Here is a 219,085-nt window from a genome sequence, read left to right as displayed (position 1 = left end):
GGGCCCACTGACTGCCTAAGAGGGGGCCCGCTCCAGTCATGCTTCAGTGATTTCCTATATAATCAACCAAATTTTTCCCACAAAAGGAGGGGGAGGGGGCCCCTGGGCCGCCCCCCTAAATCCGCCTCTGATCTGTATTTAGCCTTAATCATACAATTATAAACTAAACATTTCTTCAATCTCTGCAAGGAAAGCTCATAAAATAATTAACAATGCTTTTTCGATTAAGTGTTCTAATTTGTTCTTGTAGCTGGTTACCTACACCTTTGTGGTGTATTTCAAAATGAGTGTTGTATACCTTTTTCTTCTGTGATATATTCTTGTGATGAAAATAACAGAGGACATGACTTTGATCGACTTCTCCTCATAGGTTTGTTACTGAAATTTAAAATATTATGTTTGTGCCGTTTAATTACATAATTAAACAGATTCCTTTTTAATATTTCAAACTATGTTGTTTTGAAGGGCGAGTTTAAAGGGCAGACTACTTGCACATATAAGGTAAATCTGAATAATCCATTGTGCTGTTAGCAAAAGCTGAATTTAAAATAGATCATGGAATTGCAAACAACATTTTTGAAAGTTTCACCACTCTTTTTTCTTATTTTGAGTAGTTTATATGATCAGAACATATTACTTGATGTATTCATTAGATGCTGAAGCAGTATTTTGAAATTGAAGACAAAACACATTAACCATATATGCAGAATCGAATATAACCAAATGACGCTCAACATCAAATGGCAGAGGTGCTTTTGATACCACAGTCTGCATTCCTGATGGAACAGTGCTCTTATTCTGACCGACCTTCTCCTTTATTTGTATACATTAGTTCTTACAGGAGTTTACCAAGAATATCTGCTGTCAAACAGCAGAGCCTGACACAGGGATATGTCTCGCCTTTATGTGATTTTTATAGTATTATACAAATGTTGAAATTCAAATGGCAATACTTTAACATATAAACTCTGCAAAACATTCAAAGTAAATAAACCAAGACTGAAGGTGCAGGGCAAATTCGGAAATGAAAAATGTCAATGCTTATACAACCTAAAACCAAATACCATTGACTAATTAGAAGGTGTTCCCTTCAAACTCACCTTAACACAAGTTTTAACAAATAAACTATTCAAAAGTTTAAAAGTCAATGAACCATGTTGATGGAGCTGGCATTTCATATCGTGATTTCCTTGATAGAGGGTTGCTGCTCACAAGAAAGCTATACAAGTGGTGAAGTTGACATCATCCATTCAAACATTTTACAGACGCAATCACGAGTTGGTTGACCTTTTCTGGAATATCTTCTAGTTGTGGAAGCCATACTCTCGTCGATTTTCGTTGTTTGCCCTGGCGTTGTCAGTTAGTTTTTGACTTATGAATTTTATTGTCTCTTTGGTATCTTCCACCTTTCTTTTACCTTAGCTGATTTGCAAAACCTTTTAGGTCTTTAGTGCTCTTCAACTTCGTTCCTTATTTAGGCTTACCATTTTTTATTCGAGCGTCATTGATTACTCTTTTTTTTCGAAACGCTCGTATGGCGTACAAAATCATAAGCCTGGAATCATTGATTTGTTTTTTTACATCTGGGTTTACTCCTTTTGTTGGTTGGGTTTGTTTTGCTCAAACGTTATCTATGTTATGTGTGGTGTTTTTAATTTGTCTATTCATCCTTTATCTTTCTTTTTTTTGGCCTCAGAAAAGAGGCTTGCTTCAAGGAACATTGAAACAGTTTATGTAGCTTTAAATCGTTTCATGGTAAAACTGGTATGGTAATTTAAAAGGCTACCGTTTTAGGTAACACATTTGTACGGTATCAAACAATATCTTTGCATATACTTCAAACCATTGAGAGGTGTGTTCGAAACCGGCAGCCATTTCGAAATGCAACAAAATAAGCATATGAAGACGAAGAATTTTAACGAGTACATATAAAAAGCTGTGTAAACTGTCATCTGATCTAGAAGAAAAGGAAAATTATTTCCCTTGTGCGCCATAATATCCCGTTAATATATCCGGTCCCTTTAAATATAAACTTAAAGTAATGTTTATTTATTGTAGACGATATAATTTTAGGATATGGGTTTATGTAATGAATTACCTGTAATAATCTACGATAGTTTCTAACCCTCTTCCTCCAATTTTTTTCAATGCCTCCACTTAATTGTTTGATCGTAACTGAATCACCTAACATTTTCCAGTAGTCTAATATTTTCTGTGTTTTTTCAAATATGTTATATCTTTTACCAATAACCATATTTGCGATAACTGAACCTCCAATACCCAGATAAGAACCTAAACTAGCACCATCGATTCCAACAGCGAATGATATTTTCCGTAGCAAATCTGCTGGTGGCTTCTTCATTAGTACAGTTGGCGAGATACATGTTTCAGCCACTGAAAACATATCACAGAAATGGAATTCATTGGATTTCATCAACTATTTAAACTGCTGTTCAAACCGTTAAGACAGTTGAATATATTTAGTAACATGTCCCTAACATTTATTCAATAATACATTTCATCATAAACAAACAAACATATTTACACTTTCACGCTTTGAAATTGCAACTTTTATCAACTCAATCATGACATCAAATATTCATTGAAGTAAATCGGGCATTGGTTGATCGCATTCAATAAAGTATATTCAAAAAGACAGTATTGAATTGAACCAACGTATATTGTATGATGGTTTACTGTTATTTGGTGTATCTTTTATCTGAAGCTAACATGCAAAGTATGCATACTCAAGCAGAGCAGTTTCAACCGTGTCTTAAATTATCATCAAACAAAACTTAGCTGCTTAACTGCTCATCACAAGAAATTTAGGAGTAAGAGCCAAGGCTGGTTGTCTCAGAGTCTTGGTAGGGTACATGTTACATGTCTTCCAGTAGACTGTTACCGTGTGAACTAACACATTACGAATCTTAGACAGCGTTTGGTGTGGTACAAAGGTACACTTTCATAGTGGAATAACATGTTTTCGTCCTGAATTTTGAATTATATTTGCTACTGAAAGTTAATGTCATATGATACTTCAAATTTAACTAAAAAGTTGAATATGTTTTGCACACTTTAGTGGCTAAGTTTCACTATAAATAGAAAAATTCAAGTCTTCAGAAATATACTCACTTGTAAATTTATTTTGGTCATTTTGATCTTAAAATCGTCTGAAAATTCTGAACAATCCATTATTAGTCATGCCCAGTCTTTCAGTAAATTTTCCGACTTGGTTAAACGCAGTTAAGCTATGACAAAATGTTTAACAATGATCTCTGCTACGTGTAAGAAGAAGGTGTTATAAGGAAAAAGATAAGTTGAAGTAGATCATCACATTTTTGTTTTGCGGTTCCTAATGCATTGTGTAGGTCAAATGACTTGATGAGCTTTTACTTACTCTTGAAACTTTTCTGTGCGTTTTTCTGGGTCTAAAAATCATAAAAAAAATGTTATATTTTACTATTTTCAGAAAGGTTCATTCAACACTTATCATTGATTAAATTCTTTATATATACGTATATGCGCGAAGGTGTAACTTTGACCCGTTAAGTGTAAGTATATTAAAATATGTGTGTAACACTATTATCCCTAGACGTAAAATGAGCGCTCCAAATACTCATGACGTTTAGAAGGAGAATAATTTAAATGTGAATACTTACTAAATGTACCTTTGTTGTATTATCTAAGCAATATACAACATCTATAGCAACTGCTGTTTTAAATTCGTTCTGGGACAAGTTTTAAAGAAAATCTATGCAAAAAAGTACACCTTGAGGCATTTATACCTCATGTGTTTCATTTAGAGGGCACTTTATTGGACGTAATTGCATACACTTGTGGATTTAAAAAATAACGCTCATTCATAAACAGCATTATCCGATATTTTTTGGGGGTAATTATAATGTTTGTTAAGCGACCACGATTTCGAGCTGTTATTTTGTATTTGAAAAAGGAATTCGTATTACATACAATCGACTTTGATTTATTTTTTGTGCCCATATTTAACAATAGAATTAAGATTTATGTTATGTACTAGACAAACATAACTTGCCTGCTTTGAATCCCAGTACAATAGGAAATCAAACTCATGAAACTGACTATGTTGACATTTCCACATACCAGCTTTTGACAGCTTGAGTTCTTCACTCCTTTTCACGAAGCAAGGTCTTTTACAGGCTGCACCATATTCAAGCTCAAATTGTTTTTCAAATATTGCCCTGTTTAAAGCATCAAGTTTTCTTGAATTAAGTTGATAAAATTCGGAAATCGATATCATTGCAATTGTTAAGCATTCCTGGACACTTGCCACATTTGGAGATTGAATATTTCGTACGGAATTTAAATTTGTAAAATAAATAATAATTTTCCTTCCTTGCATAATGATTGAAAACTCATTCTTTTCGTCAAATACAAAAGTGGCAATGTCTTGGAAAATCATTTTTCTTCCTTGATACACTTTAAGTGGCCATATTCCGAGAGCAGAGGCAATAAGTCGAAATAAAACACATGGTGGAACCAATTGTATTTTGAAATCATATGCCATACATATACTTTTGTTTCTATTCAAATATTTCTCGGCGTAGTCATTGTTTAGTCTAGTCTGAATCATACATGGGATGATATAGTATTCTGGGGGGACATTGACATCCTGATTAACTAGCTTTGGTTCAACAAGAACATCCAAGTGAAGAAGTATCTTCACAAGGAAATCTTTAAATTCCTGGTTCTGAAAAATTGCTTGGAACTCGTCTTGGTTCCATAACTTCATCAAATCAGTCTTCTTCAGCATTCCGTCTTCTTGCAATTTTTTAAGAATTCTGTGATACTCCGTATTATTTGTAGGAAAAAACATCTCATCAGTAACGAAAGATCGTAAGGCATTTACCAGAACGCTAGGCTCTATGATAACACATTTTGACAACTCATCTTGATCAAAGAAGATTAATTTTCCAATGGCATGCTGTGTCCTTAGGAAAAAATTCAGCTTTTCGTCATCCATCATTAAATCTTCATTTAATCTGTTCAGTTTCTGAATCTCCTCTATTCTAAGAATACTGGTGCCTCGAAGTTTCAAATCCATTATTTGCTTTTCCAAGGGAACCCATATCAATGGCATCTTCATTCCCCAAGAACTCTGGGAAAAGGCTATTTGAACAAGCTTGTCTTTTAGTTTATCTATTTCGTTGTCATCATTTTTTCTAGCATCAATGAAAAACAAATTGTCTAAAAAAAGATACGATATGTTTTCGTGTTCTTTGAAAGTTGCTGTAAGTTGCGCTACAAGCTCTGTCCGTCTAATCTCATAATTATTCTGTAAGAAATTATCGTTACTGAATAAATTTATCAATAAACAAATATTTTCTTTTTAATTTTAAAATTGTTCACTAATAGGAAGACGTAAGCGTGAATTTAATGGTAAAAAGAATATTTAATAAGCAGAAACATATTCTCTTCGAAGTACTGCTTGATTTAACATCACAAGAATAAGTGTTATTAGCTTGCATTGATAACTGCACGTGTTCTGTGACACATCATTATTTAGAGTACAGTGCTTTGTCTTTATCTTATTCTCATTGCATGTTCTTTCGTGTAGTTTTTTATCGACTTATCGATACTAACATGAATGGAGATCTCAAACAACTAGATATCATTGAGATGGGAGCCATCTCTGTGGGCCCCGCTGTGAATAATGTGTGGTAAAAAATGTGTATCTTTATAATTGGTCATGGGGTTGTCAAATGAAACCAAAGTTTTTGACCTTGACCTTTGACCTTGGAAGTTGTACATAAATTATGACACACCCTCTGGTGTTGGTTAATATACATATCAAGTATAAACTTTGTAATCATAACGGTTCTCAAGATATAGAGCGGACACGATCTTTACCATAGGATATGGGGTTGTCAACTAAAACCAAAGTTTTTGACCTTGACCTTTGACCTAGGAAGTTGTACATACATTATGACACACCCTCTTGTGTTGGTTAATATACATGTCAAGTATAAACTTTGAAATCAAAACGGTTCTCTAGACATAGAGCGGACACGATTTGTTACGGACGGACGGACAGACAGACGGACGGACAGATGGACGGACGGACGAACAAACGGACGGACAGACGAACGGACGGACGGACAGACTGATCACTATAGGGCGTCCGCCATTCGGCGGGGCCCTAATTACTGGACATCCACAAGAGACCACTGTAACTAGAAAACCACCAACCTTATGTTTGTACTTAATAATATATGAAAAACAAATATGATTCACAGCAACAACCGATATCTACTGAATTATAGGCTCCCCACTTATCTTAATAGTATAATGAATTTTATGACTGTTCCTTTTCAACTTTCATCAGAATATAAATTAAATCAATTAAGACAAATATACATGTTAAACAGAGGGGAAGACAGCGGATATTCAAATCTCAATAGAATCTACCAACGCCATAGCAAACAACAGTAGACGATGAATAGACGAAAATGTTCACAAATCCCTATATAAAAGCTAAAATTAACCCACTATATCAAGGTTTATCTCAGCTGCTCTGGGGTGTAAGCAAAACATTTTCCATTAATGGCATCCGTTATATTGCTCGTAATAAGTTCATTTTCGGTAAAGAGTCTCTTTCAGTGGTGTCTCAATCGAGGAAAAGAGGACGGAATAATGGTGATTGGGACAAATCCGGGGTCATCTGTGACACATATTAACAACGGCAACCTACTAATGATAGCATTAGTAATTCTTTTGAAGTGGTGATTTCAACTTTATCCAATGGTTCAAAAGCGTCCAAGGAAACACCAATCCGCTACCAAAGAAATCATTCCAGGAAACGCAAGCTATGGAATATCTTATGAACTGGTAGATATGTACACCATATACAGGCGCTGCTTGTATGTTGCTAATTAAAAATGGAAGATTAATATCATTTATTTGTCGTAATTGTTTTTTTTTCAACTAACCCTCCTTGTCATTTTCTAGATGTAAGTCAAGACATCAGGAAGACTTAACAGTATCTGTGGTATCCTTTTTCTTAAATTTGATAGGTACGATACTTGCATTATAGTCACCAAACATATTAAGTAAGAGGATATCATCCATACAGCGGAAAGTGCAGTGTAAGGATAATGCAAGCTTCGTTTTATAATTCTTGAGAATTGGAAGCTCCTGTGTACATGTACAGTTGATCTTATATATTTGAATTAATAAGTCGGCAAAAAGAAGAGCACATTTTGTTCTCATACGAATGCTTATTTTTTTAAATAAAACACGTCCTTCAAACTTTTTTTTTATTTATATGTTAATTGTACTTACATTTACAGTATATGAAATGTGTTATTATTCAAAACACCTTAGGTTTTTTCTTCCAATAGGTATATATTGACTTAGCCGTATTTTGCACAACTTTATGGAATTTCCGGTATCTAAAGCTCTTCGTATTTGAATTACTTAAACAACTAAATTTACTCGAGCGTCTCTAATCAGTGGCGGATCCAGAGGGGGGCGTAGAGGGCGTACGCCCCCCTTTGCTTGCACTTTTTTTTTTTTTTGTAAAATGATTAATCAGACTAGACTTCGTGAACTTTGCCATTTCCCGTGTATTTAATTTTTATGCGACAATTCTTTACTTATAAAGATATTTTTCGCTCGTATTTACTGTAATATATTATTGATTATGTCAAAGTCATGTGATTCTCTACGGTGGAGTTGATCAGTTCGTCGAAAAAAACGTCACTCAGTCATTTTGAAATTCAAATTACAGTAACACATTGCTTAGAGGATGACAAGCATGACGCCTTCAAAGCGACAAAGTATTGAGCAAGAACGTATTGACTTCTATTTCACAATTCCACCTGATAGAAAGTAATACTCTATTACACTCTCATGAAAAAAAAAGTTCCACAGCAATATTATTTACCTTCGAAAACATGTTTAACCCCACACGCCCCAGCCCATTAATAACATTGCTGAATAGTGATCCCCAGTCAGTAAGCTCTAGATATAGATTTAAAGTCTAAGGTACGGACCATTTGATTTGAGGGGGCAGTCTGAGATATTTTAGAGAAAAAATTCTGACCCTGATTTTTGCCTTAAACAAAAATTCTGGCCGTATCTGGATTGAAAACAATAATCTTGTCCACTTTTTTGCTATTAGAAAAAAAATATTAGCATTACATGAACATGATGAATAATGGATGAAAATTGCTTGTTTGTCTTTCTTCGTGTCGGTCGTATTGTAAATTTCATTGAATAGCCGTATATCTTGTTTACAACAAGAAATCTGTGAGGTTATGCTAACTAACCATACAACAAACGAGAATTTTTCCATGTCCATTCTTTACTGACAAATCCCACATCAAAAATATTAATTACATGTAGTACATAGCTTTGGATCCATCCAATCATTTCATAATAGACAATTGATGGAGAGAATACGGCACCAAAAATGTCCAACCCCTACACTTTAACTATAAAATGCATTTTACACTTATTTTATGTTTTTAGCCAAAAAAAGGTCCAAAAAAATTTTTCGCCTCGCTCCGCTCCGCAAACTTTAATACTACGCCCCCCCTTTCCAAAATCCTGGATCCGCCCCTGCTAATGAAGACGAAATGCGCGTCGTGCGTACACAAATAACCCTGTTAATTTGACAAGGTTTTTCCTCCCAATATAGACATGTTGCGAGTTGGCAATTTCGCATATGTTTTTGACATTCTTGTATTTTTATTTGCCTGATTGTTTCATTTTGAGGAACCCGATAAATAACTAGTTCTTGATTATGTCATTCTTAATATGAAATTTTTGTTAAAAACCATATGTAAATAATGTGAAAATCAAAGTATAGCGATATGTGAGATATGTTTATCTAGTACATATAAAAAAGAAGTTTTGGTATGATTGCCAATAAGACAAGTCTGCACAAGAGACCAAATGACACAGGAAATTAACAAATATAGGTCGCCGTTCGGCCTTCACCAATAAACAAAGTCCATATCGCATAGTCAGCTATCAAAGGCCCCGAAATGACAAATGTAAAACAATTCAAACGAGAAAACTATCCAATCATTTTGGTAGAAAAATTAATAAGCTTCGATATTTTGTGAGTGCATCCTCATTTTTGTGGTCGAATTTTAAATATTTGGGAAAATAGAATCGAACTAAACTAAATGTCAGTTGTGACAATCTTTTTAAGATGCTTATCCCAAAATTATCAAATATCTAAAGGTGCAGAAGATCTAATATTGCGAAAGAAAGTCGCTAGTGAATTAAGACACCCACATATCGTATCGGTCAACCAATCCATGATGGTGACCTCAAAACTAATAAAGTATGTTTTTCAATATTCATTACAACACTGCTGGAGCAGTTTATGCATAAAGAGTGCATTCATGTTAATGACGTCCGTTTAGTGTGAACATGCACCAGAATGACGTATAAACTAAGGTAGGTAAACGCCACACAAGATGGAGAAGATGGTATGTTACTGCTGAGAAATTGGACGTTGACAATGAAAAGTAATCAAAGCACCAAGAGGGCTATAGGCAGTTAACTAAAAAACCCAAGGCAACTGTGGCAGAAGTTATTAAGATGAATATTGTGGAAGAATTGGTTTATTTATCTCAGCTATTTCTCATGTAACAAATAATGGTTGTACCGTTTTGTTTCCGCTATCCAATCCTACCAATTTCAAAAGTTATTTCCAATGAATTTTAAATTACTTTAAAATATGTATCCTTTTTAAAGATTCAATGTCTGAGATTATGCACACATACTGTCCCAATGTTAAGGAAGGGTTTTTTGCCAGCTAACATGTTTAACCCACCACATTCTGCATGTACGTGTCCATAGTAAGAACCCAGTAATTTGGTGGTTGTTGATTGTTGCTGTATATCATAATTATTTTCCATAATTGTTTTGTACATAAATCAGGCTGCTAGTTTTATTGTTTTACATTTGTCATTTCGGGGCTGTTTATAGCTTACTATGCAGTATAGGTTTTGCTCATTGTTGCAGGCTGTATTTTCATCATACCAGATCTATAGTAATTAACTTCTGTAAACTTCTCCATACAGTCATACACTTAGGATTGAATTTAACTTATGGAGGAACATTATTGTCAGAATATCGGTGTCCAACAGTGGTGTATGGTTGGTTTAGTTCCACTACAATGTATACACAAGATTTTTAATATTAGCGGTTTTAGTTGGATCAGCTGGTGTCAATATGCAAAATTATTAATCGTACCTGAATTTATCTGAAGTGGTGTAATTTTCTTGTAAATTATATTACACTAAATGCTGATGTTGTTATAATGGCCTAGCAATGATGCAACATATACTGTTGAAGGCTATACGGTTGCCTATAATCATGATAATTGCTTACATCCACTTCATTTGAATTTTGGTGGAAAGTTGTCTCATTGGCAATCATACACTGTACCACATCTCCTTATTTTTTTTGTCTAATCTATAATAAACTGTTTACACAGTGACATGTCTTGCCTATTTTTTATTTTGATAATTCGAATGTTGAAAATAAAATAGAAATACTTTTAACATGTAAGTGATATTCAAAGACCATGACTGATGGTACAGGGCTGAACAATCTCCATGGAAATGAGATGTACATGTACCAATGCTACAACTGCATACCAAATACCATTGACTTTTCAAAAGTCGTTCCCTCTAAACAAACCTTAACACAAATTCACTTGTAAACTATGTAAAAGTTTCAAAGGCAATGAACCATGATGAGGGGGTGGGGTTATATAATCTCCATGGAAATGAAACTTTTGAATGCCAAGACGTTTGCATACCAAATATATTTTTACTTAAGATTACTAGTGGTTCATCTTAAACTGACATAATCACAAACTAAAACATGTAAATTAAGTAAAAGTTTCAAAGTCAATAGACCATGACTCAGGTGTGAGGACCAAATATTCTCTGTGGTAATGAGATGTGCTAATTCTTCTATAACTGCAGGCCAATTATCATTGACCTACCACTATTGGCTTTCCTAATACTAACCTAATCAAAAACTTATAAATGAAATTTCAAAGTAACATTAGTTTCCAAGTCAAAAGAGCATGATTGAGGTGGCGGGGCCAAATAATCTCAATGGAAATTAGAAATGACTAAGTTTATACAACTGCATACCAAATATCATTGACCTATTGCTAGTGGTTCCCCCTAAACCGACCTAATCACAAACTAATAAATGTAAACTATGCAAAGTTTCAAAGTCAATAGACCATGACTAAGAGGGTGGGGCCAAATAATTTCTATGGTAATGAGATGTGCCTATGCTAACACAACTGCTTACCAAATATCATTGACCTACCATAAACTAGACCTAATCATAAACTAATACATTGTCGATGCCGCCAAAACAGCATGCCTGTGTCTCTCTTTTTGACTCCGTCAAGGTGAGACAAACATTGCAACAAATTTAATACAAATATTTTGTCCATCATTTTTTAATATTTTTATATTCTTCATTTCTTAGATATGTTAGATATATTTAAAGAAGTAACAAATATGCATTCAGTAAATATTAAAATTGAAAAGAATCCATAATCGAAATACTGCTGCGTAATTATGGTTATAAGTAATTCTCCTTGGCCTTGGTAAAATTTAACCTTGCTCTTGTATTGTCAAGAATACCAAATATCATACTAAAATATTGTTTCTGCACAATGCATCAATATCATGAATTCCAACTATCTTTATATAACTTCATGCAAAAAGTGTCTGATAACTAGGTTTACTTCTAAGTGTGCAATAATATATTTCCTTTTGTAGTAACAGTTACACAGATTCTGACATATCATAGTTCTGAAAGTATCGTTAAACAATCTCTAAAAATTGCTGGACCTTTAGGCAAACTTAATAACAAATAATATTCATGTGTTGCAACTGCTGGCAAGTTTATAATAATTCCTGTCAGAAACCTGAGCCAAAATTTGTCTGTCTAGTCGACATGATGAGACCTGGTATAAATAATCTTCAAAATTGATCATATTATCTGTAGATACACATGTAAATATCTTCATAACATCATAGTAGTCTAAGAGTTTCATTGCTGTTATGGAATTACTGTGGTGAATAGTCCATCCAGCTGCTAAAGAGAATCATGTATTGTACATGTATGCCTTGTCTCTTCTAGTACAAATGTAGTATAAGCCAAACATTTGAATCAAGCTGAAATAAAAATAAATACAAATAGGTATATTGCTTATTTTGACAAACACAATGTAGCAAAAAAACTTCATGTCTAATATGTTCATTGATGCTGTGATAATTAATGCTTACATTAATAACTAGAGCTGTCTTACTGGATAGTGTGACCGCTTTTGAATTCAGTATTGAGACAACAACCTTGTAAGATATTTGGCTTTCAGTTATTTATTTTAAAAAATCATTGCATTTGCCTCAGTCATGTTTGTGTTAGGTTCACACAAGGTTTCTGATAGGTCTACATAAATATATTCTCTAAAACTAATGCATCCATTTATGATTAGATATTGCAAACCTTTGATGACAGTCTCAAATATGAGTTTTAATAAATGTTATTTTATCTAAAATTAAAAAATAACGGAAATTTAGAATTTAAAGATTTTTTACTTGCTTGCATGTATGTATGTCCTGTTGCCTTTTACTAATCATGTTAATGAATGAAAAGATCACATAAACTTTTTAATTTCCAGTATTTCCATCAAATTCCCATCCCTTTCAAAAAATGCATTGGCAAGAGTAGAGAACATCCTTAAAAGTTGGTTAACCATTAGCCAAGTTCTCAAGAGAACAGTTATCGGTTATGCCCCAAACACATAAACTGTCATAGCCCATCACGGGTAGAAAGCTCGTCATATCGAGGAGCGTTTAGTACAGTGATTTTGTCATAGTTTGGTTAAGATGAACGTGGTTGTGTTAAGTTACTTCCCCGAACGATTGCATCAGTTCTATTCAAACGAGCAAATAAGATGTTTAAATTTGCATTGTTAGTCAAACGATCTACATTGGAATTGTTGTTTTCAAGAAACTAACGCAGAATAGCCAAACTATCGAAATTGCTATGGTTTGGTTAAGTTATGACATGGTTCGGTTAAGTGTCTAAAAATTCGTCATGGTTTTGATCAAGTTTATCATGGTTTAGATCCAAATTAATATGTATGTGTTTCAGCTCAATATTGATAGTTTGTTTTAAAACGCTTGTAATTAAACGAAGTTATACAATTTACCAACTGACTAAGAAGAACAAAAGCCTTTAAAACCAAAATTAGATGCTGTTATTGGCAAAGCGTACATTAAACAATTTAACTGTTCGTGACTTGTCTTTTTATGCAAATCGTACTACTACGAGTGACTTGTAAAATAATTAGGAATAAATGAGCACTCATGTAATCCCACATACAAAAACATCATTTGACAAGGATGAGATTTTGGTGATTCATAAATCCTTAGCAGACAGTTAGCAAATCACTTTTCTTTATTCATTAGAAACGAATCACAACTTTTAAATTTTGACATACGCAAGCATTATTCTTCCCAATAAATTTACCTTAGTAACCTAATCATACTTATGATGCTGGTTAAGTTTCAACTGGAATTGTATACATTGAAGGACATTTGACAAGTCAAATAAAATTTTACGCAACTGGTATACCAATTTTTGATTGGAAATTATAGCACCACAGGCAAAAAATATGGCACCATATCAAGCCCGATAGGATCATCTGCCTACTAACGCCCCACTGTGCTGAAAGGGTCTGGGGATAACACAGAGTCAATTTTAGTTATACAGTACAAAAGTTATGTGCAAGACACAAATCAGACAAATGTTTACTAGCTATTATAATAAAAAAACATATAATTTAAAGGGATCAAAGTCAAAGACTGATTGACCTGCATTTGCAAAATGAAAATGACACCTGGGGGTCCCCAGCCCATGATGTTACTTCATACATGTTCATCATGTACAATACATTGACACTATTTTCTTCCCATTGCCCCTATTCTATTATAAATGATAGAACGTCTAATGCCTATGCTACCACATACCAAGTTTTGAAAATAAGAACCGGTAGTTCCGAGTAAAAATGTCATAAACAGTGCGTCGATCAGTCTTGGACCACAAGGGTTTGTACTATTTGACATCAGGCACTTGTTTCTGTCAATTGGGGGTTTACTATTCACACTCGTATGAAATATCAGATATTTCGTACGAGTGTTGAATTCTAGTTTCATTATTTTTCCCTGACTTTCACTTTGTCACATGAACAAATCTGTTTCCGCTCGCTTGATTTATCTCTTCAGTGATATGTATGTAATCCCTTAAGTAATCTCTATAAACATTGTATTCCTTAAAACGAACTTGAAATTTCTGAAGAATGACGCCCTATGTTTGAAAGTGAAAGTACTAAAGCGACACCTAGCGGAAAATATATTTTCGGCATACTCGAGAGTTTACCATAAATAGAAGTTCATACACAGTGTGTACCTAATGAATTCCCGCCAGGGATTCTATTTTGGTCTTATTTCTGGTACAAAAATAAAGAAAGTCCGTGTTTTGCGCATGCCCGAGAATTATCAAATGTTTGGGGTTTAATATTGCACGATAACAAGTACTGCAGAGTCACGATGAAAAATATATATAACATCAGCTGCATTTGATGATTAAATAAAATATAACTTTATATAATGTAGAAAACAAATAATCAAGTATTCTTTCAAGCGTTTAATTAAATTCAATATTCACAACAGAGAATAAGTAAGTCAATGTTTAATATTTACCTTTATTAGGACGGAATCCACCATATTCATCGGCGGGTCATCCAGTTTAAAATAGCCGCAAAATAATATCCATGCGCCATTTGGCAAATGTAACGACTTCTTTACAGACATTTTCGGCGATGAAACTTTTCTTACAATTGTTCACTTACATCTTCATCAAAAGCACAGAAGATAAAAAGCAATGTAAAACTTTTAAATTGGCACTATTTCCAATGGGCAACATCATTTATTTTGGGTTATTTGACGATCATTCAAGGTAATCCTCGTCATATTTATTATTTTTCATAACAAAAAGTATGAAAAAAATGTCTAATAAGTTATAAAGAATCTACCAGACCTGCTAGATCAGAGCAATGGCACTTTTTCAAAAATTCCTAGGGTGGAACCCAAATCCAGGGTGCTCGCATAAGGCAGCTTAACTGCCTAAAAATCACCACATTCATAAGAATACTACTTTGAATTGGTCCATTTGTTTTAATATCGAGGAAAAGATTAAGATATAAAGCAGACCTTTTACTTTTGGTAGTAATTCTAAGATATATGCATTGTAAGCACCCTTTGAAATGTAGGTTATTGAATTATTGTTCATCATATATATATGTATAAAAGTGAAATTATAGAGCTATGCCAAATGCTTCTCTTTTTTTTTTTTGAGGAGATTTTGTATTAATACTGCATCATACTAGAACGAAAACAAGTCATCACAATTAGTACCAACTGCAATATCGACTGACTACTGAAATATTTATCAATCTCACTCATTGATCTAAAAATTGAGTATTTTGATGATATCCTCTTCGGTGGATTTGCTTTTAGATTCAGAGTGATTATTCACATAGTAAGATATTTCATAACCTAGAACATGAAATTGATATATTTCGTTTCCAATTTTTAAGAAAAATAGTTGAATACTGTCTATAAATCAGGAACTTCGAAAGTGCATTATTATTATTCTAAATTCAAAGGTTCATTGTCACTACATAAAACACGGAAACAGTTTATTTAATGTTATTAATGCCATTTCTGCCGTGCTATTCAATTAGCTGTGATAATGAATTCCAATGAATATCGTATTTTAGCATATTGACCTTGTTTTGAATGACTTCAACGATTGTATAGTGTGTGCATAATTGTACTTCATTTAACAGTGGTTTATTCTACGTTTTGCAGTAGCTGGTTAAGACTATTATACCTTATATCTATCTCTATGAGTAGCTACGAACTGAATTCTCTGCATTCCACTATCTTCTGTACAGTATGTGGAGACTGAATTAACCCAGTGCAGTAGAATGTCTAAAAATAAACTTCTTAAATTTACATATGCGCTAGGGCTTAGCAAACATAACCAACCATAGCTAGAGCTGTTATGAACATAGCCAATAGTTCTTAAAGATCATCCTACATTTGCACTACTAAACTTTTTCATGTCAATTTGTTGCAGTCTGTTTTAACATGGTTTGTTTAAACGCTGAGGCATTCCTCTGAATAGATTAGCATATCAATATAATTTCGATTATGATTGCCTTAGGTCCGGCTTTCCTTACAAGTAAATACACAAAATATAGCGATTTAGCCAGTTTTTCGTACTCATTCTCTCCCAACATTTTGCTTTTTAAGACCATAACTCGGAAAAGTAAAAACCAAACGGAATGTTAAACAAGGCAGTGGGTGACTACACATTTACACCTTGAAATAAAAATAAAAGGTACTTATTTTTTGGAAATTCCCGGTCTGATTGTGCTCGCTACTAACGGAAGCTAGCTTGGAATTAGATGATTTGTTTTTTTCAAAGAACAGCATTTTAATTGACCAGCACTGATATTTCTACGCAATCTTAGAAATCTCTACAAACAGACATTTTTTCCATTGTTTTGATACAATTTTAAAGAGTATTTTACAAACATATTCTTGATTTAGAATTTTTTTAAACATGTTAAATGTTAACAATGGTGACGACCGTCGAAACCAGTCGTAATTTGCAAAAACTCGCCTTTCCCAAGTTTGCATGGTGCGTTTGAATGTATTCAATCAGCAAAACATATGGCAATTTTAGTTGCGTTCAAAATAATCTTGAAAATAATCAATGATCAGTACAAAATCTTTCAAAATAAACTTTAATAATACTTATTAGAGATTTCCAATAAAATGACATACGTACGTAACTCGACGTACGGACCTAATGGGACTGGTTATTGCCAACCATTGAATTTGATTACTAGTAAATACGTTGCTCAAGTTTAAACATAGTATTCTAAGACTTTCAAAATTACACACTGGAATTTTCGTCCATATAAAATAATTTTTATTATGACAAAACTTGAAAGAAATCTAGCATTTTTATTTATCAAGTGGTTTTCGAGATTCCCGACTTTATTTTCACTGACATAAGATCACGTATAAACACACGTATCCCATAACTATAATACGTACGATTTGAGTTATCTTCCATGGTTTTGATTTGACAATTATTTCTCAATATACTTTGCAGGTGAATGCCCCATTATACTTTTTTTTGTCTTATTTTATAGTTAATCTGCTTTTTGATTATTTGTTGCGGGGAAAATATTAAGAAGGGTATATTGTCTGACAATTTCAGAAATATCAAAACAAAACTTTGTCAGAATCTATCTCTCTATAAAAGCTGAAAATTGCGATAAAACAATCGCTTCCGTTAATAATCTAAACAAAAGTATTTTTCATTTATTATAAAATGTATTGATAAAAAAATCCCCATATATATATATTCTTTTATGTTTTTTTTTAATTAAGGTGTATTCGATTAGGGATTTTTCAGTACTTCTTTGTTTAACGGGAATGCTATCGGAGTCCAAATACAAAAGACATTTCCAGGCAATTTGTTATGTATCCCTTGAAGTAAATTAACTTATAGTATTTTATCCATTTTATTGACAAACAATTAAAGTTGATAGTTGGTTGCTTAATGCCAAGTTGTAAATATTTCATGCATAACAATTGAAGGTCTTTCCACATCAATTTTCAAAGGTATTGAAAAGAAGCTAGTTCCGGTTTACTCAAAGTTGAAATTGGTATCCAATCATAAGTTTCTTCAAACTGATGCGACAAAAGAATGGTTTCTATATACTTTGAGTGAAATAAGGGAAATAATGTGCTTCTTCCGGTGAAGTAAACGTCACTTCCGGTCTCATTTGATAGCTTCTTTTACACTGATTCCAAAAATACATTTTTGCATGTAAAACAGGAGATAATTGGCCACTTCCGGTTTATCGAAAGTCACTTCTGGTCTTTAGTGATAAGTTTATGTATTTATATTACAAAATATATGGATTCTGAGTACTTTTGCATGAAAAAAGTTGAAAAAAGGCTGCTTCCGGTTTTCTCAAGGTCACTTCCGGTTGTCATTCTTCAAAGTCAAATGTCACCAAACCTTTCGTAAAAGGTCATATGGCTTTATGATGAACCAAGTTGAAGTAATAATCAATTAACCTTATAATTAGACATTTCAGGGGCACTAACTCCTATAAAATGCCATTAGATTGTTTCAAACCAAATGTAACATATCTTCATTACAATAAAGCAAACATTTTGCACTTGTTCTTTCATATATATCCTTAAAAGTGTTGGAGAAAATGCAAAAACAAGGAAAAGTCAAAATTAAGAACTTGACCTTGACTTCATATTCTAAGTAAGGACCTACGGACCTCAAATAAAAATATTCCAGGGTTATACGGTTAAAGGTTTATGATTTAAAAAAACATACTGACAAATTTTTTTGGTAAAGGTAGATAACTCCTATAAAATTTTATCGAATCGCTTCGATCCAAATTAGCCAAAAATTCCTGAGGATGTAAAGAACAATTTAGAAAAAGAATTTTGTCGATATCTTTTTTCTGTTACAAAGGAGATGCACACACTTGATAAACAGTGAATAGAGAGAAAATTGTTCGTCTTAGCAGTGTAAAATTTTAAAGCGCATAAACCATATGATACAATATGAGAAATATCTAAGTAACATATTGCGAAACAAATATTTTACGGAAGAACAAAATAAGCCGGAAAAAAAAATAATTAAAAACCAATTGTTCAGAGAACAATTGAAGGTCTTTCCACATCAATTTTCAAAGTTCTTGAAAAGAAGCTAGTTCCGGTTTACTCAAAGTTAAAATTGGTATCCAATCATAAGTTTCTTCAAACTGATGCGATAAATGAATGGTTTCTATATATTTTTGAGTGAAATAAGGGAGATAATGTGCTACTTCCGGTGAAGTAAAGTCACTTCCGGTCTCATTTGATAGCTTCTTTTACACTGATTCCAAAAATATATTGTTTCTATATACTTTTGCATGTAAAACAGGAGATAATTGGCCACTTCCGGTTTATCGAAAGTCTCTTCTGGTCTGTAGTGATAAGGTTATGTATTTATATTACATTTTATATGGATTCTGAGTACTTTTCCATAAAAAAGTGGAAAAAACGCTACTATCGGTTTTCTCAAGGTCACTTCGAGTTGACATTTCTCAAGGTCATATGTCACCAAACCTTTTGTAAAAGGTCATATGGCTTTATAATGAACCAAGATGAAGTAATAATCAATTAACCTTATAATTAGACATTTCAGAGGCACTAACTCCTATAAGATGCAATTAGATTGTTACAAACCAAATGTAACATATCTTCATTACAGTTAAGCAAACATTTTGCACTTGTTCTTTCATATATATCTTTAAAAGTGTTGGAGAAAATGCAAAAACAAGGAAAAGTCAAAATTGAGAACTTGATATTGACCTTTGACCTTGACTTCATTTTCTGAGATAGGACCTTCGGGCCTCAAATAAAACGATTCAAGGGTTATTCGGTTAAAGGTTTATGAGTTTAAAAAACATACCGATAATTTTTTTTATTAAAGGTAGATAACTCCTATAAAATTTCATCGAATCGCTTCGATCCAAATTAGCCAAAAATTTCTGTGGATGTAACGAACAATTTAGAGAAAGAATTTTGTCGATATCTTTTTTTTGTTACGAAGGAGATGCACACACTTGATAAACAGTGAATAGAGAGATAACTCTTACAAAGATAATTGTTCAGCTTAGCAGGGTGAAATTAAAAAGCGCATACACTGTACCACACAATGTAAGAAATATCTAAGGGACACACTGTGAAACAAATATTTGTCGCAAGAACAAAATTTGGCAGAAGAAAATAAAAAATTAAAAACCAATTGTTCAGAGAACAATTGAAGGTCTTTCCACCCATAAAGATCTATTTTGATATGAAAATATTAAAATTTGGTTTAAAATGTCATTTCCAGCATCAATTGATAGCTTATTGTACGCTGATTCCAAAAAAATATGGTTTCTATACATTTTTTTTTAAATAAGGGAGATAATTTGTCACTTCCGATTTGAAAAATGTTACTTCCGGTATAATTCGAATGTTTACTTGACACAGATTCCAAAAATATATGGTTCTATATACTTTTATATTAAATAAGTACAAAAAATAGCTACTTCCGGTTTACACAAGGTCACTTCCGGTTGGATTTTTCAAGGTCAAATGGCTTGCAACCTTATGCAAAAAGTCCCATGGCTTTATCATATATACATATGAGGTAAAAGCAAAGGTCAAAATCTAGAACGTCAAATTTACCAAGACCTTGAGCTCAATTCCAAGCTCATTAACCTAGGATATCAAATCAAAAGACCCTAGGTCTTAATAATATATGGTTAATGAGTTATATCACCATACATGTATTTTTAAATACAAGAGGGTAGAAAACTCTAATTTAATGTTAGCGCACCATCTAAACCAAAATGTATGTGTTACGACATGTCGAAACTAACAATTTAGTAATAATATGTTGTCGATATCTTATACGTTTTTTAAAAATAGATGAAAATAAGCCAAAATCAAAATTTAGAATATGACCTTGACCTTTGACCTTGACCAAATTTTCTTTTTTTTTCCCAAGGTCTCTATCACTTATGCTTTACCAGTTAGAAATGCATATCACTTATATCAAATGCATAAGGGGAAATAACTATCATATGGAGTCTCCAGAACGCTTCGGTCAAAACCAAACTCAAAATCCTGAAGATATAGCGAGCAATTTGGTAAAATAAATTTTTCGTAATCTTTTATGGTTGCGAAGGAGTAGTGGCAACAAGAAAAACAGTGTTTGGGAAGATAACTCTTACAACGTAAAGTATTCGGTTAAGCAGTTGTCATTTTCAAAAGCGTATAAACTATTCGATATCATATACCAAATATCTAAGTGACATCTTGTAAAACAACAATACTACGCAAGAAAAAAATTAGGCGGAAGAAAAAAAAAATTAAAAACCAATTGTTCAGAGAACAATTGAAGGTCTTTCCACTTCTTACGATGTATTTTGATACGGAAATATTAAAAATCGGTTTTAAATGTCATTTCCAGTGTCAAAAGTTAGCTCATTGTTTGCTGATTCCAAAAATATATGGTTTATATACTATTTTGTTTGAAATAAGGGAGGTCTTTTGTTACTTCCGGTCTGAAAAATGTCACTTCCAGTACTATTTGATTATATATTTGACACTGCTTTCAAAAATATATTGCTATGAATACTTTTACATGCAATAAGTACAAAAAATAGCCACTTCCGGTTTACACAAGATCACTTCCGGTTTGCTTTTTCAAGGTCACATGACTTGTTAACTAATGCAAAAAGTCCCATGGCTTTATCATGTATACATATGAGGTAAAAGCAAAGGTCAAAATCTAGAACGTCAAATTTACCAAGACCTTGAGCTCAATTCCAAGCTCATTAACCAAGGACCTCAAATCAAAAGACCCTAGGTCTTAATAATGTATGGTTAATGAGTTATATCACCATACATGTATTTTTAAATACAAGAGGGTAGAAAACTCTAATTTAATGTTAGCGCACCCTCTAAACCAAAATGTATGTGTTACGACATGTCGAAACTAACAATTTAGTAATAATATGTTGTCGATATCTTATACGTTTTTTAAAAATAGATGAAAATAAGCCAAAATCAAAATTTAGAATATGACCTTGACCTTTGACCTTGACCAAATTTTCTTTTTTTTCCCCAAGGTCTCTATCACTTATGGTTTACCAGTTAGAAATGCATATCACTTATATCAAATGCATAAGGGGAAATAACTATCATATGGAGTCTCCAGAACGCTTCGGTCAAAACCAAACTCAAAATCCAGAAGATATAGCGAGCAATTTGGTAAAATAAATTTGTCGTAATCTTTTATGGTTGCGAAGGAGTAGTGGCCACAAGAAAAACAGTGTTTGGGAAGATAACTCTTACAACGTAAAGTATTCGGTTAAGCAGTTGTCATTTTCAAAAGCGTATAAACTATTCGATATCATATACCAAATATCTAAGTGACATCTTGTAAAACAACAATACTACACAAGAAAAAAATTAGGCGGAAGAAAAAAAAAATTAAAAACCAATTGTTCAGAGAACAATTGAAGGTCTTTCCACTTCTTACGATGTATTTTGATACGGAAATATTAAAAATCGGTTTTAAATGTCATTTCCAGTGTCAAAAGTTAGCTCATTGTTTGCTGATTCCAAAAATATATGGTTTATATACTATTTTGTTTGAAATAAGGGAGGTCTTTTGTTACTTCCGGTCTGAAAAATGTCACTTCCAGTACTATTTGATTATATATTTGACACTGCTTTCAAAAATATATTGCTATGAATACTTTTACATGCAATAAGGTCAAAAAATAGCCACTTCCGGTTTACACAAGATCACTTCCGGTTTGCTTTTTCAAGGTCACATGACTTGTTAACTAATGCACAAAGTCCTTTGACTTTATTATGTATAAATATAAATTTAAAGCAAAGGTCAAAATCTAGACTGTCAAACTTATCTATAACCTTGACCTCAATTTCAAGGTTATAAACCAAGGACCTCAAATCAAAAGACCCTAGGTCTTTAAAAGGCATAGTTAATGAGTTATATCACTTTATGCATAATTCTAAATATAAGAGGGGTGAAAACTCCCATTTAATGTCTACGCACCCTTTGAACCAAAATTTAGAAGTTACCACATGTTGCAAATGACAAATTAATAGAAATATATTGTCAATACCTTGTACGGTTTATGAAAAGAAGTGAGAATAAGCCAAAATTAAAATTTAGAATTTGACCTTGACCTTTGAACTTGACCAATTTTTCTTTTTTTTTTTACCAAGGACCTCAAATCCAAAGACCCTAGGTCTCTAACACTTTTGGTTTTTCATTTACCAATGCAAATTACTTATATCAAATGCATAAGGGGAAATAACTCTCATATGGAGTATCCGGATAGCTTCGGTTCAAATAATACCCTTAATCCTGAAGATATAACGAGCAATTTGGTAAAATAAATTTGTCGTAATCTTTTACGGTTGCGAAGAAGTAGCAAACACAAGAAAAACAGTGTTCGGGGAGATAACTCTTACAAACAAAAGTATTCAGTTAAGCAGGGTCAGTTTTGAAAACGCATAAACTGTTCGATATCATATACAAAATATCAAATCGACATCTTGCGAAACAACCAAACAGTGAAAGAAAAAAAAATTAGGCGGAAGAGAAAAAAAAAATTAAAAACCAATTGTTCAGAGAACAATTGAAGGTTTTTCCACCAGTAAAGATTATTTTGAAATAAAAATTTTAAAGTTCGGTTTAAAATGTCATTTCAAGCGTCAAATGATGGCTTATTGTACGCTAATTCCAAAAATATATTGTTTCTATACAAAAAAAAATTAAATAAGGAAGATAATTTGAGACTTCCGGTTTGAAAAATGATACTTCCGGTATAATTTGATAGTTCAATTGACACTGATTCCAAAAATATATCGTTCGATATACTTTTACATTAAATATGTACAAAAAATAGCTACTTCCGGTTTACACAAGGTCATTTCCGGTTGGCTTTCCAACGTCAAATGATAAAGCAAAAAGTCCCATGACTTTATCAGGTATATTTAGGAGGTAAAAGCAAAGGTCAAAATCTAGAACGTGAAATTTTCCAATGACCTCGAGCTCAATTTCAAGGTCATAAACCAATGACCACAAATCAAAAGACCCTACGTCTTAATTATATATGGTTAATGAGTTATATCACCATATGCGTTATTTTAAATATAAGGGGGGAGAAAACTCCTATTTAATGTTAGCGTACCCTTTCAACCAAAATGTATGTGTTACGACATGTCGCAACTAACAATTTAGTAAAAATAATTTGTCGATTTCTAATACAATTTTTTTGAAAAAAGGTGAAAATAAGCCAAAATGAAATTTTAGTAAATGACCTTGACCTTTGACCTTGACCTAATTTTCTTTTTTGTGGACCAAGGACTTCAAATCAAAAGACCCTAGGTCTCTATTACTGATGGTTTACCAGTTAGAAATGCATATCACTTATATGAAATGCATAAGGGGAAATAACTCTCATATGGAGTCTCCGGACTGCTTCGGTGAAAACCAAACTCAACATCCTGAAGATATAGCGAGCAATTTGGTAAAATAAATTTGTCGTAATCTTTTACGGTTGTGAAGAAGTAGCAAACGCAAGAAAAATAGTGTTCGGGGAGATAACTCTTACAAAGAAAAGTATTCGGTTAAGCAGGGTCAGATTTGAAAGTGCATAAACTGTTCGATATCATATACCAAATATCAAATCGACATCTTGCGAAATAACCAAACAGAGAAAGAAAACAAGAGTGGACATGCTGAAATGTCTCGCCTTCTTTACTAACCATTGATATTATGTTGATAGTCCTAAATGAAAGCTTTACTACAACTATTACATAAACTTAACATGATCCAAGAAAATGAAGTCAAGGTCATATAAACCAAACAAGAAATACATGTACACCTTACAATCATTCAATACACTAAATATAGTTGACCTATTACTTATAGTTTCTAAGAAACAGACTTAACCAAGAAAACTAAACATTGACCAATGAATCGTGAAAATGAGGTCAAAGTCAGATGAACCATGCCAGGCAGACATGAACAGCTTACAATCCTTCCATACAACAAATATAGCTGACCTATTGCTTATAGTTTAAGAAAAACAGACTGAAACACATAAACTTAACACTGAGCAATGAACTGTGAAAATGAGGTCAAGGTCAAATAAAACCTGCGAGACTGACATGTACATCATGGAATATTTCCATACACCAAATATAGTTGACTTATTGCATAATAGTATAAGAAAAAAGACCAAAACTCAAAAACTTAACTTTGACCACTGAACCATGAAAATGAGGTCAAAGTCAGATGACACCTGCCAGTTGGACATGTACACCTTACAATCATTCCATACACCAAATATAGTAGACCTATTGGATAAAGTATAAGAAAAACAGACCAAAACACAAAAACTTAACTATAACCACTGAACCATGAAAATGAGGTCAAGGTCAGATGACACCTGCCAGTTGGACATGTACACCTTACAATCATTCCATACACCAAATATAGTAGACCTATTGGATAAAGTATAAGAAAAACGGACCAAAACACAAAAACTTAACTATAACCACTGAACCATGAAAATGAGGTCAAGGTCAGATGACACCTGCCAGTTGGACATGTACACCTTACAATCATTCCATACACCAAATATAATAGACCTATTGCATACAGTATAAGAAAAACAGACCAAAACACAAAAACTTAACTATAACCACTGAACCATGAAAATGAGGTCAAGGTCAGATGACACCTGCCAGTTGGACATGTACACCTTACAATCATTCCATACACCAAATATAATAGACCTATTGCATACAGTATAAGAAAAACAGACCAAAACACAAAAACTTAACTATAACCACTGAACCATGAAAATGAGGTCAAGGTCAGATGACACCTGCCAGTTGGGCATGTACACCTTACAGTCCTTCCATACACCAAATATACTAGACCTATTGCTTATAGTATCTGAGATATGGACTTGACCACCAAAACTTAACCTTGTTCACTGATCCATGAAATGAGGTCGAGGTCAAGTGAAAACTGTCTGACAGGCATGAGGACCTTGCAAGGTACGCACATACTAAATATAGTTATCCTATTACTTATAATAAGAGAGAATTTAACATTACAAATAATCTGAACTTTTTTTTCAAGTAGTCACTGAACCATGAAAATGAGGTCAAGGATATTGGACATGTGACTGACGGAAACTTCGTAACATGAGGCATCCATATACAAAGTATGAAGCATCCAGGTCTTCCACCTTCTAAAATATAAAGCTTTTAAGAAGTTAGCTAACGCCGCCGCCGCCGCCGTAGCCGCCGCCGCCGCCGCCGCCGGATCGCTATCCCTATGTCGAGCTTTCTGCGACAAAAGTCGCAGGCTCGACAAAAAATTAGGCGGAAAAAAAAAAAAAAATAATCAGAACAAAATCAATAGGTCTTTCCAGGGAAAAGTGGAAAGACCTAATTAAAAACCAATTGTTCACAGAACAATTGAAGGTCTTACCACCAGTAAAGATCTATTTTGAAATTAAAATATTAAAAATCAGTCTAAAATGTCAGTTCCTATGGCGTTATGATGTATAAATATGAATTTAGAGCAAAGGTCAAAATCTATAACGTCCTATTTACCTATGACCTTGACTTCAATTTCAAGGTCACAAACCAAGGACCTCAAATCAAAAGACCCTAGGTCTTTATTATGTTTGGTTAATGAGTTATACCACTTAACACATAATTCTAAATATAAGATGGGCGAAAACTCCCATTTACTGTCTACGCACCCTTACAACCAAAATTTATAAGTTACGACATGTCGCAACTAACAATTTAGTAAAAATAATTTGTCGAAATGTTATACGGTTTTTGAAAATAAGTCAAAAATAAGCCAAAATCAAAATTTATAATATGATCTTGATCTTTGACCTTGACCTAATTTTCATTTTTTTTTTACCAAGGACCTTAAATCAAAAGACCCTATGTCTATACCAGTTAGAAATGCATATTACTTATATAAAATGCATAAGGGGAAATAACTCTCACATGGAGTCTCCAGATAGCTTCGGTCCAAATAAATATCCTAATCCTGAAGATGTAACGAGCAATTTGGTAAAATAAATTTGTCGTAATCTTTTACGGTTGGGAAGGAGTAGTGGTCACAAGGAAGAGATAACTCTTACAACGTAAAGTGTTCGGTTTAGCAGTTGTCAATTTTTAAAGCGTATAAACTATACGATATCATATTCCAAATATCAAAGCGACATCTTATGAAAAACAATACTACGCAAGAAGAAAAATTAAGCGGAAGTAAAAAAAAAAAATAATAATTAAAAACCAATTGTTTAGAGAACAATTGAAGGTCTAACCACTTCTTACGATCAATTTTGATACGAAAATATTAAAAATCGGTTTAAAATGTCATTTCCAGTGTCAAATGATAGCTCATTGTTTGCTGATTCCAAAAATATATGGTTTCTATATAATTTTTTTGAAATAAGGGAGGTAAAAGTGGAAAGACCTAATAATAATAATAATCAGAACAAATACAATAGGTCTTTCCACCCGAAAAGTGGAAAGACCTAATAAAAATAATCAGAACAAATACAATAGGTCTTTCCACAGAACAGTGGAAAGACCTAATAATAATCAGAACATATACAATAGGTCTTTCCACAGAAAAGTGGAAACACCTTATAATCAGAACAAATACAATAGGTCTTTCCACAGAAAAGTGGAAAGACCTAATAATAATAATCAGAACAAATACAAAAGGTCTTTCCACCGAAAAGTGGAAAGACCTAATTAACGTACAGGGATCGTGATATTCTCTCTACATGCATCTGATTAAACGTCCCCACTCTGACTGGACGGGACTGCGTACTTGTACATCCCGCACAATCAAACAGACTCCCCACTTTTGCAATGGATAACTGCCAATCGGAACAAGGAAAGGATGCACAGACCAGAACATATACTATCCCCTTGTTATCATCAGTTTATCACAAAACTAAAATTATCATTCTACTTAAATTTAACAAAACTTCAAGCAAATATTCCGTACATGTCCGTTTTTCATAAGTATTTGTAAAAGTTAAACGCCAAACATTGTAGAAAAACAATTTAAGAGCAATGGAGTTAGATTACGCATACGTTTGTACGGGCTCTTCTTCCATGCACCATTATAATTAAAAACAATATATAAAAGAAAACTATTTCAGTATAAATTGTGATCATATTTTTTCTTGAAAATGTGTCCTCATAAATTCCATTTGATAATATTCTACAAAATGGTGAGAAAGTACTATCAGAAAGACGCATCAGTGATCTGAATTTACCTTTGGCAAAAGTTTCTTGAAATAAAATATAGAAGTATGCTAAAAAAAAAAAAAGAAGAAGAAGCAAGTCGTGTACACCTTTTACTTTCCGGCGTGTTTGAAACTCTTGTTCAATCTTATAACTTTTAAATCAAAAATGAGAATATGAAGTCGCTTCAGATTCCATTATTTTAATTTTTTCAAACTTAATTTTGGTTTAGTAGCTTTAAGAATTCATCGTTTGGGAGATAAATATATGGGTCAAGTGAAATGACGAAGTAATGATCGGTGCATTTGATTACCGGTAACTGAACTAAATATTCCCTTTAAAGGTTGTTATAGCAAAATATGTAAAGAATTTAAATAGCAGTTTGTGGTAAACTTTAAATAGCAACTATTGCAAAAGTATGTGTATTCAACGAGCCAAAAATTCATGCAGTCTATGCTCCCCTCCATCGTCCTTCACTGCAATAGGCCGAGATACGGTCAGATACTGTGGGTTCATTATTATTCGTTGGATACCAATTTTCGTAGATTTCGTGGGTACAGGCGAACCACGAAATTAAATGTTCAACGTATAACAAAATTTCCATTGGCTTGTAAGCAGAATTCGGCAAAACCACGAAATTAAATATCCACGAACATGTAAGCTTGCCTTAATCCAAAATTGGTACCCACGAAAGTAAATGAATCCACAGTAGGTTGGTTATGTCGAGTAATGTCATTTTTTTGGAAATCTCTAATCTTACATAATGTGGTTAAGTCTTACCCCGGCACATTTTATACGTGCATGACCGAAGTCTAAAGCATCCAGTTCAGTTGATGTCGTGCGGCACGTTTTGTAATATTAATTCGTTTTTTGCTTGTTTTATCTTTTAAATTACTTTACTTTTATTATTTACTGGCTTTTTATAGTATTCTATAAGGTATGGGATTTCATGTTAATATTAACTGCCGTACAATATCGCGAAGATCTTTACGTTCACTTTATTTGATATCTTGTGGATAGTTGTTTCATTGTCTATTATACCTCAATTCTTTATTTATACTAATATTTGAATTGGTTATACAAATTATACACATTACCTGCTGATGAAATTTTTTTTCCAGGGTATTCCGGCAATGGTTCATCCAGATCTTTACTTCCATCAAATAGCAGCAGAACGGTACCTTCTTGCAAAATGAATAGCTGATGTGTCATGTCAAAAGCTTTCTGGCCGCCAAAATCTACCAAGTCCGATGGTGCTATCTCTAGATTATATTCTCCACTCCGTATTTCATCCAGTATACTTTTTCGTAAGTCATCTTCTTGAAGCACATTTGACGTATTTGATAAAGCAGATGCTTCATAGGTAAGTACTTTCAAATACTCAGGATATGAGTTTTCTGTTTCCTTTTCTTTTGCTGCAGGACTTCCCAATTCTTCAATTTCATTTATATTTAATGTTGGTGTTTTTATCAGTTGAAGTGTACTATCAAACATATCTCTCCTGTCAAAGTTTGATTTCATATGTCTACTTCCATATCTCATTTGTTGTGTTTTGTCTTTATCTAAGTCATTTCCTAAAATTTCGTCTTTTTTGATATTGTCTTTTAACGTTTGTTTCAAATGGAACCATTCGTCATTCAGAATATCGTCTTCAAATTCAGGTATTGCAAAGGATTGTGCAACTTCAAAATCAACAAGAATAGGAAGGGAAATAAAAAAAAGGATTTAATAATGCATGATTACAATATTTTCACTAGCCCAATATCCAACGTTTTAACAAAAATTGTCTCAAATTAAATGCAATCATAATTTGTAACGATGTGAAATAAATTTTTGTTAAATTGAAAGAATGACTGAAATAAATGTCATGTATGTTATGCTTACAGAACAGTCTGACATCGTTCATTTAGGCTGTTTTGTATTGTTTTACCGTATTCTAAAATTGAAATAACAATACTTAACCTATTATGTTTTATAAAATAATGTCATATTTGCTAAATCATGCAGCTGATATGAACTGATAATAATGCAAAAACCATTGATCTATCACAAGTTAATCCTGCCAAACTAACTTAAGCAGAAATCTTAACTTTGAAAATTGCTTATTAACTCAAAGTCACTTGATGGGACAGGGTCTCAAAATAGTTTTCAAACTGACATATACTGATATTACTGCATTTGTTTACTAAATTTCAATCATCTATCACAAGAAAATCCTATCAAACTAACTTAAGGTAGCACAATACATAGATTTTTTCACCCCCAATCAGACAACTTTAAACTGATGTAATTTCTTTCATCCAGCTTTAAATTTTATAAATGAGGTACCAACAGAAAGAAGAAAGATTAATCTTTCAAATGGTGAAAACGTCAATTTGACATAATTATTACGTAATTAATTATTATGTAATTAGTTGCTATATTGAGATGTCCACACTTGAATGAAAATAGCTTCTTTGTTATTCATAGCATCCCAAAATATTTTATAGATTCTTGTATAACACAGTTTGACCTCCAAAAGTGTGTCTCAGATTTTTCCTATTGTATTTCATTCTCTCATAAACCTTCAATGAAGTTTGCAATCTAAATTCATAAGAGATCACTAAATTTAATTGGGTATAAAATTTGTTCTATTGATGTTTTTGGAAATCTGAGACACCCTTTTGAAGATAACTGGTCAAGGAACAACATGTGTGAAAATCAGACATATAGGGGCACCCATCTAGGAGCTAAATTCATTTAAAACTACATTTTCATGTCAAAAATGAATGTGTCACAATTGAATAAATAAGGATTTTCCTACTTGTACCCCATTAACTTCAATATAATTCACACATGTACCATTGGGATATTTCAGGATTGGCCTTCAATCGTAAATCAATTAGGTTTTGACCAATAAGAAAGCATTCAATTTCAGCAATTCTAAATATATAGAGAAAATGCACACCCTATGCATCAAAAACCAGATCTGGCGGGAGATGTTATATCATTATTGACCTTGTTGTAAGTCAGTTGCTACTGATATGGTCAAAACTCCGCCCACCACGATAAACCTTTACTACTAATGATCTCAGAAGTTTAATTACACCTTGCATTTACTTTTTTCAATATGGATTTTATTCATTAAGTACATAACATAATATATTTTGTTTTTTGATTGTTACAAAAAGTAAGTTATGCATGTGTACACAAAATGATCAGTTGGTCAGTTTAGGGGATCCTTATGGGGGATTTTTAGAATTGTAATTGTATACAAGGTCAATATGGTGTTTTACACAAAGTAGATTTTGTTCAATTTTGCAGTTTGAAAATGAAATATTTAATTTGTATTTTCTTTTAAAAAGAATTCACATCTAAACATTCTCCCCCAAGAAATTCCAGTACATTAATTGTTATACAATTACATTTGTTTAATTTCTGTACATTTATATTTTGATTCCCTCTATATCTCCAAATTGTTACTTTGTTTTGTTTTTCTCCTGGCAGCTCCATTAATGAAATGTATTTTTATTTGGAATTCATTGTCTTCATTTTTCCATTAATCCCTAATCCACCTCTTTTTCGTAACTGTTATTTGTATTGCTGGTCAGTGGTCATACAGCTATCAAATGATTCTATTGATTAACCACAAAGTTCTGCCCACATGTTCTTATCTTGTATCAGTCAGACACGTGCATTTGTTTATAAAACTAATTATTATCAAAACTCATTTACAGTTCAAGATATGTAAATGAATTTTTCTTCTGTGGTTTTGGAATATTAAGAAGTAACAAAAACAGCTGAAAATGAAATTTTGATCAAATGTAGTTGCTTTTGTATTGTGCTACCTTAAGCATAAACCTTAACAATTGTTGACGCCGTCGCCGTCAAATCAATCCCTATGTATCGCTTTACGCGACTATGGTAGACAAAAATACTGAAGGTTTTAGTATGTAGTTTCCCGTACTAGAAGGAACATCGGATAAGTTTACATGCATTCAATGATAAGGAGGTCAAGTGAATTTCATACTGAGGATGATATATTGATAATGAAGTTCTGAAATTTCATCAAATCTCAATATGGATAAAAGCCTAATTTCTTATTTCTAAATTGAAAACAATATTGAACACACATTCCTTCAAGTGCTTTTTTTATTTTTAACTTGCTGTTTTAAAACTTCAAAATAATTTTATTAAGGAGTTATCTCTCTCATGCATATTTCTGCTTCCATTCTGGTGTTTGGCTTTCGTACTTGGTCCTTTTTCAGCTCTTCAAAGATTGCATTAAATTTAGGATGTTTATTTGGAAACGAGCATCACTGAAGACACATTAATTGTAAAAATTCGTAAGGGTTCCGCGGAACCCAGTGTCTCGCCTAATTTTGCTGTTAATCGCAGGCTCAACAAAAATGAGGAATAAAAAAAAATAAAAATATTCTTCTCGATACTATCTTTTGATTGTAAGAAGCATCTGTCCAAGTTGCGTAAAAATCCAGGATAGTTTATGAATCTAATAAATGTTTTAAAAACTTTAACTGCAGACTGTATGTAATGTTAACTGGAAGAAAAACTAAGTCCATTCATAAGTAAAATACAGAAAAACAGGAACAAAATTTCCTTCTAGATACTAGCTTTTGATCATGAACAAGCTTCTGTCCAAGTTTGGTACAAATCCAGGATAGTTTAAGAAAGTTATTAAAATTTTAAAAACTTTAACCACAGAGTGAATGTAATGTTTCCTGGCAGAAAAACTAAGTCCATCTATAAGTAAAATACGGAAAAAACGGAACTTTTTTTTTACAAAATTTACTTTTGGATACTATCTTATGATCATAACCAAGCTTCTGTCCTAGTTTGGTAGAAATCCAGGATAGTTTAAGAAAGTTATTAAAATTTCAAAAACTTTAACCACAGAGTGAATGTAATGTTTCCTGGCAGAAAAACTAAGTCCATTTATAAGTAAAAAACGGAAAAAATGGAACTTTTTTTTTACAAAATTTACTTCTGGATACTATCTTATGATCATAAACAAGCTTCTGTCCTAGTTTGGTAGAAATCCAAGATAGTTTAAGAAAGTTATTAAAATTTCAAAAACTTTATCCACAGAGTGAATATTTGTGGACGCCGCCGCCGCCGCCGCCGCCGACGACGACGACGACGACGACGACGACGACGACGGAATGTAGGATCGCTATGTCTCGCTTTTTCGACAAAAGTCGAAGGCTCGACGACAACATATCAAAGATACAAGGCTGATGATTTGGTACGCCAGACGCGCGTTATTCTACAAAAGAATCTTCAGTGATTAGAAAAGATAAAAAACCAAATCCAATTAAAATCTGAAAAGCATTAATAACCGAAATTTCCAAAAAACGTTGTGCCAAATCAGGCAATCATTACTTAGGGGTAGAAAAACCTTAGTGTTTTGTGTATTTCAACAATCTTTAAACAATATATGTATATATATAAGTTAAATTGAAAACAACGTTTAAACCTATGAATGCGTTGGATGAAAACCGCAAATTTTATACGTGTGCATGCAAAACAAATTTCTTGGTAGATGGGTCTAAATACAGCACAAACAACATTTTCCAAAAGACCAAAAAAATGAAAAGTATATTTTAACAAAATGCATTTGACTGGCAGGTCGAACAACGGATGTTCTTAAACCCTGCTGACTGCCATGGCAATTGCTAAATATACTGATCACCAGATGTAACGAAATGGATCTTAATTATTAATTTAATACCAAAACGAAAACAATAAACTTACGAAAAAGATGGTATACCGCACACATGAGGTGCAAAAATTTGTACACCATATCCGGATTCGACAATAAATGTCTCTTCAGTGATGTTAGTAATCGAAACGCAATTTGGAAGGCGATATAATTTACCTCAATTTAGGATAGACCCTTCGATTTTTGAAGAGTCGAAATAGGATGAACGAATTATATAAACCCGAAGGCAAATATAATACAAGCCCAAACGAAAAAATATAAACAAGTTTAAATTGAAAACAACGTTTAAACCTATGATTGCGTGGATAAAAACCTCAAATTTTATACGTGTGCATGCAAAACAAATTTCTTGGAAGAGAGGTCTAAATTCAGCACTAACAACATTTTCCAAAATACCAAAAAAGTGGAAAAGTATATTTTAACAAAACGCATTTGACTAGCAGGTCCAACAACGGAAGTTCTTAAACCCTACTGACTGCCACGGCGATTGCCAAATAAACGGATCACCAGATGTTACAAAATGGATCTTAATTATTAATTTAATACCAAACAGAAAACAATAAACTTGCGGAAAAGAAGGTATACCTCAAACATGAGGTGCAAATATTTGTACACCATACCCTGATTTCGACAATAAATGTCTCTTTAGTGATGTTAGGAATCGAAACGGTATTTGGAAGGCCATATAATTTACCTCAATTTAGGATAGACTCTTGAATTTTGAAGAGTCGAAATAGGACGAACGGATTATAGAAACCCGAAGGCAAATATAATACAAAGCCCAAACGAAAAAATATAAACAAGTTGAAATTGAAAACAACGTTCAAACCTATGATTGCGTGGATAAAAACCGCACATTTTATACGTGTGCATGCAAAACAAATTTCTTGTTAGAGGGGTCTAAATACAGCACAAACAACATTTTCCAAAAGACCAAAAAAGTGAAAAGAATATTTTAACAAAACGCATTTGATATATGTATATATATTTGAATATGTCTTACATATAACCCTAAGTGCTTGCAAGTTCATACATTTAGTTCAAAACAGTAAATACTACCGAAACAGCCTCTTTTTAAGATTTTGTCATTTACATTTAGATATGAGCTACAGCTTTACCAAAATAGATATTTTGCTACAAAATGCATGTTTCAAATCTGTTAAGGTGTGGTGTGGAATATCATTTTAGGGAAATCTGTTGCTCATATATATGATGACAAAAACTATGAGAGAATTGGCTATTTAACGTGTAAATCGTTAATTTCGACATCTTCCCCGAATATGACCTACCAAATTAGACATATCACTGGATTTGTGCTTACATGAGCAATACGACGGGTGCCAAATATGGACGATTTCGGAGCACCTGACATCACTCCAAGTTTTTGGTGGGATTCGTGTTACTAAGTCTTTGGTTTTCTATGCTGTTTTGTGTACTGTTGTTTGTATGTTTGTCTTTTTATTTTTTCATTGACGTTGTCAGTTTATGTTCGACTTATTTGAGTTTGAATTCCCTTTGGTATCCTTCGCCTCTATCTCTCTTACATCATAGTAGCATCACACGTGACCTTTCTGAACTCAAGTGTCAATACTTTACTTACAGGTTCATTTAGCAATACAATACGTATATTCTTGAACGGCCTGGAGAGATTTACTGTATTTGCAATTTAAGGGACCAAACAATGGCTCTCTTCATACCTTTTATTTAACTGTTCATGAATCATTTAAATCATTCGAAATAAAAAGATTGTTCTCCTTTATGAATAGCTGACATGTTTTAAAGATCTATTTTGAATTTTGGGCTTTACGGGAATTCAACTTTTAAATGGATTTAGCTTTCCAACTGGTATGAATTGTCTACTGGTCAATCTTATGAAGATCAAGCGTTTCGTGTATATTATTTTTAACGTGGTCTGTTCAATGAGTTTTAGCTTAGAAAGCCTAAAATTCATAGCTCATGTACTTGTAAAATGTCATACAGTTTTTTCATCTTAATATGAACTATCCATTACTGAACAGTTATTAATGAAAAATTATTCCAGCTGCTTTGTAATGGTGATTGGTATGAGATCTACATTTGATGTATTAAATATTTATTTGAAACGTTATTATTGTTTAATTATAATTAAATATTGATTCATATTAGTAATTTAAAGTTCAATATTTTGTTGACAAATTATGAGACAAGTCGTCATAAAAAAAATACTAACTTCACAGGAACAGATGATACAGTGTCTATCAAGTCGGACTTCGTTAACCCATTGATGGTATTTGGCTTGTTTCTGATTTGGTTAATGAACATACATACAATAATTGCTATTATAGAAGGTTATTTTTTTAGAAACGGTGGTCCTTTATTCATTGTTCTATTGACACAAAAAAGGACGAGCGATTCACATAACCAAGGATCAAGTAGATTTTGTACTCATACAGTTTGAGTTCTGCAACAATACGCATGTCTTTGGTTGAGATGTCAAGCGATGTCATCATATTATGATTAGGTTTATGAAAGGTAATTTATGAAAGGTAATATCCAAAATACCACATCCCATCAAAAATCAAAACTTTTTACTAGACGTCAAAGATTTATCCGTGTACTCGAGTACTCATGAGTATCATGACCGAGTACTCGAGTATTAGATTTCAGATCTTTTGACATTCCTAAAAATTATACAAGAAAGTTAGAAAACATTTATTCCCAAGTTCAATCATTGTTTCCTTACCCATTTCTTTCTTTTCGACTTTATTGACCTCTGTTTTGGATGCTACGTCTTCTTTTTGTATGTTTTTTATTGCAGCTATGACTTTACCATGAACTGTGTGGCACAGCATGCCTTTACAAAACAAACAAAAAGCAAATATATTAATATATAAATAAAATGCACGCGATTTCGGACTGTTTGCAGAATAACTAGATAACCTGTTTAGTAGTACTTGAGAAAAATGAGACGACAAATTTCATTCAAAATTTTAAAGTGTTAAAAAAAATCAAAGTAAACCGAACCTAGGTGTCTGTCATATCCGACAAGTGCTAACATATTACAATTCATCATTGATACGAATGCTGACTAATAATGATGTCATTCTGTTCAGCAGTACTTAATTGGGCAAAGTGTAACAAATTTGGTTTTGTTCATTCAATATTGAATAAATTCATAGTATCAGAAAACAGGCAGTTGATGTATGAAAGACATGAAAATTTATCACAAACTACTACACATTACTGTTAAACTTCAGACATTTTGGCTCGAGAAAATGTGTGAAGGAAATGTTTGCCTGACGAACGTGCTGACGAACGAACGGATAAGGCGAATGTGGTTGATGTAATTGCATAGTTGGATTGGTAGTGATAACAAACTCAATTCAAATAATTAACAACAAGAACCTGTTTACTTCCTTAAGTTGGTGTAGTGAAGGTCCATTGGACCAATCTTTTTTCCAGATGCATGACTAGCTTTTAGATCAAACTCAATAATTATGCAAGAATGTATACTCACGTCGATCGATGGCCTATACTTTTTCAAACACATTAACTGAACTACGAAAAGTAATTATAACTAGTATTCGAATTGAATTCATATAATTTGCGTGATACACTCTTTTTCTGAAGATTTTGATATAGTCAAATAATAAAAGTATCACACATTTAGAATTATTGTATTTAAATAGGTAAGAATTCTTCTTTTGAGTTGATGAAGCACGGAAAGGATATTTGTTTTAAAGAACTATTTAAAATTCATCGCAAATTCTTAATGTTATCAACCAAAACTCCATTGATAGATTGATCAATAATCTAAAGTCAGTTCCAGCTCTTTTTTACGTACAAAAAATGTATAAACATCCAATGTTGATTAAAAAGGAGAAATACATAAAACTAAACGCTCAACTTCATTAAACAAGAGTGAACATGCTGAAATGTCTCGCCTACTTTACTAATCATTGATATTATGTTGATAGTCCTAAATATAAAGCTTTATTACAACTGTCACATAAACTTAACATTGACCAATGAACCATGAAAATGAGATCAAAGTCATATGAACCATGCTAGGCAGGCATGTAGAGCTAACAATTCTTCCATACAACAAATTAGTTGACCTATTGCTTATAGTTTAAGAAAAACAGACCAAAACACAAAAACTTAACACTGAGCAATGAACCTTGAAAATGAGGTTAAGGTCAAATAAAACCTGTGTGACTGCCATATAGATCATAAAACATTTCCATACACCAAATATAGTTGAACTATTGCATATAGTATTAGATAAAAAAGACCAAAAAATTAACTTTGACCACTGAACCATGAAAATGAGGTCAAGGTCAGATGACACCTGCCAGCTAGACATGTACACCTTACAATCATTCCATACACCAAATATAGTAGACCTATTGCATACAGTATAAGAAAAACAGACCAAAACACAAAAACTTAACTATAACTACTGAACCATGAAAATGAGGTCAAGGTCAGATGACACCTGCCAGTTGAACATGTACACCTTACAGTCCTTCCATACACCGAATATACTAGACCTATTGCTTATAGTACCTGAGATATGGACTTGACCACCAAAACTTAACCTTGTTCACTGATCCATGAAATGAGGTCGAGGTCAAGTGAAAACTGTTTTACGGGCATGAGGACCTTGCAAGGTACGCACATACCAAATATAGTTATCCTATTACTTATAATAAGAGATAATTTAACATTACAAAACATCTTAACTTTTTTTTCAAGTAGTCACTGAACCATGAAAATGAGGTCAAGGACATTGGACATGTGACTGACGGAAACTTCGTAACATGAGGCATCCATATACAAGTATGAAGCATCCAGATCTTCCACCTTCTAAAATATAAAGCTTTTAAGAAGTTAGCTAACGCCGCCGCCGCCGGATCACTATCCCTAAGTCGAGCTTTCTGCGACACAAGTCGCAGGCTCGACAAACAACTGTCATATGCAAAACAACCAATATTGTTTAAATAAAGTTGTCAAACAACATTATTGAGGCGTTTGCATGAAAACTAGAAATTAACAGTACTTCGAATTTGTTTAAATATGCACTTTTATATTATTGATGAATCCTTTGTTCATTTTTTGTTTTGTTGGTTGCTGTGTCATTGGCAAATATTCCACCTCTTTTTACAAGAACAGTTAGGCCTCTTACTGCTGTCAATTGTAGTAAAATTGTAAACAATGATAAATAAATGATATCAATATTTTAGGCAATTATCGGGAATATCTATTGAACTTGTATATGTTACAGTGAAATTGTAAACATCAGGGATTTTGTATAATTACTGAACTGATTGGTGATTTTATAAAATCCCTGTTTTTGACTATGGATTTTACAAAATCACTGAAATAATTAAAGTATTTTTTACAGATTTCTTGATTTAATTAGTTAATTTGTAAAAAAAATAGTTACTCTTGATTAAAAAAATCTTAAAAAAACAAGTCTACACAGTTACACTCAGAAAGTTTGGTGTTAATTTAGCCTTAGTACCAAATACTTAAACGGGCACTAGCTGTCAAATATAATTCACCGATTTGACTCAAATTATCATATGCGACTGATAACATACTAAAACGAATATCCAATTAAAAAAGTCTAAAATAAACAATTTACGATGCATAAACTCAAAATTATGTATCAGCATTTTATATCGGGTTATATAACCATCGACAGTCTTCGGAAGGTCACCTCGTTGGTTAATTAGACTAATTAACCAACGAGGTGACCTTCCGAAGACTGTCGATGGTTATATAACCCGATATAAACATAAACATAGATATAAATAGATAGCGAACTCCTGCAATTGCATTTTTCTAGGTCTGATTGATTTCATATTATAGTTTAAAACAATATGTTAATAACCGTTTTTACCTGTATAAGAATGAGTTTTTTTAGATCGAGTCGGTCAACTACGTGGTTTACCCTTGTTTCACTTTCAATGTTGACAGGGCCGTAAATTATGTGGCGGCATATAGGCAGTTGCCTCCTATTGCACGTCACCAAAAAAATAATAATCGAAAAAAATATGATACATTATTTCAGAGTTCTTATCTTGACACCGTATGCCTGTCATGACACCGTAGAACATCTAACGTGCCCCGTGACCTCTTAAACATGCATGTCAAACCCCATTCTCAAATCTAATGCATCATGCTTCCCAAAAACTGTCTTTGCATTCGTCTAGACAATCCACAAAAAAAAATTGTCTAATAGCATTTCGAATTCAGTATAACAAAACCTAAAGCAGATTGAAAGCTGGACTTGTCAAGATGAACATTTTCAATACTTTTCATTTTGTGTACCCTTTCGGTTGTACTGCCCAAATCTTGTCCTTGTCAACAGTTGTCAAGTCAGTCGTAGATTTCAGAATAATGGTGGCAATTCTAGATACAATCACCATTACCAGGTCATCAATGCGTCGAATAAGCGTAAAAATATATGGAAACCTGTTATGAAAGATAAATATCAAGTTGCCGTTAAATTTAAGTTGATGCATGATCAAGAAGAATGCTTTTTCAACCAGGACAAACAGTTCCTATGAACTCTTGCAGAAACTCGATAGAAATCACAAACGAATACATAAGATTAGCTGTTGAAACAGTTTGAACAGGTTCGTGATATAAATGATATGAAATTCAAAATCGGGAGAGGATCTAAAGTTCAAAACCAAACATGCATTAAAATTTTGTTGAACTACAGTTGAATATTGAACAAATGGTACAGGTTATAGATATTTCATACCTTTTGGCTGGATTTGCGGTGTTTCGTAAATTTCACCATAGTTTTCGGGGAATAATTTTCCCGACAATAACCGCACGAGACAACATATAGATTCTAGAGATAAAATCTATTCAAAACTTTATAAGTAGAACTAGAGGTTTTTATTATATGTCTCTAATAGAGAATCTAAATATTCAAAGATAAAGAAAGACAAAAAAAAAATCGTTTTTGCAATCTTTTAAAATCATTTAAAAGCTTGAGTGATGTATGAAAAAATTTGATAAATTACGATATTGTAGAATGACGTTACGCTTGTTTTGTTTTTCGATACTTTTGTCCTTTTACATACCGAGACTGTAATTGATTTTTGACTGAACTTGAAAACTAATCCGTGTAATTCTGTGGCTGGAATTTCGAGAAATTCAAGGCGCATACAATGTATTTTATCATTTTTTTTACATTCATACTGTACATTTATAGATCCTTTTCAAAATGTTTTATTCGATAGTTTCTCTAAAAATATACATATTTCACTTTATAGATATTCAATGTTCAATGAGTTCTAAATACATTCAAAATTTTATATAAAAAAAAGTTTTTACTTGGGTAAGACCGCTGGCCATAGAACTTGAATCTGAAAACTGTGACCTTGTGAAGATTCAAATCCAAGTTCGAACACAAGATAAATCATTTCTCCGGATACGAGAAAATTAGAGCAAATTAATAAGCATGAAATTATGACTTTGGCACATGATGGTAATAAACTAACAATGTTCAAAATATCTAAACGTTAAAAGCCAAATATTAGAATGTGAATTTGGTATAATAAATGAAATTATCAGTGATGTAAAGTACAGTTTCAATTATGACGTTTGACAGTTTGTTTTCTGAAACTAAGTCAAAATATCTCCAGGGTGAGACAAACAAGCAATATAAAACATAAAAACTTCTCATCATCTGAGGATCTGTAAGTTCCCAAGACCCCCGCATATTCTAATGCCTCCTATTATGCAAGTTCTAATTTACGGCCCTGGTTGACATTCTTTTTATAACATGTCTAGTTCATGATTGAACAAAAACAAAAAAAAATCATATTTTATTTGTTTCTCTATCTCGTAGCTAGTGCCATTTTAATACTTAGTGAGGAATTTCCATTAAACAACTGATATACTGTAGAAAAATGCATAAGACCTAAATTTCTTACACATAAAACATGCAAAAGTTACTTCAAATAATTGAGGGAAAATTAAAATTTAACATATGGAATCAAGGAAAATAGGAAGAAATTGTGAAACTTATTGCTAAAAATCCACGATAAAAGACAAAAAGCTCTTTATTATTACTTTGTTCGAAAGTAAGTTAATATGTATTATATACTGATTCTGCAATTACTGAAACGTATAAACCAATTATATTTTATTTTATAATCAAATAAAAAGACAGTACATTGTAGTCCAAATATCAGTTCGTAATCACTGTACAATAGCTTTAACTAGTATTATTCATTTAAGAAATATATTTGAAAATCATTGGTTTATTTATCTTTATATGAAAAACACATTTCTAATATCATGTTTAAACTTGTAATCAGGGAATATTTTCAGTGTTCCATAAAATCCCTGGCAAATTATAGGGATTTACAAAATCATTGAAACTGTTAGTGATTTTACAAAATCACTTATTATTCCAGGGATTATACAAAATCCCTGATTTTACAAATTCACTGTAACATATATATAGAGCAAGTTTTACTTTATTCACCAACATAAGGTACATACATGCCCAATAAACGGATATGTGGGAGGTACATAAGACTGCTACAATTTTCAAATCATTAATTCTTATCTTCAATAATTTGTTTCCACCTTTTCGTATTTGAATCATTTTCTTGTCTTTTAGATGAATTCCATTTTGTCCAAAGTATATCTGTAACCCATTTGTTGATATCCATTTATCTGGTACTTCGTCTCCAGTTAAAACACATGCCAGACTTGTCTTCCCCGCATTACAAGGACCTCCAAGATATATTCGATTTTCGTAGGAATCGTAGTAGCCATGTTCCAACAGTTCATAAAATTCTCTTGAGTCCAATAATGAAGGAGCTGAAAGAGTCGTGTAATTATTTCGTAACCATATGACACACCATTGTTTGCGTCTATATTGCGTCATATATTTGACAAACTATTGCCAAGTTTACTTGCTCAATTCAGCAAATAATAGTGATGCCTATACGAGACTGCATTACTATTAAGTGAATGCACCACTGACTCGTTTAATAATAATTACTACAAAACGACATATTGTAGCAAAAAATATTACTTTCAAAAACTTTACAAACTCATATATGGGCAACTTAAAGCAACAAAAAGTAAAATGCTCCGCAGGGGCGCAGCTTGATACGACCTCAGAGGTCGAACCCTGAACAGTTGGGGCAAGTATGGAAACAACATTCAAGCTTGATACAGCACTGAATTTGGATTGTAATTAAATATTTGACACAGCATAGGTTTCTGACACAGAATGAAAGTGGTCTAAGAACTTAAACAATTTTAATTTACCTATTCAAACCATATCATTATTATTTGTTTTTATATATAAATCAGAAATAACCAATCTAAAATGGAAAATTTTAAAGAAAAAAAAGGAAAAGAAATCCCCCCCCAAATTTTTTGAAGCCCCTAACGATTCATCACCCCCAAACTCAATCCCAGCCTTCCCTTTGTGGTATGGTACCTTGCAGTACAATTTCAGAGAGATCCAAACACTTGAACACAAGTTATTGTCTGGAAACTAGAAAAATGCTTGTTTTTTGGCCCCTTTTTGGCCCCAAATTCCTGAACGTTTAGGGCAATTACCCCCAAACTCAAACCCAGCTTTCCCTTTGTGATATGGAACCTTGCAGTACAATTTCATAAAGATCCATAAACTTACACACAAGTTATTGTCCTGAAACTAGAAAAATGCTTGTTTTTTACCCTTTTATGGCCCCTAATTACTAAAATTTTGAGGGAATTACCCCCAAAATCAATCCCAGCCTTCCCTTTTTGGTATGGTACCTTGCAGTATAATTTCAGAGAGATCCATACACTTGAACACAAGTTATTGTCTGGAAACTAGAAAAATGCTTATTTTTTGGCCCCTTGTTGGCCCCTTATTCCTAAGATTTTGGGCAATTACCCCCAAACTCAATTCCAGCTTTCCCATTGTGATATGGAACCTTGTGGTAAAATGTCAGAGAGATCCATACACTTACACACAAGTAATGTCTGGAAGTTACAAAAATGCTTATTTTTGGCCCCTAATTCCTTAACTGTTGGTACCATAACCCCCAAAATCAATCCCCACCTTCCTTTTGTGGTATCGAACCTTATGGTAAAATTTCATTGAGATCTATTCACTTAAACTAAAGTTAGAGTGCGAAAACTAATGTGTCTTCGGACGACGACGACGACGCTAACGTCGTCATACCAATATACGACCACAAAAATTTTTTTGCGGTCGTATAAAAACTTAAACTAATAAAACTTTTAAAGTTTTGTATAATTTGCAGATACGAAATATAAGTAATAAGAGTTTGAAAAAGTGCTTACATGAGAATTTCGTTATTTTGCAAAACAATGCAAACGTCTCAATGAGATATTGCAAATTGTCGTAACGACATATCTTGCTGTTTTTTTTATTATTATTATCTAGATGAAGCTGGTAGCAACCAAGGGGACTGATTATTAACTTCAAAATAAATTTCAATTTATAAATGACTTTTTCAACTTACTTTTTCCAAATCTGCCTTTCTCCATCCAGACTGGTTTCTGACTTTTCTTTTTCAAAAGACTGGCAAAAAAATGTTTGAGCTGTTCACCCTCAGTTAACATGTTTTCTAGTTGTTCAACTAATGCGACACATTTCTGTTTTGGGCTTAACAGAATTCTATCAAGCAGTCTTGCTACATCTTTAAAAACACTGAAATAGTACATCGTTTCTGTATCAGTCAGTTCCTTGTTTCTTCTACATAGGAGTTCCTGTTTAGTTTTCTTAATTGCTTCCAAAACTTTTGCATCCACTTCTTTTTTCTGCAGCTTGAGCAAAACAGATGATAGAAGCATTGTGTCAAAATCTGTGTATCCATTCTCCTGACCTTCGAGAAACTTGAGATATTCTGTTGCATTAAAATATCTGACTAAATGGTCCGTCAAAACAATCCAGTTGAAAATTACTACAGGTGGAACAATTTGATGAAGTAATTCTCGAAGAATCGTTGATAAGGTATCTTCGAAAGCGTAGCCAATCAGTGTGTATCTTGACTCAGGATATTGCAGATGTTCTAGGTCATGCCCAGGTGGAAGATACCAATATCGTGGGGTAGACTCTATTAAAAGTAAGTTTTTTTTAATAAAGTGAAATAATGCACATGATTTACTCAATGGTAGACGGGAGTATTAATAGCGTAACCGAAAGCTATCATATGGAGCTATCTTATTACTGAAATGAACAAGTCTTTCTTAAGAATTAAGCTTTAACACATACAACAGTTTTTTGTCAAAATTCAATGTTCTTATTCCATTTCCTGAACTTAGCAAAACGTTTGAGTTTTTCGTTATAAGAAACCGTGAAATTATAATGCTGCGCAAGACTGTCGGGACCAGCAGGTTTTATTTTGTTGAATACTTATTACAGGAATAGGTTAATAGTTATTTTATGATAACATAGAACTCTGAAATGTTTCAACTTAAATTAATATTTCCCAAAATTTGTGATCCAGCTTTCTTATTGGGGAACACTGAGCGCAAACATGTTAAAACAAGAGGCTCTCAAGAGCCTGAATCGCTCACCTGTATTTCAGAGGAGAAGATTTTTAAATGTTAGCAAACTTGATGAACAAATTGAGTAAAATTGTCTTTAAAGGGCAATAACTCCTTAAGGGGTCAATTGACAATTTTGGTCATATTAAGTTTTTTGAAGATCTTACTTTGCTGAACATAATTGCTGCTTAAAGTTTATATATATATCTATAATAATATTCAAAATAATAACAAAAAACTGCAAAATTTTGTTAAAACTACCAATTCGGTGGCAGCAACCCAACAATGGGTTGTTCGATTCGTCTGATAATTTCAGGGCCGATAGATCTTGACCAATTAAACAATTTTACCCCATGTCACATTTGCTCTAAAAGATTTAGTTTTTGAGATATAAGCCAAAAACTGCATTTGACCCTTATGTTCTATTTTTAGCCATGGCGGCCATGTTTGTCGATGAATACAAACTTCGGATACAATTTATAAACAAGATACCCTAAGGAACATTTAGTTAAAAGTTTGAAGGTAATTGGCCCAGTAATTTCATCAGAGAAGATTTTTAAATGTTAGCAAACTTGATGAACAAATTGTGTAAAATTGTCTTTAAAGGGCAATAACTCCTTAAGGGGTCAATTGAAAATTATGGTCATATTAACTTTTTTGTAGATCTTACTTTGCTGAACATTATTGTTGCTTACAGTTTATATATATCTATAATAATATTCAAAATAATAACAAAAAACTGCAAATTTTGTTAAAACTACCAATTTGGTGGCTGCAACCCAACAATGGGATTGTTCGATTCGTCTGAAAATTTCAGAGCTGATAGATCTTGACCAATTGAACAATTGTAACCCATGTCAGATTTGCTCATAAAGCTTTAGTTTTTGAGATATAAGCCAAAAACTGCATTTGACCCCTATGTTCTATTTTTAGCCAGGGCGGCCATGTTTGTCGATGGATCAAAACTTCGGATACAATTTATAAACAAGATACTCTAAGGAACATTTAGTTAAAGTTTGAAGGTATTTGGCCCAGTAGTTTCAGAGAAGATTTTTGAAAATATTTACGACGACAGACGACGACAGACGACAGACGACGACGGACGCCAAGTGATGGTATAAGCTCACATGGGGCCCTTTGGGCCCCGGTGAGCTAAAAATATATTTTTGCATGATTTGTATTTACCATATATCATGATGACTTATTTTGTTGGCACTTGCAATCGCTAATAAAACACGTCATGTTGGGCCAGTTTTGATGACCGGAAGTATTTTTTTCTACAGCAGTTCAGTTAACTAGTGAATCAGAATGAACTGTTTAATTTGAACATTTATCAGTATTATCTAATGTTTAAATTTGTACTATATTAAATTGTTAATTGTTTAAAGTATTAGTCACAGTTTTATAAGTACAGACTCCTTCTAAGTCAGCACTAGTCTATCCGTGACAATTAGTGTCAGAAGTCTGAAGAAACCCGAAGAACTTCTTCGCCCAAAAACAAAAAGATGAAAATTGACCAAAGTGAACAAAGAATCGTCTCTTTTATCCGTTAATTTTGTATAGAGCCACAAGTGTGAAACCGAAATATCTAAATCCTCAGATCTAATACTTAATGTTTTGGATTACTACATTTTGTAGCTGTTCTATTGGCGCATTTGCATTTAAAACAATATTATATTGTCTTAAATGTACATGCCTTATAGGATTTGCATGTTCATAGTTTATCAACAAAAATAGGAACTGCGAACTTTTTCACTGAATCGAATTTAACACAAGTGACTGAACACCACATACATTTGACCGTTTAACTATAGTAACTGCACAATACTCCTTCACATAAATTCATTTTAACAGAAAACTTGAACAACACTTACCATTACTTTTATAATAATTTTACTTTAAAAGTTAAAAAAATTCTTTAGTTCTATTGAAGAAATTTTACCTTTCAATATAGCTTATATCAGTATCAATAATTGTCCGTTTATGGATTTAGATATTTCGGTTTCACATTGTGGCTCTATGCAAAATTAACGGATAAAAGAGACGATTCTTTGTTCACTATGGTCAATTTTCATCTTTTTGTTTTTGGGCGAAGAAGTTCTTCGGGTTTCTTCAGACTTCTGACACTAATTGTCACGGATAGACGAGTGCTGACTTAGAAGGAGTCTGTACTTATAAAACTGTGACTAATACTTTAAACAATTAACAATTTAATATAGTACAAATTTACAAATTAGATAATACTTATAAATGTTCAAATTAAACAGTTCATTCTGATTCACTAGTTAACTGAACTGCTGTATAAAAAAATACTTCCGGTCATCAAAACTGGCCCAACATGACGTGTTTTATTAGCGATTGCAAGTGCCAACAAAATAAGTCATCATGATATATGGTAATAAAATACAAATCATGCAAACATATATTTTTTTAACATGTTTGCGCTCAGTGTTCCCCAATTAGAAAGCTGGATCACAAATTTTGGGAAATATTAATTATGTTTGTTAAACGAATTTGCTTTTTAGAAATTCCGTATACCTAACAATAATTTGCATACAGAAACTATTTCAGATGTAATCTACGTTCGACAACCTAAAGTCGCATTGTTCACACTGGCTTTTGTTAACAAACAACAAAAACTTAGTAAAACGGTTCCCATTGATAACATATTCATACCTGGGTTATTTCTAAATGTTCCAAATTGTTGTTCCTTTCCTGCTATATATGTAAGGCCTTCTTTAAACCATTCGAATGTTCGTTCATCCATACAACAGGTTTTATAGTATTCCAACTTGGCCACGATACTGTCATGAGGTGCTTCCATCTCAAGTTCCAAATCCTTTGCTATTTGTGTAAGAACTGAGAAACTTTTTCTCATTTCTATATCTGTCAAACCTGCATTTCCTCTATATATAATTTTATGTCGTTCTGTCAGAATCCAATTTATATCAAAAGTTTCAAAACTAAAAAATGTATTTATTATGAGCAATCTTATCAAATATAAACTGAAATGCTTGTATCCTTGATGATGACATTGTCCTACGATATATTTAATATTTAATGGTAATTCATCAAACAATTTCGATTTGATCATTTCCCTAAAAAAAAATTCAGGCGGCAGTCGTGAAGCGATATATTTACGGACTTCACCAGCAAGTTCTACTTGAATCGCATATATAACTCTCATGTAGTTCGTAATTTCGGGCGATAACTGGAACTCTTCTCTTCCATACATAAGTGGATAATATCTTGGTCCTACAAATTGGGAAATATAATAAAATAATGACTGATGTAGGTGTTTGAAAAATAAAGGTAAATTTACTATGCAGTGGTTTATTTGATTGAATGGTTCATCCTTTCGTATTTTTCCTATTAGACATTAAATACTGGTATCAATATAATCTTGTTTGGTATCTTGCAAAGTTTAATGTAGAGAATTACATGATTCGAACTATATAAAGGCTAACTTTAACAAAATTTTACTATGGGAAAAAAACAGTTATATAGATACAGATCAAACATTTTACGAGTGCTTTAATAATGACAGGAAACTAATATACTAAATCAAAAAGATATTGGAGTCTCACATTTTTAAAGGGCACTAGCTACGAGATATATAAAAAATATAAAATATGATTGTTTTTGTTCAATCATTAATGAAAGTGAAATAGTAAAATAATATATCGCTTTTAGCAGCCAGTATGGTTCAATTTTGTCAAAATAAGCGAAGAAACATTGATGATGAATTATTCACTTGCAAGTGAACAATTCGACCTCATTGAATCCGCGTATTCATGTGAACTTCAATTTAACCCCTTAGCTAGAGATGGACACCGCATGCATTGTGCGTGTTCGATGATTAAAGGAAAAGAATGTCAACATTGAAAGTGAAACAAAGGTAAATAATTTGATTGACTGTTTCGATCCACAAAAAATCATTCTAATACAGGTAAAAACGATGATTAACATATATTTTTAATCTATAATATGAAATTGAACAGACCTAGAAAAATCCAAATGCACGAGTCTGATATCTGTTTATATCTATATTTATGTTTATATCGCAGCGCTTATATGGCAATCGGAGGTCAACTCGTGAGTTAATTAGATGGCGTCTAGACTAAAATACACATGAAACGAAGCTACATATTATCGAGCTCGTGCCCGGTATATTGTTTATTTTAGACGTTTTATAATTGGGATAAATGTTTGACATTGTTATATATCAAATATGAGAATTTGAGTCAAATCGGTGAACAGCTAGTGCCCCTTTAGCATCTGCACTCTTTCTTTCCATTTACAAGCCAATTCATTAAACAAGTTTGTCTATCAACCTTACGATTCCTCGCTGTCTTTTTAAGATTTTTAAGATTTTTTAATTCTTGTAAAAACTCAACGAATTCTTTGTTTTTCTCCTTTTTTCATGTTTGGTTGCATGGAAAATACGTTTACGGACAACATTGAACCCATGTGGTGGGCAGACAGGCCCAGATCCCAGAAAAATATCTAAATGGCCGTAGGGATATTCATCATATTTTTTTATAATGCTTCCAGTTACTAACCTTTCGTTTCTTTTAAATTCATTTCCAGGACATGCAAATGATTTCTGTACCTCGAGCGCATCTCGTAATCAACACAACATGTTTCAACATATCTCGTGACACTTTTATTTCCTGTATTGGACATGCAGAAATGATCAAATGTTATGGCAATATCATTAAATATTGAAAATAGTTCCCTTACTTCTTCATTGGTAAACGTAGTTTTCCCCGAATGCAAAATTAAATTATACTTTTGGTATATCAGTTCAACGCCATCTTCGATTGTTAAAACTTTCGGATATGAGTTGGCAGACCACCTTCTAAATGTCGGCTCAACTAATTGTAATTTTTTAATCAGCAAGTATAGTAAACACAGGTCTAATTTGTCAAAACAGTTGAGTTCAAAACATTCACGTATAAGTTCAGCTTCTTCAAATTTAAAAACACTGTTTATACGTTTAAGTTGGAGCGTATGACCTAAACTTAACTGATTTTTTAACAGCTCTTCCAGAAGATTTCGGTTTTCATACTGAGCAACAAAACACAGTCTGACATAGTTTGTCATATAGGTATTACGGTCTTTTCTTTCCATTATACTGAAATTACACTACGCATTATGAAGTCTCTTCCATGTTTCATCGATAAAGGAAATTATGCGAGCTTGTTGAACTTCAACACACAATTTTCTAAAAAAAATAAAAATTATAGTACATAAAAGGAACAAACTTGTCAGATTAGAAATTTTGTGTAAATTGCTAATCTTCTGTAGTATCTGTCTCACCACTTCTGTTTGGCGTTGGACGGTTGAGAATTTGCTGTATTTCAAAGACGACTTGTTGAAGACTATCTTTTTAGTTCTGTTCTTTTTTGTTCGTGTTGTGGTGCTGTTGCATTTAGGAACATTCCACACTGGTCCGTATACAGTTGCAAGTCAATAGATATGAACAATTCACCAAAGTTTAATGAAAACTGCTCAAATAGATATAAGAAGATGTGGTATGAGTGCCAATGAGACAACTCTCCATCCAAGTTAAAATTTATAAAAGTAAACCATTAGAGGTCACAGTACGGTCTTCAACACGGAGCCTTGGCTCACACCGAACAGTAAGCTATAAAGGGCCCCAAAAAATTACTAGTGTAAAACCATTCAAACGGGAAAACCAACAGTCTAATCTATATAAAAAACGAGAAACGAGAAACACTTATGAACCACATCAACAAACGACAACTACTGAACATCAGATTCCTGACTTAGGACAGGTACAAACAAATACAACGGGTTTAAACGTTTTAATGGCAGCATTTTTGAGTTATTTTTTTCAAAAACTGGAAAATTCCCTTTTTTAATAAATTTAACCTCGTAACTCGGTAAAGAAAACTCTAAAATTTATAAAAATCTAATTGGAGCTTACGGTAATAGATATAAACAATTCATCAAAGTTTCATGCAATTTTGTTTAGAGCGCTTTTGAGTTATTGTTATTTGACGGCAGAGGAGCATATGTGCGAACGGACGGACATACGGAAAGACGGACGGACGCCCGGTATTAACGAGGAAAGAATACAGAATCCTACGGAAGCCGGTTAGTGTCAGGGTGGAGTTTTATTTTAAGTCGTTATAACGCATCAGCTTACTCATTATAACGACTTAGCTTATTAAACTCGTTATAACAACTTAGTTAATTCGTTATAATGATTTAGATAAGTCGTTTGAAACGAGTTAGTTAATTATATAAGTCGTTCTAAAAAGTAAGCTAAGTTGTTATAACGAGTTAGATAAGCTAAGTCGTAAAAATGAGTTAGTTAAGTCGACATAACGAGTAAGCTAGGTCGTTATAACTTCTAAAAAACTAAAACTCGACACTGACACTAAGCGGCTTCCGTAGAATCAATCGATTCTGATTGAATAATTATTATACGCCAAATAATTTTTTATAACTACTGCTATGGCAAAAGTTTAATTAACAAATAGGAACGCTTAGAATCCAATTTATAAATTAGAGAATAAAGAGTCTACATCGCCTCCAACACTCTCCAACATTGTAGACTAGAATACAAGTTAAAGTATGACAAAATCTCTATTTCCTTGATCTTTAATTGCTTATGATTTTTTCTGTTTTCAGTTTCTGTTGATCTTTTTTTAGTTTTTGCTAAAAACACAAAAAGTTTGTTTTTTTTCTAAATCTTGATTTCTTGAATGGCAATCACTCGGATTTTTAGATGAAAATAAATGATCTTGCAGGTAACAGAATGGAAAATTATTTTTTGCAACACTAAATGCAGTCATTTTCTCGCTGTGTTGAAGACCCATTGGTGGCCTTCTGCTATTGTCTGCTCTTTGGTCGGGTTGGTGTCTCTTTGACACATTCCCTATGTCCATTCTCAATTTTATTTACATAATACAATTGTGCTAAAAAATAATGTAAAGTAAATGTTAGTGAAAAATATATTAGTGAGCCTTGCAAAAGGTGAATATTTTCTTTTTTGTTTTGTCTATCTACATAAATTATAAATAAAAATGTGTACAATATACATAATTCTCACTATTGACACTACAACTGTCTTTTGAAATCCTGTTAAAGCTATCATAAAAGTCTAATTCTATGGCAGCTTACAACATAGACCTGTCGCCAGTTTTTGTAAATTGGTAATGTCCTCTTTCCGAAATAAAGATACAAAACTAGAGGTTAAAGAGCTTGTGTCGCTAACCTAGGTCTATGATCTTCAACAATTGACACTCTCCAATATTGTAGGCATTGTAGTTCCGCTCAAATCGGTACTACGATCCGTCATAAACTTGCAGTGAGTTGAGAGTGTTTTGATCCGTGTTTGGGCCTCACTTTGACTTTGAGATTAAGAACATCAATAAAAGCGCTGTTTCTTTGCTTTTAGTATGTGTTTTGCTGTGGAAGTACTGATTTTGAGTCATGGATGGATACTATATATCTTTTTTATGCTCACCTGGCCCAATGGACCTAGTGAGTTTTTCTCATGACTTGGTGTCCGTTTACTTTTACAAAAATCTTTTCCTCTGAAACTACATGACCCGGCCCGCCAACCAAGATGGCCGCTGTGGCTAAAAATAGAACATAGGGGTAAGATGTAGATTTGGGCTTATATCTCTGAAACCAAAAAAAAATTGAAAATATTTTAAATAAAGGAATGTATCTCCCTCATGCAAAGCTCTGATTCCTTGCCCGGCTTTGGCTATACATTTTTGTCTTTTTTGGTTTAAAGCTCTTCATCCTTTTATTAAGCTTTGGATTTTCATGTTTTGGTCTCAAGCATCACTGAAAAGATTTTGATTGTCGAAATGTGCATCTGGTTCATAATAATTGGTACCGTTTATGTTATTACTACCACTGGGTAGATGCTTATGCTGGTGGACTGATAGTCCCCGATGGTATCACTATACCAGTAGCCAGTACCATGAAAATACGGATTTTGTGTCATTAAAATTTAAAAATTTTTGATAATCTAAATTAAGGAATGTATCTCCCTCATGCAAAGCTCTGATTCCTTGCCCAACTTTGGCTATACTTTGTTGTCCTTTTTGGTTTATAGCTCTTCATCCTTTTAATAAGCTTTGGATTTCAAAGATTTTGACATCGAGCATCACTGAAGAGACATTAATTGTCGAAATGTGCATCTGGTGCAGAAAAATTGATGTGATTGAAAAAAATGTGTCTGATGACCGCGCCTGCCAATAAACATGGCGGACATGGCTAAAAGCAAAAGTATAACGGTTGCATTATTTCATGCATCAATTGTGAGCAAAAAAAAATCAGGTGAGCGATACAGGCTCCATGGAGCCTATAGTTTCTATTAGAATAATTATCAAAGGTACCAGGCCTATAATTTGAATTCACGACAAAAATCTCTTTTTTGTTGAACTTGAATTGAGGATATTTTGGTGTGTTACATTTTCTCTCTGTCTTCTTTAGTTTTTGTACAAAACACAAAAAAGGGTACAAAAATGTCATTTAATGGCAATCACTTCAATGAAGAGTAAACTAACAACTTCTTTGTCGATCTTGTCTTGTTGGTCAGTTTTGCAGTTTAAAGTGGCTATCAATCAATAATAGTTCAAGATAAGAGGCAGGACACTAATCTTTAACTAGAGACTCTCAAGAGCCTGTGTCGCTCACCTGTATCTTCTGTGGTTTTGGAAATCATGTAAAATAAGGTTTAAATCATAATAAATAGTATTAGATACCCTAATAATGATTGAGGTCAAGTTTGGTTTAATTTGGCCCAGTAGTAAAATTAAAAGCAGGTCATCCCACTAGTAACTAGACTTACAATAGTTACTGAAGACCCCTTATCATTTTTATACGCCCGTCAAATTTTTGACGGGACGTATTATGGTATACAAATGTCCGGCGTCCGTCCGTCTGTCTGTCCGTCTGTCTGTCTGACCGGCGTAAACATGTCGCACAGTAACTTGAGAATGACCTATCCAAATTTCATGAAACTTAATATAGTTGTTTCTTATGATGGTCAAACGATCTGTATACTTTTTGGTGAAAATAAGATTAAAACTTTTTGAGTTACGGGACTTAGTAACTAAAACAGGTGTGTGTTTTTTTCACATGTCGCGCCGTATCTCAAAAACAATTTATGATTATTGCTTAAAACTTTACACACTTCTTAGTTATATTAATCTTAAGATCTGTATACTTTTTGGTGATGATTCAAAATTTTATTTTAGAGATATTGAGTATTTTGTTAAAAAAGGGGGAGGGGTTTTTCACACGTCACGCCGTATCTCAAAAACAGTTTATGATTATTGCTTAAAACTTTACACACTTCTTAGTTATATTAACCTTAAGATCTGTATACTCTTTGGTGATGATTCAAAATTTTATTTTTGAGTTATTGAGTATTGTGTAAAACAAGAGGCTCTCAAGAGCCTGAATCGCTCACCTGTTATTTTTTTTGCTTAAATCTTTCATCAATGATTATTTTTGCTTTTTACCCATATGTTCCATTTTAGCCATAGTGTCTATGTTTCTTGACGTACAAGGAAATGGAATACAAAATTTATACTAGATTCATTTGAGAAGATTTTTAAAGTTAAAAAACATAAAACAACTTGTGTAAAATTGTCCTTAAAGGGCAATAACTCCTTAAGGGGTCAATTGACAATTTTGGTCATATAATCTTTTTTGTAGATCTTACTTTGCTGAACATTTTTGCTGTTTACAGTGTATCTTTATCTTCAATAATATTCAAGATAATAACCAAAAACTGCAAAATTTCCTTAAAACAACCAATTTAGTGGCAGCAACCCAAAAATGGGTTGTTCGGTGTGTCTGAAAATTTCAGGGCTGATAGATCTTGACCTTTTGAACATTTTTACCCCATGTCAGATTTGCTCTAAATGCTTTAGTTTCTGAGATATAAGCCAAAAACTGCATTTCACCCCTATGTTCTATTTTTAGCCATGGCGACCATGTTTGTTGATGGATCAAAATTTCGGATACAATTCATAAACTAGATTCCTAAAGAAACATTCATTCAAAGTTAAGAAGTATTAGGCACAGTAGTTTCAGAAGAGAAGATTTTTAAATGTTAGCAAACTTGATGAACACATTGCGTTAAATTGTCTTTAAAGGGCCATTTCTCCTTAAGGGGTCAATTGACAAATTTTGGTCATATAATCTTTTTTGTAGATCTTACTTTGCTGAACATTTTTGCTGTTTACAGTGTATCTTTATCTTCAATAATATTCAAGATAATAACCAAAAACTGCAAAATTTCCTTAAAACAACCAATTTAGTGGCAGCAACCCAAAAATGGGTTGTTCGGTGTGTCTGAAAATTTCAGGGCTGATAGATCTTGACCTTTTGAACATTTTTACCCCATGTCAGATTTGCTCTAAATGCTTTAGTTTCTGAGATATAAGCCAAAAACTGCATTTCACCCCTATGTTCTATTTTTAGCCATGGCGACCATGTTTGTTGATGGATCAAAATTTCGGATACAATTCATAAACTAGATTCCTAAAGAAACATTCATTCAAAGTTAAGAAGTATTAGGCACAGTAGTTTCAGAAGAGAAGATTTTTAAATGTTAGCAAACTTGATGAACACATTGCGTTAAATTGTCTTTAAAGGGCCATTTCTCCTTAAGGGGTCAATTGACAAATTTTTTCATTTAATTTTTCTGTAGATCTTACTTTGCTGAACATTATTGCTGTTTACAGTTTATATCTATATATAATAATATTCAAGATAATAACAAAAAACTGCAAAATTTCCTCAAAACTACCAATTTAGTGGCAGCAACCCAACAATGGGTTGTTCGATTTGTCTGAAAATTTCAGGGCTGATAGATCTTGACCAATTGAACAATTTTATATAGTCAAATTTGCTATAAAAGCTTTAGTTTTGGAGATATAAGCCAAAAACTGCATTTGACCCATATGTTCTATTTTTAGCCATGGCGGCCATGTTTTTTGATGGATTAAAACTTTGGATACAATTTATAAACTAGATATCCTAAGGAACATTTAGATGAAGTTTGAAGGTATTTGGCCCAGTAGTTTTAGAGGAGAAGATTTTTAAATGTTAGCAAACTTGATGAACAAATTGTGTAAAATTGTCCTTAAAGGGCAATAACTCCTTAAGGGGTCAATTGACAATTTTGGTCATATTAAGTTTTTTGTAGATCTTACTTTACTGAACATTATTGCTGTTTACAGTTTATATCTATCTATAATAATATTCAAGATAATAACATAAAACTGCAAAATTTCCTTAAAACTACCAATTTAGTGGCAGCAACCCAACAATGAGTTGTTCGATTCGTCTTAAAATTTCAGGGCTGATAGATCTTGACCAATTGAACAATTTTATCCCATGTCAGATTTGCTCTAAAAGCTTTAGTTTTTGAGATATAAGCAAAAAACTGTATTTGACCCCTATGTTCTATTTTTAGCCATGGCGGCCATGTTTGTCGATGGATCAAATCTTCAGATATAATTTATAAACTAAATACCCTAAGGAACATTTAGTTAAAGTTTGAAGGTATTTGGCCCAGTAGTTTCAGAGGAGAAGATTTTTTAAATAGTTTACGACGACATACGACAACAGACGACGGACGACGACGGACGCCAAATGATGGCATAAGCTCACATGGGGCCCTTCGGGCCCCGTTGAGCTAAAAAGGGGGAGGGGTTTTTCACATGTCGCGCCGTATCTCAAAAACGATTTATGATTATTGCTTACAATTTTACACACTTCTTAGTTATATTAATCTAAAGATCTGTATACTTTTTGGTTTTGATTCAAAATTTTATTTTTGAGATATTGACTTTTTTTTTAAAAGGGGGGGGGGGGGGGGGGGGTTTCACATGTCGCGCCGTATCTCAAAAACGATTTATGATTATTGCTTAAAATTTTACACACTTCTTAGTTATATTAATTTTAAGATCTGTATACTTTTTGGTTTTGATTCAAAATTTTATTTTAGAGATATTGAGTTTTTTGTAAAAAAAAAAGGGGGTTTTCGCATGTCACGCCGTATGTCAGAAACTATTTATGCTTATTGCATAAAAATTCACACACACGCGTATCATGCGCTCATGGCGCAGCTGTTTATTTAAAGTAGTGTTCAAGTTGTGACCATTTGAAATTTGTTTTTTTTACAATTTCCCCTTAGACTTCTATAGTAAATCCCTATGTTCTATTTTTAGCCATGGTGGCCATGTTGGTTGGATGACAGGGTCATCGGATATATTATTCAATGAAGTTACCCAATTGAAAATTGTGGCTAAGTTTAATTCTATTTGTCCCAGTAAATTCAATGAAGAAGATTTTTGTAAAAGATAAAAAAAATTTACGAAAAAAATGTAAAAAATTTGACTATAAAGGGCAATAACTCCTTAAGGGGTCAATTGAAAATTTTGGTCATATTGACTTATTTGTAGATCTTCTTTGCTGAACATTATTGCTGTTTAGAGTTTATCTTTATCTATAATAAAGATAATAACCAAAAACTGCAAAATTTCCTTAAAATTACCAATATTCAGAGGCAGCAACCCAACGGGTTGTCTGATTCGTCTAAAAATTTCAGGGAAGATAGATCTTAATCTGCTGAACATTTTTACCCCATGTCAGATTTGCTCTACATGCTTTAGTTTCAGAGATATAAGCCAAAGACTGCATTTTAGTTTTTACCCCTATGTTCAAATTTTAGCCATGTCGGCCATCTTGGTTGGCAAGCGGGGTCATTGGACATTGTTTTTTTACAAGATACCCTAATGATGATTGTGGCCAAGTTTGGTTAAATTTGGCCCTATAGTTTCAAAGGAGAAGATTTTTGTAAAAGATTACAAAAATTTAAGAAAAACTGTTAAAAATTGACTATAAAGGGCAATAACTCCTTAAGGGGTCAATTGACAATTTTGGTCATGTTGACGTATTTGTAGATCTTACTTTGCTGGACATTATTTTGCTGTTTACAGTTTATCTTTATCTATAATAATATTCAAGATAACCAAAAACTGCAAAATTTTCTTAAAATTACCAATTCAGGGGCAGCAACCCAACAACGGGTTGTCTGATTCGTCTTAAATTTCAGGACAGTTAGATCTTAACCTGATTAACATTTTTACCCCACATCAGATTCTCTCTAAATGCTTTAGTTTCAGAGATATATGCCAAAAACTGCATTTTACACCTATGTTCTATTTTTAGCCATGTCGGCTATCTTGGTTGGCAGGCGGGGTCATCGGACACATCTTTTAAACTATATACCCTAATGATGATTGTGGCCAAGTTTGGTTAAATTTTGCCCAGTATTTCCAGAGGAGATTTTTGTAAAAATTAACGACAACGGACGACGACGGACGCCAAGTGATGAGAATAGCTCAATAGGCCCTTCGGGCCAGGTGAGCTAAAAATGGATCAAAATCGTCATTAAAAGGCAAAAACTCCAATTTTCGAACTGTACTCTTATTTGTATATTGTCTTGTTGATAATTTTTGCTTATTTAAGATTCTATCTATTATAGTTTTTTTTCAGATATAAGGCAAATATGAAAAAAATGGTAAAAATCATCATTAAGGAGAAAAAAGTTAAATAAGGAGTTGTTTGACCATTACAACCATGTAACGTGTTAAACCTATTTGTAGATCTTGTCTTGCTGCTCCTTTTTGCTGGTATAAATTTCTATATACATGTAATAGTTTTCAGATATAAGGCAAAAACAAAAAAAAAAGAATGGTAAAAATTGTCATTACAGGGTTAAACTCCAATAAGACAGGTTGTCAGACAATTCCAACCATGTTGACTTATGTGTAGATTTTATCAACTGTACTTGATGTTTAAAGTTTATCTCTGTATATTATAATTTTCAAGATAATAGGCAAACTTGGGTAAAAATGGTAAAATTTGTTGTTTAAGGGCAATAACTCCTTTAAGAAGTCGTCAGACAGTTTTTATGTCAATGTCAAGGACCTCACCATTTTTATAATTTTTTCATCAGTCAGATTTCTCTATCTATAACACTTTTCAAGATAACAGACAAAACTTGCACTTTACCCATATGTTCTTTAATTACTCATGTCGGCCATGTTTGTCGGCAGGTGGGGTCATTTGACACATTTGTTTTGTGACAATATAAGTTCCCCCATAATATTTGTTCCAAAGAACTTTTAGCATATAACAAAAGTTCCATTTGGAACTTTCCTTATATAATATCTTATCCAATGCTAGTATAAGAAAATTTCCTTTACAAAGGATAACATATTACATAAGTAAAGTTCCCAATGGAACTTTTGTTATATGCTTAAAGTTCTTTGGAATAAATATTATGGACAACGTTTTATTTAATAAAAGTTCCAGGAATATTTGTAATATTATAAGAGTTCCAGGGAAATTTGTTATATTATAAAAAGTTCAAGGAATATTTGTTATATTATAAAAGTTCTAGGAATATTTGTTATATTATAAACGTTCCAGGCATATTGGAATATTGTCTGTATTATAAATGTTCCAGGAATAGTTATCATGGTTATAAGATAATTAAAGTTCTAGAAATATTTATTATATGATCAAAGTTCTAGGAATATATAATTCATATGATGAAGACATAATCTTTCAATCAGTTTAATTGAAGTCTGGAGCTGGCATGTCAGTTAACTGCTAGTAGTCTGTTGTTATTTATGTATTATTGTCATTTTGTTTATTTTCTTTGTTTACATCTTCTGACATCAGACTCGGACTTCTCTTGAACTGAATTTTAATGTGCGTATTGTTATGCGTTTACTTTTCTACATTGGCTAGAGGTATAGGGGGAGGGTTGAGATCTCATAAACTTGTTTAACCCCGCCGCATTTTTGCGCCTGTCCCAAGTCAGGAGCCTCTAGCCATTGTTAGTCTTGTATTATTTTTAATTTTAGTTTCTTGTGTACAATTTGGAGTTTAGTATGGCGTTCATTATCACTGAACTAGTATATATATTTGTTTAGGGGCCAGCTGAAGGACGCCTCCGGGTGCGGGAATTTCTCGCTGCATTGAAGACCTGTTGGTGACCTTCTGCTGTTGTCTGTTCTATGGTCGGGTTGTTGCCTCTTTGACACATTCCCCATTTCCATTCTCAATTTTATTCAATATCCAAAATTATTTCTATCTACAAATGTATGGGAGTAAATTTCCAATAATAAAGTACAGGCATTTTCATCTGATTTGTGGCTAACTTCATGCTTGACTCTAGTTTAAGCTAAACTTTCTTCATTGGTACAGACTAACGGACCATTTAGTTAAGTAAGTCACAGTGGAGCATGCAGTAATAAAATATTAAAAATATATATTCTTACCTTGTTTAGAATAACAGCCATCGTTTAACAGGTTGGGAACAAACCCTCTACATGGTGTTTTTACCTGTATAGAGTGATAATCCTTCTATAGGGGGATACAAATATCCCTCTATAGAGGGGTATTTTTCTTTAGACTGGATTTAGAGCAAAATAGGGCAGATTGGCATTTTCTAGTTATATTGGCTATAATCTATAGCATTGTCAGTTTAGCAGTAAACTGGTCATATACAAATTAAATTAAGTACATCAATTGATGCATACAATGCTATAGATTATAGCCAATATAACTAGAAAATGCCAAGCTGCCCTATTTTGCTCACTCTATACAGGTAAAAACACCATGTAGAGGGTTTGTTTCCAACCTGTAAATATGAAAAAATTTTGTTGTATTCCTCAGACTCCATTCTTTGGATGTACAACATGTACAGGTAAATGTCATGTGACGTGAACATTAATTATGATGTAATCAGGTGTAAAAAAATCAATTGACACTCTTTCTTTAAGATGGTACATAACATTACAGGGAGATAACTCTGTAAAAATCAGCTGAACGTTTTAATCACGTTCTATTGTTTATGAAATATTAAGCTTCTAAATGATCAAAATTAGTGTTTGTCAAACTGCTATAATCCAATGAAATTTTTCCGATAAAGTGTGTGGTTCAAGTTTTTAAAATTTTTTATATTTTTGTGAAAGGATCAAAGTAAATATTTTGTCAAAATTTTATGAAAATTAAACGAGCCAAATTAATTTTAGTCGAGATGTTTGGTACCACCTTAAAGGAACAAATATTAAGAAACCATATGACGTTTTAGTTCCAGAAAAATATCTTATGAAGGTGGAAATAATATTATGTAATGTGTGTTCCCAAGAACTTTTATACCCATGGTTTTGTTGCAGGGTGAACAAGTATTATGCGTAACAAATATATGTTCACATACGCATGTCCAAGATTGAGGACTAATAATGTTTAAATTATCATACACAAAACTATTTTTGTTTGAAACTTTGATTATATAAGTCGATTTAGTAAACTAAAGTGACACGTGTTATGCTATAAATAAATGTCCTGAATAACTATACTGTAAACTAAACGGGGAAAATAGATATCCGATAACGTAATGTCGATGCAATTGCATAATAACTCTTAAGTTAACAAAGTAGAACATATATGCAGTGCACTGCCGTTTGTCAGAAAATGTAAAATGTATTCATACAAGCCTTATAAACGTTCTTTTATTGTAACAATGCACATTTATAGTGTACTAGTCATTAACTTTTAGAGACTTTTAAAGACATATGAAGAGCTCGATGAAGAGTAGTGCATTCCTTTATGTTTATTTATTTATGTGAATTGTGGGGTCGTCATGGTCATGTGATCGTTGCTAAACATATATCGGTTGCTTTCAAACCACAATCAGCAAAATGATGATATTAATTCTAAACTTACCTTTCTCATTTTGTGGGAATATAAATTATGTCTGTATGCATTAGGCAATTGTGCAGAAAATCTCATTTCCAGTTCCGTTATCATTATAGTAAAGGGAGGTTATAAATATCTCCCATGCAAATACGTTAGGTTTCACAAGAGCGCAATTATTCGTAATGCATTTTTCCATAAGGGAATGTTCAATATTTAATTTCTCGAAGACTACACAAACTGCACAAGAATAATAGTTACCCTGAAAAGTGTCCAGGGGTAAGCCTACCAGAACAGAAACTAGAAAACAATGGGTAACATTTTCCGACGTCCATTCGTGTTACTAGAATTGTCAGCGTTGCTTAACAGCTAAAACAATATATATATATGGTCATGCAGCAAAAATTGACATTATATGCAGTTAAAAACAACATCATTTTTTTGTATGAATGGAAAAGGCAAATTTTCAATGGTATCGACGTGCAAAACTGGAGCATATTTTCTATACTTTGTAAAATATGAATTTGCTTTTCTGGATTTTAGTGTAAACAATATTTTATTTTGAAAATAATAACGTAAACATTACAATATGACAGGATTGGAAAACAAGTGAATTTTCACTTTTACAAATTCCTCTCCCATATGATATAATAAAAGATGGATGGAGTCAGAAATATGTTTTTAACTGAGATAAGAAGTATTTGTTGACCAAATTCACAACTGAACTACAGTGCTATCAAACTACACAGGTATAAATATAAATTAACGACAATTTAATTTATACATAATTATATATCTCAATGCATGTATATGAAATTCACACGAATCTCTTTGTTTTAAGAATAAAATCTTGAATAATGAGAAAGTTATCAGAATTCTCAATGTCGGACACCAAAGGATTACCATACAGTAAGTTATGTATAATAGGCTGACATGACAAGTTACTCAGCATAAATTCTCTAAGTAATTGGTATTGCGGACAACGCAATAAAAGTGTTCAGATGTTTCAATATGTCTACATTTACAAAAAGGATCAGTAACTAAATTTTTTCTATACAAATGTTCATTCAGACCACTGCTCTCAGTTCTAATTCTAGTGTGCAAAATTTGTCCTAGTCTACTACCACTATAAAAATATTTTGGGACAACCCAAGTTTTCTTCAAATACTTCTTAAATATATATAAAGAAGAATTTCTGATATTAATTGGAATCTCGTTCCAAAGACGGACAGTAGAAGGAAGAAACTGTTATGATAATAATTCGTTCGTGCAGGCATGTGAGGCACATTTCCTGCGTTGCGTGTCCCATACGAATGTGATTGGCCAAAGTTGGTAGGGACTAGATTTGAAAGATAGGCTGGAGAGTTATCTATCTGATGAAACAAAATAAGCTTGTGATTTTTTCGCCTTTCCCTGAGAGTTTCCCACCCGGTCTCTTTTAGAAGAATTTGTAGACTTGTTAACTTAGTAGCCCCAGTAACTATACGTGCTGCCTCATAATTAATTTGTTCCAGTGGATCTTTCAAATATTCTGGACAATTATCCCAGATTACATCGGCGTACTCTAAAATAGGTCGAACATATGAAAAATACATGACTTCAAGCGTTTTCCAGTCTGCCTTGAACTTAAGCCTTCTTCACATATTCAGACGGACAGATTCTTGTGCTATGATGCCATCAATTTGTATTTTCCAGCTGCCGTCACTCAAAAAATGTAAACCAAGGTGTTTGTGTGACTCGACAGTGTTTATTACATTACTATCCATGATTAATGACGGATGATGATCAGGGTCTTTTTTTCTAGATATAATCATTGATTCAGTTTTCTTCGGGTTAAACTTCACTAACCATTCATCTGCCCATTTTTGAATTCGATGCATATCATAATTTAGAGTAACAGAAGTAACCAGAGGATTTTCGACAACTGCATATATGCTTGTGTCGTCAGCAAATAGCTTAATATGACAATTAACCTCATTTACAATATCATAAATAAAAACTAAAAATAACAATGGACCCAAAATAGATCCTTGAGGAACACCAGAGTTAATGTCTGTCAAGGAGGACACTTGCCCATTAATAACCACCCTTTGTTTACGGTCAGCCAAATAATTTTTGAGCCAAAGAAGAAGATTCCCAGTTATACCCATCTTTTTTAGTTTAAATAGTAAACCTCTATGCCATACGCGGTCAAAGGCTTTACTTATATCAAAGAAGACAATTCTGATATCTTTTCCCTCATCTAAGGCCTTACTAAAAACATGAGTCAAGTATAATAGCTGGTTACGAGTTGGATCTTTTAACATAAACCCCGACTGGTGTTCCGACAAGAGATCCCTTATAAAGTTCATAATATGATTATATATACATCTTTCAAAAGTTTTACTTATAACACTCAACAATGAGATGGGTCGATAATTACCAATATAATTTCTTTCGTCCTTCTTAAAAACAGGAATAACATTAGCTAATTTCCAAGCTATTGGATAATACATTTTAGTCAAACTTAGATTGAATATATAGCACAAAGGTTTCGCTAAAATATCTGAGGCAATTTTCAAAAGTCTTGGGCTAATTCCATCAGGACCAGATGCTTTATTAACATTGGTTATTTGTAGAATGTCGTTCACTTCATGCTCCTGAAGAATTATATTGTCAAGACACGTGACGGGAGGAGTATCGTCAGTAGGAACAGACATGTTTTCATCAGAAATGTTTTGACTGCGACGCAAAAAAAGCATTAAAAGCTTCAGCTTTATCAATATCGTTATATAAAAAATCATTGTTGTCGAGAAGTGGTGGGATGTCAGATTCTCTGGACTTAAATCCAGCTAGATGTGATGCTGTTATCCACCAACTTCTTATACTCAATGAGTCAGACCGTAATTTCGCAACGAGATCGTCGATATAGTCTTGTTTTTGTTTTCGGACTAGATTTACGGTCTTGTTTCGAAACTTTCGAAGTTTTGACCAGTGCTCTGGAAGATTAGACTTCTTCGCTCTTTTGTTCATCCTATTTCGCTTTCTGATTGCGCGACGAATAGTATTGTTTATCCACGGCGGATCTGTCTTCCTAACTATTATGATTTTATTAGGAATCGATTCCGCTGCGGTTTTCAATAGAATTGGTGTAAAAGTCTCTACAAGAAGATCGACATCGTTATTTCCATCTATTATGAAATTTTCCCAATCGACTGCGGACATTTTTTCTCGGAATAAATTAAGATCCCCTCTGTCATACAGCCAAATTCGACGCTTAAAGCACGTTTGAGAAGGTTTCTCAATTTTTATTATTCCGAATGTCGGACAATGATATCTAATGTTTGCGTGTAGGAACGGATGACCAACATGAACAAGATCGATTACAATCCTTTTATTAGCAATCACTAGATCTAAACAGGAAGTCGAATTTTCCGTAAAATGTGTAGGTTCGTCGATAAACTGAAACATATCATATTTTCGGATGATATTTTTCATTCGGACATTACTTGGTTTCAGATAGTCTTCATTGAAGTCCCCCAAAACGACAATGTTTTCAACTCCTGTATCAACTGCTTGATCCAGAGAGTGTTCGATAAGCGTAGAAGAATTATCACCAGAATCTGGTGGTCTATAAAATACACCCATTAACACTCTTTTGTGACTTTTAGCTTGAATCTCAACCCAAAGACTTTCTATACCACTGACATCTAAATCATGTCTTTGTACAACATGTAGATTATTTTTAACATAAATGGCTACACCCCCACCGTTTCTCCCAACACGGTCATTTCTAAGTGGTCGATGAAAACTGCCCAAAAATATGTCTTGATCATTAATATTCGAATTAAGCCTTGTTTCACTAAAGCAGAGAACATCAATACTTTTTAGTTCCGCATTGATTATATCTAACTCTGGATTTTGCAAACCTTATTGGATAAGTTTTCGATTAAAAGTAATTCGAATATCATGTATCATCCTCCAGCATGCAATCAGAAGCTGTACAAAAATTCTATTCTGAGTATCATCTTGTGCTGGGGGTTGGGAGGGGGGACTTTCCGGTAAAATGTAAACAATTTTTTACAGATTTCAGCTGACGGATATTCTGCCAAGACCACGTTAGGAGTGGGAGTTCGTACACTCAACGCTTTTACAATCTCCACCCCCCCCCCCCCTAAAAAAAAATATAAATAGAAGCATTCAATGGTTATGATTACATGTTTATGCTGCAACCATGAACATGTAAGTTATACATATCAAGCTTAGTCAGTAGGAAATTTAGTGAAAAAGAACAAAAGAAAATTACCTTTTTTATGATAGAGTCGAGAAAATCAATAATAAAACAATGCCGGTTACGACACTTATCAAAAGTTATTTCTAAATAACACTTGTACATTTTAAAGAAATCACTTGTTGAATTGTTTCATAAGAAATAAACTATGATAGATGCAAGTAAACGATGTTTTATGTTCAGTATATCTATTGAGATAATTGCATAGAAGCTTGTGAAACTGAAATCTGAAAAATGCCCATCTTTGCTGCATATTGATAAAAAAGAAAATGGAAAATACCATGTACATACCAAATATAAAGGATTTTTTTTTAAAGACAAGTGCCTGTGATTAAAGGAGAGAAATGATAATATTAAATGGAAGTTTTGTTTTTATTTTAACTTATTTCTATCTTTTTTTTTACTTTACCAGAACGTTTTCCAGTGAATTTATAATTGATAGCGTCTTTGCTAAAGTGGGACAAACATTGAAAAGTAATGTAAATGTTGAAATCAAAAGGACATTTTTTATCATGCAAGGTCAATGAACCGTGCATGGTCTAAGGTGACTTTGTCATATAGTTCAACAGGTAAACCATGCAAACGTTTCAAGGTCAGTGGACTATGGGTGGCATATCTGAAGGGGAAGTGACCAAAATATATCTAAGGAAATGAGAGTTGCCAACAACGGCATACCAAATATCGGTAGTTTTTCCATAAACTGATCTACTCACAAACTTATACGTGTAAAGTAATCAAACATTTCAAAGTCATTGACGTGGCGGGACTAAATAATCTCCATGGAAATAAGACGTGCAAATGCTTATACAACTTCAAATCAGTTATCATTGACCTACTACTAGTGGATCCCCTAAAACTGAATAATCACAAACTAATAAAAATACATATATATTAAGCAAAGTATAGAGTCAATAGACCATGACTTAGGGGGCAGGGCTAAATAATGTCCATGGAAATTAAATGTGCAAATGCTTCCACCATGTATTCCAAAGTATTAAATTAAATTGCCACTATATTACTTCCATGAACTGACTTAATCATAATCACAAACTCATAATCACAAACTTCTACACTCAGTGTTGACGCCACCGCCGACGCGACCTCCGGAAACAGCACGCATAGGACTTGCTTTTTCCATTTGTCGAGTCATGACACAAAGTTTCACCGAAATCTGTTAATACAAGTTAAATAATTTTGGTCAATGATGTCATACGGTTCACAGTTCAACAAAAAAAATATAAAATTTCCAATATTGTATAACATTTTCATTTTATGGATATATGTTAAAGTTTATTAATAATTTCTTATCTAATTAGTAAATTCAGATGATTCAAAGAACTCTTGATTTTGAACGTGTGAGTGAAACAAATGACGGAAATATATTAGTCAAAACCTCAAGTTGTGATACATTTTCTGCACTGGATTGTTACCATTTGAATTATCCCTCTTCGTGCATGTTAAATTTAAACAGTTATTGTGAATATATAACAAATACAACATCCTGAACATATAATATAATTATCACTGAACTTGTCATGTACGAGAACTAGTATATTTTATTTTAAGATAGAGCTACTTTTCTATATTCAGAGTTAGTTTCATCCGTGTGTGCGTGCGCAAATATTCGATACCAGCAGGATAATGTGGAGAAAAAAACTTCCGAAGCAAGGTTGTCGTCTCTCCGAAATTTCCCGCAGTGCCGATTTAGCTTCGGTCCACATCCCTTTTATTATTTTCTGTTTTATTGATTTTCTCAATTTAAATCCTTTTATTTTTTTACTATTATTAACACAATCTAACTATGGAAGCAATTTAGATATGCCTGGGAACAGTATATCTAACCAAAATATGTTCCTGGCCGATGATATGCCAACACACTTCTCTTATTTTAAAGGTTTTAAAAATCTATGGCATGGTATTGGTTGCAAAAATTTGATATTTATCATTTAAATGCAATATTTTTTATTCAATTGGTATATTTCTTCATTTGAATGCAATATTTTTTTATTTGAATGGTATATTTTTTCATTTAAATGCAATATTTTTTATTCAAATGGTAAAATATGTCATTCAAATGCAATGTTTTTTATTCAATTGGTATATTTCTTCATTTAAATGCAATATTTTTTATTTAAATGGTATAATTTGTCATTCAAATGCAATATTTTTTATTCAAATGGTATAGTAGTTTTTTTATTTATTTGCAATAATTGCATTATGGGAAATTCTTTGACGTCTTAAGGTCAAATTTGCAACAGCGTTTCTGATTGGTCGGTAATTGTTTGGATTTCCCCCTTTCTTTCTAAACATGAGTGACCAAGAATTAAAAAAAGCGTCAGAATATCGCCCCTCTAACTAAATCTGGCGTTCGTGCGAGTCCTGCACTGGCTGTTAAAATCTTCTGGTCCTAACTATTATTTCTATTGCAAAATTTCGATGGTCAAAACGTTCGGACCACCACTTTTCAAAAACTTTCATTGTATATGGATCTATATGCAAGTATATCGGTTTTTTAACTAGATTAGACACCGTTGATTTTCCCGTTTGAATGGTTTTTACTAGTAATTTTTTGGGAGCCCTTTATAGCTTGCTGTTCGGTGTGAGCCAAGGCTCCGTGTTGAAGACCGTACTTTGACCTATTATGGTTTACATTTACAAATTATGACTTGGAAGGAGAGTTGTCTCATTGGCACTCATACCACATCTTCTTATATCTATATTCAACATAAACCAGACGTTTCTCATACTGTTTTCTTTTTTAATAAATCCTTTGCTGCGCGCTGTGTACTGATGGATACTTCAGTCTGGGAGAACAAGATTTATTCCAGTACTAGTTGTAGTTAGCTTTGAGCAAACTTCCAGTAATTGTAAATACTCTTATGTCGGTGCGTTGTGTCTATTGTCTTAATGTTATTTTTTTTTTGTGTGTCTCATACCGATCTTTTGAGTTAATCTAATTGCAACTGATTAGTGCAGGGTTTTCTTTTATTGTACTGTTACACCACTGTCCCAGCTTCGGGATGGGTTGAATGCCGCTCACAAATATGTTGTTGTACTGTTACACCACTGTCCCAGGTTAGGGGAGGATTGAGATCCCGCTAACATGTTTGACCCCGCCACATTCTGTATGTATGCATGTGCTTGTCCCAAGTCAGGAGCCTGTAATTCGGTGGTTGCCTTTTGTTGCTGTGTTATACATATTTGTGTTTCGTTCATTTTTTTATACATTAATTTGGCCGTTAGTTTTCTCGTTTGAATTGTTTTACATTTGTGATTTCGGGGCCTTTTATATAGCTGACTATGTGGTAGGCTTTGCTTATTGTCGAAGGCCGTACGAAGACTTATAGCTGTTGATTTCTGTTTAATTTGGTCTCTTGTGGAGAGTTGTCTCATTTGCAATCATACGGTACCACATCTTCGTTTTTATATCAACCCTGCACTATTCTTTATTTGCCTGTCCCAGGTCAGGAGCCTGTAGATTAGTGGTTGTCGTTGGTTCATATCTCGACCCGTAATTGATATTTTGCAAATTGTTTTGTTATGTATAATTAGGTCGTTAGTTTTTTTCGTTTGAATTGTTCACACTTTTTATGTCGGACCTTTTATAGACGACTTTACAGTATCAGGTTTTTGTCATTGTTGAAGGCCTTACGATTGTGTATAATTGCTTACATCCACTTCATATTTGAACTCCGGTGGATAGTTGTCTTATTAGCAATCATATCCCATCTCTTCGTTTTTATATTTTATACCTGACTTCTAAACTCGTGTTTTCCTGAACAAGCGTGAAATATTTGTCACTGGGCGTTAACAATTAGCAACAAAACAATCAATCAATTTAAACTTGTGTTAAATAAGAGGAAAACCATTTGATATTTATTTATTTGTTGGGGTGGGGGACAGAAGGATTTCATATATATGAGTATGGATGCCTGGTAAGAGCTGAAAAATAGGCAAGATTAGCGACAGATTAAAATGAATAATAATGCCCTCTCTTCCCTTCCCCATCCTTTATCTATAAATGTAAACTGACCACTACGGAATAGCCCAATAGTGTTGAAAAAAGCGTTTAACACCAATCAATCAAAATCCCTTACCTAGAATATCAAATAATCGTCCCTTAACTATTATTGTCCGGTGAGTTCTTATATTTATCCAGCTTATCGTCCTACAGGGATGTCTTACTAAAGCTTTCATACCATAAAACGTTTATAACCAATTTATCCCGAATTGTCTTTATTAAAGAATTAGTTCCGGAGTATCACAGCTTAGGTCTCTTCTTGTGGGTCTCTGGTTCTGCTGTCGTAATTAGGTGATTTTTTTTCTACATGAAGCAAAAAAGATGGGGCTTTGTCCAAATAATTATAACGTTCTTGAAGGCTTTTTACTCTTTTTGTATGTTTGCCTTCCTGCAACGTCTCTGAGGATCAAGAAAAGAAAAAATGATATAGCATCAGAGAACATCATGATTACATGTATCTTGACTTAGAGGGGGGACTAGCTATGCATTTTTTTTTTATTTCAATGTGTAGACTGTCGGGGAGTTTCTTCAGAAAGGGGTTTCATTGGAGGCGTTTTTGCCATGCACGCAGGCATCTGTTTCTATCCATGAACAGGTTGTGTGTCAAAATAATTATTATTACTTGTCACTCGCATTTTTTGCTCGACTTGGCCATTATTGGCATTAACAGCCAGTGCACGAACTCGCACGAACGCCAAATTTAGTTAGAGGGGCGATATTCCGACGCGTTGTTTTAATTCTTGGTCACTCATGTTTAGAAAGAAAGGGGGAAATCCAAACAATTACCGACCAATCAGAAATGTTGTTGCAAATTTGACCTTAAGACGTCAAAGAATTTCCCATAATGCAATTATTGCATATAAATAAAAAAAAAACTATTATACCAATTGAATAAAAAATATTGCATTTGAATGACAAATTATACCATTTTATAAAAAATATTGCATTTAAATGAAAAATTGTACCATTTAAATAAAAAAAAAAATGCATTTAAATGAAAAAATATACCATTCAAATAAAATAAATTTGCATTTAAATGAAGAAATATACCAATTTAATAAAAAATATTGCATTTAAATGAAGAAATATACCAATTGAATAAAAATATTGCATTTGAACAAGGATTTGTATAGTGAGACTCTATACAAATCCTTGATTTGAATGACAAATTATACCATTTAAATGAAAAAATATACCATTCAAATAAAAAAAATATTGCATTTAAATGAAGAAATATACCAACTGAATAAAAAATATTGCATTTGAATGACGAATTATACCATTTGAATAAAAAATATTGCATTTAAATGAAAAAATATACCATTCAAATAAAAAAAAATTGCATTTAAATGAAGAAATATACCAATTGAATAAAAAATATTGCATTTAAATGAAGAAATATACCAATTGAATAAAAAATATTGCAATTGAATGACAAATTATACCAATTGAATAAAAAATATTGCATTTGAATGACAAATTATACCATTTGAATGACAAATTATACCATTTGAATGACATATTATACCATTTGAATAAAAATATTGCATTTAAATGAAAAAATATACCATTCAAATAAAAAAATATTGCATTTAAATGAAGAAATATACCAATTAAATAAAAAATATTGCATTTAAATGAAAAATATCAAATTTTTGCATCCAATACCATGCCATAAAAATCAGACTATATCATTTGACGACTTAATCGGAACTAAACTTAAAACAAATTAAAAATCAATTGTTCAGAGAACAATTGAAGGTCTTTCCACTTCTTACGATTCATTTTGATATGAAAATATTAAAATACGGTTTAAAGTGTCATATACAGTGTCAAATGATACCTTAATGTACGCTGATTCCAAAAATATATGGTATCACTTGACCTAATTTTCATTTTTTTGGACCAAGGACCTCAAATCAAGAGACCCTAGGTCTCTATCACTTATGGTTTACAAGTTAGAAATGCATATCACTTATATCAAATGCATAAGGGGGAATAACTCACATATGGAGTCTCCGGATAGCTTCGATCCAAATGGCCATCCTAATCCTGAAGATGTAACGAGCAATTTGGTAAAATAAATTTGTCGTAAACTTTTACGGTTGCGAAGGAGTAGTGGCCACAAGAAAAACAGTGTTTGGGGAGATAACTCTTACAACGTAAAGTGTTCGGTTAAGCAGTGTTAGTTTCAAAAGCGTATAAACTGTACGATATTATATTCCAAATATATGAGCGACATCTTATAAAACGAGAACACAACGAAAGAAAAAAATTAGGCGGAAGAAAAAAAAGTAATAATCAGAACAAAATCAATATGTCTTTCCACGGAAAAGTGGAAGGACCTAATGATAAATTCCGAATCTTCTGAAAGAACCATTGATGTCAAAAAAACAAAACGTAACTCTCCGGTGTTGATGTTTGTTAAAACTACTTACCTTGCATGATTTTCTACGTATAGCCAAAAGAAGGAGGAAAGCTTTTTAGCCCTCAGTTTTGCAAATATTTTGCCAAGTGAATTAAATTCAAACGTGTCTTTGCTGCATATCAATCGATGCTGCCGATATTTTCCCGGTTTCCTCTGAACAAGAGGTGTATATGTAACATAAAATATTGTCCCCCATGAAATATTGTCCGTCGGACAAAATTTCATATAAAATATTGTCTGCGGACACTATTTCATAATGAAATACTGTCCAGGACAATATTTCATTATGAAATAGTGTCCTTGTCGATGAAATTTTGTCACCTCCATCTGGACAATATTTCGCTATGAAATTCTGTCCATGACAATATTTCTCTATCAAATTCTGTCCATGACAATATATTTCACTATGAAATACTGTCTATTATGACAATATTTCCTTGTGAAATTCTGTCCATGACAATATTTGTGAAATACTGTCCATGAAAATATTTCTTAATCAAACTATTACGAAAAATTAAAAATAGTACAAAAAGCATGCAGCATGCACATTTTTAGATTTATAACTGTAATTATTTTGTAAAGTAAGTATTTTATATATATCAAACTAATATTTATTTTAACATAAGCTAGTTTCAAATTTGCATAGATACTTTATAAATGGTTAATTATAGATTGAAGAAGTGTCTAATATATGTTCCATTGTACTACATTATACTGTATAAATATAAGTAATGTACTGACAATCTTTTATTCATGTTCAAAATTGAATGTACTAATAGTATTCGTAAATACTAGATTGACGAATCTTTTTGTGACAGCGTTTTGGAGGTACAGTAGTACAATGTACACATGTAACAGGAATATTGATTTGTGCTTATTTGTTATTATCAGTCAAATAAAACACTTTAATGATATCATTGTCCAACATGATATCTGTTGATAGCCTCCCCTTCATGAGACAAAATTTCATGACAATCTGTCTATGAAATATTGTCTCAATACACACAAAATATAACCTCCCTTTAACAGAACAAAATGTCATAGTATTCATCTGTGAAATATTGTCTATATACAGACAAAATTTCACTATGGAAATTTGTCCTACTCTGGACATTTTTTCATAGATGAGGTCAATATTTCACAATACATAGTCATGAAATATTGTTTTGGAGGACAATTTTTTATAGGACAATATTTTGCTTTACATATACGTGTGTGTATGTACGGATAATTTGTGTGTAAATAAAATAGGAAAAAATCCAGTAGAAAAATGAATTTAAGTTGGTACGCGAGGAATTTATTTTCAAAGTATCTTTTCAAGCCAGTTCTATACATAAATTATATATCCTCGGTCTTTATTGCTTGCTGCTTTTCAGGTGTCCCCCGTGCGTAGCTTTGCTAGTGACATAGACATTCCAGGCGTCCGTCCGTCCGTCTAGTCTTGTAAGCGTTTCCACGAGCACAATTCTTGCCAGACTTGGTTCTATATAATTTATATCATAGATTAATATTATTGATTGATGGACAAGTTCGTAAATCAGTGCCAATCAAATTTTTCTTTAAATGAGTTATGCCCCTTGGAAATAGGAAATAATAGAAAATTGCAGATTTAGCGCTCTCAAGTATACAATTCTTGCCAGATGTTTATCAAATTAATATAAAACGTTTACATTAAACTAGAAACTGTTACGCTGCTCTAGTAAACTATATGCCATAATGAATCAGGATATATAGCGATTAACCCCTCCTCCCCTAACCTCGATCAAATGTCTGTCACCTAAGCAGTTTTAGAAAAATTGTCGAACTATGATATGCAAGATTTGAAGATATAAATATGCTTGTCAGTTAATTTTGTTACATGCAATTACAGTTCTCGTTTTCCAATTTTCAAGCTGATATCAAAAAGGCCTTAAAAGTTACCAAGATATTATTGCCATTCTGAATTTAGTCACGTTGTCTCTCATGATAAATCGTAATGTTTTTATTCACAAACTAAAATCTTAGCACAGTTAAAACTTACAATCTGCAGGGCTGTAAATTAGAACATGTTCAGTTGGCGGCATTATAATAGGCAGGGATCTGGGGAGCCGCCAAAATCCCCAGGAGCTATGCTTTATCCTACATTTTTGCTTTTTCACGATTATTTTTTTTAAGTTGCATGGTTTCTGCTTCCTGCGGTAAGGAGTCGGTCTCATACTTGAGTGATTTACTAACTCCGCTCGGTAAAACAGGAGGCTTCTCCAATTGATAAAAGTAAATATTAACCAAATAATTAAAACTAGTTTACATTGGTTTCATAGATACATTTTTAAACCTAAAAAAATTAAAAGTGCACTTAATACAAAACAGATAATTTTTATTATTGTTATCAAATTCACATTCCAATATTTGGTTTGGGTGAAAATATGAACGTTGTAAGTTTATTATTAGGATTTCTAGTAATTTTGTTCTTATTTCTGATAGGTACTGGCTCTATGTTTAATGCTTCTTCTGCATTTCCGATTAGACATTTCCTCGTATCTCGAGAAAAGATGTAGCTAGATATAGTGTTATAGCTTGTGCATGAGCTTCCACAAGATAACTGTTTTAAGACTGAAAACGTTTGTTTATGTGGTTCATATAAGTGTTTCTCGTTTCTCGTTTTTTATATAGATTAGACCGCTGGTTTTTCTGTTTGAACTGTTTTACAATATCATTTTTGGGGCCCTTTATACCTTGCTGTTCAGTGTGAGCCAAGCATCCGTGCTGAAGGCCATACTTTGACCTATTATGGTTTACTTTTACAAATAGCGACTTGGCCCATGATGGACTCTCTCAGGGTGTTCGTTTTAATTGGTCAAATTGCTTCCGAAGTGGAGATGTTTGAAACAAAAATGCAAACAATAGGTTAAAACTGTCAATAAAAGGTATATATATAGTCAAATGCGTTTTGTTCAAATATACTTTTTCACTTTTTTGGTCTTTTGGAAAATGTTGTTTGTGCTGTATTTAGACCCCTCTAACAAGAAATTTGTTTTGCATGCACACGTATAAAAATTGCGGTTTTTATCCAACGCAATCATAGGTTTGAACGTTGTTTTCAATTTAGACTTGTTTATATTTTTTCGTTTGGGCTTTTATTATATTTGCCTTAGGGTTTATATGATCCGTTCATCCTATTTTGACTCCTCAAAATTCAAGAGTCTATCCTAAATTGAGGTAAATTGTTGGGCTTTCCAAATACCGTTTCGATTCCTAACATCACTGAAGAGATATTATTTGTCGAAATCCGGATATGGTGTACAAAAACCTTTGCACCTTTTGTTTGCGGTATATCATCTTTTCCGCAAGTTTATTGTTTTCTGTTTAGTATTAAATTTAAAATTAAGATCCATTTATTACATCGGTCATCCGTTTATTTGGCAATCGCCAATGGCAGTCAGCAGGATTTAAGAACATTTGTTGTTCGACCTGTTAGTCAAATGCGTTTTGTTAAAATATACTTTTTCACTTTTTTGGTCTTTTGGAAAATGTTGTTTGTGCTGTATTTAGACCCCTCTAACAAGACATTTGTTTTTGCATGCACACGTATAAAAATTGCGGTTTTTATCCAACGCAATCATAGGTTTGAACGTTGTTTTCAATTTAGACTTTTATATATATAATTACTGTAACTCAAATAAAGGGTCAATTGACATTTCAGATATGTGACTTTTAATTCATGGGTTGATCGAATTGGCTGATCATTTTTGCTGTTTACAGTGTCGTTATATACATAATAAATCAACATGAAATTGAGAACAGAAACAGAGAATGCGCAAAAGAGACAACAACCCGACCAAAGAGCGGAAAACAGCCCAAGGTCACCATGCACATCAAAATGCACATGTTCTGTCTAAAGGTTCTCTAATAACACATAGTATCTGTGATCGCTGTGGATAGAAAACTAGTAACAATGTAGCAATTCAGCTAATAGTAAATTGCAAACAAATGATGTTGCTTATATATTTTTGTGGGTCTAAAACAGAAAGATTCGGAAATAATTGAAAAAAAAATGAGGAGGGCGAAAACCAATGTCATGTCCTAGAGTACCTGTATAAAATTCGATTAAAATCGTCATATAAGACCAATGCTTCTCGGACCTTTATTTAAGCATTCTGTTGACCGTACCAGATTTCCACTTATTATCTCGAATCATATAATAGACCTTAAACAAGATTCAGTCAGATGAACAGCTTAGCGGATTTTCCTGCATGAAAATGATTTTTGCAAAATCTGGATCTCTAAACAGGATCAATTAAAAAAAAACAAAAAAGAATTTTTGTAGGGAGAAATGGAGAGGCTAAATTCAATCTTAAGTATCACTTTTAGCTACTTTAAGGCCTAGAACTTAACAAATCGAAACACCATGTCTAAATATATAAAGATTTCGTCAAAGCGTTTTCTGCTACTCGCTCGGAACTGGAAATATTACACTAACATATTAGTCCTAGCTTGGAGGGACAAAAAATATCACACACAAAAGCACATACTATTTTTGCTGATTTTTCCACCTGTATAAATGTTCAACAATCCATAATGGAATACTCAAGTTATCATCCGATCACAACGTGGCATAGTTAGGACTATACTAGTATGCCTCAAGGAGTATAAGAAGTCAGGTACATTTTATCTAGAAAAAAACTATTACAAAGTTCTTTCTCTGGAGTCCTCAAAATACAGAAAAATCATTTTGGGGCATCCAGATAAAATCTTAAAAAAAGAATTAGGCAAGGGTTCCAGCGACCTTGAACTTTGAGCTATTTACTCGAAAGTTTGTAGGCGTCTTTCCCTTTCCTTTATCTTCCATTTGTAAAAGTTTCATTCCTTTGGAAACCATTTCAAACTATCCATAGTAAGTGACCTTCAAGTTGAATTTTGACCTATTGAAATCAAATTGCCACATACATATTTCTCCAACTGTATATGGTTCATTCCAATCAAGCAAGGGAATCTTGTGACCATCCAGAAACCATTTGTTTTGGACAAACAGATGGACAAAAACTTGATTCTCCCGGAAAAAAAAGCCCAGGGAGCAACATATGGATGGACTGAAAAAGTGTTAACTAAGTGCTCCCTTTTTCCGGGGAACATATGCAGAAATTCGAAAAGTTAGAAAATTTAGTAATTTAAGGGAAACAAACTCCTATTTTCAAACATATCAAGCATTTGTAGATCTTGTTTTGCTGATCGTTTGTGCTATTGGCAGTTTCTATAGTTTTACAAATCATAAGCAAAAAAATACAAAATACATGTAGGGCAAACCATCATCATTTAATGGCAATAACTACTACAAGTCATTGAATAATCTAAAGTTGAAATGGAGAGTCCTTGTAGATAGATTTTACATTCCTAACTTTTTGCCCTGGTCAGATTTTCTGAATCTATTGTGGTTTTCAAAATATTAGTCAATTACTCACGATTTATATTTAGCGTTGTGGTCATGCTAGCTGATCCAGTAGTTTCAGAGGACCTATGAGAACTGACAACAGAAGACAAGCACAAACACAGATATACAGATTAAGGTGAAAAAAAGACAGAAAGCCAGGTGAGCTAAAAACTGGTTTGCCTCCACATGTTTGTGTGCCTGTCCAAAGGAACCTTGTTATGTATTGTCTTCTCTCGATCTGAATATTTTGATTTTGTTATTAAAAGAATTTGTCATTAGTGGTAGATCTTCAAAAGTCTCTTGTTATTTTGTTTGCTCTCTCATTTTGTTTAATTTGGGGTCATTAAAACTGGATATATTACAGTGGAAGACTATGTTGATCTGTAGATGTCTTTCGCTTTTTGTGTTATTTGTGTTCTAGGCGTAACAATAGATTTTAAACTAAATTTCAATGAACATGACTTTTTGTCTTTATAATATGTAAAAAAGCATCCAAACAGTTGAATGTATTAAAAAGAATAGGAAAACACCTGACTTAACTCGGAAAATTAACAATATATTATTCTTTCATAATGTCCAACTTTAATTACTGCCCACTAGTTTGGAACTTTTGTGGGGAGGTTAATACAAAAAAGATAGAGAAAATTCAAGAGAGTGCACTAAGGTTTATCTATGAAGACTACTCAGCAAGTTATGAAGATCTACTCTGCAAATCAAAATTACCATCTTTAATAAAATGCTTCGCAGAGCGCAGCCTGATACGACCGCAGAGGTCGAACCTTGAACAGTTGGGGCAAGTTTGGACACAATATTCAGGCTTGATACTGTCTGAATTTGGATTGTGATCAAATTTTTGACATAATATAGGTTTCTGACACAAAATAAATGTGGTCAAAGAGCTTAAAAATTTGAAATGGGACATTCATTTTACCTAGAATGGTCTGATATCCAAAATCTAACAACATTGTTAGATTCAGCATATAAAAAAACACCAAAAATTTAATTTTAGTTGAAATCAATCAAAAGTTTAATTTTGGACCCTTCAAACCTTAATATGGACTAATTTGAAAACAGGGCCCAAAATAAAAAATCTAAATGCACAATAAGATTCAGCATATCATACAGCCGCAATCATTCAGTTTTTGATGAAATCAAACAAAGTTTAATTTTGGACCCTTTTGATCTCAATGTAGACCAATCTAAAAATGGGGCCCAATATCCAAAAAAGTAATACTAGGTAAGAACCCCCAAAAATTAAAGACTTTAAATTAATCCCATTGAAATTGGTTAAAGGATTTGTATTTATTTTCAATTGAAGATTTCTTGCTATTGCACAATACTGTGCAATTGAAGATTTCTTCCTATTGCGCAATACTGTGCAATTGAAGATTTCTTGCTATTGCGCAATACTGTGTAATTGAAGATTTCTTGCTATTGCGCAATACTGTGTTGTTGCGCAATACTGTGCAATTAAAGATTTCTTGCTATTGCGCAATACTGTGCAATTGAAGATTTCTTGCTATTGCCCAATATTGTGCTATTGTACAATACTGTGAAATTGCGCAATACTGTGCAATTGAAGATTTCTTGCTATTGCGCAATACTGTGCAATTGAAGATTACAAAAACTTTGAAGAAAAAAAATATGAACCCCAAAAAATTAGAAAAAAAAAAGCAAATTTCCAATGGAATTTATTAATAATAAAGTTTTTGGCAAATTTCCAATATACATAATTTAAAAGCAGTTTAGGTGAGATAAACAAAAACGCTTCATCAGCAACATTTTATATTGGCAAATTTCCAATGAAGTTCATTAAACTAAAGTTATTAGCAAATTTCCAATGGAATTTATTAATAATAAAGTTTTTGGCAAATTTCCAATATACATAACTTAAAAGCAGTTTAGGTGAGATATTCAAATGAGTTTCAATTACCAACCTTACACTGCCTTTAAAATTATGTTTTGTACTTAAGTAATTGTCCATTAACCTGGAAACCCTTTTCCCCCCCTTTTTTGCACCTTATTCCTTAACGGTTTGAGCCATAACTCCCAAAGACAATTCTTATAATCCCTTTGTGGTATTCCAATATCCAAAATCTAAATACATGGTTAGATTCAGCATATCAAAGAACCCCAAGAATTCAATTTTTGATGAAATCAAATAAAGTTCAATTTTGGACCCTTTAAGCCTCAATGTGGACCAATTTGATAACCGGGCCCAAATATCAAAAATCTAAATGCATGGTTAGATTCAGCATATCGAAGAACCCCATATATTCAATTTTTGTTGAAATCAAACTAAGTTTAATTTTGGACCCCAATTTGGACCAACTTGAATACTGGGCCCATAATCAAAAAACTAAGTTCATGTTTAGATTCAGCATATCAAAGAACCCCAAGAATTCAATTTTTGTTAAAATCAAACTAAATTTAATTTTGGCCCTTTGGACCTTAATGTAGACCAATTTGAAAACGGGACCAAAAATAAAGAATCTAAATACACGGTTAGATTAGGCAATTACCCCCAAAATCAATCCCAGCCTTCCCTTTGTGGTATGGTACCTTGCAGTACAATTTCAGAGAGATCCATACACTTACATACAAGTTATTGTCTTGAAACTAGAAAAAATGCAATGAAGTTTATTAAACTAAAGTTATTAGCAAATTTCCAATGGAATTTATTAATAATAAAGTTTTTGGCAAATTTCCAATATACATAATTTAAAAGCAGTTTAGGTGAGATAAACAAAAACGCTTCATCAGCAACATTTTATATTGGCAAATTTCCAATGAAGTTCATTAAACTAAAGTTATTGGCAAATTTCCAATGGAATTTATTAATAATAAAGTTTTTGGCAAATTTCCAATATACATAACTTAAAAGCAGTTTAGGTGAGATATTCAAATGAGTTTCAATTACCAACCTTACACTGCCTTTAAAATTATGTTTTGTACTTAAGTAATTGTCCATTAACCTGGAAACCCTTTTCCCCCCCTTTTTTGCACCTTATTCCTTAACGGTTTGAGCCATAACTCCCAAAGACAATTCTTACCATCCCTTTGTGGTATTCCAATATCCAAAATCTAAATACATGGTTAGATTCAGCATATCAAAGAACCCCAAGAATTCAATTTTTGATGAAATCAAATAAAGTTCAATTTTGGACCCTTGAAACCTCAATGTGGACCAATTTGATAACCGGGCCCAAATATCAAAAATCTAAATGCATGGTTAGATTCAGCATATCGAAGAACCCCATATATTCAATTTTTGTTGAAATCAAACTAAGTTTAATTTTGGACCCCAATTTGGACCAACTTGAATACTGGGCCCATAATCAAAAAACTAAGTTCATGTTTAGATTCAGCATATCAAAGAACCCCAAGAATTCTATTTTTGTTAAAATCAAACTAAATTTTATTTTGGACCCTTTGGACCTTAATGTAGACCAATTTGAAAACGGGACCAAAAATGAAGAATCTAAATACATGGTTAGATTAGGCAATTACCCCCAAAATCAATCCCAGCCTTCCCTTTGTGGTATGGTACCTTGCAGTACAATTTCAGAGAGATCCATACACTTGAACACAAGTTATTGCCTGGAAACTAGAAAAATGCTTATTTTTGCACCCTTTTTGGCCCCTTATTCCTTAACGTTTTGGGCAATTACCCCCAAACTCAATTCCAGCTTTCCCTTTGTGATATGGAACCTTGTAGTACAATTTCAGAAAGATCCATACACTTACACACAAGTTATTGTCATGAAATTAGAAAAATGCTTGTTTTTTGCCCCTTTTTTGGCCCCTAATTCCTAATATTTTGAGGCAATTACCCCCAAAATCAATCCCAGCATTCCCTGTGTGATATGGAACCTTGTGGTACAATTTCAGAGAGATCCATACACTTGAACACAAGTTATTGTCTGGAAACTAGAAAAATGCTTATTTTTGGCCCCTTTTTGGCCCCTTATTCCTAAACGTTTTGGGCAATTACCTCCAAACTCAATTCCAGCTTTCCCTTTGTGATATGGAACCTTGTAGTACAATTTCAGAAAGATCCATACACTTACACACAAGTTATTGTCATGAAACTAGAAAAATGCTTGTTTTTTGCCCCTTTTTTGGCCCCTAATTCCTAATATTTTGAGGCAATTACCCCCAAAATCAGTCCCAGCATTCCCTGTGTGATATGGAACTTTCGGTACAATGTCAGAGAGATTCATACACTAACACACAAGTTATGTCTGGAAGTTACAAAAATGCTTATTTTTGGCCCCTTTTTGGCCCCTAATTCCTTAACTGTTGGTACCATAACCCCAAAAATCAATCCCCACCTTCCTTTTGTGGTATTGAACCTTATGGTAAAATTTCATAGAGATCCATTCACTTAAACTAAAGTTAGAGTGCGAAAACTGATGTGTCTTCGGACGACGCCGGACAACGCCAGACGACGACGACGCCAACGTCATACCAATATACGACCGCAAAAATTTTTTGCGGTCGTATAAAAATAAGAAGAATGCGATCATTGGCTATTGAAGTTTTCAAAATTATTATTAAAGATTGTCCTGTTTATCTCCATGATTTAATACACTTAAAGGAAAACACTTACTCTTTCAGATACCAGAATACAGCCGACCTACCACATGTAAGAACAACTGCATACGGCCTACAATCTTTAAGGTATGCAGGTGCTAAGCTTTGGAATGAGCTGCCAGATGTGCTACGTAAGCAATCATCTTTAAATCAATTCAAGAACTTGATAAATTCTTGGTCTGGCAGCTCATGCCAATGTTTTGCCTGCAAAACCAGTTAATTTCTGTTCATTATTTTTGGTTTAATGCTTTATTTTCAGCATGGCAATTTTATTTTATTATCTTTACTATAGTGCTTCTGCTGCTTTGTGCTAGTTTAAGTAACTAACAAATCTATATGTGCTTTTAATGTGCAAACCATTTTATTTTTGCTTTTGTGCTTTTATCTCACAAGTGCATGTTTCAGTGTGTGTTTAACTTGTAAGATGCTTTTAAGAACTTTTGTGCTGCATGTTTATATACTGATATGAACTCTTGCTTTATATGTTTAATTTATGTGTGCATGACTTGATATGTATGTTTTGTTTTATTTGTTGCTCTGTCGGTTTTAAAAGCTCTTCAGAGCTTATGTTTTATACTTGTATTTGCACATACCGACTCTAAATAAAGCTTTATGTCTTATGTCTTATGTTGCTGTCTCATTAATGTGTACAGACATCCATTTTTACTCATTTTTTAAAATGTTAGTGACTGTATATCACAACCATTAACACAGTCAGTATGAAATAGTATAAATACTAATGGACAGTGATGGTATCCATCACAAATGGCCCCATAGCATGTAAATATGTAAATTGTAATGCAGTTTTAGAAAAGGTCAGAGTCATTTTCCATTTAAACATTGCTTATACCCAAAGGAGGCAGAAATTTAAAAGATGCGCCACTAATATAAGTATGAAATAAAAAAGTAGAAAAATTTACTTTTTACTTTCATCTTCAGGTACAAAATGTACATATGAATTTCAATCTTATTAATAGTGATGAACCCTCTAGAACAAAAGGGAAAAGCATTTGTAATGATTTTCATCAATGACCTTCAAGATATCCTTACATACATATGCATGGGTTGTAAACTAAAGTTCATTTTAATTACTTTATTATTCATGATCATCAAGCAGCATTTTACTTCTATGAACGCAACACACCTTCTAGTAATGATAAATAATAATGTCAAGGAGTTTTAAAGGTTGCAGTCAACATCAGAACCAATTTACGTACAGATGCAAAGGGATAGTTAAGTTTTTTACCATGACTTTTGGTGGTGAAAAATATTTTAGTTTCTCGTTATTTTGAGGGATTTTAAAGTTTGAGAGTTGAATCAATGTTTGTACATACACAGGGTTGGCTAAGTTGAACTTTGTTTTTGACCATGACTTTCAATGTATGGATAGCGTCCTTGTAAACTATACACCTCCTAGTTGTGGATAATGATCATGACATGTTTTCATTGCTGAAATCCAAGGGGTTTTTAAAGTTTTAGAGTAAAAAAATTTGTAACAGAACACATAAACATATGAACAGGCTAATTACTATCAGTGGTGGATTCAGGTGCATGGAGGACGTTGATTGGAAAAAAATATTTTTTTGCCTTGATCCGCTTGTTTTCAGTAGTCATGCCCCCTTTCAAAAATCCTGGATCTGCATCTGACTATCAGCTTTGTACAGATCAATTGGCAGGGACCATATTGAGGATATAATATGATAACAAAGAAGTAAATTAAAAAAGTTTATTATTTAATTAATAATCTGATGTCACAAAAAAATTAAAATAACTGTAAACAATGTTTGTTCATTAGCTATTTTGTAAACAAATAATTAGTATCAGCAATGGTTGTCAAGGTTATGTTAAGAATTTGTTCAAAATGGCACCTTAATGTCACATGACAAATAATCATCCTAATATAAGCAGTTATATGATTGTTTTACCTACAGAAGTCATCACATATTTTTGCAAATATTTCAAATCATGAGTTATCTCCCCTAAAATTCACAATTGCAGAATCTAATGTGTTTTGGATATAATTTCAAAAGCGTACACCAAAAAGTTGTGATTGGTGAACATTTTTCCAAGCCATAGATATGTCAACAATGGTGTAATGGTTTTAATTTGGGGTACAAACAATAAAATTACTCATTGTCATGAAATGGCAGATGTACTGCTTCTTTTTTATTCACCTGATTTTTTATTTCCTTTTGTTTTTTTAACATCAAGTTTATAACGATTTAAAGTACATGACTCAAAATCTTCAATAAGTATGTTTACAAAAATATCTGATGACCTAAGGTAATTGTCAGAAAGTTCTAGCTGATGAGCAAACATCAAACTTGTAATAGCCATATTTTTGTAGTTCCAATATATTAACGCAATAGATCAAATTCAGAGCAGCTTCTAAATTTGCGTCCACAGGAAAGAACAGTTGGGTAACTTCAATAATAGCTTTAAGTAATGTAAGCATTCTATTTCAAATATATATGTTGCATAAACAAAAAATTTAAATGCATCCTATGGATGGCTGACTAGAAATATCTAAATATCAATCTAGTTTCCATTTTGTCTCCTCAGTTCCAATATTTAAGTACAAAATGCAACTTTAAGTTTAAATGCATGTTAAAAAATACTACTAGCTTCATACAATTTTGGACATTTTGTCATATATGCCCAATATATATATTTTTTATTTGACAAAATAACAATTGCTGATATTTTACTGTTCTACACAAAAAATATGTTAACAAATAATAAATAACAAAAACAAAAAAATGGATGTCATGGTTACTAAATGGTTGCTAAGATACTACATTGTATCTGAGTAGGAATTTGTGTTTGAAACATGGAATATATCAATCGTTATGAAAATGGAACTATTTTCAACTGGTGGTATCTAAATTAAGAATTTTTCATGCAAGTCTCACAAGCACCTAAATTAGGAAAAGTTATAGAAAAGCAATGCAGAATTTCAAAAATGGTCAAAAAATTTTATATATTTTTTTCCATCATGAATTTGTAGAAGACGATATTATCTAGCAGTAATTTGTTATGGCAGCTCTGAGCAAAAAAAGTTATAACATAAAATTAATATTTCTAACTTTTAATATAATTATATATATATGTAACAAATTTAACAAAAAATAAATGCTAACAGCCTACATTTGTACTGTACATAAGTTATCATGTTAGCTTCAGCAAATTCTTTGTATTTCTTTTTCTTATTGTTATAAAGTTGAGGATTATTACTAATTTTTATAAAGTTGAGGATTATACTAATTTTTGTAAAGTTGAGGATTATCAACTGGTACCTATTCTACAAATGTTTAAGAATATTGTCAGAAGGATATAAACTGGTAAAAATTCTACTGTTTAGGAATATCATCTGCAAAATATCAACTGGTACCAATTCTAATTCATCTGATGCTCAATTCAACTAATAACATTTCTTCAATTACGCACACAAGACTTAACATTTTGGAAATTTAAAAAACATTGATAAGCCTAAATAATCAAAAGAATCAAAAAGTGAAACTTAATCCACTATTAAATTAGAGCTATGTATATGTATAACCAGTTCTAAATTGCCAAAGGAAGACAACAAAATCTTCAATGATTTCTGTTTTTCAAGAAGAAAGAATTATCATTTCTAATATAACATATATGTAACTCATCAAGTAGTTCATATATATCTAATATATTTTGGAAATTTTATAAAAATTTACTTATAAATCAACCTAAGAAAAACAAATGTTACTTCTTATTGAGGAATACAAAGAAAATGCTAAAATAAACAATATGAAACTTGCATATTCACTAAAAATTTGTTTATTACAATGAGACAATGGTTCTCCATATAATCATCCAACATATATACACAATGGGACTTTTAGCAGGAGTCTGCCTGAGTTTAATACAAAATATATTTGCGTATTAACACAATAAAATTCATGCGTAATATTTTTCAAATATATATAAAAAATTGGACCCAATATAAGACTGGAAGGTTTCAACCAATCAAAAGACAATGTCACTATGACTGCACCATACATTACATGAAAATTTGTCCCGTCAGTGGACATCGTCATGGCAACATAGCTAAAAATAACAACAGACACTCACCAAAACATATTTTTAAATTAACAATTTCTTTTTTAAATCAAGTATTTAACAAAGTTATACACAGAGTTTCAATTCAAAGTCCTTTAATATTAATGATAATTCTTTGTCATAATTTCTATTTTTAAATATCTTTTTAATGAAAAATTGAAAGAAAAAAATATTTAATTAAAAAAAGGAGAAAAAAATACTTAAAAAAAAACTTAAAATGACAATTTAACAAAATTTTATAATTTATAAATTAATAAGTCTGGTCAAGGACAAATGCCAAGTGAGTGCATATAGTCAACAGTTTTGTAGTTCTGTCAAAAAACATGGATGGATCATATTTATCGATTACATAAAAGCACTATCACAACTACTTCACTAACACCTGAACAGACACACAAACATGTATACTTCTAGCACCAAAATAAAATAAACACCTAATTGAGTGTCTAAAAAAATCCACTCAGATGAGTGTTTTACAAAAGTTAACAACTATGCAAAGTGTTATAAATTTAGATAAGTATTATAAACACTTACTTCAGAATTTCATTCTGCTGTTTATAATTGAATGGGTAAATATCTACCAGTTCATTTTCATAAATAATATAACTTTAAATTCAAAGTCAACATGCAATTTCTGTTTAAAGTTTCTATTCAAAGGCAGATAATGAGAATAATTCAAATGGCACTCAAATTTTTTCAATGCAAAAAAAAATAATAAAAAAATATCTCTTGATATGAATTCTTTTATGCACAATAAAGTGAAATAAAATTTTTATTTCAGCAATTTTTTTTTCAAAATATATAAAACTTATATGTCATTATCATTTATGAAAATAAACTGTATATTTCAAATCATTCAATATTTTCGTTCTCAATGAACACATATAAAATGCAAGTACTAACCACAGAATGATACACTATCAATTTACCGTCTAACATTTTTTTTTTTAGTCATCAGTCCTGTTTACTTCAAGCACTCTTTCGTACAATAAAATAAAGAAAAACAACAATATATGAGACCCTGCTGCCATTTGTTCATACATAACATAACACAGTTACTATGACGTTGCAGCTTGTTGCAGACTACTGTTTCCATGGGAACTATTTCTATTTGTTGAATTAAATGATGAGGATTCCCTACTAATGTCAGAGGAAGCGTCAATATTGTCACTAAATTCACCATCACTACTGTCCATTGGTTCTTCACCGTTCACCATGTTTTCATTGTTATGGTGGATGCTATTGTGGAACGTGGATGGAGATCCATTCATTGTTGGGTTGCCATTGTCAAAAGGTGACCTTGATGTGGTTCCTCCTTCTCCTACAGAAAAGTAAAGAGTGATTTACTTAAAAACATATACCAGTAAATAATAAATTAAGCATCAAAACTTCATAATGTTATTCATGACATTATATTCACTTAGATTTAAGAGTAAGAAGTTGTGAATAAAAGAAAAGGAGATAGAACAGATTTGTTTTCAATGTTATTCATATCTGATAATTTTACATCATTTTTATAGAAAATATTTTTCAATTTATTTCTAAAAAGTTAGAGTTATCTCCCATTGATAGAGAGGAGATAAAAAGTTTTAAAGTGGTGATAACACATTTTATTTTAGAGAAACAATTTTCATTTTTTATTAAAAAAATAAAGTGTGAATTATCCAAAATGGATAGAGAAAAGACAGAAGGTAAAAGTAATTTTATAAAGTTTTAAAACTGTTTTTTTGAAACAAATTATTACATTTTACTGCAAAGAATCAAAGAATCAGATAATAAATAGAATATATGTTTTTTTTTTAACAAAATGAGAGAAAATAGGAAATATTTGCTTGTGCCAACTTTTCTATTTTGAAAAAACATACATGCATTAAAAATTATTTCTTTCAAAAAAACCTTCCTTAAAGACTTTGCTTACCATTATTGAGTAATCCCTCTACATAAGTAGTACCAGAATCACCGTACCAAACACGTCTGATATCTTGTCGTCGTGACCTCATTAACTGTTTGTATTCAGAGATGCGTAATTTCTTTCCATCAACAATGCAAGTTCGTTTGGGTCTAGGTCTGTAAAATTAAAGGAAGAGATCTTTTTTACATGAAATTATAAGATATTGTTATTTTGCAATAATGTAGTAATTATATAAGCAAAATTCACATTTAGAAATCTAATGTTCTTATTCTGACATTGCAATCAAGAAAAATTATTTTCTATGGTAGTCTACTTAATTATTTCATTATTCAAAAACTCATTTGTGTCTGTTGTATATCTAAATACAAATTTTGTTCCATGTAAAAATTATTTGAGTTACTTCCCCTTAACTCTAATTTGGGAAGTGCTGGTGGATTTTTTTTTCCAAATTCACAGGGAAAACAAGCACGAGACAAAGAATGATTTTAGATGAAAGAACATGCATAAAATTTTCCTTTAGTTGTGGTTTATAATATCATGCACAATAGAAATGGTTAGTGGCGGAGTCCTTTTTATTTGAACGATGTGAAGCAAACAATTTATCAAATTATAATTCTAGCTCCTCTTTTTATTGAAAGCTCCACTATTAGAGGAAGTTATAAAGGAAGATGCCATTACCTGTATCTATAATCAGGATGAGCCTCCATGTGTAATTTACTGAGTCGAGATTGTTCTTCATAGTAGGGTTGTTTATCTGCATTTGTCATAGCCTTCCATTTCGCTCCTAAATTATCAAAAATTCGAAAATAAATAAAACATTTGCTAATTTAATGCCATTTAACTTTAAATTTACTACACTATTAAACCAAAGTAATTGTTAATTGAAGGTAAAAATAACAATAAACGACCATCTGTTCCTTTTTTAAACATGGATTTAGCAATAATTCAAATTTCTTTTAACTAAAGAAATTTACATTTCCTTTATTTGTTTACATAATAACATATTCTTATCAGCTGTTTGGTTGTTTGTTAATGACATCAAAGACGATGTTTTCATTGATGTACTGACAATATTAATGAAAATTTCAGACAAACACATCCTAGATAAGTTGTCAAAAAATATTTCTTAAAATCAATTACTACAACTAAAAGTACAAATCTTCTTTCAACTATAGTAATATTTAGTAGCATACAATAGTTTTCATTTTCAAAGCTTAGATGAAGAATATTTAGCTGCATTTTTGGTTAGAAGATTTGTAAAAAAAAACTAAATTTGAAGTGATCGTTACAATAATTTAACATAAAAAGGCTGTTAAAATCAAATTCAATAGAATCTACTTTCATACCTAAAATTTTACTAATGTTGGAATTATGCATATCTGGGCAAGCCTTGAGAATTTTTCTCCTTTCTTCTCTTGCCCATACCATGAAGGCATTCATTGGACGTTTAATGTGTGGCTTTGCAGGCTCTGGTTTGTCTTTTGGTGAGCGAATGATTTTGGCGCCAAACATTTTACCTAAAATAATGAAAAGCATGTTGAAACATTTGTCTTTATACTACATTGTTAGTGGTATTTGGTCTATGAAACTATGGTTATTACTAAATAAATTTAAATTGATTAGGTATGTACTTTGAAGACATTCTACTGAGGAAAATGTAATTTGTCACTAACAACATTTTTGTAAGACATTATATGGTGAAACATATGAATAATTCAACTGTCAAGATGAAGAACAGGAATAAAAGCCCTGTTCATTGGCAATTTTATGTTTTCTATGTATTGTGTGCGATTTTGTCCCATGTACATTTACTCCATATCCTTTCATTTTCTATACATTTGACTGCAAATCAAAATCACTGGTGATCTATGATCTATTCTTTAATATTAAACTTGTTTCACATAAAATTGTAATTTGGAAATATATATTTAAAATAAATATTGTAAATAAAATTCGTCATGTATATTTAAGGGATAGAAAACAAATTTGATTATTGATTTATATATAAGTGAGCCACCTATGTAGAAAAGTTAATAAAATTCCAGTTTCACTTTTCTAAAGGATAACATTTTGATTGAACAAAAATGCAGAATATCTGAATTCATATTTTGGCAAACTCTCTTTCTTCAGATTAATCACTTATTTCATTATATTAATATTTAAAACACCAGTTTAATATTAAAATGGTCCTACTGCTTATAAACACGTACTTTGCAAATGTTGGACATAGCTACTGCTATTCTGACTGTCTTCATCCTGAGGATCTGACCTTTCCTTGACCCCTGGTAACTGTGGCATTTGTGGAAGATGTGCACCAGCAAACATAGGCAATCCTGCAAACCCTGGAAAAACTGGTGTACTAGCAGACTGGGCGAGATGTTTAGCTAGTGCATCCTGAACCAGTGACTCCTAGAGAATAGAATAAAATAGACAGAGTTATTTCCCTTATACTGTTTCAGTTTATATGTCATAAGGACATGACTGATATTGAACTGAAAGAGGAAAATTTTCACTTCCTCTGACAAATGATCATATTTTTTGTGTTGTTCATTGAAATCTAAATATTTTTGCGTCAAACATTTTTTTTTGGAAAACAGAAAAGAGAATATTTGAGCTATGATAACATCATGATAAACAAATTATAACAATTCATACAACTTCTAGGAAAATAATTTGACCAATGTAATTTTCAGCATTTTCATCCCAAAATTTCATATTTTAGTTATTGAGTCCAGCATAGTCAGTAAGATAATAACAATATTATACCTTGTCTAGATGTTTTCCATTGAAGATAGGTGGGCGTGCAGTGAAGTTGGTAAACACATTAGATGTCATTGGGTTCATCATGAAGGGATGGTACTGAGGGAATCCAAATGGGTTTCCAACTCCCATGAAAGGAGGTGGAGTTTCTGGAGGAGGCGAGGAAGGTGTAGGTTGTCTCCTATGATGGTTGTTGTGAGCAGGAGGAGGAGTCATGACATCTGACTTTCCACGGTTGTATGTTTCATAATCATCTTTGACCTCAGTTTTGGGCTTTGAGAGATTGAGTGGTATTTCTTGTCTGGCTGGATCTGTCCACAGAGGTGAAGGACAAGTCTGAGGACTTGGTTGTCTCATGCTTGGTGAGGTCTGTGGAGATACCTTATATGGTGGTGATGCAGTCAGAGGTGATACTGAACGTCTCTTCGTATCTATGGTTACAGGAGATGAACTTTTGGAAGACACATGGGACGAGGTCACTGAAGATGGAACTGTAAAATAGAAAAGAATAATTAAAATAATTTGTCGTTGACAGAATAAATGCCAAGTATGAAAATGTATAGAGTTTTTTTCCACAGAATATGACATCAATTTTGAAAGAATAATGCAATTGTGTATTGAAATGAAAAAACATGTCGAAGTTCATTTCATTTTCTGTATTTAACTTCTTTTGTATGTTAGAGTGATATCATAAACAATTGCTTTAAATAGCTGATAATAGTCACCAGCAAAACCTATTTTCCTTCAAAAGGATTTATCATATCTTAACTAGGAATGGTACAGCAACACCAGTCCAGAACTATATCAACCATTACTATAAACAAAAAATTCAGGAATATGCTGGTCCTTTATTGGAGTAAAATATTCTTCTTTTTGTTATAATGGAGCAATTCATTTTACACTCAATAACCACCCATTTTTTTAAAATTCTTTGCCATTCAGCTTTTCTCAGATAACAATCTTTCTAAATACACTGAAACAATAAATTTCATATTCCATCAGTGTAGCAAGAAACAGTGGCAGAACAAAATCCCATCAAAACCGTTTATTCATCTAAATCTTAGAATGAAATCTACCAAATGGCAGAAGAAAGAGCGATGACAGGCATTTCAAAATGAACAGCATTAAAATTCTCAATAAAACCACAAGCAATTGATGTCTGACATGCAGACGATTATCTCCCCCTTATCTCTACATGATCTGTGTGGTCTTAGTCTTATTTATGTTTAATTGATACTTGTTTTAAGTTCAGTTTAGATGCTTTTATTAGTTCTGACAATGACCAATTCTTTGATAATTAGAAATTGCTACTGTTTTTCTTCTGATAATTAAAGTCATAAACAAAGCTATGAACATTAAATGGATACGCCTGTCAGGGCAAATTTCTTGAATTGTGGCAAGAAATATTCCAATGTGTACACATCTGGTCCTTTTTTAATATACTTGTCACTTGTGAAATTTGAATTACTTTTTTAATAACTTTTGAAAAATTCATTATATTCAATTGATTGAATGATTGATTGATCGATTGTCAGCAGCTAAATCTAAAACTAAATTTTTAAATGAAATTCTGGATTTCAATTAATTGCTGTCTCCTTTGCAAGTATGCAATATCTTTTTTTGTTCAAATCGATAAATTTGTGAAGACCTTCCAGCACATAAATGTCTTACAAACAGGTCACCTTGTCAGGATCCTGGTCTTATTAGACAGGTTTTATTAAAATAAAGACAACCAAGCCTTCAAATCGTCAGGTCGGAAATGGAGAAAACTGTAATCTGAAGTCATTTTTCCTAATTTATGTTACACCTATCACTTCCCTTAGATAAATAAACCTATTTACGAGACAACCCCAAACTTAAGGAAACAAAGAAAAAACTAATCTTCAAAACTTTTTGTCCCTTAAATCAACAGAAAAATAAAAGCTAGTGTGATCATAATTCATTTTTATCTTTTTGCAATGAATGAGTTATACGAAGGCTAAATTTATAAGGCTGTCATGATAAGATATTAGTGGCTGAAATTTCTTGTTTATTCTACGATATAAACTATGATAGATACAGGGACCCGATTCTTTTCTCCCTGGCATTAAATGAATAATATCAAAGCCTAGATTGAATAGCTATAAGAATTATTATCGGTTATCCATGAAAACAACAGGCGCATTTTATCAACGCTTGGCACATCATTATTCAGCGGCTAAAACACAATTTCTAGGGGTTACCGAAAGACAGAGATTCCAAATGAATCTGACTGACCTTGTATCAATGTTTCAAATTTTTCTTTGTCTCTCTCATTTCTCATTGTCAGCTTAGAGACTAGTATTTGTAGTATAATCGTTAAATGAGTGATCGAAATGATTTAATCATTTACTATTGTGATATACCCTATGATCAACAAAGTTGTCTTTTGTCCTCGTTTGTCACGTCAAATTCACTTCATTAAGTGAGTTAATTAAAGATAGTAAGTCATGAATCAACGTCATATTCAATTAATTGGACTCGATCCGTATCTAATTTTTTTCCACTTCAATTGTTAATAACGTTTTTTTTCTCACTAATTAAATTTAATCCAATAAGGAGAAGATAACTCTATTATGACACCTTATTCAAATATTTGTCAACAAATGCAGCAAAGATTGAAATCGGAGGGACAATGACGAATTATGTGTCCGCAGAAGACGCATGTATACAGTCAACTTTGTTGGTTTATCAAATCAATTGAAAACATAAGATATGACTAGTCGTCATAATCAATTACAAATCTGCCAAAGACATTTGATTGATCATTTTCTTCGGGGGAAAAAAATCTTGTTCGTTGTGTGAAAAACAACAAATATATTTAATGTTTGTCTATAAAAAATCAATGTTGCTACTTAAATATCAATCAGTGCATTTGTTTGGTGCTAAATTGATTAATTTTATTGGAATAATTGTTATATAGCGACGATTAACGTCAAAATGTCGGTGGATAATACCACATCAATTTTTTGTCAAAACAGACAGCGATTGAACTTAAAGTGCAATAATAGAGTATTTATATGACAAAAGACATCGGGTAATTCAATTCTATAAAAAGTAATTATATCTTGCATTGTGAAATCATTTTTTTAATTAAATCCCATCCTCAATATTTATTTGTTGAATCCTGTAGAAAAATTTTCAATAGACAAGCAAAAAGTAATTGTCATTCAGAAAATAAATATACAAAAGAATTGTTGTCAATTACAATGAGCGTCATAAAATCATCAAATGCAATTAATTTATTTTTTATTTTTTTCATTTCGTTAAAAAAATTATATATACTTTACATTTCAATTCCAGAAGAAAACTGGAAGACAATTTTGAAAAGTTGAAATCAAAATTTGCATTGCAAACCTAACGAGAAAACACATGAATTTATGAAAAAATGATGCAAATTTTCATAAATAATTACATTAATAAGTTAAATATTTATGACCTATCTCTCAAACATCATACACAATTACAAAAACCTGCAATTTTTCTGTGTTTCTTTTGCTAACAAATTATTCCTGAGACATAAACAGACATGGAATCATATTTACACAAGAAAGAATGCAGTTTATCAAATCTCTCAGTGGTGACAGAGATAGGCCACCTGTTATCCCAGGGGTCAGATTATTGTGGCCCCAGGGGGCTTCTGTTCACAAGGATGTTTATCTAGGAACAAACAATAAGATTGGATTTCCAACACTTAATCAATCACAGAAGCAGTTAGAACTGACCAAGGGTCAGAATGAACTACTGCAGATAACTAACTACCAAACAGAACAATGGTGTTTTAAAACATTAAATTCAGAAAAATAAAAAAAAAACAAAAAAATATTATAACCATTTCTAATTCTTAGATCTATATTTGAAGTTTAAAATTTTACTCAAAATTTAAATTACAATTGACATAACTTTAACTTATACATTTTATATTGAATAACATTTTATTTCAGAAAAAAATTCTAGTTCAATTATACTATAGTATAATAGTCCCAGGTACAATAAAGGCCAAAGGGAAATAACTCAACTAAAAGACTTCAGAAGAAATCTGTAAAGTATCAAAGCCCAGTCAGAAATAATTAAATTAACTACAAAATTTCACTACAAATAATGAAGGCTAATCAAAAACCTCTCATATTTCCCCCAAACTATGGTGTTTCTACTGTGAGAAGCCTTCAAAGTATCAAAACTGACCATGTTATAATGAGTCAAACATTAATCCACAATAAAAAGCTTCATTTGACTTGATTATGTCAGAAACAATTCCTGTTGTCAGTTCCAGGAACGATGTTTTATTAGATCTGACAGGGTTAAACTCACTGATAATGCTTCAATGCCATTTTTTGACAGTAGAAGAACTCTCTTCTACATAACTTTGGGGTTCTTGATCGTTTTATGTTGCAAGGTTGCTTTGAAAATATGTTCATACCAATTTTATCAGAAATCAGAGCCAGAAAAATTATAAGTATAAGTAAATGGGGGTTGACATCTGAAATTTAATTATTGTAACAGAAGAAATGTGTTTTTTTCTTAACATGTGGTTTTTATTTATTATTCTCTTTATAAAAAAGTTTCCTTTTATTCTTTAGAATGTGGAATTAATGAGCTACTGTAGCATACACTCAGAAAAACTGGAATTATAAAAAAAAAAGGTTTGTTTACCTTTTCTGAAAGAAAATTATTAATTACTTTCATATTCTATAAGAACAATCTTCAGTCATTTTTTTTTTTTTTTTTGAAGTGTAGAATTAAATTGAACATTTTCTTGTTGGCAAAACCATCTGTTCTGAAAAAATAGAGAGTGAAAGACTTTGAAAATTAAAAGTTGAATTCATGTATTTACATAAGCCACATTTCCTCAAAATTATTCTAAAATATTCACAAAAGATTTTCTTTGCATGATCTATGAAATTTTCAAACGGTTTTAAAATAATATGTTTTACATCATATATTTTTCTCATCAAATTTTGCCGTAGTGTTACAAAGGACTCAAAAGCTGATTTCGCAAGATGCAGGAGTGTTTTTGAGATTACTTCATTGTAGAAAAGAAGTCATTTCTTAATCTGTATGAAAATAATCATGAGCTGAAAGAAAAGCAGGCATCCCAAGGGTGAAGCTGACCCGTGAAATTAGCGAAAAAACATTTGCTGGTACTATAATGAGTACATATTAAATCAAATCTCCCTAATTAAATATCCAAAGCTACAGGCTTTGTGTAAACCGAAGAACAAAAAGCCTTGATAAGACTTGAATGGGGGAGTATGTGTCTCGAATGACGAGTGAAACAAATGTTTGCACTGCTGGCACTGGGTGCAATTGGGTACTTAATCAGTTCATTGGCTAATTTCGGCTATAATTATAGATAATCTTAGATCAGTTGTGTTTTACTTGTGTTTTGACAAACATAAACACGGGGAGAGAGATAAAATAATAATTACAGAAGCAAACAGTGTGAAAGACATCATTGTTTATCGACAAAGATAACACATCATTATATTTTTGTTCTCACATTTGCTATGATTATAATTTCTTTGCTGTATACATTCAATACTCTTGTGGAGTATCATAATAAAATGCATCAAAAAACGTTATTAAGTTAGATTACAGCAATTCCGTTAGAAAACTGGTGTAAATCTTTCAAATTATTTTTGAAGATTGCAAAAAAGTCACTTTGATATGTAAAATCTTTGGATGATAAATCAGTTTTCTTGTTTCTTATTTTTTTTTTTTTTACAACTTTTACAATGTTTAATTTTGGATTTTTACAAATTTAAAAAAAGAATAAAACTATCTTAAAATCATCAAAAGAAAATATTAACAACCGGTTTGTAGACTTTTAATAATTATAATATTGAATTAAATTAAATTAATGTGTAACTAGAACTTTACCGTAATAAGTTAATGTCATTTTCTTTTGGCTGGCTTGAACACTATGATATCACTTGAAATAATGGTCCATATAATATGAATGTTTTACTGGTATTTAAATCAAGAGAATCATGATTAGCCAATCAAAAATGGACAATTCAACAGACAATAGAAAAACTTTTTTCATTGCTATAGCTATCATTTTCACAAATCTACAGGAAACAGTTTGGGTGTCATTAGCACTGAGTACATAAATATAGTACCAGCTATTGTCCCACAACTGGGTACAAACAAACAACATGCTTGTTTATAGTTTCACAGGTTTAAACAATGGGTTGTTTACAAGGGTGGGATTGGGGTAGCTGTGATGTGTTAAAGTCAGCATGTCACCACATATGATTATAAAACCAATTTTTACTACCACAATATAGGATCTCACTAAGGTGTGAAATCCATTTGTGTTTCGTGTTGGGTGACTTATTTTTTTTTTAAGACAGGATATTGAACTTTGTTTACTTTGTATAGGAGTGTATATTAAGAAATTTAAATAAAATAAATAAAACAAATTTGACATCATGAAAAATCAAATTTGAAGTTTGCATAGGAATATGAAAAGTTTTGAGATTAAACTATTCAAATAGTGTTGTGGAAATTTTAAGAGCAATGTAAATAAACTGATGTTTTAAAAATGATTTCCCTAAAATTTATGATAATAATGTATGCTAATATCTTTTGTTTTTTTCCCTTTTGTCCTAAAAATCAAACTTTCAACTTCAAAGCATGATGTTAAAAAGTTGGACTTAATCATATGTTGTCTGAGACAGGTCACTATGCAAGGGTCCACACGTTTTAACAGTATTACTTTTCATTTTTTTGACAGGTGAAATTGTGGGAGTACTTGAACAATATAATCCACAATGGAGGCGGTTTTCCCTAATTGGTTAGGTCAAGTATCTGGTTGTCCCGCCATTGTTTGGCCCACACCCATGTCGTAGCACTTTAACTTTTAAGTAAGGATATCTCATTGTTATCAGTTAAAAATCGTTACCGGGATCTGTTTGTGTACTGAACGACCCCAGACGGGTAGCCGTACGTCAATGTGCAGGTTATTGTGTTTACGTGTATATATTGTTAGTCTCGTTTCGATGATAAATAATGATTAAAGGACCAAACAAAACCAAAGTTTTCTGTGGCGTAAAAGGAAATTTCTCATCCAATTGCATCAAGTGGATTTTTAATTTGAAAATATTCGTATGGACTTGTTATAACAATTTCACAAAGAAATGCAAGATTTATATCATCATATCACCTTAATTAGATTTTAAATTGAGGATATTTAAAATATTCAAATTCAAATTATCGAAAATAACTTTACAATGGTTGACTCTATCCAAATATAGTTAAAAAAAAATATGATCAGGTGAGGCTTACAAAAGCAAATGAAGAAACTGCTTAGCATAATAATGAAATTATATTTGTATGCTTATATTGAGATTGGAATTAAAATTAACAAAATAAACCAACAACACAAAACTGATCAGATTAAAAATGACAAATTTATTTCTACATTTATTGAGTGACTTGAAATTAGTTATTGTAATCAAGTTATATGAGATATTGTTTACAACCTTTTTACAGAGTGCAAATGAGACAATCTTTGAAAACTTGCATTTATAATTAATCCTAAGTTCACTTTACACAGCGGAAAAACATACCTATGATTCTGGCCTCCCAAATGACGTTATGTTTGACTGCCTACCCTAAAGCTGATTGATTGTTGTTTGCTTAAGGATGTTCGCTCCTATTGTTTTTGAGTTTTTACCAGATATTCGGAATCCTCTGGTTTTATGCATGTAGTGCCATTAAAAAATTTTGCCTGCAAACCCCTACTTTTCTTTTCATAATTTTATCATGTATAGTTTTTAATAAAAAGCAAGTTTTGAAAATCTTACAAAATCCTGTTATTTTTTTATAGTTTTTGAAAGAAAAAAAGGTTCTTATGTTAAATGTAAGAAAAATCTTGAGAGAATAACTTCCCGCCAAATTCTCAATGACTTATATCTCAAAAACAAGCACACAGACCCTTCATTTTTTTCTGCTTTTTTAGTTCCTTTATTCATATACTTTCAATTTATAACTTCTTTTAAAAAGCTTGTTATTTTGAAACAGAGTAGCGAACATCCTTAACGTCCAGTGGCCTACCCTAAAATGTTTTAATACATTTGAGTAGACTATCATCCAATTTCGCTGACTTATTTGGTCAAATTAGTGAACAAATTGACCAAAATTGGGTGAAAAAGTAATTACTTGGACCATACTGAACATTAAAACGTGTGATATTTCTTGATTTTGTGGAAAAATTTGCACCCCAACAACCAATTCAGTTAAATGTGGCATATCTAGGCAGCAAATTTGCAAGTATTAAGCTTTTTTTGCCTTAAAGATGAATAATGATTTTCCATTTACTCAACAACAACATAAAAAATGAAAAAAATATAATTTCTTTTTCAACATTAAGAATAACATTTACAATTTAAAAATTCTCTTGTCAGTCCCTAATCAAAATCAAAGAGAACATTTTAAAAATTACCATATATCAATTGCATATGAAAATAATAAACTTTACCTTTTAAACTGTGCATCTAATTTGATACATTTATGATAATGAAAAAATTGATATTTCCTCATATCTTGAAATTCTTTGAAACAATGGAAATTAAGGAAATTAATTTCGTAGAATTTTTTTTTATTTTGATTTGTTAACAAGGAAGATACATTTCATATTCATGACATAAATAAAACAGATATCTAACGGAAGATGAAATAAACGCTTTTGATATATAAAATTACATCATTTTAATTGTCAATACTAAATACTTATATCTCTTAATTTTAAGAGTTGAACTGTAGAAGCCGGAAAGGATAAACTTCAAATTCAGGAACAAATTGCCCATTAAAATCTTCCAAGAAAAGTCCCCTTTTTTACCCCTTTTTTTTTTTAAATTAGAACATATCTTAAGGATGTTTTCTCACATATTGACTTCAAAGAGTTGAAAGATGCTTTTTTGCATATTCAAGTATTAATTTACAAAAAGTCCCTTGTCGACCAGTTAAGAGTGTGTGGGTGTATCTTGAAAAAAAGTGACATATTTACAAAATTAAAGAATATTTGAAATGATTTTGCTGACTTCAATGTTTTTTTTTGCTATGTTTTTATATTTCATGTACAAATGATGCATAGACTTTCTAAACTTGAAAACAGTTTTCTTGTCAAATTTATTTTTCTTTATAAATTCTGATCAAGAACTTATTTTATAGATTTGCTTAACCAATACAAGTCCCTGCCCTATAGTCATCTTTCCTCCATTTGCATCACTATCTTTTTGATTTTTTCCAAATTTTCAAGGCATAACAGTGTGTATGAGAGAAATGAACTTTGGTAAAGCCTCCTTCCTACATACACCCCATGAAGCTGAAAACCTCATCACAGAAATCAACAACCCGTTTACCTAATCAATTTCGAGCAATTGTTTTTTGAAGAGTCTTGGTGCCACTTTCTCACACAATGACAATATGAAAATATTGAAATGTCTTTCCCAAGACTTTTCTGCTTTTGTAATCATTAACCTCTAAACAATGCATGGATTTCAAATAAACACTCATTTAGTCTCTTAGCATGTAATCATTCTTAATTGTAGTTTGATGCTGTTTGAAGTCCTAAGCATAAAACCAGGGATTTATGCTCTCAACAAGTTTACCAAGAAATTTGTAGTTCAAGTAGGACTTCATTTTGTTTTATGGCAAATTAGCCAAACTAGTTAATTTTATTTCTCAGAATGGGGTATGACTGTTCAAAGCTTTGTGATAATTTTTTATTTTTGTATGGAAATTTGCAGCGGGAGTAAATCGTAACATTTCATTATTCATTTATTGTTTATGATGATGTGGGAAAATTCTATTCCCACTTTGCTTCTCTTGTAATCTAGAAAAAAGTTGTTATATCTTTAAAAAAACAAGTGGGGATCTTCATTAGGATAAATAGACTTAAGTCTTTAAGTGTTTTTCTCAAGCTGTGCAAAACAGTGCTAACAAATGAGATTTTTTGAAGAACAAAAGCAGATATTTCTTTGCACCAGAGCTGCATATTTGAAGCTCTCCCTGTTGTTTCTTATATCATTAGCTCATTTTTCTGTTAATGTCTGTTTAAAAGAAGAAACAAAAGCGCCAAAACGATAACAAATATCTCATTTCCCAGCATATTTGTGCTCCTCTTCTTTGTTGAGGGCAAGAATAATACAAAAAATCAGCACATTATACTTGAAAGTATTGTTGAGAAAGTTTCTAACATTTCTTTGATAGAAAATAATTCTTTTGTAACTGGTAAAAAATCCTTCATTTCAAAAACTCCATAACTATTATTCCCCCACATTATTTGCTTTGTTTTGAAGAGAATAACTTGACATGAAAGACAGAGTAATAAAAAAAAGCCGGAGAAACAACTAGCCACGTCCAATTTATTATAAGTATAATATCTGCTTTTACATATATTGTTTCGTATACAAAGCCTCCATTATTGTTAAACTTAAATTCGAAGCCATTTTAATTTAAGAAGTTTTGACAAACACATTTCAATTTACTGACTAATACTTTACGAATTTTATCTTTGATCATTTTAATTTCCAAATTCTAAGTGAAAAAGTAAAACTTTACTAAACAGCTGTAACTAACAGCTAAGAAAATTTCATTAAAGACACCATTTCAATGAAAGATGGTCAGATGTACTTTTAATATATTGATGACTCAACAACAAGGATATAAAGTCATATTACAATTATAATTGTTCTACGATGATTGTCAGCTGTCTTTGTTTGATAAATTCTATATTTTTCCAATCCCTTTTTCTCATATTACCACTTTTGATGAAACTAAATACTTCTCCGACTTTACTACATGAAGCTACCCTTCCTAGTAATAAATCACAGCCTTTGCGTACACATGTACTGGGGTTCTAAATTTAAACCTTTAAATTATTTCAATATTTGACTTACCATTCCTATTATCTGAACCATTTACTGTATATGGATCCTAAAAGGACAAAACAATTATTACATCATTACACTAGCATTTACACTTCAGTAATTTATTACATTTACATCATTAATTACATCATTACATTAGCATTTACACTTCAGTAATTAATTACATTTACATCATTAATTACATTATTACAAGTTTTGAATTACATGTCTATTTCAATGAAATGACAGTCGTTAGTTAAACAAGATTTCTCCACTTGCTAAACCAAATTTATCAGTACATTTCTTGGTACCACAGGTCTAGCTAGCTCTACCCTACATAGTCCAATTTATAATCATGTCAAAGGTCCTATAGCCAGACTGGGCAGTGTCTTACTCTAGTAAATTGTACAGAACTTAACATGAACATTATGACCAGTATTGGTTAAGAGTGTTCATACATAGGTGTCTTTTGCTTTTGCATGATATTCAGTTCCTGTTTCATTGATGTAAACCCCACATCTCCTTTTATGCAAACAGAGTAAAGTCTGCTGAATAGGCAATATCTGAGTCCAAAATCCTTTTAAATTAGTGTTAAAAAACTGGAAGTATATGTTTTCTAAACTTGAATGTTACTTTTTCATTAACTTAAATTCATGCTTTGTTTTTTCTGTCATGTTGAGTCGCGCCAAACGAAAGATAAATCAAACTGTTTAAATTCTTAAAACCTTTTTACTTAAATGATACAAATAATTGCTATGTTTTTTTTTTCAATTTAGTGTACTGAGGATTTCGTCTTACATTTAATACAAAAATACGTCTCAAATTTATGACAAATAAAAACAGCAATGATCCTTTAGTGCCATTAAAAAGACAATAAAGTCCAAATGCTCTTTGTTAATAGTTCCATTTTGAAAGCATTTGTGACCACTTAAAGACAATATACAACTTAATATAAATTGCTTCTGGATAATGATTGGCAATTTTTGAAAGTGAGGTGAATTAGGAAGCCAATATCTGCTAATTTGAGCCATTATCCGTTTCAATAATTTACCCTTTGTACATAGATCTCAGGAAGCTGAAGAACTCAAAGAGCATTTTAAAGTTTACGAAAACAGGAAACACAGTCGTTCTAAAGTATTTTAAACTTTTTTACCGAAACAATTAAATTTATTGGGATGATTTTTTACGAGATAATCATCTGAAGCTTGTTGAACGTCAGCGACTATTGTATTTAACATTATACAGTATCGTAATTTGCTCGGCATGCCTCCGCACATGAGATCCAAATAAATGTCAAATTTCTCTTTGTCAGGTGATATTTGTATTAATTTCAATCTTATTCAATTTTCATTAAACTAATGACTTAGTTAAATTGTACCTCTAAGTGCATCTCCTTATTGAATAAAGTCTTAAAGACTAAAAGAACCTGATCATAATTGGGAATAAACTGGTTTTATTAGTTTTTATTTAGAGATTTTAAGAAAGAAAGAAAGAAAGACAGAATTTAGAAAAAAAGGATGAAAGAAAAATAGAGAGCATTATAGTTGTAGTATAATAATTGACAAATGGAGATTAGAAAGAAAGAGAGACAAGACAAAAAGAAAGGTAAAAGAAGAAAAAGATCAGACTCAAATGAAAAGGAAGGAAGAAAGGAGAGAAAGGAATAAGAAAGACTGAAAAGGAAATAATATGAAAGACTGAGAAGGAAGAAAAAAAAAGGAAAAAAAAAGAAACTAGGAAAGGAGGAAAAAAAAAAAATTAATACTACAAATTTAAAAGAGAAGAAATAGATATCTGAATAGATAAATAGGTATTTGATGATACGACAGAAACCCAACATAAACATTATAAAATTCTCTCAATAAAGAGTTTAATGAACACACCTCTTCCTACTAAAAAGTTTGATACTTCAGAAATTTTTTACAATTTGAAACCAAAAAAAACAGTAGCTTTGTTTACCCTCCTTTCAAATGAAATCAAATCATTCAATTTGATTTAAAGAATATAATGAAGAAATATTTCTTTTTAATCTGTTTGACAAATTATCTCTTACGTAAGAAGTAAATTTCTACCCACATTATCTATTATATTTAAAAAAGAATTACTTTGATTTTACAGAAAGGTTTGCCCGAATGTCATGAGTATCTAAGACGCGTACCTGTTACATGCAATGCTCGATACAGGAACAGGTTAGTCAAATGTCATGATTAAAAAAAATGTTTGATGGATACATGCAGTACCCTACCCAACAATTTGTTAGAAACGCTATAAACAATGAGTAATTGAAGAAAAGATATTAGTCGTCAGGATGCACTTTTACAAAATATATCATCTATCCTCTCGTAATTAACTGCCATTTTCTTTATGGGAAATTAAACAGTGTTACTTAGGTGTTAAACCGGTGCCTGCACCGATTTTCACTACACCATATCTCAACAATGGAAAACACAATTATCACAGCGGAAAAGTAAATAATTAAACATTTACGTCTTTCAAAGCCTCAATTCTCGTCTGATTATCTGCTCTAGTATCTATCCAAACAACTGTCTTGTTAAACGATAACAACATCACATTGTAATTTTCTTTGTTTTTGTTTTATGCTTCCAGATTGTCTTAGAGAATTGCTTTAGACAATGTAAATCTCTATTGAAGTTTCATTCTTGCTGATTTTTCATAAACGAAGATGAAACACCCCATACATGTCAAAATAATAAACAATTTTTTCTTTTGGAAAGTAATGGCCTGTTGTTATTGCCGATCAAAGAAAAGACATATTCTGGTAAAAAGATGAAAATGGATACAATAATTGTCTTCCTTCTTTTATATTCTGATTATTATCAGTTTTATTAGAGGTATTGTTGATAGTAAAATATACTAATGCTTTCATCGTCTGCTTTTGAACTTTTCACACCAAACAATTTTACAAACCAGACAAACTACAATATACTATAGTTTACTCATTTATGTACATTTTGCCAGAATGCATCATATTTCATTTTCAAGGCAACCACCTAACCATGCAAACATATTTTTGCAGAAACCTTTTTATTTTTATTTCAAAATAGAAAAAACTTTCTTACATAATTTTCTTACCTGTTTTTTCCTTGAAATGGTGTCTTTCAGAGATTGGAGTTGTTCGATCATTTCACTAAGTCTCTTTTCCTTGTCATTCAGACTGTCACCCCCACTGAGCAAGACTTTCAAGCTCTCTTCTACTTTCCTGTCATGCTGCTGATCGTTCATGTTATTGTTCTCTAGGTCACATTCGGCCATTTCTGTCCGTGATGTCAGACGTCGTAAGACACTGTCCATTGATTTGCGATGCAATCCCGAAGAGGACTTTGTTGTTGTATTATTAACACCGTTGGCAAGCTGCGATGTTTCTGATTCGGAGTCAGAGTCGCGTTTGACACTTTGTAAAATTCTCTGTTTTTTGCTTGTTGGTCTCCCCTCTGAACAAGAGTCTGATTCGCTATCTGTTTTTGTCACTATTTGAAATCTGGATTCAAGTTCGTCGTCACTTACACTACAATCACTGTTTAGACTTTCTGTGATGGCTTCATTCACAAGACTGTCCTGGGACAATTTGGTTGGTGTGTTCTTTCGCTTTGATGACATACTCCTGAAAAGTAACGTCAAACTCTCTAAATATTGTAAAAAATTATCACATTGAATAAAATCAAAGTTATGTATTATATAACCAACAAGTAATCTAATTTTAAGCTTTGAATCCCCTTGAAGCATTTTAATAAACTGTTGCAAGAAATTTTCTCTTAAATAAAAACTACAACTCTACCTAAACAAATATAAGCCAACATACTGATCACTATAGTATCATTCTATGACCTGGTGAATTTGGTAACCAATTTATAAAGATAACTTAATCAACTTTTTATTGTAATTTTTCAAAATTTGTCAACTTTGTTTTTCAACACTGTTCTTGAAAAATAGTTTTTATCTGATACAAAAGCCTGAGAAACATGCCGAGTTTTGTCTGGGTAAATAGCATCGCTTGTTAGTAAGTAAAATCTGCAATTCTTGATAACTTGACCTCCTAATACAACACCTTACTTATCATTCTATAAATTTTTAAAGTGCAGTAGTTGTCATTTTTGGTGCATATTTTTTTCTGGTGCAAGACCTGACACAAAACTAAATTCAAGGCTGAAATATCAAGGGCATCAACACCTAGGTAAAGTTTATATATGTAATATAACTTTAATCTTATAAATCTAAACTGTGAAATGTATTTTTGTAAAATTTGAAAATAATAAATAGAACTTCAGGGTTAGCATAAACTAAAAAGCTTCATATTAACATTGTTATTTCTTATATTTTAATAAATCATCTTAAGTCAATTTAAATGGTATTTTATTCAATATAAATTTTCAAATCGTATGGTAATTAAGTTATTTACTGAAGATAATTCTTTTCATATTTCTTGTCTTATTTGTAAAATCTCAATGAAAAAAAAAAAAAATAATAATAAAATGATAAAATATAACCTTAAAATTACAAATGATTGATTTTTTTCATACCTCCTTCTCTTTTAACAAACAATCCACTTTCAGTTGACAAAAGCAAATCCAATTTGTATAAATAAAATAAATTAGGAAGTGAATCTAACAAAAGGAAGGTTAACAGTAATGCACCTTGTCCAATTCCTTAACATTTATATTGCTTCCTATTAACCTAAGACTAATGGCCTCAAGGCTATATCACAGAACATAAGAATCAATAATCTGTCATAATAGTGTAGATAACCTATACTTTGACAAATAATAACAACGTGCCGAAGGTTTTTGTCGAAAAATTTACTACAAATCCATGTTGATCGATGTGTAATACATTATGATGGATAGGTCTACCCCAAACTAGTAAAAATATTTATTTCTCAAACAACAGAAAAATAAACAAAATAGGTGCGAATTGTCATGTGCCAGACTAAGGCATTAATGAATTAGTTGAAATCTTTCGTAAAAATATTTTAAATTCTAAACAAATTTTTTTTCAAAATTACATAATGTGTTGTTATGATTTATTTTCAAAAAAAATTAATAAAAATAAACATAAACAAAATGACTAAGGAAAATTGTGGTTATTTCAAGTAATTAGTTAATATTGTGTTCTGTATGGGATTATTTAGATAACACCGCTTTTATTCCAAAATTGTCTTTCATTTGTTTTATAAATGAATGTACGGAATTAAGTCATTTATTATATACAATTCAACATTATCTATTAATAACTGTATTTGAATAAAATCAGATGTAGGGTATACGTAATTCAGACAAAAACACAGGGGGAAACTTAGAAACGAAATCTAGAGGTCAACATAATGTCAAGGTGTGGATCTAGTCATTTTCAAAAAGGGGGGTTTCAACCATATGTCCCCATACACAAGCATAAGTTGTCAAACAAAAAGGGGGATTCCAACCACCGGAACACCCCACACTGGATCCATCACTGATATAACAAGCATTCTGTGAGTTAATTGCATGGCAATACATAGTCCCCTACCGGTTAAAAATTCATTGTATTGGAAAAAAATTCTAACTTGATCTATACCTTGTCATGGTGTAAACTATAAAACAAATATCAAGTCAATATCTTCAAGCATGACAAAAAAAAGTTTTGAAAACTGATTATAACTCTGCAAAAAATCATCAGACCGGAACAAAATTCAAACTTGAACTGTAACTTGTCATGATAAAACTACATCCCAATTATCAAATCAATATCTTCAAGAATGACAAAAAAAAGTACAGAAAACTGATTATTTTAGTGAATTTTTCTTAGTCAAAGGACCATAACTCTGCACAAAATCATCAGACCGAAACAAAATTCAAACTTGAACTGTAACTTGTCATGATAAAACAATACACCAAATATCAAATCAATATCTTCAAGCATGAAGAAAAAAAGAGTGGAAAACTTATTTGCAGGACTGACGGATGGACAGACAGACAGACAGACGGTAGGGGACTAAAAATAAGAAGATGTGATGTCTTTAACTACAGATCATACAATATGTCCAGGTCTATTATTGTTTGTCTTTAAAATTTTAATGGGAGTTTAACAGGTATTCTCCCTCTCTCTGTATCCAGCAATGCTTGCCTTTTTATGTTTCCCAATAAGATGCTGACAATTCAATACCTGGGACAGACTTACTGAAATCTGATTTAAAAATAAAACAAATAGATATAAAAACTTTTTTAAAAATTCTTCAAATCTGTGTTAATTACTATTTTTCTGCCTCTTATTTTTCAATAGCTTAATCTGAGTTTCAGGTAAGCTTTTGTTCTTGCAGGGAACAATTTAAACCCTTAGTAGCTAGGTCTTGTATCATAATTATGTCAGTATTAATCCCAAGTCTATTCATGTGCAATAAAAAAACTTATGACGCAATATTATTTTACCTTAAGTGATATTTTTATTGGAAAGGAAATAATTACGACAATAATCATGTGATTATAACTGTACAAGATACCTGTAAGTTTATGACGGATTGTCAAATTACAACAACAAATCAAATCTTTGACAACAGTACCTGTACACGCTATGATCATGTAGCATTTTTGTCATGTTAAATCATGACATGTATTTGTAAAAAAATTCCTTTGAAAAAAAAAAGTTCATCTTCATTTAATTTGTTTAAATTGATATTCAATTCTAATACAGAACTTTTGACTTTCAAATTTCTATACAAACAAATTGTCTTATAAATCTCATAATATATAAAAAAAAAAAATAATGCACACCTGCCGACTTTCCTGATTTATAGGGGATTCCCCACCTTGAGAGGTGCTGACCTAAATCTTTGAATCCTCAATTTTACTACTTCAAACATGTATTCAAAATAGTCTAAATGACATTTCAGTATCATACCCTCATGCAAAACCATAGAATATTAGATCATAAACACTTATAACATGTATAAGAGTTGCATTGGGTTCCCTTGTACTTTAAACCCCCACGGAGATTTTGAAAAGTTGGTAAAGTAGGACAATGCTTTATGTTAGTTGACAGTCATTTTTTAGAAGAAAACAAGACTATATTACCTCCCACAACTTGAAAGAAATTAATCTAAAATTAAGTGAAGGCATAAAACCACCTGTTCTTTCTCCTTTCTTTCTTTATAAAATTTCTTTTTGTTCCTCAAATGTAGAAACAAAAAACTAAAGCCACCTTTAGTACAAAGGCTCAAAAAGACAAAGGTGAAACTATTAACATTTGATGTGACACGTTATCTCTTGGGGTGTCCAGGAAAACATATTAACCTCCCCTTAATGGACCCTAGGGTGCTAATATGGTACATCATTTAGTCAAATTAGTCTTTATCATTTGTTTTGGCATATATCAAAATGTTGACTGGTCAATGTAAGTTTCATTTTGTTACCGTTGAATATGTTATTTTGAAATTGAATTATTCATTTATCAATTAACTACATACTAATTTTATAAATATATAAAAAAGTTTAAAATTAAATATGTAATCAGTTTCAGCAGAAAAGAAAGTTTGATGAATCAATAAAATAGATTGAAAAAAAACCACAAACAAACACAATGACAAGCATAAAGTGTATAAAACCATTGTTTGCTACTGTAAAGCAGTGTCAAAGTACATGTTGAAAATATCTCAACATTTTTCAGTGGCTATCTAAATATAACACCCCAATAATATCTATACGTCATGATAAAAATAAATGTTTTTTAACATTTGATTTTTATTTCATCACACTTAGATGTATTCTGCAATTCATATAATTCAAATTTCTTTTAATAAAGAAAAATCTCCAGTGACACCTTGCATGCTCCAGTCCTTTAATTAAGTCCACATTTTTCTATCTACCACCAGCTTTTGTTGCTTTTGTTTTGGTTTACCATGAAATCAAGCAAGTCAACTGGGACACACATTCTACATTAAACTTTGATAAAGAAAACAAATTAAGTAAACAGGACAGTGGGGTAAATGACTGCCACCATTTTTGATTGAAAAGCCATGAATAAATATTTAAACAGAGATGAGAGACCAATAGGTACAAATGGCTATCATTGTTTAGAAACCAGATGGTTAGCCAATACTAATGACACAACCAGACCATTACAAACATTCTTCAATTTCTACTCAAAACAAACAAATGGATACCACACAAGTGACAACTTAAGATTCCTATGAAGTGGTGGTCAATGGAGAACTTTCTCTCTGAAACCTGGGTCTGTGCATCTACATAATTCTCGTCTCATGAGATCCTATAGAATTTGTAAAGTCTTTTATTGAAAGAGAAACAAAGATGACTATCAAGTATTGTTGCTGGGTTGTTACATACTTGCTGCTTCGCCCACATCAAAGCTTATATTTTCATTAATTTATAAATGTTAGAAAAATTCAAGGTACCAAAATCATTACAGAAAGGGGAAACAACTCACTAAGGAATAAGAACATAGCTGTGATATTCCTGACTTTGGTTTCAGTATTTTTTACATTTTTAAAGAAATAATTCAGAACAGTGATTGCAATGTCTACCTATGTATTTATGCCACCCTTAAAATCTAAGCCTGAACAAAATTCAAATAATTAAAAGAGATTTTGTCTACCTTTGCATGCGACTAAACGTTAAGCAGCTAACAATCAAATCAATCTACCTAGTTGCACTTAACAATTTAAATGGAACATCAAAAGTATATTTATAAACATATATGTGACAGTACAATATATAAACAACCAATATCCTAAAGCATGATGCATATAAACTTGTGACCGCAGAATCAAACCTGTATGACAAACGAAACAATGCAAGCTAAAACAAAGGAATTTAAGATGGTTTTTAACACAGGTGTTATGAAGAACAATGCTCAGAACACCCATGAAAATCTCGGTAAATATATCTAATCTTCTTTTTTTTAACAATGGTTTGAAAGGTGCCCTATATCGCTTTACAGGATAACAATTCCGCATTGATACAACTTCAGCAAATGACAACAAAAACGATACAGTACTTATAACAAAGCATTCTTGTCTTATTCGTAACAAAATGCTATTGTTACATTTTTCCATATCTGATTTTTACGCTTGGATGAAGTCAATCAATGCACGAAACGAGGGAGAAAATTACCAATTATTCTTTCAAAGTGCGAAATGCACTGGTCCTCACATCAGTCTAACTAAGACAATCATCAGTAATAACAATGGTTTAAGAAGAAAAATGTCCAATTAGAGAAAACAACCGATTCATTGACGATCCAAAAATGAAACAGAAAGCCTTTTGACTAAGAGCTTGCGGACAAATCTTTTCACAAATAACTAGAATGCAGTTAGATGCACTTGTTGGAAGTGAACTTTGAAATTCCTTCTGGTCATAACAAAAGATACAAATGCCTTTGATAAAGAGTGTGGTATGCAGTATGCAGGATAGGTCAAACTAACTCTTTTGTTTTTCACTTCACCGTTTAATTAACTTCCATCCTACTTTTTGTGGCTGCATTCAGAGAGCAAATTATCTGATATCAATCTAATCTTGAACCTGCTCAAATTTTTCAGCATGACTGATAAATTACGTAAATGCATTCTTTTTCAGCAGTCTGGTCAATAGTGTACATAAATTTAAGTCTTAACTGGAAGAAATAATGAGAAATGTGTTTCATTTTTGCAATATTGAATTAAAAATATTTTTTTCATCAGAAAAAAAAAAGATTAAAAGGAGACTGCATAAAAGAAAAACAAGAAAGAATGAAGAAATGAAAATAAAACAAATATAAAAAGAAGATGTGGTATAATTGCCAATGAGACAACGTTCCACAAGAGACCATATGACACAGAAATTTACAACTATAGGTCACTGTACAGCCTTTAACAATGAGCAAAGTCCATACTGCATAGTCAGCTATAAAAGGCCCCGAAATGACAAATGTAAAACAATTAAAACGAGAAAACTAACGGCCTAATTTATGTACAAAATAATAAAAATTCCACTTTTTAAAGGTTTGAATTATTTGCAGTCTATAATATGGAATCCATGTTTCATTAAGGGCCAAAATAATGCAATTAGTTGAATTGCATCTTCTTCTTCATTAAACTTTTACAATATCTTTTTTGTTGCCATAATCTAAAAATAGACATAAAGTTTTTACCTTGTATTTAGAAGAAATAATAAATTACCCTCCCCCAATCTTATTATTGTAAAAACAAAATTGTACACAACACAAAAGGCTAACACACAAGGTAGTATACAACATCAAAGGTCTAAAACGACAGGTACCCCCTACAGGTAAGGACCACAATGATGACCTCTCGTTAAACTGTCACAGTATTACGTCGTATATTACACCCTCCCACCATCAGACAAATGGCTTACCAGTGAAATTTGTCAACTTATCAACAAACAATTAACACGGAGAATAGTTAGAAGCCCACAAGTAAAAAGCTTGGCTATACTTCCTGTGTACCTTGGTATGACAAACAGAGAGCCAAACAATTGCTTAATCGAGAATTTATTTACAAAGTGCTTAAAGTGAAAACGGCTAAATGACCAAATTGTTTGATATTTTTGTCTTGGGTCTAAAAACCTGATATTGAACTGATAAGAAAAGTTAAATCTACCTTTTAAAATTTTTAAATTCAATTTGAATTTTACTAAGGAAAGCTAGTGTATTGTCTTTTGACAGTCTCACGAACCAGCACTCAAATTTCTATTAAAAAGTAAATTTTCATCATTTGATATGCAGAAATTTAAGTTATTAAAACTGATAAAAAGTAAGTAAATATTTACACTTATATACAAATATTTAAAACAAAAACTATGATTTTCTCTTTTCTCTCATAAGCAAACATTAAACATTTTCTGAGGGCCTCAGGGAAGATTAGTTGTATAGCTAACTGTGTTACCCTCTTTAACTAAAAATCATTATCATCATTATTATTATTATCATTATTATTATTATCATTATCATTATTAATATTATTAAACAAAACTTACCATTGTTGTATGAAGTGTTGAGCAAATTAGTTGTCATTTTGTCAACGTCAGGAAATAGTTTTTAAAAAGTAACAAATCCTCCCAAAAATATTTTTCAAACTAATGTGGTATATACATCTGCAATCCTTTGTGTCTGAACACAAAACCTTGTCAAACTGATTGTAACGAAAAGATGTAAAGTTAACCTAAGGAAGTTAGAGACACTGACCCGCCATTAATAAATTCACCTATTGTTTTGTAAAACAAAGGAAATACAGCAAATATACCATTTTGTTATCAGTAGCTAGTTTAATCATATTCTGTCGAACATTTTGTCTTTACTTTGATGCGAACGAGATAACACGACAAATACTATTGTCATAAAAACTACGACCCACTTTGAAGGGACTGTAAATGGCTTTGTCTACACCTCCCGCCTCAAGCAAGGTGAAATAGCTCAATACACAGATAAAAATTAAATCAGGGAAAAATCGTAATACCTGTATCTCACCTTTGTTTAACATAGTAAAATATTTTTATGATACATTTTATTTCACTTCTATTGTATTTCTCTATTCAAAATGTCTCTTGAAAAAGTTTAATTTATATTTTTACAATGGCATATTTGGAAAACAATAGAAATGCTTCATCATTTAAATAAGGCTCAAATTTATTTATGATATAGCATTGTTTAAAGTACATTTGAAGATAGGATAAAATGAATTATATATGCTTTGAAAGACTTTTATACCAGGCAAGGGGAACAACTCTTTAAATTTTGGGCTATCAGAGGGTTGAATCTTTATAGATGCTATATTTTCTGCAAAAAAAAAGAATATATAAATGAAATGATTGATTTCTAATCTTGTCAATATTAGATTTTCAGTTTTATTTGAAATATTGAAAAAAAAAAAAACCATAGACAACAGCTTTTGACTTTGAAAAATTAGAAAATGAAGATAAGTAATTGGTATAATTAGTTCCAACTCACAACTAGTCCAATTACAAAAATGTTCAACGACTTTAAGAAAAAAAAATGTCTAACAAATAATAATGTTCTTAATTTTCTTGCATCCCTGACTTTGACTCATAATTAATAGCTATAAACAATAGTGCATTAACAAATTTAAGTTTGCACCCACATTTAAATACCAATGTAAAAAGAATAAACTTAAATCCACAATCTACACCTTCGATCAACAATTCATCAAAAAAAAGACCTTATTATACAAAGACATAATACCTAATAGACAATTATCAATTAATTCCATTGAACTACTTCTTCCGATAACTCTATAATTCTGTACCCAAAAGTCCTTTCCAACGTATTATTATCCAGAAAATGCCGACATTAAAGATAAAAATTGACAAAAAACATCTTTTCTAATTTTCAATGATTTGTCTCTATGAGGCTTTTTGTTTGTAACTTATGATTAAAAGACACCTAATCTAGCTATTTACTTCATTATATTGTCGTAACAGTTCCATCGTCAATTCTTGTTAAGCAGGCTTTGTTCTTCTCGTTACAATAGAACCATCACCTGCGTGACTTAATTGATTTTTGATCGTAAATCGCTCACAAGTGTTTGTAGATATTGGCTACAGAGAATGGTAGTTAAGGATATCATCAGCGACAAATGGTGACAGGGAACAGTCTAAATTGGAGTTAATCATCGTAATCAGCTTTCGTTACTAATACAAATGAAATATTGACCTGACATGGAAGCGGAGACAAAAGCTCCATTCATCTAAATTCCCCATACAGTCAATATATACTTTTTTTTCAATATTTCTATGGAATTGATGAGCACTGCAGAAGGGTGACATGGAGTTGCTTTCTTTCTCTATTTATCATTTTCATTGTCAAATCAGTTGCTTTCAAAAGACAGACACAGTACAGGCATGCAAAACCATTGCATATGAATTTTTTAGGCTGTGTCCAGGAAACAGATCAGATAGGACTGATTGGGATGTTCAAGAACCAGTTTAAAATGCCAATTAATTAAGCTCTTTGCAGAGTTAGCATCCAAAAACTTCTTAAATCTAAGGTCAGATGTGTTGGGAGGTTTCTTTTCTTATCATAAACAATGCTATATTCCATTTTTCAATGTCAATTGCCCAGGGATTCTTGAATCATGAGCATTTTCTATTTATACAGAATAACTTAGAAACTGCTGAAAAAATACTCTAATTACAAAGAATGAATAGTCAAATATTGAATATTACTTTTCTTCTTTGAGATCAGTCAGCATACCACTTAATTATTTATTGGGTAAAACAGATCTGGTTCCCTAATTCGACTGTCAAAATTGTACTTACTCTATCAATGAAATGGACTCTTCAGTACCAAGAACAGTGCCATCGTTTAGCATTAGAATCAAACACACATGTTAAACACCTGTCAAAACTTGGTTTACCAACTAGTATTTCTCTGATTTCAAAAATTTGAAGTTTAAGATGGCATAAAGTTCTTTGTTAGTGGGGGTAATTTGTAGTTATAGAATCCCTCAAATGTCAGACGCTTCGTAAATAACAATTTATATACAGCTGCGAGCATTCAAGTTTTTCTTGATAAAATTTGAATTATTGTTCTCAATCAGAATAAAAAATAGATCTTTCGGAAATCTTTGTCAGAAAAAAAATGTATTGTATTACATATGCCAAAAATTTATAACTTACTACGTGGTTCTGCTCAATTTCAGATTTGATAATTTTGACATTTTTTTCCCTCAAAACTTATGAGAAACTGGACTAACAAGTTTTTTGTTTTGTTTTGTTTGTTCTTGGTTCATTTGAAGGATACAATACCCTGCATTGTAACAAACGATTTTCTTAATTACAGCATCCTTTCAAGCTTTCAAATCGCTTCACGTCAATTAGATGATATCTTATCTTTTTGATGAAGATTACCCTTAAGTGCCCCATTATCTTGAAGGAAAATCCTATTTTTTTTCTGTCTCCTACAATAATGCTTTACTTTTTAAAAAATCAACATGGAGTCTGACAAAGTTGGGAAATTACTTATCAAAAGAACGAAAAGAATGAAAATGTGAAAATTGATGTAACAGGCTCCTAATCTGCTGAACAGAAGATAAATTTTTAAATCTATTTCCCAAACCATCATATTTTTTTCATCCACTTTAAAGATGATTTCTAACATGTATCTTTCTGCTGTTGAATGTCTGCATGAGATACTTATCAATTAAAATTTTCATAAGCAGAGAATTTCAACACTTCACGTTTTTGTTCTTGCTATCTTTGAAAATAATTGAAGAATGACTTTTATATCAATGAACTGAAAAACATCTTTGTTTCTGCAGTATGTTTAATGATTCATACATTCCCCATTTGTTTTGATCACAAAATTTCTAAAAAAAAAATTTAGAAGGTTAACAGAAGAAAAAATGAAGCCTTCTTCCTTTTTAATTTCATCTGCTATTATTACTTGTAGTACACATGTTGTATCAAAGACAGTACAGTGTTAGCATGGAACCACTTCCTCTGATCCATGGCATCTTTCTACTTATTTACCATGGAACCACTTCCTCTGATCCATGGCATCTTTTTACTTATTTACCATGGAACCACTTCCTCTGATCCATGGCATCTTTTTACTTATTTACCATGGAACCACTTCCTCTGATCCATGGCATCTTTTTACTTATTTACCATGGAACCTCACTGACATTGACTCACTGTGAATACCTCTTTGAAGATTATGCCTCCTATTAAAATTTTCCAAATCTACTGCGGATTCATTATCATTCGTAGGGTACCAATTTTCGTGGATTTCGTGGGTACAGATAAACCACAAATTGAAATGTTCAACGAATTACATTTTCTATAAGTTTGTATGCAGACATTGGCAAGACCACGAAATCAAATATCCACGAAAATTGGTACCCACGGAAAAAAATGAATCCAAACCTATTTTACGCCCATCCATTCATTCAAGCTTTCTAAAGAGTTTATAGTATTACATTTTCATATTATGTCTTTTCTTATAACAATAAGGACATGTAGTATGATTGCCAATGAGACAACTATATATTTACCAGAGATCTAATGAATCAAAGTAAGCAACTTATGTATTTTTAGTATATCTTGTACCTCTGTGGTTGTGCCTTTAGGTCACCACGTAACCAGATGATATACTATGGCTAATAAACTTTGCCAGTTTGCTAGTTTAAATATAGGTAAAATTAGCCTAAATACATGGAATTACTTTAAAAACGTGTGATATAAAACAAATAATTCAAGCACTAACAATTTGTTTATTCCTTTTTCCTCGCCTCATCCAAATTTCAATTCTTAAATTCCCTTTTTAATGCATTTGAAATTTGGATAATAATTCCCATTTGTAACTCCTGGTCCCCAAAACTTAACTCAAACAGTAAAATATTAAGATAGTAAGGTGATAGATGGATTAAGATCTGACCTAAAGTGCTCGTAACCATCAATAAAGTCATGTTCAAGACTTCTAATAGTACTTGAAAAACTTGTTGATGCTTCTAATTGACCACATCCGTTGCTAAACAGCGGTGAAAATCAGCTTTGTACCACCTCATAGTAGAGGAAAATTGGAATTGGTAATTGATGCTTTGGCGTTGCTTCAGATTTTTCTTCACTTGTACCAATATTTAAGAGGCGTACTATAATTTTTCGGTATACATCTTTTCAGCTGTACTTAGTTTTTATTTGTAATTTATTTCTCTGTGATCAGGCGTAAGGGTTTGAAGTGATAACGGGCCAAATGTTACACTAATTAACACATAAAGGAGCCTAATAATGCTACATCACTTAAACTTGGCCAATAATGCAAAACACTGCATAATAGTCCCGTCACAAAGGATGTAATTACCGATGTAATTTTTATTATAATCAAATTTCGCTAACAAAACAAGACAAAAAGGTATCGCATGTGTTTGTTATGGAGTATAAAGATAATGTTCGTCTTTTAACTTGGTAAGTAATTTCTTTGATATTTCACTGCACCACAATATAGTTTGTATTAATTATAACATCATGTTGAAGCTATAAATGATATATATAAAAAAAAAAATTCATTAATGAAACTTGTACCTTAATATCAACTAATATTTGATGTCAAGGCTCCTACTTTATGGTAAAAATGAACAGTTAGCCAATCAAATGAAATCAAATGCATACCATTATTTTGCAAATTGAGAAAATTTTATTAGCTATTTCTTGCATGTTTTCCCATAGAATTCTTGAAAAGAGGAAAAAAAATATTTCGGTAAATAGGACATTTTTTCATGTAGTGTCAACTTGATAGCTAAAATTGCTCATTTGATTAAAAACTTTATATCAACATATTTTTGACAAGATACTGGGGACCTGTTTAAAGAAATAGATTGTAGGTGACAATTCATTTTAGACAAAGTTAAATCAAAAAATTTTTATTTCAGAAAATAGCTAAGTCTCTGTGGTTGACCAACTGGTGGTTGTTTAAGGTTTTGTATGTGGAGTCAAACTTTTAAATTAAACAGTAGTGGCCAATAAAACATTATCACTGGTCACAAGTTAAGATTTCCAAGAATTACCCGCAAAAGGATTTTTGAAAAATCTAAATAAATGTTCCTAGTTATATATAGATTTTAATCAATACTGCATTTCGGAAAGCAGGCCCAAATTTCACATGCATAAAAATGCTGAAGAGCATTCTACAAAGAAGGCTTAATCACACACAAAAAGCTATATCATACCCGTCTTACCAACAGTGTTTGCAAGGACAGTAAATAATTTTTTGCTCAAAGTGTTTTTTGATATGCAATCATTAATTCTTAAAGTTAATAAAAAAATTTTTTTTAAAAGTTTTTCAATCTTTCTAAAATTGCAAATATTAAACTAAAAGTTTAACCCATGTCTTTGAAGTGAACAAAACAAGCCTTTTTTTTCTTTCTTCGAAAATCTATAAATAAAATTTCGACATAATATTGATACATGCATAATTAATAAATAACTTTTAATTTTTCTTTAGTGATTTTATTATTTTTGTCCAATTGTTATACAATTCATTGTATTTTAAATGCTTAACAGTAAAATAAAAAAAGGTAAAATCTGTAACTTTTTTTTCCTCCTAGTCCTTCATAAAATCAAAATTATGGTCATTATAATCATAATAAAAAACTTATTCAATTATTGAATATTAAATACTGAAGTAATAATCAATTTACCATAACATTGCAAGACAGCCATTTCGATTCCATCACAAGAAACAGCTAAGCGACTACTGGATGAGACAAACTGTTGCACAATCAATAAAAACAACTTTTCTTAAGTTAGATAAATATTTATAAGACAGATAAAAAACTATAAAAATTACTAAAAAGATATAATTACAAGCAAGATAAAAAAAAACCTACCTTAAGCTTGCATTGTAGACGTCAAGCATTTTGAAATTTTCCAAGAAACTTCGAAAACTATTGATAAAATTACTTGTTACTTGTTATTAACATAAAGACAAAAGCTGTGAATAGAATGTGTATTGTGTGATAAGACAAAGCCCCCTCCCTGGCTGCCAGCCAATCAGAGCCCTCAGCTGTGTGAGTGATGGACAGAACTGCTCTCAGCTTCTTATTGTTTATATATAATTCAAAATCATCAGCAAGGGGGCTTATCAAGGGGAAAAACTGATAAGATAAACAAAATAATGATGTGTTTTATCAATTCTTTTATTTATGTCTATTGAAGAATGTCGATAACATTGTTTATCTTGTATTTCTATTTTACAGAATCATTGTTTCCTCTGGTTACCATGCCTGGTACCTAAATCAAGCCCCACTCCAGGGAAATTTGTGAAGACAAGGAATTTCACAACTACAAAGAAATTTTGGTGGCACTTAAGATTTTTATGGACTTCAATTTTCTGCTATTTCCCCAGACGATAATGGACAATTAACAGTAGTGGAAATAAAATCAACAAGTTGGAAAATTTGTGGTTGACAAAAGTTATTTTAGCAAAAAAAAATGAAATAAGTTAATTGAGTTCCCTTTTCATAAACCAATTAAAATTTCTGCAAACTACTTGCAGTTTTATAGCTTATAAATCATTTATTCATTTATCAGTTTGTTATTATAAATTAAAAAAAAACAGACCTCATTTTTTTAAATTACCTACTTAATTGACTATCATTCTTTAAATTACACTAGTTTATCTTAATTATATAAATTTAAGAAAAATATATGGATAAGAAATCTGAATAAATAATTAACAAAACCATTTATTTATCCAGTATGAATATATTACACACATTTTACAACTTTTCCTGAAAAATATGACCAGAAAACTAATAGTAAAATTGACTACATAAGGAAAGAATACCCGGAATTTTTAACAATCACGAAAATAACCAGAGGCCGTGGAACATATCTATGTGATGTCGAGATTTGATTGATAATCTATCCACACTAATTATTCATTTGTACCTTTTATTTACTGATTCTTCACCTGTGAATCAGGAATAACGTCACACGATTAAAATCATGATAATTTATCTTATAAAATGATCAGTTTTATTTACTCATAATTTTTCTCCATCAGATGGAAACGAAATCAGTTACAATCATTTAAATAAATGTTAATTGAATTCCATAATCAATTTATCTATCTTTAACCAGTACAATTTTTTTTATCAAATTTTTAACAAAAAAGGCAATCTGATGATACTAATGCAATAAATATTCAATAGATTAATTAATCTATCAATCAATTTGAATTAAAACAATTAGTAACAAACATTGATAAATGGTTGCATGGGTCATGTGACAATAAGAAGGAAGATAGCCTCTTTTCAATGTCCTGACTTGGATCAAAAGTGTTCTTAGAAATTCTACTGTCATATAGCTTCCTTTATCTTATTAGATCCTTAACTAACAAAGTAAGTGGACAAGTTTAGAGAGAAAACATTTGTTTCAGGCTACTGACCGATACATGTAATTGGATTCAAGTGATTTGTGGTTTTGTTGTTTATATTTAAGTTACTGTTTTCCAGAGTCTATATATATATATATATGGTGTCTGAATGTTTTAAAATAGAATCATTTTCCAAGAAAATTCAAAGGAAAACAAGTTAAAAAAAACCCCTTAATTATGAATTGAAGAAAAAAAAAGTTTGCATCAAAGCCTGTCCATGAAGAATAATTAATGCAAGCTGAGATACATTAGGGGACATTTCCATTGCCAAATCTTTTCTACTTTTAAGAAACGAAAAGAAAGCAATTCAACCTCTGGCTTTTATTCATAATAATTAACACCATTCTCCGTGAGAAACAATATCCTTCCTACTTAATGAATAACCATCAAACTATGGATGGAAAACAAAAATTTGTTTATTAAAACCAGAATGGGAGAGTATTATATCACAATTAAGCGAATATGTTTACTGAACGCTATATTTCAATTTAATGATGGGAACAAAGGATCGTGGGATATCTGCTTTAAGCAATACCAGATGATAGAGATTACAGAACTGAGAAAGTGTATTCTGACCATCTTACATTAATTGTTATTAGTATTTTTTATGGTTTCTTCAAACAACTGCCCAAAGTAAGCTGTTGATTTTTTTTTTATGAATTCAGTTTCTAACAGCAAACAAATGTATCAGAGAATGATAGTTAAATGACAATATGAAAGTTTTTTAGCCACTTTCTGAATACATAAAGTCAAATTTGCTCATTTTTTTTTTTTTCAGGAGAAGTACTTTCAGAAGTATGACTAATTCGATATGTGTGCATCAAACTTCTAATTCAACCACTCAGAGTTTAAAGGTGATTTAAATGGGGCAATGTCCACATAATCAATATCTAGAAACAAAGCTATCTAATAATACAACTGAAAAAATGCAGTTTTAACAAAAAATAAGGCAAAAACACCAGTGTTTTTCTTCACTTTTTGCATTCAGGAATGAAATCCTCAGTCAAAATGCACACAAAGAATATTACAGTTGAGGAACATCCTCATAAGTGAAATATTGTCCTGAACATGCATGAAATATTTGCCACTGGACATATAGCAACCAACAATCAATCATAAGTGAAAAGGCCTTACGATTGAAGTTTGTGGATTACATATATCATGCATTAAACTGTACCAAAGATGTACAACTTTAATATGTTACTAAAAGTACTATAGTAAGTAAACTAGTACAAAGTTCTCTTTCTCCCAACTTACTTGACCACTGATTACAATTATATAAATGTATATGGCTTTGGGTTATACAGCCTGTGAACACAGTTCTTATGATAAAGTTAAAATATAATCATGAAGATTGTTAAAAAAAACCAACACAACTCACTTTGATAAACATATGCTGAGTATATTTCCTAAATTCCTTTCAAATAAGTCAAGAACTACTCACACCTCTAATAAAATGTCTCATTTTCACAATAGACTTCATTATTCTATCATCAACAAAAGAAAAGTGGCTACTTAACCCATGGGAGACAACTCTTTAACAAACCATAACAACAATGCATTAATTTATATGACAACTATTCATATTTATTAATAACAATAACATAAGAGCCCAGAAGAAAATTAACCACTTGAATTAAAGTGATATGTATTCAATTCTACTACTTATCTTTGTGGTGTTTTTATTTTAACCTATTTCTTAATCTTTTTGTTTTCCCGAAAACACTGTTTGGACAATTGACGTTTATGAGACCAAACCAAGCCCTTAAGAGGGGGAGATAATTGAAATTGAAAGAAGGTGGCGCCCTCTTAAGACAATTGTTAAAGTGTTGAGATTATATAGCTCTTCTGATTCATGCTGAGTAGTTAATAAGACTAAATTCATATCTTAAGATTTTGTGTATTTTTCATGAAAGAAGCAAACATCATTCTTAGACTAATTCATCCTAATGAGCAGTTTGCCGTGCGTTACATTAACATGATTTTCACTACAAAGGCAAATCTCTTGTTAACGTTATGATAAGAATTTAACTGAGAATAGAAGTACAATGTCTTCTCTAATTGAGTATATCTTTAGACCTACTTAGCACTTTTTGCAGAATAACGAACTTGGTGCCGGCCCATGCCGTGTCTCAAATTCGACAATTGGCAAGTGGAAGTTTTCAAACATGAATTTCAACAATTTCTGGATTAAGATTTCAACGTTAATCATGCTCCTAATGAAAAGAGGAACTGATTTCATTTTAATTAATTTAAAAGATTTGATTAGTAATTATAAAGCGTACTTGTTAATCAACTATCAGATTCTGGAAACAAACAGCCAAATCTTAGATTTCCTGTCCTTAATTAATTAGAATATTTCACATGTTGATTTTCAAGAAGTTAATACTATAATTTTAATTTTTTAAGCAATACTACATTTAAGATGTCACAATGTCTGGCTGGAATTCAGGTCTCTTCAAAATTTATTAGGAAACTGTACTGATTTCAAAAAGATGGTACATCAAGTGCAAATGTAAAATTGGCAGGTTAAAAATTTGTAAAAAAAAAATAATTAAATTTTGTCATATCTTTTTTAAGTTCTCTTTTTATGCAATATGTTACTCAAAATTTATAAGCAGTTATCAATTTTGAAATCAACTTGATTTGTGTGAATTAATTAACTCTAGATCAGATAACTTGATTCTTCCACATTCTGCAACATTAAAAAAAACGAAAATTTCAGAACTTAAGGTAATCAGGTCAAATTTATAGAAAATTAATGAAAGCTTTATGTGACAAGACAAGAAATGACTTTAAACTATTCCCATGCTTCTACAAACCATTTATAACCTCTAGTTCACGACAGATGTAAGACTTCTTCTCAGACTTCAACAAGTTTATCTTTTTCTAGCACCAGTTACTGATTGTCAAAAAAGTCACAAAGACTCTTACCAATACATTTGTCTCTGTCTTTTTAGGGGGAAATCTTTTAAGAAAATTGCAGATAAGGAGCAAAGGTTGTTAAATTTGACTAATGTTTAAGTGACATAACACAGCATAGCTTTGTCATATTGATAATTTTATTTTGAGAATGTTTCACTAATCAGATAGATTTTTTTTCAAACTTTATGAACTATGAGCAGAGTTCGTTAAATACATATCTGATTGCACGGCACAAAATCCAGGTTTTGCTATTAGAAACATGCCTTTCAAAAGTAGGACCTTCGAAACTTTATAAACACACGCTCAATCTGTTAAACTCACCAATAGAGAAATGTCCTGATGAGTCAAATTTTCATGAAGTTCTGGACACTAAAAGTAATTTAACCAGAAAATTAGGTGTGAGATTTATACTGAAGAAACTCTTTACATGGTTTATCAAGCTTTCACGTAATAGTAATACCAACATTCTTCATGCAAGCATATGTTAAACTAGTATTATTTAATGTAAGCATTTTGAAAATTAGATTCAAGTTTAATGTCAATTCATGATTGGTGAGATCGTTCCATCATATCAAAATTTGATAAAAGAATAGTCACAATTATTCAACTATAACAGTATGCATTAACCTCTAAACTCTTCCAATTTTCTCCTACGATTTTATGGGCTCGCTAAATTGTTGGTTAATAAAGGGTGAATTACAACTGCCAGATGCCAATCCGAGTTTTTTGCAAACAAACTTGAAATATTGCATTTTTCAACCCATTATTGTTCATTACATTGCACATTTTTGAAAAATTATGCGTAAGAAGGTAGATCTTGCATGTAGTAAAATCTAATTGCTTATTTTTCACCTGTTGTAGCAATTTCCACACTACTGATAAGAGAACAAAACTACTAAGAAAAACAAGGTCTATTTTGATATCGATAATTAGTTTAATTTCCAGCGAACAGGTGACTTATTCCAAATAATATTGGGATCAAATTTGCCCATCAAGTATAAGCTCTAATACTTATCACAAAAGAACCGAGAGAGGGTAATCAAAAGAAATGAGGTATTTTGTTAAAACTTGATCCTGTCTTTGATCTCTGGAGAAGTAAACATTGACGATGATTCACTGACAATTTTTATAAACAAAGATGTGATTCTGATGAAATTTGGTTTGTTTCTGTGAAAATAAAATCATCTTTGTCTGTCAAATGTCACTCAGTTACCAGTATGGCCTAGTTTTGCTACTTAAAAAAATGTAGAGCATGAATAGAGGTATGGTTTCTCTCCATGCTCATCAAAGTATGACAAGGAATTTTGCATCTATAATTGATAGATTTAAAAATAACTCTCATTTAATTTTTTTGCTCAGTTATTAGCATGCTTCTGTGTTATTACTTAGGTTAGTTTTTTTATATAACTAATTTTAATAAAATGGTGACATAGTTTGGGTAATAATGAATTGATTGTCAGAAAAAAAATTCCTCTGTGGTTTGAAGGGCAACAAAAAAGTGGGTATAAAGACCTATAGAGATGTAATATTAAAATACAATCATTTCTCAATAAAAAAAAAAAAAAATCCATGAACAGGGTAACAACCTATGTATTCATATACTGTTTAAAAATACATTGAACCACTCACTCAGATCTTGTTCCAATTATGTAAGTGTTAGATCTACCATGATTTATGGTATAGGTTGATACATAGGAAATATATACAGGTTCCCAGACTTGGGTTCAGGGGCTGGGCCCCCTCCTAATGGAAGGGAAATAAATGGGGAATGTGTCCATGGGACACAGATGATGCCCCCCATTGCATATAATGTTATAAAGGGACATAACTCAAGAACTGTAAAAGTGACGCTACCCAAATTTGTACTTGATCAGAGTTTTGTGGTAATTAGCATTGTGTATACATTTCACAACATTTAGTTGAGGCAAACTTAAGTTAGAGGACCAAAACAAAAAATCCAGCAATTTTTCCATTTGTAAAGGGGCATAACTTTAGAACGATAATAGTGACGCCACCAAAGTTCAAGTTTGATCTGTGTTTTGTGGTAATAAGCATTGTGTATAAGTTTCATAACATTTGGACGAGGCAAACTAAAGTTAAAGAACGGAAAGCAAAAATTTAGCATTTTTTCCATTTGTAAAGGGGCATAACTCTAGAACGTAAAAAAGTGACGCCACCAAAATTCAAACTTGGTCAGTGTTTTCAGGTAATAAGCATTGTTTATAAGTTTCATAACACTTGGTTGAGGCAAACTAAAGTAAGAGAACGGAAACAAAAAATTAAGCAATTTTTTCATTTGTAAAGGGACATAACTCTAAAACAGAGAAAGTGACGCACCAAAATTTAGACTTGTTCTGTGTATTGTGGTAATAAGCATTGTGTATAAGTTTCATAACATTTGGTTGAGGCAAACTAAAATTAGAGAACCGAAACATAGAATTCAGCAATTTTTCAATTTGTAAAGGGGCATAACTCAAGAACAGCAAAAGTGACGCCACCAAAATTCAAACTCCATCTGTGTTTTGTGGTAATAAGCATTGTGTATAAGTTTCATAACATTTGGTCGAGGCAAACTAAAGTTAGAGAACAGAAACCAATTTTGGGACGTACAGACGGACAAGGGTAAAACTTAATGCCCCCTCCGCTACGGCGGGGGCATAAAAATGTTAGTACATTAATCTGATTTTTTTTATCCCCCCCCTTTTTGAAGATAACTAATTGATTATACTTCTACAACTATTCTCGTAAATCATCTATTATTTTTAAATCCATCTCAGCTCCTCAATAATTGTACTTATTGCAGAAAATATAAACCTTACTTAGATGTTACAAGGGATTATGTCCTGATTCTAAACAAAGTTCAATACTATGAACATTATAAGTATTGCATTTCACAAATCCATTGCAGATTTTTTCAATAACCCCAAGAACTATAAAAAGGTGATTGGTGCTTTTATCTGACAGTGATCTGACAGGACCATGAATGTGATGTCACACTACAATAACACCCTGATGTCAGATAATCTACACCATAATGTACATATCTGATTTAATCTGGTGGAAAAAGACAAGAAGAATGTAGAGTGATTGACAGGGGTTGTTGATTTCGATTAAAAGAAGTTGAAAAAGAGACCACAATGACCTTTGTTTTTGTTTTTTTTTAACCCTGATATAATCTGTAAGTAATAACAATATCCAAGACCACATGGACACACTCTTATTCCACAGTGTGCCATGCAGATCAAGTTGTAATGTACTGACCAATATTCAAATTGTAAGAATGAGGACGTTTTCTTTTTCAGAGGGGGATTAATTTCCTTGCAACATACTAACCATTTTATTTTATATGCTTAAAGGTAATGGATATGTAAATCTCCCTATTTGAATTGAAAATTTCAATTCATTTTGAAATCATACTGTCATTTCATATGTTCCTGCGCATATACAACTCTCTTTTTTAACCCTGGCCAATATGTATATTTTTTTATCTGGAGATATCCTATGTCCTTTATTTCTGCTTCAAGGTATTTTCTAAAGATCTCAATCAATTGCTAAAGTACAGAAATCACATGTATTTTGACCTTTGGAATGATTCAACAGTCTTTCAGAACTACTGAAAAAACTAATAAGACAAATGCCTTTTAGGTCTATACCAAGGTTAAAAGCCTAAAAAACATACACACAGGTGGTACTTCCTTCCATCTATAAATAATTTTTAGGGTCCACATTCTTAGTACTAGTAACCTTTCAGATGAATGACCACTGGGTCACATGTACTTAGGACACCCTTGACTCTTTAAAAGGAATGATCAAAGACTGTCGAAAAATAATTTTTGTTTGCTATGTTTGAAAGGTTAATATTTATGCCAAAACTTCAAACTAAGAAAATAGTTGTACATGTATGTACTATAAAAACATAACTATTTTTTTCTTCTTATCTAGATTTACAGTACCAAGTTTTCTTACATCTCAGGGTCAAATGAATATGAGGGACAGAGGGAAATCTTGATGAAAAATTAAAAGTATCAACCTGTCATGGTAAATTTTTCACAGTTTATGAATAATTAAAATATTATAATGATATTGAATTTTCTTGCAAGTGGTCTAGTATGTAAGTTATAAAGATAAATTTTGAAAAAGTCAAGTATTGAAATCCAATAGGTCAGGTTAAATCTTATACAAAGTTAAGCTGCTTAATCTGAACAATACTGATTTCTTTACCTAGCAATTTTTTTTAATAACTTTTTATAAGATACACAAAAAATGGTTTACAGCTATATGATTTATGCTGTAATTAACACCATGAAAAAGTAAACAAAAAACAAAAAAAAACATTGAAAGCCATAATAGAAAGCTTAAATAATAATAACAGAATGCAGACAATTGCATTATAAAACTAAAAAAACAAAAGTTCTCACATGAAGAAAGAGCATGCAGTTACAGATTGTGGGACAAAACATGAAGTTTATCATATAAAAACACAGTTCAAACTAAACAAAGAATCATCAAGTTCACACACAAAAACATATTAAGAAATCCGTTGTTTATAATTATCCTTATCTACGATTCTAGCAGACGTAAAGAATGTTGACTTATGTCAGATGTGACTGCATGGAATGACTACGTGACTGACAATGATGCCACGCTACATTTGAATCGCCATAATAAATGTATCAAAAACCTTTGTGGAATGACATTCCCATGAAATTTTCCCATTGTTCAAATTTGTAAGTTATTTAAGGTTTTTAGATTACCCTTGTGACAATATGTTTTTACATTCTTTATATTTGATATTTGCTTTCTTGTTTTTGTCTTTTTCCATTTTTTAGAAGTATTTGATTTGTCTTTTTGTATTTGGTTGAAAAAGATAATCTGTCCATAAGATTTAATTCTTTTAATCATACAAGGTCTTCCCATTTAACCACTGGCCCACGAGCCATAGCTTCAGGTCTTTTAAATTACCTCTACACTGACCAAAAGAATCTTAATATAATTTTGTAACATTGACCATAGTCAGCATGTGGATGGTGAAGACTGCATATAAAATCAGGATCCCATCTCTTTTAAATTTCAGATGTACACTGTAACTGAAGAAAAACAGACAGAAAAATAAACTTTACACTTCACTGACAAATCCACGTCTTTGCAGCTTGGTACAAAATAAATAAATTGCTTATAAACGTATCACATTTCAAAATGATCAGCTAAACAATGCAAAAAAAAAAAATCTTATTTCAATATAAAATAAAGATATGTGGTATTATTGCCAAAGAGACAACTATCTACAGAGACCAAAGGACGAGGGTGTAAACTACTATAGGACACTGTACAGCCTTAAACAATGAGAACACCCACATATATATATATATATAGTAAATAAAATTATTAAAGGCCTTGGCAATACAAAATGTCAAACAATTCAAAAGAGAAAACCAACAGCCTGATTTGCACTAAAAAGAAAAAATCAAGTTTATTATAAACTTGGCACTGTAGATGTAATCTGCAGTCTTGATTTGTTTTGGGACTCTCACTTAATGGGCTTCTTTATATCCTGGGATGTCAGGGCAAAAAATCAAATGTGTAATTCTTGTTAAGTAATGGTTCAAAATAAATCTTCAAACAATACAATGTCAGCTTGCCTCTCCATCACAAATAAACGCTCATTAAAGATACATTTATCTTGGTACCTCTTGATTAAAAGACATGAACAAAGACAACCACTCTAATTTATTTTACATCAAAATTCACTCAGTTTGGCAGCAATTAATAATCAGTATGTAGATTTGGGTTGATAAAATAGCATGATAAAACACCCTGCCTCCTGTCTGGTCACAGCCCAGTGAGAAACAATGGAAAAATCTTATCTCCCAAATTCTCCTAATCACTTCACATGCAATCAAACTACAGCCAGTCGTGTAGTACCATGCACTGTTCTTTAATCAGATAGAGTACCATGCAAAAAATTAACAATAACAAGAATCCACTGTCTGTCGCATTTCATTTGACATGCAAGAATCATTAAGTGTCATATTTGTCCATAGACTTGACATTAAGATTCTATAATTTCTGTTTCCATTTTTAATTTTGCTGTAACTGTGTGCTCTAGGAGACACCAGCTGGTACAACTGCTAAGACAAATGGAACAAGGCTGAGAACTGAATGGTTCATTGAAGCCTTGGTCATTAAAAAAACAGAAGATACTAATTTATACAAATCACAAATTAAATGAGCACAGACATAACCTACAAAATAATTCATTCTAACAATAGATTATGTTCTGTGCTGAACTGGTTGTAAATTATAAATTCTCTTCAATTAGTCTCTTTAAGAAAATAAATTCTTAAAACTGACTGGTTGTAAACAATCCCTTTAATTTTAAAGATCACTTCCGATAATTAATCCCTTTCACCCTAACAAGATTTGTTGAAAAGCAGTACACATTTCTTTTCACTGAAATGGTTAAAGATAACAAAGAGTAACAGCAACAATTTTATTTGGACAGGTTGTATATAAACTGTTAATATAGTCTAAAATTGAACACTGACATAGGATCTGTTTAAAAATGTTTTTTATGTAACTCAGTAACATGAATGTTTTAATTTTGTATATACCCAACTAGTGGTACTGCCACAACATATAAGTTACTAAACCATTTTTGAACAAAAGTTTATAAGTGAAGGGATGAAAAACTTCACCATTTTATGATTTAGAGACTCTAAATGAACTGGTTGTAGACATCACATCCAATACAGGACAAGATGAGTGAAGAATTATAGTTTAATGTGAAATGGAGAAAGACTTCACATTTTATGATTTAGATACTGTTAATGAACTGGTTGAAGACTTTACATTTTATGATTTAAATACTCCTAGTGAACTTGTTGAAGACTTCACATTTTATGATTTAGACACTCTAAATGAACTGGTTGTAGACATCACATCCAATACAGGACAAGATGAGTGAAGAATTATAGTTTAATGTGAAATGGTGAAAGACTTCACATTTTATGATTTAGATACTGTTAATGAACTGGTTGAAGACTTTACATTTTATGATTTAAATACTCCTAGTGAACTTGTTGAAGACTTCACATTTTATGATTTAGACACTCTAAATGAACTGGTTGTAGACATCGCATCCAATACAGGACAAGATGAGTGAAGAATTATAGTTTAATGTGAAATGGTGAAAGACTTCACATTTTATGATTTAAATACTCTTAATGAACTGGTTGAAGACTTCACATTTTATGATTTAAAAACTCAAAGTGAACTGGTTGTAGACATCACACAACCAATAATTAATCCTGTTACAGAAACTATTAGCCCTGACAAGATTAGTGTAGAATCAACAGTAAGTTCTGACATGTATGGTAGAGAGGGTGATAAGTTGTACAGAACAATGATATTTGTTTATTTTCCGTCACTGGTTGTTTATTTTCTGATTAGAATAAGATTGTGGGAACTCTACTGGGAATTGTAGCCATTACTGCTGGAAGATCAAAGAAAAATTGTTATGAAAATCTGTAATTATGCATGTCATTACCTAAAACTTGGGTCAAGGATATGTTATGTTTCAAAATGTTAGGTAAAAAGTCATATTTTCTCATGATGACATGAATTTTGTCTTGTGTTTAAACACCTTTGGGAAAAACTACAGAATCACTACTGTAGTATTTTTATTAGGTTTTTGTTGTAACTCATTGATTCAACAAATGTTGTCATTTAGTTGCATAACATAAATCCTATGATATATTGTAAGAAATATTTGAAATATTCATCATCTAACTAATACTGGGATAAAATACCATTCGCCCAAACTCTGTTTTTCTTTTAAATCCATTTAAGTTATCTAAGTTTTGAAATTAATGAAATAAATTAGAGTTATCTCCCCTCATCAACATTTAACCAATGCCCTACAAAACATGTATTTACTGTTCTTTGTAGATTGCAAGAAAAAGACATGATTCTATGTTTTTTGGTTGGTTTTTACGTGAAAACAAAAGTTCTAAAGAGAACTCAACATTCCAACATGATGACTATACATCTTACATATAAATAATTGTTATTTATTTGATAACACAGTCATCAGATGTTGTTACAATAGAAGCAGAAGTCTGTCAGAATATGATAAGCTGAAACAGTAGAAGGAGGGGCACACTTCATTTTTATCATCCAAATGAATTCTTATCTACTTTTATTCCATTAGAGTATAATGATTTCAATATGAGGATAAAATTAATATTGAAGTAAGGGGTAATGTTGTCCTGTTGTCTATGAAATATGAAATATTTGAAGAAAAAAAATCTCAGAATTGAACTTTGGATCTAGGTAGGCTTAACCTACATTTTGATGGAAATGAACCACAACAAAGATCTTGCAGTCATTTAAAATGTTGGGATCAGAATTTATGTAAAACAGAAAGCTGAAGAAAAGTAAAATGGAAATAGAAACGTCCATGTAATACTTAAAGACAAAAGGAGATAATGACCTGATATATATGACATTATAAATGTCCCTCTTTACTCCAATATGAACTTAATTCTTCCTCAGCTAAAAGCTAGTTATTAATAAAAATCTTTCTAGTATCTATGAATTCAAACAATTTTTGTCTGATACTATATCATGTCATCATCAAAAGACCAATGGAATTTAATGATAGAACATCGGATATATGTCAGTGAACAGACAAGCCCATTGACCAATTATATTTAATGTTTGTCCATGCTGGGTATCTGTCAATAAAATACAGATAATCTACTTAAATTACATGCATCTCTCTCTCTAACACTGTCTAAGAGCATTAAGTTGCTGTGTTCGATGGTATACACCCCTTCTCACTCACACCCTGTGGCCTCTCATACAATTCCTCAGTCTCAGTCTATGAAAGTTAAATTTGAATTTAAAGCAAAAAGAATGAAAAGAGCACTGTTTATTAAGGTGTTTTATGGTTCAGCTTTCAGCTATTGAAAAATTGACAACAAATCATAATTTTCTTCATATGCAAATAATATACCATGTAGGCCACAAGTCAAATGTTGTAAACCCTCTTAAAAAACAGAATTCAAGACTGTTTAGTTACCAATCAAATTCAGTTAAGAGTTAACACTTAGAATGGTATAAATAAAGATGCAACAGTTTTTCAACAACAATTGGTAATTATAGAATTTATCTCTCTAAAACATTCTCCTCATTCTGTTAGTGACAACCATCCATCACAAATGCCATTACATGGCAGTAAACATATAGCACCTAAGTAGATACCCCATGGGGTGCCCCTTTCATGTCAATAGAAGCATTTGACTGCTGATTTTTGTTTGTTTGAACAATGCTTGAAGATGTAGCTAATCAAGTGCACCTAATTATCAACAATAGATTCCTTAATAATGTGTAACATTTCAAACACAGCTAAGTACCAAAAGCATCAAAGAAAAACAATGGGTCATAATATAGAAAATATGAAACCGTAATAATAAGGTTTGCTGATGAAGTATTGCTGCAAATTAAAGGGAAAAAAACCAAAAAGACAAAAAGACAGCAATTTTACAGTTGAACACAAAAAAATGCACAGCAATCACGTATAGCAAAGAAATAACCAAAAATCATGAAGAAAAAATGAAATTAAACCATAAAAATTGTTAATTACACTAAAATGACTTTATGTCTTGTAAGTCATTTCCTGGTAAGATTTTTTCGTTAAATAACTGAAATAAACTGAAATATCAAACACATGGCATAGAATTTTAGTCAAGTGACGGTATTCTGTTTCTGTACCCTGTTTTGACCACCCCCCCACACTTTCCAAATAAAACAAACTTTTGACACAAACTGCAGTGTGAGAAACAAAGGTCTTATATCAGTAACAGCATATTAAAAAGCAACATTCCAATTCAAACTCCCCCTTTTACTGAGCAGGCACTGTAAACATTTGAGCCTTGTGTAGTCGAATAAATAAATGAATAGTGCTAAAAAAAACTAGATAAAGAACCAATTCTGCACTCCTTTTTCATCGATACTGAGTATAATGAAAACAAAGAGCGATTACCAGGAACACTGATTATAATTGTGTTAAATTGGGGTTAATCGACTGTGGTTACATCTGTAACAGTTTAACTTGACAAAGGAACGTTAGTTATGTCAGAAAACTCTGTTTATCTCCCCTGGTTATCTGTTTAATGACATTCTGAAGTAGCTGTTGATTGGCGCTGAATTCTGCATTATAATATACAGACAATTATACTAATGGGATGGCTTCATAATTACTTAACTGCTTTAACTGTCATTGCCATGAATCTGCTTTTTCATAATTGATGATTTTTGTGGGCGTGACAAAATTAATGTGCAGTCATTGTGAAAAATTTAGGCTTAAGTTTTTGAATGATATAATACAGAGACAAATATTGTAAAAGAAATTAAAATCTTAAGGTAAAAAGGTCAGATAAATAGGATGCATGAACAAATACTTTAACATCATTTTTTTCATATTTTATAGAAACCAATCAAATCGTAGCACATTAATTTGAGTTTGTCACTGTTGCTGTTACGATAAAGAACAGTTTTAGAATATTAAGGACATCTTTTTTTTAATAGAATCTATTAATGCAAGATTAAACAGAAAAAGTTTTAATAAACTAGTATTTCCTCCTATTCTCAATGGTTACATAAATAATTTTTTTGACTTTTTTTTGGTTCTGAATAGAAAATGATTATAACTAAATATTTTCACAAATTTTCTGATAACAAACCTAAGACAAACCTCATCAATGTTTCATGCTGTTTTATACAAAAAATATAAAAAAAAAAATTGATGGACAAAATAAGTGTCTGACACAGAGGTTTTCCTTTCATTAGAAGCACTTAATAAACACACAATTATCCTTAATCAAATTATCTTAGCTTATAAAACCAACACAAATCTCTTATTAAAACTACACCACTGCTTGTAGTACAAGGGCCTCCTGATGTTCTCTGAAATTACTTGTAAACAGGCCATAAACCCAAAAGGACCTAATCACAACAAACACACACCACAAAGGGGTCATTAATTATACACCCATTAGATATAATTATATTATCGCAGACAAAAGGCATTCCTGTATCTTGTTCCTGCTGAGATGCACTAGCTCTATAAACTTAAGTGCAGGTTGAATGAAAATAAACTTTGGCTTGTCCTGTGTTTACGTCTTCCTCCTTGAAACAATAAGTTTGACAGCTGTTTGGTTCCACAATTCCCACAGTCCTCCTAATGAGGCTTGGTAGGGGGTAATGTCATTTAAGGACACAACTTGCATTTTGTATATCTGCACCACAATTTTTCAAGTAGGTAAATTGTTAATTTTGTTATTTTGTACAGTATGCAAGCTCTTCTTTTGTGGTGTTAATTGAAATTAAATTTGAAAAAAATTAAACTTTTTGTTAACTTCCTTTCTTTCTTCATTTCATAGGCAAACAAGGGGGGTGGATGGTAAAACTGGTTGTAAACTATAGATAAAAAGCCAGGTTCGAAGCATGTACATACTATTGTGAATAGTTCTACCATGGTCTGGATGATCAAAATTGCAATTATTTAAGGCAATCATAAATTTTTTTGCAAAGATTTTTTTTCTTCAAATTTAATATAGTGTCATAATATATGATCCATATTTTGGATTTTATATCAATAAAATCTTTGACTTTGACTTTGACTTAATATAATTAACTTTTCATATTGGAATTTTTAAACAAGAGATATCAACAACAAAAAAAGTAAAAATAAAATTCTTTTTGTTAAAAAGTGAAAGCCTGCATTTCACATTTTACAGCTTTTTCTATGCTTCCTTACGTCAAGCACCTTTGGTTGACCTTACTCATCCATAATTGTATGAAAATTTCCAACATTCAACAAAATGCATTCCTTCCCTCTTAATACCATGTCCCATTTAATCAAAACTTGTTGTTCCCCTTCTATTACCCAAACACAATATCTATTATACAATCAGTATTGTTCCCCAACAGAACTCACCCATATGTTTTATCTGAATACTAAACCTCTATTATGAAATCCTATATTTAAGTTTATAATAACATGTTTCGGTCTTTTGTTCATTTTGGAAGCAGATGCACTTTTCAAGTCGATTAGATCTCAAAATATGATGAGGGAAGGAATGGCTGAATGTAAGATATTATTCTTTACCTACCTATTCAAAAATATGCAAATTTATTCAACTTTACAATACGAAATTTGATGTAAATGTTAAAAAAAGTAAACAAATGGTTTATTTATTTAAAATGTGTTCTTTAGTTTATTTCTACTTCATTAATTAAAACTTCCATACATTCAATTATTTAGTCCTGAATACTAAAAAATATTGCTTTTAAAGATTTTTGAAAATTATGAATATGGTAAAATTCAACTAATGCTAGACTGAAACCTGTAATATTCTAATTTTTACATGAATAATGCATTCTGCATATTGTCACTGCAGCAGTCTTCCTGATAAACCTAAATTGCAGCCACAGGCACTATTCTCATTTTTTGACATTTTTGTATGTTTCTTAAGGATTGAAGTACAAATTTTTGGAGGTCCAAAGGTAATTTTACAAGTATTGGCTGGTGGGCTTGGAGTTAAGAGTGACTGCTATAGAGAGTAAATATAGGACCCATCGATATCCATCAAAGCATTCTGACTCTTGAACACTCATGAAACTAATGTTGCATTAGATTAGTCCCAGATTGCTTTGAGACATCAGAGCAATCTTATACTTACGTTACATGCTAGTAAGGGATATTTCTAAATTTTCGTTTCTTAATTTCTGATAATGTACCAACCAATGACAAAGACATGTATTTGAACAAGGGGAGATAACTCTTTCTTAAAATTAAACTTTCAGAATCCTGTATACCTAATTCAATGCATTAAGTATAGTTTCACAAAATAATCATTGTGATTATAGTATCTAGAAATAACGAAAACTCTTAAGGACAATAACTTGTGTCAATTACGAATGCCACATATATAGAAATTCTTGTCTTTGTGTGGGCTCTTAGAAAAAAATAACAATTCATCGTTTTCATTGCAATAAATCTAAGTACTATTTTTAAGTGGAGGAATCCTTTCTTAATGATCTCTATCAAATAAGAATAATTATTTAAAAGCCTGTAATTAATACATAAAAAGCATAAAACAAGAGAACTTTGTACAATTAAGGCTGTTAGTTTATCCATTTATTCGTTTCTATTAGGCTAAATTGTTGCAAAGGGTTACAGAGGATTGTATTGAAAATGGAAGATATTAAAAGCCTATCGCAATCAAACTTGGCCATAAAACCTATAACAGTGACTATCTTGGTCCCAAATTAAAGTAAAACGCAATGAAACCGGCTTATTTATTACTCATTGTCTGCTCGAAATTGTCTTATTGTTGTTTTCCTTTTATCGTACAACATGCCATTACAAGAAAGCAACGTCTCGCAAAATGTCGAAATGAGACAAGCATTAATGTCGTCAATTTGCAATTTGTGCAAATTGTTTTAAAACTGTAAATAAATTTATTTTTCAATTTGTATAATCGTTCAAATAGAAGAAACTACATTAGGTAATATAATTTTATTGCTCACGAGACTTATTCATACAAATAATTCAAATTTAAAAACTTTTATCAAGTTTGTTTTTCGAAAATTTCTAACATAAAAGAAATTCAAACAGAATAGTCAAACTACAAAAGAAAGAAGACAATAAAAATGTTTTAAAGTAAACAATGTTGTATTTTTAGTTTTATATAAGACACCCTTTGACTTTCCAGCATTTTGTTCCCTTTGATATTTTAGAATTCGAAGTTATATCGTAGTTTTAAATGGCCATAATGTAAAGTGAGAATTTACCATATAAAATACAGAAGCTAATATGATTATAAACCTGCTACAACAAGATATAATAACTTTCTATTCTGTTAAGAAATGTTTAATCAAGTGACAAATACAAAAAGTGCCTCATGTTGAGTTCAGAACTAAACAGAAACCTGCCAATTCAATATTGGGAAAAATTAATATTCAGTTGTCCCCCTTGATAATTGCATGTGGCCTCCCAGAAGGCTAAGATTTTGAAAAGCTTAATTTCTTCCCTTCCTTAAAATATTTTTAATGCTAGAAGTATAGGATGTAACTGTTTATCCATTAATGACTACAGCAGAGTGACCTGGGGTTTTTATTTTTGGTGAAATCATCTATTTTGTTTCAGTCTAAATTAGGGTTTACCGAAATGAATTCCTTTGCTTTGGGTTTTGTCGTGAGTGCGAACAGATTTTGTAACATGAATTTATCCTTTCCTATTTCACAAACAAGGTCTAACACAAACTGGACAGTCTTGCCTTAATTGTTAATGTTCTAATCCTTATGTAAGATCCTTAAAATTAACTTTCAATGCTCTATAATCCACTGATTAAAATGAAACATTTTTTTCTTAAAAATATAAACCCCCCACCCCTAAAAGCAATCACTTTTACAGCTAAATTTGAAAATTCATATACTGGGTAATGGCCTGTTAAACTGATTTTTTAAACTTCAACTACATGTAAAGCTAAGTTATGATTTAAAAAAAGCCAGAATTAATAAAATAGAGATATATGTATACCTTTGTTGGTCAGACGATCATGTCCTTGTGAGGTACTCATCAAGAGACAACTAAATGGATAAACTTAAAGACTGTCAATATTCACTGGGACTATTATACTAACAGTTAGTATAATAGTCCCACATATTCATAAACCCATAGGGTGATTAAATGGAAAATTTTTCCTATTAACATTATGAAATCTGCAACTCTAAACAAGGGGAACCCCCATCACCCTGTCATCTTTTTAAATCAAAGTATGTCACTTTTGATATATGTATAAAAGTGCATGGAAAATTACCATAGATTTAAATCTTCAAATTTTGATAACTGTTATATATTTATTTATTATTAATATGCAATCTAATTATCATGACATGCAAAATCGTTGTACCAACATAAGTACATTTTTAGGCATTACAAATCAGATCAAAGATGACATACATTTCCAATAATTAAATGATGTAGAGAAAAATAGTGTCTCTCATCCAATCCTAATTTTTCAATTTCAAGTTGAAAAGATTTACATTTTTATGAATTCTTAGTATGGTAAAAAAGTTACATAAACTGTTTCACAATATTTCAACAATTTCAATCTTTTAAAATTATTTATAAATCTCTGAACTATTTAAGGTGGTACCCAACACCTTGACTAATATTAATTTGGCTCGTTTAATTTTCATAAAATTTTGACAAAATGTCTACTTTGACCCTTTGACAAAAATATAAAAATTTCAAAAAATTTGAACCAACCACTTTATCAGAAAATTTTCGTTGGTTATATAGCAGTTTGACAAACACTAATTTTGATCATTGAGAAGCTTAATATTTCCTTAACAATACAACGTAATTAAAACGTTTAGCTGATTTTTACAGAGTTATCTCCCTGTAGTGTTAGGTACCACCTTAAGTACTTTTTTGATAGTTAATTATCAATTTAGAGTAAACATTCAGGTACATCTTACGATTTTAACTTTTAACTCCACACCTATATCTAAAACTACATCAGTACTTACTCGACAATACGCTATGTCTACCTCTCTATGTAATCTGACGCATGATGTGTTATGGGAATAATATTTATTGAAATTCAAAAATAACAAATAACCAGCAACAAAAGTTTTTTGAATTATCATAAAAATTGAAAATACAATACGTATGACATCTATATCAACCCAATGACGTGTGAAGTGTGGTTACAGTCCGCTGAATAAGGCGTTTTATGAATACGGTAGTTTTAACAAACTGTTAATTTCTTACTGCGGCATTTGTACCGTAACGTTTTCCTCTATCTGAATTTACCTGTTGAAGTTCTTAAATTTGTCCCTACAAGTGGAATGAGGGAGGGATGGATATTGGATGACAAAATGAAGGAAATACACGAAAAAAAAGTCAAGTAATGAATACCTGAAAGATATGTACCTAAAAATACAAATGCATCCTTGTATGGAAAAGGAAAAGAAGGATGTGGGGTATGATCTATCAATGAGATGGATATAGGATGACTTAGTTTTTAGCAAACTTAATTCCCCAGGAACCATTAATAGTTTGTTTATAATGTAGTGAATTTAGTACCAGTACCCAAAAAAATGCTAATTTTCCATTGACTATATGTCGTTTGCAAATAAAAAACATTTGTAAAAACCAGGTACCAAAAGATTCTACCTGAGTTTAAAAAAAATTGTCAACTATTTAAAACGGAACAACTGTCCACATTTCTGTCTCAGTGTAGGACAAATTAAGAGAAAAGAGATGAAAAGACATACCTAACCAAGAGTCCATATTTCCCAAATCAAAACTATACTGGTCAGACAGTATAGTTTGACATTGTACACTTCGACTATATATTCTTTTTGATTGACAAAGCAGTTGATCCTAAGTCCTAACTTTTAAATTCAAAACTAATATTTTAACTTTATATTATCTTCATAGAAAAGAATAATTAAAGTATTTAACACTTCTATTCGTTAAAAAAACAACTGTAAGGTGAAAATTAATTGTTTAAACTATTCTTTTCTTCTAACAATTGAATTTTAATGTAACACTGAACAGAAGTCAAATACTGCTGTTTTGTAACAATAAAGATTACAATGGCCCAAATTCAACAGCCCGCCAAAAATTACTTATCCTAATATTGAAACACGGAAAAATAAACGTTCCCGATTAAAGCTATTGTTAAGGGAACAGATTTTCCCTTCTAATGTAAGACTTTCACTCAACAACACCGAAATATTTATATTTCAATTTAGAATTCTATTGTGTCTGTATTTAACTATGTAAGAAGAGTACATCCAACTTGTGAACCATGATTTATTTTCGTTGGACCTACTTTTACTTTTTCTTTAATTTTGATAATTGACAGTACTTAACAAAATTTTTAACTACAAAAGTAAGAATTTCAAAGTAACGTAATTATAAACTTGATTTATTAAAATGATACATTATAAAATCTAGTTGCTTCGCAGTCTGAACAATAATTTAATCCTCGGCAAAAAACGTATGTCATTCTCATAATGTTTAAAATACAACTACTTTTATCATTTTATTACAAAACGAATAAAAAATATCTTATGCATTTGTAAAATGTTCCTTTTGTGTTGTAAGAGGAGAAAAGCATATATTAAGCCAAGCTGAAAACTAGAAAGTAAATCAAACAACACTAAAAGATGATTTAAATGTCGAACAATTTGAATTTAATGATGTACTATGACAAATCAATTCTACCCCTTCTTTTGTAATCCCGTCAGAAATTTTATATTCTACTTTTCAAACGTTAAAGGGGCTCCTGTCTCTAATATTCCATATATAAAGACATAATATTTTTCAATAATAGTCCCGCTGTTTAGAAGAATAGAAATTTCTTTTATCATCAGTTTTATTTTCTTAAGTTTTCAGTACATCAAAGGCCGATATAGTCGTTAACTACATTGTAATACACTATGGGTGAAACCAGGCATCAAAAGATGGGATGGTAAACAATTTTGTCTCTGATTTTAAAAGATGATGCGGGTTATAAATTATACAACTAACCTTCCAAAATATTGTCCCTAAGAATACTTGAGAATAGAAAAGGAAGTCCTACTGTATTGCTATGTATAAGGACGAATCTATCACTTTCAAAAATTTGAATTTCATTTAATGACAAATTTTAAGGTACCAGGTGACCAGCTCCTAAAAGATGAAAAATAATTGCAAATAAGTATAATTCTATTTAAATCTGGACAGTTTTCAGAAAACAGAATGAAACCAGATTCCCAAAAGTTCAATTCAAGTTTTTGATATGAGAAAAGAACAAGTGTAATAATATTTCCTAATGACAGTTTAACAACAAGTCAAAGCTGTCATACTGAAACCTATGTGTCTGCAGATGATGACAACAAAACACAATAGAAAAATTAGATCACATAAAAAAACATAATTCACATGTAGCACCTTCCATTCCCTTATTTGTAAACATCCACTTAGAAACTTTTAGAACTGTTCAGACCATAATTAAGTTCAGCAGTACAATCAATTCTAGCCAATATCTGCCAATCATTGCTTATCATGATGATCAGTGATCAAACATGATTATCTGCTGATAATTAATTGTATTATCTCCCCTTGCCTCCTGCTGATTACTGACTGACAAGTCTGTCAGCATATGAACTAATTATTAACGATCTAGAAAACCAATAAAATTGAATAACATAATAAGTCTGTTATGTAATGAAATAAGCAGTCGCTACAGGAATCCTGGCTTTCCGAAGGTGCTAAAGATATGGTTATTTAAGCAGTCTTATGATACAGAAACATGCTAGATTTTGAGAACCTAGATTGTTTGGATAAGGAAAGTACTGTCTCATTAAAATGGAAAGTTATGTAATATTTTGCATTACTTATATAAAGGTTCAGATTGATAAACTAAAGGAGAATAAAAGACTGTAGAACAAATATAATGATTTGTGTATGAGATTTAAAAACACAAGAGGATAGACAAAATTTACTAATTCAAAAAAAAAGGGGAAAATTGAGGGGAAAATGTATAGAAAAATTGACAATGGTAGCATTAATGAATTTGCAGGATCAAAAGTCCCTTCTGAATAAAAAAAAAAAACGGGAAAGTTGCTGTGCAAACAATTACATGATTTCCCATTTCTAGAAGATTGGCAACTTTGATCTGAAACCATTGGTTTTTTCAGCTTTTTTTTGTCTTATAATTCTATGCTCATTTCTGTGTTTTGTCCAAAAATTTCTGAAAGCAAGCATTGCAAAGGATGGTTACTCATAGATGGTGGGGATGTACTGAACAATATGTCTACTTCATTTTAGAAATCTTCCGAATTTCACTTGGAAGGGCTGTTTGGTTTCTTGTGCTTACTATTTAAAGGTCCAAGTTTAATGTCCAGAAAATGCAAGAGCTACAGCATAACTGAATTAATATAAGAGAGACTTAAACAAAACAACAACAAAAAAGCATGTTGTAATATTGCTGAAAATAGACAAAAACTAAATCTTAAATTTTACAAAAAACGTAAAAACTTCAAAGTTTGGAATTCAATTGGCTTTTTTTCACAAATGCAAAACATGCATATATTAATCAAGCTAATAAAATATAACTGGCAAAATAAATCTCTTGCTTACTTCAGCTGTCAAAAAATGCAGCTAAAAATATTTGCAAATTAAAATTAGAAATGTAAGAAATATGCCAATCTCTAAATGTCATCTCTTTCAAAAACTAACACATTTTTCTTCTTATAAAAAGTGTCAAGAATTTTGTGATAAAAATTATATAAAGTCAACAAGCAGCTAGGATAAAACAACAACATCTCTAATGTTATAGATAAAAGAATCATTTTCATTTTAAATCATGATTTTTTGATAGAGTTAGAAAGGTGTCCTGTAGAGTTGTAAATGGCCCAAGAATTTACCACAGAACTTTGTTCAGTTAGATATTGTTTAAAGATTACAGTATATAAAGAGATAACAAACATAAATCAGTAGGGAGGGAACCAGAACAAACAGTAACCCAGTAGGAGGGGTACCAGAACATTTGTGTTAAAGACTTTATTTTGGTGTGTTTTCCTCTATAGGCCATTTAATATCAGAGTGGACATTTACAATAAATCATAGTTATGATCATATCACAACAAAACATAAAAAGAACCAAATGTCATTATATATATTAATATTTAATATTTATATAGATATAGATCTTACATTTTATTTCTTTCTTTTGATTTCTACAGATGGTTTGTTCATAAATTTACTTTTTATTATTTTGTTCTCATATTCATTAATTTATATGATCATTGCTCCCATACCGGTATCCAATAGAAAAAAAGGTTTCTTAAATGAATAATGAATGTCAAATGTCATTCGCAGATCAAAATATAAATTTGAAAAAAAAAGTGAAAAAAAAAGTGAACAACCCTTAAATGCAGCATAATGCAGGACTAATTTATTGTCCCAAGTCATCAATCTTAACTTCATGCATTTTATTTCTTGAAAAGTTTGTAAAAAATTTGCTTAATTTACCCCAAATTATCATCAATTTCAAGTTTTACTCAAAGTAAAAGTGAAAATAAATTGCTAAGAAATCTGAGTGGTTGATTGATATATATACTTGATTAATGTCCAGTGGCAATTATTACACATGCATTATCCAGAACGACTATGAAATCAGATCAATACTAACATATATTTCAGCCAACTATCAAATACATACTCTTCTCTAATCATTTCCATTTTATGAATTTGGAAGTTTTGTCACTCTCTGAGTTATATATATCTAAGAAAGTAGCAATGGAAATATGTGCCCTATACTTGTCATTTTTAAGCCACATAATAATTTTTAAGCAAAAGTCTATGTAATATTTTTACACAAATAAAATTCCATATATCAATGAAGTTAGGGTTTCAGTAAAACTGCCATGTAAAATGAAAAATAGCTGTAAAAAAGGGGGAATAACTCTTTGTCACCATCAATTTCACTTTAAGAGAAGATATAAAAGCAGTCATAAAATATCTCTTTTTCTCTAATACTACCACAATGAAATTTAAGAGATTATATGGTGTCCTTAAGTTTTTAAGCTGGGATCACTAAGATTTCTAAATTTGCCATATCTAACTTTACAATGATTTAAAGTGTAAGACTTGACTATGATACTTTATACCATGACAAATAAAAATCAAAGTTCAAGAATATCTTTTTTTCAAATTTGCCTTTAAAAAATCCTGATTTATCTTAGAAAAATCAAAACTTAAAAATTGATACAATATATAACAGAAATCCTCAATCTGCAAACATTAAAATTAAATTTGCCATTTGTATTTCATGTTTTTATTGATAAGTCCTTTTTATCTGATCCCGTCGCTAAAAAGATTTCATTAATTCGGTCATCAAAAGTAAAATGATTTATAAATTTTGTCCATACCCAGACTAAAATTGAAAGATAAATATCACTAACAGAATAAAAGCTTTTAACTTTTGTATTCTGAAGTAGATTTAAACTATTTCTGTAAGTGTGTTTAATAATAAGTATAACTTAATAAAAGTACAAATTATGGAATGAAGAGTTTAAACAACAATTAATATGCTACAAAGTCTATTTATTTACATAATTGACATTAAAATTAAATCTCTATAAAAATGCAAAGTAAAGCGCAAATTAAAACTGTCAATTTGTAATTTGAAACTGAAGAGTGAAAATCTTTGAACGAGCAAAGGAAATACAAAAGATAATTTTTCCTACCAGTATTTTGACGTGTGAATATCATCGTAATGCCTTTACAGATAAAAATATTGCATTTGAAAGAAGCGTAAGAAAAATATCAATTTTCTGGTCTTTCTCGATCAATTTTTAGTCCCTGTCTGTGGAATGCCAAATCCTAATCATTTACTTTAAATTAGTTTTATCACTTTATTCAATAAAATAAATTTGTAAGAAATGAGTTGATAACAATACCTCTATTCTACATTGATATATTGACAAAAGTTAAACATCTGAATAGGCTTTCCAAGCTATACAGGGATTTAGAGATAAACCATAGAACTAAGAATCAATAAATGTGAACTGAACAATATCACATATTAATAATATTAAAGAAAAAAAAGACCTACCCATGATTAAATGTAAATTCCACTTCATCTTTATAGTCTAGAAGATCGCATCTCATTTTACGTTAAACTGGGACGTACATCGATAAACATTACTAATTAAAGACCAAGCTAAGTGTCATTTACAAAGTTTCTCCACTTCTCCGCCCCACAATCCTACTCCCAAAGAAGTCGTCTTTAAATATATGTGGTACAATATTGTGTTGACACCCTGAGGTCATTGATAGAAGTGCGACCCTTTAAGTAAACACCAGTCTCTGTCTAAGTGTAGTTTTTCTCGTATCGTAATATCTATTGTTCTCGTTTAACCGGTGGTCTTAATACATCTGATATTTGATATAATTTTAATTGACCAGAAATTTTAACAGTTAGCTACTTAGAAATCATGTAAATAAATTAATACGTGAAAATGATTGGTTTTAAAAGGAACAACGTTTGCTTTGGCCCGTGTGAGTGGCCAATTTATTACGTTCAAACATTGAAATATAAGAGATAACATTATACTCAATGAATAAAATAAACGATATAATTTATTTCCAAGTTCATCGTCATAGATAACAATATATACAAAACAATTCATATATTTTTTTTCAATCTGACGAAATAATATAAATGGAAAAATATAGCATGTGCGACCAGGGTTAAGGTAGTCTGAAACATCAATTATATTGTTCAATAAAGAAATGACAACTAATTATTCTAAATTATAGTTTTGTCGAAACTTTGGGACGTTTGTCTAACAATATAGCTGTTATAATGTCAAATGCTAAGGATTCTAACAAAAAAAAAACCTCACAGTGAAGTATTGTTATTTTTTATGGACCGGAAAAGTCATAATGGTAAATGGATCCTAAATCAACTCTAAATGAATCTACCAAGTGCTTGATCGTCATAGATGTTAGATATCAAAAGAAATTAGATTATGCATCTCGCTAATGTATAGGTGTCTTATATCAACTTGCAGAATAAGGATCATAAAAGGAATAGAAAACTTTATTAAGCTTTTTGTTCATTTGAAATACAAAAAACGAATTTAAAATGATTCCCCCTTTATTAAAGGGATATGATGCAACATCTTCTTGTGCATACAAAAAGAAAATTGTATAAAAAGCAAAAGAGCAATTGGTGGCGACAAATCTCGGTGATAAATGTAAATGAAATTAGTAAATTGTCCGACAACAATACAAACGGATTGATTCATCACACTAACAAAATATCTTGAATTACGTTAAACATTCCGATGCTAAAAATTCCAATACACAAATCGTTCATGCAAATATTCTGCATCGTTTTCCATTGTTTAGGAGCGTGATATCGAGTCTGATTTACACGCATTGTATTTGATGCCAATTCGGACGACAATATCATCAGTTTGCGTTTTACACTGGAATGAATTTATTGTTAGATCAGTCAAGCCAAATTATACAATTTTGAAATAAACTAAATTACAAGACACGTTTATGGGGGAATCTCTACCATTTTTATGCGATGATGTATGATGTAGCATAGATTAGTAAACTCAAGATAAATTCATATCAACCGTTCATACTATACAATGATATATTACAAGAGGAATATTACATAACAAGCCACAGATGTGAAATTGTCTTAAATTTACTTGATTGTATTTTTTTGGGTTCTCCAAATCAATTTTTTTTTTTTCAAATTTTTATTGAGGAAGTCAATTTCAGAAATTAACATATCAATCTTGTTCATCTGAATCATGAAAAGAATTTTATTGTAATGGTGAATGGAGATATGGAGGTACTTTTTTACTCCATTTTTTTCAGCCATCACATATTACATTATAGTACAAATACTGGGACATTATCTAATTTGGGGAGAACTGCATAGGATCTATATTATTATACTACTCATGTTAGTCCCAGTGGGTACCCCCAACCTTTCAGTAAGCCAGACAGCATAAAACTTTTTAAGCTAACCTAATGCCAACCCAAGATTTTTATATAATATCTTAAATTTATGCAGCAGACTAATTTAGCTCAACAATATCTTTAGATTAATTAAGAGTAACTCTATAAGCGTAACTCATATTGCCAGAGGAAGATACCCAGGCATATCTGAAAATTAAAGTAGCCCAGACTAATTCGGAGTTGCTTACGGAATACTGAGTTCTCTATGAATCTCTGTCAAAGATATCGTGACCAAACCCAGAATCAACTTACATAAAAGAATGTCAAAAGATGCAGTCGTAATGCCCATTATGTAATTATATTTTGCTGATGTCATAAACATTCAATCTTTGACAGACATAAAGCAACGCCCCCTCTATGCATGTCCCCTGCACCTGCAGAATGTGCATATAACGAATTATCTGATATTTTTTTTATATTTTAACTATACTCAATAAGTCTGCACCTGTACATTTTATTTGTCTCAGACTAAATTTTGCTATAATGCAACTATAAATTAAATAATCATTTCTGACGTAAAAACAGATGTCTTTTTCTGTTTGGAAATTACAAGAGGCAAAATTTGTTCAGTAGATTAACAAAAGACACAGCTTTTCAAAGAAATTGGGGTCAGATTAATAAGCTCTCCTTATGTTTTCCTGGTATTTAACTTTATGCCATCAAGATAAGGAAAGGGGGGTCATGAAAAAAAAAGTCATACAAGTACAGACAACATGGCTAAAAAAAGAAAAAGGAAGACAAATGTTACAAATGCAGATGTTAGGTATAAGTCAATAAAACAACCCAACAACAACTAAATAGCAAAGAGTACAGAAAAACTGAGATTCAATAGTCCATTTGTCAATTCCATAATTGACCCTGTAATTAAAGTTTCATTTTGTGATTTGATTCTCTTAGGTGGGACAGAAATTTTCATTGACAATAAAGTCTGCTAGTGGAGAGAGAAAATTTATCTATACATAATAAATGTAATCTTCCAAGTTTTCAAACTTTTAATTACAGTTAATATTTTGTTAAGCAAAAAAAACAAAAACAAAAACAAAAAACAAAAACAAAACAAACAGAGACAATGTGAGGCAAGTTATTTCCCTTGAAATAAAGATGAAAACTTGATTTTATGCTGAAATGTCAAGGTTCATCTGAAATTTAAGTAACTGTTTGAAAAAAGATATGGAACACAATCTGTAAGGTTAGATATTAAACTTCCTCTTTTAACATCCCTGTCTTCATTAGCCAATAATAATCATATTAATAATTAACAATTGTTTCATTGACTATGGGGTCAGTGAATTTCATAATTTTAATTGACCTTAGTTTCAGTGATTTTCATGCAAACTTCGAAAAAAAAAATATGATTGAGATTTGAGTTACTTTCTCAAATAAATCATCTTAAAAATCTACTATTTTATCTAATACAGATTAAGGGAATATGAGGAAAGAGTTTTCTGTCATTAATTTTACAATAATATATATATATTACTTCTATTGAAAAGTTATGATAATATTGAATGATTTGTTTTTTTCAATGAAGACAGTTTTCATATTACATGCCAATTAGCAAAACCTACGAAAAAATTGAGGAAAAATGATTAACAATTCTATTGAATCACTTCAGCCTTTAAATAATTTTGGTATGTAATCATTACCTCCTTAATTACTTAATTTATCAATAAAATTAATCAAATCACACTAATTCAAACTCTTCAATATATAAAAATACACATAAAAATTTACTTACCTTTCTAGAAAAGACTCGCATCTTATCATACTGCTTGACATTTTCATTCCACTAACAAATTATTTCCTGACAACTTTAAAATGAATTAAAATTTAGACAAGAGTTACGGTTCTTGCTTGGATGCTGCAAAGTGCAGACTGACAATGGGGTATTGTTTTGTTAACAATTGAATGGTTATTGTCTGAGTAACAAAATAAATGGATTTATTATTGTGAACAAAACATCAGGCTACGTAAAATAGTTTAAACAATTTCGTCTTTTGTTGAACAAGTTTTTTCAATATATAACAGGAGTAAGAAACCATTGTTGTTGAAAAAACGAACACGGTTTGAACCATTCATTTATATTTCCTTAACATTTTTTTTGCCAAACACAAGCATCTGTTGTTAAAAATTAAAAAGAAATTACAATACATAATTTATGTATTTGTTTTTGTAGGTTCTTGAGAAGTTAAAACAATTATTATAGAGGAAATCTTGAGGTTATAAATGAGCTACGAACAATCGGTGAAACACAAAACAAAGTAGTTTTTGTTCTTTTGTTTTTGCCTTTGCTTCCAAGACAAGAGTTTGAAAAAGAACAATAATATATTTATAAAAAAAACAATACCTAAAATGGGTGGAAAATAATATTACGTTTTTCTTCTTTTTTTGGTCATATCTGTAACAAAAGGATAATCAATTTCTGGATTATCAGACCAAATAAAAATCATTCAATATGCTAGTAAAAAAGAAAATTAGATCTATGGATTCAAAATTTATATCTTAAGCACAATATTTAGAAAAAAAAGATTTTTGCAGCCTGTCATTACTATTGTTCAAATAGCTTGTCCCGTTTAAAACGAATAAATGCTAAGAAGAAATTTAGCAGAATATGGTCTTAAAAGGTCCACCTCTACAAAAGGACCAAACAGAAATTTTGAAAAATAATTTTGACTATATATGGAGGCAAATGTATGGAGGTAAATTTTGGCAAATATATGGAGGTAAATTTTGGCAAATATATGGAATGTACCAACACTTTGACACCCCTTTCTTCACATTCACATAAAAATATATCAAAATGAATTTAGAACCTTCCCCTCAAAGGTGAATCCCTCTTGAACACCCCCTTTTAAAGTTTCAGGATCAGCACCTGCTTTTTTGCAAACTCTTCAAAAAAATTCAACATCATAACAAAATCTCCTCCCCAGCCTCAAGAATGGCAGTTTAAGTACCATTTACATAAGGAGCAAATTAAATGTGAATCAATTGTATATTGTCTTTCATTTCACCTACTTCACACAATGAATGAGTCTATAAGTGATTTCTGTCCCTGACATAACCCCTGGCTTAATCATTATATAAAATATACACTGACATTACAGTCAAACCTATCACAAGTTCAATTACAGTAAAACCAGGATTTACTTATGAATGATGCATGGATAAATTTAGTCATACAAACTTTTTTGTGAAAGAGTTTGGACTTCAATTTTACAAATTATGGTAAATAACTTTAGACATAATATTCTACTGTCAATAAGGCCAGGTTGTTATATTTGTCACTACAGGTTGACACACATGTAAGAGTTAACACATCTGGTTTTAGTATATCATTCCAAGTTAGGACTGAAATGTTACACATGTTACGGTCAGTACAGGAATGATTGGTTGTTACACATGTTACTGTCAGTACAGGAAGGATTGGTTGTTACACATGTTACTGTCAGTACAGGAATGATTGGTTGTTACATATGCTACTGTCAGTACAGGAATGATTGGTTGTTACACATGTTGCTTTCAGTACAGGAAGGATTGGTTGTTTACACATGTTACTGTCAGTACAGGAATGATTGGTTGTTTACACATGTTACTGTCAGTACAGGAATGATTGGTTGTTACACATGTTACTGTCAGTACAGGAACAATTGATTGTTACACATGTTGCTTTCAGTACAGGAATGATTGGTTGTTTACACATGTAACTGTCAGTACAGGAATGATTGGTTGTTACACAGGTTACTGTCAGTACAGGAATGATTGGTTGTAAAATATGTCACTGTCAGTACAGTAAAGATTGGTTGTTTCATATGCTACTGTCAGTAAATTTGGATTGGATGCTCCACATGCTACTATAAGGAAGGAACTGGTTACATATGTTACTGCAAGTAACAGCTTGAAAACTATGTATTTTGGCTGTCAGTAAGAATTATATCTCCCAAGCTGAATTATAAAATTTTCAGTGTTTTCCACGAAAACCAAAAACATCCTTTGACTAACATTTCAAATGAAGGTAATGGAAAAGAAAGGATATGGTCTTTAAATCATGACAAAATAATCTCTACACACTTAACAAAGCTCAATGGAAAAGAACAGCACATATGCTGATGCATGATGCATTTTTGATTCTAGCAGATTTCGCCTACCTCAAAGTAAACGGTGAATAACTGCCTCTTACATAAAAAAACTTAAATGCCACAAGATTTAAGCTGCAATATACTAATGAATTTTCTATCCCTACAAAGCACTCCTATGTAAATACTGCTAGTGCTTTTTTATAATTGTTCTAAGCATCAGTAAATTTTGCATTGTGTCTATCTCATTCTATCAAAATTCCAATATTCATTCTCTACTTGATCTGTACGTACTAGGGTACACAATTATCTTTGTATAGAGATTACCATATTTCCCAATTGTTTCTACTCGGAACAATACCTTTTAATAAACGTTAATAATAGAATCGCATTATTACTGGTTTACATTAATTCTTACGATCTAGTGCACCACAATATTTGCTCACGTTTGAACAAACAGAGTGTCGGAGAACAATGGGCAGATAAAACAGAAAACTTGTAATATTTAGAAACAACCTAATCAACAAATTAATTTCTATTCGGCTTTATGATCGATAGATATTTTAATTTTATCTTTCAGCTTACGATCAGATTTAGGAAGTATCTATGAAATACAGAAAACAATGCAATTGACGGCTATTAGATGGCGTTTTTGTATTGAAATTGTTTAACGGTGTTTGTTGGAATTTAATTAATATTTGGATGCTGTGCTTATGTGTTGATTAAAAATTATACCTGTATTATTTGATAAAAGCTTTTTCTTTTATTGTCTATTTAAGCTGAAGATCACAGCAACAAAAGTACAGGTCAATTAGGTTCGGCTTTTGTCCACGCAAAAACAACAACAATATTCGAAACATTATCAAATCTTATTGTTCATTGCATTCTAAATAGCAAAACCAAATGCATTCAACGGATAGGGAAATCTTTGATAAAAAGCTTTAATAAAATCTGTATTAATTTCTTGCAAATACTGCTATAGTACATGGACAATTTTGTCAACAATGAAAGTTCTCAGTGGGCATGGCACAATAGCACAGCAAGTAAATAGAGTATTCATTTAACAGAGTTTAAGCTAAATTTAATTTGTAGAAATAAATGAACATCAGCTCTCCCGTAACAATGTTCGTTTTTGACGAACACATTTCTAAAGTGTGAAAACAAATTAGAATCTTCGCTATTGTGATGCATTCAGTTATAAAGGATAAGCCATTTCTCTGACACTGCAACGTGAATATCAATGCCGTTTTAAAGAACTAGTCCCTTTCAATATATAAAATTGAAAAATAATCAGGTTTGTAAAACGTGGCATAATAATAAAATGTTATAGACTCACTGTGCATTATATTTACAAAAATAAACAAATTGTCCTCATGCCAACTTGTGAAAATTTACACAACAAAAGTGAATTGTAATTGGGATTATGAATACAAATATATTTCGACAGGACCTCAGAATAACATCATCGGCATGCTTAGACATGGACAGAAAAATCTAACACCCTGAAACATTGATTGAAATGTAAATATGTAACAATAGGTTCCTTTAATATCAAAGATTTTGACATCCCTTATGAATTTTTTCAATCTCATTTAATTTTTCGCACCAGCTGAAATCTCAATAGAAGTTGTACCTCACACATTCAAAGAAAACTTGAAAAAATTTACATTTGTCTACAAGGATTTTTCCTAAATTTTAGAAAATTTTCATATTTACAACAGATGATAAAAAAATAAATTCAGATCCTTTCAGATGACCTTTTCCTTTCAAATAAATGGGGACACTTAAGGATGTACTAAGTTGAGATTTAGGAACTTGTGTCAGATGTTTGGACAAAAACAATACAGGGTAAAATATTTTGCACCATAACACCCATTTTTCTTTTCATATAAGACTTCAATAGCTCATAAAAGGTCATTTACCAAAATTTAAGAAGATTCTAGATTTCTTTTCTTTCCATTTGAGACCCAAATAATACCAATGCAAATACAAGGTAAAAGTCTGAGTCAGCCTTTTCCCGCCATTTTTTAAAACTCAAATATCTCGAAAAGGAGCTCCATAATCTATCAATATTTTTAGCTTATTCTGTTCCTTAACTAATGCTCTTCTGACTTATAGCATCAATTTTAACTTCTAGATTGTTTTAATTTCACCTAAATACATCCTTAAGACATTGTTCAACAATAATGCTGTATACCAATGGAACTTCTCATCAATGACTCAAATAATTTAAAGACAAATTTGGTAAATCAGAATGTTGCTTTGCATTGCCTACAGTTAAAAGTTCTGAATTTCTTATCAATTTATTCAAAGTTGTATGTATTTGGATACTCCAGGAATTTCTGTAAATTTGAGGACAATGCACTCTGGGGTTGGAGTAAGTCTAACATAAAAGCAGCTGTTTAGACAGTCAGGAACCACTATAGCAAACAAAAGCCCCATTTCACTAACAAATAAAAGATAATGTGGTGTTGTATATGGCATCAAGACAGCAACCAAGCGAAAAAAATGAAAAAAAAAAGAACAGCAAAAGACATCTCCATGGTAAGATGTTTAAGGCAACAATATAAATTCAATTGTCAAAACAAAAGTAAGACTTACTATTACAGCAAAAACCACTTACAAGTTAATCAATTTTACTGGAGGAGGTTAATTCTATTTTTATTTTATTGAGAGCTATTTAAAATTTCCTGGTGTTACAAATAAAATTGCTTAGGTAGAACTCAAATTGATCCAAGACAAGATGACTCATATCAAGCTGGTTTCATTGAGCATTACTGGTTTCATAATACCTTACAATTTCCACTAGATTTTGAATGTTGATTAAATTTATTCAAAATCTTATAGATCAGAGGTAAAAAATAGGATGAATGGTTTCTGTTGTAATTCAAGTACTCATTGGTTTTATTCTTATTTTTTTTATATTTTTGTCTTTTTAAACTAAGAAACAGGTCTATAAGTCTAATATAACTTGCAATCCAGAACTTTGATAATTCATTTTGACATTGGGAGAGAGATTAACTTTTTGTTAGTTTTAGATTTTATTACAAATCAAGGAAACTATGAGTGACTGTAATGGCCTTTTGTCTGCTTCAAACAAATTTGATTCTAATTAAAATCACATACCTAACATTATATACAGTGCAAACACATCTTTGGAAAAATGCAATGACATTTTACATAGGTTTCTTTGAAAAGCAGACTTTACAGTGCGACAGTATTTGCTTTCTCACAATTATTATGGCAAAAAAAAAATGTCTGGTTCTTTCAGTCACAAATGAGGATCAAAAACAGAGGAGGCTAACTTATCAAACCTCTAAAAGGGACCTATGTCCAAGGGAAATTGATTAAGAACTGTTGCCTTTAATGATATTTTATTTACATCTTACAGTTAAGTCATATCCTATAGAATTAAAATTGCCATAAATAAGAAATCAATTAGACTGTTACATCATAAACCACAAAGGTGTTAACCAACTTTTATGTAACTTATCACATTGTAATAAACTATTGGGTACTGGAATCTACATTGCTTAGGTGAAATAGCTTGTAATTATCCCTGCTTAGATTTACCAGAGCTACACATAAGCAATTTTAGTTTCAGGATTTCTTAACTTTAAGAAAGAGTATAATTGACCATTTGCAAAGTAAATTAATAACACATGTATGACTTATATTCTTGCATTTGTTTGTACTGTATTCCTGTCACGTAGTGTTGTCATTTTAGCAGTATTTTTAACATTGCCAAAGGCCCATATTAGCGGGAGGTTTGGCTAGCTATAAAACCAGGTTCAACCCACCATTTTTTTCTTAAAATGTCCTGTAACAAATCATGAATATGGCAGTCCGTTTCTATGTATGTATGTTGGCATTTGCTTTTGTTGTAGTTCAGTGTTTCTGTTGTTCCGTTGTTTTCCTCTAATAGTTGATGTGTTTCCCTCGTTTTTAGCTTGTTACCCGAATTTGTTTTTGCTTAATCGAATTATGACTATTGTTGCCTTTATTTATGCTGTAAAAAATCCAATAAGGCCACCAACTGAATGTATCACTGGTTAAATATGCTCACAAATTCCAAGTTATTTCATAGAATCTATACACTTTTATTTTCAGTTTAAGGGCTTTTCGAGAAGACAGGCCAATTAGATCAAAGGAAACTGAAGCTGCTTCATTGTTCTACAATCTCTGAAAGGAAGTCTCTTCAAGTTTATCACTTCAATAAACAAGAAAGCATTGTACTTCAGAATTCTAATTAAAAACTATACACTATGATAACAGTTGATCATGCAAACAGTTTAATTTAAAACTGTTCATTGAATAAAAGATATAACACCTTGTATTTACTTTTTATAAATTCACATTCTACTTGTAATCAATAAAGATTTCATTGTTTTCTAGGTGGTCCCAATATACAGGTTATTTACCTGTCGACAATAACAATTGAATTATCAGTTTTAATAAAGTGCAATTTCCTCCCATCAAAGATAAGGTAAGGAGTTGTTGAGACATAAAAATATTGAAGGGCACATTTCAAAATGATGTCAGAATAAATGGAATGGATTTGATTGAATCATCAATTTGACTTTTGATCTTAATAGTAATCTTGTATTCAAGTAATTTTGCATACTTTGCAAAATTTTTGTTTGAGCATTCCTGGTGAAGATAAATCCCAATAAAGCACTTCAGATGCACCAAACTTATAAACTGTTAATGTCAGTGATCTGTCCACTTAACGATAGTATTTTAATCAATTTTGTCATACACTTCTAACTAATTAAATGAAGAAAAAAGTTAAAGTTTAAATATGTCTCCTTTTCATTTTTATTACTAACATAAGATTAGTTTTTAAAAATGATAAAAACAACAGAAAAAATATAATCCACTTAATATAATCTCAATACATTAACTTTCAATGATTTTGATTACTGAAAAAGAATAGACATTAAGCACAGTAAAGCTGTGAAAGATAGATAAAAGATCATCCTAGATAAGTGTTACAAACTTCAACAAAAAAAAAATGATTTTGACTCTTGTGTATCTATTAAAGTTAAAAACTCTCTCGGTCTCTAAACTTAGCATTTGTTCTCAACCCGTTCGCAATCCAAATCATAGGTCAAGCAAAAATCTGCGTTGGAAGTCAAAATTTTACAATGATAGGCTGACAAATGCTGTATAATACTTTTGAACAATCATATTTTTGAACATTTTCTGTGGCAGATAAGATAAACTTAGTTATCAGAATATAACAATAAACAATGAGCTCTGTTGAAATCCATGAATCAAGATAAACTGTAGATAATGTGGTTGTTTGATTCAAATAATTGAAAATTCACATATAAACAATTTCAACTGTCTTAACTGACTTACTTCTTGGTAATTACGTGAGAATGTTCACTGCTACAAGACAGTTTACTATAATTCATAAAGAATTTAATATAAATGACTTTTTTATCAAAGGGAAAGAATCAGACAGCATAACTAAAAGTCGAAAAAAGGAAAGAAAATAAAGACACCAAGGAAGCAATAAAATATCATAAGTTGAGGAAGGAAAGACAAACAAATGTTGAAAAGAAAATGTTGAAAAGAAAATAGTCCATATATAAAACAACAAGTACAGCAACATGATCTCCATAAAAAACAACAGGAATAACACCATACCTGCCAAGGAACCCGTTCTAAGAGGTACACTCCCCTCTTTTTTTTTTTAAATTTAAATATTTGGATAAAAAAATCACCTTATTTTTACCCCTTTTCATCTTTTGAAAGTATTTTCTATGATTGATTTTAACTGTAACAATGCCAAATTTATTTGTTCAGTGTATGTTCAATGGTGTTAATATGTCCTTTGATTGAGTTAAGCTATTTCAGTTGATATTTTATAGTGTGTCTTTCTATGTTGTGATGTTACACTATTGATTCAGAAAAAGGGTGAAGGTTTGGTACCATTAAAACGTTTAAACCCGCTGCATTTGTTTGCACCTGTCCTAAGTCAGGAATCTGATGTTCAGTAGTTGTCGTTTGTTGATGTGGTTCATAAGTGTTTCTCGTTTTTTATATAGATTAGACAGTTGGTTTTCCCGTTTGAATGGTTTTACACTAGTAATTTTGGGGGCCCTTTATAGCTTACTGTTCGGTGTGAGCCAAGGCTCCGTGTTGAAGACTGTACTTTGACCGATAATGGTTTTCTTTTATAAATTGTGACTTGGATGGAGAGTTGTCTCATTGGCACTCATACCACATCTTCTTATATCTTTCAAATTGTATGATAAAAAGATATCCATGGTCATTAAGAATCTTCTTTGTATATTATCACATATTCAAAAAAAATATTTAAAGGTTGTCACACATAATCTTCCTTATTGGAAGAGCTGGATAGAGGGAAATCTCCCACGTTGTTGCTCCAAAAGGTTGGCATGTATGAGGAACACATGTGCTCAAGAAGGGAAAGCAGTTCCTGTCCCACCCATTGGCTACAAGTCGTCAAGTTGCTTATGACATGCTATAGTTATCTGGAAATGATATCTTTTCAGCAACAAATATGGTTGTGGCTTTAATAAATGGAACACAACTGCAGACATTTTTGACATAGAAGTTGCATAATGGTCCAAACACAATTAATGCACTACAATACCTCTGCCAATCAAATTGTGTTGACCCAAGATTTGAAACAAAGCATTTACAATAATCTCCTCTCCCGTAAGCCATTCAATCAAACTCTTATCTATAACAAATGTCACATTTTTGGACTGTTTCTGTATGGATAAAGTACTGAAAACCTTTATAGTTATAAGAGCACTTTTCAGAAAGTATTATATGGTTATTGCATGAATATTGCCCAAAATAGATTTTTATACTGCACTTAGACTTGCGAGTGAAATGTATTTTATCAGGGGTTCAAATAAGTGTGGGTCCGAGGTCCGGGACCTGTCTTTTCTAGGAGAGGACTTTTCATTTTTTAATTACAAAATGTCAAGGACCTACCATTCTTTACATTGATGCTTTATACACAACCATTGATTTCTTATGGAGGACCTTTCACTTAAAATTTCAAATGGTCCTGGACCTTTCATTATTTAAAGCAAATGTGAACCCCTGATTAGGCAAGGGATAATATTCAACAATATTCATGCAATAACCCTTTTATTGTTTTGCAAAGCTTCTAAAACTGTTTCAAACATTTCTGTCACTGATGACACCACTAATTTGAATTGTTATGTGCACTAGTGCAATATGATATATCATTGCAAAAAACCTTTTGTTTTGCTTTATTGTAAAATATTTTGTTGCTGTACAATAAATGGAATTATTTAGTCATTTATCACAAACTATATTTTTTAATTTCATTATACTTTTTGGTTTGTTGCTGATTTTCTGCCATCTGAAATTTAATCTATTCCTAATACTGATCCTGCATCTCTTTTTAACAAATTACCTAAAACAATTGAAATTCTAAAAAATCTTAAAATTATGAAATGTAAAAATTATTCATTCATTCAAAACCTTTATTGATTAATAAAATTTAAAAACAGTAGCAAAACACTACAGGATTATTGATGACTACTTTACGTTTTGATGACAGCGCTTATCACAGTTCTGTAATTGTGCTCCTGATAAGGAGCACCTCTTGATAACTCATCTTCAGATAAAACAAAGACTTCTGGTTTCTACCTCTTCACATTATGCACTCTCAAGTAGAATGGGGCAAATATCTGCAGATAAAGGTACTTAAATACCCATGAACTCTTTCAAAAATGATACCATTATATTTATCAGGGGGAGATAAATCTGTTCAATTATACAAAGTAATACTTGTTGGGAAATTTGACTCTCTGTGGATTTTATTTTTCTCTGGGAGCTATTCTTTACTGTTCATTTGAACTTAAAAAATTGTGTCAATGAGACAAATGTTTATCAAAAGGTTATTTGAAAATAATACAGCCTTTAACAGCAGATCATCCATTTTTTTTTTTTAAATATTTAACTTTTGGTAGCAGTAATTAAAACAAATTATCAGTTTTAAAAAAGAAGCAGCTTCAGTAAATAATTAAACTTTTGATTGTAGCTAGAACTTTTTGATTTATGAAAAAATCAAAGCCTATTATAATTTCATTCACTATGAGGTGTAATTTTAAAGCACCCCCCCCCTCCCCCCTTTAAAAAAAGAAGAAGGAAATAACATAAATATTACCTAATTAACAAAAATATTTAAACCAAAAAACCCCAAAACATTTTTCACTTAAAAATCTTCCTCAGACACATATAAAAATAGAGTGCAAACATCCCCTACTTATAGTGTACCTTGATCTTCCCCTAATTAAAATAGATACTACAAACATTTATCCGTTGTTTAAACAATAACTTATATAAACCTGAGACAATGATAACTTCCTCATTCAAGATATCAAATACATTTTACCTACTGAATCCTGGGAAAATCAGCTTCCCACCAAATGTAAATCCGTCAAGGAACAATATTGGAAAAACTTGTCAACTGAGACAAACTAAATCCTGCAACACATCAAATTATACTGGAGACAAAAGTCATTCTCTAATCATACATCTCAGAGTCCCGTTATCTAACCCTTTGTTACCACTGATAACGCTACCCGACTTAATCCTTATTATTATCCCCGGTCTACAATACATCAACGATGACTCGTTATCTCAGCCCATTCTTCTAACAATCATGTTTGTTAACAGTAAACACTTTCATTTGTAAACCATTGTCGAGAACTCTCCCAAACTTGTACAATAGTAGGAAAGATTAGGGACTTAGAAACACGGCTATGCTTGTTGTTTGAGTGTAGGCATTATTTGGAGAATAAGAAAGGTAGCGGGGTAAACAAGAACCTCGTCTGTTTGGATTTCGTGCTATTCACCCTCTATTAACAAAGGTTTATCATAATTCTTATGTTTGTCGTTGGCAGATAACAATGGCCTTTAAAACATTTACTTAATCATAGTACAGCGATCAAAACGTGATCGGGACTTAACTCCTGACAGTGATAACAAAAAATGTCACTTTATCTATTTCCATTGATTTTGGTGGTAAATCTTCTGAGAACCCCAACTGATTGTCGTTGAGCTATCATAGAGAGTAGTCTATTGTTATTACTAATGATTCTGAGACTTTGTCCATATTTTTCTAAATCGTCCATATCAATGCAGTAATTGTTAAACTGACACATTCTAATGTCTCTACAGAAAATCACAACAATAAAAACATATAGTGTTCTTGCAGACGTCATTCTTTCCATTTAATGTCCAAGAAAAACATGGCAAAAGTTTGCGGGGGAATTTATTGTCATGGCAGTGAGTCAGAAAACAATAAGAAATTGCTTCGATAACAAAAAAAAAAAACCTAACTGTCCATCACATTTCACTATAAATGAAACAATTTAAAAGAAAATCTGTCAAGATGTGATTGTCTAAAACAAATTGTGTGCCATGACAATTTACATATAAATGAAATAATCGTTTTTTGTTTTTATTTCGCAGAACTAAATATGATCAAGACAGCATTTATTCTATTTGACTGAACAATACTGATAGTGAACCTCTTTTCATCAGTAAAACATTAGCTATTCTTACAGTGTTTGAAAAATACATTTTTCCTTTAGATGGATTTTTGACATTCACAATCTTTTGACCTTTTGTGTGTTAAAACCATGCAATGATGCACTACTTTTTTTAGACCCCTTGAATTTGAAAATCAAAATGTATTATAAATCTGTCATATAATACTCTACAGATGTTTACAAGACATTCACTTAAGTCTGCCGGATGTCAATAGTTTATTTTTTAACATTTCTGCAAAAAATTTTCTAAACTATATATAACTTATATTGAAGAAATTTGGAAAAGATAGAATAATTCTTTTATTTCTTTTATTTCAGGGCCAACTAATGACTCTATTAAATCATATTTCCAGCATTTAAACGAAGTTAACACAACACCTGGAAAGGTCTTGAACAATTTTTATAATCTGGCAGCTGTCTTTAAAAAGATGGATAAGAGACCAGTAAATAACCTAGATACCAGATTACCCAGATCTATCTATTATATGACCAATTCTAATCGGGGAACATTTGTTCAAATTTTAAAGGTGGATGAAATTCGTCCTCTCAATTAGTAGCCTGGGATCCTGGATCTCTACTTGGCATTAAAGCAAAATGGAATACATTGCTATGTTCATTGGATGTGAGAACAGTGCATTGTGGGATAGACCTAATTTTTAAAAATATGTCAATTCCTATAAATTTGATTAAAAGTACCTAAATATTTATGCAGATGCTGTAACTAAACACTAATTTGCATAATTTTTTTCAACACTACCTCAGTTACTTTAGTCTTGATCAGTGCTAAAATTCAGTCACTTGACTTCCTCTAGACCTAGCCTTTCCAAAACATGAGCAAAAAATTAGACCAGGATCCATAGCTACTGAGTAACACTTATACAATTTATCAAAATTTAACCTTTGAGCAACATTTTCTGATTGGTTAAATCATATAAACAGCATGGCTTTGATAAATATCTTTATTTTTCCTCATGTCAAGATGGTTCCTTGCCTGGTAACTAATGGTCAGTGAACAATTAGGCTTCATGATGCTTCCGTTTGGCCAAAAAGTTTTTCCAAAGGTTCTCATACTCAGGTGAGCAATTAATATTTAATGATGCAAATAAGATTTTACTGGACAATCAATAATATTTAACTTAAATTCCATTTTTTTTATCTGACAGTAGTCCAGTAAATGAAATAAGCATTTGACCAGTATCCTTCGTGTGCTCTAGTGTCACACTTAGTGGGACTTTCCTTCAACAATTCCTTTTTCTAAGCATTCTGGGAATCTTATGAAACCAGAACACTGATGTGTCAGGAAGGGCCCTGCTTGCACATATTTGTGTGAGGCACAGAGACTATGTATTTTTGTAGGTATTTTCATTAATTGTTTTTGATACAGAGAATTATTTTGGAATAGCAAATTATACCTACATATGGATTTTCTTTGAAATCCTTGCAAAAACTAATATTCTCAAAATTTATCATTGTTTAACAAAAGCTAAGTTTATTCCGCATTTAAAGAAAATGACATCTGGAATCGTTATGGAAGAGCTAATTTTATCTATTTTCTTTGAAATCCTAGCACAAAAAGATTCAAAATTTGTGAAGTTTTAACAACAACTAAGTATTCACTGTTAATATTACTCCCAAATTATCACAAAAACAGTTTTTGTCATTGGGAATCAATTCTAAAATGTATCACTACTTTCATGAAAATTTCTGTTGAAATTCTAGCACAAAAAGATGTTTGGAGGGTGGTTAAGTAGGTTTCTCAATGTCCAAGCAAACTCACTTGTTTTATGTACTGCTAAATATTATATGTTTCAGTGACAATGCACCACTTGCTAATCAGCACAACATCGTGCAATTATATTTACTGTCCCCCTATTACTTCATAAGTTCAATAGAATTAATCAATAAGACAAACATTTTCAAAATTCCTACCCATAATTCTCACCTAGAGACCACAAAAAGCCCTATAAATATAGAAATAAGATGATGTGGTATGATTGCTAATGATACAACTGTCCACAAGAGAGACCAAATGACGTAGAACTTAACAACTATAGGTCACTGTATGGCCTTCAACAATGAGCAAATCTCATACTGCATAGTAAGCTATAAAAGGTCCAGAAATGACAATATAAATACATTTCATTCCCTATGCCATGATTCCAATTATCAAATTACCACCCCTCCATTTTTAATTCCAATTCCCCTAGCCATATCACAGTGGGAAACATGCTAAAATCACATTTCCATCTCCTCCCCCTTTAATTCCCCTCAACCAATTAACACCTGTGACAACTTTAACAGGTAAATTTTATCAGTAATGAAGTATCTCCTTACCTTGTTTAAATGGACTCTTTATTTTCTGTTAACCAGTTGATGTCAAGAATCACATCTGTACCTGTTGATAAAGATGATATCAATTACATAATTGTGTAATTAAAATAATCAATTTCAGATAATCGCTTATCAAGTGTGTCAACTTCTCCAAGAGTGAAATGTACACTTGTAACTGAATGCTGATGAATATTAAAAATTGATAAATTTATGACTTGCATCCGTTGAAAAAATTAAAATTTACAATTCAAATTATTACATTTGTTAAACAAAAAATCAAAAAAAGGAAAAAAATTCATGAATAAATGCTACTGATTTATATGTAATATATCTATTTAAAAAACAGGTGTTGATTTTGAATAAACAAATATGTCTCACCAACAGGAATCAGTGCTGAGACGGCAGCAGCGTGGATTATTAACCATAACAAAAACCACAAATGAACAATTCTTAAGCTTTTCTCGTTAGTCATCAAGAAAATTCAACAATGGCAATTGATGTTTAGGAATTTCATCAACTTATTGATCCAGCATTTTGGGGAGCAAAAGAAAAAAAAAAACATTGATTTTAAGACCCATCGGAGGCAATGATTTTTTCATACTGCAAATAATGCAACGGCCGCTGAATGCAAAAGATATTAATTTTACCATTATAATAACAAACCCTCGTTGGAACAGTTGACTGAGCTTTGTTATAGTAATGAAAATGTGATGTTCTCCTCAAAGGCGGTGATGAATTTGTGAACCTATTCAAGTATGCTAAATGAAGACTAAATATCATTACAGATTACAATAGCCAGGCCTATTGATCCCCGTTAAGTCAGATAATATACAACTCGGTGTCTTTCTAAATTGTATACAATACCATGGAATTGTACTCGCTTCGGGAACAAAGGCATACATTGCAAACAAAATGTCGTAACAATAGAGAACTGATTAACAAAGAACTGAATCCATTAAGTTTCGTCTTAACAAAAATACTTTTCATTAGTGTAAATCGTCTTGGCATTCGATTTACGAAGAATATAAAATGAAATTGTTGCCAAACAATGCAAGATGAAATAACCGTATCATAATTTTATTTTCTTTTCCATTTCCTTATTTGTTTTCTAAACTAATACAATTGCAGACACGCATTAGACAATGTTTTTTTGTTCTTTTGTAATCAAGGGCCATAACTGGAAATAGATAATTCTCTCTGACAATCAAACACATGCAATAGGATTTTACAATTAGAGTATGTTCTGTTAACAAGATCTTGTCAACATTATGTCTAGACTGGTTGCCTGTCCTTTTTCTGTTTTAACAGATATAATGGACAGGTAATTACTAACCACCATCTTTCTTCTTTGCTTTCTATTACTTTGGAAAGAACTGCTTAATTTGGAAGATTAAAAATGAACTTATGGTGTTGTGTTCGTTGGGTTTCAGTAAGAAGACATCATAAAAAAATGTAATTTTGGGGGAATCACTGCTGACAGAGTATGCAAAAATATTTGTGTTTAAATACAGGCATAGGGCTACCAAATAGCAGGGTCATATGTAGCAAAGTTATCTCCATGTCAAGGAAGAGAACTGAACTATATTATACAATTATAGCATTTGTATGAGGTTGATAGGAGGTTATATCAACCTAAGAGAAGCATATGGACTGACAAAGTCTGAGGTCGATATGCTTCTCTATGTCGATATAACATTGTATTGACCTCAACTAAAGGCTACAATTGTTATATTATTAATCAAACAATGTGAAATTGGGGATTTCTAGAATGTATTTTTAGTAACATGCTGTATGCCCTGTGTAATATGCTGTCTTTGACCTACGAAAAGCTAAAAACAACAGTATTGGCGTGCAAACTGAGTAAATACAAACGTACATGTGATCAAAGTTTAACGAATCACAAATCCTTAAAAATATTCGATTAATAATATTATGTTATATCCATGGGAATTATTTAATTTTCATCCATAATCACAATATAAAATAAATAGCCCAACAAACTGCTTCTCAACTGATTTATTACCTGCAAAACCTGAAACCACAAAATATTTATCAATAATTATCCAAAATTTTAAAAACAAGAGGCTGTCAAGAGCCTGAATCGCTCACTTGTAATCTTTTGCTTAAATCTTTCATCAATGATTATTTTTGCTTTTCAATATATATTAATGAGTGGCTTAAAAATGCCATTTAAATGTTCTTTGTATCTGTCATATTTTCTTCAAAAGCAAAAAAATGCATTTCACCCCTATTTTCCATTTCAGCCATAGTGGCTATGTTTCTTGACGTACAAGGAAATAAAATACAAAATTTTTACTAGATACTCTAAAACTCATTCAGCCCACGTTTGGCTGAAATTGATTCAACAGTTTCAAAGGAGAAGATTTTTTAAAGTAAGCAAACTAGATTAACAAATTGTGAAAAATTGTCTTTAAAGGGCAATAACTCCTTAAGGGGTCAATTGACAATTTTGGTAATATAAAACTTATTAATAGATCTTACTTTGCTGAACATTTTTGCAGTTTACAGTTTATCTTTATCTATAATAATATTCAAGATAATAAACGAAAACTGCAAAATTTCCTTAGAATCATCAACTCAGGGGCAATAACCTAAAAATCATCAATTCAGTAGCAATAACCTAAAAATCAGATACCTGATTTGGCTGATAATTTAAGTGCAGGTAGACCTTGACCTAATGAATACTTTAACTTCTTGTCTGATTTGCTCTAAATGCTTTAGTTTTTGAGATATTAGTCAAAAACTGCATTTTACCCTATGTTCTATTTTTAGCCATGGCGGCCATGTTTTCTGAGGAAACAGAAAATAAAACACAAACTTTATTCTAGATAACCTAAGAATCATTCAGCTTAAGTTTGATTTAATTTGGTTCAGTAGTTTCAGAGGAGAATATTTTTTAAAGTTAGAAAACTGATAAACAAATTGTGTAAAATTGTCTTTAAAGGGCAATAATTCCTTAAGGGGTCAACTGACAATTTTGGATTTGCTCTAAATGCTTTAGTTTTTGAGATATAAGCCAAATACTGCATTTTACCCCTAAGTACTATTTTTAGGGGTAAAGGCCATGTTTTTTGATGAAACAGAAAATAAAACACAAACTTTATTCTAGATACCCTTAGGATCAATCAGCTTAAGTTTGGTTGGAATTGGTTCAGTAGTTTCAGAGGAGAAAATGTTTGAAATAGTTTACACTGGAAAGACGACGACGACGGACACCAAGTGATGGCAATAGCTCACCTTTCCTTTGGAAACGTGAGCTAAAAAGAAAAAAAAAATGAATCCATGAATAAAAGCTCTTTAAGTTTCCATTGAGATTGAAGATTTGTCTTTACCATCAAAACCAAATCATGTGTTCACCAATTTACTTGCTACTGGTCAAGTCAATTTGAATTTTATGTAGAACTATTGAACAACCAATAACTTTTTTTAAAATCAATATATTGTTGATGTGAATAAAACCACTGCTTAATCTGTTGTCAGTATAAAAATGGCTGCATAGTGAGATTGACTAAAAATTCAATAGGATTCAAACAGAGCAAAGGTTAATCAATAGAGGATAACTACCTATAGATAAGGCTAAGTTATGGTGAATCCTTGGGCAATATCTTAAAATCAAATAATTGCTAGAAAAACGAAGATAACTACCTATAGATAAGGCTAAGTTATGGTGAATCCTTGGGCAATATCTTAAAATCAAATAATTGCTAGAAAAACGAAGATAACTACCTATAGATAAGGCTAAGTTATGGTGAATCCTTGGGCCATATTTTAAAATCAAATAAAGGCTAAACAATAGAAGATAACTACCTATAGATAAGGCTAAGTTATGGTGAATCCTTGGGCCATATCTTAAAATCAAATAAAGGCTAAACAATAGAAGATAACTACCTATAGATAAGGCTAAGTTATGGTGTATCCTTGGGCAATATCTTAAATCAAATAAAGGCTAAGTAATAGAGGATACCTACCTATAGATACGGCTAAGTTATGGTGAACCCTTGGGCCATATCTTAAAATCAAATAGGGTTCAATATAAAAATAAGGAGATGTAGTATGATTGCCAATGAGACAACTATCCATCAGAGACCAAATGATTCAAGGTCTCATAAAAAAGGAGTACTGGGTCACAGTCTGCACTGTTAGCCACTAGTTCGATGCCCCAGACTAGTTAAAAAAAATTGGACTAATAAGTATTTGCAAAACTTTGTTTGGACACATAAGAAAAATATGGGAATATTGGTCTAGTAGTTGGAAAATATTTTGGTGCAGACTGCTGGGACAATATCTGATGAAAAATGGTGTTTAATAACAATAGCATTGTTCTTCTGCTTTGCGTTTTGCAATTCAGTTGACATTTGTTGCTAAATGAGTTTCTTTTTAAAGTCATGTGAAAGGTTACCGCAGGATAAAAGTAGAGAAAAGCTTAAATTTAAAGAATAAGCATAAGGAGTGAGAGACAATGAGGTGTGAGGAGAATAGAAGGAAGAGGGAAGAGTTTCAGATGACCTATCCATATTAAAGTTTTTTGTAAAGAGGGAAGAGGAAGATAATTCATGCCACTTCTATCCTAACTTTTAATTTTCTCCATTTTACTTTAAATTTCATTGAAATATGGCCTTTGTAGAAAATAAACATATCGAATCCTATTTTGAAACTCACAAATGGTAAAATCAGAAATGTTAAAAATTTCTATTTTTTATAATATGCAGGCAATATCTCTCCCTTTTACTGATATAAATACTAGGACTATTTCAGAACAGGTTATACAAACGTTCAAGAGCAAATATTTTGACAGATTTCAAAAATTTGTTTTTTGAAAATTTGTTTTTGAAAATTTGCATTTGTTGTGAGTGTGAAAGAAAAAAGTACATTCTAATCCAGTATGCATTTTTTACAGGAATATTCATAAAATCAATATTTCCTTCTTTCTCTTTTTTTTTAGGGGTGGGGTGGGGTAAAAAATTAAACCAAAGAAAAGCCTTCTCATTTTTTAAATGATGTCCACATAATTTTTTCTTAAACAATTTGAAAAAAAACAACAAGTCCATTACAATTAAGCCCGCACATAACTCTGACTAAAATTTTGTCAATTGTTTGAGTCAGATATTTTAAAAATCAATCTTTTTCCAAATAGGAAGTTGATTAAGTACAAATGTCCATCAAAACGACTGCCAATTAGAGAAACAATTAAGAGGAAAATATAATTCTAGCCATCACTTAAAACAATTACCCTGAGAAAAAACTTTTCACTGACACTTTCATTTCTACGGCTTCATATAGGAAGTTATTAGCAATCTATATAAAAAATCTTTTAGTCCTGGCTTATATCCAAAAACAATTAGTTAATTTTATGTTTTGTTTACAACCGTCGACTTCATTCTTTCGGCTAAATATTGTAATGACCACAAAGCAATGCAACCAGGAAAAAAACAAGGGTTTCCCGCCCATAATTAAAGTGCCTGAAGTGACAAAATGGTGTAATAAGTCGTCAAGATATCCAAAAACAGAGGAAAGCGTCTCGCCTTATGTGACATTTCGGATCTATTTTATTTTGGCAGCCTATTAAATGAATTATGGGAAAAAAGTTTTTTTTCGTTATCGAGTAGTCACGATAAGAGCTCCTTTACAAAGGCACTTAAACCTCTTTATATTGACCACATAATAGTGTTCAATAGTTTCCGCTATAACTGTGCATTGCCTTTACAATGTGTACAAATAAAATACTTAAGTACTTGTATTATTACTCCTTCAATTATGTTTCTATTCTTATACATGCAAAAACTTATTGTGTTTTGCAAAGTGCATTTTCGTAAAATACAGTTCAATGGGATGAAAATTCCAGAAGAAAAAAAATGACTAAGGTAAAGGAAATTCTGTATAGGTCTAAGGTCAAAGGAAAAGCAGGTTATATGCAGTATGCTTATTTTTTTCTGTTGAAACCTATGTTTGCCATATTTTGAAAGTTTCACAGATCACTAATCTTTTTAAAATTTGGTGAAATACTATGAAAAAGCAGAATTTAAAAAAATTTTTGATTGAAAATGAAACTTGTAGTTCTATAGACTATCTGAGTATTTTTTCCAAAGTGTCAACCAGGAACATATATATTGACGGGACTTGACACTACCTAATTATAGCCGATTTTATCGTCGGGTCATAGTTAATAAATGACACGATACGGAAACGGACATGTGTAAAATACGTACTCGCTATCATCTTAATAATTTCTGATAATATTAATAAATTGTCATTCAAACTAAGTAATAAGTGATGCCGTGTATCAAACTTTTAATCTGTCATTTCAAATTTGTCATAATCTCATTCATTTCATCACAGAAGGGTACAGAATGCAAATGGGGTAATAAAAAAATGGCGCTGATGGCATTCCCAGTAACCGCAAATTTCACAAACCATTATAAAACACTTCACATCAAATAAATCACACTTATATTGGTCATTTTATATGACAAAATATATCTATTTTACGATAATACTTGTATTTGTTGAACGTTTGGAATTATGTGGTTAACATATTGAGCAGTTCTGATAGTTTTTCAGTCAAACGCTTCCAAAATCCATAAATCTCGCGAAGTTCGGGATTTTATCAATTTTATACTGAAAAGCCTATCAGATTCATTTCCCGTTAGATATACTGTTCCCAGTATCAACTGATATGTGTTTGGTATAACACTATACAAACTCAGTTCTGCTTACATAATTCACATATGTTAAGTAAGTGAAATACAGAGATAGGTTGGCATATGTAAAATATAGGTTTCGTCCCAAATTGAGCTCACAGATACTATAATTAGCAATGGTTAAACCCAGTTTAACAAATGTCAAGCTTAAAATACAGTAACTTTCACTCTAAAATTTAAGCAAAAATAAAGCATTTTTTTTACAAAGGTACTTACTAGGCATGCTTTTAATATGTTAAGAAAATAATGTAAAAGCCCAAATTTCAAAGAACTACTCTTATATTTCTTGAAAAATCTGGAGTTATGTACATTTGTATAATCGAAAAGCAACATTAAAAAATATCAGAAGAGGAGGACAGTAGCAACTGATTAAGACAATGAGGCTAACATTTGATTATAAAGACAGTTTATAATCTTAAGTTCATCATTTACAGTTTGTTCTTTGCATCAATATATATATATATAACAATAACCTAAACTGATTGTTCTGGTGAAAATCCAAAGACTGAAGATGACTCTGAGGAAGATGACCATCTCTCTCTACACATTTACTAAAATTTTGGACATAATTGAAACGGTACTTAACAAGTAAAATTATATTGCAACCATCAAAAACCAAGGTGGTATTGGACACTTTTAATAATCCATGAATTCTGGAGATATATTAAGTTTCTACAGATCAAAATCTTCAGAAAACTTCTTCACAACTGATCACAACTGCAGGTGATATTCAGATACTCAAATGTCCATTTCATGAACCTGTTGTCCAATCAAATTTCATTTGATGTCATATCAGATGCTGCAGCATTAAAAATATTCTCTTAACAAAAATATTATCTGTTTTTCAAGTGAACAAGATTTCTTGTATTCCCTGACATTGATATTTGTAACAGAAAATATTTTAGCATTAATTTTCAGATAATTTCATATTATAAATTACAATTTATGAAAAGCTGCAGTCATTTCCTAAATGCAGATATCACACTGGGAAGGTGACTGCATAGTAATCTTTTTTAATGCACATTTTAATATTTTAATACTTATACTAAACCACATGGATCTGATAAGAAATTGACACTGACTTGTCTGAAAAGTTTTTTGTCGGGAGTCAGGTTGTCTGCCCTTACATCTTTATACTTATTTAAAATAATGAAAAAATCATAATCTCAAGACATTTATTTTGTAATATCCATTAGCTTATCAATGTTACTAAAGGATATTAAGAATGGCATGTGTTTTGTATCATTGTTTTCCCCTAATGGGTGACAAGTGCTTGCAAACAAAGCCAAATTGTTTGAGCCATTGAGGGAACAAATCCTAGATTAATGCTTTACGGCTAGCACTCTGTTTTATTAACTCTGAATACCAGGGTTTTATTAAAAACCTATACTGAATTTACAAAAGGCGCGTTTTGATTAAATGTTTTATCATTTGCATCGGTTGGGCTAATTTAATTGTGATGTAATGAGCTATTTGGCGGACACGGCTGGAATGAGAAGAGATGCTGGGTCACGCTGGGGTCTGCCCTTTGTTGTTTCATAGTCATTTTACTGAACAACTTCTATATTGAAAATTCAATGGTGGGAAAAGTCAGAAGCTTTGTTACTCATTCATTTGTAAAAACTTACACAAATAGTCATTTAGTTCACTTTTATTTCTAATAATTAACTTTTCCCCCATTCACCAATTTTCTTACTGATTTGTTGTGTCTTTCGAGTACAATATTCTGCGACAACACTTTTTCTATAAATTGAACATAGCATGAAATAGCCAATGAGCTGGAATTTAACTGTGAAAAAGTTTCAATTAAGAAAGTTTATACACTGTCAGAAGCATTTTTTTCATAACTGTGAAAAACAAAACTATCATAGAAAATACATAAACATAGAAATAGCAAGACTTGAAGGTTAAGTACAAGTTCAGTTTTCTAATAAAACACAAAGGGTTCATAAGTCTAGTTTCTGACTAAATGAAAAGTACATAAGATTGCAAGTGAAACTGGAAATTCTGGTTTACGTAAAATTTCAAGTATCTTACAAATTTAAGAAAGAAGTATTTTGTTAAGTTATATAATACTTTACCCAACTGAACCTACACAGTTTCAAGAATTGTAGATTTAAGACAGTGACACAATGTACCGGTATCATAAATGATATATTGTCTTGTAATTAATACTAAAATTGGCAAAATCTGAATAAATCTTTACATATTTGAATACAAAATGATAAAAATAAACTGCTTACGGAACAAATTCTAGTAGTTTAATTTCAAAGAATAGAAAATATATGCACTTCAAAGTTGTGTAATCCCTTTTGGGAGTAAAACACTATACTGATAATTCATTAATATTCATTTAGTACTAATTCTAATGGATTTTGTGAGTAAATTCTAAACTGCAAATTTAAGTTTTCAAAATAATACAAATCTCACATAGAATTTTTTAAAATTAAAATAAAAAATTTGTTAAAACTAACTACATCAAGAATACAGGATGATACACTTCCCCTCTAATCTAAGACAATTGGTGCCAACGAAAATCAATGAATAGACAGTTTTTCTCTGTAAAATATATCATCTACATTTTCAATCCATTATTTTACAAAAAGTACCCATTAAACAGCCCATTTTTCTTTCAACTTTTAATAGGAGATTATGAAAATTAAAGTACTTTACTTTTGCATCTTAAAGTGAAAAAAACAGACAGACGGTGAAAATGAGATGCGACATTTATAATTTATTATGAGTGTATGAAAAGGTACTTACAGTTCGGTGATGAAGTTGTCAAGAAATATGGATATAGAAATGAAGTATATAATATTGTTGAGTATATGACAATAAACTTTATGTGTCAAGCACTAATGAACTGTGACCAAAAAAAAGGTTTGTATTGTGTTGAAATGGAAAGTGATGTGAGAAAATATGGGTGCATTGAGGGGTAGATGGTAAATCCATCAACCGTAAAAAACCAACCACTGTGAAATTCAAAATGAGGTATTCCCCCGGAGCGATGTTTTATGTGCCAAACAATAGCATTACGAAGGTGATTCTTTCTATTAATTTATTTAATAAAAGTGTTATCAATTATAAGTTAATGGCCAAGAAGTCAATTAAAAAGAAAAACGGAAATTTATTATTCAACCATGAAAATCAAAACGTAAAATCAGTATTTATTAATATTTATTTTATTAATGACTAAATTATGAAGTTAAGTTTATTTAGGGGTAAACAACCAGCCAAACAATACCATTAGAAGAGACTTTACATTACGAAAAAATTAAAATTTGATATCTTAGTTTAAATTTTGATCGTTTATCATAATCCTTAACCATTAGAAAATCCAACTAAGTACCTAATTGTTTGCAAAGCAAACACAGATTGCCAAGGACATGATTTTAAGTATGTTTTTTTCACGTCTAAGTAGTATGGTACATTGTTTGCAAATTAAACAATCACTATAAAGTTGTCCAAAAATAATTGTGGCAAATATTTAACAAAAGTATTGTCTAATAATATCTTTAAAATACTGAAATACTAATGAGGAAGCTTTTCACCCTTTTCAAGTTGAGAGGAAAATCCAATTGTACTATAGTCGACCACACACCCAAATATTAAATCTTTGTGGTCTTTACCTATGGTTCTAACAGGACATAAAACAAGCGTAAACCATGTTAATATCCTTCAATCAAATATTATCGTTCTTATCTTTTGTTGTTTATATCTCGAGGAAAATACAATCATTTTCAGGAGTAAACAATAACTGATAATCGTAAGCCATCTTGATAAAACAAATAGCTGTGATTATTGGGTGTAAATAGTAACCTATTTGACTCCTATTGTCTGCTACTGAAGAAAATTACCTTCTCAAATGGAATAGAGCCAAAATTTAAAATCTGTTCTCATAACAAAACATCCTGCTTGTAATTTTCAGTAGTCTTTAGTTTTTTAAGCTTTTGAGTTTTAGTGTCAACAGTAAAAAAAAAAATTTAGATAGAAAATAAAATAAACTGATGGATTTGGTGATTTTGATGGGATAAAATCTCATCCAACTTTTCTTTGAACTTGCTTGGGCCTGGACAGGAATTAGCCAATAAGGGTTGAGTTTAGGAGTGACACAATTAATGCTGTTTACAAAGCAAAAGCACATCATTAGATATGAATCTGAAGAACTGAATGATATCCATTAAAAGTTAAAGAAAATTTTTATGGACAAATGTCATGTTAATACTTTACTGGCAAAAAGGTTTGGTATCAAATAAAAGCAATATAGTGATATAGATACAAGTTGTACAGTAAATGAATATATAGAGTCTGTAAAAAGTTGTACAGTAAATGAATATATAGTCTGTAAGAAGTTGTACAGTAAATGAATATATAGCCTGTAAGAAGTTGTACAGTAATAGTCTGTAAGAAGTTGTACAGTAAATGAATATATAGTCTGTAAGAAGTTGTACAGTAAATGAATATATAGTCTGTAAGAAGTTGTACAGTAAATGAATATATAGTCTGTAAGAAGTTGTACAGTAAATGAATATATAGTCTGTAAGAAGTTGTACAGTAATAGTCTGTAAGAAGTTGTACAGTAAATGAATATATAGTCTGTAAGAAGTTGTACAGTAAATGAATATAGTCTGTAAGAAGTTGTACAGTAAATGAACATATAGTCTGTAAGAAGTTGTACAGTAAATGAATATATAGTCTGTAAGAAGTTGTATAGTAAATGAATATATAGAGTCTGTAAGAAGTTGTACAGTACAGTAAATGAATATATAGTCTGTAAAAAGTTGTACAGTAAATGAATATATAGTCTGTAAGAAGTTGTACAGTAAATGAATATGTAGGACTCTAAAGTGCGATGGGGACGCTAAAGTACGATGGTCACGCTAAAGTGCGATGGTCTGCGCTAAAGTGCGATGCCTCCATACGCTAAAGTCCGATGGTCCGCGAAAGTATAGACGTAAGAAACATAGTTGGATTATGACGTTAACAGTCGTTTATACAAACCAAAAATGAACATGCCGGAAGATAGATTTTGAATATTTGATTTTAAAACAACTTTTAAACCAAATGTCCATGACTTAATTTTAGACCTAACCGTGCTTTTTCGGCTGAAGCAAATGTGTTTTTTTCGGGTGCTGGAAGAAGGAATTGTCTCCTACAGTCAACCATTTTACTATATAGATACAAAATAGGCTGCCACATGTGAAACAGGATCTGTTTACCCTTCTGGAGTACCTGAGATCACCCCCCAGTTTTTGGTGGGGTTCGTGTTGCTTAGTCTTTAGTTTTCTATGTTGTGTCTTGTGTACTATATTTTGTCTGTTTGTGTTTTTATTTTTTGGCGTTTTCAGTTTATTTTCGATCTATGAGTTTGACTGTTCCTCTGGTATCTTTCGCCCCTCTAGTATACGCAAAAGTACCCTGTTTCCATTGGAAGCGAACGGATACATTTAAATCATTGTTTACGTTGAAGCTTACTTTGCGGTCCCAGTTAAAATATTTTCGATTTTATTGAAAAGTAACGTCGGTAAAATAAAGGTAAAATTAAGAATGGAAATGGGGAATATGTCAAAGAGACAACAACCTGACCAAAGAGCAGACAACAGCCGAAGGCCACCAATGGGTCTTCAATGCAGCGAGAAAATCCCGCACTCGGAGGTGATCCTCAGCTGGCCCCTAAATAAAATTGTGTACATGTTTTCAAAAGTAAATTATAAATTTTCGGCTAAAACATTAGTTTGTACTAAAAGACTATTTTTTAACATCCATGTGTTTAACGTTTTAAGTCCTCAAACCTTATCCTATTGATCCATCGCACTTTAGCGTGATATACCATCGTACTTTAGCAAACAAACAACCATCGCACTTTAGCGTGATTCACCATCGTACTTTAGCGTGACCATCGCACTTTAGAGTACCATCGCACTTTAGAGTCCTACAAATATATAGTCTGTAAGAAGTTGTACAGTAAATGAATATATAGTCTGTAAGAAGTTGTACAGTAAATGAATATATAGTCTGTAAGAAGTTGTACAGTAAATGAATATATAGAGTCTGTAAGAAGTTGTACAGTAAATGAATATAAAGTCTGTAAGAAGTTGTACAGTAAATGAATATATAGTCTGTAAGAAGTTGTACAGTAAATGAATATAGTTTGTAAGAAGTTGTACAGTAAATGAATATATAGTCTGTAAGAATTTGTACAGTAAATGAATATATAGTCTGTAAGAAGTTGTACAGTAAATGAATATATAGTCTGTAAGAAGTTGTACAGTAATAGTCTGTAAGAAGTTGTACAGTAAATGAATATATAGTCTGTAAGAAGTTGTACAGTAATAGTCTGTAAGAAGTTGTACAGTAAATGAATATATAGTCTGTAAGAAGTTGTACAGTAAACGAATATAGTTTGTAAGAAGTTGTACAGTAAATGAATATATAGTCTGTAAGAAGTTGTACAGTAAATGAATATATAGTCTGTAAGAAGTTGTACAGTAAATGAATATATAGTCTGTAAGAAGTTGTACAGTAAATGAATATATAGTCTGTAAGAAGTTGTACAGTAAATGAATATATAGTCTGTAAGAAGTTGTACAGTAATAGTCTGTAAGAAGTTGTACAGTAAATGAATATATTGTCTGTAAGAAGTTGTACAGTAAATTAATATATAGTCTGTAAGAAGTTGTACAGTAAATGAATATAGTCTGTAAGAAGTTGTACAGTAAATGAACATATAGTCTGTAAGAAGTTGTACAGTAAATGAATATATAGTCTGTAAGAAGTTGTATAGTAAATGAACATATAGTCTGTAAGAAGTTGTACAGTACAGTAAATTGATATATAGTCTGTAAAAAGTTGTACAGTAAATGAATATATAGTCTGTAAGAAGTTGTATAGTAAATGAATATATAGAGTCTGTAAGAAGTTGTACAGTACAGTAAATGAATATATAGTCTGTAAGAAGTTGTACAGTAAATGAATATATAGTCTGTAAGAAGTTGTACAGTACAGTAAATGGATATATAGAGTCTGTAAAAAGTTGTACAGTAAATGAATATATAGTCTGTAAGAAGTTGTACAGTACAGTAAATGGATATATAGTCTGTAAGAAGTTGTACAGTAATAGTCTGTAAGAAGTTGTACAGTAAATGAATATATAGAGTCTGTAAAAAGTTGTACAGTAAATGAATATATAGTCTGTTAGAAGTTGTACAGTAAATGATAATATAGTCTGTAAGAAGTTGTATAGTAAATAGATATATAGAGTCTGTAAGAAGTTGTACAGTAAATGAATATATAGAGTATGTAAGAAGTTGTACAGTACCGTAAATGGATATTAGTCTGTAAAAAGTTGTACAGTAAATGAATATATAGTCTGTAAAAAGTTGTACAGTAAATGAATATATAGTCTGTTAGAAGTTGTACAGTAAATGATAATATAGTCTGTAAGAAGTTGTATAGTAAATGGATATATAGAGTCTGTAAGAAGTTGTACACTAAATGAATATATAGAGTATGTAAGAAGTTGTACAGTACAGTAAATGGATATTAGTCTGTAAAAAGTTGCACAGTAAATAAATATATAGTCTGTAAGAAGTTGTACAGTAAATGATAATATAGTCTGTAAGAAGTTGTATAGTAAATGAATATATAGAGTCTGTAAGAAGTTGTACAGTAAATGAATATATAGTCTGTAAGAAGTTGTACAGTAAATGAATATATAGCCTGTAAGAAGTTGTACAGTAAATGAATATATAGTCTGTAAGAAGTTGTACAGTAAATGAATATAGTCTGTAAGAAGTTGTACAGTAAATGAATATATAGTCTGTAAGAAGTTGTACAGTACAGTAAATGGATATATAGTCTGTAAAAAGTTGTACAGTAAATGAATATATAGTCTGTAAAAAGTTGTACAGTAAATGAATATATAGTCTGTTAGAAGTTGTACAGTAAATGATAATATAGTCTGTAAGAAGTTGTATAGTAAATGGATATATAGAGTATGTAAGAAGTTGTACAGTAAATGAATATATAGTCTGTAAGAAGTTGTACAGTTAATGGATATATAGAGTATGTAAGAAGTTGTACAGTACAGTAAATGGATATAAGTCTTTAAAAAGTTGTACAGTAAATGCATATATAGTCTGTAAGAAGTTGTATAGTAAATGAATATATAGTCTGTAAGAAGTTGTACAGTAAATGAATATATAGTCTGTAAGAAGTTGTACAGTAAATGATAATATAGTCTGTAAGAAGTTGTATAGAAAATGGATATATAGAGTCTGTAAGAAGTTGTACAGTAAATGAATATATAGTCTGTAAGAAGTTGTACAGTAAATGAATATATAGTCTGTAAGAAGTTGTACAGTAAATGCATATATAGTCTGTAAGAAGTTGTACAGTAAATGAATATAGTCTGTAAGAAGTTGTGCAGTAAATGAATATAGTCTGTAAGAAGTTGTACAGTACAGTAAATGGATATATAGTCTGTAAGAAGTTGTACAGTAAATGCATATATAGTCTGTAAGAAGTTGTACAGTACAGTTAATGGATATATAGTTTGTAAAGAGTTGTACAGTAAATGAATATATAGTCTGTAAGAAGTTGTACAGTAAATGATAATATAGTGTGTAAGAAGTTGTATAGTAAATGAATATATAGCCTGTAAGAAGTTGTACAGTAAATGAATATATAGTCTGTAAGAAGTTGTACAGTAAATGATAATATAGTCTGTAAGAAGTTGTATAGTAAATGGATATATAGAGTCTGTAAGAAGTTGTACAGTAAATGAATATATAGTCTGTAAGAAGTTGTACAGTAAATGCATATATAGTCTGTAAGAAGTTGTACAGTAAATGAATATAGTCTAAGAAGTTGTTCAGTAAATGAACATATAGTCTGTAAGAAGTTGTACAGTAAATGAATATAGTCTAAGAAGTTGTTCAGTAAATGAACATATAGTCTGTAAGAAGTTGTACAGTAAATGAATATATAGAGTCTGTAAGAAGTTGAACAGTAAATGAATATATAGAGTCTGTAAGAAGTTGTACAGTAAATGAATATATAGTCTGTAAGAAGTTGTACAGTAAATGAATATATAGTCTGTAAGAAGTTGTACAGTAAATGAATATATAGTCTGTAAGAAGTTGTACAGTAAATGAATATATAGCCTGTAAGAAGTTGTACAGTAATAGTCTGTAAGAAGTTGTACAGTAAATGAATATATAGTCTGTAAGAAGTTGTACAGTAAATGAATATATAGAGTCTGTAAGAAGTTGTACAGTAATAGTCTGTAAGAAGTTGTACAGTAAATGAATATATAGTCTGTAAGAAGTTGTACAGTAATAGTCTGTAAGAAGTTGTACAGTAAATGAATATATAGTATGTAAGAAGTTGTACAGTAAATGAATATATAGAGTCTGTAAGAAGTTGTACAGTAAATGAATATAAAGAGTCTGTAAGAAGTTTGCTGGAGCCATTTCTCTCTTTGGAAAAAAATTGATTTCCAAATTTTTTTTTTAAATCACAGAAAAACTTTTGACTTTTAGTGTCAACAGATGACTTTGACAAAGTTTTCTTGTTCAAATTTTTTTGACCAAATTTCAGATTGAAACCCTATAAAGCAAAGCTTAAGGATGTTAGCTAGTCTTGTTATTCGGAATCCTCTGGTTTTATCCATGTGGCACCTTTAAAAACTTGCCTGCTTACCCCTACTTCTCTTTTCATTATTTTATTACATATTGTTTAAAAAGCAATTTTTAAATCTTATAAAATCCCTGTTATTTTTTCATATTTTTTGAAAGAAAAAAGGCACCAATGTTAATTGTAGGAAAAATCTAGACAATCATTTCCCCCAAATTTTCAATGGCTTGTATCTCAAAAACAAGGACACGGACCTTTGGATTTTTTTCTGCTTTTTTAGTTCTGTTATATATACAAAATCACCTCTATACATCTTTCTAAACTTAAAGCTGGCGATTAAAAACCAATTTAATTATTTCACCTCTTCAATTTTCAATATATTAGCATAAAATTTGAAAGTTTGGAGCAATGACCTCAAATGTTTGATGACTTATCGGCATAATTTGTTGCATACAAAGTGATAAAAAGAGGCAGAAGATAGTAAAAGGGACAATAAAAAATCAAAAGTCAAAGAACATCCAAAAAATATCATGATAAAACAATGAAAATTGAAAAAATAGACAATTTAGAAGCCAGCTGAAACCCACCTCCGGGTGCAGGATTTTCTAGCTGTGTTGAAGACCCATTGATGGTCTTCGGCTGTTTTCTGCTCTTTGGTCGGGTTGTTGTCTCTTTGACACATTCCCCATTTCCATTCTCAATTTTAATGATTGAAATACCTTACCAAAATCAGTCACTTACAAGCATTTCAATGGAGTATAAAAAAGAATAGTTACAAACTCCATTAACCTTTTCTTTAACTTACAACGAAGGTCATCTTTTGATTTTTGCAGTCTGTAGTTTCCAGGAGGAACCAGAACAAGACATTTGCATTTTGATCTTCATTAAACTGAAATTAAATGAAAAATATATTACAAATCATTTTGTCCACAGCTTCAAAAAAAGTTTTAAAATGTCCTAGTATCTACATTCTAAATATAATAATAAGTGGAATATAAACTATATGAAAACACCTTACATGGGAGATAACTCTATCCCAACTTGCTACATGAAAAGAAAGAAAAATCAAACTTGTTAATAAATGAACACATTTTTCAACTGATTTTTTATAGTTTGTTCTTGTTTTCCTGTTACACCACTGTCTCAGGTGAGGGGGAGGGTTTGGTACACCAGCAAACATGTTTAACCCCTCCACATTCTATATGTGCCTGCCCCAAGTCAGGATCCTGTAATTCAGTGGTTGTTGTTTGTTGCTGTATATTTGTTTTTCATTCCTTGTTTCATAAATATATCAGACCTTTAGTTTTCTTGTTTGAATTGTTTTACATTTGTTATTTCATAGCCTTTTATTGCTGACTATGCAGTATAGATTTTGCTCATTGTTGAAGGCAGTACAGTGACCTACAGTTGATAACGTCTATGTCATTTGGTCTCTAGTGGAGAGTTGTCTCATTGGCAATTATACCACATCTTCTTATTTTTATATTGGTTTATTCCACTCAGATAGGTGACAGGGACTGTCTAGAACTAGGACGAGGTGTGAAAGTTTGTTTGTGTAGAAGGCCTAACTGTGAATTTGAAATGTAGACTGCAATAAAAGTGCTGATCTTTTGTTTTGGGCTTTAGTCAAGTGCATTTAAGGACTTTGTGTCATGAATCAGTACCCCATAATCCTACTTTTCCACGGAGAATTACACAGATATGATTTTTATTACAATACAAGATATCAAGTCTTTCAAATTCAAATAAAATTTCAGTCACAAAAAAGAACAGCTGATCAAGTTCAAAGACTTATATATACCCCACAAGTTAAAACAATTATTTTATGCCATCATTTTTTTGGACAAGAATATAGCTGATACATGAAAAATTGATATATATGCTGTTTTATTATTAATAGAAAAGTAAATTAATATAACATTAACACAAATATTTGATTTACAACTTCTTTCTCATTCTAATTTACTGCTAAAACAATTTTCTTAAATTAGATAAAAGATGGAGATAAGACAAAAAAACTTCCTTCCTTAATAATGACAATTCTCTTTGATAAAGGTTTGATCTGTTAAAGTTGTAAATCTGAAAGCTGGAATATAAAAATTAATTGTTTATATCAAAAACATGAAGACCGCAGAGTAGTTCCTTGTCAGTTGTTCCGTATGCAGAAACTGACGATCAGAGATTTCAGATTGTTATGATAATGCGATCTTGAAAAGCCGACACAAAAGACTGATTGAAATTTGATTGAGAAATACCCACTGTTTGCTGAAATTAACAACAACTTCAAAGAAGGGACAGGTGCTTGGATGATGTAGATTTCGTTTCTTGTACTCTTGTATGTAAAAGAATAAAATCAAAAGATTTACATAAAGATTCCTGGTACGAAACAATAAAGATTTGATCTGCAAGGAGGATTTATGGAAAAGGATGCCTCTGTCCTCCGTACTGAGTCAGCGGAGAGGAAAAATAGCATAACATAACCTCTTGACATTAATGGTAAAACATTCAAGTGCTCATAAGCAAACGATTTGAGAGAAAAAGTGCCACCCTTTTCAACATATGTTTTTTATTGCTTGAAAGAAAAGTAATTTTTTTGTTTGTTGTGGAGTTAATTGCCATTTTACACCAGAATTCCAAAGTAATTTTTGCTTTATTTTTTGAATTTTTTTTGGTGATAATAGACGCATTATATTTGATGTGACAATTTATTGCCATTTCATGAGTGTTGACTTGTAAGATACTAGACATCAGTAAGGTGTCAAGAGCTCATTAATTAAAGTCTATGGGGAGGTTAATGATCAAATATTTCAATTCACTAGAAAATGAATCTTTAAGTTCACAACTTTCTCAGTTCTTATTATCATTCATAGGACAAAAAAAAATCTGCTTTTTTTTTTTTTAAATATTTAGATGGAGGTTAAACATATGGAACAAAGAAAAAAACCCATAAATTTGTTTAAACATGTTCCAACATTTATTTCCAATCTCGGTTATTTCTTTTAACTTTTGCTATGTAAAATAGACATTTTTTTTTTTATATTTTTTCATTTTACATCTATATATTGTTCATAATCATACCTTGGGAGGGTAAAATGAAATTTATGAAACAATATTCTATATTGCCAAATTTTAGTAAATAAATTTATTGGAAATATAAATTCCTTACACAGCATGATATCAATAACTGTCATTGTGGGGACAAGGGTTACAGGAATAGGAACATAAGTTTCTGTAACAGTAATAATAATTTACAACCCCCCCCCCCCCCTTTTTTGCATCCCTCACTGACTGATATTAATGTATTTGACTTTGATTATGCGACTTGTGGTATGAAAGTTAAAAATTGATCTTTTATTGTTCAGAGTAAAAAGTATTGCAAGTGGGTAGATCAGTACAGCGAATCTTACTAATTAATATCTATAGAAACTCTTATACATCACATTATGCAATCTGATAAACAAACACCCAAGTGTATTTGCACTCAAAAATCTTTTTATGGGTAATTATCGTGTTCAGAACATCATTATCTACATAAAAGAGCATTAAAATCATTTGCTTTTATATTCGATGGAACTGAAAATAAAACATAAAAATAATTCATCGTCTTTTTCATACAGAATGATTGTATACCATAACCAAACTTGATAATCATTTTCTTCACATGAAATGAACATTTAAAATTCTGTTAAGTGTACCTGACAATAATTAATCAATTAATGGGAAATAATATACACAAAAGACATTGACAACTGTTCAGATATGATACTACTATCAAAGCAGGGGCTCTTAATTTGAAATCTTGAACAACTTTCTTTTTTATTGAAGACCAAAAATTGTCACATATAAGACATATTAATATCCCTCTTCATGACAATACCATTCAATCTCACAGACCCTGTACCATCTTCCGTTTGTCCAAAAAATAAAATTTGTCTTAATTAAAAGGAAAAATTAAAAGATTAATTTAATATCAAATTACAAGACATAAAACATCGTAAGGACACAGCACTGTTATGGATTCCTTTGTGCCGTGTATTTATCTAAGATGTTTAATGTAGAGATCAGTTACCCCGTGTTGACATAGTCTATTTTTTGTATAGATAGATCAACATTTCGACACAATACACATTGTGTTAAAAGATAACCTTTGATGTATAGATTACTTTCAGATTTAATTTTAGACTTTTCCTGGCGTGACATTTTTTTAACACCTACGATACATATGCACGGTCATGGAGTGGCTCCAAGGCTGGAGTCGATCTAACAACACTCAGAGATATCATCAAACCCTTGCCAATAACTATATAATGACATTAAATCTTTGTAGTGTCAGTTTTAAAGTTTTCATCTTAAATTTTCGTCCTGATTTCGGTATTGCGTTACATGATTAATTTAAAGAAAAGGACAATGCGTATATTTACATGTAATTGAACAAACAGCCATGTGAGGTTTGGTTTTAAACAAGGGGTAATTTAAAATATGACATTGAACCTCCAATCTTTTGTATAGATTTATCTTAAACAAGGTGAAATTGTAACTATTTCGATCATTATTTTATAGTCTTTAGTTCTTTGTCGAAGGACTCCATGAGACACTGGAATCTTTTGTTGTTAGTTGGATTGTGATTTTTGACATACAATGTCAGTGATTGTCGAAAATGGTCGAAGAGATTAAGATAGGCTTGTCTACAAATTTGCTCAATTTAATAATTTGAAATAATTCTGAAGAATTTTAATTCTATTTTACGTCTTAGGATATTGTTAGTTTATATGATAATGATCCAATTTGATTAAATATCTTATTTTCTTAAATTGTTTGTCGTCAGCAATTTTGTTTTTGATAATGTGAATTGCATTAATTATGAACACAACAATTTTTGAACAAATGAATAAACAAAATTTTCCACTTTTTTATATATATATATCATTTTGCCAATGATTTGTACTTTTAAGATTTAAATCTTTATTATGAAATTTGCAATTTCAACAAAAAAAATTGCAGGAAACTTCTCTAATTTTAAAGATTTTTATTACAGATTAAAAGAGTTTTCCTATTGTTGAAGAATAAGTTAAAAACACATAGAGACAGACATTTGACATAAAAGTCTGCATAAGATTTGGCTCTTTGAAGATAAAACTTTTCTCTTGAAAGATAAAAGAGATTTTTAACAATATCTAAAACTAATTCTTTCATATTATTGAGGTTTAAATTGGTGATAACAATTTACAATCTATGAATTTTGTAACATCAAGTCCAAACAATTTAAAAATTTGAAACTTTTTTCATATTATAATATAATAAAGGGAAGAAGCCATCAATCTTTCTCCAGTAAAATTATAATGTTAATGAATTCGTATACACTTTATTACAGTTAACTGATCAAGTTAAGAATAATTTCACAAAACCTTATATAATAACATAATGAATATTCATTATAAAATACCAATTTTTCAACGAGGTATAAATGTAGCCATGTGAAGTTTATTTAATCTTGATTTCAATGGTGTCAATATTGCTGTTCTTCATCTCAAAGTCACTGATATTGAATAACAAATAATGCATTAAAAATATAATAAAAAAAGACCACAATATTTGACAATACAACTGACCTTACCAACAACCATCACCAGACTCCTCCTAAAACTAGAGGCTCTCATGAGCCTGTGTCGCTCACCTGACTCTACTTTGGTTTTGGAAATCATGTAAAAATAGATAAAAATCATAACAGATACCCAAATATTGATTGAGGCCAAATTTGGTTTAATATTGGCCCCGTAATTTAATAAAAAATCCTGGTCGCCATTTTGAACAGTAAATCAGCAAAAAAAGTAGCAACACTTCATCAGCACCTCATAAGGAACATTTATGCCATGTTTGGTTTCATTCCATTCAGTGGTTCTCTAAAAGAAGACATTTGAATGTATTTCCCTTAGGGTCCTATGTTAAATGAAGTCCCCCGCTGGCGGCCATCTTTGATGATGGAGGTGCTTCAGAGTAACAACACTTGGTCAGCACCTCATAAGGAACATTCGTGCCAAGTTTGGTTCCATTCCATTCAGTGGTTTTCTAAAAGAGAAGACATTTGAATGTATTGTCAATAGGGTCCTATGTTAAATGAAGTCCCCCCGCTGACGGCCATCTATGATGATGGATCAGCTTCAAAGTTACAACACTTGGTCAGCACCTCATAAGGAACATTCATGCCATGTTTGATTCCATTCCAATCAGTGGTTCTCTAAAAGAAGACATTTGAATGTATTTCCCATAGGGTCCTATGTTAAACTAAGTCCCCCGCTGGTGGCCATCTTGGATGATGGATTGGCTTCAAAGTAACAACACTTGGTCAGCACCTCATAAGGAACATTCATGCCATGTTTAGTTTCATTCCATTCAGTGGTTACCTAAAAGAAGACATTTGTATGTATTTCCCATAGGGTCCTATGTTAAACAAAGTTCCCCACTGGCAGCCATCTTGGATGATGGATCGGCTTCAAAGTATAATCACTTGGTCAGCACCTCATAAGGAACATTCTTGCCATGTTTGGTTTCATTCTAATCAGTGGTTCTCTAAAAGAAGACATTTGTATGTATTTCCCATAGGGTCCTATGTTAAACTAAGTCCCCTGATGGCGGCCATCTTGGATGATCAATCGGCTTCAAAGTAACAACACTTGGTCAACACCTCATAAGGAACATTCATGCCATGTTTGGTTTCATTCCATTCAGTGGTTTTCTAAAAGAAGATATTTGTATGTATTTCCCATAGGGTCACATGTTAAACTAAGTCCCCTGCTGGCGGCCATATTGGATGATGGATTGGCTTCAGAGTAACAACACCTCATAAGGAACATTCATGCCATGTTTGGTTCCATTCCATTCAGTGGTTCTCTAGAAGAAGTTCAAAATGTAAAAAGTTAACGATGACGACGACAACGGACGATGACGGCTACGGACGACGGACGCCAAGTGATGAGAATAGCTCACTTGGCCCTTTGGGCAAGGTGAGCTAAAAAAATAGATTTATAAAAAAAGTAACAATCAACAACTTCCTCCCATAAAGATGACCTTAGGTATTTTCTATATAGAGAATATTATATGGCTTTTTCAATATCACATCCGTATCAACCCGAGACACCAATATAATCCCAAGAGCTCTGCTCTAGGGATTATATTGGTTGAGGGTTGATACGGTGAGTGATATCGAAAAAACCATATCATATACACTTTATTATATATCTCAAGTAGATGTTTTTTTCATGTGACGTGACTTCATACAGATAAGGGGTTTAATAAAGCCTTTGCAACGGTGACTGATGTCGATGACATGACGTGATTCAGATTAAGGGTGTGATAAAGCCTTTGCAACCGTAACTGATATCGATATCATCATGGTTGGCTGATACAGCACCATTGCTCGTATTACACATACAATTTACATGTATTTACTACTAAGTATATAATAAATTCTTTTATAATCCCCTTTGGTTAAAGTTTTGGTGATAAATCTTTGCTTTTAAACTTTTGGCGCTGGTCCTTTCCTTGACTAATTGTTGCTTGTTTTACATCCAGTGGTAAATATTTCATATATATTAACAATGACTGGTTTATCCTGATGTAGGAAATCTGAAAGTGCCTCAAATGCATAAAATCTGGTATATCCCTCATTGATGGATAAAGCCACTTTCAGTAAGTTTTTGTTAAGAGTGCAGCCTCTTATCGATCAGGAATTTTTAGAATATGTATTGCAATTTTTTGTATTTTATGCATTACTTTCTATTCAAATCATTTTGTAATCAGATCATTAAATTCATTTGTTTATTACCTACGATCCCATTTTGTTTCCTGTGCTCATGTCTCTCCCTACAAATAAATTTAAGTTCATAAAATATATACATGCATAAAACTATACGTTGTTTGTTATCTTTCATAATTAACCATTAGAAATACAACAATTGTAGAACCTAGGGGCAAGGAAGGTAAGCTTTGAAAGAAAATAAGATATCTAAAAATAATTGTTTGCTAAAAAATTGTGATAATAGTTTTAAAAAATTGACATTGTTCTAGTTTTTATCCAAATTTGTTGTTTACCACATTTAATTACTGTAAATTCAGAAATTATTATGTGCATTTATTATTGCGATTTTGTCATTTTAGACTAAAATGCGATTTTAATTTTTTGCGATATTGAGAAAAATGCTATTTAATTCCTTTAAAAAAATTCAAAATGCGAGTTGAAACTATTGCGATTATAACCCTGTCGAATTTTTCACAATAATAAAAACATCGCAATAATTTCTGAATTTACAGTATATAGGAACTTAAAACCTTTCAGTAAAATGAAGGGAAGCCATGACAATAAATTCAAAATGAAGATGATTTTAGACGGTCTCTCAATCATAATTCCTAAAGTTAGGAAGATTTGGTCTGGAGATTCAGAGAAGAATTTAAAGACAGACAACTAAGAATCAAGAATTGTTTCTGGTGGTCCTGTTCAAGTGAAATCTTTTAAAACTGTTGGTATTGAACACCACTTTCAGCTTTATTGGCTATATCGTGGAGGTCAGTTATTGGCTATATCGTGGAGGTCAGTTATTGGCTATATCGTGGAGGTCAGTTATTGGCTATATTGTGGAGGTCAGTTATTGGCTATATCGTGGAGGTCAGTTATTGGCTATATCGTGGAGGTCATTTATTGGCTATATCGTGGAGGTCAGTTATTGGCCAGTTTTGATTGTTTGGAGGAAGCCAGAGTTGCTGGAGAGAACCACCAACCTTCAGAATGTAAACAGACAATCTGAGTCAATTAAAATTGGAGTCAAACAGGGTTCAAACTCACAATCTCAGTATTCAAAAGGCTAGTGATACAGTAGATGAACTACTTTGACTTGAAATTTCATTAAAGAGCTGTGCCTGGAGTGCATAATACAATTATCTTTTGCATATGGAAATTGTTGAAAGAATGAAATTAAACATTTAGAAGGTTTTTAATCAGAAGTCAGTAAAATGGCCCTGTAGAAAAATTTACATTAGGGTATCCTAAGGTCAATAAATATGACTGTTAAAAGTCCCATAACTCTAGAACATGAACCTACAGTTACCAATCCACAAAACAGTGTAAACTGTAAAGTTTGTTGCAGTTTGGTCAAAGCATACTTGTTTTCTTGTTTGAATTGTTTTAAACATTTGTCAAGTCTTTTGTATGATTTGGATTAACGAAAATTTTTAATAAAAGACCATCTATACATTATTTCTGGTAAGCTCGGTTCATATAGTCCCTGAATTTTTAGAGAAAAAGGTGAAATTGTGTAGGTTCAAAGAAGATAAAAATGCAAAAGTTAACAGAAGGAAAACAGATGCAAAGAGATGACATTACCCTCCCTGACCTTTGAACCATATGAGCTTAAAATAAAGATATCTTGAAATGCAAAAAAATAAGAACCGGTAGTTTTTTTTATTTTCTTATTAAAGCTACAACTAAACTAAATATATCAGGTGCTCAATTAGAAATTCAACCTTCTTACAATATAAAGATAGATGTTATTGTGCAATACTACAACCGATTTCTAGTTTATAAAGTAAACAGGCTTATCATTATTATCTCACTTATCTCCCTTGATTATGCATCAAGATCTGACAAGGGAGATAATGAATTGACAGGACACGATATTTGAAGGCCAAAACAAGCTAATATTATTGAACAATATCAAAAACACACAAGATGCTTTGCTTGTTAAAGATTGTGTCAAATGCCAACATTCTTGACTACTATTCTTATAAAAATATACAATGCCAGTTTATTTAATCACCGATTTTTTTTCTTCTTAGTTTGATTCAAAAATATGATAATGAAATACAACTAATCAAATTTTTGATTATTTTTCTTTCATAGATCAAATCCATGTTAAAATATTGCAAATAATGCCAAATATTGATACAAGTCATAACAACTGTAAAAAAATATATCCTCAAATTAATTGTTTTTACAGAAAAACAAGTTTCGTCCAAACTATTAAAAAATAAACTTATTCTTTTACACAAATGTAAAAGTTTTGCTAGGCTCATGATGACACAGTCAACTGTGCTCCCCCTTTTCTACATATTTGAAAGTTTGACTTCAAGATATCAATCATTTTTTAAACAAATGTAAGTTTTGGTAGGCTCACTTTGACACAGTTTCCCCCCTTTTTCAGCATATTTGAAAGCATGACTTCAGGATGTTAATCTTATCATTAGAGTTTAATCAACAGACTGATAGAACAAAAAATAAAATAAAATCCACTTGCCCTGAAAAGTTAGACTTCTTTGACAATTTAAGGCAGGTAATTGATGGAATCTTTCAATGTAATTTTGATAACATATGGATTGAATTCAAATTAATTAGATATTTTTTAGAGAAGAAAAACAAAACATCCCACTTCCTCTAAGAAATCTGTTATCTAAACTTGATATTTCAAAGCAACTAATAAAAGATTATAAATCAAATATTTATTTTTAATTTTTACTTGTCAATTTAAAAATTTTTTTTTTTGCACTGATGAAACATTTTACTCCAGTACATTTTAAAATGTTAAGTGGAAAAGGGGCAGTGATGTAATGTTAAATAAAGTACACCACAATAAAAGACCGATTTTTGTGTATTATTGTCCCCGCACTTGGCGATTGCACAATAAATCATAATACAAAGATGTAAGCACGCCACACAAATAAAGTTTAATGCACATTAAACTAAACATAGATTAATACATCAAAACACGTTTGTTCCGACAGAACCTATTAACTTTGTGAAATATTCTTTTTTCAAAAGAACAAAGTATTTTTGCTAAACGTAAGGAGAACAAAACTTATTTGGATCAACAAACAATAGGTCAGAACAGAATCAAAGAAGTGAGAAAAAGAAACCCTCGTTACGATTATTTAATGTTTCGTCTATTCTCTTGATGAAATAGAAAAATTTTGGTTCACTGTTCACGACATTTGAGGCATACAATGAGTTATGACAATTCATTTCTTAATAATAGCTAAAATACAATTTGAAGAAATAATATCCGTGATTGATAGTTTTAAACTTCAAAGTATGATACTCAAAATAAAATTTAATCAATGGCAAAGAACGGAGATTTGAAATGACCATTTGTATTCAGTTCAGGTCGGATGTTATTAAGCACAGTTACATGTATTTGTGAAAACAACGGGACTAACTATAGAATTAGGTACAAAGAGTGGAAATCAGTGGAAAACATTTCATTTAACTTTAGTTAATAAAATATGAATTTATTATCAAGTCGGTGGGTGAATCTATTTATCGTAATTTTGATCATGAGTAACTTCACAGTGGGATAACAGCAAAATTGAAAATTAAAATGTTTTAAAACTGTATTATGCTTCAATAGAAAGGATTAATAAAAGGATGTTGGATAAACATAAAGAATGGAACTGAATATTATTTTGATTTCATCTTTTATGTTTTTGCTTCATAAAATTTGGTATAATAAGATACTAAGGGTTGTATTTAAAAAGAAGTATAAATATAAATTTCGTCTACTGAAGAATAGGACAAAGTTCATTCTGTATCCATTATTTCTTAAACAAATGGAGTACCTTTAACATTTGCATTTTAAGATAACAACTTTCCTCCCCCACGCTCTCTGAAACTTCAAAGTGTTCTTGAAGAGTAGCATTTAATATTTATAAGAATTGGTGGTACACCCAAATAAGAATGGAGCTCTTAGCAGTCCAACCCCAACAGGTATTTTTTCTGGAAAAGGCCTAAGCACATTGACATCTCAAGATTCCAAAATATGAGACACATTTGGTACTTTTACAGCAAGTTTATTAGGTCTCTTCCAAAATGCAAAACACAGAATGCTCTTGTGTCATTTCTTATTGCTTTTTGCCAAAAAAACTTTTATTACATAAAATAACATGTTCATGCTACATATATACACAGCCATATAAATCAATCAATCAATCAATCAATCATTTAATCAATCAATCATTCGTTCAAACAGATATATACAAGAAATGATAAAAATGCATTTCAATGTTTATAATCAGCTAATCAAAGGAAGAACTTATTAATTAAACAAAGTGGATGAATACAGCATTGTTACCTTCAATTCTCTTTTCATTTTGTCTTGTCTTTCTTCTCCATCCATTCAATCTCTTTTCAAATCTTTACTTCTCTATGATTTTTTCATCTCTAAAAATAAGAAATAAATGGAGAATGTGTCAATGGGACACAGATGATGCCTCCGCTTGCATGTAACGTTATTAAGGGGCAGAACTCAAGAACAATAAACTGTTAACACAGAGATATGTCTGGCCTATTTCTTATTTTGATAATGCAAATGTTGAAATTAAGATAGCAATATTTTAACATGTAAGTTATGCAAATATTCAAAGTCAATGAACCATGACTGAAGGTACAGGGCTAAACAATCTCCATGGAAATGAGATGTGCCAATGCTAATACAACTGCAAACCAAATACCATCGACTTTTCACAAGTCGACACTTTAAACAAACCTAAACACAAACATTAACTTGTAAACTATTTAAAAGTTTCAAAGTCAATGAACCATAATTAGGGGGTGGGGTTATATAATCTCCATGGAAATTGCATACCGAATATCATTGACTTAACATTAGTGGTTCATCTTATACTGACCTAATCACAAACTTATACATGTAAACAAAGCAAAAGTTTAAAAGTCATTAGACCATGACTGAGGGGTAAGGACCATATATTCTCCATGAAAATGAGATGTGCTAATACTTATACAACTGCATACCAAATATCATTGACCTACCACTAGTTGTTCCCCATAAACTGACCTAATCACAAACTAATACATGTAAACTAAAACATGTTTATGTGTTACATATTTGTTATATGTTCATTTTTTGTACATAAATTAGGCCGTTAGTTTTCTCGTTTGAATTGTTTTACATTGTCGATTCGGGACCTTTTATAGCTGACTGTGCGGTATGGGCTTTGCTCATTGTTGAAGGCCGTACGGTGACCTATAGTTGTTATTTTCTGTGTCATTTGGTCTCTTGTGGGGAGTTGTCTCATTGGCAATCATACCACATCTTCTTTTTTATATATAAGCAAAGTTTCAAAGTCAATAGACCTTGACTGAGGGGGTGGGGCCACATAATCTCAACGGTAATGAGATGTGCCAATGCTAATACAACTGCATACCAAATATCATTGACCTACCACTAGTGGTTCACCATGAACTAGACCTAATCACAAACTAATACATTGTTGAAGCCACCACCGCCGGAAACAGCATACCTATGTCTCGCTTTTTGACTACGTCAAGGCGAGACAACAAAAGTGACGCCACCCAAATTGGAACTTGATCTGTGTTTTATGGTAATAAGCATTGTTAAAACCAAGTTTTATAACATTTGGTTGAGGCAAACTAAAGTTAGAGAACAGAAACCAATTTCAGTACATATGTACTGATGGACAAGGGTAACACTTAATACTCCCACCCGTGACGGCGGGGGCATTGAAATGCTTGTGTCGATAAATTTTCTTTTTTTTATTTTTTGTCCAAGTCAGGGTTTTACATCACTTTTTTAGCACCACCTGCCCAAGGGGTCACAGGGTTTTAAGAAATATAACACAGTCTATTGTTTACAAAGATATGCATAAATATATTAATCATTTAAAAATCTCTTTGTCGCTCCAGCTCTCCTTTTTGCGATATCTCTTTATAGCGAAACAACTATAAATAATTAAATAGAAAATAAAAGAAGAAAGTTTCTGAGGACACACATGCCCCTGCTCAAGATTTGCAATTTTCCAAGTTAAAAATGGGAATAACTCTAGAACGGTAAGTGACTTACTGCCCAAATTTGAACTCTATCTACTAGTTTTTGTTATTAGCATTGTGTATGAGTTTTATAAAATTTGCATGAGGCAAACTTAAGTTAAAGTGTGGAAACGGAAATTGGGCGGATGGAAGGACAGAAGGACGGTCAATGGTAACACTTTATGTCTTGTTGCCTACAGTGGGGGAATAAAAATTCAGATGTACATGTACAATGAACTGTGTATATATATATTGAATGTTGTTTGTTCTCTATGAATGTTAGATAGTAAAAACACTTTCTGAATCATAATTCCAACATTCCACTCAAGACTCGAATATCTGTCAGTCTAGTTCTAACAGTTAATCTTTCAAATATGTTACTTGGGTCTCTTTTGCTTTAAAACAAAGATTCAACTCATTCAGAAATCAATTTTGAAGGAAATCCACCATCTTAATTGAATAGGACCATATATCCAAGTAAGGTTGCAATCCATATATAGTATTTGATTTAGCATCTGAAAACCTCTTTTCAGCATTTTTGGTCTATTTTTAGTAACTATGGCCTTTACATGTTGATCTTCCTCTCATTATATATGAACAAATATCCAAGTAAAGTTGCAAACCGGTATAAAGTATTAGAGTAGAAATCTGCAAACAAAAATGACTGTGGGACTGACAGGGTGACGGACTGGTAAAAACCTATATACCCCCCCATCCCCAACCATACTTCATAGCGTGGGGTATATGATAAAGGTCTATAAAATATAAAGACCACCAAAATCTTTTTTCACACCTTAATAATAGTCTCCTGAAGATTTATATATGTTTGTCAAATACTTCAGTAAAACTTATTATTAAACAACTAGTAATTTCCTAATCTTTATGTCCTCGTATTTGTCATGCATTACAATTTCTTTAACAATCAACCATCATAATAGACAAATTTGTATATCCTTTCTATTGCATGTTATTTATTGTAAAGTGTCTGCATGTTAGATTTTTAAATTGATTTTTGAATTTTTTCTTCTTCAAGTTACAGTCTGGCCATATTGAGTTTTTAGGTTGATATGTTTTGTCATGAGAGATGTGGAGTATATTGATTGTTGGTTGTTAAACGTCCAGTGGCAGCTATTTCATGCATGTTCAGGACAATGTGGGGTATAAGTCATTGAGACAGCAACTCAACAAACCAAACAAAAAAAAAGATACAAGGTGAACAATTGACAAGTGTTTAAACCATATGGTTAACTCCTATATTATAATTTTTATGCCAACCTCTTCTCATGTTGAAGAACTCTCTAAACAACTCACTGAGTGGTCAACACAAAATCTCTTCCTAATCCAACATTCCCTATTTTTCCTGAGTCAGTCCATATTTCCTGCACTCCACTCCGTTCCTACAGACGTGAATTGCAGAACCTTCCTATTGTATTAATCATAAATATGTTCTGGTCCTGAATATGCATGAAATATTTTCCACTGGACATGTTGGTTGACCATCAGTAACATACGGTATGTCTCAAACTGGACACTTTTAGGATAATTGAGGATCCGACTTGTAAAGGGGTTTTAATAAATGACAATTTTTCCTGAAACTGTACATATGAACACCACATGGATGGAAAGAAGAACGAGAAATGCCAACTACCAGTAATAGTATAAATTGTTTCTATGTGCCAGGAGAGCAGAGAAGAAGTCAGTTGCTAGTTTCAGGAGGTGTTGCCATAATGCGGTCAACTAGGACCATTTTGATGAGTATTTTCTTGAGATGTTTAGAACAACTAAATGCCAACTGGATATTTACAGATCTAACCTATAAAATATTGTTTAACCAGCAGATTTCTTGTGTTTTTGCAGGTATTTCTCCAAACTTGAATTTTCTTTACTCATCACAAGAGTTCTTCCTAAAAAAACAATAAAAAAAGAAAGAAATTCCTTATTTTAATTACACTAAGACAATATTTTTGCTATCCAAGCCCCCTCCCCTCCCCACACTTAGCAATGTGTTTTACTTCAAGATTGGAGGGGAGAAGACCACAGCATTTTTATACCCCGATCAAACATTTGGGTTCAGTGACTTTAAAAAAAGGGTTGTCAATTGTCGATCGATAATAATCATTTATTTTTTTTGTGCATAATGAGATTTTCAAGTACCTTCCCTGTGGGACATATTTGTTTAAATGATCCAGCACTTAAATATTATCTACCATTGCCCTTTTTAATCCCAAAATAAAAGACCCAATAAAGAGTCTACATTATCATGAATATATACCAATAAATAAAGAAGCTATTAAATTGAAATTGGCAAAAAAATAAATCATCATATCAAGTCGAACATCTAAACAAACATATTATTCATGACATAATCAACACTAGATCACAAATCTAAAAGAGCTGTCTAATTTACTCTTCCCACTTGTAAAAAGTAAAGAAAAATTAGAATTTCTAAAATAAGTTGTTAACAAAGCTTAGTGAAAGTATCTGGCATTGATAGCCGATTTAATTCTCTTCAAATCCACGCATCTAACCAAACAATACATAGGAGAATGTGCTTTTTAAGATAAATTACTATAGTTATTGCATGCACTCGCGCTAACAATAGTAATACAATTACTCAATCAACTAGCAATGATCCCGATTTTAATTACGGGACGGAGATTTTACGTGACATGCAAAGTCAATTAATTGTTGAAAAATCTCGGAAATAGCACCTTCTAACAATCACAATTCATTTGAAATTTACAAAAAAGTTAAGCTTTGAATTCAATTAATTGAAAAAGAAGAGGTCTTGACATTTCTGTTCGTTACACGTTTAAACTTCAACAACATGAGAATAATTAAAAACGTAGAGAAAAGAAAAAAATCAAAAGTATACCAAGAAACATTTGCAAAAACATCAGGTTTTTTTTGTATTTCAATAAAGAATATAATAGGGAAATTTCATTAAAGGGAATAATATCAAATTTGTTAACAAAACAGAAAAGATTTTAGTGAAGGAGATCAGGGATTCAAGTTCATGCAAAGAATAAATTTGACTAAGTTCCCTAATTAACAAATACTGCAGGCTTAATTTACATTTGCATGTAGTAAATTTATATGTAATTGAACAATAACCTAATTTTGTTTTGTATTCTGTAAAAGTTTTGGGTCCTTTTATGTGTCAATTTTCCTAATAATGCTGACAAGAAACTGTAACATGCCTTATTTACATGAAATTTATTGTGTCAAATATTGGCAGGCAGTTGTGTAAAATCTTCTTTGTTCATTTAATTGCAAGTTCCATCTCATTCAATCTTTGCTTTTTTTGTTATTCAAGTTCTGTTTAATGGTAGTTCTGTTGAGCCATTAATTTACACATATCATAATTGTAACAATTTTGGAGTTTTATTTTTTCTAAAAATTTTAATTTCCTACATAAATATTGTTAACCTTCCCTCAAAAATTAATTAATGGCTAAATATTGAAAAAATATGAATGAATTTGAAGTTAAAGATACCTTTGGGAAAGGGCAACAACTTTTAAAATAAATAGAGAATGTGTCTATAGGTAATAAGCACTGTGTATAAGATTCATAACATTTGGTTGAGGCAAACTTAAGTTAGAGAATGGAAACAAAAAATTCAGCAATTTTTCCATTTGTTAAGGGGCATAACTCTAGAACAATAGAAGTGATGCCACCCAAATTCATCCTTGATCTGTGTTTTGTGGTAATAATCATAAAGTATAAGTTTCATAACATTTGGTTCAGGCAAACTAAAGTTAGAGAACGGAAACCAATTTCAGGACGTACGTAGGGTTAACACTTAATGCCCCCCCTACTGTGGCAGGGGCATCAACATCATGAATAAGATACATTTTTTAGCATTAGTACATATAATGCATCACTGTTGAGAACATTTATGTACCTGGCTAACATAAAATAGATAAGTTTAAAATGTGACACATGAAATAGCTTACAAATATAAAAAAAAACATTAGATTTGTAGTTGCAAACATTTTTTATATTTTTTCTTCATGTGTAACAATGGGAAGAAAATATATGAATGTGGCAAATAGAAGCATTGGTATACTAGATGCAAATGTTCTCATCATAGGGTTAGAAAAGTAGATGCCTGAAAATGTTGTCGACTCTTTCCCCGACACACAGTCGACAAGTGGAAACGTCAGAATTTCACCTGAGCTGCAGTACTAGTGTAAACATATGTAGAGAGAAATCAAAGTAAACAAAAATCATTAACAAAAAATTGTACAGAGTGTAGTGATCTGAATTGCTGCTCTTAGGTGTAGAACATAATTTTTAAATAAAAAAGACAAAAAATACATTTTTTTCAGTATTCAAAAAAAAAATTGAAAATATTTATATGGATATTTCATAATAAGAATTATATTTCCCCCTCTTATCTTTGACAGTGGGGCTAATGCCACCTTGCCCTCACCCCTGTTTGCTATTGATCCAGGTTATATTAAACTCTATTATAATACAGCTACAATTGACAGAATGAACCAATGCTAAACAACGAGTGTAGGGTATACTGTTTCTGCACTCCAAAGGACAAATTTTTAGCAAACAATAATTTTTGTGTTCGCTGTTGTAAGGTCATCTATTCCCTTATCCTAACCAACGCGATGAGTAAAATATATACTTTTATAATGCCTTTCTTGACAATTTATGTAATACTCTTTTAAAAAAACAATTTTAAAGACTCTGTAAACTGCTACGGGTGAAAAAGCACATAGCGAAAAGTACAAATCACCTCTATGAATTGGTCATGATTAAATAACAAAGTCAAATTTAAAATAGGATGCATTATATTGCAAAATTTATATTAAATGCAAATTAAGCTGAACTCAACAATGATTACAAGGAAATAGAAAAATAATTTATTATTTGAAATATGATTTCTCTTACACCAATAATGATCAATTTGGAAATAAGACGAAATCACCACATTACTAATATATCTTTACAATATTGAAGAAAAAAAAACTACACACTTTTGTCCTTGCATAAAAATCAACTGCACGATTGTTCAGGAAGTGGTAAATATTATATGCCATAAAATTCCCTATTTCACCAAAAAACAAAAGCTATCAAATTAAGTGTCTGACTTTAAGTGTGTGCGATAAAAATACTTCCTTTTGGACAATGTTATATTGGATGGTCCTATTCTTGAAGGTCAAGGTCAATTATATAACAAGGAAAACTTTTGAATGTGGCTGAAAAGGCCTTCCATAGCTATTTTCATATTTCTTATAACAGTAACATTTTTTCTAAATTTCAATCAAAGCTAGGACTCATATATTATATTATGTAAGTGTAATAGTCCAAGATGAAGGTAAAAAGAAAATTTTATTCAAAAGAAAATTTCTACAAACAAGAAAGCAGATGTCATTTGGTTATTTTTGTTGTTGGTTTGCTTTTCATTGACATATTTCCCACATCTTTGATTCATAATTTCAACCAAACCAGGATAAAGTATTTCACTGGTAACCTAACTTGAGATTGAAAAAACTCATCTAAGGAAACAACTGAAAACTTGTCAATATAAAAATATATGGTTGTTTTTTGGGGGTTATTTCTTTGAATAAACTTCCTAGTCAAGGTCAAGATACCTACAAGAATTTTCACCTTCACCAGTAACAGGTCAATTACTTTGAAAAACAGGACAAGTGCTTCCTAGTATGACCAACATTGCTAAGAATTATTCAAAATTTATTGGTTCTACACCCTAGGTCAAGGTCAACTGCAAACAAGGAAAATCTTATAAAGGCGTAAGCAAAATTTATCGTTTGAAGGTCAAAGATGCTTGAACTTTTCTTATGAAGGTTCTAGATGGTTAATTTATCTTTTGATGATGATAATTAGTGATGACAGTAGCATAGAATGACTAGAAAAATCTCTTTATCCTTTGATCAGAAAAACTTCCTGAAAGGGCTCTTCCTGTGACAACTAAAATAACTTGATCCAATTTGCATAATCTTTTAATCTGGTGCAAAAAGGTGACAAATCTTCAAGTGAGAAGGATGTTGGGTAACAAATCAAGAGAAATTGGAATCGACTTATTCTTAAAGTACCATGTATCCCGGTTCATGGAATACCAATTTTCGTGGGTATTGGTTATGCACAAATTTAATTGTTCAACTAAGCACACATTTTCTAGAGGATTATATATAGACTTTGGCAAACCCACAAAATCAAAAATCCAGTAAAAGGTAGGTTTTCCATTAATCCACCAAAATTGGTATCCTTGAAAATAAATGAATCCCCAGTATTGTATGATGCTTAATCTAAGATTTTAACAGATATAAGGCATTGGACGGGGTTTACAGAAAAGAGAATAATTGGTCAATATTACAGAAAAAATGGGCCAAAAAAATGAAGAATAGAAAATATTGGGGTGCTAAGATATAAAGAATGGAGAATAATGAGCAAAATTTATAAAAAAAAAAGAAAAATGGCTTAAAAAATTAAAGAATACACAATTAAAGGACACCCATCCAGACCATCATATATGGGCAATGCCAACAGGTACCAGTGACCAAGATTACCAGAGAACCTGAGTATTGATACTAAATTTAGTTTTTTAGGATTTTGTTTCCATGTTTCTACTTTCTCTTTGGACCAGTGTTGTCTGTTGATCTTCAAATACAACTTGACATTTATCTCCTTAAAAACATATATACTTTTTTTATTAAACAGATAAATATTACTATTTTGCTTATTCCCATATTTCCCCTAAAACATTTATTGAGTTTAATGACAAAACAATAAGTGCAAATTGACCCTTGTAGATTTTTCTTTGACTTTACTGAAATTTCAACTGGAAAATCCAATATCTTTTCAGCTATTAACCCATATCTGATCTAATCACAAACATTTACCACGTAATTTGTCTTATATTTTATCGCTGGTGTCACTAAAAACAGTTCAACTGGTCAAAAACATGTACTTCAACACAATTCTATGCAATTAATTAGCAATCTACAATTCAAATGTTCCTAGAATTTTTGTTTTTGATCAATTCAACAACTTCTCTTATGAAATTTAATCTCTATTATCACGTCTTTTACTGCTACTTAAAAGCAGTGCACATCAACCTCAATAACCCAAGCAAACAAGGGGAAGTCCTTAATTATCATAGAAAGGAGGGAATCTTATCTCAGTCTATCTGTTGAATCAGTCACAGTGTTTCCTTCCCCTGCTTTTTTGTCAAGTTTTTCTCAATAGGAACCAGAAATGACAACTCCGGAGAAGAAGTCTTGTCAAGGAGTCTCGTGTAAGTGGCTGTCACAGAATACTCTTAATTGTAACTTAAATAATCTTTTTAATTACCAATTAATTGTTTTGTTCCTTGTAGGCCACTTTAAGACAAATCAAAACATAAAAATTTATGAATCAGCCGAATAAAAATAATGCAAGTTATGAAATATTCTAAGTGATGATGAGTTTGAAAGCTTTTGTTCAAGGACAGAGTGCAGAGACCATGGGAAAGTATATACATGTACAATGTATTACAAAACTTCTATGATATCATTGAGTGTTTGTCAAAAAAAAGGTCAAATTTGATCTCTACTTTATATTTATGTTTATCATAGAAGAATAATAATTATGAGTGTAATTATTGTGATGGTTACATATACTTATAGAAATTATTATATAACAACCATTGAAGAATGCAGTAAATTACATATAGCTGTAGTAAAAGTTGTAATTTCAAACTTCTTGTTTTTTGGTTAAATATTCATTTTCATCATGAAGGTGTAATTTATTAGCTCTGTATAAGACTATCCAGTTTCCTGAAAAATACTTGGAGAAACCTTCCCCTGCTTTAAAGAATTTCTATCTTTTCCCAACGTAGACTTTGTCGATAAGTTTTAAGGTAGTTCAGACTGTGTTGCCCTCTTATCCAGCATTCTTTATTAAGGGAAGGTGAACAGATTGTGCTCCTTACCAACTCTGGTTTTTTGCTTGGTTAAATGCTTTTTTCTTCTGTATTTGTCACATTATATTGAACAGCAATTGCAAACGGAGTGTGGAAGGCAGTTGCAGATCCAGTCTTCGAGGAAAGGGGGTCATAATTGTCTGATATTGTAAATATCATGCCGGGCGTAGCTGGCAACATTTTTCACAAGTTTATGCCATCCCGTCCACCCCGCCCCCACTTTCCACCTTTTTAAATTAAGCCTTACATTTCTGGTGCATTTATAATGATTTAATTTGGAAAATTTAGCTATGAAATGAATAACAAAGATCACTGATCACTATTGTAAAATAAAAAAAAAAAAAACACTTTACAATTTGGTTTGTCTGAAGCGCTTTAATGAATGTTCAAAACTTAAAAAGTTTGAAATCCAAGGATGTTTGTCATTGAATTTGGAGGAACCTTATGACCCAAAAGGTACGATAAAAAAAACCCAGCATGATTTCTAAATTTATTAAAGGAATTTATTAGAAAAGTATGTTATAAATACTGTCAGTGGTATACACTACACCCATATTTAGGATGACAACATATCGTGGTGAAAACTGCTTTTCAGTAGACAAACAGTATAAGTTGAATTTTTAAGGTGCAAACACACATGGTACCAGTATGCAGTAAGGTGTTTAAGTCTTGTTTGATCTGTTTTGGGTTCTAATCAACCAACTTGTCACAATAGTGGTTCTAGTTTTCTCATTGTATGCATGAAAGCATGAGAGGTTCATGATAAAAGCATTTATTAAACCTCCCAAATCAGCCATGATTTACAATGTAGAAATTGGGTTTTTATTTACTCTGAGTCATAAATTCTGCTGAAGTAACCACCTAAAGCATTATAACCCCCCCCCCCCCCCCCCTTCTCTATTTTAAAAACCATTATTGTAAATCAAATAAAACTTAATTGCTATGAATTTTTCCATTCAGAAATACAAAAGAGTAACTTCAAAATTCAAACCTCGGTGATTTGGTACAATACTTAAAAAAAAGACAGTCTCTTAATAAGAAACAGACACAGCATTCATTCAACAGATTGAGAAAAGTTTCAAGAGATAAAAGACATTTACTACACAAAAAATTAATGAAAAATTGTTTAAAATAAATGAGATTTCTATGTTAAAAAGAAGCGACAATTGTTTGCAGTCATCATCAAGAATCTGGAATGTATGTTTACATATTAACCAAGTTTATTATATTATCTCAATTTACAACAGACGAAACTTAAACTCAACCTGTAGTCACATATCACTGTTGGGAAAATACCAAAAATTTTTGAGAAGACAAGATCTACAAGAATGGGGTACTATAGTACATGTATTATCTTCTTTGAGAATGCTATATGGTCATACATATTAAATCCTGGACAAATGATGGCATATTAAGACTCATATAAAACATACCAAAGCCAGAAGCCCTACAACCTCACCCTACCACTCCCCTGAGAAAAAAAAAAAGTTGAATTCTTTTATGGTTTCAATCATGGCAAAACTGACTTTGGTATGCCATCAAGAAAAGTTTGCCATAATAATTTTGGATAATTTTTATGCTACTTTAGGAGAAACTGCAACATATATAATTAAACATCTTAAGCTTTTAAAAATTTTGGCTCAATCAAGGAAATCGTTGTTTCAATTATGTTGAATTCTTTGATTTTTTCAATCAAGATACAGCACGACATTGACTCACAAATACCAAACGCATCTCTAATTGGAAACGGTAGTTTATGAAGACATATGCTTAGTGATGACTGATAGACCATTTAATGCCACAATCTTACACCACTAACATTATTTCCTGACAATTTAAACAGGTTTTTAACAGGTTTATTGTTTATTAGGGAACCAGTCTTTCAGCAGACAATTAGCTTAACTTATCTTCTGCTGTGTGAATCAGGTGCACCCTAGTTTTTGCAATCACTCTACATTGAAGACTTCTAGTAAAAAATTACACCAGTCATCTGTCCTTTCTTTTTTTCTTTTCTGTATTTCTTTATAATGTCTTTGTTTATTGCCATTTCATGACTTGTTAAAATTAATGAGCACCAGAGTAGACTGCATACCCATGCTTTAGGTCAAAAAGTAGAACAAATGATTTCGACATGTATGAATTATATTTTTCTACTCTTAGCTTTAGGATTTTTATTTTCTCTCTCTTGTGTCTCAATTTATTTATTTATTTAACTTGGTACCTATTCTTTTAAATGGGTTTGCAAAATTAGTAAACCCCAGAATAAATGTTTTTACAGGGAGTTGCCCTCCCAAAACAGTTCTGCACTGGTACAGTTCCTGATAAATATACCATGATTTTGGAACTTTGTTCCTATCAAACACTGAATTAACTGTCAGATCTGCAGAATGTTTAAACATTTGTAAAGGTAATTAATCATTTCTACAAATATCTTTATCAAAAATTATATTTTTCACTTCTAAACTTCTGATTATAAAATGTCAAAATTGTCAGTAATTCTGTCGGAAAAAAATTGATGTTGATTTCATTGAGTATGACATATATTTTTGAAAAGCCTTTTGGCTTTAACATATAATATTTAATATAAAATTATTTAGACCATGAAAACCAAAAGGGCCTTAACAGAAGAGCCAAGACTGACTAAAATTAACTTTGCCTGAGTGAGCTGCAACCTTACTTTTAGAAAAATGAAATTTATAAATTGGAAATATTAATTGTAATTTACTTTTTTGGTTGGCAGGCAGGGTCATTGGACATATTGATCAAAGAGGACCAACAGAGGAATCTTCAATATTGCAGAAGAGTTTAGTCCAAATTGTCCCAGTAGTTTTTTTTTCTGAATTATTATCAGGGTATTAGTAACAGTGGCAATTTTTTTTATATAGAAAATATCATTACTTGAATGCTAAAATTACCAAATGACATCACGCCTCAACAGTGCTTGCCAACTAAAGTCTTATGATGTGTCCCAACCCTATGTTTGCATCAGTTCTATTTTTGTTTGGTAGCCCGGATTATCAGACATGATACTGAAAGGACCACCCAAAGACAATTCCACCAGAGTTTAATCTTTAAACAAATTTTTTTTTGCCATATCTTTCTATATTTACAAATGATATTATGATTACTGGAATGCCAAAACTATCGAAGGACAACAGGCCTCAACAGTACTTTTCATTTCAAGTCTTATGATTTGATCCTATGTTTGTGTCATTTCTATTTTCAATAATAGCGTCCATCTTGGTTGGTTGGTGGGATCATGGCACATAACTCTGAAAGGGGAAGAATAAAAACAAATTCCATCAAACTTTATTTCCAATTGGTCCAACAGTTGCAGAGAAGGTTTTAAAATAATTTTTACTTTCTATTTTTAGTAATGGTGGCCATTTTGGTTGGTCAAACATTTTTCTGAAAGATGACCACCCAACAATCATTCCCATGCTGTGCAAATATATTGAAATTGTCATCTATATGATTTCTCTGGTAATGTGTTCATGAAATTTGTAATAGTTTGTGTAATTTAGACAATTTATCATTCCTATTGGCAAAAAAAGCAATGTTTCATTGAATCACACATATTCTGAATTTTGATATATATTCGATACCTTCTGCTGAGGACATATTTTATTATCACTTCAAACACAATCATCAACTATTATTATCATCGGTACGTTCTCATATTTTGGGTGTTAGAATATAAAGTTGGTTGAACCCTGAAAAATATACCTATTGTGACATCAATGACTGCATTTTAATCACATCACTGCAAATGCATTGTCATACTGTATTACATCAGCAAATCGTGTGGGAGTGCAATAGGGCGTACAACAAATTTACGAAATAGACAAAATTTAATCAGACAAAAATAAAGATAATAATAGAATTAAACTACCCATGTGTGATTCATAAAGGGAACAAGAAATTAAAAAGTAAAATCAAATGGCAGACATCCTTTTAAAAGACATTATAATTTTTTGTTTAGTTTTTCATAAAAGGTTCTGAAATGACAATAGGTCTCAACGATGTATGAATCCTGTTTTGAAAGTGAACTTGGCTGAGCACTTTTGGGTTGCTGGGCAACATTTACATAAATACTGTATTGTTTGTAGAGGTGCAATGTGGGAATTTTAAATACCTATTATTAATATTTTTAAACATTTAATTAAAAGTTTTTCCCACAACAAAGACTTTTTTCATATAATCAACATACCTACACCACTTGATGCAAAAAATCTATTTTTTTTCCTTTGACGATTTTTTCTGTAAAATTTGAGAAAGTTTTTGACAATGGTCTTTCTTACTTATCTTTTCACATTCAATTCCATCTCAAGAAATGAAAATGATTGACGACTTCTTTATTTTTATTATATTTCCATTTTTAGAACTCCTTTTATGATTTGAGATACCTATTTTGAGTGTTAATTTTTATTAAAGTCAAACATTCAAATGAAGACAATATTAATGAGGCTACAAGGACCATTCGAACAATGCAGAACAAATGCATTTTTATACTGCATTAAATTTTTACATCCAACTTGGCTGGGTATTGTCATAAAGAGACCATTATTTTCTTTATAAATCGAGGACTTTTCATGCAAACTCTTTCATATTTTCTTTTGACAAATCCTTTAAAAGACTTGACAAAATTTGCTGTTTAAAGACGGGGATAATAAATTGAAAATAATGCATTCTTAATGTGACATAAATAAACCGTAATTAAACTAGGTAAAGAATATAAAATGTTTGTAGGCCCGTTTCTAACAATCAGTAATGAAACTGCCACTTAAGGTATTAATAATAATGTTTAGGCGATAACAAAGTGGCAAGAACGACTTGACAGCGTTGAATAGAAGATGAAAAAACTCCTCTTGAACCTGATTGACTTAGCGATTTATCAAATTTTCTCCACGAACAACTTCATACAAGCAAGGACAGCCCCTCACACGTTTATTCCACATTTTATCTCATTCTGTGTCAAATATGATCAAAAATATTAAGTTAATTCTATAATTATATGATTTTATCGGTTATTTAATTTTTATATTTGATATTACAAGTAACAGTTTGATCAACACCTTCTTACAAAAACTCTATCAAATTTACCTCTACTCAACACTTTAAAGTTGTAATTTGTACCACTCATATCAATCAAAATATTGTAAGTGTTATTAATAATGTGTTCATCCACAGGTAGTTCTTTAATCCAAATTGTAACAATTTCTAGTCATACTGAGTTTTTCTAGGCTCTCAACCAACAAATTTTTCCTTTTTTAATTCAAAAATTAATAAATTTTATAGCACCTTTACCGTTAACAATTTGCTTAATCTAAAGCTTCAATTTTTTTTTCTTAATAATTCATAAATGTTACTTTTTTCAAACTGATATTCAAGTTTTTTAGATATGTATTTTTTTCTCGTCTTTTCTATCAGTTTCAAACAACTTTTTATTCTGTTACAAGGTATAATAAGGGAATATTTTGTCTACTCATTTTTTTTTACTATTGTATTACTGAAGTAATAGATATACTCTAGGCTAAACAAAAATATATGTGTTTTAGTGTTTCCTATATAAACGCTATATGTGCAAGCCTGGACACTGTAATCAAGTAGTTGTCATTAGATATCTGTCATAAGGCCAACAATTAAATTGAAGTTGTTTGAAGTTGCCTACATACCCACCTAAAAAGCAGCCTACCCAAAAAATGTTATGACACTAAATCTTTTATTTTTTTTAAGTTTTATCGTGCTATTAAGTCATTTTCTTGTCTATAACATGTAACTTATGTTGTTACTACAGAATAGAAAATAAAATCCCTACCTACCTACCAAACCCTACAAGGCATGGGTAGGCAACATCAAACAAAGAATTTGTTAAGGGTGGCCTTACTGTTTTTTTTTTCGTTTAATATTTTTAGCTTAAATGAAGCTGCTATTTTTTCTATTTAACTGTTTCACATTTTGCTATCATGGGGCCTTTTATAGCTTAATATAGAGTATTAGTTTAGCTTTTTGAGGAAAGCCATGATAACCTGTAATTGTAAACATCTTTGTCTTTTGCACTTAAGTGGATAGCTGTCTAATTGGCAATCATACCAAAAACCATACTTTTACATAAGTAGAAAGTAGTAAGGATCTTTATTTGTACCTTGAGTATATTGGGAGACCTGCAATTTAGGCCTCTTTTGTTGATAGGTGCCAATAAAAACTTTAAGTTAGGCAATTTCAGGCAATAAAAATATGGTAGGTAGGGAAATCCTACATGCATTTTTTTTAATTTGGCCATACCTTAAACTAATAACAGTTATATGTTAATATATACCTTTGAAGTAAAACACCAGGTGTAACAATCATAGAGACAGCAATCCAATAATAAAGGTATACTATGTCGTCTTCAATCATATCTAAATGAAAAACAGCAATAAGAACATTAGCAAAGTCCTTGTTTTTAATTATTTCTTCTAATTTTGTTTCCTGCCCATGTTCCTAAAAACATTTCAATCCAAAATGTAGGAAAATTATTTGCTAATTCAATTATTTTTTAAGAAAAAATAAAATAATAAAGAGCTTATAAAATAAGAATATGTATAAAAATAAGAAGATGTGGTATAATTGCCAATGAAACAACTTGCCACCAGAGACTAAATGACATAGAAGTTAACAACTATAAGTCACCGTATGACCTTCAACAATAAGCAAAACCCATACCGCCTAGTCAGCTATAAAATGCCCCAAAATGACAAAAGCAAAACAATCCAAACAAGAAAACCAACGGCCTGATTTATGTATAAAATAATGCTCCTGACTTGGGACAGGCACATATCTAGAATATGGCGGGGTTAAACTAGTTTGTGTCTATATATAACACCTATCACTTCTCCATGTTTAGTGAGAATCATAATCCAGGTCTTTACCATTATTTCACAAATATCTGAACAAGCTCATATCACATTGAACATGCACGAAGTTTCCAGTTGATGTGGCCACATTCTCTAGGTAAACTACCTTAAACCAATACTTTGACCTAACATGGGATAGACTAACAGAGAGGAGAGATATACACACAGACCCAGAAACCAATATATCCCCTAAAGTTGCAGGCTGGGTAAAATAAAACTTCTGTATGTTGAAATATCAGTTCTTCTTGGGAGTTACAACTTGATTTAAGTTGCCCTTCATTAAATTTATCCAATTCATATGGTTTAAAAACCTGAAATTTTTAAAATAATATAGCTACTGATAAAATCAAAATAGAACCGGTCACTTGTTAAAAGCTTCAAACTTTTGGTAAGCTGACTTTTACATTTTGTACCAGTACACTGTTAGGCTTTCTGGATCATGTGTATTCCATTGTCATTTGTATGGCTGCCTATTATTTTATGTGTAGGGATCAAGTGTTGGTGGTTGCTGTGGTAAGTTGTGCTTTCCTATAATTTGTTTAATTTATGTTATTCTTTTTATGTACTAGAGGTCATTTATAAAAAATAAAATATTTTGAATTACTGAAGTTTCATGAAATTTCAACAATTTCAGAGTGCCTAAAATTAGAATTTTTATAAAAGTACACCTTAAATTTCACTTATTGAGCCCAATGTTTAACAGAAATCATCAATTTAAACATATCTGAAGTACAACTCAATCAGAAAGCTAAAAATCCGAAAATACTTCATTATCAGACAGCCCAAAGAACAAGTATTCTTCTAGTTTGGCCTTCCTTTTAAATATACCATCTCACATTTAACACAATCACTTCTTGACAATAAAATTTTACAATAAAACCCACTTAATTGCATGATTTTTGACAACACAATAAAAACTCGAAATAACATGTACTAAATTATAAAGCCTATCAAAAGTTAAGAATATTTCTAAAACATAAATAAAACCATTCAATTAAAAAAACTCTGTCATCTTCAATATCATTAGCATGGATATGCACTAAAACTAAACTAACAGATTTGAGCAGACAGACCGTATGTTATTGTCTTTTCAATATGAAGTCATTTCTGTTGAGTTGTGCAACCTGGTGCAAGGCTGTCAAAATAAAAAGTTCAAACAAAAAAAATTATATGAAATAAGCATACTTCATCAACAACTAATATTCATTCTTTGATGTTCTTTGTGCTTCTAAAAAGATGAGTTTCTCAGTATTCTGACCTTTCAACCTGTAAAAAAATTATGGCACTTCAATGAAGACAATGAAACACACAGGTTCTGAGGTCCTGCAAGTGCATATATTAGTAAAATTCAAATGGATGTTGCATATATATTGAAAAGTTTTGAAATTTGGCCACGTTGTGCATAAAATAGGGAAAAAAATAAGGCTGAAAATACACTAAATATTTATATTCAATATGAATAATCACATTTTGTCTATTAAACAGTTACAGTCTATGCGTAGACTAGAGATTTTTTTAACCCGAAATAGGTTAACCGATGTATTGATATTCATTTGCATAAGGTCGATTTATATCCGACGCGGCTCATATATTTTTGTGTTTTAGTGTTGTTGGATTTCTGTTTCATTGTTGCATGCCCTACAACTCCTTTAAGTATAAATATGTAGACTAGCTACATGTAGCCAGATTGTAGATTGTAGATTGTAGACTAGCTACATGTAGCCAGATTGTAGATTGTAGATTGTAGACCAGCCACATGTAGCCAGATTGTCTTTTTCTGAGTTTGTAAAAAATAATAAAATCTCTTTCATTGATGAATGGATGTGTTTGTCCAGTAGCAAATATTACATATTAAGGATGCACTATAAAAATCTTATGCTTTGTAATAAACCAAAGAACTGACTGTTTTTGAATGTGTCACATGTGATTACTGTTAACACAGAGATATATTTTGCCGTTTTGTTAATTTGATAGTAAAATGCAAATGTTGAAATGAAAATAGCAATACTTTAACATGTAAGTTATGCAAAATATTCAAAGTCCATGAACCATGACTGAAGGTGCAGGGCCAAACAATTTCCATGGAAACGAGATGTGCCAATGCTAATACAATTGCATACAAATTTAATCATTATTGATCTACCACTAGTGGTTCCCTATAAACTGACCTAATCACAATCTAATACATGTAAACTAAGCAAAAGTTTCAAAGTCAATAGACCATGACTGAGGGGGTGATCCAAATTATTATGGGAATGAGATGTGCCAATGCTTATACAACTGCATACCAAATATCATTGACCAACCACTAGTGGTTCACCTAAAACTAGACCTAATCACAAACTAATACATTATTGACGACAACGTCGCAGCCCGAAACAGCATACCTATGTCTCGCTTTTTGACTCCCGTCGAGGCGAGACAAAAACTATTGAATTGAATATATTCTTATGGAACGGCATAGAAAATATCAATGGTCTATTATAAGTACTTCTTTATAAATACATATATAAGCAGAAAACTATTCCAAAATGACTTAATCATGACTTTGGAGTAAGGGTCTTATATGCTACAAACATTATCTAACACTACAAAACACCAAATATCCTTACTAGTCTATTATAAGCTTTTTTGTCTAAAGAATACTGAGTACAATAACATTAGGTGTTAATGGCGACGTTGACGATACATTCATTACAAGAGACCTCCGATGACAAATATTTATGAACATGTTACAGCAACCAAAAATTTGTTGATGAAAAGATAAGCATAGAAGATATTTGAAAATTGTGCAAAATATTATGTCATATCTTTAGTTAGTGTAATGATCAATCGTTTGTCAGTATGTCACAAAAGTATGTGCTCATTTTGATACAGTCGTGATCAAAGTTCAGTTTAATTTGACACTGAAAAATCAGTGTATCTATACAAGTCAACCAGTAATTGTATTATCTACTTACATCAAGGTTTGAAATTTCAGTCCATCTTACTTTGGGGCATATAATACTACTTGTGTCATAAATAAAACAGACAAATATAGTCTTTAGAAGTTCAAAACTGGGTAAGTATTTTTATCCTCTTCATATATATTATATAGGCCAGAATAAAAAAAATACTTGCATATAGGGTTTCCCTACCTAGTTTATTTTTTAATCCTTTGAAAATGCCTACCTTAAAAGTTTTTATTGGCACTTTTGTTTGTTAAAATTGCAACTTCTGAGTGACAATTATCTTTTAGATGAAACCACCATAAATCTGAAATGTTTCCAGTCTAAAGGATTAACCAAGGCCCATCTGTTCAACCAGTAAAAACTGATGATCCAGTAAATTTTTCTTGAAACAAGACCAATACTGGGACTGGACCTGCATCTATGCATACAATTGATTAAATAAGAAATGAATGCTACTTTTTGTAATTTTATTGGGGTGTAAAAGTGTTGACAGTTGCACATTTTGTATGAAGCATGGAAGCGCTTCATTCTAAAAATGTATGCACGACCAAAAAAAATTTTTATCAAGTTTTTCTTTTATTTAACTGTGCACTTTTTTGTGGAAAGCATGTGTCATCACGAATGTTACATTTCATTTTGATATGAATGACACGCAATTGTTGCTATCCAATCAAACTAACGGATTCTTGTGGAACATACATTCCATTCTCAATTTTATGTAATGTAATTATTAAGGTAACATGTACACTGAAGCATAACTGTTCATTCCTTTTCAATGAAGCCAAAAAAATATCCTTGTACAATGTGTGTTGTCAATTGGCAAACAGGCAATTTGCACCGTTAGCCACTGGTCTGATGCCCCAGATTAGTGAAATTTTATTCGGACTAGTAAGTATTTGCAAAAGTTTGTTTGGACATGTCAGAATATTGGTCTTCGGACTAGTAGTTGGAAAAGATTTTGGAGCACATTAAAGAGGAAGTGACTACTCATCGTGTAGAAATTGCTTAAACACTTCAACTCAACATTATAAAACTTCAGACCAAATATAAAATCATGTCCTTCCATAGAATCCAAGACAAGTTTAACAAATTTTTTGCCCTTGTACAATGAGTGTTGTAAAGTTTCAAACAGGAAGAAGCTGCACATTTTCTTATACTTAACAACTCAACATTATCAACCTGCAAACTAAATATTAAATCATTCCTTAGCAAAGAAGCCAAAAACAGTTTGACGAAAATTTTCTACCCAAGGTCTTACAGACTTACGGGTGGAATAAGGGAGACAATCGCCCTAGGTGATGCAGGTAAAAAGTCTCGCTAGCCATATGAATTCAAAGAAATTTTATGACAGAGTTATTTTCCTGCTTTTAAGTCAATGAGCTTTGAATAAAGACTGTATTTCATTCGATTGCACTTCCATTTTACAATTTCTTCACATGTGCACTTTGTGTTTTTGACTAAAAATTGTCTTTACAATTGGTCATTTATACTTGCACCATGTTGTTATACATTGACATGAAGTCTAGATAATTAACTTCTAAATCAACTCTATTAAATCATATCAAAGATAGAAATATATTTCATAATTTATTAAGAAATTGTTTATTAGCTTTTAATTTATTGTTGAATGTAATAATTCCCACCCATTTATAAAAATATTATTTCGTTTTGACAACCGCCCTGAAAAACATTATTTTTTTCTTATAATTCAAATAAACATCTTGGACCAAATAATATTTCTTTATTTCCATCACCTTGATGCCTACGTAATAGGGTGTCATAAATCATGCCTTGACAATAGGATCCATTTTTCAATAATCAACACCTGTTTATCTAACTTTAACGATATTAACAGGTAACAATAGCCGATTGTAATTGTTTACTGGGTCACAGGCTGACGACTTGAGATCTACAAACAAGCATCTGATACTTTAATTGTGAAACATGCACCATTGTTCATTTTAACTTAAATAGTACAACAATGGCTACTTGTATTTCAGGATTTATTTACCCCAATTTTATTTCAAACTAACATTCCAAGTTTGTTAAATGGTTGCTGGTTATTTCTTTTCCTTAAATCACAATGACAAATTTGCCTTCAAAATTTCTCAGTTTCCAAAACTTGCAAATAAGATCTGCCTTGATTAGATACATTACTTAAACACGTACCTCAATGAACTTTGAAATAAAAGTATTATAAAACTGTTTTGAACGGAGATGAGTTTTCGGATATATTCATTGACAATAGTTCATTTTTAACGCAATATTGCTGCTGGGGTAACATATAGAATTGTGTACAGCTAGGAGTCAGCAGCAGCAGTTTAAAGACTGATTTTTGATCATTTTTCTTACTGTTAATTGCTTTTCTTTTTTCTTGCTATGTTGCCATATTTAGTGTAGTTGCCTTGTTCAAATGTATCGTCATCATTTTAAACATATTTCCAAATTTTTGGGAGCTTTGAATGAATTGCCAACCCTAAAACTTGGCAAATAGTATAACTAAGAGAATCTATTGTAGGAAGTAGGAAACAACTACATATATATGGACCTACTTGTGTATTGTGGTGCATCATGGGTATGCAATTATTCCAAATGCTTTTGATTGGACAAAATATAATTTGAAATGACTGTGAGGGGGACTTGAGGGAAATGCCTAAAACTACAGAAACTTAATTAAAAAAGAATCTAACATCAGCTCTAAAAAAAAGAGTAAAATAACAAAAATACCAAACTCCAAGGAAAATATTAATATAAATGCATGTTTGCATGTCAATAGTTTGAGGCAGTTCCATTAGAATATACAAGGTGCTAATGGTGGACATTATGAAATTACTGTTATGGATTGTCATGTAGCATCAAAACTTAATTATCAGTAGAAAAACAAACCTTAAATCCTACTGCTAACTCTTAAATTATGCCTTAACTTTTGTCCAGAATTAAAAATATAGCCGTTCCGAACCAATTGTAAAGGTGTCAAGTTAGTAGATGAAAACCCCTCCTCTCCAACCTCCCCCTGACAATTCCTCAACTATTTATTCCAAATGAAGGTATTTCAATTAATCAAAACTGCTCATTTCAGGTTCTAAAGGATTGTAGAATTTGCACAAATTTGGGGGCAGGTTCAATTTTCACATCAGTAAATAGGAAACATCTTATAATTTCAATTTTGGCCTTATATCATTTTGTAACGGAGCAAACCTGACAATGTCAAGTTTGTTTCTGATAACAAGGGTTACTCAATAACAATAATGAATACCATAAATCAGTATAAGAGGAGCCACTGCACCTCTCAATAGTTTTCTTAGATTTAAATTTATCTATAAAAACACAATGCGATGTAAATTTCTATATTGTCATCCATTTGTACCTGAGATAGGGTAAAACACACAAAAGATGCATTAAAAATGAATTACAACCAACAAGGTATTTTATAACAAGATACACAATATTACAGTCGTTAATTTGACAAGTGTCTGCAAAAATCGGGTGAATAAAAACCATGACACCCACTTTAAAAGTTTTGTTTGATCTGATAAAGTGTACAACAATAGAATTTGTCCCATAATTTAAACAATGTGGGTGGTGAAGGGATTTACTTCTGCAGATTTAATGTATTTTATTTCTTTGAGTTATCTTATATGTTTAAGTAAGTTACATCTTTATACGACTATTGTAAAATATGACATGGGAAGACGGAATTATAGAAGATGAGTTTGGATTACATGAATTTGAAATAACTGATTCTAATCCCATTTAAATTTCAAAATGAAGAAATTTACTTTTTTTATAAACATCTGCCTTTTAATGTATTTGAGTTTATTTGATTCATTCTCTTATAAATGAAAAACAAATGGCGTTGTATTCATTTATATAAATGACGCAGCAACCTAAGAACACAATAAAACAAAAAGACATCTACATTTGAGCATACAATTACAATATGTCAAAACTGCCTCGGTGGTCTCATGACAGCTTGCTCCCCTCCAGTGCTGACATCTTGTGTTTTGATCCAAGGTGTCTTTATAAAGTGACAAGCTCTTAATTATCATAATGTCTTTATACTAAATCCAACGGAGGTGTACTGATTGACATTTTAGTCTGGGAGAACATGGTCTATTTAGTAGTTGAAATTGGGCTTTGAACAAGCTTTGAATATATTACATTAGCTGTTTTGGCAAAACCTTTAAGAATTTTTGGCCCCCAAAGCTCTTCTTCTTCGTACTTAATTTGGCCATTTAACTTTTTTGATTCAGGCATCACTAATGAGTCATTTGAAGACGAAAGACATGTCTGGCGTACAAAATTTTAATCCTGGTATCTATGATGAGTAAGGATCTATCAGTAAAGGAGAGTACTCTTAGACCTGTTTTATGTGTATTATTGTCTTTATACTTATATGATGAATCAAGTACTTTCCACCTGATTTTTAGTTTCTACTAACGTTGTGCTGTTATGTGAAGGGTTGAGCACTCACAAACATGTGAAACCCAGCTTCATACTCAATAGCCAGGAAGCACAAATATGGTTATATATTTTACTTGGTGCTCCTATACAGGTAATGTTATAGACCATTAATGGAAGTTTAGGTAATGGACCTCATTGCTTTAACAATAGATTTGTAACATTTCATCAATGGCAGTCATTCTTTATACCTGAGGAACTGTGAAGAGCAAAATGGGCTTCTAGTTTCTTCAGATAGTTGAATTATCATAATTTACAGAAAATATTTCTTTTTATATAGATTGTAGTACTACATGTTCATGTCTACATGCTACAAAAAAAATCTTTAATTTATTTTAACCATTGGTTTATTGGAGGTAAGTGACTGTAAAAATAGAAATTTTTCAAAATCCATAAAATTTGATAACGAAGTTTTATTTGGGAATTCAATATTGTGGGTTATAAAAGGCTGTATAAAACTCCCAATATATCTCCAAACAACCAAGTGATGTTCATACAAAGTCACCATTTAAATTGGTCAATTCAAATTGATATATCAATAGGGCGAAGTCATTTAAGGACAACTGTTGACATACTTCAATCTAAACATCAAACCTGTCATACAGCTAAAAATGGTAATAAATCCTTCAATCAAACAAACTTGAAGGCCATACCTTATTTTATCTTAACAATAGACGCTTTTAATTCCGAAATGAAAATCTAAATTGAAGATGTTGACCTTATGCTGATCATTTAACAAAAGTCTGTTAAGGTACAAAACCCAATTCTTCCAGTGCATTGATCAAGGACCAAACCTAATTAGCTTTATCTTAAGATAATGAGATTGATAAACGATAAAATCATCATCATTAATTGTAATGTCGTACCCTCCATGACGTGACAGGTACTAAACTGAACTATATTTAAAGTTTTAATGGACTTACGGAAGAAATTTTGGACTAAAAAACTATTAAAGAATAATAGCTATTGTTATCATTTTTATAAAGAAAAAATATTTCCCTCCTGGCCAAATTTCTTTAATACATTGTATAAATCAAGATTTCTAAAGATCTTTTGTAGTACCCGTACAACATAATGATAATAAATAGTTGCAGAGATAAAATCCTAAATAAACATTTTTTTATAACATTTATTTTCATCTGTTGGGTCCAATATTTCATTGATTTGCTGCAACGAGATCAAGAGGCCCTAAGTGTCAACTTCAGTTTAACCTTTTTCTAAATATTTCGTAGAAACAATTTGTAGGTAATGCATTAAATATTTTGCTTGTGACTCTTTTATTTGTATTGATAAAGATAAATTGGTACTAAACATCCAGTGGCAAACATTACATGTATATCAGGACAAGAAAACATCATTATAATAAGAATATGAAACCTGCTTTGTACTTAAGTAATATGCTGAGGCAGAATGTCAATGTGCTTGTTCAAAGCATAATAGTCCTGAATAGAAGTTTGTGACAAGCCATATTAATGTAAGCAGTTTTATGAAGGACTGATTATCGATCTCAGAATAATTTTTTTTGCCAAGGTCTGCAATTCTGACAAAACATTTTCAAATGCTCTTATTTCTACTATACTTTCAATATTTATTATTCCCATCCATTTCTAATGGAAATCCAGATACATCCTTTCCCTCCAAAGTCTTGCTTTTCAAATGCTCTATTCTCAAGAACAAGCACACAGACCTATCTTTAGTAGTTTTCGTTAAATATGTATTATACACTCTTTATTTAAAAAAAAATTCATAGATGAGAACTTTGTGATTTTGAATTTCAACAGAAAATGTCCTTAGGACAAATCTTTGATTTTTAGAATTGCAAATATAATAGTAGTAGTCAACAGAATTAAACATTCAATTCTATTCTGTATAGATTCATTATACTGATTTCAACTATCATAAAAGTAATATTTAGTATTAATTCCAATATTCTGAAATTGAAGATGTAATCATTAAAAAAGAACTCCTTAACATACATTTCAACAATAGACAAAGTTTTTTATAGAATAATTTATGATATTTTTTTCCGAGCACAAACAAGCATAAACATATTGAATTGAAATAAATTCCAAGTTTGATAATAATGAACTGTAAGTTTCTTATCTTTTACTTTTAAAAATCATAATTTGAACAGTTAACAAATTCAAGATATTTTAAGGCATAATTTGAGATCGTTTGAATAACTTCATCAATAAACTGTACAATAATGAACTTGTGTTTAATTAACTGAAAATTACACAAAGAATAAAATAACACATAAATGTGTTTCAGAATCGTTTTTAAACTAAAATCATATTCCATTAATTAAGTTCATTAGCATAGAATATATTCAAGATATTCAAAATTTAAGATTTAAGACCACCAATTATGTTAGTTAATATGCAAATATCAATATATTGTCCTCGGTTTGTACCTCAATACTATAATATTAATAAATCAAATGAATTTTTCTGTAAAAATTCGGTTGAAAAAATAAAGTATATTTCCTTTTTAGCTGTAATGGAATGGAAAGTTTATGAATAAATGAAAAATACAATAGAAGTATTTCATAATGCAAAATGTTCCTTTCATGTTTGTATTATATCACCGTAAGATTATAAATTACCTAAATTTAAACCTTGTAGGATATTTACGAGCTTAATTACCTCCATTCCCTATATATAAATGTACATTAAAATTTTGGTCCAGAATTGAAAAGCAACAACACTTCCAATTTTTTTTTAAAGAA

General features: G+C 31.4%; 2 protein-coding genes across 9 annotated transcripts; both read right to left on the bottom strand.

Annotated features, from left to right (window-relative positions):
- Nucleotides 1–3,389: 3,389 nt before the first annotated feature.
- On the bottom strand, nucleotides 3,390–62,215 carry LOC127706549 (uncharacterized). The gene is made up of 10 exons (XM_052211205.1): nucleotides 62,158–62,215; nucleotides 49,905–50,569; nucleotides 48,019–48,597; nucleotides 44,316–44,909; nucleotides 42,409–42,645; nucleotides 36,530–36,640; nucleotides 29,186–29,770; nucleotides 15,991–16,091; nucleotides 4,052–5,311; nucleotides 3,390–3,428 (listed from the first exon to the last, which is right to left on the bottom strand). Exons 2-10 carry the CDS (start codon nucleotides 50,473–50,475, stop codon nucleotides 3,390–3,392), a joined length of 4,077 nt encoding a protein of 1,358 aa, XP_052067165.1. The 5' UTR covers nucleotides 50,476–50,569; nucleotides 62,158–62,215.
- Nucleotides 37,191–163,990, bottom strand: LOC127705670 (transcription factor egl-13-like). 8 transcript variants are annotated; one of them, XR_007983929.1, is made up of 10 exons: nucleotides 146,017–146,369; nucleotides 105,605–106,133; nucleotides 102,542–102,578; nucleotides 91,623–92,107; nucleotides 91,067–91,265; nucleotides 90,203–90,373; nucleotides 89,535–89,640; nucleotides 88,863–89,011; nucleotides 87,913–88,265; nucleotides 37,191–37,202 (listed from the first exon to the last, which is right to left on the bottom strand). XR_007983929.1 is itself a non-coding variant. In XM_052210009.1 (9 exons), the coding sequence occupies exons 2-9, from the start codon at nucleotides 106,127–106,129 to the stop codon at nucleotides 88,003–88,005; spliced, it is 1,935 nt and encodes a 644-aa protein (XP_052065969.1). In that variant the 5' UTR covers nucleotides 106,130–106,133; nucleotides 163,930–163,990; the 3' UTR covers nucleotides 84,562–88,002. The 8 variants fall into 8 exon arrangements, 7 of the variants coding, with proteins under 7 accessions (XP_052065969.1, XP_052065964.1, XP_052065962.1 ...); XM_052210009.1 differs by lacking the exons at nucleotides 37,191–37,202; nucleotides 146,017–146,369 and adding an exon at nucleotides 163,930–163,990 and having other exon boundaries at nucleotides 84,562–88,265; XM_052210004.1 differs by lacking the exons at nucleotides 37,191–37,202; nucleotides 146,017–146,369 and adding an exon at nucleotides 149,686–149,787 and having other exon boundaries at nucleotides 84,562–88,265.
- Between the last annotated feature and the right edge of the window lie 55,095 nt (nucleotides 163,991–219,085).

Source organism: Mytilus californianus, unplaced genomic scaffold, assembly GCF_021869535.1.
Source record: "Mytilus californianus isolate M0D057914Y unplaced genomic scaffold, xbMytCali1.0.p SCAF_6, whole genome shotgun sequence".
Taxonomy (NCBI): Eukaryota; Metazoa; Mollusca; class Bivalvia; order Mytilida; family Mytilidae; genus Mytilus; species Mytilus californianus.
This window is presented reverse-complemented; position numbering and strand designations above follow the sequence as displayed.

Bases quoted from the DNA above. Each gene is read 5' to 3' on its own strand.
- LOC127706549 (XM_052211205.1), bottom strand. From the start codon at position 50,475: ATGGAAAGAAAAGACCGTAATACCTATATGACAAACTATGTCAGACTG. The intron at 29,771-36,529 runs GTAAGGAAACAA...TTGATTTTGAAG, and splicing joins AGTCGAAAAGAAAGAAATGG to TTGCACAATCCTTTGCAATA. The intron at 5,312-15,990 runs GTATAATAGTCT...AATTTCTTACAG, and splicing joins CTCATAGAGATAGATATAAG to AATAATTATGAGATTAGACG.
- LOC127705670 (XM_052210002.1), bottom strand. From the start codon at position 146,072: ATGAGATGCGATCTTCTAGACTATAAAGATGAAGTGGAATTTACATTT. The intron at 106,134-146,016 runs GTAGGTCTTTTT...GTTACTTTTCAG, and splicing joins GAATTTACATTTAATCATGG to GAGTATGTCATCAAAGCGAA. The intron at 89,641-90,202 runs GTATGAAAGTAG...TTGATAATTTAG, and splicing joins CAACATTAGTAAAATTTTAG to GAGCGAAATGGAAGGCTATG.